Consider the following 288,358-nt stretch of genomic DNA (forward strand, 5'->3'; position numbering starts at 1 on the left):
TAGCTCTTGTCTATTCCATATTTGGTTTAAGGAACTTTATCTGTGCCCATTTCAATCTCTGGTTTTATGCAGCACCCCAACTCACCTTTCCCCTTAAGCAAGCATAAGTTGGGTTTCTAAATTTGAGACCCTGTTCTGTTTTGTAATTCAGTTCCTGTGTAGCCAAGTTTACATTCCGTGTATTAGTGATATCTTATGATATTTATTTTTCTGTGTGACTTATTTCAGTTAGAATCATCGTACCTGAATCCACTCATTATGCTGCTACGGGCCTGATGACATAGATTTCATTGCTGAGTGATACTGCATTGTACATAAGTACCACAACTTCTTTATCCATTTTTCACTTTCTGCGATATTGAACTTGTACCGTAAACCAGGTTCTTGTAAACACAGCCGTCCCAACCTTTGGGGTGGCTGTGTCTTTTTGATTTTAATTTCTCTAAGCTATAGGACCATAAGTGGAAGTGCCCTAGGCTCTGTTTCTTTGTTTTTTAGATGTTTCAGGAAACACCATACACTTCTCCCGAGTGGCTGTTGGCAATTTACATCCCGCCCATCAGCATAACAAGGCTCCCAGTTCTCCATGGCCTGTTCTGCCTTTCTGGATTTTACACTTTTTTCAGATGGCCCTTTTGACCGGGGGGAAGTGAGACTTCATTGTAGTGCAGATTTCCTTTGCAAGCTTGCTTGGTTGGCCAAAAAGGGCGTATGCGTTTTTTCCTGAATATATTTTGGCCAAGTGCATCATTGTGGACGTTCTGCCTCTTTTCCTATGCTTTAAATGCAATTCCAGTCTACCTCCTGAAATCGGTTTCCTGCAATTCTGCACCGCTTTCAAGTCCTCTTGGCAGCCTTACTTCAGTATATTTTTGGACGATAGCTGTCATTTATAACTCTGCAGGTTTGTGAATTACAGTGCCCCTGAGCTCCTTTCTTCAACTCGCTTTCTCGTGAGCTGGCCGCAACACCGCAGGATGGCTTCAGGCCCTAATCTGGTTCCGGCACGGCACGCTGAGCCTTTGGTTAATTCCTCTTCCTGGTGGGAAATGAGAGTTAAATTTGCGCGTCCAGACACCTCCAGCTAGTCTCTCATTGGTTCTCCCTATTCCTGTTCATCTTCCGCAGAAATTGCAAACTGGGCCAAACAGGAGGTTAAAGGCACTGACTCTTCAAGTCGGGAGAGTGTTAGTAAAGCGTCTGGAATGTTGCACCCGAGTACCAGGGGACGAAAACTGAGACATATTGGAACACGTCTCCCGATCACACAGTTGATCATACTCTGGGTTCCACGTGCATGTTTTAGCTGAAGGAAGAATCCCTTAAACCTGGAGAGTTGAGACCCGTGGAATGGGTACCATGCAATATGACTTCAAAGGGACTTCATTTGCTCACCGAAACTCTCCAATCCTATCACTGCTGCGTTTATGCCCCTGTACACACGGTTGATTCTCTTTCGGAGACATAGCAGTCCATAGGTTTTAAGATACTTTCTAGTCAGGTACATTCTTAGGCGTTTAATATGGGGTGTTGAGTCCATTTCGTTGAGCAAGGAGTAGCTCTTGTCTATTCCATATTTGGCTTAAGGAACTTTATCTGTGCTCATTTCAATCTCTGGTTTTATGCATTACCCCAACTCACCTTTCCCCTTAAGGAAACATAAGTTGGTTTTCTAAATTTGAGACCCTGTTCTGTTTTGGAATTCAGTTCCTGTGTAGCCAAGTTTACATTCCGTGTATTAGTGATATCTTATGATGTTTCTTTTTCTGTGTGACTTATTTCAGTTAGAATCATCATACCTGAATCCACTCATTATGCTGCTACGGGCCTGATGACATAGATTTCATTGCTGAGTGATATTGCATTGTACGTAATACCACAATTTCTTTATCCATTTTTCACTTTCTGCGATATTGAACTTGTACCGTAAACCAGGTTCTTGTAAACAGAGCCGTCCCAACCTTTGGGGTGGCTGTGTCTTTTTGATTTTAATTTCCCTAAGCTATAGGACCATAAGTGGAAGTGCCCTAGGCTCTGTTGCTTTGATTTTTAGATGTTTCAGGAAACACCATACACTTCCCCCGAGTGGCTGTTGGCAATTTACATCCCGCCCATCAGCATAACAAGGCTCCCAGTTCTCCATGGCCTGTCCTGCCTTTCTGGATTTTACACTTTTTTCAGATGGCCCTTTTGACCGGGGGGAAGTGAGACTTCATTGTAGTGCAGATTTCCTTTGCAAGCTTGCTTGGTTGGCCAAAAAGGGCGTATGCGTTTTTTCCTGAATATATTCAGGAAAAAACGCATACGCCCTTTTTGGCCAAGTGCATCATTGTGGACGTTCTGCCTCTTTTCCTATGCTTTAAATGCAATTCCAGTCTACCTCCTGAAATCGGTTTCCTGCAATTCTGCCCCGCTTTCAAGTCCTCTTGGCAGCCTTACTTCAGTATATTTTTGGACGATAGCTGTCATTTATAACTCTGCAGGTTTGTGAATTTCTGTGCCCCTGAGCTCCTTTCTTCAACTCGGTTTCTCGTGAGCTGGCCGCAACACCGCAGGATTGCTTCAGGCCCTAATCTGGTTCCGGCACGGCACGCTGTGCCTTTGGTTAATTCCTCTTCCTGGTGGGAAATGAGAGTTAAATTTGCCCGTCCAGACACCTCCATCTAGTCTGTCATTGGTTCTCCCTATTCCTGTTCATCTTCCGCAGAAATTGCAAACTGGGCCAAACAGGAGGTTAAAGGCACTGACTCTCTAAGTCGGCAGAGTGTTAGTAAAGCGTCTGGAATGTTGCACCCGAGTACCAGGGGACGAAAACTGACACATATTGGAACACGTCTCCCGATCACACGGTTGATCATACTCTGGGTTCCACATGCATGTTTTAGCTGAAGGAAGAATACCTTAAACCTGGAGAGTTGAGACCCGTGGAATGGGTACCATGCAATATGACTTCAAAGGTTCTTCATTTGCTCACCGAACCTGTCCAGTCCTATCACTGCTGCGTTTATGCCCCTGCACACACGCTTGATTCTCTTTCGGAGACATAGCAATCCATAGGTTTTAAGATACTTCCTAGTCAGGTACACTCTTAGGCATTTAATATGGTGTGTTGAGTCCATTTCGTTGAGCAAGGAGTAGCTCTTGTCTATTCCATATTTGGCTTAAGGAACTTTATCTGTGCTCATTTCAATCTCTGGTTTTATGCAGCACCCCAACTCACCTTTCCCCTTAAGCAAGCATAAGTTGGGTTTCTAAATTTGAGACCCTGTTCTGTTTTGTAATTCAGTTCCTATGTAGCCAAGTTTACGTTCCGTTATTAGTGATATCTTATGATGTTTCTTTTTCTGTGTGACTTATTTCAGTTAGAATCATCGTACCTGAATCCACTCATTATGCTGCTATGGGCCTGATGACATAGATTTCATTGCTGAGTGATACTGCATTGTACGTAAGTACCACAACTTCTTTATCCATTTTTCACTTTCTGCGATATTGAACTTGTACCGTAAACCAGGTTCTTGTAAACAGAGCCGTCCCAACCTTTGGGGTGGCTGTGTCTTTTTGATTTTAATTTCTCTAAGCTATAGGACCATAAGTGGAAGTGCCCTAGGCTCTGTTGCTTTGATTTTTAGATGTTTCAGGAAACACCATACACTTCTCCCGAGTGGCTGTTGGCAATTTACATCCCGCCCATCAGCATAACAAGTCTCCCAGTTCTCCATGGCCTGTCCTGCCTTTCTGGATTTTACACTTTTTTCAGATGGCCCTTTTGACCGGGGGGAAGTGAGACTTCATTGTAGTGCAGATTTCCTTTGCAAGCTTGCTTGGTTGGCCAAAAAGGGCGTATGCGTTTTTTCCTGAATATATTTTGGCCAAGTGCATCATTGTGGACGTTCTGCCTCTTTTCCTATGCTTTAAATGCAATTCCAGTCTACCTCCTGAAATCGGTTTCCTGCAATTCTGCACCGCTTTCAAGTCCTCTTGGCAGCCTTACTTCAGTATATTTTTGGACGATAGCTGTCATTTATAACTCTGCAGGTTTGTGAATTACAGCGCCCCTGAGCTCCTTTCTTCAACTCGCTTTCTCGTGAGCTGGCTGCAACACCGCAGGATGGCTTCAGGCCCTAATCTGGTTCTGGCACGGCACGCTGAGCCTTTGGTTAATTCCTCTTCCTGGTGGGAAATGAGAGTTAAATTTGCGCGTCCAGACACCTCCAGCTAGTCTCTCATTGGTTCTCCCTATTCCTGTTCATCTTCCGCAGAAATTGCAAACTGGGCCAAACAGGAGGTTAAAGGCACTGACTCTCCAAGTCAGGAGAAGTTTAGTAAAGCGTCTGGAATGTTGCACCCGAGTACCAGGGGATGAAAACTGACACATATTGGAACATGTCTCCCGATCACACGGTTGATCATACTCTGGGATCCACATGCATGTTTTAGCTGAAGGAAGCATACCTTAAACCTGGAGAGTTGAGACCCGTGGAATGGATACCATGCAATATGACTTCAAAGGGTCTTCATTTGCTCACCGAACTTCTCTAAACCTATCACTGCTGCTTTTATGCCCCTGTACACACGCTTGTTTCTCTTTCGGAGACATAGCAATCCATAGGTTTTAAGATACTTCCTAGTCAGGTACACTCTTAGGCGTTTAATATGGGGTGTTGAGTCCATTTCGTTGAGCAAGGAGTAGCTCTTGTCTATTCCATATTTGGCTTAAGGAACTTTATGTGTGCTCATTTCAATCTCTGGTTTTATGCAGCACCCCAACTCACCTTTCCCCTTAAGGAAGCATAAGTTGGTTTTCTAAATTCGAGACCCTGTTCTGTTTTGTAATTCAGTTCCTCTGTAGCCAAGTTTACATTCCGTGTATTAGTGATATCTTATGATGTTTCTTTTTCTGTGTGACTTATTTCAGTTAGAATCATCATACCTGAATCCACTCATTATGCTGCTACGGGCCTGATGACATAGATTTCATTGCTGAGTGATACTGCATTGTACGTAAGTACCACAACTTCTTTATCCATTTTTTACTTTCTGCGGTATTGAACTTGTACCGTAAACCAGGTTCTTGTAAACAGAGCCGTCCCAACTTTTGGGGTGGCTGTGTCTTTTTGATTTTAATTTCTCTAAGCTATAGGACCATAAGTGGAAGTGCCCTAGGCTCTGTTGCTTTGTTTTTTAGATGTTTCAGGAAACACCATACACTTCTCCGGAATGGCTGTTGGCAATTAAAATCACGCCCATCAGCATAACAAGGCTCCCAGTTCTCCATAGCCTGTCCTGCCTTTCTGGATTTTACACTTTTTTCAGATGGCCCTTTTGACCGGGGGGAAGTGAGACTTCATTGTAGTGCAGATTTCCTTTGCAAGCTTGCTTGGTGGGCCAAAAAGGGCGTATGCGTTTTTTCCTGAATATATTTTGGCCAAGTGCATCATTGTGGACGTTCTGCCTCTTTTCCTATGCTTTAAATGCAATTCCAGTCTACCTCCTGAAATCGGTTTCCTGCAATTCTGCCCCGCTTTCAAGTCCTCTTGGCAGCCTTACTTCAGTATATTTTTGGACGATAGCTGTCATTTATAACTCTGCAGGTTTGTGAATTACAGTGCCCCTGAGCTCCTTTCTTCAACTCGCTTTCTCGTGAGCTGGCCGCAACACCGCAGGATGGCTTCAGGCCCTAATCTGGTTCCGGCACGGCACGCTGAGCCTTTGGTTAATTCCTCTTCCTGGTGGGAAATGAGAGTTAAATTTGCCCGTCCAGACACCTCCAGCTAGTCTGTCATTGGTTCTCCCTATTCCTGTTCATCTTCCGCAGGAATTGCAAACTGGGCCAAACAGGAGGTTAAAGGCGCTGACTCTCCAAGTCGGGAGAGTGTTAGTATAGCGTCTGGAATGTTGCACCCGAGTACCAGGGGATGAAAACTGACACATATTGGAACACGTCTCCCGATCACACGGTTGATCATACTCTGGGTTCCACATGCATGTTTTAGCTGAAGGAAGAATACCTTAAACCTGGAGAGTTGAGACCCGTGGAATGGGTACCATGCAATATGACTTCAAAGGGTCTTCATTTGCTCACCGAACCTCTCCAGTCCTATCACTGCTGCGTTTATGCCCCTGTACACACGCTTGATTCTCTTTCGGAGACATCGCAATCCATAGGTTTTAAGATACTTCCTAGTCAGGTACATTCTTAGGCGTTTAATATGGGGTGTTGAGTCCATTTCGTTGAGCAAGGAGTAGCTCTTGTCTATACCATATTTGGCTTAAGGAACTTTATCTGTGCTCATTTCAATCTCTGGTTTTATGCAGCACCCCAACTCACCTTTCCCCTTAAGCAAGCATAAGTTGGGTTTCTAAATTTGAGACCCTGTTCTGTTTTGTAATTCAGTTCCTGTGTAGCCAAGTTTACATTCCGTGTATTAGTGATATCTTATGATGTTTCTTTTTCTGTGTGACTTATTTCAGTTAGAATCATCATACCTGAATCCACTCATTATGCTGCTACGGGCCTGATGACATAGATTTCATTGCTGAGTGATATTGCATTGTACGTAATACCACAATTTCTTTATCCATTTTTCACTTTCTGCGATATTGAACTTGTACCGTAAACCAGGTTCTTGTAAACAGAGCCGTCCCAACCTTTGGGGTGGCTGTGTCTTTTTGATTTTAATTTCCCTAAGCTATAGGACCATAAGTGGAAGTGCCCTAGGCTCTGTTGCTTTGATTTTTAGATGTTTCAGGAAACACCATACACTTCTCCCGAGTGGCTGTTGGCAATTTACATCCCGCCCATCAGCATAACAAGGCTCCCAGTTCTCCATGGCCTGTCCTGCCTTTCTGGATTTTACACTTTTTTCAGATGGCCCTTTTGACCGGGGGGAAGTGAGACTTCATTGTAGTGCAGATTTCCTTTGCAAGCTTGCTTGGTTGGCCAAAAAGTGCGTATGCGTTTTTTCCTGAATATATTTTGGCCAAGTGCATCATTGTGGACGTTCTGCCTCTTTTCCTATGCTTTAAATGCAATTCCAGTCTACCTCCTGAAATCGGTTTCCTGCAATTCTGCCCCGCTTTCAAGTCCTCTTGGCAGCCTTACTTCAGTATATTTTTGGACGATAGCTGTCATTTATAACTCTGCAGGTTTGTGAATTACAGTGCCCCTGAGCTCCTTTCTTCAACTCGCTTTCTCGTGAGCTGGCCGCAACACCGCAGGATGGCTTCAGGCCCTAATGTGGTTCCGGCACGGCACGCTGAGCCTTTGGTTAATTCCACTTCCTGGTGCGAAATGAGAGTTAAATTTGCCCGTCCAGACACCTCCAGCTAGTCTGTCATTGGTTCTCCCTATTCCTGTTCATCTTCCGCAGAAATTGCAAACTGGGCCAAACAGGAGGTTAAAGGCACTGACTCTCCAAGTCGGGAGAGTGTTAGTAAAGCGTCTGGAATGTTGCACCCGAGAACCAGGGGACGAAAACTCAGACATATTGGAACACGGCTCCCGATCACATGGTTGATCATGCTCTGCGTTCCACATGCATGTTTTAGCTGAAGGAAGAATACCTTAAACCTGGAGAGTTGAGACCCGTGGAATGGGTACCATGCAATATGACTTCAAAGGGTCTTCATTTGCTCACCGAACCTCTCCAATCCTATCACTGCTGCGTTTATGCCCCTGTACACACGCTTGATTCTCTTTCGGAGACATAGCAATCCATAGGTTTTAAGATACTTCCTAGTCAGGTATATTCTTAGGTGTTTAATATGGGGTGTTGAGTCCATTTCCTTGAGCAAGGAGTAGCTCTTGTCTATTCCATATTTGGCTTAAGGAACTTTATCTGTGCTCATTTCAATATCTGGTTTTATGCAGCACCCCAACTCACCTTTCCCCTTAAGCAAGCATAAGTTGGTTTTCTAAATTTGAGACCCTGTTCTGTTTTGCAATTCAGTTCCTGTGTAGCCAAGTTTACATTCCGTGTGTTAGTGATATCTTATGATGTTTCTTTTTCTGTGTGACTTATTTCAGTTAGAATCATCGTACCTGAATCCACTCATTATGCTGCTACGGGCCTGATGACATAGATTTCATTGCTGAGTGATACTGCATTGTACGTAAGTACAACAACTTCTTTATCCATTTTTCACTTTCTGCGATATTGAACTTGTACCGTAAACCAGGTTCTTGTAAACAGAGCCGTCCCAACCTTTGGGGTGGCTGTGTCTTTTTGATTTTAATTTCCCTAAGCTATAGGACCATAAGTGGAAGTGCCCTAGGCTCTGTTGCTTTGTTTTTTAGATGTTTCAGGAAACACCATACACTTCTCCTGAGTGGCTGTTGGCAATTTACATCCCGCCCATCAGCATAACAAGGCTCGCAGTTCTCCATGGCCTGTCCTGCCTTTCTGCATTTTACACTTTTTTCAGATGGCCCTTTTGACCGGGGGGAAGTGAGACTTCATTGTAGTGCAGATTTCCTTTGCAAGCTTGCTTGGTTGGCCAAAAAGGGCGTATGCGTTTTTTCCTGAATATATTCAGGAGAAAACGCATACGCCCTTTTTGGCCAAGTGCATCATTGTGGACGTTCTGCCTCTTTTCCTATGCTTTAAATGCAATTCCAGTCTACCTCCTGAAATCGGTTTCCTGCAATTCTGCCCCGCTTTCAAGTCCTCTTGGCAGCCTTACTTCAGTATATTTTTGGACGATAGCTGTCATTTATAACTCTGCAGGTTTGTGAATTACAGTGTCCCTGAGCTCCTTTCTTCAACTCGCTTTCTCGTGAGCTGGCCGCAACACCGCAGGATGGCTTCAGGCCCTAATCTGGTTCCGGCACGGCACGCTGAGCCTTTGGTTAATTCCTCTTCCTGGTGGGAAATGAGAGTTAAATTTGCCCGTCCAGACACCTCCAGCTAGTCTCTCTTTGGTTCTCCCTATTCCTGTTCATCTTCCGCAGAAATTGCAAACTGGGCCAAACAGGAGGTTAAAGGCACTGACTCTCCAAGTCAGGAGAGTGTTAGTAAAGCGTTTGGAATGTTGCACCCGAGTACCAGGGGACGAAAACTGACACATATTGGAACACGTCTCCCGATCACACGGTTGATCATACTCTGGGTTCCACATGCATGTTTTAGCTGAAGGAAGAATACTTTAAACCTGGAGAGTTGAGACCCGTGGAATGCGTACCATGCAATATGACTTCAAAGGGTCTTCATTTGCTCACCGAACCTCTCCAGTCCTATCACTGCTGCGTTTATGCCCCTGTACACACGCTTGATTCTCTTTCGGAGACATAGCAATCCATAGGTTTTAAGATACTTCCTAGTCAGGTACACTCTTAGGCATTTAATATGTGGTGTTGAGTCCATTTCGTTGAGCAAGGAGTAGCTCTTGTCTATTCCATATTTGGTTTAAGGAACTTTATCTGTGCCCATTTCAATCTCTGGTTTTATGCAGCACCCCAACTCACCTTTCCCCTTAAGCAAGCATAAGTTGGGTTTCTAAATTTGAGACCCTGTTCTGTTTTGTAATTCAGTTCCTGTGTAGCCAAGTTTACATTCCGTGTATTAGTGATATCTTATGATATTTATTTTTCTGTGTGACTTATTTCAGTTAGAATCATCGTACCTGAATCCACTCATTATGCTGCTACGGGCCTGATGACATAGATTTCATTGCTGAGTGATACTGCATTGTACATAAGTACCACAACTTCTTTATCCATTTTTCACTTTCTGCGATATTGAACTTGTACCGTAAACCAGGTTCTTGTAAACACAGCCGTCCCAACCTTTGGGGTGGCTGTGTCTTTTTGATTTTAATTTCTCTAAGCTATAGGACCATAAGTGGAAGTGCCCTAGGCTCTGTTTCTTTGTTTTTTAGATGTTTCAGGAAACACCATACACTTCTCCCGAGTGGCTGTTGGCAATTTACATCCCGCCCATCAGCATAACAAGGCTCCCAGTTCTCCATGGCCTGTTCTGCCTTTCTGGATTTTACACTTTTTTCAGATGGCCCTTTTGACCGGGGGGAAGTGAGACTTCATTGTAGTGCAGATTTCCTTTGCAAGCTTGCTTGGTTGGCCAAAAAGGGCGTATGCGTTTTTTCCTGAATATATTTTGGCCAAGTGCATCATTGTGGACGTTCTTCCTCTTTTCCTATGCTTTAAATGCAATTCCAGTCTACCTCCTGAAATCGGTTTCCTGCAATTCTGCACCGCTTTCAAGTCCTCTTGGCAGCCTTACTTCAGTATATTTTTGGACGATAGCTGTCATTTATAACTCTGCAGGTTTGTGAATTACAGTGCCCCTGAGCTCCTTTCTTCAACTCGCTTTCTCGTGAGCTGGCCGCAACACCGCAGGATGGCTTCAGGCCCTAATCTGGTTCCGGCACGGCACGCTGAGCCTTTGGTTAATTCCTCTTCCTGGTGGGAAATGAGAGTTAAATTTGCACGTCCAGACACCTCCAGCTAGTCTCTCATTGGTTCTCCCTATTCCTGTTCATCTTCCGCAGAAATTGCAAACTGGGCCAAACAGGAGGTTAAAGGCACTGACTCTTCAAGTCGGGAGAGTGTTAGTAAAGCGTCTGGAATGTTGCACCCGAGTACCAGGGGACGAAAACTGAGACATATTGGAACACGTCTCCCGATCACACGGTTGATCATAGTCTGGGTTCCACGTGCATGTTTTAGCTGAAGGAAGAATCCCTTAAACCTGGAGAGTTGAGACCCGTGGAATGGGTACCATGCAATATGACTTCAAAGGGACTTCATTTGCTCACCGAAACTCTCCAATCCTATCACTGCTGCGTTTATGCCCCTGTACACACGGTTGATTCTCTTTCGGAGACATAGCAGTCCATAGGTTTTAAGATACTTCCTAGTCAGGTACATTCTTCGGCGTTTAATATGGGGTGTTGAGTCCATTTCGTTGAGCAAGGAGTAGCTCTTGTCTATTCCATATTTGGCTTAAGGAACTTTATCTGTGCTCATTTCAATCTCTGGTTTTATGCATTACCCCAACTCACCTTTCCCCTTAAGGAAACATAAGTTGGTTTTCTAAATTTGAGACCCTGTTCTGTTTTGGAATTCAGTTCCTGTGTAGCCAAGTTTACATTCCGTGTATTAGTGATATCTTATGATGTTTCTTTTTCTGTGTGACTTATTTCAGTTAGAATCATCATACCTGAATCCACTCATTATGCTGCTACGGGCCTGATGACATAGATTTCATTGCTGAGTGATATTGCATTGTACGTAATACCACAATTTCTTTATCCATTTTTCACTTTCTGCGATATTGAACTTGTACTGTAAACCAGGTTCTTGTAAACAGAGCCGTCCCAACCTTTGGGGTGGCTGTGTCTTTTTGATTTTAATTTCCCTAAGCTATAGGACCATAAGTGGAAGTGCCCTAGGCTCTGTTGCTTTGTTTTTTAGATGTTTCAGGAAACACCATACACTTCTCCTGAGTGGCTGTTGGCAATTTACATCCCGCCCATCAGCATAACAAGGCTCGCAGTTCTCCATGGCCTGTCCTGCCTTTCTGCATTTTACACTTTTTTCAGATGGCCCTTTTGACCGGGGGGAAGTGAGACTTCATTGTAGTGCAGATTTCCTTTGCAAGCTTGCTTGGTTGGCCAAAAAGGGCGTATGCGTTTTTTCCTGAATATATTCAGGAGAAAACGCATACGCCCTTTTTGGCCAAGTGCATCATTGTGGACGTTCTGCCTCTTTTCCTATGCTTTAAATGCAATTCCAGTCTACCTCCTGAAATCGGTTTCCTGCAATTCTGCCCCGCTTTCAAGTCCTCTTGGCAGCCTTACTTCAGTATATTTTTGGACGATAGCTGTCATTTATAACTCTGCAGGTTTGTGAATTACAGTGTCCCTGAGCTCCTTTCTTCAACTCGCTTTCTCGTGAGCTGGCCGCAACACCGCAGGATGGCTTCAGGCCCTAATCTGGTTCCGGCACGGCACGCTGAGCCTTTGGTTAATTCCTCTTCCTGGTGGGAAATGAGAGTTAAATTTGCCCGTCCAGACACCTCCATCTAGTCTCTCTTTGGTTCTCCCTATTCCTGTTCATCTTCCGCAGAAATTGCAAACTGGGCCAAACAGGAGGTTAAAGGCACTGACTCTCCAAGTCAGGAGAGTGTTAGTAAAGCGTCTGGAATGTTGCACCCGAGTACCAGGGGACGAAAACTGACACATATTGGAACACGTCTCCCGATCACACGGTTGATCATACTCTGGGTTCCACATGCATGTTTTAGCTGAAGGAAGAATACTTTAAACCTGGAGAGTTGAGACCCGTGGAATGCGTACCATGCAATATGACTTCAAAGGGTCTTCATTTGCTCACCGAACCTCTCCAGTCCTATCACTGCTGCGTTTATGCCCCTGTACACACGCTTGATTCTCTTTCGGAGACATAGCAATCCATAGGTTTTAAGATACTTCCTAGTCAGGTACACTCTTAGGCATTTAATATGTGGTGTTGAGTCCATTTCGTTGAGCAAGGAGTAGCTCTTGTCTATTCCATATTTGGTTTAAGGAACTTTATCTGTGCCCATTTCAATCTCTGGTTTTATGCAGCACCCCAACTCACCTTTCCCCTTAAGCAAGCATAAGTTGGGTTTCTAAATTTGAGACCCTGTTCTGTTTTGTAATTCAGTTCCTGTGTAGCCAAGTTTACATTCCGTGTATTAGTGATATCTTATGATATTTATTTTTCTGTGTGACTTATTTCAGTTAGAATCATCGTACCTGAATCCACTCATTATGCTGCTACGGGCCTGATGACATAGATTTCATTGCTGAGTGATACTGCATTGTACATAAGTACCACAACTTCTTTATCCATTTTTCACTTTCTGCGATATTGAACTTGTACCGTAAACCAGGTTCTTGTAAACACAGCCGTCCCAACCTTTGGGGTGGCTGTGTCTTTTTGATTTTAATTTCTCTAAGCTATAGGACCATAAGTGGAAGTGCCCTAGGCTCTGTTTCTTTGTTTTTTAGATGTTTCAGGAAACACCATACACTTCTCCCGAGTGGCTGTTGGCAATTTACATCCCGCCCATCAGCATAACAAGGCTCCCAGTTCTCCATGGCCTGTCCTGCCTTTCTGCATTTTACACTTTTTTCAGATGGCCCTTTTGACCGGGGGGAAGTGAGACTTCATTGTAGTGCAGATTTCCTTTGCAAGCTTGCTTGGTTGGCCAAAAAGGGCGTATGCGTTTTTTCCTGAATATATTTTGGCCAAGTGCATCATTGTGGACGTTCTGCCTCTTTTCCTATGCTTTAAATGCAATTCCAGTCTACCTCCTGAAATCGGTTTCCTGCAATTCTGCACCGCTTTCAAGTCCTCTTGGCAGCCTTACTTCAGTATATTTTTGGACGATAGCTGTCATTTATAACTCTGCAGGTTTGTGAATTACAGTGCCCCTGAGCTCCTTTCTTCAACTCGCTTTCTCGTGAGCTGGCCGCAACACCGCAGGATGGCTTCAGGCCCTAATCTGGTTCCGGCACGGCACGCTGAGCCTTTGGTTAATTCCTCTTCCTGGTGGGAAATGAGAGTTAAATTTGCGCGTCCAGACACCTCCAGCTAGTCTCTCATTGGTTCTCCCTATTCCTGTTCATCTTCCGCAGAAATTGCAAACTGGGCCAAACAGGAGGTTAAAGGCACTGACTCTTCAAGTCGGGAGAGTGTTAGTAAAGCGTCTGGAATGTTGCACCCGAGTACCAGGGGACGAAAACTGAGACATATTGGAACACGTCTCCCGATCACACAGTTGATCATACTCTGGGTTCCACGTGCATGTTTTAGCTGAAGGAAGAATCCCTTAAACCTGGAGAGTTGAGACCCGTGGAATGGGTACCATGCAATATGACTTCAAAGGGACTTCATTTGCTCACCGAAACTCTCCAATCCTATCACTGCTGCGTTTATGCCCCTGTACACACGGTTGATTCTCTTTCGGAGACATAGCAGTCCATAGGTTTTAAGATACTTTCTAGTCAGGTACATTCTTAGGCGTTTAATATGGGGTGTTGAGTCCATTTCGTTGAGCAAGGAGTAGCTCTTGTCTATTCCATATTTGGCTTAAGGAACTTTATCTGTGCTCATTTCAATCTCTGGTTTTATGCATTACCCCAACTCACCTTTCCCCTTAAGGAAACATAAGTTGGTTTTCTAAATTTGAGACCCTGTTCTGTTTTGGAATTCAGTTCCTGTGTAGCCAAGTTTACATTCCGTGTATTAGTGATATCTTATGATGTTTCTTTTTCTGTGTGACTTATTTCAGTTAGAATCATCATACCTGAATCCACTCATTATGCTGCTACGGGCCTGATGACATAGATTTCATTGCTGAGTGATATTGCATTGTACGTAATACCACAATTTCTTTATCCATTTTTCACTTTCTGCGATATTGAACTTGTACCGTAAACCAGGTTCTTGTAAACAGAGCCGTCCCAACCTTTGGGGTGGCTGTGTCTTTTTGATTTTAATTTCCCTAAGCTATAGGACCATAAGTGGAAGTGCCCTAGGCTCTGTTGCTTTGATTTTTAGATGTTTCAGGAAACACCATACACTTCTCCCGAGTGGCTGTTGGCAATTTACATCCCGCCCATCAGCATAACAAGGCTCCCAGTTCTCCATGGCCTGTCCTGCCTTTCTGGATTTTACACTTTTTTCAGATGGCCCTTTTGACCGGGGGGAAGTGAGACTTCATTGTAGTGCAGATTTCCTTTGCAAGCTTGCTTGGTTGGCCAAAAAGGGCGTATGCGTTTTTTCCTGAATATATTTTGGCCAAGTGCATCATTGTGGACGTTCTGCCTCTTTTCCTATGCTTTAAATGCAATTCCAGTCTACCTCCTGAAATCGGTTTCCTGCAATTCTGCCCCGCTTTCAAGTCCTCTTGGCAGCCTTACTTCAGTATATTTTTGGACGATAGCTGTCATTTATAACTCTGCAGGTTTGTGAATTACAGTGCCCCTGAGCTCCTTTCTTCAACTCGCTTTCTCGTGAGCTGGCCGCAACACCACAGGATTGCTTCAGGCCCTAATCTGGTTCCGGCATGGCACGCTGAGCCTTTGGTTAATTCCTCTTCCTGGTGGGAAATGAGAGTTAAATTTGCCCGTTCAGACACCTCCAGCTAGTCTGTCATTAGTTCTCCCTATTCCTGTTCATCTTCCGCAGAAATTGCAAACTGGGCCAAACAGGAAGTTAAAGGCACTGACTCTCCAAGTCGGGAGAGTGTTAGTAAAGCGTCTGGAATGTTGCACCCGAGTACCAGGGGATGAAAACTGACACATATTGGAACACGTCTCCCGATCACACGGTTGATCATACTCTGGGTTCCACATGCATGTTTTAGCTGAAGGAAGAATCCCTTAAACCTGGAGAGTTGAGACCCGTGGAATGGGTACCATGCAATATGACTTAAAAGGTTCTTCATTTGCTCACCGAACCTCTCCAGTCCTATCACTGCTGCGTTTATGCCCCTGTACACACGCTTGATTCTCTTTCGGAGACATAGCAATCCATAGGTTTTAAGATACTTCCTAGTCAGGTATATTCTTAGGTGTTTAATATGGGGTGTTGAGTCCATTTCCTTGAGCAAGGAGTAGCTCTTGTCTATTCCATATTTGGCTTAAGGAACTTTATCTGTGCTCATTTCAATCTCTGGTTTTATGCACCACCCCAACTCACCTTTCCCCTTAAGCAAGCATAAGTTGGTTTTCTAAATTTGAGACCCTGTTCTGTTTTGCAATTCAGTTCCTGTGTAGCCAAGTTTACATTCCGTGTATTAGTGATATCTTATGATGTTTCTTTTTCTGTGTGACTTATTTCAGTTAGAATCATCGTACCTGAATCCACTCATTATGCTGCTACGGGCCTGATGACATAGATTTCATTGCTGAGTGATACTGCATTGTACGTAAGTACCACAACTTCTTTATCCATTTTTCACTTTCTGCGATATTGAACTTGTACCGTAAACCAGGTTCTTGTAAACAGAGCCGTCCCAACCTTTGGGGTGGCTGTGTCTTTTTGATTTTAATTTCCCTAAGCTATAGGACCATAAGTGGAAGTGCCCTAGGCTCTGTTGCTTTGTTTTTTAGATGTTTCAGGAAACACCATACACTTCTCCCGAGTGGCTGTTGGCAATTTACAACCCGCCCATCAGCATAACAAGGCTCCCAGTTCTCCATGGCCTGTCCTGCCTTTCTGGATTTTACAATTTTTCAGATGGCCCTTTTGACCAGGGGGAAGTGAGACTTCATTGTAGTGCAGATTTCCTTTGCAAGCTTGCTTGGTTGGCCAAAAAGGGCGTATGCGTTTTTTCCTGAATATATTCAGGAAAAAATGCATACGCCCTTTTTGGCCAAGTGCATCATTGTGGACGTTCTGCCTCTTTTCCTATGCTTTAAATGCAATTCCAGTCTACCTCCTGAAATCGGTTTCCTGCAATTCTGCCCCGCTTTCAAGTCCTCTTGGCAGCCTTACTTCAGTATATTTTTGGACGATAGCTGTCATTTATAACTCTGCAGGTTTGTGAATTACAGTGCCCCTGAGCTCCTTTCTTCAACTCGCTTTCTCGTGAGCTGGCCGCAACACCGCAGGATGGCTTCAGGCCCTAATCTGGTTCCGGCACGGCACGCTGAGCCTTTGGTTAATTCCTCTTCCTGGTGGGAAATGAGAGTTAAATTTGCCCGTCCAGACACCTCCAGCTAGTCTCTCTTTGGTTCTCCCTATTCCTGTTCATCTTCCGCAGAAATTGCAAACTGGGCCAAACAGGAGGTTAAAGGCACTGACTCTCCAAGTCGGGAGAGTGTTAGTAAAGCGTCTGGAATGTTGCACCCGAGTACCAGGGGACGAAAACTAACACATATTGGAACACGTCTCCCGATCACACGGTTGATCATACTCTGGGTTCCACATGCATGTTTTAGCTGAAGGAAGAATACTTTAAACCTGGAGAGTTGAGACCCGTGGAATGCGTACCATGCAATATGACTTCAAAGGGTCTTCATTTGCTCACCGAACTTCTCCAACCCTATCACTGCTGCGTTTATGCCCCTGTACACACGCTTGATTCTCTTTCGGAGACATAGCAATCCATAGGTTTTAAGATACTTCCTAGTCAGGTACACTCTTAGGCATTTAATATGTGGTGTTTAGTCCATTTCGTTGAGCAAGGAGTAGCTCTTGTCTATTCCATATTTGGCTTAAGGAACTTTATCTGTGCCCATTTCAATCTCTGGTTTTATGCAGCACCCCAACTCACCTTTCCCCTTAAGCAAGCATAAGTTGGGTTTCTAAATTTGAGACCCTGTTCTGTTTTGTAATTCAGTTCCTCTGTAGCCAAGTTTACATTCCGTGTATTAGTGATATCTTATGATATTTATTTTTCTGTGTGACTTATTACAGTTAGAATCATCGTACCTGAATCCACTCATTATGCTGCTACGGGCCTGATGACATAGATTTCATTGCTGAGTGATACTGCATTGTACGTAAGTACCACAACTTCTTTATCCATTTTTCAATTTCTGCGATATTGAACTTGTACCGTAAACCAGGTTCTTGTAAACACAGCCGTCCCAACCTTTGGGGTGGCTGTGTCTTTTTGATTTTAATTTCCGTAAGCTATAGGACCATAAGTGGAAGTGCCCTAGGCTCTGTTGCTTTGTTTTTTAGATGTTTCAGGAAACACCATACACTTCTCCCGAGTGGCTGTTGGCAATTTACATCCCGCCCATCAGCATAACAAGGCTCCCAGTTCTCCATGGCCTGTCCTGCCTTTCTGCATTTTACACTTTTTTCAGATGGCCCTTTTGACCGGGGGGAAGTGAGACTTCATTGTAGTGCAGATTTCCTTTGCAAGCTTGCTTGGTTGGCCAAAAAGGGCGTATGCGTTTTTTCCTGAATATATTCAGGAAAAAACGCATACGCCCTTTTTGGCCAAGTGCATCATTGTGGACGTTCTGCCTCTTTTCCTATGCTTTAAATGCAATTCCAGTCTACCTCCTGAAATCGGTTTCCTGCAATTCTGCCCCGCTTTCAAGTCCTCTTGGCAGCCTTACTTCAGTATATTTTTGGACGATAGCTGTCATTTATAACTCTGCAGGTTTGTGAATTACAGTGCCCCTGAGCTCCTTTCTTCAACTCGCTTTCTCGTGAGCTGGCCGCAACACCGCAGGATGGCTTCAGGCCCTAATCTGGTTCCGGCACGGCACGCTGAGCCTTTGGTTAATTCCACTTCCTGGTGCGAAATGAGAGTTAAATTTGCCCGTCCAGACACCTCCAGCTAGTCTCTCATTGGTTCTCCCTATTCCTGTTCATCTTCCGCAGAAATTGCAAACTGGGCCAAACAGGAGGTTAAAGGCACTGACTCTCCAAGTCGGGAGAGTGTTAGTAAAGCGTCTGGAATGTTGCACCCGAGAACCAGGGGACGAAAACTCAGACATATTGGAACACGGCTCCCGATCACACGGTTGATCATACTCTGGGTTCCACATGCATGTTTTAGCTGAAGGAAGAATACCTTAAACCTGGAGAGTTGAGACCCGTGGAATGGGTACCATGCAATATGACTTCAAAGGGTCTTCATTTGCTCACCGAACCTCTCCAATCCTATCACTGCTGCGTTTATGCCCCTGTACACACGCTTGATTCTCTTTCGGAGACATAGCAATCCATAGGTTTTAAGATACTTCCTAGTCAGGTATATTCTTAGGTGTTTAATATGGGGTGTTGAGTCCATTTCCTTGAGCAAGGAGTAGCTCTTGTCTATTCCATATTTGGCTTAAGGAACTTTATCTGTGCTCATTTCAATCTCTGGTTTTATGCAGCACCCCAACTCACCTTTCCCCTTAAGCAAGCATAAGTTGGTTTTCTAAATTTGAGACCCTGTTCTGTTTTGCAATTCAGTTCCTGTGTAGCCAAGTTTACATTCCGTGTATTAGTGATATCTTATGATGTTTCTTTTTCTGTGTGACTTATTTCAGTTAGAATCATCGTACCTGAATCCACTCATTATGCTGCTACGGGCCTGATGACATAGATTTCATTGCTGAGTGATACTGCATTGTACGTAAGTACCACAACTTCTTTATCCATTTTTCACTTTCTGCGATATTGAACTTGTACCGTAAACCAGGTTCTTGTAAACAGAGCCGTCCCAACCTTTGGGGTGGCTGTGTCTTTTTGATTTTAATTTCCCTAAGCTATAGGACCATAAGTGGAAGTGCCCTAGGCTCTGTTGCTTTGTTTTTTAGATGTTTCAGGAAACACCATACACTTCTCCTGAGTGGCTGTTGGCAATTTACATCCCGCCCATCAGCATAACAAGGCTCGCAGTTCTCCATGGCCTGTCCTGCCTTTCTGCATTTTACACTTTTTTCAGATGGCCCTTTTGACCGGGGGGAAGTGAGACTTCATTGTAGTGCAGATTTCCTTTGCAAGCTTGCTTGGTTGGCCAAAAAGTGCGTATGCGTTTTTTCCTGAATATATTTTGGCCAAGTGCATCATTGTGGACGTTCTGCCTCTTTTCCTATGCTTTAAATGCAATTCCAGTCTACCTCCTGAAATCGGTTTCCTGCAATTCTGCCCCGCTTTCAAGTCCTCTTGGCAGCCTTACTTCAGTATATTTTTGGACGATAGCTGTCATTTATAACTCTGCAGGTTTGTGAATTACAGTGCCCCTGAGCTCCTTTCTTCAACTCGCTTTCTCGTGAGCTGGCCGCAACACCACAGGATGGCTTCAGGCCCTAATCTGGTTCCGGCACGGCACGCTGAGCCTTTGGTTAATTCCTCTTCCTGGTGGGAAATGAGAGTTAAATTTGCCCGTCCAGACACCTCCAGCTAGTCTCTCTTTGGTTCTCCCTATTCCTGTTCATCTTCCGCAGAAATTGCAAACTGGGCCAAACAGGAGGTTAAAGGCACTGACTCTCCAAGTCGGGAGAGTGTTAGTAAAGCGTCTGGAATGTTGCACCCGAGTACCAGGGGACGAAAACTAACACATATTGGAACACGTCTCCCGATCACACGGTTGATCATACTCTGGGTTCCACATGCATGTTTTAGCTGAAGGAAGAATACTTTAAACCTGGAGAGTTGAGACCCGTGGAATGCGTACCATGCAATATTACTTCAAAGGGTTTTCATTTGCTCACCGAACTTCTCCAACCCTATCACTGCTGCGTTTATGCCCCTGTACACACGCTTGATTCTCTTTCGGAGACATAGCAATCCATAGGTTTTAAGATACTTCCTAGTCAGGTACACTCTTAGGCATTTAATATGTGGTGTTGAGTCCATTTCGTTGAGCAAGGAGTAGCTCTTGTCTATTCCATATTTGGCTTAAGGAACTTTATCTGTGCCCATTTCAATCTCTGGTTTTATGCAGCACCCCAACTCACCTTTCCCCTTAAGCAAGCATAAGTTGGGTTTCTAAATTTGAGACCCTGTTCTGTTTTGCAATTCAGTTCCTGTGTAGCCAAGTTTACATTCCGTGTATTAGTGATATCTTATGATATTTATTTTTCTGTGTGACTTATTTCAGTTAGAATCATCGTACCTGAATCCACTCATTATGCTGCTACGGGCCTGATGACATAGATTTCATTGCTGAGTGATACTGCATTGTACGTAAGTACCACAACTTCTTTATCCATTTTTCACTTTCTGCGATATTGAACTTGTACCGTAAACCAGGTTCTTGTAAACACAGCCGTCCCAAACTTTGGGGTGGCTGTGTCTTTTTGATTTTAATTTCTCTAAGCTATAGGACCATAAGTGGAAGTGCCCTAGGCTCTGTTGCTTTGTTTTTTAGATGTTTCAGGAAACACCATACACTTCTCCGAGTGGCTGTTGGCAATTTACATCCCGCCCATCAGCATAACAAGGCTCCCAGTTCTCCATGGCCTGTCCTGCCTTTCTGGAGTTTACACTTTTTTCAGATGGCCCTTTTGACCGGGGGGAAGTGAGACTTCATTGTAGTGCAGATTTCCTTTGCAAGCTTGCTTGGTTGGCCAAAAAGGGCGTATGCGTTTTTTCCTGAATATATTCAGGAAAAAACGCATATGCCCTTTTTGTCCAAGTGCATCATTGTGGACGTTCTTCCTCTTTTCCTATGCTTTAAATGCAATTCCAGTCTACCTCCTGAAATCGGTTTCCTGCAATTCTGCCCCGCTTTCAAGTCCTCTTGGCAGCCTTACTTCAGTATATTTTTGGACGATAGCTGTCATTTATAACTCTGCAGGTTTGTGAATTACAGTGCCCCTGAGCTCCTTTCTTCAACTCGCTTTCTCGTGAGCTGGCCGCAACACCGCAGGATGGCTTCAGGCCCTAATGTGGTTCCGGCACGGCACGCTGAGCCTTTGGTTAATTCCACTTCCTGGTGCGAAATGAGAGTTAAATTTGCCCGTCCAGACATCTCCAGCTAGTCTGTCATTGGTTCTCCCTATTCCTGTTCATCTTCCGCAGAAATTGCAAACTGGGCCAAACAGGAGGTTAAAGGCACTGACTCTCCAAGTCGGGAGAGTGTTAGTAAAGCGTCTGGAATGTTGCACCCGAGAACCAGGGGATGAAAACTCAGACATATTGGAACACGGCTCCCGATCACACGGTTGATCATACTCTGCATTCCACATGCATGTTTTAGCTGAAGGAAGAATACCTTAAACCTGGAGAGTTGAGACCCGTGGAATGGGTACCATGCAATATGACTTCAAAGGGTCTTCATTTGCTCACCGAACCTCTCCAATCCTATCACTGCTGCGTTTATGCCCCTGTACACACGCTTGATTCTCTTTCGGAGACATAGCAATCCATAGGTTTTAAGATACTTCCTAGTCAGGTATATTCTTAGGTGTTTAATATGGGGTGTTGAGTCCATTTCCTTGAGCAAGGAGTAGCTCTTGTCTATTCCATATTTGGCTTAAGGAACTTTATCTGTGCTCATTTCAATCTCTGGTTTTATGCAGCACCCCAACTCACCTTTCCCCTTAAGCAAGCATAAGTTGGTTTTCTAAATTTGAGACCCTGTTCTGTTTTGCAATTCAGTTCCTGTGTAGCCAAGTTTACATTCCGTGTATTAGTGATATCTTATGATGTTTCTTTTTCTGTGTGACTTATTTCAGTTAGAATCATCGTACCTGAATCCACTCATTATGCTGCTACGGGCCTGATGACATAGATTTCATTGCTGAGTGATACTGCATTGTACGTAAGTACCACAACTTCTTTATCCATTTTTCACTTTCTGCGATATTGAACTTGTACCGTAAACCAGGTTCTTGTAAACAGAGCCGTCCCAACCTTTGGGGTGGCTGTGTCTTTTTGATTTTAATTTCCCTAAGCTATAGGACCATAAGTGGAAGTGCCCTAGGCTCTGTTGCTTTGTTTTTTAGATGTTTCAGGAAACACCATACACTTCTCCCGAGTGGCTGTTGGCAATTTACATCCCGCCCATCAGCATAACAAGGCTCCCAGTTCTCCATGGCCTGTCCTGCCTTTCTGCATTTTACACTTTTTTCAGATGGCCCTTTTGACCGGGGGGAAGTGAGACTTCATTGTAGTGCAGATTTCCTTTGCAAGCTTGCTTGGTTGGCCAAAAAGGGCGTATGCGTTTTTTCCTGAATATATTCAGGAAAAAACGCATACGCCCTTTTTGGCCAAGTGCATCATTGTGGACGTTCTGCCTCTTTTCCTATGCTTTAAATGCAATTCCAGTCTACCTCCTGAAATCGGTTTCCTGCAATTCTGCCCCGCTTTCAAGTCCTCTTGGCAGCCTTACTTCAGTATATTTTTGGACGATAGCTGTCATTTATAACTCTGCAGGTTTGTGAATTACAGTGCCCCTGAGCTCCTTTCTTCAACTCGCTTTCTCGTGAGCTGGCCGCAACACCGCAGGATGGCTTCAGGCCCTAATCTGGTTCCGGCACGGCACGCTGAGCCTTTGGTTAATTCCACTTCCTGGTGCGAAATGAGAGTTAAATTTGCCCGTCCAGACACCTCCAGCTAGTCTCTCATTGGTTCTCCCTATTCCTGTTCATCTTCCGCAGAAATTGCAAACTGGGCCAAACAGGAGGTTAAAGGCACTGACTCTCCAAGTCGGGAGAGTGTTAGTAAAGCGTCTGGAATGTTGCACCCGAGAACCAGGGGACGAAAACTCAGACATATTGGAACACGGCTCCCGATCACACGGTTGATCATACTCTGGGTTCCACATGCATGTTTTAGCTGAAGGAAGAATACCTTAAACCTGGAGAGTTGAGACCCGTGGAATGGGTACCATGCAATATGACTTCAAAGGGTCTTCATTTGCTCACCGAACCTCTCCAATCCTATCACTGCTGCGTTTATGCCCCTGTACACACGCTTGATTCTCTTTCGGAGACATAGCAATCCATAGGTTTTAAGATACTTCCTAGTGAGGTATATTCTTAGGTGTTTAATATGGGGTGTTGAGTCCATTTCCTTGAGCAAGGAGTAGCTCTTGTCTATTCCATATTTGGCTTAAGGAACTTTATCTGTGCTCATTTCAATCTCTGGTTTTATGCAGCACCCCAACTCACCTTTCCCCTTAAGCAAGCATAAGTTGGTTTTCTAAATTTGAGACCCTGTTCTGTTTTGCAATTCAGTTCCTGTGTAGCCAAGTTTACATTCCGTGTATTAGTGATATCTTATGATGTTTCTTTTTCTGTGTGACTTATTTCAGTTAGAATCATCGTACCTGAATCCACTCATTATGCTGCTACGGGCCTGATGACATAGATTTCATTGCTGAGTGATACTGCATTGTACGTAAGTACCACAACTTCTTTATCCATTTTTCACTTTCTGCGATATTGAACTTGTACCGTAAACCAGGTTCTTGTAAACAGAGCCGTCCCAACCTTTGGGGTGGCTGTGTCTTTTTGATTTTAATTTCCCTAAGCTATAGGACCATAAGTGGAAGTGCCCTAGGCTCTGTTGCTTTGTTTTTTAGATGTTTCAGGAAACACCATACACTTCTCCTGAGTGGCTGTTGGCAATTTACATCCCGCCCATCAGCATAACAAGGCTCGCAGTTCTCCATGGCCTGTCCTGCCTTTCTGCATTTTACACTTTTTTCAGATGGCCCTTTTGACCGGGGGGAAGTGAGACTTCATTGTAGTGCAGATTTCCTTTGCAAGCTTGCTTGGTTGGCCAAAAAGTGCGTATGCGTTTTTTCCTGAATATATTTTGGCCAAGTGCATCATTGTGGACGTTCTGCCTCTTTTCCTATGCTTTAAATGCAATTCCAGTCTACCTCCTGAAATCGGTTTCCTGCAATTCTGCCCCGCTTTCAAGTCCTCTTGGCAGCCTTACTTCAGTATATTTTTGGACGATAGCTGTCATTTATAACTCTGCAGGTTTGTGAATTACAGTGCCCCTGAGCTCCTTTCTTCAACTCGCTTTCTCGTGAGCTGGCCGCAACACCACAGGATGGCTTCAGGCCCTAATCTGGTTCCGGCACGGCACGCTGAGCCTTTGGTTAATTCCTCTTCCTGGTGGGAAATGAGAGTTAAATTTGCCCGTCCAGACACCTCCAGCTAGTCTCTCTTTGGTTCTCCCTATTCCTGTTCATCTTCCGCAGAAATTGCAAACTGGGCCAAACAGGAGGTTAAAGGCACTGACTCTCCAAGTCGGGAGAGTGTTAGTAAAGCGTCTGGAATGTTGCACCCGAGTACCAGGGGACGAAACCTAACACATATTGGAACACGTCTCCCGATCACACGGTTGATCATACTCTGGGTTCCACATGCATGTTTTAGCTGAAGGAAGAATACTTTAAACCTGGAGAGTTGAGACCCGTGGAATGCGTACCATGCAATATTACTTCAAAGGGTTTTCATTTGCTCACCGAACTTCTCCAACCCTATCACTGCTGCGTTTATGCCCCTGTACACACGCTTGATTCTCTTTCGGAGACATAGCAATCCATAGGTTTTAAGATACTTCCTAGTCAGGTACACTCTTAGGCATTTAATATGTGGTGTTGAGTCCATTTCGTTGAGCAAGGAGTAGCTCTTGTCTATTCCATATTTGGCTTAAGGAACTTTATCTGTGCCCATTTCAATCTCTGGTTTTATGCAGCACCCCAACTCACCTTTCCCCTTAAGCAAGCATAAGTTGGGTTTCTAAATTTGAGACCCTGTTCTGTTTTGCAATTCAGTTCCTGTGTAGCCAAGTTTACATTCCGTGTATTAGTGATATCTTATGATATTTATTTTTCTGTGTGACTTATTTCAGTTAGAATCATCGTACCTGAATCCACTCATTATGCTGCTACGGGCCTGATGACATAGATTTCATTGCTGAGTGATACTGCATTGTACGTAAGTACCACAACTTCTTTATCCATTTTTCACTTTCTGCGATATTGAACTTGTACCGTAAACCAGGTTCTTGTAAACACAGCCGTCCCAAACTTTGGGGTGGCTGTGTCTTTTTGATTTTAATTTCTCTAAGCTATAGGACCATAAGTGGAAGTGCCCTAGGCTCTGTTGCTTTGTTTTTTAGATGTTTCAGGAAACACCATACACTTCTCCGAGTGGCTGTTGGCAATTTACATCCCGCCCATCAGCATAACAAGGCTCCCAGTTCTCCATGGCCTGTCCTGCCTTTCTGGAGTTTACACTTTTTTCAGATGGCCCTTTTGACCGGGGGGAAGTGAGACTTCATTGTAGTGCAGATTTCCTTTGCAAGCTTGCTTGGTTGGCCAAAAAGGGCGTATGCGTTTTTTCCTGAATATATTCAGGAAAAAACGCATATGCCCTTTTTGTCCAAGTGCATCATTGTGGACGTTCTTCCTCTTTTCCTATGCTTTAAATGCAATTCCAGTCTACCTCCTGAAATCGGTTTCCTGCAATTCTGCCCCGCTTTCAAGTCCTCTTGGCAGCCTTACTTCAGTATATTTTTGGACGATAGCTGTCATTTATAACTCTGCAGGTTTGTGAATTACAGTGCCCCTGAGCTCCTTTCTTCAACTCGCTTTCTCGTGAGCTGGCCGCAACACCGCAGGATGGCTTCAGGCCCTAATGTGGTTCCGGCACGGCACGCTGAGCCTTTGGTTAATTCCACTTCCTGGTGCGAAATGAGAGTTAAATTTGCCCGTCCAGACATCTCCAGCTAGTCTGTCATTGGTTCTCCCTATTCCTGTTCATCTTCCGCAGAAATTGCAAACTGGGCCAAACAGGAGGTTAAAGGCACTGACTCTCCAAGTCGGGAGAGTGTTAGTAAAGCGTCTGGAATGTTGCACCCGAGAACCAGGGGATGAAAACTCAGACATATTGGAACACGGCTCCCGATCACACGGTTGATCATACTCTGCGTTCCACATGCATGTTTTAGCTGAAGGAAGAATACCTTAAACCTGGAGAGTTGAGACCCGTGGAATGGGTACCATGCAATATGACTTCAAAGGGTCTTCATTTGCTCACCGAACCTCTCCAATCCTATCACTGCTGCGTTTATGCCCCTGTACACACGCTTGATTCTCTTTCGGAGACATAGCAATCCATAGGTTTTAAGATACTTCCTAGTCAGGTATATTCTTAGGTGTTTAATATGGGGTGTTGAGTCCATTTCCTTGAGCAAGGAGTAGCTCTTGTCTATTCCATATTTGGCTTAAGGAACTTTATCTGTGCTCATTTCAATCTCTGGTTTTATGCAGCACCCCAACTCACCTTTCCCCTTAAGCAAGCATAAGTTGGTTTTCTAAATTTGAGACCCTGTTCTGTTTTGCAATTCAGTTCCTGTGTAGCCAAGTTTACATTCCGTGTATTAGTGATATCTTATGATGTTTCTTTTTCTGTGTGACTTATTTCAGTTAGAATCATCGTACCTGAATCCACTCATTATGCTGCTACGGGCCTGATGACATAGATTTCATTGCTGAGTGATACTGCATTGTACATAAGTACCACAACTTCTTTATCCATTTTTCACTTTCTGCGATATTGAACTTGTACCGTAAACCAGGTTCTTGTAAACAGAGCCGTCCCAACCTTTGGGGTGGCTGTGTCTTTTTGATTTTAATTTCCCTAAGCTATAGGACCATAAGTGGAAGTGCCCTAGGCTCTGTTGCTTTGTTTTTTAGATGTTTCAGGAAACACCATACACTTCTCCTGAGTGGCTGTTGGCAATTTACATCCCGCCCATCAGCATAACAAGGCTCGCAGTTCTCCATGGCCTGTCCTGCCTTTCTGCATTTTACACTTTTTTCAGATGGCCCTTTTGACCGGGGGGAAGTGAGACTTCATTGTAGTGCAGATTTCCTTTGCAAGCTTGCTTGGTGGGCCAAAAAGGGCGTATGCGTTTTTTCCTGAATATATTCAGGAAAAAACGCATACGCCCTTTTTGGCCAAGTGCATCATTGTGGACGTTCTGCCTCTTTTCCTATGCTTTAAATGCAATTCCAGTCTACCTCCTGAAATCGGTTTCCTGCAATTCTGCCCCGCTTTCAAGTCCTCTTGGCAGCCTTACTTCAGTATATTTTTGGACGATAGCTGTCATTTATAACTCTGCAGGTTTGTGAATTACAGTGTCCCTGAGCTCCTTTCTTCAACTCGCTTTCTCGTGAGCTGGCCGCAACACCGCAGGATGGCTTCAGGCCCTAATCTGGTTCCGGCACGGCACGCTGAGCCTTTGGTTAATTCCTCTTCCTGGTGGGAAATGAGAGTTAAATTTGCCCGTCCAGACACCTCCAGCTAGTCTCTCTTTGGTTCTCCCTATTCCTGTTCATCTTCCGCAGAAATTGCAAACTGGGCCAAACAGGAGGTTAAAGGCACTGACTCTCCAAGTCAGGAGAGTGTTAGTAAAGCGTCTGGAATGTTGCACCCGAGTACCAGGGGACGAAAACTGACACATATTGGAACACGTCTCCCGATCACACGGTTGATCATACTCTGGGTTCCACATGCATGTTTTAGCTGAAGGAAGAATACTTTAAACCTGGAGAGTTGAGACCCGTGGAATGCGTACCATGCAATATGACTTCAAAGGGTCTTCATTTGCTCACCGAACCTCTCCAGTCCTATCACTGCTGCGTTTATGCCCCTGTACACATGCTTGATTCTCTTTCGGAGACATAGCAATCCATAGGTTTTAAGATACTTCCTAGTCAGGTACACTCTTAGGCATTTAATATGTGGTGTTGAGTCCATTTCGTTGAGCAAGGAGTAGTTCTTGTCTATTCCATATTTGGTTTAAGGAACTTTATCTGTGCCCATTTCAATCTCTGGTTTTATGCAGCACCCCAACTCACCTTTCCCCTTAAGCAAGCATAAGTTGGGTTTCTAAATTTGAGACCCTGTTCTGTTTTGTAATTCAGTTCCTGTGTAGCCAAGTTTACATTCCGTGTATTAGTGATATCTTATGATATTTATTTTTCTGTGTGACTTATTTCAGTTAGAATCATCGTACCTGAATCCACTCATTATGCTGCTACGGGCCTGATGACATAGATTTCATTGCTGAGTGATACTGCATTGTACATAAGTACCACAACTTCTTTATCCATTTTTCACTTTCTGCGATATTGAACTTGTACCGTAAACCAGGTTCTTGTAAACACAGCCGTCCCAACCTTTGGGGTGGCTGTGTCTTTTTGATTTTAATTTCTCTAAGCTATAGGACCATAAGTGGAAGTGCCCTAGGCTCTGTTTCTTTGTTTTTTAGATGTTTCAGGAAACACCATACACTTCTCCCGAGTGGCTGTTGGCAATTTACATCCCGCCCATCAGCATAACAAGGCTCCCAGTTCTCCATGGCCTGTTCTGCCTTTCTGGATTTTACACTTTTTTCAGATGGCCCTTTTGACCGGGGGGAAGTGAGACTTCATTGTAGTGCAGATTTCCTTTGCAAGCTTGCTTGGTTGGCCAAAAAGTGCGTATGCGTTTTTTCCTGAATATATTTTGGCCAAGTGCATCATTGTGGACGTTCTGCCTCTTTTCCTATGCTTTAAATGCAATTCCAGTCTACCTCCTGAAATCGGTTTCCTGCAATTCTGCACCACTTTCAAGTCCTCTTGGCAGCCTTACTTCAGTATATTTTTGGACGATAGCTGTCATTTATAACTCTGCAGGTTTGTGAATTACAGTGCCCCTGAGCTCCTTTCTTCAACTCGCTTTCTCGTGAGCTGGCCGCAACACCGCAGGATGGCTTCAGGCCCTAATCTGGTTCCGGCACGGCACGCTGAGCCTTTGGTTAATTCCTCTTCCTGGTGGGAAATGAGAGTTAAATTTGCGCGTCCAGACACCTCCAGCTAGTCTCTCATTGGTTCTCCCTATTCCTGTTCATCTTCCGCAGAAATTGCAAACTGGGCCAAACAGGAGGTTAAAGGCACTGACTCTTCAAGTCGGGAGAGTGTTAGTAAAGCGTCTGGAATGTTGCACCCGAGTACCAGGGGACGAAAACTGAGACATATTGGAACACGTCTCCCGATCACACGGTTGATCATACTCTGGGTTCCACGTGCATGTTTTAGCTGAAGGAAGAATCCCTTAAACCTGGAGAGTTGAGACCCGTGGAATGGGTACCATGCAATATGACTTCAAAGGGACTTCATTTGCTCACCGAAACTCTCCAATCCTATCACTGCTGCGTTTATGCCCCTGTACACACGGTTGATTCTCTTTCGGAGACATAGCAGTCCATAGGTTTTAAGATACTTCCTAGTCAGGTACATTCTTCGGCGTTTAATATGGGGTGTTGAGTCCATTTCGTTGAGCAAGGAGTAGCTCTTGTCTATTCCATATTTGGCTTAAGGAACTTTATCTGTGCTCATTTCAATCTCTGGTTTTATGCATTACCCCAACTCACCTTTCCCCTTAAGGAAACATAAGTTGGTTTTCTAAATTTGAGACCCTGTTCTGTTTTGGAATTCAGTTCCTGTGTAGCCAAGTTTACATTCCGTGTATTAGTGATATCTTATGATGTTTCTTTTTCTGTGTGACTTATTTCAGTTAGAATCATCATACCTGAATCCACTCATTATGCTGCTACGGGCCTGATGACATAGATTTCATTGCTGAGTGATATTGCATTGTACGTAATACCACAATTTCTTTATCCATTTTTCACTTTCTGCGATATTGAACTTGTACCGTAAACCAGGTTCTTGTAAACAGAGCCGTCCCAACCTTTGGGGTGGCTGTGTCTTTTTGATTTTAATTTCCCTAAGCTATAGGACCATAAGTGGAAGTGCCCTAGGCTCTGTTGCTTTGTTTTTTAGATGTTTCAGGAAACACCATACACTTCTCCCGAGTGGCTGTTGGCAATTTACATCCCGCCCATCAGCATAACAAGGCTCACAGTTCTCCATGGCCTGTCCTGCCTTTCTGGATTTTACACTTTTTTCAGATGGCCCTTTTGACCGGGGGGAAGTGAGACTTCATTGTAGTGCAGATTTCCTTTGCAAGCTTGCTTGGTTGGCCAAAAAGGGCGTATGCGTTTTTTCCTGAATATATTCAGGAAAAAACGCATACGCCCTTTTTGGCCAAGTGCATCATTGTGGACGTTCTGCCTCTTTTCCTATGCTTTAAATGCAATTCCAGTCTACCTCCTGAAATCGGTTTCCTGCAATTCTGCCCCGCTTTCAAGTCCTCTTGGCAGCCTTACTTCAGTATATTTTTGGACGATAGCTGTCATTTATAACTCTGCAGGTTTGTGAATTACAGTGCCCCTGAGCTCCTTTCTTCAACTCGCTTTCTCGTGAGCTGGCCGCAACACCGCAGGATTGCTTCAGGCCCTAATCTGGTTCCGGCACGGCACGCTGAGCCTTTGGTTAATTCCTCTTCCTGGTGGGAAATGAGAGTTAAATTTGCCCGTCCAGACACCTCCAGCTAGTCTGTCATTGGTTCTCCCTATTCCTGTTCATCTTCCGCAGAAATTGCAAACTGGGCCAAACAGGAGTTTAAAGGCACTGACTCTCCAAGTCGGGAGAGTGTTAGTAAAGCATCTGGAATGTTGCACCCGAGTACCAGGGGACGAAAACTGACACATATTGGAACACGTCTCCCGATCACACGGTTGATCATACTCTGGGTTCCACATGCATGTTTTAGCTGAAGGAAGAATACCTTAAACCTGGAGAGTTGAGACCCGTGGAATGGGTACCATGCAATATGACTTCAAAGGGTCTTCATTTGCTCACCGAACCTCTCCAGTCCTATCACTGCTGCGTTTATGCCCCTGTACACACGCTTGATTCTCTTTCGGAGACATAGCAGTCCATAGGTTTTAAGATACTTCCTAGTCAGGTACATTCTTAGGCGTTTAATATGGGGTGTTGAGTCCATTTCGTTGAGCAAGGAGTAGCTCTTGTCTATTCCATATTTGGCTTAAGGAACTTTATCTGTGCTCATTTCAATCTCTGGTTTTATGCAGCACCCCAACTCACCTTTCCCCTTAAGGAAGCATAAGTTGGGTTTCTAAATTTGAGACCCTGTTCTGTTTTGTAATTCAGTTCCTGTGTAGCCAAGTTTACATTCCGTGTATTAGTGATATCTTATGATGTTTCTTTTTCTGTGTGACTTATTTCAGTTAGAATCATCGTACCTGAATCCACTCATTATGCTGCTACGGGCCTGATGACATAGATTTCATTGCTGAGTGATACTGCATTGTACGTAAGTACCACAACTTCTTTATCCATTTTTCACTTTCTGCAATATTGAACTTGTACCGTAAACCAGGTTCTTGTAAACAGAGCCGTCCCAACCTTTGGGGTGGCTGTGTCTTTTTGATTTTAATTTCTCTAAGCTATAGGACCATAAGTGGAAGTGCCCTAGGCTCTGTTGCTTTGATTTTTAGATGTTTCAGGAAACACCATACACTTCTCCCGAGTGGCTGTTGGCAATTTACATCCCGCCCATCAGCATAACAAGGCTCACAGTTCTCCATGGCCTGTCCTGCCTTTCTGGATTTTACACTTTTTTCAGATGGCCCTTTTGACCGGGGGGAAGTGAGACTTCATTGTAGTGCAGATTTCCTTTGCAAGCTTGCTTGGTTGACCAAAAAGGGCGTATGCGTTTTTTCCTGAATATATTCAGGAAAAAACGCATACGCCCTTTTTGGCCAAGTGCATCATTGTGGACGTTCTGCCTCTTTTCCTATGCTTTAAATGCAATTCCAGTCTACCTCCTGAAATCGGTTTCCTGCAATTCTGCCCCGCTTTCAAGTCCTCTTGGCAGCCTTACTTCAGTATATTTTTGGACGATAGCTGTCATTTATAACTCTGCAGGTTTGTGAATTACAGTGCCCCTGAGCTCCTTTCTTCAACTCGCTTTCTCGTGAGCTGGCCGCAACAACGCAGGATTGCTTCAGGCCCTAATCTGGTTCCGGCACGGCACGCTGAGTCTTTGGTTAATTCCTCTTCCTGGTGGGAAATGAGAGTTAAATTTGCCCGTCCAGACACCTGCAGCTAGTCTGTCATTGGTTCTCCCTATTCCTGTTCATCTTCCGCAGAAATTGCAAACTGGGCCAAACAGGAGGTTAAAGGCACTGACTCTCCAAGTCGGGAGAGTGTTAGTAAAGCGTCTGGAATGTTGCACCCGAGTACCAGGGGACGAAAACTGACACATATTGGAACACGTCTCCCGATCACACGGTTGATCATACTCTGGGTTCCACATGCATGTTTTAGCTGAAGGAAGAATACCTTAAACCTGGAGAGTTGAGACCCGTGGAATGGGTACCATGCAATATGACTTCAAAGGTTCTTCATTTGCTCACCGAACCTCTCCAGTCCTATCACTGCTGCGTTTATGCCCCTGTACACACGCTTGATTCTCTTTCGGAGACATAGCAATCCATAGGTTTTAAGATACTTCCTAGTAAGGTACACTCTTAGGCATTTAATATGGTGTGTTGAGTCCATTTCGTTGAGCAAGGAGTAGCTCTTGTCTATTCCATATTTGGCTTAAGGAACTTTATCTGTGCTCATTTCAATCTCTGGTTTTATGCAGCACCCCAACTCACCTTTCCCCTTAAGCAAGCATAAGTTGGGTTTCTAAATTTGAGACCCTGTTCTGTTTTGGAATTCAGTTCCTGTGTAGCCAAGTTTACATTCCGTGTATTAGTGATATCTTATGATGTTTCTTTTTCTGTGTGACTTATTTCAGTTTGAATCATCATACCTGAATCCACTCATTATGCTGCTACGGGCCTGATGACATAGATTTCATTGCTGAGTGATACTGCATTGTACATAAGTACCACAACTTCTTTATCCATTTTTCACTTTCTGCGATATTGAACTTGTACCGTAAACCAGGTTCTTGTAAACAGAGCCGTCCCAACCTTTGGGGTGGCTGCGTCTTTTTTATTTTAATTTCTCTAAGCTATAGGACCATAAGTGGAAGTGCCCTAGGCTCTGTTGCTTTGTTTTTTAGATGTTTCAGGAAACACCATACACTTCTCCCGAGTGGCTGTTGGCAATTTACATCCCGCCCATCAGCATAACAAGGCTCCCAGTTCTCCATGGCCTGTCCTGCCTTTCTGGATTTTACACTTTTTTCAGATGGCCCTTTTGACCGGGGGGAAGTGAGACTTCATTGTAGTGCAGATTTCCTTTGCAAGCTTGCTTGGTTGACCAGAAAGGGCGTATGCGTTTTTTCCTGAATATATTCAGGAAAAAACGCATACGCCCTTTTTGGCCAAGTGCATCATTGTGGACGTTCTGCCTCTTTTCCTATGCTTTAAATGCAATTCCAGTCTACCTCCTGAAATCGGTTTCCTGCAATTCTGCCCCGCTTTCAAGTCCTCTTGGCAGCCTTACTTCAGTATATTTTTGGACGATAGCTGTCATTTATAACTCTGCAGGTTTGTGAATTACAGTGCCCCTGAGCTCCTTTCTTCAACTCGCTTTCTCGTGAGCTGGCCGCAACACCGCAGGATTGCTTCAGGCCCTAATCTGGTTCCGGCACGGCACGCTGAGCCTTTGGTTAATTCCTCTTCCTGGTGCGAAATGAGAGTTAAATTGGCCCGTCCAGACACCTCCATCTAGCCTGTCATTGGTTCTCCCTATTCCTGTTCATCTTCCGCAGAAATTGCAAACTGGGCCAAACAGGAGGTTAAAGGCACTGACTCTCCAAGTCGGGAGAGTGTTAGTAAAGCGTCTGGAATGTTGCACCCGAGTACCAGGGGACGAAAACTGACACATATTGGAACACGTCTCCCGATCACACGGTTGATCATATTCTGGGTTCCACATGCATGTTTTAGCTGAAAGAACAATACCTTAAACCTGGAGAGTTGAGACCCGTGGAATGGGTACCATGCAATATGACTTCAAAGGGTCTTCATTTGCTCACCGAACCTCTCCAGTCCTATCACTGCTGCGTTTATGCCCCTGTACACACGCTTGATTCTCTTTCGGAGACATAGCAATCCATAGGTTTTAAGATACTTCCTAGTAAGGTACACTCTTAGGCATTTAATATGCTGTGTTGAGTCCATTTCGTTGAGCAAGGAGTAGCTCTTGTCTATTCCATATTTGGCTTAAGGAACTTTATCTGTGCTCATTTCAATCTCTGGTTTTATGCAGCACCCCAACTCACCTTTCCCCTTAAGCAAGCATAAGTTGGGTTTCTAAATTTGAGACCCTGTTCTGTTTTGGAATTCAGTTCCTGTGTAGCCAAGTTTACATTCCGTGTATTAGTGATATCTTATGATGTTTCTTTTTCTGTGTGACTTATTTCAGTTTGAATCATCATACCTGAATCCACTCATTATGCTGCTACGGGCCTGATGACATAGATTTCATTGCTGAGTGATACTGCATTGTACGTAAGTACCACAACTTCTTTATCCATTTTTCACTTTCTGCGATATTGAACTTGTACCGTAAATCAGGTTCTTGTAAACAGAGCCGTCCCAACCTTTGCGGTGGCTGTGTCTTTTTGATTTTAATTTCTCTAAGCTATAGGACCATAAGTGGAAGTGCCCTAGGCTCTGTTGCTTTGTTTTTTAGATGTTTCAGGAAACACCATACACTTCTCCCGAGTGGCTGTTGGCAATTTACATCCTGCCCATCAGCATAACAAGGCTCCCAGTTCTCCATGGCCTGTCCTGCCTTTCTGGATTTTACACTTTTTTCAGATGGCCCTTTTGACCGGGGGGAAGTGAGACTTCATTGTAGTGCAGATTTCCTTTGCAAGCTTGCTTGGTTGGCCAAAAAGGGCGTATGCGTTTTTTCCTGAATATATTCAGGAAAAAACGCATACGCCCTTTTTGGCCAAGTGCATCATTGTGGACGTTCTGCCTCTTTTCCTATGCTTTAAATGCAATTCCAGTCTACCTCCTGAAATCGGTTTCCTGCAATTCTGCCCCGCTTTCAAGTCCTCTTGGCAGCCTTACTTCAGTATATTTTTGGACGATAGCTGTCATTTATAACTCTGCAGGTTTGTGAATTACAGTGCCCCTGAGCTCCTTTCTTCAACTCGCTTTCTGGTGAGCTGGCCGCAACACCGCATGATTGCTTCAGGCCCTAATCTGGTTCCGGCACGGCACGCTGAGCCTTTGGTTAATTCCTCTTCCTGGTGCGAAATGAGAGTTAAATTGGCCCGTCCAGACACCTCCATCTAGTCTGTCATTGGTTCTCCCTATTCCTGTTCATCTTCCGCAGAAATTGCAAACTGGGCCAAACAGGAGGTTAAAGGCACTGACTCTCCAAGTCGGGAGAGTGTTAGTAAAGCGTCTGGAATGTTGCACCCGAGTACCAGGGGACGAAAACTGACACATATTGGAACACGTCTCCCGATCACACGGTTGATCATACTCTGGGTTCCACATGCATGTTTTAGCTGAAGGAAGAATACCTTAAACCTGGAGAGTTGAGACCCGTGGAATGGGTACCATGCAATATGACTTCAAAGGGTCTTCATTTGCTCACCGAACCTCTCCAGTCCTATCACTGCTGCGTTTATGCCCCTGTACACACGCTTGATTCTCTTTCGGAGACATAGCAATCCATAGGTTTTAAGATACTTCCTAGTCAGGTACACTCTTAGGCATTTAATATGGGGTGTTGAGTCCATTACGTTGAGCAAGGAGTAGCTCTTGTCTATTCCATATTTGGCTTAAGGAACTTTATCTGTGCTCATTTCAATCTCTGGTTTTATGCAGCACCCCAACTCACCTTTCCCCTTAAGCAAGCATATGATGGGTTTCTAAATTTGAGACCCTGTTCTGTTTTGTAATTCAGTTCCTGTGTAGCCAAGTTTACATTCCGTGTATTAGTGATATCTTATTATGTTTCTTTTACTGTGTGACTTATTTCAGTTAGAATCATCATACCTGAATCCACTCATTATGCTGCTACGGGCCTGATGACATAGATTTCATTGCTGAGTGATACTGCATTGTACGTAAGTACCACAACTTCTTTATCCATTTTTCACTTTCTGCGATATTGAACTTGTACCGTAAACCAGGTTCTTGTAAACAGAGCCGTCCCAACCTTTGGGGTGGCTGTGTCTTTTTGATTTTAATTTCTCTAAGCTATAGGACTATAAGTGGAAGTGCCCTAGGCTCTGTTGCTTTGTTTTTTAGATGTTTCAGGAAACACCATACACTTCTCCCGAGTGGCTGTTGGCAATTTACATCCCGCCCATCAGCATAACAAGGCTCCCAGTTCTCCATGGCCTGTCCTGCCTTTCTGGATTTTACACATTTTTCAGATGGCCCTTTTGACCGGGGGGAAGTGAGACTTCATTGTAGTGCAGATTTCCTTTGCAAGCTTGCTTGGTGGGCCAAAAAGGGCGTATGCGTTTTTTCCTGAATATATTCAGGAAAAAACGCATACGCCCTTTTTGGCCAAGTGCATCATTGTGGACGTTCTGCCTCTTTTCCTATGCTTTAAATGCAATTCCAGTCTACCTCCTGAAATCGGTTTCCTGCAATTCTGCCCCGCTTTCAAGTCCTCTTGGCAGCCTTACTTCAGTATATTTTTGGACGATAGCTGTCATTTATAACTCTGGAGTTTTGTGAATTACAGTGCCCCTGAGCTCCTTTCTTCAACTCGCTTTCTCGTGAGCTGGCCGCAACACCGCAGGATGGCTTCAGGCCCTAATGTGGTTCCGGCACGGCACGCTGAGCCTTTGGTTAATTCCACTTCCTGGTGCGAAATGAGAGTTAAATTTGCCCGTCCAGACATCTCCAGCTAGTCTGTCATTGGTTCTCCCTATTCCTGTTCATCTTCCGCAGAAATTGCAAACTGGGCCAAACAGGAGGTTAAAGGCACTGACTCTCCAAGTCGGGAGAGTGTTAGTAAAGCGTCTGGAATGTTGCACCCGAGAACCAGGGGATGAAAACTCAGACATATTGGAACACGGCTCCCGATCACACGGTTGATCATACTCTGCGTTCCACATGCATGTTTTAGCTGAAGGAAGAATACCTTAAACCTGGAGAGTTGAGACCCGTGGAATGGGTACCATGCAATATGACTTCAAAGGGTCTTCATTTGCTCACCGAACCTCTCCAATCCTATCACTGCTGCGTTTATGCCCCTGTACACACGCTTGATTCTCTTTCGGAGACATAGCAATCCATAGGTTTTAAGATACTTCCTAGTCAGGTATATTCTTAGGTGTTTAATATGGGGTGTTGAGTCCATTTCCTTGAGCAAGGAGTAGCTCTTGTCTATTCCATATTTGGCTTAAGGAACTTTATCTGTGCTCATTTCAATCTCTGGTTTTATGCAGCACCCCAACTCACCTTTCCCCTTAAGCAAGCATAAGTTGGTTTTCTAAATTTGAGACCCTGTTCTGTTTTGCAATTCAGTTCCTGTGTAGCCAAGTTTACATTCCGTGTATTAGTGATATCTTATGATGTTTCTTTTTCTGTGTGACTTATTTCAGTTAGAATCATCGTACCTGAATCCACTCATTATGCTGCTACGGGCCTGATGACATAGATTTCATTGCTGAGTGATACTGCATTGTACGTAAGTACCACAACTTCTTTATCCATTTTTCACTTTCTGCGATATTGAACTTGTACCGTAAACCAGGTTCTTGTAAACAGAGCCGTCCCAACCTTTGGGGTGGCTGTGTCTTTTTGATTTTAATTTCCCTAAGCTATAGGACCATAAGTGGAAGTGCCCTAGGCTCTGTTGCTTTGTTTTTTAGATGTTTCAGGAAACACCATACACTTCTCCTGAGTGGCTGTTGGCAATTTACATCCCGCCCATCAGCATAACAAGGCTCGCAGTTCTCCATGGCCTGTCCTGCCTTTCTGCATTTTACACTTTTTTCAGATGGCCCTTTTGACCGGGGGGAAGTGAGACTTCATTGTAGTGCAGATTTCCTTTGCAAGCTTGCTTGGTGGGCCAAAAAGGGCGTATGCGTTTTTTCCTGAATATATTCAGGAAAAAACGCATACGCCCTTTTTGGCCAAGTGCATCATTGTGGACGTTCTGCCTCTTTTCCTATGCTTTAAATGCAATTCCAGTCTACCTCCTGAAATCGGTTTCCTGCAATTCTGCCCCGCTTTCAAGTCCTCTTGGCAGCCTTACTTCAGTATATTTTTGGACGATAGCTGTCATTTATAACTCTGCAGGTTTGTGAATTACAGTGTCCCTGAGCTCCTTTCTTCAACTCGCTTTCTCGTGAGCTGGCCGCAACACCGCAGGATGGCTTCAGGCCCTAATCTGGTTCCGGCACGGCACGCTGAGCCTTTGGTTAATTCCTCTTCCTGGTGGGAAATGAGAGTTAAATTTGCCCGTCCAGACACCTCCAGCTAGTCTCTCATTGGTTCTCCCTATTCCTGTTCATCTTCCGCAGAAATTGCAAACTGGGCCAAACAGGAGGTTAAAGGCACTGACTCTCCAAGTCAGGAGAGTGTTAGTAAAGCGTCTGGAATGTTGCACCCGAGTACCAGGGGACGAAAACTGACACATATTGGAACACGTCTCCCGATCACACGGTTGATCATACTCTGGGTTCCACATGCATGTTTTAGCTGAAGGAAGACTACTTTAAACCTGGAGAGTTGAGACCCGTGGAATGCGTACCATGCAATATGACTTCAAAGGGTCTTCATTTGCTCACCGAACCTCTCCAGTCCTATCACTGCTGCGTTTATGCCCCTGTACACATGCTTGATTCTCTTTCGGAGACATAGCAATCCATAGGTTTTAAGATACTTCCTAGTCAGGTACACTCTTAGGCATTTAATATGTGGTGTTGAGTCCATTTCGTTGAGCAAGGAGTAGTTCTTGTCTATTCCATATTTGGTTTAAGGAACTTTATCTGTGCCCATTTCAATCTCTGGTTTTATGCAGCACCCCAACTCACCTTTCCCCTTAAGCAAGCATAAGTTGGGTTTCTAAATTTGAGACCCTGTTCTGTTTTGTAATTCAGTTCCTGTGTAGCCAAGTTTACATTCCGTGTATTAGTGATATCTTATGATATTTATTTTTCTGTGTGACTTATTTCAGTTAGAATCATCGTACCTGAATCCACTCATTATGCTGCTACGGGCCTGATGACATAGATTTCATTGCTGAGTGATACTGCATTGTACATAAGTACCACAACTTCTTTATCCATTTTTCACTTTCTGCGATATTGAACTTGTACCGTAAACCAGGTTCTTGTAAACACAGCCGTCCCAACCTTTGGGGTGGCTGTGTCTTTTTGATTTTAATTTCTCTAAGCTATAGGACCATAAGTGGAAGTGCCCTAGGCTCTGTTTCTTTGTTTTTTAGATGTTTCAGGAAACACCATACACTTCTCCCGAGTGGCTGTTGGCAATTTACATCCCGCCCATCAGCATAACAAGGCTCCCAGTTCTCCATGGCCTGTTCTGCCTTTCTGGATTTTACACTTTTTTCAGATGGCCCTTTTGACCTGGGGGAAGTGAGACTTCATTGTAGTGCAGATTTCCTTTGCAAGCTTGCTTGGTTGGCCAAAAAGGGCGTATGCGTTTTTTCCTGAATATATTTTGGCCAAGTGCATCATTGTGGACGTTCTGCCTCTTTTCCTATGCTTTAAATGCAATTCCAGTCTACCTCCTGAAATCGGTTTCCTGCAATTCTGCACCGCTTTCAAGTCCTCTTGGCAGCCTTACTTCAGTATATTTTTGGACGATAGCTGTCATTTATAACTCTGCAGGTTTGTGAATTACAGTGCCCCTGAGCTCCTTTCTTCAACTCGCTTTCTCGTGAGCTGGCCGCAACACCGCAGGATGGCTTCAGGCCCTAATCTGGTTCCGGCACGGCACGCTGAGCCTTTGGTTAATTCCTCTTCCTGGTGGGAAATGAGAGTTAAATTTGCGCGTCCAGACACCTCCAGCTAGTCTCTCATTGGTTCTCCCTATTCCTGTTCATCTTCCGCAGAAATTGCAAACTGGGCCAAACAGGAGGTTAAAGGCACTGACTCTTCAAGTCGGGAGAGTGTTAGTAAAGCGTCTGGAATGTTGCACCCGAGTACCAGGGGACGAAAACTGAGACATATTGGAACACGTCTCCCGATCACACGGTTGATCATACTCTGGGTTCCACGTGCATGTTTTAGCTGAAGGAAGAATCCCTTAAACCTGGAGAGTTGAGACCCGTGGAATGGGTACCATGCAATATGACTTCAAAGGGACTTCATTTGCTCACCGAAACTCTCCAATCCTATCACTGCTGCGTTTATGCCCCTGTACACACGGTTGATTCTCTTTCGGAGACATAGCAGTCCATAGGTTTTAAGATACTTCCTAGTCAGGTACATTCTTAGGCGTTTAATATGGGGTGTTGAGTCCATTTCGTTGAGCAAGGAGTAGCTCTTGTCTATTCCATATTTGGCTTAAGGAACTTTATCTGTGCTCATTTCAATCTCTGGTTTTATGCATTACCCCAACTCACCTTTCCCCTTAAGGAAACATAAGTTGGTTTTCTAAATTTGAGACCCTGTTCTGTTTTGGAATTCAGTTCCTGTGTAGCCAAGTTTACATTCCGTGTATTAGTGATATCTTATGATGTTTCTTTTTCTGTGTGACTTATTTCAGTTAGAATCATCATACCTGAATCCACTCATTATGCTGCTACGGGCCTGATGACATAGATTTCATTGCTGAGTGATATTGCATTGTACGTAATACCACAATTTCTTTATCCATTTTTCACTTTCTGCGATATTGAACTTGTACCGTAAACCAGGTTCTTGTAAACAGAGCCGTCCCAACCTTTGGGGTGGCTGTGTCTTTTTGATTTTAATTTCCCTAAGCTATAGGACCATAAGTGGAAGTGCCCTAGGCTCTGTTGCTTTGTTTTTTAGATGTTTCAGGAAACACCATACACTTCTCCCGAGTGGCTGTTGGCAATTTACATCCCGCCCATCAGCATAACAAGGCTCCCAGTTCTCCATGGCCTGTCCTGCCTTTCTGGATTTTACACTTTTTTCAGATGGCCCTTTTGACCGGGGGGAAGTGAGACTTCATTGTAGTGCAGATTTCCTTTGCAAGCTTGCTTGGTTGGCCAAAAAGGGCGTATGCGTTTTTTCCTGAATATATTCAGGAAAAAACGCATACGCCCTTTTTGGCCAAGTGCATCATTGTGGACGTTCTGCCTCTTTTCCTATGCTTTAAATGCAATTCCAGTCTACCTCCTGAAATCGGTTTCCTGCAATTCTGCCCCGCTTTCAAGTCCTCTTGGCAGCCTTACTTCAGTATATTTTTGGACGATAGCTGTCATTTATAACTCTGCAGGTTTGTGAATTACAGTGTCCCTGAGCTCCTTTCTTCAACTCGCTTTCTCGTGAGCTGGCCGCAACACCGCAGGATGGCTTCAGGCCCTAATCTGGTTCCGGCACGGCACGCTGAGCCTTTGGTTAATTCCTCTTCCTGGTGGGAAATGAGAGTTAAATTTGCCCGTCCAGACACCTCCAGCTAGTCTCTCTTTGGTTCTCCCTATTCCTGTTCATCTTCCGCAGAAATTGCAAACTGGGCCAAACAGGAGGTTAAAGGCACTGACTCTCCAAGTCAGGAGAGTGTTAGTAAAGCGTCTGGAATGTTGCACCCGAGTACCAGGGGACGAAAACTGACACATATTGGAACACGTCTCCCGATCACACGGTTGATCATACTCTGGGTTCCACATGCATGTTTTAGCTGAAGGAAGACTACTTTAAACCTGGAGAGTTGAGACCCGTGGAATGCGTACCATGCAATATGACTTCAAAGGGTCTTCATTTGCTCACCGAACCTCTCCAGTCCTATCACTGCTGCGTTTATGCCCCTGTACACATGCTTGATTCTCTTTCGGAGACATAGCAATCCATAGGTTTTAAGATACTTCCTAGTCAGGTACACTCTTAGGCATTTAATATGTGGTGTTGAGTCCATTTCGTTGAGCAAGGAGTAGTTCTTGTCTATTCCATATTTGGTTTAAGGAACTTTATCTGTGCCCATTTCAATCTCTGGTTTTATGCAGCACCCCAACTCACCTTTCCCCTTAAGCAAGCATAAGTTGGGTTTCTAAATTTGAGACCCTGTTCTGTTTTGTAATTCAGTTCCTGTGTAGCCAAGTTTACATTCCGTGTATTAGTGATATCTTATGATATTTATTTTTCTGTGTGACTTATTTCAGTTAGAATCATCGTACCTGAATCCACTCATTATGCTGCTACGGGCCTGATGACATAGATTTCATTGCTGAGTGATACTGCATTGTACATAAGTACCACAACTTCTTTATCCATTTTTCACTTTCTGCGATATTGAACTTGTACCGTAAACCAGGTTCTTGTAAACACAGCCGTCCCAACCTTTGGGGTGGCTGTGTCTTTTTGATTTTAATTTCTCTAAGCTATAGGACCATAAGTGGAAGTGCCCTAGGCTCTGTTTCTTTGTTTTTTAGATGTTTCAGGAAACACCATACACTTCTCCCGAGTGGCTGTTGGCAATTTACATCCCGCCCATCAGCATAACAAGGCTCCCAGTTCTCCATGGCCTGTTCTGCCTTTCTGGATTTTACACTTTTTTCAGATGGCCCTTTTGACCTGGGGGAAGTGAGACTTCATTGTAGTGCAGATTTCCTTTGCAAGCTTGCTTGGTTGGCCAAAAAGGGCGTATGCGTTTTTTCCTGAATATATTTTGGCCAAGTGCATCATTGTGGACGTTCTGCCTCTTTTCCTATGCTTTAAATGCAATTCCAGTCTACCTCCTGAAATCGGTTTCCTGCAATTCTGCACCGCTTTCAAGTCCTCTTGGCAGCCTTACTTCAGTATATTTTTGGACGATAGCTGTCATTTATAACTCTGCAGGTTTGTGAATTACAGTGCCCCTGAGCTCCTTTCTTCAACTCGCTTTCTCGTGAGCTGGCCGCAACACCGCAGGATGGCTTCAGGCCCTAATCTGGTTCCGGCACGGCACGCTGAGCCTTTGGTTAATTCCTCTTCCTGGTGGGAAATGAGAGTTAAATTTGCGCGTCCAGACACCTCCAGCTAGTCTCTCATTGGTTCTCCCTATTCCTGTTCATCTTCCGCAGAAATTGCAAACTGGGCCAAACAGGAGGTTAAAGGCACTGACTCTTCAAGTCGGGAGAGTGTTAGTAAAGCGTCTGGAATGTTGCACCCGAGTACCAGGGGACGAAAACTGAGACATATTGGAACACGTCTCCCGATCACACGGTTGATCATACTCTGGGTTCCACGTGCATGTTTTAGCTGAAGGAAGAATCCCTTAAACCTGGAGAGTTGAGACCCGTGGAATGGGTACCATGCAATATGACTTCAAAGGGACTTCATTTGCTCACCGAAACTCTCCAATCCTATCACTGCTGCGTTTATGCCCCTGTACACACGGTTGATTCTCTTTCGGAGACATAGCAGTCCATAGGTTTTAAGATACTTCCTAGTCAGGTACATTCTTAGGCGTTTAATATGGGGTGTTGAGTCCATTTCGTTGAGCAAGGAGTAGCTCTTGTCTATTCCATATTTGGCTTAAGGAACTTTATCTGTGCTCATTTCAATCTCTGGTTTTATGCATTACCCCAACTCACCTTTCCCCTTAAGGAAACATAAGTTGGTTTTCTAAATTTGAGACCCTGTTCTGTTTTGGAATTCAGTTCCTGTGTAGCCAAGTTTACATTCCGTGTATTAGTGATATCTTATGATGTTTCTTTTTCTGTGTGACTTATTTCAGTTAGAATCATCATACCTGAATCCACTCATTATGCTGCTACGGGCCTGATGACATAGATTTCATTGCTGAGTGATATTGCATTGTACGTAATACCACAATTTCTTTATCCATTTTTCACTTTCTGCGATATTGAACTTGTACCGTAAACCAGGTTCTTGTAAACAGAGCCGTCCCAACCTTTGGGGTGGCTGTGTCTTTTTGATTTTAATTTCCCTAAGCTATAGGACCATAAGTGGAAGTGCCCTAGGCTCTGTTGCTTTGTTTTTTAGATGTTTCAGGAAACACCATACACTTCTCCCGAGTGGCTGTTGGCAATTTACATCCCGCCCATCAGCATAACAAGGCTCGCAGTTCTCCATGGCCTGTCCTGCCTTTCTGGATTTTACACTTTTTTCAGATGGCCCTTTTGACCGGGGGGAAGTGAGACTTCATTGTAGTGCAGATTTCCTTTGCAAGCTTGCTTGGTTGGCCAAAAAGGGCGTATGCGTTTTTTCCTGAATATATTCAGGAAAAAACGCATACGCCCTTTTTGGCCAAGTGCATCATTGTGGACGTTCTGCCTCTTTTCCTATGCTTTAAATGCAATTCCAGTCTACCTCCTGAAATCGGTTTCCTGCAATTCTGCCCCGCTTTCAAGTCCTCTTGGCAGCCTTACTTCAGTATATTTTTGGACGATAGCTGTCATTTATAACTCTGCAGGTTTGTGAATTACAGTGCCCCTGAGCTCCTTTCTTCAACTCGCTTTCTCGTGAGCTGGCCGCAACACCGCAGGATTGCTTCAGGCCCTAATCTGGTTCCGGCACGGCACGCTGAGCCTTTGGTTAATTCCTCTTCCTGGTGGGAAATGAGAGTTAAATTTGCCCGTCCAGACACCTCCAGCTAGTCTGTCATTGGTTCTCCCTATTCCTGTTCATCTTCCGCAGAAATTGCAAACTGGGCCAAACAGGAGGTTAAAGGCACTGACTCTCCAAGTCGGGAGAGTGTTAGTAAAGCATCTGGAATGTTGCACCCGAGTACCAGGGGACGAAAACTGACACATATTGGAACACGTCTCCCGATCACACGGTTGATCATACTCTGGGTTCCACATGCATGTTTTAGCTGAAGGAAGAATACCTTAAACCTGGAGAGTTGAGACCCGTGGAATGGGTACCATGCAATATGACTTCAAAGGGTCTTCATTTGCTCACCGAACCTCTCCAGTCCTATCACTGCTGCGTTTATGCCCCTGTACACACGCTTGATTCTCTTTCGGAGACATAGCAGTCCATAGGTTTTAAGATACTTCCTAGTCAGGTACATTCTTAGGCGTTTAATATGGGGTGTTGAGTCCATTTCGTTGAGCAAGGAGTAGCTCTTGTCTATTCCATATTTGGCTTAAGGAACTTTATCTGTGCTCATTTCAATCTCTGGTTTTATGCAGCACCCCAACTCACCTTTCCCCTTAAGCAAGCATAAGTTTGTTTTCTAAATTTGAGACCCCGTTCTGTTTTGTAATTCAGTTCCTCTGTAGCCAAGTTTACATTCCGTGTATTAGTGATATCTTATGATGTTTCTTTTTCTGTGTGACTTATTTAAGGTAGAATCATCATACCTGAATCCACTCATTATGCTGCTACGGGCCTGATGACATAGATTTCATTGCTGAGTGATATTGCATTGTACGTAAGTACCACAACTTCTTTATCCATTTTTCACTTTCTGCGATATTGAACTTGTACCGTAAACCAGGTTCTTGTAAACAGAGCCATCCCAACCTTTGGGGTGGCTGTGTCTTTTTGATTTTAATTTCCCTAAGCTATAGGACCATAAGTGGAAGTGCCCTAGGCTCTGTTGCTTTGTTTTTTAGATGTTTCAGGAAACACCATACACTTCTCCCGAGTGGCTGTTGGCAATTTACATCCCGCCCATCAGCATAACAAGGCTCCCAGTTCTCCATGGCCTGTCCTGCCTTTCTGGATTTTACACTTTTTTCAGATGGCCCTTTTGACCGGGGGGAAGTGAGACTTCATTGTAGTGCAGATTTCCTTTGCAAGCTTGCTTGGTTGGCCAAAAAGGGCGTATGCGTTTTTTCCTGAATATATTCAGGAAAAAACGCATACGCCCTTTTTGGCCAAGTGCATCATTGTGGACGTTCTGCCTCTTTTCCTATGCTTTAAATGCAATTCCAGTATACCTCCTGAAATCGGTTTCCTGCAATTCTGCCCCGCTTTCAAGTCCTCTTGGCAGCCTTACTTCAGTATATTTTTGGACGATAGCTGTCATTTATAACTCTGCAGGTTTGTGAATTACAGTGCCCCTGAGCTCCTTTCTTCAACTCGCTTTCTCGTGAGCTGGCCGCAACACCACAGGATTGCTTCAGGCCCTAATCTGGTTCCGGCACGGCACGCTGAGCCTTTGGTTAATTCCTCTTCCTGGTGGGAAATGAGAGTTAAATTTGCCCGTCCAGACACCTCCAGCTAGTCTGTCATTGGTTCTCCCTATTCCTGTTCATCTTCCGCAGAAATTGCAAACTGGGCCAAACAGGAGGTTAAAGGCACTGACTCTCCAAGTCGGGAGAGTGTTAGTAAAGCGTCTGGAATGTTGCACCCGAGTACCAGGGGATGAAAACTGACACATATTGGAACACGTCTCCCGATCACACGGTTGATCATACTCTGGGTTCCACATGCATGTTTTAGCTGAAGGAAGAATCCCTTAAACCTGGAGAGTTGAGACCCGTGGAATGGGTACCATGCAATATGACTTCAAAGGTTCTTCATTTGCTCACCGAACCTCTCCAGTCCTATCACTGCTGCGTTTATGCCCCTGTACACACGCTTGATTCTCTTTCGGAGACATAGCAATCCATAGGTTTTAAGATACTTCCTAGTCAGGTACACTCTTAGGCATTTAATATGGGGTGTTGAGTCCATTTCGTTGAGCAAGGAGTAGCTCTTGTCTATTCCATATTTGGCTTAAGGAACTTTATCTGTGCTCATTTCAATCTCTGGTTTTATGCAGCACCCCAACTCACCTTTCCCCTTAAGGAAGCATAAGTTGGGTTTCTAAATTTGAGACCCTGTTCTGTTTTGTAATTCAGTTCCTGTGTAGCCAAGTTTACATTCCGTGTATTAGTGATATCTTATGATGTTTCTTTTTCTGTGTGACTTATTTCAGTTAGAATCATCGTACCTGAATCCACTCATTATGCTGCTACGGGCCTGATGACATAGATTTCATTGCTGAGTGATACTGCATTGTACGTAAGTACCACAACTTCTTTATCCATTTTTCACTTTCTGCGATATTGAACTTGTACCGTAAACCAGGTTCTTGTAAACAGAGCCGTCCCAACCTTTGGGGTGGCTGTGTCTTTTTGATTTTAATTTCTCTAAGCTATAGGACCATAAGTGGAAGTGCCCTAGGCTCTGTTGCTTTGATTTTTAGATGTTTCAGGAAACACCATACACTTCTCCCGAGTGGCTGTTGGCAATTTACATCCCGCCCATCAGCATAACAAGGCTCCCAGTTCTCCATGGCCTGTCCTGCCTTTCTGGATTTTACACTTTTTTCAGATGGCCCTTTTGACCGGGGGGAAGTGAGACTTCATTGTAGTGCAGATTTCCTTTGCAAGCTTGCTTGGTTGGCCAAAAAGGGCGTATGCGTTTTTTCCTGAATATATTCAGGAAAAAACGCATACGCCCTTTTTGGCCAAGTGCATCATTGTGGACGTTCTGCCTCTTTTCCTATGCTTTAAATGCAATTCCAGTCTACCTCCTGAAATCGGTTTCCTGCAATTCTGCCCCGCTTTCAAGTCCTCTTGGCAGCCTTACTTCAGTATATTTTTGGACGATAGCTGTCATTTATAACTCTGCAGGTTTGTGAAATACAGTGCCCCTGAGCTCCTTTCTTCAACTCGCTTTCTCGTGAGCTGGCCGCAACAACGCAGGATTGCTTCAGGCCCTAATCTGGTTCCGGCACGGCATGCTGAGTCTTTGGTTAATTCCTCTTCCTGGTGGGAAATGAGAGTTAAATTTGCCCGTCCAGACACCTGCAGCTAGTCTGTCATTGGTTCTCCCTATTCCTGTTCATCTTCCGCAGAAATTGCAAACTGGGCCAAACAGGAGGTTAAAGGCACTGACTCTCCAAGTCGGGAGAGTGTTAGTAAAGCATCTGGAATGTTGCACCCGAGTACCAGGGGACGAAAACTGACACATATTGGAACACGTCTCCCGATCACACGGTTGATCATACTCTGGGTTCCACATGCATGTTTTAGCTGAAGGAAGAATACCTTAAACCTGGAGAGTTGAGACCCGTGGAATGGGTACCATGCAATATGACTTCAAAGGGTCTTCATTTGCTCACCGAACCTCTCCAGTCCTATCACTGCTGCGTTTATGCCCCTGTACACACGCTTGATTCTCTTTCGGAGACATAGCAGTCCATAGGTTTTAAGATACTTCCTAGTCAGGTACATTCTTAGGCGTTTAATATGGGGTGTTGAGTCCATTTCGTTGAGCAAGGAGTAGCTCTTGTCTATTCCATATTTGGCTTAAGGAACTTTATCTGTGCTCATTTCAATCTCTGGTTTTATGCAGCACCCCAACTCACCTTTCCCCTTAAGCAAGCATAAGTTTGTTTTCTAAATTTGAGACCCCGTTCTGTTTTGTAATTCAGTTCCTCTGTAGCCAAGTTTACATTCCGTGTATTAGTGATATCTTATGATGTTTCTTTTTCTGTGTGACTTATTTCAGTTAGAATCATCGTACCTGAATCCACTCATTATGCTGCTACGGGCCTGATGACATAGATTTCATTGCTGAGTGATACTGCATTGTACGTAAGTACCACAACTTCTTTATCCATTTTTCACTTTCTGCGATATTGAACTTGTACCGTAAACCAGGTTCTTGTAAACAGAGCCGTCCCAACCTTTGGGGTGGCTGTGTCTTTTTGATTTTAATTTCTCTAAGCTATAGGACTATAAGTGGAAGTGCCCTAGGCTCTGTTGCTTTGATTTTTAGATGTTTCAGGAAACACCATACACTTCTCCCGAGTGGCTGTTGGCAATTTACATCCCGCCCATCAGCATAACAAGGCTCCCAGTTCTCCATGGCCTGTCCTGCCTTTCTGGATTTTACACTTTTTTCAGATGGCCCTTTTGACCGGGGGGAAGTGAGACTTCATTGTAGTGCAGATTTCCTTTGCAAGCTTGCTTGGTTGACCAAAAAGGGCGTATGCGTTTTTTCCTGAATATATTCAGGAAAAAACGCATACGCCCTTTTTGGCCAAGTGCATCATTGTGGACGTTCTGCCTCTTTTCCTATGCTTTAAATGCAATTCCAGTCTACCTCCTGAAATCGGTTTCCTGCAATTCTGCCCCGCTTTCAAGTCCTCTTGGCAGCCTTACTTCAGTATATTTTTGGACGATAGCTGTCATTTATAACTCTGCAGGTTTGTGAATTACAGTGCCCCTGAGCTCCTTTCTTTAACTCGCTTTCTCGTGAGCTGGCCGCAACAACGCAGGATTGCTTCAGGCCCTAATCTGGTTCCGGCACGGCACGCTGAGTCTTTGGTTAATTCCTCTTCCTGGTGGGAAATGAGAGTTAAATTTGCCCGTCCAGACACCTGCAGCTAGTCTGTCATTGGTTCTCCCTATTCCTGTTCATCTTCCGCAGAAATTGCAAACTGGGCCAAACAGGAGGTTAAAGGCACTGACTCTCCAAGTCGGGAGAGTGTTAGTAAAGCGTCTGGAATGTTGCACCCGAGTACCAGGGGACGAAAACTGACACATATTGGAACACGTCTCCCGATCACACGGTTGATCATACTCTGGGTTCCACATGCATGTTTTAGCTGAAGGAAGAATACCTTAAACCTGGAGAGTTGAGACCCGTGGAATGGGTACCATGCAATATGACTTCAAAGGTTCTTCATTTGCTCACCGAACCTCTCCAGTCCTATCACTGCTGCGTTTATGCCCCTGTACACACGCTTGATTCTCTTTCGGAGACATAGCAATCCATAGGTTTTAAGATACTTCCTAGTAAGGTACACTCTTAGGCATTTAATATGGTGTGTTGAGTCCATTTCGTTGAGCAAGGAGTAGCTCTTGTCTATTCCATATTTGGCTTAAGGAACTTTATCTGTGCTCATTTCAATCTCTGGTTTTATGCAGCACCCCAACTCACCTTTCCCCTTAAGCAAGCATAAGTTGGGTTTCTAAATTTGAGACCCTGTTCTGTTTTGGAATTCAGTTCCTGTGTAGCCAAGTTTACATTCCGTGTATTAGTGATATCTTATGATGTTTCTTTTTCTGTGTGACTTATTTCAGTTTGAATCATCATACCTGAATCCACTCATTATGCTGCTACGGGCCTGATGACATAGATTTCATTGCTGAGTGATACTGCATTGTACATAAGTACCACAACTTCTTTATCCATTTTTCACTTTCTCCGATATTGAACTTGTACCGTAAACCAGGTTCTTGTAAACAGAGCCGTCCCAACCTTTGGGGTGGCTGCGTCTTTTTTATTTTAATTTCTCTAAGCTATAGGACCATAAGTGGAAGTGCCCTAGGCTCTGTTGCTTTGTTTTTTAGATGTTTCAGGAAACACCATACACTTCTCCCGAGTGGCTGTTGGCAATTTACATCCCGCCCATCAGCATAACAAGGCTCCCAGTTCTCCATGGCCTGTCCTGCCTTTCTGGATTTTACACTTTTTTCAGATGGCCCTTTTGACCGGGGGGAAGTGAGACTTCATTGTAGTGCAGATTTCCTTTGCAAGCTTGCTTGGTTGACCAGAAAGGGCGTATGCGTTTTTTCCTGAATATATTCAGGAAAAAACGCATACGCCCTTTTTGGCCAAGTGCATCATTGTGGACGTTCTGCCTCTTTTCCTATGCTTTAAATGCAATTCCAGTCTACCTCCTGAAATCGGTTTCCTGCAATTCTGCCCCGCTTTCAAGTCCTCTTGGCAGCCTTACTTCAGTATATTTTTGGACGATAGCTGTCATTTATAACTCTGCAGGTTTGTGAATTACAGTGCCCCTGAGCTCCTTTCTTCAACTCGCTTTCTCGTGAGCTGGCCGCAACACCGCAGGATTGCTTCAGGCCCTAATCTGGTTCCGGCACGGCACGCTGAGCCTTTGGTTAATTCCTCTTCCTGGTGCGAAATGAGAGTTAAATTGGCCCGTCCAGACACCTCCATCTAGCCTGTCATTGGTTCTCCCTATTCCTGTTCATCTTCCGCAGAAATTGCAAACTGGGCCAAACAGGAGGTTAAAGGCACTGACTCTCCAAGTCGGGAGAGTGTTAGTAAAGCGTCTGGAATGTTGCACCCGAGTACCAGGGGACGAAAACTGACACATATTGGAACACGTCTCCCGATCACACGGTTGATCATATTCTGGGTTCCACATGCATGTTTTAGCTGAAAGAACAATACCTTAAACCTGGAGAGTTGAGACCCGTGGAATGGGTACCATGCAATATGACTTCAAAGGGTCTTCATTTGCTCACCGAACCTCTCCAGTCCTATCACTGCTGCGTTTATGCCCCTGTACACACGCTTGATTCTCTTTCGGAGACATAGCAATCCATAGGTTTTAAGATACTTCCTAGTAAGGTACACTCTTAGGCATTTAATATGGTGTGTTGAGTCCATTTCGTTGAGCAAGGAGTAGCTCTTGTCTATTCCATATTTGGCTTAAGGAACTTTATCTGTGCTCATTTCAATCTCTGGTTTTATGCAGCACCCCAACTCACCTTTCCCCTTAAGCATGCATAAGTTGGGTTTCTAAATTTGAGACCCTGTTCTGTTTTGGAATTCAGTTCCTGTGTAGCCAAGTTTACATTCCGTGTATTAGTGATATCTTATGATGTTTCTTTTACTGTGTGACTTATTTCAGTTAGAATCATCATACCTGAATCCACTCATTATGCTGCTACGGGCCTGATGACATAGATTTCATTGCTGAGTGATACTGCATTGTACGTAAGTACCACAACTTCTTTATCCATTTTTCACTTTCTTCGATATTGAACTTGTACCGTAAACCAGGTTCTTGTAAACAGAGCCGTCCCAACCTTTGGGGTGGCTGTGTCTTTTTGATTTTAATTTCTCTAAGCTATAGGACTATAAGTGGAAGTGCCCTAGGCTCTGTTGCTTTGTTTTTTAGATGTTTCAGGAAACACCATACACTTCTCCCGAGTGGCTGTTGGCAATTTACATCCCGCCCATCAGCATAACAAGGCTCCCAGTTCTCCATGGCCTGTCCTGCCTTTCTGGATTTTACACATTTTTCAGATGGCCCTTTTGACCGGGGGGAAGTGAGACTTCATTGTAGTGCAGATTTCCTTTGCAAGCTTGCTTGGTGGGCCAAAAAGGGCGTATGCGTTTTTTCCTGAATATATTCAGGAAAAAACGCATACGCCCTTTTTGGCCAAGTGCATCATTGTGGACGTTCTGCCTCTTTTCCTATGCTTTAAATGCAATTCCAGTCTACCTCCTGAAATCGGTTTCCTGCAATTCTGCCCCGCTTTCAAGTCCTCTTGGCAGCCTTACTTCAGTATATTTTTGGACGATAGCTGTCATTTATAACTCTGGAGTTTTGTGAATTACAGTGCCCCTGAGCTCCTTTCTTCAACTCGCTTTCTCGTGAGCTGGCCGCAACACCGCAGGATTGCTTCAGGCCCTAATCTGGTTCCGGCACGGCACGCTGAGCCTTTGGTTAATTCCTCTTCCTGGTGCGAAATGAGAGTTAAATTGGCCCGTCCAGACACCTCCATCTAGTCTGTCATTGGTTCTCCCTATTCCTGTTCATCTTCCGCAGAAATTGCAAACTGGGCCAAACAGGAGGTTAAAGGCACTGACTCTCCAAGTCGGGAGAGTGTTAGTAAAGCGTCTGGAATGTTGCACCCGAGAACCAGGGGACGAAAACTCAGACATATTGGAACACGGCTCCCGATCACACGGTTGATCATACTCTGCGTTCCACATGCATGTTTTAGCTGAAGGAAGAATACCTTAAACCTGGAGAGTTGAGACCCGTGGAATGGGTACCATGCAATATGACTTCAAAGGGTCTTCATTTGCTCACCGAACCTCTCCAGTCCTATCACTGCTGCGTTTATGCCCCTGTACACACGCTTGATTCTCTTTCGGAGACATAGCAATCCATAGGTTTTAAGATACTTCCTAGTAAGGTACACTCTTAGGCATTAAATATGCTGTGTTGAGTCCATTTCGTTGAGCAAGGAGTAGCTCTTGTCTATTCCATATTTGGCTTAAGGAACTTTATCTGTGCTCATTTCAATCTCTGGTTTTATGCAGCACCCCAACTCACCTTTCCCCTTAAGCAAGCATAAGTTGGGTTTCTAAATTTGAGACCCTGTTCTGTTTTGGAATTCAGTTCCTGTGTAGCCAAGTTTACATTCCGTGTATTAGTGATATCTTATGATGTTTCTTTTTCTGTGTGACTTATTTCAGTTTGAATCATCATACCTGAATCCACTCATTATGCTGCTACGGGCCTGATGACATAGATTTCATTGCTGAGTGATACTGCATTGTACGTAAGTACCACAACTTCTTTATCCATTTTTCACTTTCTGCGATATTGAACTTGTACCGTAAATCAGGTTCTTGTAAACAGAGCCGTCCCAACCTTTGCGGTGGCTGTGTCTTTTTGATTTTAATTTCTCTAAGCTATAGGACCATAAGTGGAAGTGCCCTAGGCTCTGTTGCTTTGTTTTTTAGATGTTTCAGGAAACACCATACACTTCTCCCGAGTGGCTGTTGGCAATTTACATCCTGCCCATCAGCATAACAAGGCTCCCAGTTCTCCATGGCCTGTCCTGCCTTTCTGGATTTTACACTTTTTTCAGATGGCCCTTTTGACCGGGGGGAAGTGAGACTTCATTGTAGTGCAGATTTCCTTTGCAAGCTTGCTTGGTTGGCCAAAAAGGGCGTATGCGTTTTTTCCTGAATATATTCAGGAAAAAACGCATACGCCCTTTTTGGCCAAGTGCATCATTGTGGACGTTCTGCCTCTTTTCCTATGCTTTAAATGCAATTCCAGTCTACCTCCTGAAATCGGTTTCCTGCAATTCTGCCCCGCTTTCAAGTCCTCTTGGCAGCCTTACTTCAGTATATTTTTGGACGATAGCTGTCATTTATAACTCTGCAGGTTTGTGAATTACAGTGCCCCTGAGCTCCTTTCTTCAACTCGCTTTCTGGTGAGCTGGCCGCAACACCGCATGATTGCTTCAGGCCCTAATCTGGTTCCGGCACGGCACGCTGAGCCTTTGGTTAATTCCTCTTCCTGGTGCGAAATGAGAGTTAAATTGGCCCGTCCAGACACCTCCATCTAGTCTGTCATTGGTTCTCCCTATTCCTGTTCATCTTCCGCAGAAATTGCAAACTGGGCCAAACAGGAGGTTAAAGGCACTGACTCTCCAAGTCGGGAGAGTGTTAGTAAAGCGTCTGGAATGTTGCACCCGAGTACCAGGGGACGAAAACTGACACATATTGGAACACGTCTCCCGATCACACGGTTGATCATACTCTGGGTTCCACATGCATGTTTTAGCTGAAGGAAGAATACCTTAAACCTGGAGAGTTGAGACCCGTGGAATGGGTACCATGCAATATGACTTCAAAGGGTCTTCATTTGCTCACCGAACCTCTCCAGTCCTATCACTGCTGCGTTTATGCCCCTGTACACACGCTTGATTCTCTTTCGGAGACATAGCAATCCATAGGTTTTAAGATACTTCCTAGTCAGGTACACTCTTAGGCATTTAATATGGGGTGTTGAGTCCATTACGTTGAGCAAGGAGTAGCTCTTCTCTATTCCATATTTGGCTTAAGGAACTTTATCTGTGCTCATTTCAATCTCTGGTTTTATGCAGCACCCCAACTCACCTTTCCCCTTAAGCAAGCATATGATGGGTTTCTAAATTTGAGACCCTGTTCTGTTTTGTAATTCAGTTCCTGTGTAGCCAAGTTTACATTCCGTGTATTAGTGATATCTTATGATGTTTCTTTTACTGTGTGACTTATTTCAGTTAGAATCATCATACCTGAATCCACTCATTATGCTGCTACGGGCCTGATGACATAGATTTCATTGCTGAGTGATACTGCATTGTACGTAAGTACCACAACTTCTTTATCCATTTTTCACTTTCTGCGATATTGAACTTGTACCGTAAACCAGGTTCTTGTAAACAGAGCCGTCCCAACCTTTGGGGTGGCTGTGTCTTTTTGATTTTAATTTCTCTAAGCTATAGGACTATAAGTGGAAGTGCCCTAGGCTCTGTTGCTTTGTTTTTTAGATGTTTCAGGAAACACCATACACTTCTCCCGAGTGGCTGTTGGCAATTTACATCCCGCCCATCAGCATAACAAGGCTCCCAGTTCTCCATGGCCTGTCCTGCCTTTCTGGATTTTACACATTTTTCAGATGGCCCTTTTGACCGGGGGGAAGTGAGACTTCATTGTAGTGCAGATTTCCTTTGCAAGCTTGCTTGGTGGGCCAAAAAGGGCGTATGCGTTTTTTCCTGAATATATTCAGGAAAAAACGCATACGCCCTTTTTGGCCAAGTGCATCATTGTGGACGTTCTGCCTCTTTTCCTATGCTTTAAATGCAATTCCAGTCTACCTCCTGAAATCGGTTTCCTGCAATTCTGCCCCGCTTTCAAGTCCTCTTGGCAGCCTTACTTCAGTATATTTTTGGACGATAGCTGTCATTTATAACTCTGGAGTTTTGTGAATTACAGTGCCCCTGAGCTCCTTTCTTCAACTCGCTTTCTCGTGAGCTGGCCGCAACACCGCAGGATGGCTTCAGGCCCTAATCTGGTTCCGGCACGGCACGCTGAGCCTTTGGTTAATTCCTCTTCCTGGTGCGAAATGAGAGTTAAATTGGCCCGTCCAGACACCTCCATCTAGTCTGTCATTGGTTCTCCCTATTCCTGTTCATCTTCCGCAGAAATTGCAAACTGGGCCAAACAGGAGGTTAAAGGCACTGACTCTCCAAGTCGGGAGAGTGTTAGTAAAGCGTCTGGAATGTTGCACCCGAGTACCAGGGGACGAAAACTGACACATATTGGAACCCGTCTCCCGATCACACGGTTGATCATACTCTGGGTTCCACATGCATGTTTTAGCTGAAGGAAGAATACCTTAAACCTGGAGAGTTGAGACCCGTGGAATGGGTACCATGCAATATGACTTCAAAGGGTCTTCATTTGCTCACCGAACCTCTCCAGTCCTATCACTGCTGCGTTTATGCCCCTGTACACACGCTTGATTCTCTTTCGGAGACATAGCAATCCATAGGTTTTAAGATACTTCCTAGTAAGGTACACTCTTAGGCATTTAATATGGTGTGTTGAGTCCATTTCGTTGAGCAAGGAGTAGCTCTTGTCTATTCCATATTTGGCTTAAGGAACTTTATCTGTGCTCATTTCAATCTCTGGTTTTATGCAGCACCCCAACTCACCTTTCCCCTTAAGCAAGCATAAGTTGGGTTTCTAAATTTGAGACCGTGTTCTGTTTTGGAATTCAGTTCCTGTGTAGCCAAGTTTACATTCCGTGTATTAGTGATATCTTATGATGTTTCTTTTTCTGTGTGACTTATTTCAGTTTGAATCATCATACCTGAATCCACTCATTATGCTGCTACGGGCCTGATGACATAGATTTCATTGCTGAGTGATACTGCATTGTACGTAAGTACCACAACTTCTTTATCCATTTTTCACTTTCTGCGATATTGAACTTGTACCGTAAATCAGGTTCTTGTAAACAGAGCCGTCCCAACCTTTGCGGTGGCTGTGCCTTTTTGATTTTAATTTCTCTAAGCTATAGGACCATAAGTGGAAGTGCCCTAGGCTCTGTTGCTTTGTTTTTTAGATGTTTCAGGAAACACCATACACTTCTCCCGAGTGGCTGTTGGCAATTTACATCCTGCCCATCAGCATAACAAGGCTCCCAATTCTCCATGGCCTGTCCTGCCTTTGTGGATTTTACACTTTTTTCAGATGGCCCTTTTGACCGGGGGGAAGTGAGACTTCATTGTAGTGCAGATTTCCTTTGCAAGCTTGCTTGGTTGGCCAAAAAGGGCGTATGCGTTTTTTCCTGAATATATTCAGGAAAAAACGCATACGCCCTTTTTGGCCAAGTGCATCATTGTGGACGTTCTGCCTATTTTCCTATGCTTTAAATGCAATTCCAGTCTACCTCCTGAAATCGGTTTCCTGCAATTCTGCCCCGCTTTCAAGTCCTCTTGGCAGCCTTACTTCAGTATATTTTTGGACGATAGCTGTCATTTATAACTCTGCAGGTTTGTGAATTACAGTGCCCCTGAGCTCCTTTCTTCAACTCGCTTTCTGGTGAGCTGGCCGCAACACCGCATGATTGCTTCAGGCCCTAATCTGGTTCCGGCACGGCACGCTGAGCCTTTGGTTAATTCCTCTTCCTGGTGCGAAATGAGAGTTAAATTGGCCCGTCCAGACACCTCCATCTAGTCTGTCATTGGTTCTCCCTATTCCTGTTCATCTTCCGCAGAAATTGCAAACTGGGCCAAACAGGAGGTTAAAGGCACTGACTCTCCAAGTCGGGAGAGTGTTAGTAAAGCGTCTGGAATGTTGCACCCGAGTACCAGGGGACGAAAACTGACACATATTGGAACACGTCTCCCGATCACACGGTTGATCATACTCTGGGTTCCACATGCATGTTTTAGCTGAAGGAAGAATACCTTAAACCTGGAGAGTTGAGACCCGTGGAATGGGTACCATGCAATATGACTTCAAAGGGTCTTCATTTGCTCACCGAACCTCTCCAGTCCTATCACTGCTGCGTTTATGCCCCTGTACACACGCTTGATTCTCTTTCGGAGACATAGCAATCCATAGGTTTTAAGATACTTCCTAGTCAGGTACACTCTTAGGCATTTAATATGGGGTGTTGAGTCCATTACGTTGAGCAAGGAGTAGCTCTTGTCTATTCCATATTTGGCTTAAGGAACTTTATCTGTGCTCATTTCAATCTCTGGTTTCATGCAGCACCCCAACTCACCTTTCCCCTTAAGCAAGCATATGATGGGTTTCTAAATTTGAGACCCTGTTCTGTTTTGTAATTCAGTTCCTGTGTAGCCAAGTTTACATTCCGTGTATTAGTGATATCTTATGATGTTTCTTTTACTGTGTGACTTATTTCAGTTAGAATCATCATACCTGAATCCACTCATTATGCTGCTACGGGCCTGATGACATAGATTTCATTGCTGAGTGATACTGCATTGTACGTAAGTACCACAACTTCTTTATCCATTTTTCACTTTCTGCAATATTGAACTTGTACCGTAAACCAGGTTCTTGTAAACAGAGCCGTCCCAACCTTTGGGGTGGCTGTGTCTTTTTGATTTTAATTTCTCTAAGCTATAGGACTATAAGTGGAAGTGCCCTAGGCTCTGTTGCTTTGTTTTTTAGATGTTTCAGGAAACACCATACACTTCTCCCGAGTGGCTGTTGGCAATTTACATCCCGCCCATCAGCATAACAAGGCTCCCAGTTCTCCATGGCCTGTCCTGCCTTTCTGGATTTTACACATTTTTCAGATGGCCCTTTTGACCGGGGGGAAGTGAGACTTCATTGTAGTGCAGATTTCCTTTGCAAGCTTGCTTGGTGGGCCAAAAAGGGCGTATGCGTTTTTTCCTGAATATATTCAGGAAAAAACGCATACGCCCTTTTTGGCCAAGTGCATCATTGTGGACGTTCTGCCTCTTTTCCTATGCTTTAAATGCAATTCCAGTCTACCTCCTGAAATCGGTTTCCTGCAATTCTGCCCCGCTTTCAAGTCCTCTTGGCAGCCTTACTTCAGTATATTTTTGGACGATAGCTGTCATTTATAACTCTGGAGTTTTGTGAATTACAGTGCCCCTGAGCTCCTTTCTTCAACTCGCTTTCTCGTGAGCTGGCCGCAACACCGCAGGATTGCTTCAGGCCCTAATCTGGTTCCGGCACGGCACGCTGAGCCTTTGGTTAATTCCTCTTCCTGGTGCGAAATGAGAGTTAAATTGGCCCGTCCAGACACCTCCATCTAGTCTGTCATTGGTTCTCCCTATTCCTGTTCATCTTCCGCAGAAATTGCAAACTGGGCCAAACAGGAGGTTAAAGGCACTGACTCTCCAAGTCGGGAGAGTGTTAGTAAAGCGTCTGGAATGTTGCACCCGAGTACCAGGGGACGAAAACTGACACATATTGGAACCCGTCTCCCGATCACACGGTTGATCATACTCTGGGTTCCACATGCATGTTTTAGCTGAAGGAAGAATACCTTAAACCTGGAGAGTTGAGACCCGTGGAATGGGTACCATGCAATATGACTTCAAAGGGTCTTCATTTGCTCACCGAACCTCTCCAGTCCTATCACTGCTGCGTTTATGCCCCTGTACACACGCTTGATTCTCTTTCGGAGACATAGCAATCCATAGGTTTTAAGATACTTCCTAGTCAGGTACACTCTTAGGCATTTAATATGGGGTGTTGAGTCCATTACGTTGAGCAAGGAGTAGCTCTTGTCTATTCCATATTTGGCTTAAGGAACTTTATCTGTGCTCATTTCAATCTCTGGTTTCATGCAGCACCCCAACTCACCTTTCCCCTTAAGCAAGCATATGATGGGTTTCTAAATTTGAGACCCTGTTCTGTTTTGTAATTCAGTTCCTGTGTAGCCAAGTTTACATTCCGTGTATTAGTGATATCTTATGATGTTTCTTTTACTGTGTGACTTATTTCAGTTAGAATCATCATACCTGAATCCACTCATTATGCTGCTACGGGCCTGATGACATAGATTTCATTGCTGAGTGATACTGCATTGTACGTAAGTACCACAACTTCTTTATCCATTTTTCACTTTCTGCAATATTGAACTTGTACCGTAAACCAGGTTCTTGTAAACAGAGCCGTCCCAACCTTTGGGGTGGCTGTGTCTTTTTGATTTTAATTTCTCTAAGCTATAGGACTATAAGTGGAAGTGCCCTAGGCTCTGTTGCTTTGTTTTTTAGATGTTTCAGGAAACACCATACACTTCTCCCGAGTGGCTGTTGGCAATTTACATCCCGCCCATCAGCATAACAAGGCTCCCAGTTCTCCATGGCCTGTCCTGCCTTTCTGGATTTTACACATTTTTCAGATGGCCCTTTTGACCGGGGGGAAGTGAGACTTCATTGTAGTGCAGATTTCCTTTGCAAGCTTGCTTGGTGGGCCAAAAAGGGCGTATGCGTTTTTTCCTGAATATATTCAGGAAAAAACGCATACGCCCTTTTTGGCCAAGTGCATCATTGTGGACGTTCTGCCTCTTTTCCTATGCTTTAAATGCAATTCCAGTATACCTCCTGAAATCGGTTTCCTGCAATTCTGCCCCGCTTTCAAGTCCTCTTGGCAGCCTTACTTCAGTATATTTTTGGACGATAGCTGTCATTTATAACTCTGGAGTTTTGTGAATTACAGTGCCCCTGAGCTCCTTTCTTCAACTCGCTTTCTCGTGAGCTGGCCGCAACACCGCAGGATTGCTTCAGGCCCTAATCTGGTTCCGGCACGGCACGCTGAGCCTTTGGTTAATTCCTCTTCCTGGTGCGAAATGAGAGTTAAATTGGCCCGTCCAGACACCTCCATCTAGTCTGTCATTGGTTCTCCCTATTCCTGTTCATCTTCCGCAGAAATTGCAAACTGGGCCAAACAGGAGGTTAAAGGCACTGACTCTCCAAGTCGGGAGAGTGTTAGTAAAGCGTCTGGAATGTTGCACCCGAGTACCAGGGGACGAAAACTGACACATATTGGAACCCGTCTCCCGATCACACGGTTGATCATACTCTGGGTTCCACATGCATGTTTTAGCTGAAGGAAGAATACCTTAAACCTGGAGAGTTGAGACCCGTGGAATGGGTACCATGCAATATGACTTCAAAGGGTCTTCATTTGCTCACCGAACCTCTCCAGTCCTATCACTGCTGCGTTTATGCCCCTGTACACACGCTTGATTCTCTTTCGGAGACATAGCAATCCATAGGTTTCAAGATACTTCCTAGTAAGGTACACTCTTAGGCATTTAATATGGTGTGTTGAGTCCATTTCGTTGAGCAAGGAGTAGCTCTTGTCTATTCCATATTTGGCTTAAGGAACTTTATCTGTGCTCATTTCAATCTCTGGTTTTATGCAGCACCCCAACTCACCTTTCCCCTTAAGCAAGCATAAGTTGGGTTTCTAAATTTGAGACCCTGTTCTGTTTTGGAATTCAGTTCCTGTGTAGCCAAGTTTACATTCCGTGTATTAGTGATATCTTATGATGTTTCTTTTTCTCTGTGACTTATTTCAGTTTGAATCATCATACCTGAATCCACTCATTATGCTGCTACGGGCCTGATGACATAGATTTCATTGCTGAGTGATACTGCATTGTACGTAAGTACCACAACTTCTTTATCCATTTTTCACTTTCTGCGATATTGAACTTGTACCGTAAATCAGGTTCTTGTAAACAGAGCCGTCCCAACCTTTGCGGTGGCTGTGTCTTTTTGATTTTAATTTCTCTAAGCTATAGGACCATAAGTGGAAGTGCCCTAGGCTCTGTTGCTTTGTTTTTTAGATGTTTCAGGAAACACCATACACTTCTCCCGAGTGGCTGTTGGCAATTTACATCCTGCCCATCAGCATAACAAGGCTCCCAGTTCTCCATGGCCTGTCCTGCCTTTCTGGATTTTACACTTTTTTCAGATGGCCCTTTTGACCGGGGGGAAGTGAGACTTCATTGTAGTGCAGATTTCCTTTGCAAGCTTGCTTGGTTGGCCAAAAAGGGCGTATGCGTTTTTTCCTGAATATATTCAGGAAAAAACGCATACGCCCTTTTTGGCCAAGTGCATCATTGTGGACGTTCTGCCTATTTTCCTATGCTTTAAATGCAATTCCAGTCTACCTCCTGAAATCGGTTTCCTGCAATTCTGCCCCGCTTTCAAGTCCTCTTGGCAGCCTTACTTCAGTATATTTTTGGACGATAGCTGTCATTTATAACTCTGCAGGTTTGTGAATTACAGTGCCCCTGAGCTCCTTTCTTCAACTCGCTTTCTGGTGAGCTGGCCGCAACACCGCATGATTGCTTCAGGCCCTAATCTGGTTCCGGCACGGCACGCTGAGCCTTTGGTTAATTCCTCTTCCTGGTGCGAAATGAGAGTTAAATTGGCCCGTCCAGACACCTCCAGCTAGTCTCTCATTGGTTCTCCCTATTCCTGTTCATCTTCCGCAGAAATTGCAAACTGGGCCAAACAGGAGGTTAAAGGCACTGACTCTCCAAGTCGGGAGAGTGTTAGTAAAGCGTCTGGAATGTTGCACCCGAGTACCAGGGGACGAAAACTGACACATATTGGAACACGTCTCCCGATCACACGGTTGATCATACTCTGGGTTCCACATGCATGTTTTAGCTGAAGGAAGAATACCTTAAACCTGGAGAGTTGAGACCCGTGGAATGGGTACCATGCAATATGACTTCAAAGGGTCTTCATTTGCTCACCGAACCTCTCCAGTCCTATCACTGCTGCGTTTATGCCCCTGTACACACGCTTGATTCTCTTTCGGAGACATAGCAATCCATAGGTTTTAAGATACTTCCTAGTCAGGTACACTCTTAGGCATTTAATATGGGGTGTTGAGTCCATTACGTTGAGCAAGGAGTAGCTCTTGTCTATTCCATATTTGGCTTAAGGAACTTTATCTGTGCTCATTTCAATCTCTGGTTTTATGCAGCACCCCAACTCACCTTTCCCCTTAAGCAAGCATATGATGGGATTCTAAATTTGAGACCCTGTTCTGTTTTGTAATTCAGTTCCTGTGTAGCCAAGTTTACATTCCGTGTATTAGTGATATCTTATGATGTTTCTTTTTCTGTGTGACTTATTTCAGTTAGAATCATCGTACCTGAATCCACTCATTATGCTGCTACGGGCCTGATGACATAGATTTCATTGCTGAGTGATACTGCATTGTACGTAAGTACCACAACTTCTTTATCCATTTTTCACTTTCTGCGATATTGAACTTGTACTGTAAACCAGGTTCTTGTAAACAGAGCTGTCCCAACCTTTCGGGTGGCTGTGTCTTTTTGATTTTAATTTCTCTAAGCTATAGGACTATAAGTGGAAGTGCCCTAGGCTCTGTTGCTTTGTTTTTTAGATGTTTCAGGAAACACCATACACTTCTCCCGAGTGGCTGTTGGCAATTTACATCCCGCCCATCAGCATAACAAGGCTCCCAGTTCTCCATGGCCTGTCCTGCCTTTCTGGATTTTACACATTTTTCAGATGGCCCTTTTGACCGGGGGGAAGTGAGACTTCATTGTAGTGCAGATTTCCTTTGCAAGCTTGCTTGGTGGGCCAAAAAGGGCGTATGCGTTTTTTCCTGAATATATTCAGGAAAAAACGCATACGCCCTTTTTGGCCAAGTGCATCATTGTGGACGTTCTGCCTCTTTTCCTATGCTTTAAATGCAATTCCAGTCTACCTCCTGAAATCGGTTTCCTGCAATTCTGCCCCGCTTTCAAGTCCTCTTGGCAGCCTTACTTCAGTATATTTTTGGACGATAGCTGTCATTTATAACTCTGGAGTTTTGTGAATTACAGTGCCCCTGAGCTCCTTTCTTCAACTCGCTTTCTCGTGAGCTGGCCGCAACACCGCAGGATTGCTTCAGGCCCTAATCTGGTTCCGGCACGGCACGCTGAGCCTTTGGTTAATTCCTCTTCCTGGTGCGAAATGAGAGTTAAATTGGCCCGTCCAGACACCTCCATCTAGTCTGTCATTGGTTCTCCCTATTCCTGTTCATCTTCCGCAGAAATTGCAAACTGGGCCAAACAGGAGGTTAAAGGCACTGACTCTCCAAGTCGGGAGAGTGTTAGTAAAGCGTCTGGAATGTTGCACCCGAGTACCAGGGGACGAAAACTGACACATATTGGAACCCGTCTCCCGATCACACGGTTGATCATACTCTGGGTTCCACATGCATGTTTTAGCTGAAGGAAGAATACCTTAAACCTGGAGAGTTGAGACCCGTGGAATGGGTACCATGCAATATGACTTCAAAGGGTCTTCATTTGCTCACCGAACCTCTCCAGTCCTATCACTGCTGCGTTTATGCCCCTGTACACACGCTTGATTCTCTTTCGGAGACATAGCAATCCATAGGTTTTAAGATACTTCCTAGTCAGGTACACTCTTAGGCATTTAATATGGGGTGTTGAGTCCATTACGTTGAGCAAGGAGTAGCTCTTGTCTATTCCATATTTGGCTTAAGGAACTTTATCTGTGCTCATTTCAATCTCTGGTTTCATGCAGCACCCCAACTCACCTTTCCCCTTAAGCAAGCATATGATGGGTTTCTAAATTTGAGACCCTGTTCTGTTTTGTAATTCAGTTCCTGTGTAGCCAAGTTTACATTCCGTGTATTAGTGATATCTTATGATGTTTCTTTTACTGTGTGACTTATTTCAGTTAGAATCATCATACCTGAATCCACTCATTATGCTGCTACGGGCCTGATGACATAGATTTCATTGCTGAGTGATACTGCATTGTACGTAAGTACCACAACTTCTTTATCCATTTTTCACTTTCTGCAATATTGAACTTGTACCGTAAACCAGGTTCTTGTAAACAGAGCCGTCCCAACCTTTGGGGTGGCTGTGTCTTTTTGATTTTAATTTCTCTAAGCTATAGGACTATAAGTGGAAGTGCCCTAGGCTCTGTTGCTTTGTTTTTTAGATGTTTCAGGAAACACCATACACTTCTCCCGAGTGGCTGTTGGCAATTTACATCCCGCCCATCAGCATAACAAGGCTCCCAGTTCTCCATGGCCTGTCCTGCCTTTCTGGATTTTACACATTTTTCAGATGGCCCTTTTGACCGGGGGGAAGTGAGACTTCATTGTAGTGCAGATTTCCTTTGCAAGCTTGCTTGGTGGGCCAAAAAGGGCGTATGCGTTTTTTCCTGAATATATTCAGGAAAAAACGCATACGCCCTTTTTGGCCAAGTGCATCATTGTGGACGTTCTGCCTCTTTTCCTATGCTTTAAATGCAATTCCAGTATACCTCCTGAAATCGGTTTCCTGCAATTCTGCCCCGCTTTCAAGTCCTCTTGGCAGCCTTACTTCAGTATATTTTTGGACGATAGCTGTCATTTATAACTCTGGAGTTTTGTGAATTACAGTGCCCCTGAGCTCCTTTCTTCAACTCGCTTTCTCGTGAGCTGGCCGCAACACCGCAGGATTGCTTCAGGCCCTAATCTGGTTCCGGCACGGCACGCTGAGCCTTTGGTTAATTCCTCTTCCTGGTGCGAAATGAGAGTTAAATTGGCCCGTCCAGACACCTCCATCTAGTCTGTCATTGGTTCTCCCTATTCCTGTTCATCTTCCGCAGAAATTGCAAACTGGGCCAAACAGGAGGTTAAAGGCACTGACTCTCCAAGTCGGGAGAGTGTTAGTAAAGCGTCTGGAATGTTGCACCCGAGTACCAGGGGACGAAAACTGACACATATTGGAACCCGTCTCCCGATCACACGGTTGATCATACTCTGGGTTCCACATGCATGTTTTAGCTGAAGGAAGAATACCTTAAACCTGGAGAGTTGAGACCCGTGGAATGGGTACCATGCAATATGACTTCAAAGGGTCTTCATTTGCTCACCGAACCTCTCCAGTCCTATCACTGCTGCGTTTATGCCCCTGTACACACGCTTGATTCTCTTTCGGAGACATAGCAATCCATAGGTTTCAAGATACTTCCTAGTAAGGTACACTCTTAGGCATTTAATATGGTGTGTTGAGTCCATTTCGTTGAGCAAGGAGTAGCTCTTGTCTATTCCATATTTGGCTTAAGGAACTTTATCTGTGCTCATTTCAATCTCTGGTTTTATGCAGCACCCCAACTCACCTTTCCCCTTAAGCAAGCATAAGTTGGGTTTCTAAATTTGAGACCCTGTTCTGTTTTGGAATTCAGTTCCTGTGTAGCCAAGTTTACATTCCGTGTATTAGTGATATCTTATGATGTTTCTTTTTCTCTGTGACTTATTTCAGTTTGAATCATCATACCTGAATCCACTCATTATGCTGCTACGGGCCTGATGACATAGATTTCATTGCTGAGTGATACTGCATTGTACGTAAGTACCACAACTTCTTTATCCATTTTTCACTTTCTGCGATATTGAACTTGTACCGTAAATCAGGTTCTTGTAAACAGAGCCGTCCCAACCTTTGCGGTGGCTGTGTCTTTTTGATTTTAATTTCTCTAAGCTATAGGACCATAAGTGGAAGTGCCCTAGGCTCTGTTGCTTTGTTTTTTAGATGTTTCAGGAAACACCATACACTTCTCCCGAGTGGCTGTTGGCAATTTACATCCTGCCCATCAGCATAACAAGGCTCCCAGTTCTCCATGGCCTGTCCTGCCTTTCTGGATTTTACACTTTTTTCAGATGGCCCTTTTGACCGGGGGGAAGTGAGACTTCATTGTAGTGCAGATTTCCTTTGCAAGCTTGCTTGGTTGGCCAAAAAGGGCGTATGCGTTTTTTCCTGAATATATTCAGGAAAAAACGCATACGCCCTTTTTGGCCAAGTGCATCATTGTGGACGTTCTGCCTATTTTCCTATGCTTTAAATGCAATTCCAGTCTACCTCCTGAAATCGGTTTCCTGCAATTCTGCCCCGCTTTCAAGTCCTCTTGGCAGCCTTACTTCAGTATATTTTTGGACGATAGCTGTCATTTATAACTCTGCAGGTTTGTGAATTACAGTGCCCCTGAGCTCCTTTCTTCAACTCGCTTTCTGGTGAGCTGGCCGCAACACCGCATGATTGCTTCAGGCCCTAATCTGGTTCCGGCACGGCACGCTGAGCCTTTGGTTAATTCCTCTTCCTGGTGCGAAATGAGAGTTAAATTGGCCCGTCCAGACACCTCCAGCTAGTCTCTCATTGGTTCTCCCTATTCCTGTTCATCTTCCGCAGAAATTGCAAACTGGGCCAAACAGGAGGTTAAAGGCACTGACTCTCCAAGTCGGGAGAGTGTTAGTAAAGCGTCTGGAATGTTGCACCCGAGTACCAGGGGACGAAAACTGACACATATTGGAACACGTCTCCCGATCACACGGTTGATCATACTCTGGGTTCCACATGCATGTTTTAGCTGAAGGAAGAATACCTTAAACCTGGAGAGTTGAGACCCGTGGAATGGGTACCATGCAATATGACTTCAAAGGGTCTTCATTTGCTCACCGAACCTCTCCAGTCCTATCACTGCTGCGTTTATGCCCCTGTACACACGCTTGATTCTCTTTCGGAGACATAGCAATCCATAGGTTTTAAGATACTTCCTAGTCAGGTACACTCTTAGGCATTTAATATGGGGTGTTGAGTCCATTACGTTGAGCAAGGAGTAGCTCTTGTCTATTCCATATTTGGCTTAAGGAACTTTATCTGTGCTCATTTCAATCTCTGGTTTTATGCAGCACCCCAACTCACCTTTCCCCTTAAGCAAGCATATGATGGGATTCTAAATTTGAGACCCTGCTCTGTTTTGTAATTCAGTTCCTGTGTAGCCAAGTTTACATTCCGTGTATTAGTGATATCTTATGATGTTTCTTTTTCTGTGTGACTTATTTCAGTTAGAATCATCGTACCTGAATCCACTCATTATGCTGCTACGGGCCTGATGACATAGATTTCATTGCTGAGTGATACTGCATTGTACGTAAGTACCACAACTTCTTTATCCATTTTTCACTTTCTGCGATATTGAACTTGTACTGTAAACCAGGTTCTTGTAAACAGAGCTGTCCCAACCTTTCGGGTGGCTGTGTCTTTTTGATTTTAATTTCTCTAAGCTATAGGACCATAAGTGGAAGTGCCCTAGGCTCTGTTGCTTTGTTTTTTAGATGTTTCAGGAAACACCATACACTTCTCCCGAGTGGCTGTTGGCAATTTACATCCCGCCCATCAGCATAACAAGGCTCGCAGTTCTCCATGGCCTGTCCTGCCTTTCTGGATTTTACACTTTTTTCAGATGGCCCTTTTGACCAGGGGGAAGTGAGACTTCATTGTAGTGCAGATTTCCTTTGCAAGCTTGCTTGGTTGGCCAAAAAGGGCGTATGCGTTTTTTCCTGAATATATTCAGGAAAAAACGCATACGCCCTTTTTGGCCAAGTGCATCATTGTGGACGTTCTGCCTCTTTTCCTATGCTTTAAATGCAATTCCAGTCTACCTCCTGAAATCGGTTTCCTGCAATTCTGCCCCGCTTTCAAGTCCTCTTGGCAGCCTTACTTCAGTATATTTTTGGACGATAGCTGTCATTTATAACTCTGGAGTTTTGTGAATTACAGTGCCCCTGAGCTCCTTTCTTCAACTCGCTTTCTGGTGAGCTGGCCGCAACACCGCAGGATTGCTTCAGGCCCTAATATGGTTCCGGCACGGCACACTGAGCCTTTGGTTAATTCCTCTTCCTGGTGCGAAATGAGAGTTAAATTGGCCCGTCCAGACACCTCCATCTAGCCTGTCATTGGTTCTCCCTATTCCTGTTCATCTTCCGCAGAAATTGCAAACTGGGCCAAACAGGAGGTTAAAGGCACTGACTCTCCAAGTCGGGAGAGTGTTAGTAAAGCGTCTGGAATGTTGCACCCGAGTACCAGGGGACGAAAACTGACACATATTGGAACACGTCTCCCGATCACACGGTTGATCATACTCTGGGTTCCACATGCATGTTTTAGCTGAAGGAAGAATACCTTAAACCTGGAGAGTTGAGACCCGTGGAATGGGTACCATGCAATATGACTTCAAAGGGTCTTCATTTGCTCACCGAACCTCTCCAGTCCTATCACTGCTGCGTTTATGCCCCTGTACACACGCTTGATTCTCTTTCGGAGACATAGCAATCCATAGGTTTTAAGATACTTCCTAGTCAGGTACACTCTTAGGCACTTAATATGGTGTGTTGAGTCCATTTCGTTGAGCAAGGAGTAGCTCTTGTCTATTCCATATTTGGCTTAAGGAACTTTATCTGTGCTCATTTCAATCTCTGGTTTTATGCAGCACCCCAAATCACCTTTCCACTTAAGGAAGCATAAGTTGGGTTTCTAAATTTGAGACCCTGTTCTGTTTTGTAATTCAGTTCCTGTGTAGCCAAGTTTACATTCCGTGTATTAGTGATATCTTATGATGTTTCTTTTTCTGTGTGACTTATTTCAGTTAGAATCATCATACCTGAATCCACTCATTATGCTGCTACGGGCCTGATGACATAGATTTCATTGCTGAGTGATACTGCATTGTACGTAAGTACCACAACTTCTTTATCCATTTTTCACTTTCTGCGATATTGAACTTGTACCGTAAACCAGGTTCTTGTAAACAGAGCCGTCCCAACCTTTGGGGTGGCTGTGTCTTTTTGATTTTAATTTCTCTAAGCTATAGGACCATAAGTGGAAGTGCCCTAGGCTCTGTTGCTTTGTTTTTTAGATGTTTCAGGAAACACCATACACTTCTCCCGAGTGGCTGTTGGCAATTTACATCCCGCCCATCAGCATAACAAGGCTCCCAGTTCTCCATGGCCTGTCCTGCCTTTCTGGATTTTACACTTTTCTCAGATGGCCCTTTTGACCGGGGGGAAGTGAGACTTCATTGTAGTGCAGATTTCCTTTGCAAGCTTGCTTGGTTGGCCAAAAAGGGCGTATGCGTTTTTTCCTGAATATATTCAGGAAAAAACGCATACGCCCTTTTTGGCCAAGTGCATCATTGTGGACGTTCTGCCTCTTTTCCTATGCTTTAAATGCAATTCCAGTATACCTCCTGAAATCGGTTTCCTGCAATTCTGCCCCGCTTTCAAGTCCTCTTGGCAGCCTTACTTCAGTATATTTTTGGACGATAGCTGTCATTTATAACTCTGGAGTTTTGTGAATTACAGTGCCCCTGAGCTCCTTTCTTCAACTCGCTTTCTCGTGAGCTGGCCGCAACACCGCAGGATGGCTTCAGGCCCTAATCTGGTTCCGGCATGGCACGCTGAGCCTTTGGTTAATTCCTCTTCCTGGTGCGAAATGAGAGTTAAATTGGCCCGTCCAGACACCTCCATCTAGTCTGTCATTGGTTCTCCCTATTCCTGTTCATCTTCCGCAGAAATTGCAAACTGGGCCAAACAGGAGGTTAAAGGCACTGACTCTCCAAGTCGGGAGAGTGTTAGTAAAGCGTCTGGAATGTTGCACCCAAGTACCAGGGGACGAAAACTGACACATATTGGAACACGTCTCCCGATCACACGGTTGATCATACTCTGGGTTCCACATGCATGTTTTAGCTGAAGGAAGAATACCTTAAACCTGGAGAGTTGAGACCCGTGGAATGGGTACCATGCAATATGACTTCAAAGGGTCTTCATTTGCTCACCGAACCTCTCCAGTCCTATCACTGCTGCGTTTATGCCCCTGTACACACGCTTGATTCTCTTTCGGAGACATAGCAATCCATAGGTTTTAAGATACTTCCTAGTCAGGTACACTCTTAGGCATTTAATATGGTGTGTTGAGTCCATTTCGTTGAGCAAGGAGTAGCTCTTGGCTATTAGATATTTGGCTTAAGGAACTTTATCTGTGCTCATTTCAATCTCTGGTTTTATGCAGCACCCCAACTCACCTTTCCACTTAAGGAAGCATAAGTTGGGTTTCTAAATTTGAGACCCTGTTCTGTTTTGTAATTCAGTTCCTGTGTAGCCAAGTTTACATTCCGTGTATTAGTGATATCTTATGATGTTTCTTTTTCTGTGTGACTTATTTCAGTTAGAATCATCGTACCTGAATCCACTCATTATGCTGCTACGGGCCTGATGACATAGATTTCATTGCTGAGTGATACTGCATTGTACGTAAGTACCACAACTTCTTTATCCATTTTTCACTTTCTGCGATATTGAACTTGTACTGTAAACCAGGTTCTTGTAAACAGAGCTGTCCCAACCTTTCGGGTGGCTGTGTCTTTTTGATTTTAATTTCTCTAAGCTATAGGACCATAAGTGGAAGTGCCCTAGGCTCTGTTGCTTTGTTTTTTAGATGTTTCAGGAAACACCATACACTTCTCCCGAGTGGCTGTTGGCAATTTACATCCCGCCCATCAGCATAACAAGGCTCGCAGTTCTCCATGGCCTGTCCTGCCTTTCTGGATTTTACACTTTTTTCAGATGGCCCTTTTGACCAGGGGGAAGTGAGACTTCATTGTAGTGCAGATTTCCTTTGCAAGCTTGCTTGGTTGGCCAAAAAGGGCGTATGCGTTTTTTCCTGAATATATTCAGGAAAAAACGCATACGCCCTTTTTGGCCAAGTGCATCATTGTGGACGTTCTGCCTCTTTTCCTATGCTTTAAATGCAATTCCAGTCTACCTCCTGAAATCGGTTTCCTGCAATTCTGCCCCGCTTTCAAGTCCTCTTGGCAGCCTTACTTCAGTATATTTTTGGACGATAGCTGTCATTTATAACTCTGGAGTTTTGTGAATTACAGTGCCCCTGAGCTCCTTTCTTCAACTCGCTTTCTGGTGAGCTGGCCGCAACACCGCAGGATTGCTTCAGGCCCTAATATGGTTCCGGCACGGCACACTGAGCCTTTGGTTAATTCCTCTTCCTGGTGCGAAATGAGAGTTAAATTGGCCCGTCCAGACACCTCCATCTAGCCTGTCATTGGTTCTCCCTATTCCTGTTCATCTTCCGCAGAAATTGCAAACTGGGCCAAACAGGAGGTTAAAGGCACTGACTCTCCAAGTCGGGAGAGTGTTAGTAAAGCGTCTGGAATGTTGCACCCGAGTACCAGGGGACGAAAACTGACACATATTGGAACACGTCTCCCGATCACACGGTTGATCATACTCTGGGTTCCACATGCATGTTTTAGCTGAAGGAAGAATACCTTAAACCTGGAGAGTTGAGACCCGTGGAATGGGTACCATGCAATATGACTTCAAAGGGTCTTCATTTGCTCACCGAACCTCTCCAGTCCTATCACTGCTGCGTTTATGCCCCTGTACACACGCTTGATTCTCTTTCGGAGACATAGCAATCCATAGGTTTTAAGATACTTCCTAGTCAGGTACACTCTTAGGCACTTAATATGGTGTGTTGAGTCCATTTCGTTGAGCAAGGAGTAGCTCTTGTCTATTCCATATTTGGCTTAAGGAACTTTATCTGTGCTCATTTCAATCTCTGGTTTTATGCAGCACCCCAAATCACCTTTCCACTTAAGGAAGCATAAGTTGGGTTTCTAAATTTGAGACCCTGTTCTGTTTTGTAATTCAGTTCCTGTGTAGCCAAGTTTACATTCCGTGTATTAGTGATATCTTATGATGTTTCTTTTTCTGTGTGACTTATTTCAGTTAGAATCATCATACCTGAATCCACTCATTATGCTGCTACGGGCCTGATGACATAGATTTCATTGCTGAGTGATACTGCATTGTACGTAAGTACCACAACTTCTTTATCCATTTTTCACTTTCTGCGATATTGAACTTGTACCGTAAACCAGGTTCTTGTAAACAGAGCCGTCCCAACCTTTGGGGTGGCTGTGTCTTTTTGATTTTAATTTCTCTAAGCTATAGGACCATAAGTGGAAGTGCCCTAGGCTCTGTTGCTTTGTTTTTTAGATGTTTCAGGAAACACCATACACTTCTCCCGAGTGGCTGTTGGCAATTTACATCCCGCCCATCAGCATAACAAGGCTCCCAGTTCTCCATGGCCTGTCCTGCCTTTCTGGATTTTACACTTTTCTCAGATGGCCCTTTTGACCGGGGGGAAGTGAGACTTCATTGTAGTGCAGATTTCCTTTGCAAGCTTGCTTGGTTGGCCAAAAAGGGCGTATGCGTTTTTTCCTGAATATATTCAGGAAAAAACGCATACGCCCTTTTTGGCCAAGTGCATCATTGTGGACGTTCTGCCTCTTTTCCTATGCTTTAAATGCAATTCCAGTATACCTCCTGAAATCGGTTTCCTGCAATTCTGCCCCGCTTTCAAGTCCTCTTGGCAGCCTTACTTCAGTATATTTTTGGACGATAGCTGTCATTTATAACTCTGGAGTTTTGTGAATTACAGTGCCCCTGAGCTCCTTTCTTCAACTCGCTTTCTCGTGAGCTGGCCGCAACACCGCAGGATGGCTTCAGGCCCTAATCTGGTTCCGGCATGGCACGCTGAGCCTTTGGTTAATTCCTCTTCCTGGTGCGAAATGAGAGTTAAATTGGCCCGTCCAGACACCTCCATCTAGTCTGTCATTGGTTCTCCCTATTCCTGTTCATCTTCCGCAGAAATTGCAAACTGGGCCAAACAGGAGGTTAAAGGCACTGACTCTCCAAGTCGGGAGAGTGTTAGTAAAGCGTCTGGAATGTTGCACCCAAGTACCAGGGGACGAAAACTGACACATATTGGAACACGTCTCCCGATCACACGGTTGATCATACTCTGGGTTCCACATGCATGTTTTAGCTGAAGGAAGAATACCTTAAACCTGGAGAGTTGAGACCCGTGGAATGGGTACCATGCAATATGACTTCAAAGGGTCTTCATTTGCTCACCGAACCTCTCCAGTCCTATCACTGCTGCGTTTATGCCCCTGTACACACGCTTGATTCTCTTTCGGAGACATAGCAATCCATAGGTTTTAAGATACTTCCTAGTCAGGTACACTCTTAGGCATTTAATATGGTGTGTTGAGTCCATTTCGTTGAGCAAGGAGTAGCTCTTGGCTATTAGATATTTGGCTTAAGGAACTTTATCTGTGCTCATTTCAATCTCTGGTTTTATGCAGCACCCCAACTCACCTTTCCACTTAAGGAAGCATAAGTTGGGTTTCTAAATTTGAGACCCTGTTCTGTTTTGTAATTCAGTTCCTGTGTAGCCAAGTTTACATTCCGTGTATTAGTGATATCTTATGATGTTTCTTTTTCTGTGTGACTGATTTCAGTTAGAATCATCGTACCTGAATCCACTCATTATGCTGTTACGGGCCTGATGACATAGATTTCATTGCTGAGTGATACTGCATTGTACGTAAGTACCACAACTTCTTTATCCATTTTTCACTTTCTGCGATATTGAACTTGTACCGTAAACCAGGTTCTTGTAAACACAGCCGTCCCAACCTTTGGGGTGGCTGTGTCTTTTTGATTTTAATTTCTCTAAGCTATAGGACCATAAGTGGAAGTGCCCTAGGCTCTGTTGCTTTGATTTTTAGATGTTTCAGGAAACACCATACACTTCTCCCGAGTGGCTGTTGGCAATTTACATCCCGCCCATCAGCATAACAAGGCTCCCAGTTCTCCATGGCCTGTCCTGCCTTTCTGGATTTTACACTTTTTTCAGATGGCCCTTTTGACCGGGGGGAAGTGAGACTTCATTGTAGTGCAGATTTCCTTTGCAAGCTTGCTTGGTTGGCCAAAAAGGGCGTATGCGTTTTTTCCTGAATATATTCAGGAAAAAACGCATACGCCCTTTTTGGCCAAGTGCATCATTGTGGACGTTCTGCCTCTTTTCCTATGCTTTAAATGCAATTCCAGTCTACCTCCTGAAATCGGTTTCCTGCAATTCTGCCCCGCTTTCAAGTCCTCTTGGCAGCCTTACTTCAGTATATTTTTGGACGATAGCTGTCATTTATAACTCTGCAGGTTTGTGAATTACAGTGTTCCTGAGCTCCTTTCTTCAACTCGCTTTCTGGTGAGCTGGCCGCAATATCGCAGGATTGCTTCAGGCCCTAATCTGCTTCCGGCACGGCACACTGAGCCTTTGGTTAATTCCTCTTCCTGGTGCGAAATGAGAGTTAAATTGGCCCGTCCAGACACCTCCATCTAGTCTGTCATTGGTTCTCCCTATACCTGTTCATCTTCCGCAGAAATTGCAAACTGGGCCAAACAGGAGGTTAAAGGCACTGACTCTCCAAGTCGGGAGAGTGTTAGTAAAGCGTCTGGAATGTTGCACCCGAGTACCAGGGGACGAAAACTGACACATATTGGAACACGTCTCCCGATCACACGGTTGATCATACTCTGGGTTCCACATGCATGTTTTAGCTGAAGGAAGAATACCTTAAACCTGGAGAGTTGAGACCCATGGAATGGGTACCATGCAATATGACTTCAAAGGGTCTTCATTTGCTCACCGAACCTCTCCAGTCCTATCACTGCTGCGTTTATGCCCCTGTACACACGCTTGATTCTCTTTTGGAGACATAGCAATCCATAGGTTTTAAGATACTTCCTAGTCAGGTACACTCTTAGGCATTTAATATGGGGTGTTGAGTCCATTTCGTTGAGCAAGGAGTAGCTCTTGTCTATTCCATATTTGGCTTAAGGAACTTTATCTGTGCTCATTTCAATCTCTGGTTTTATGCAGCACCCCAACTCAGCTTTCCCCTTAAGGAAGCATAAGTTGGGTTTCTTAATTTGAGACCCTGTTCTGTTTTGGAATTCAGTTCCTGTGTAGCCAAGTTTACATTCCGTGTATTAGTGATATCTTATGATGTTTCTTTTTCTGTGAGACTTATTTCAGTTAGAATCATCGTACCTGAATCCACTCATTATGCTGCTACGGGCCTGATGACATAGATTTCATTGCTGAGTGATACTGCATTGTACGTAAGTACCACAACTTCTTTATCCATTTTTCACTTTCTGCGATATTGAACTTGTACCGTAAACCAGGTTCTTGTAAACAGAGCCGTCCCAACCTTTGGGGTGGATGTGTCTTTATGATTTTAATATCTCTAAGCTATAGGACCATAAGTGGAAGTGCCCTAGGCTCTGTTGCTTTGTTTTTTAGATGTTTCAGGAAACACCATACACTTCTCCCGAGTGGCTGTTGGCAATTTACATCCCGCCCATCAGCATAACAAGGCTCCCAGTTCTCCATGGCCTGTCCTGCCTTTCTGGATTTTACACTTTTTTCAGATGGCCCTTTTGACCGGGGGGAAGTGAGACTTCATTGTAGTGCAGATTTCCTTTGCAAGCTTGCTTGGTTGGCCAAAAAGGGCGTATGCGTTTTTTCCTGAATATATCCAGGAAAAAACGCATACGCCCTTTTTGGCCAAGTGCATCATTGTGGACGTTCTGCCTCTTTTCCTATGCTTTAAATGCAATTCCAGTCTACCTCCTGAAATCGGTTTCCTGCAATTCTGCCCCGCTTTCAAGTCCTCTTGGCAGCCTTACTTCAGTATATTTTTGGACGATAGCTGTCATTTATAACTCTGCAGGTTTGTGAATTACAGTGCCCCTGAGCTCCTTTCTTCAACTCGCTTTCTCGTGAGCTGGCCGCAACACCGCAGGATTGCTTCAGGCCCTAATCTGGTTCCGGCACGGCACGCTGAGCCTTTGGTTAATTCCTCTTCCTGGTGCGAAATGAGAGTTAAATTGGCCCGTCCAGACACCTCCAGCTAGTCTGTCATTGGTTCTCCCTATTCCTGTTCATCTTCCGCAGAAATTGCAAACTGGGCCAAACAGGAGGTTAAAGGCACTGACTCTCCAAGTCGGGAGAGTGTTAGTAAAGCGTCTGGAATGTTGCACCCGAGTACCAGGGGACGAAAACTGACACATATTGGAACACGTCTCCCGATCACACGGTTGATCATACTCTGGGTTCCACATGCATGTTTTAGCTGAAGGAAGAATACCTTAAACCTGGAGAGTTGAGACCCGTGGAATGGGTACCATGCAATATGACTTCAAAGGGTCTTCATTTGCTCACCGAACCTCTCCAGTCCTATCACTGCTGCGTTTATGCCCCTGTACACACGCTTGATTCTCTTTCGGAGACATAGCAATCCATAGGTTTTAAGATACTTCCTAGTCAGGTACACTCTTAGGCATTTAATATGGTGTGTTGAGTCCATTTTGTTGAGCAAGGAGTAGCTCTTGTCTATTCCATATTTGGCTTAAGGAACTTTATCTGTGCTCATTTCAATCTCTGGTTTTATGCAGCACCCCAACTCAGCTTTCCCCTTAAGCAAGCATAAGTTGGGTTTCTAAATTTGAGACCCTGTACTGTTTTGGAATTCAGTTCCTGTGTAGCCAAGTTTACATTCCGTGTATTAGTGATATCTTATGATGTTTCTTTTTCTGTGAGACTTATTTCAGTTAGAATCATCGTACCTGAATCCACTCATTATGCTGCTACGGGCCTGATGACATAGATTTCATTGCTGAGTGATACTGCATTGTACGTAAGTACCACAACTTCTTTATCCATTTTTCACTTTCTGCGATATTGAACTTGTACCGTAAACCAGGTTCTTGTAAACAGAGCCGTCCCAACCTTTGGGGTGGATGTGTCTTTATGATTTTAATTTCTCTAAGCTATAGGACCATAAGTGGAAGTGCCCTAGGCTCTGTTGCTTTGATTTTTAGATGTTTCAGGAAACACCATACACTTCTCCCGAGTGGCTGTTGGCAATTTACATCCCGCCCATCAGCATAACAAGGCTCCCAGTTCTCCATGGCCTGTCCTGCCTTTCTGGATTTTACACTTTTTTCAGATGGCCCTTTTGACCGGGGGGAAGTGAGACTTCATTGTAGTGCAGATTTCCTTTGCAAGCTTGCTTGGTGGGCCAAAAAGGGCGTATGCGTTTTTTCCTGAATATATTCAGGAAAAAACGCATACGCCCTTTTTGGCCAAGTGCATCATTGTGGACGTTCTGCCTCTTTTCCTATGCTTTAAATGCAATTCCAGTCTACCTCCTGAAATCGGTTTCCTGCAATTCTGCCCCGCTTTCAAGTCCTCTTGGCAGCCTTACTTCAGTATATTTTTGGACGATAGCTGTCATTTATAACTCTGCAGGTTTGTGAATTACAGTGCCCCTGAGCTCCTTTCTTCAACTCACTTTCTCGTGAGCTGGCCGCAACACCGCAGGATTGCTTTAGGCCCTAATCTGGTTCCGGCACAGCACGCTGAGCCTTTGGTTAATTCCTCTTCCTGGTGCGAAATGAGAGTTAAATTGGCCTGTCCAGACACCTCCAGCTAGTCTGTCATTGGTTCTCCCTATTCCTGTTCATCTTCCGCAGAAATTGCAAACTGGGCCAAACAGGAGGTTAAAGGCACTGACTCTCCAAGTCGGGAGAGTGTTAGTAAAGCGTCTGGAATGTTGCACCCGAGTACCAGGGGACGAAAACTGACACATATTGGAACACGTCTCCCGATCACACGGTTGATCATACTCTGGGTTCCACATGCATGTTTTAGCTGAAGGAAGAATACCTTAAACCTGGAGAGTTGAGACCCGTGGAATGGGTACCATGCAATATGACTTCAAAGGGTCTTCATTTGCTCACCGAACCTCTCCAGTCCTATCACTGCTGCGTTTATGCCCCTGTACACACGCTTGATTCTCTTTCGGAGACATAGCAATCCATAGGTTTTAAGATACTTCCTAGTCAGGTACACTCTTAGGCATTTAATATGGTGTGTTGAGTCCATTTTGTTGAGCAAGGAGTAGCTCTTGTCTATTCCATATTTGGCTTAAGGAACTTTATCTGTGCTCATTTCAATCTCTGGTTTTATGCAGCACCCCAACTCAGCTTTCCCCTTAAGCAAGCATAAGTTGGGTTTCTAAATTTGAGACCCTGTTCTGTTTTGGAATTCAGTTCCTGTGTAGCCAAGTTTACATTCCGTGTATTAGTGATATCTTATGATGTTTCTTTTTCTGTGAGACTTATTTCAGTTAGAATCATCGTACCTGAATCCACTCATTATGCTGCTACGGGCCTGATGACATAGATTTCATTGCTGAGTGATATTGCATTGTACGTAAGTACCACAACTTCTTTATCCATTTTTCACTTTCTGCGATATTGAACTTGTACCGTAAACCAGGTTCTTGTAAACAGAGCCGTCCCAACCTTTGGGGTGGATGTGTCTTTATGATTTAAATTTCTCTAAGCTATAGGACCATAAGTGGAAGTGCCCTAGGCTCTGTTGCTTTGATTTTTAGATGTTTCAGGAAACACCATACACTTCTCCCGAGTGGCTGTTGGCAATTTACATCCCGCCCATCAGCATAACAAGGCTCCCAGTTCTCCATGGCCTGTCCTGCCTTTCTGGATTTTACACTTTTTTCAGATGGCCCTTTTGACCGGGGGGAAGTGAGACTTCATTGTAGTGCAGATTTCCTTTGCAAGCTTGCTTGGTGGGCCAAAAAGGGCGTATGCGTTTTTTCCTGAATATATTCAGGAAAAAACGCATACGCCCTTTTTGGCCAAGTGCATCATTGTGGACGTTCTGCCTCTTTTCCTATGCTTTAAATGCAATTCCAGTCTACCTCCTGAAATCGGTTTCCTGCAATTCTGCCCCGCTTTCAAGTCCTCTTGGCAGCCTTACTTCAGTATATTTTTGGACGATAGCTGTCATTTATAACTCTGCAGGTTTGTGAATTACAGTGCCCCTGAGCTCCTTTCTTCAACTCACTTTCTCGTGAGCTGGCCGCAACACCGCAGGATTGCTTTAGGCCCTAATCTGGTTCCGGCACGGCACGCTGAGCCTTTGGTTAATTCCTCTTCCTGGTGCGAAATGAGAGTTAAATTGGCCTGTCCAGACACCTCCAGCTAGTCTGTCATTGGTTCTCCCTATTCCTGTTCATCTTCCGCAGAAATTGCAAACTGGGCCAAACAGGAGGTTAAAGGCACTGACTCTCCAAGTCGGGAGAGTGTTAGTAAAGCGTCTGGAATGTTGCACCCGAGTACCAGGGGACGAAAACTGACACATATTGGAACACGTCTCCCGATCACACGGTTGATCATACTCTGGGTTCCACATGCATGTTTTAGCTGAAGGAAGAATACCTTAAACCTGGAGAGTTGAGACCCGTGGAATGGGTACCATGCAATATGACTTCAAAGGGTCTTCATTTGCTCACCGAACCTCTCCAGTCCTATCACTGCTGCGTTTATGCCCCTGTACACACGCTTGATTCTCTTTCGGAGACATAGCAATCCATAGGTTTTAAGATACTTCCTAGTCAGGTACACTCTTAGGCATTTAATATGGTGTGTTGAGTCCATTTCGTTGAGCAAGGAGTAGCTCTTGTCTATTCCATATTTGGCTTAAGGAACTTTATCTGTGTTCATTTCAATCTCTGGTTTTATGCAGCACCCCAACTCACCTTTCCCCTTAAGGAAGCATAAGTTGGGTTTCTAAATTTGAGTCCCTGTTCTGTTTTGTAATTCAGTTCCTGTGTAGCCAAGTTTACATTCCGTGTATTAGTGATATCTTATGATGTTTCTTTTTCTGTGTGACTGATTTCAGTTAGAATCATCGTACCTGAATCCACTCATTATGCTGTTACGGGCCTGATGACATAGATTTCATTGCTGAGTGATACTGCATTGTACGTAAGTACCACAACTTCTTTATCCATTTTTCACTTTCTGCGATATTGAACTTGTACTGTAAACCAGGTTCTTGTAAACAGAGCCGTCCCAACCTTTGGGGTGGCTGTGTCTTTTTGATTTTAATTTCTCTAAGCTATAGGACCATAAGTGGAAGTGCCCTAGGCTCTGTTGCTTTGATTTTTAGATGTTTCAGGAAACACCATACACTTCTCCCGAGTGGCTGTTGGCAATTTACATCCCGCCCATCAGCATAACAAGGCTCCCAGTTCTCCATGGCCTGTCCTGCCTTTCTGGATTTTACACTTTTTTCAGATGGCCCTTTTGACCGGGGGGAAGTGAGACTTCATTGTAGTGCAGATTTCCTTTGCAAGCTTGCTTGGTGGGCCAAAAAGGGCGTATGCGTTTTTTCCTGAATATATTCAGGAAAAAACGCATACGCCCTTTTTGGCCAAGTGCATCATTGTGGACGTTCTGCCTCTTTTCCTATGCTTTAAATGCAATTCCAGTCTACCTCCTGAAATCGGTTTCCTGCAATTCTGCCCCGCTTTCAAGTCCTCTTGGCAGCCTTACTTCAGTATATTTTTGGACGATAGCTGTCATTTATAACTCTGCAGGTTTGTGAATTACAGTGCTCCTGAGCTCCTTTCTTCAACTCGCTTTCTGGTGAGCTGGCCGCAATATCGCAGGATTGCTTCAGGCCCTAATCTGGTTCCGGCACGGCACGCTGAGCCTTTGGTTAATTCCTCTTCCTGGTGCGAAATGAGAGTTAAATTGGCCCGTCCAGACACCTCCATCTAGTCTGTCATTGGTTCTCCCTATACCTGTTCATCTTCCGCAGAAATTGCAAACTGGGCCAAACAGGAGGTTAAAGGCACTGACTCTCCAAGTCGGGAGAGTGTTAGTAAAGCGTCTGGAATGTTGCACCCGAGTACCAGGGGACGAAAACTGACACATATTGGAACACGTCTCCCGATCACACGGTTGATCATACTCTGGGTTCCACATGCATGATTTAGCTGAAGGAAGAATACCTTAAACCTGGAGAGTTGAGACCCGTGGAATGGGTACCATGCAATATGACTACAAAGGGTCTTCATTTGCTCACCGAACCTCTCCATTCCTATCACTGCTGCGTTTATGCCCCTGTACACACGCTTGATTCTCTTTCGGAGACATAGCAATCCATAGGTTTTAAGATACTTCCTAGTCAGGTACACTCTTAGGCATTTAATATGGTGTGTTGAGTCCATTTCGTTGAGCAAGGAGTAGCTCTTGTCTATTCCATATTTGGCTTAAGGAACTTTATCTGTGCTCATTTCAATCTCTGGTTTTATGCAGCACCCCAACTCACCTTTCCCCTTAAGCAAGCATAAGTTGGGTTTCTAAATTTGAGACCCTGTTCTGTTTTGGAATTCAGTTCCTGTGTAGCCAAGTTTACATTCCGTGTATTAGTGATATCTTATGATGTTTCTTTTTCTGTGTGACTGATTTCAGTTAGAATCATCGTACCTGAATCCACTCATTATGCTGTTACGGGCCTGATGACATAGATTTCATTGCTGAGTGATACTGCATTGTACGTAAGTACCACAACTTCTTTATCCATTTTTCACTTTCTGCGATATTGAACTTGTACCGTAAACCAGGTTCTTGTAAACAGAGCCGTCCCAACCTTTGGGGTGGATGTGTCTTTATGATTTTAATTTCTCTAAGCTATAGGACCATAAGTGGAAGTGCCCTAGGCTCTGTTGCTTTGTTTTTTAGATGTTTCAGGAAACACCATACACTTCTCCCGAGTGGCTGTTGGCAATTTACATCCCGCCCATCAGCATAACAAGGCTCCCAGTTCTCCATGGCCTGTCCTGCCTTTCTGGATTTTAGACTTTTTTCAGATGGCCCTTTTGACCGGGGGGAAGTGAGACTTCATTGTAGTGCAGATTTCCTTTGCAAGCTTGCTTGGTGGGCCAAAAAGGGCGTATGCGTTTTTTCATGAATATATTCAGGAAAAAACGCATACGCCCTTTTTGGCCAAGTGCATCATTGTGGACGTTCTGCCTCTTTTCCTATGCTTTAAATGCAATTCCAGTCTACCTCCTGAAATCGGTTTCCTGCAATTCTGCCCCGCTTTCAAGTCCTCTTGGCAGCCTTACTTCAGTATATTTTTGGACGATAGCTGTCATTTATAACTCTGGAGTTTTGTGAATTACAGTGCCCCTGAGCTCCTTTCTTCAACTCGCTTTCTCGTGAGCTGGCTGCAACACCGCAGGATTGCTTCAGGCCCTAATCTGGTTCCGGCACGGCACGCTGAGCCTTTGGTTAATTCCTCTTCCTGGTGCGAAATGAGAGTTAAATTGGCCCGTCCAGACACCTCCAGCTAGTCTGTCATTGGTTCTCCCTATTCCTGTTCATCTTCCGCAGAAATTGCAAACTGGGCCAAACAGGAGGTTAAAGGCACTGACTCTCCAAGTCGGGAGAGTGTTAGTAAAGCGTCTGGAATGTTGCACCCGAGTACCAGGGGACGAAAACTGACACATATTGGAACACGTCTCCCGATCACACGGTAGATCATACTCTGGGTTCCACATGCATGTTTTAGCTGAAGGAAGAATACCTTAAACCTGGAGAGTTGAGACCCGTGGAATGGGTACCATGCAATATGACTTCAAAGGGTCTTCATTTGCTCACCGAACCTCTCCAGTCCTATCACTGCTGCGTTTATGCCCCTGTACACACGCTTGATTCTCTTTCGGAGACATAGCAATCCATAGGTTTTAAGATACTTCCTAGTCAGGTACACTCTTAGGCATTTAATATGGGGTGTTGAGTCCATTTCGTTGAGCAAGGAGTAGCTCTTGTCTATTCCATATTTCGCTTAAGGAACTTTATCTGTGCTCATTTCAATCTCTGGTTTTATGCAGCACCCCAACTCACCTTTCCCCTTAAGCAAGCATAAGTTGGTTTTCTAAATTTGAGACCCTGTTCTGTTTTGTAATTCAGTTCCTATGTAGCCATGTTTACATTCCGTGTATTAGTGGTATCTTATGATGTATCTTTTTCTGTGTGACTTATTTCAGTTAGAATCATCATACCTGAATCCACTCATTATGCTGCTACGGGCCTGATGACATAGATTTCATTGCTGAGGGATATTGCATTGTACGTAAGTACCACAACTTCTTTATCCATTTTTCACTTTCTGCGATATTGAACTTGTACCGTAAACGAGGTTCTTGTAAACAGAGCCGTCCCAACCTTTGGGGTGGCTGTGTCTTTTTGATTTTAATTTCCCTCAGCTATAGGACCATATGTGGAAGTGCCCTAGGCTCTGTTGCTTTGTTTTTTAGATGTTTCAGGAAACACCATACACTTCTCCCGAGTGGCTGTTGGCAATTTACATCCCGCCCATCAGCATAACAAGGCTCCCATTTCTCCATGGCCTGTCCTGCCTTTCTGGATTTTACACTTTTTTCAGATGGCCCTTTTGACCCGGGGGAAGTGAGACTTCATTGTAGTGCAGATTTCCTTTGCAAGCTTGCTTGGTTGGCCAAAAAGGGCGTATGCGTTTTTTCCTGAATATATTCAGGAAAAAACGCATACGCCCTTTTTGGCCAAGTGCATCATTGTGGACGTTCTGCCTCTTTTCCTATGCTTTAAATGCAATTCCAGTCTACCTCCTGAAATCGGTTTCCTGCAATTCTGCCCCGCTTTCAAGTCCTCTTGGCAGCCTTACTTCAGTATATTTTTGGACGATAGCTGTCATTTATAACTCTGCAGGTGTGTGAATTACAGTGCCCCTGAGCTCCTTTCTTCAACTCGCTTTCTCGTGAGCTGGCCGCAACACCACAGGATGGCTTCAGGCCTTAATCTGGTTCCGGCATGGCACGCTGAGCCTTTGGTTAATTCCTCTTCCTGGTGGGAAATGAGAGTTAAAGTTTCCCGTCCAGACACCTCCAGCTAGTCTGTCATTGGTTCTCCCTATTCCTGTTCATCTTCCGCAGAAATTGCAAACTGGGCCAAACAGGAGGTTAAAGGCACTGACTCTCCAAGTCGGGAGAGTGTTAGTAAAGCGTCTGGAATGTTGCACCCGAGTACCAGGGGACGAAAACTGACACATATTGGAACACGTCTCCCGATCACACGGTTGATCATACTCTGGGTTCCACATGCATGTTTTAGCTGAAGGAAGAATCCCTTAAAACTGGAGAGTTGAGACCCGTGGAATGGATACCATGCAATATGACTTCAAAGGGTCTTCATTTGCTCACCGAACTTCTCCAATCCTATCACTGCTGCGTCTATGCCCCTGCACACACGCTTGATTCTCTTTTAGAGACATAGCAATCCATAGGTTTTAAGATACTTCCTAGTCAGGTACACTCTTAGGCATTTAATATGGGATGTTGAGTCCATTTCGTTGAGCAAGTAGTAGCTCTTGTCTATTCCATATTTGGCTTAAGGAACTTTATCTGTGCTCATTTCAATCTCTGGTTTTATGCAGCACGCCAACTCACCTTTCCCCTTAAGCAAGCATAAGTTGGGTTTCTAAATTTGAGACCCTGTTCTGTTTTGTAATTCAGTTCCTGTGTAGCCAAGTTTACATTCCGTGTATTAGTGATATCTTATGATGTTTCTTTTTCTGTGTGACTTATTTCAGTTAGAATCATCATACCTGAATCCACTCATTATGCTGCTACGGGCCTGATGACATAGATTTCATTGCTGAGTGATACTGCATTGTACGTAAGTACCACAACTTCTTTATCCATTTTTCACTTTCTGCCATATTGAACTTGTACCGTAAATGAGTTTCTTGTAAACAGAGCCGTCCCAACTTTTTGGGTGGCTCTGTCTTTTTTATTTTAATTTCCCTAAGCTATAGGACCATAAGTGGAAGTGCCCTAGGCTCTGTTGCTTTGATTTTTAGATGTTTCAGGAAACACCATACACTTCTCCCGAGTGGCTGTTGGCAATTTACATCCCGCCCATCAGCATAACAAGGCTCCCAGTTCTCCATGGCCTGTGCTGCCTTTCTGGATTTTACACTTTTTTCAGATGGCCCTTTTGACCGGGGGGAAGTGAGACTTCATTGTAGTGCAGATTTCCTTTGCAAGCTTGCTTGGTTGGCCAAAAAGGGCGTATGCGTTTTTTCCTGAATATATTCAGGAAAAAACGCATACGCCCTTTTTGGCCAAGTGCATCATTGTGGACGTTCTGCCTCTTTTCCTATGCTTTAAATGCAATTCCAGTCTACCTCCTGAAATCGGTTTCCTGCAATTCTGCCCCACATTCAAGTCCTCTTGGCAGCCTTACTTCAGTATATTTTTGGACGATAGCTGTCATTTATAACTCTGCAGGTTTGTGAATTACAGTGCCCCTGAGCTCCTTTCTTCAACTCGCTTTCTCGTGAGCTGGCCGCAACACCACAGGATGGCTTCAGGCCCTAATCTGGTTCCGGCACGGCACGCTGAGCCTTTGGTTAATTCCTCTTCCTGGTGGGAAATGAGAGTTAAATTTGCCCGTCCAGACACCTCCAGCTAGTCTGTCATTGGTTCTCCCTATTCCTGTTCATCTTCCGCAGAAATTGCAAACTTGGCCAAACAGGAGGTTAAAGGCACTGACTCTCCAAGTCGGGAGAGTGTTAGTAAAGTGTCTGGAATGTTGCACCCGAGTACCAGGGGATGAAAACTGACACATATTGGAACACGTCTCCCGATCACACGGTTGATCATACTCTGGGTTCCACATGCATGTTTTAGCTGAAGGAAGAATACCTTAAACCTGGAGAGTTGAGACCCGTGGAATGGGTACCATGCAATGTGACTTCAAAGGGTCTTCATTTGCTCAACGAACCTCCTCAATCCTATCACTGCTGCATTTATTTCCCTGCACACACGCTTGATTCTCTTTCGGAGACATAGCAGTCCATAGGTTTTAAGATACTTCCTAGTCAGGTATATTCTTAGGTGTTAAATATGGGGTGTTGAATCCATTTTGTTGAGCAAGGAGTAGCTCTTGTCTATTCCATATTTGGCTTAAGGAACTTTATCTGTGCTCATTTCAATCTCTGGTTTTATGCAGCACCCCAACTCACCTTTCCCCTTAAGCAAGCATAAGTTGGGTTTCTAAATTTGAGACCCTGTTCTGTTTTGTAATTCAGTTCCTATGTAGCCAAGTTTACATTCAGTGTATTAGTGGTATCTTATGATGTTTCTTTTTCTGTGTGACTTATTTCAGTTAGAATCATCATACCTGAATCCACTCATTATGCTGCTACGGGCCTGATAACATAGATTTCCTTGCTGAGTGATATTGCATTGTACGTAAGTACCACAACTTCTTTATCCATTTTTCACTTTCTGCGATATTGAACTTGTACCGTAAACCAGGTTCTTGTAAACAGAGCCGTCCCAACCTTTGGGGTGGCTGTGTCTTTTTGATTTTAATTTCCCTAAGCTATAGGACCATAAGTGGAAGTGCCCTAGGCTCTGTTGCTTTGTTTTTTAGATGTTTCAGGAAACACCATACACTTCTCCCGAGTGGCTGTTGGCAATTTACATCCTGCCCATCAGCATAACAAGGCTCCCAGTTCTCCATGGCCTGTCCTGCCTTTCTGGATTTTACACTTTTTTCAGATGGCCCTTTTGACCGGGGGGAAGTGAGACTTCATTGTAGTGCAGATTTCCTTTGCAAGCTTGCTTGGTTGGCCAAAAAGGGCGTATGCGTTTTTTCCTGAATATATTCAGGAAAAAACGCATACGCCCTTTTTGGCCAAGTGCATCATTGTGGACGTTCTGCCTCTTTTCCTATGCTTTAAATGCAATTCCAGTCTACCTCCTGAAATCGGTTTCCTGCAATTCTGCCCCAAATTCAAGTCCTCTTGGCAGCCTTACTTCAGTATATTTTTGGACGATAGCTGTCATTTATAACTCTGCAGGTTTGTGAATTACAGTGCCCCTGAGCTCCTTTCTTCAACTCGCTTTCTCGTGAGCTGGCCGCAACACCGCAGGATGGCTTCAGGCCCTAATCGGGTTCCGGCACGGCACGCTGAGCCTTTGGTTAATTCCTCTTCATGGTGGGAAATGAGAGTTAAATTGGCCTGTCCAGACACCTCCAGCTAGTCTGTCATTGGTTCTCCCTATTCCTCTTCATCTTCCGCAGAAATTGCAAACTGGGCCAAACAGGAGGTTAAAGGCACTGACTCTCCAAGTCGGGAGAGTGTTAGTAAAGCGTCTGGAATGTTGCACCCGAGTACCAGGGGACGAAAACTGACACATATTGGAACACGTCTCCCGATCACACGGTTGATCATACTCTGGGTTCCACATGCATGTTTTAGCTGAAGGAAGAATACCTTAAACCTGGAGAGTTGAGACCCGTGGAATGGGTACCATGCAATATGACTTCAAAGGTCTTCATCTGCTCACCGAACCTCTCCAATCCTATCACTGCTGCGTTTATGCCCCTGTACACACGCTTGATTCTCTTTCGGAGACATAGCAATCCATAGGTTTTAAGATACTTCCTAGTCAGGTACACTCTTAGGCATTTAATATGGTGTGTTGAGTCCATTTCGTTGAGCAAGGAGTAGCTCTTGTCTATTCCATATTTGGCTTAAGGAACTTTATCTGTGCTCATTTCAATCTCTGGTTTTATGCAGCACCCCAACTCACCTTTCCCCTTAAGCAAGCATAAGTTGGGTTTCTAAATTTGAGACCCTGTTCTGTTTTGTAATTCAGTTCCTGTGTAGCCAAGTTTACATTCCGTGTATTAGTGATATCTTATGATGTTTCTTTTTCTGTGTGATTTATTTCAGTTAGAATCATCATACCTGAATCCACTCATTATGCTGCTATGGGCCTGATGACATAGATTTCCTTGCTGAGTGATATTGCATTGTACGTAAGTACCACAACTTCTTTATCCATTTTTCACTTTCTGCGATATTGAACTTGTACCGTAAACCAGGTTCTTGTAAACAGAGCCGTCCCAACCTTTGGGGTGGCTGTGTCTTTTTGATTTTAATTTCCCTAAGCTATAGGACCATAAGTGGAAGTGCCCTAGGCTCTGTTGCTTTGATTTTTAGATGTTTCAGGAAACACCATACACTTCCCCCGAGTGGCTGTTGGCAATTTACATCCCGCCCATCAGCATAACAAGGCTCCCAGTTCTCCATGGCCTGTCCTGCCTTTCTGGATTTTACACTTTTTTCAGATGGCCCTTTTGACCGGGGGGAAGTGAGACTTCATTGTAGTGCAGATTTCCTTTGCAAGCTTGCTTGGTTGGCCAAAAAGGGCGTATGCGTTTTTTCCTGAATATATTCAGGAAAAAACGCATACGCCCTTTTTGGCCAAGTGCATCATTGTGGACGTTCTGCCTCTTTTCCTATGCTTTAAATGCAATTCCAGTCTACCTCCTGAAACCGGTTTCCTGCAATTCTGCCCCAAATTCAAGTCCTCTTGGCAGCCTTACTTCAGTATATTATTGGTCGATAGCTGTCATTTATAACTCTGCAGGTTTGTGAATTACAGTGCCCCTGAGCTCCTTTTTTCAACTCACTTTCTCGTGAGCTGGCCGCAACACCGCAGGATTGCTTCAGGCCCTAATCTGGTTCCGGCACGGCACGCTGAGCCTTTGGTTAATTCCTCTTCCTGGTGCGAAATGAGAGTTAAATTGGCCCGTCCAGACACCTCCAGCTAGTCTGTCATTGGTTCTCCCTATTCCTGTTCATCTTCCACAGAAATTGCAAACTGGGCCAAACAGGAGGTTAAAGGCACTGACTCTCCAAGTCGGGAGAGTGTTAGTAAAGCGTCTGGAATGTTGCACCCGAGTACCAGGGGACGAAAACTGACACATATTGGAACACGTCTCCCGATCACACGGTTGATCATACTCTGGGTTCCACATGCATGTTTTAGCTGAAGGAAGAATACCTTAAACCTGGAGAGTTGAGACCCGTGGAATGGGTACCATGCAATATGACTTCAAAGGGTCTTCATTTGCTCACCGAACTTCTCCAATCCTATCACTGCTGCGTCTATGCCCCTGCACACACGCTTGATTCTCTTTCGGAGACATAGTAATCCATAGGTTTTAAGATACTTCCTAGTCAGGTACACTCTTAGGCATTTAATATGGGGTGTTGAGTCCATTTCGTTGAGTAAGTAGTAGCTCTTGTCTATTCCATATTTGGCTTAAGGAACTTTATCTGTGCTCATTTCAATCTCTGGTTTTATGCAGCACCCCAACTCACCTTTCCCCTTAAGCAAGCATAAGTTGGGTTTCTAAATTTGAGACCCTGTTCTGTTTTGTAATTCAGTTCCTCTGTAGCCAAGTTTACATTCCGTGTATTAGTGATATCTTATGATGTTTCTTTTTCTGTGTGACTTATTTCAGTTAGAATCATCATACCTGAATCCACTCATTATTCTGCTACGGGCCTGATGACATAGATTTCCTTGCTGAGTGATATTGCATTGTACGTAAGTACCACAACTTCTTTATCCATTTTTCACTTTCTACGATATTGAACTTGTACCGTAAACCAGGTTCTTGTAAACAGAGCCGTCCCAACTTTTGGGGTGGCTGTGTCTTTTTGATTTTAATTTCCCTAAGCTATAGGACCATAAGTGGAAGTGCCCTAGGCTCTGTTGCTTTGTTTTTTAGATGTTTCAGGAAACACCATACACTTCCCCCGAGTGGCTGTTGGCAATTTACATCCCGCCCATCAGCATAACAAGGCTCCCAGTTCTCCATGGCCTGTCCTGCCTTTCTGGATTTTACACTTTTTTCAGATGGCCCTTTTGACCGGGGGGAAGTGAGACTTCATTGTAGTGCAGATTTCCTTTGCAAGCTTGCTTGGTTGGCCAAAAAGGGCGTATGCGTTTTTTCTTGAATATATTCAGGAAAAAACGCATACGCCCTTTTTGGCCAAGTGCATCATTGTGGACGTTCTGCCTCTTTTCCTATGCTTTAAATGCAATTCCAGTCTACCTCCTGAAATCGGTTTCCTGCAATTCTGCCCCGCTTTCAAGTCCTCTTGGCAGCCTTACTTCAGTATATTTTTGGACGATAGCTGTCATTTATAACTCTGCAGGTTTGTGAATTACAGTGCCCCTGAGATCCTTTCTTCAACTCGCTTTCTCGTGAGCTGGCCGCAGCACCACAGGATGGCTTCAGGCCTTAATCTGGTTCCGGCACGGCACGCTGAGCCTTTGGTTAATTCCTCTTCCTGGTGGGAAATGAGAGTTAAATTTGCCCGTCCAGACACCTCCAGCTAGTCTGTCATTGGTTCTCCCTATTCCTGTTCATCTTCCGCAGAAATTGCAAACTGGGCCAAACAGGAGGTTAAAGGCACTGACTCTCCAAGTCGGGAGAGTGTTAGTAAAGCGTCTGGAATGTTGCACCCGAGTACCAGGGGACGAAAACTGACACATATTGGAACACGTCTCCCGATCACACGGTTGATCATACTCTGGGTTCCACATGCATGTTTTAGCTGAAGGAAGAATACCTTAAACCTGGAGAGTTGAGACCCGTGGAATGGGTACCATGCAATATGACTTCAAAGGGTCTTCATTTGCTCACCGAACTTCTCCAATCCTATCACTGCTGCGTCTATGCCCCTGCACACACGCTTGATTCTCTTTCGGAGACATAGCAATCCATAGGTTTTAAGATACTTCCTAGTCAGGTACACTCTTAGGCATTTAATATGGGGTGTTGAGTCCATTTCGTTGAGTAAGTAGTAGCTCTTGTCTATTCCATATTTGGCTTAAGGAACTTTATCTGTGCTCATTTCAATCTCTGGTTTTATGCAGCACGCCAACTCACCTTTCCCCTTAAGCAAGCATAAGTTGGGTTTCTAAATTTGAGACCCTGTTCTGTTTTGTAATTCAGTTCCTCTGTAGCCAAGTTTACATTCCGTGTATTAGTGATATCTTATGATGTTTCCTTTTCTGTGTGACTTATTTCAGTTAGAATCATCATACCTGAATCCACTCATTATGCTGCTACGGGCCTGATGACATAGATTTCATTGCTGAGTGATATTGCATTGTACGTAAGTACCACAACTTCTTTATCCATTTTTCACTTTCTGCGATATTGAACTTGTACCGTAAACCAGGTTCTTGTAAACAGAGCCGTCCCAACTTTTGGGGTGGCTGTGTGTTTTTGATTTTAATTTCCATAAGCTATAGGACCATAAGTGGAAGTGCCCTAGGCTCTGTTGCTTTGTTTTTTAGATGTTTCAGGAAACACCATACACTTCTCCCGAGTGGCTGTTGGCAATTTACATCCCGCCCATCAGCATAACAAGGCTTCCAGTTCTCCATGGCCTGTCCTGCCTTTCTGCATTTTACACTTTTTTCAGATGGCCCTTTGACCGGGGGGAAGTGAGACTTCATTGTAGTGCAGATTTCCTTTGCAAGCTTGCTTGGTTGGCCAAAAAGGGCGTATGCGTTTTTTCTTGAATATATTCAGGAAAAAACGCATACGCCCTTTTTGGCCAAGTGCATCATTGTGGACGTTCTGCCTCTTTTCCTATGCTTTAAATGCAATTCCAGTCTACCTCCTGAAATCGGTTTCCTGCAATTCTGCCCCGCTTTCAAGTCCTCTTGGCAGCCTTACTTCAGTATATTTTTGGACGATAGCTGTCATTTATAACTCTGCAGGTTTGTGAATTACAGTGCCCCTGAGCTCCTTTCTTCAACTCGCTTTCTCGTGAGCTGGCCGCAACACCACAGGATGGCTTCAGGCCTTAATCTGGTTCCGGCACGGCACGCTGAGCCTTTGGTTAATTCCTCTTCCTGGTGGGAAATGAGAGTTAAATTTGCCCGTCCAGACACCTCCAGCTAGTCTGTCATTGGTTCTCCCTATTCCTGTTCATCTTCCGCAGAAATTGCAAACTGAGCCAAAGAGGAGGTTAAAGGCACTGACTCTCCAAGTCGGGAGAGTGTTAGTAAAGCGTCTGGAATGTTGCACCCGAGTACCAGGTGACGAAAACTCAGACATATTGGAACACGGCTCCCGATCACACGGTTGATCATACTCTGGGTTCCACATGCATGTTTTAGCTGAAGGAAGAATACCTTAAACCTGGAGAGTTGAGACCCGTGGAATGGGTACCATGCAATATGACTTCAAAGGGTCTTCATTTGCTCACCGAACTTCTCCAATCCTATCACTGCTGCGTCTATGCCCCTGCACACACGCTTGATTCTCTTTCGGAGACATAGCAATCCATAGGTTTTAAGATACTTCCTAGTCAGGTACACTCTTAGGCATTTAATATGGGGTGTTGAGTCCATTTCGTTGAGTAAGTAGTAGCTCTTGTCTATTCCATATTTGGCTTAAGGAACTTTATCTGTGCTCATTTCAATCTCTGGTTTTATGCAGCACCCCAACTCACCTTTCCCCTTAAGCAAGCATAAGTTGGGTTTCTAAATTTGAGACCCTGTTCTGTTTTGTAATTCAGTTCCTCTGTAGCCAAGTTTACATTCCGTGTATTAGTGATATCTTATGATGTTTCTTTTTCTGTGTGACTTATTTCAGTTAGAATCATCATACCTGAATCCACTCATTATGCTGCTACGGGCCTGATGACATAGATTTCATTGCTGAGTGATACTGCATTGTACGTAAGTACCACAACTTCTTTATCCATTTTTCACTTTCTGCCATATTGAACTTGTACCGTAAATGAGTTTCTTGTAAACAGAGCCGTCCCAACTTTTTGGGTGGCTCTGTCTTTTTTATTTTAATTTCCCTAAGCTATAGGACCATAAGTGGAAGTGCCCTAGGCTCTGTTGCTTTGATTTTTAGATGTTTCAGGAAACACCATACACTTCTCCCGAGTGGCTGTTGGCAATTTACATCCCGCCCATCAGCATAACAAGGCTCCCAGTTCTCCATGGCCTGTGCTGCCTTTCTGGATTTTACACTTTTTTCAGATGGCCCTTTTGACCGGGCGGAAGTGAGACTTCATTGTAGTGCAGATTTCCTTTGCAAGCTTGCTTGGTTGGCCAAAAAGGGCGTATGCGTTTTTTCCTGAATATATTCAGGAAAAAACGCATACGCCCTTTTTGGCCAAGTGCATCATTGTGGACGTTCTGCCTCTTTTCCTATGCTTTAAATGCAATTCCAGTCTACCTCCTGAAATCGGTTTCCTGCAATTCTGCCCCACATTCAAGTCCTCTTGGCAGCCTTACTTCAGTATATTTTTGGACGATAGCTGTCATTTATAACTCTGCAGGTTTGTGAATTACAGTGCCCCTGAGCTCCTTTCTTCAACTCGCTTTCTCGTGAGCTGGCCGCAACACCACAGGATGGCTTCAGGCCCTAATCTGGTTCCGGCACGGCACGCTGAGCCTTTGGTTAATTCCTCTTCCTGGTGGGAAATGAGAGTTAAATTTGCCCGTCCAGACACCTCCAGCTAGTCTGTCATTGGTTCTCCCTATTCCTGTTCATCTTCCGCAGAAATTGCAAACTTGGCCAAACAGGAGGTTAAAGGCACTGACTCTCCAAGTCGGGAGAGTGTTAGTAAAGTGTCTGGAATGTTGCACCCGAGTACCAGGGGATGAAAACTGACACATATTGGAACACGTCTCCCGATCACACGGTTGATCATACTCTGGGTTCCACATGCATGTTTTAGCTGAAGGAAGAATACCTTAAACCTGGAGAGTTGAGACCCGTGGAATGGGTACCATGCAATGTGACTTCAAAGGGTCTTCATTTGCTCAACGAACCTCCTCAATCCTATCACTGCTGCATTTATTTCCCTGCACACACGCTTGATTCTCTTTCGGAGACATAGCAGTCCATAGGTTTTAAGATACTTCCTAGTCAGGTATATTCTTAGGTGTTAAATATGGGGTGTTGAATCCATTTTGTTGAGCAAGGAGTAGCTCTTGTCTATTCCATATTTGGCTTAAGGAACTTTATCTGTGCTCATTTCAATCTCTGGTTTTATGCAGCACCCCAACTCACCTTTCCCCTTAAGCAAGCATAAGTTGGGTTTCTAAATTTGAGACCCTGTTCTGTTTTGTAATTCAGTTCCTATGTAGCCAAGTTTACATTCAGTGTATTAGTGGTATCTTATGATGTTTCTTTTTCTGTGTGACTTATTTCAGTTAGAATCATCATACCTGAATCCACTCATTATGCTGCTACGGGCCTGATAACATAGATTTCCTTGCTGAGTGATATTGCATTGTACGTAAGTACCACAACTTCTTTATCCATTTTTCACTTTCTGCGATATTGAACTTGTACCGTAAACCAGGTTCTTGTAAACAGAGCCGTCCCAACCTTTGGGGTGGCTGTGTCTTTTTGATTTTAATTTCCCTAAGCTATAGGACCATAAGTGGAAGTGCCCTAGGCTCTGTTGCTTTGTTTTTTAGATGTTTCAGGAAACACCATACACTTCTCCCGAGTGGCTGTTGGCAATTTACATCCTGCCCATCAGCATAACAAGGCTCCCAGTTCTCCATGGCCTGTCCTGCCTTTCTGGATTTTACACTTTTTTCAGATGGCCCTTTTGACCGGGGGGAAGTGAGACTTCATTGTAGTGCAGATTTCCTTTGCAAGCTTGCTTGGTTGGCCAAAAAGGGCGTATGCGTTTTTTCCTGAATATATTCAGGAAAAAACGCATACGCCCTTTTTGGCCAAGTGCATCATTGTGGACGTTCTGCCTCTTTTCCTATGCTTTAAATGCAATTCCAGTCTACCTCCTGAAATCGGTTTCCTGCAATTCTGCCCCAAATTCAAGTCCTCTTGGCAGCCTTCCTTCAGTATATTTTTGGACGATAGCTGTCATTTATAACTCTGCAGGTTTGTGAATTACAGTGCCCCTGAGCTCCTTTCTTCAACTCGCTTTCTCGTGAGCTGGCCGCAACACCGCAGGATGGCTTCAGGCCCTAATCGGGTTCCGGCACGGCACGCTGAGCCTTTGGTTAATTCCTCTTCATGGTGGGAAATGAGAGTTAAATTGGCCTGTCCAGACACCTCCAGCTAGTCTGTCATTGGTTCTCCCTATTCCTCTTCATCTTCCGCAGAAATTGCAAACTGGGCCAAACAGGAGGTTAAAGGCACTGACTCTCCAAGTCGGGAGAGTGTTAGTAAAGCGTCTGGAATGTTGCACCCGAGTACCAGGGGACGAAAACTGACACATATTGGAACACGTCTCCCGATCACACGGTTGATCATACTCTGGGTTCCACATGCATGTTTTAGCTGAAGGAAGAATACCTTAAACCTGGAGAGTTGAGACCCGTGGAATGGGTACCATGCAATATGACTTCAAAGGTCTTCATCTGCTCACCGAACCTCTCCAATCCTATCACTGCTGCGTTTATGCCCCTGTACACACGCTTGATTCTCTTTCGGAGACATAGCAATCCATAGGTTTTAAGATACTTCCTAGTCAGGTACACTCTTAGGCATTTAATATGGTGTGTTGAGTCCATTTCGTTGAGCAAGGAGTAGCTCTTGTCTATTCCATATTTGGCTTAAGGAACTTTATCTGTGCTCATTTCAATCTCTGGTTTTATGCAGCACCCCAACTCACCTTTCCCCTTAAGCAAGCATAAGTTGGGTTTCTAAATTTGAGACCCTGTTCTGTTTTGTAATTCAGTTCCTGTGTAGCCAAGTTTACATTCCGTGTATTAGTGATATCTTATGATGTTTCTTTTTCTGTGTGATTTATTTCAGTTAGAATCATCATACCTGAATCCACTCATTATGCTGCTATGGGCCTGATGACATAGATTTCCTTGCTGAGTGATATTGCATTGTACGTAAGTACCACAACTTCTTTATCCATTTTTCACTTTCTGCGATATTGAACTTGTACCGTAAACCAGGTTCTTGTAAACAGAGCCGTCCCAACCTTTGGGGTGGCTGTGTCTTTTTGATTTTAATTTCCCTAAGCTATAGGACCATAAGTGGAAGTGCCCTAGGCTCTGTTGCTTTGATTTTTAGATGTTTCAGGAAACACCATACACTTCCCCCGAGTGGCTGTTGGCAATTTACATCCCGCCCATCAGCATAACAAGGCTCCCAGTTCTCCATGGCCTGTCCTGCCTTTCTGGATTTTACACTTTTTTCAGATGGCCCTTTTGACCGGGGGGAAGTGAGACTTCATTGTAGTGCAGATTTCCTTTGCAAGCTTGCTTGGTTGGCCAAAAAGGGCGTATGCGTTTTTTCCTGAATATATTCAGGAAAAAACGCATACGCCCTTTTTGGCCAAGTGCATCATTGTGGACGTTCTGCCTCTTTTCCTATGCTTTAAATGCAATTCCAGTCTACCTCCTGAAACCGGTTTCCTGCAATTCTGCCCCAAATTCAAGTCCTCTTGGCAGCCTTACTTCAGTATATTATTGGTCGATAGCTGTCATTTATAACTCTGCAGGTTTGTGAATTACAGTGCCCCTGAGCTCCTTTTTTCAACTCACTTTCTCGTGAGCTGGCCGCAACACCGCAGGATTGCTTCAGGCCCTAATCTGGTTCCGGCACGGCACGCTGAGCCTTTGGTTAATTCCTCTTCCTGGTGCGAAATGAGAGTTAAATTGGCCCGTCCAGACACCTCCAGCTAGTCTGTCATTGGTTCTCCCTATTCCTGTTCATCTTCCACAGAAATTGCAAACTGGGCCAAACAGGAGGTTAAAGGCACTGACTCTCCAAGTCGGGAGAGTGTTAGTAAAGCGTCTGGAATGTTGCACCCGAGTACCAGGGGACGAAAACTGACACATATTGGAACACGTCTCCCGATCACACGGTTGATCATACTCTGGGTTCCACATGCATGTTTTAGCTGAAGGAAGAATACCTTAAACCTGGAGAGTTGAGACCCGTGGAATGGGTACCATGCAATATGACTTCAAAGGGTCTTCATTTGCTCACCGAACTTCTCCAATCCTATCACTGCTGCGTCTATGCCCCTGCACACACGCTTGATTCTCTTTCGGAGACATAGTAATCCATAGGTTTTAAGATACTTCCTAGTCAGGTACACTCTTAGGCATTTAATATGGGGTGTTGAGTCCATTTCGTTGAGTAAGTAGTAGCTCTTGTCTATTCCATATTTGGCTTAAGGAACTTTATCTGTGCTCATTTCAATCTCTGGTTTTATGCAGCACCCCAACTCACCTTTCCCCTTAAGCAAGCATAAGTTGGGTTTCTAAATTTGAGACCCTGTTCTGTTTTGTAATTCAGTTCCTCTGTAGCCAAGTTTACATTCCGTGTATTAGTGATATCTTATGATGTTTCTTTTTCTGTGTGACTTATTTCAGTTAGAATCATCATACCTGAATCCACTCATTATTCTGCTACGGGCCTGATGACATAGATTTCCTTGCTGAGTGATATTGCATTGTACGTAAGTACCACAACTTCTTTATCCATTTTTCACTTTCTACGATATTGAACTTGTACCGTAAACCAGGTTCTTGTAAACAGAGCCGTCCCAACTTTTGGGGTGGCTGTGTCTTTTTGATTTTAATTTCCCTAAGCTATAGGACCATAAGTGGAAGTGCCCTAGGCTCTGTTGCTTTGTTTTTTAGATGTTTCAGGAAACACCATACACTTCCCCCGAGTGGCTGTTGGCAATTTACATCCCGCCCATCAGCATAACAAGGCTCCCAGTTCTCCATGGCCTGTCCTGCCTTTCTGGATTTTACACTTTTTTCAGATGGCCCTTTTGACCGGGGGGAAGTGAGACTTCATTGTAGTGCAGATTTCCTTTGCAAGCTTGCTTGGTTGGCCAAAAAGGGCGTATGCGTTTTTTCTTGAATATATTCAGGAAAAAACGCATACGCCCTTTTTGGCCAAGTGCATCATTGTGGACGTTCTGCCTCTTTTCCTATGCTTTAAATGCAATTCCAGTCTACCTCCTGAAATCGGTTTCCTGCAATTCTGCCCCGCTTTCAAGTCCTCTTGGCAGCCTTACTTCAGTATATTTTTGGACGATAGCTGTCATTTATAACTCTGCAGGTTTGTGAATTACAGTGCCCCTGAGATCCTTTCTTCAACTCGCTTTCTCGTGAGCTGGCCGCAGCACCACAGGATGGCTTCAGGCCTTAATCTGGTTCCGGCACGGCACGCTGAGCCTTTGGTTAATTCCTCTTCCTGGTGGGAAATGAGAGTTAAATTTGCCCGTCCAGACACCTCCAGCTAGTCTGTCATTGGTTCTCCCTATTCCTGTTCATCTTCCGCAGAAATTGCAAACTGGGCCAAACAGGAGGTTAAAGGCACTGACTCTCCAAGTCGGGAGAGTGTTAGTAAAGCGTCTGGAATGTTGCACCCGAGTACCAGGGGACGAAAACTGACACATATTGGAACACGTCTCCCGATCACACGGTTGATCATACTCTGGGTTCCACATGCATGTTTTAGCTGAAGGAAGAATACCTTAAACCTGGAGAGTTGAGACCCGTGGAATGGGTACCATGCAATATGACTTCAAAGGGTCTTCATTTGCTCACCGAACTTCTCCAATCCTATCACTGCTGGGTCTATGCCCCTGCACACACGCTTGATTCTCTTTCGGAGACATAGCAATCCATAGGTTTTAAGATACTTCCTAGTCAGGTACACTCTTAGGCATTTAATATGGGGTGTTGAGTCCATTTCGTTGAGTAAGTAGTAGCTCTTGTCTATTCCATATTTGGCTTAAGGAACTTTATCTGTGCTCATTTCAATCTCTGGTTTTATGCAGCACGCCAACTCACCTTTCCCCTTAAGCAAGCATAAGTTGGGTTTCTAAATTTGAGACCCTGTTCTGTTTTGTAATTCAGTTCCTCTGTAGCCAAGTTTACATTCCGTGTATTAGTGATATCTTATGATGTTTCCTTTTCTGTGTGACTTATTTCAGTTAGAATCATCATACCTGAATCCACTCATTATGCTGCTACGGGCCTGATGACATAGATTTCATTGCTGAGTGATATTGCATTGTACGTAAGTACCACAACTTCTTTATCCATTTTTCACTTTCTGCGATATTGAACTTGTACCGTAAACCAGGTTCTTGTAAACAGAGCCGTCCCAACTTTTGGGGTGGCTGTGTGTTTTTGATTTTAATTTCCATAAGCTATAGGACCATAAGTGGAAGTGCCCTAGGCTCTGTTGCTTTGTTTTTTAGATGTTTCAGGAAACACCATACACTTCTCCCGAGTGGCTGTTGGCAATTTACATCCCGCCCATCAGCATAACAAGGCTTCCAGTTCTCCATGGCCTGTCCTGCCTTTCTGCATTTTACACTTTTTTCAGATGGCCCTTTGACCGGGGGGAAGTGAGACTTCATTGTAGTGCAGATTTCCTTTGCAAGCTTGCTTGGTTGGCCAAAAAGGGCGTATGCGTTTTTTCTTGAATATATTCAGGAAAAAACGCATACGCCCTTTTTGGCCAAGTGCATCATTGTGGACGTTCTGCCTCTTTTCCTATGCTTTAAATGCAATTCCAGTCTACCTCCTGAAATCGGTTTCCTGCAATTCTGCCCCGCTTTCAAGTCCTCTTGGCAGCCTTACTTCAGTATATTTTTGGACGATAGCTGTCATTTATAACTCTGCAGGTTTGTGAATTACAGTGCCCCTGAGCTCCTTTCTTCAACTCGCTTTCTCGTGAGCTGGCCGCAACACCACAGGATGGCTTCAGGCCTTAATCTGGTTCCGGCACGGCACGCTGAGCCTTTGGTTAATTCCTCTTCCTGGTGGGAAATGAGAGTTAAATTTGCCCGTCCAGACACCTCCAGCTAGTCTGTCATTGGTTCTCCCTATTCCTGTTCATCTTCCGCAGAAATTGCAAACTGAGCCAAAGAGGAGGTTAAAGGCACTGACTCTCCAAGTCGGGAGAGTGTTAGTAAAGCGTCTGGAATGTTGCACCCGAGTACCAGGTGACGAAAACTCAGACATATTGGAACACGGCTCCCGATCACACGGTTGATCATACTCTGGGTTCCACATGCATGTTTTAGCTGAAGGAAGAATACCTTAAACCTGGAGAGTTGAGACCCGTGGAATGGGTACCATGCAATATGACTTCAAAGGGTCTTCATTTGCTCACCGAACTTCTCCAATCCTATCACTGCTGCGTCTATGCCCCTGCACACACGCTTGATTCTCTTTCGGAGACATAGCAATCCATAGGTTTTAAGATACTTCCTAGTCAGGTACACTCTTAGGCATTTAATATGGGGTGTTGAGTCCATTTCGTTGAGTAAGTAGTAGCTCTTGTCTATTCCATATTTGGCTTAAGGAACTTTATCTGTGCTCATTTCAATCTCTGGTTTTATGCAGCACCCCAACTCACCTTTCCCCTTAAGCAAGCATAAGTTGGGTTTCTAAATTTGAGACCCTGTTCTGTTTTGTAATTCAGTTCCTCTGTAGCCAAGTTTACATTCCGTGTATTAGTGATATCTTATGATGTTTCTTTTTCTGTGTGACTTATTTCAGTTAGAATCATCATACCTGAATCCACTCATTATGCTGCTACGGGCCTGATGACATAGATTTCATTGCTGAGTGATACTGCATTGTACGTAAGTACCACAACTTCTTTATCCATTTTTCACTTTCTGCCATATTGAACTTGTACCGTAAATGAGTTTCTTGTAAACAGAGCCGTCCCAACTTTTTGGGTGGCTCTGTCTTTTTTATTTTAATTTCCCTAAGCTATAGGACCATAAGTGGAAGTGCCCTAGGCTCTGTTGCTTTGATTTTTAGATGTTTCAGGAAACACCATACACTTCTCCCGAGTGGCTGTTGGCAATTTACATCCCGCCCATCAGCATAACAAGGCTCCCAGTTCTCCATGGCCTGTGCTGCCTTTCTGGATTTTACACTTTTTTCAGATGGCCCTTTTGACCGGGGGGAAGTGAGACTTCATTGTAGTGCAGATTTCCTTTGCAAGCTTGCTTGGTTGGCCAAAAAGGGCGTATGCGTTTTTTCCTGAATATATTCAGGAAAAAACGCATACGCCCTTTTTGGCCAAGTGCATCATTGTGGACGTTCTGCCTCTTTTCCTATGCTTTAAATGCAATTCCAGTCTACCTCCTGAAATCGGTTTCCTGCAATTCTGCCCCACATTCAAGTCCTCTTGGCAGCCTTACTTCAGTATATTTTTGGACGATAGCTGTCATTTATAACTCTGCAGGTTTGTGAATTACAGTGCCCCTGAGCTCCTTTCTTCAACTCGCTTTCTCGTGAGCTGGCCGCAACACCACAGGATGGCTTCAGGCCCTAATCTGGTTCCGGCACGGCACGCTGAGCCTTTGGTTAATTCCTCTTCCTGGTGGGAAATGAGAGTTAAATTTGCCCGTCCAGACACCTCCAGCTAGTCTGTCATTGGTTCTCCCTATTCCTGTTCATCTTCCGCAGAAATTGCAAACTTGGCCAAACAGGAGGTTAAAGGCACTGACTCTCCAAGTCGGGAGAGTGTTAGTAAAGTGTCTGGAATGTTGCACCCGAGTACCAGGGGATGAAAACTGACACATATTGGAACACGTCTCCCGATCACACGGTTGATCATACTCTGGGTTCCACATGCATGTTTTAGCTGAAGGAAGAATACCTTAAACCTGGAGAGTTGAGACCCGTGGAATGGGTACCATGCAATGTGACTTCAAAGGGTCTTCATTTGCTCAACGAACCTCCTCAATCCTATCACTGCTGCATTTATTTCCCTGCACACACGCTTGATTCTCTTTCGGAGACATAGCAGTCCATAGGTTTTAAGATACTTCCTAGTCAGGTATATTCTTAGGTGTTAAATATGGGGTGTTGAATCCATTTTGTTGAGCAAGGAGTAGCTCTTGTCTATTCCATATTTGGCTTAAGGAACTTTATCTGTGCTCATTTCAATCTCTGGTTTTATGCAGCACCCCAACTCACCTTTCCCCTTAAGCAAGCATAAGTTGGGTTTCTAAATTTGAGACCCTGTTCTGTTTTGTAATTCAGTTCCTATGTAGCCAAGTTTACATTCAGTGTATTAGTGGTATCTTATGATGTTTCTTTTTCTGTGTGACTTATTTCAGTTAGAATCATCATACCTGAATCCACTCATTATGCTGCTACGGGCCTGATGACATAGATTTCCTTGCTGAGTGATATTGCATTGTACGTAAGTACCACAACTTCTTTATCCATTTTTCACTTTCTGCGATATTGAACTTGTACCGTAAACCAGGTTCTTGTAAACAGAGCCGTCCCAACCTTTGGGGTGGCTGTGTCTTTTTGATTTTAATTTCCCTAAGCTATAGGACCATAAGTGGAAGTGCCCTAGGCTCTGTTGCTTTGTTTTTTAGATGTTTCAGGAAACACCATACACTTCTCCCGAGTGGCTGTTGGCAATTTACTTCCTGCCCATCAGCATAACAAGGCTCCCAGTTCTCCATGGCCTGTCCTGCCTTTCTGGATTTTACACTTTTTTCAGATGGCCCTTTTGACCGGGGGGAAGTGAGACTTCATTGTAGTGCAGATTTCCTTTGCAAGCTTGCTTGGTTGGCCAAAAAGGGCGTATGCGTTTTTTCCTGAATATATTCAGGAAAAAACGCATACGCCCTTTTTGGCCAAGTGCATCATTGTGGACGTTCTGCCTCTTTTCCTATGCTTTAAATGCAATTCCAGTCTACCTCCTGAAATCGGTTTCCTGCAATTCTGCCCCAAATTCAAGTCCTCTTGGCAGCCTTCCTTCAGTATATTTTTGGACGATAGCTGTCATTTATAACTCTGCAGGTTTGTGAATTACAGTGCCCCTGAGCTCCTTTCTTCAACTCGCTTTCTCGTGAGCTGGCCGCAACACCGCAGGATGGCTTCAGGCCCTAATCGGGTTCCGGCACGGCACGCTGAGCCTTTGGTTAATTCCTCTTCATGGTGGGAAATGAGAGTTAAATTGGCCTGTCCAGACACCTCCAGCTAGTCTGTCATTGGTTCTCCCTATTCCTGTTCATCTTCCGCAGAAATTGCAAACTGGGCCAAACAGGAGGTTAAAGGCACTGACTCTCCAAGTCGGGAGAGTGTTAGTAAAGCGTCTGGAATGTTGCACCCGAGTACCAGGGGACGAAAACTGACACATATTGGAACACGTCTCCCGATCACACGGTTGATCATACTCTGGGTTCCACATGCATGTTTTAGCTGAAGGAAGAATACCTTAAACCTGGAGAGTTGAGACCCGTGGAATGGGTACCATGCAATATGACTTCAAAGGTCTTCATCTGCTCACCGAACCTCTCCAATCCTATCACTGCTGCGTTTATGCCCCTGTACACACGCTTGATTCTCTTTCGGAGACATAGCAATCCATAGGTTTTAAGATACTTCCTAGTCAGGTACACTCTTAGGCATTTAATATGGTGTGTTGAGTCCATTTCGTTGAGCAAGGAGTAGCTCTTGTCTATTCCATATTTGGCTTAAGGAACTTTATCTGTGCTCATTTCAATCTCTGGTTTTATGCAGCACCCCAACTCACCTTTCCCCTTAAGCAAGCATAAGTTGGGTTTCTAAATTTGAGACCCTGTTCTGTTTTGTAATTCAGTTCCTGTGTAGCCAAGTTTACATTCCGTGTATTAGTGATATCTTATGATGTTTCTTTTTCTGTGTGATTTATTTCAGTTAGAATCATCATACCTGAATCCACTCATTATGCTGCTATGGGCCTGATGACATAGATTTCCTTGCTGAGTGATATTGCATTGTACGTAAGTACCACAACTTCTTTATCCATTTTTCACTTTCTGCGATATTGAACTTGTACCGTAAACCAGGTTCTTGTAAACAGAGCCGTCCCAACCTTTGGGGTGGCTGTGTCTTTTTGATTTCAATTTCCCTAAGCTATAGGACCATAAGTGGAAGTGCCCTAGGCTCTGTTGCTTTGATTTTTAGATGTTTCAGGAAACACCATACACTTCCCCCGAGTGGCTGTTGGCAATTTACATCCCGCCCATCAGCATAACAAGGCTCCCAGTTCTCCATGGCCTGTCCTGCCTTTCTGGATTTTACACTTTTTTCAGATGGCCCTTTTGACCGGGGGGAAGTGAGACTTCATTGTAGTGCAGATTTCCTTTGCAAGCTTGCTTGGTTGGCCAAAAAGGGCGTATGCGTTTTTTCTTGAATATATTCAGGAAAAAACGCATACGCCCTTTTTGGCCAAGTGCATCATTGTGGACGTTCTGCCTCTTTTCCTATGCTTTAAATGCAATTCCAGTCTACCTCCTGAAATCGGTTTCCTGCAATTCTGCCCCGCTTTCAAGTCCTCTTGGCAGCCTTACTTCAGTATATTTTTGGACGATAGCTGTCATTTATAACTCTGCAGGTTTGTGAATTACAGTGCCCCTGAGATCCTTTCTTCAACTCGCTTTCTCGTGAGCTGGCCGCAGCACCACAGGATGGCTTCAGGCCTTAATCTGGTTCCGGCACGGCACGCTGAGCCTTTGGTTAATTCCTCTTCCTGGTGGGAAATGAGAGTTAAATTTGCCCGTCCAGACACCTCCAGCTAGTCTGTCATTGGTTCTCCCTATTCCTGTTCATCTTCCGCAGAAATTGCAAACTGGGCCAAACAGGAGGTTAAAGGCACTGACTCTCCAAGTCGGGAGAGTGTTAGTAAAGCGTCTGGAATGTTGCACCCGAGTACCAGGGGACGAAAACTGACACATATTGGAACACGTCTCCCGATCACACGGTTGATCATACTCTGGGTTCCACATGCATGTTTTAGCTGAAGGAAGAATACCTTAAACCTGGAGAGTTGAGACCCGTGGAATGGGTACCATGCAATATGACTTCAAAGGGTCTTCATTTGCTCACCGAACTTCTCCAATCCTATCACTGCTGCGTCTATGCCCCTGCACACACGCTTGATTCTCTTTCGGAGACATAGCAATCCATAGGTTTTAAGATACTTCCTAGTCAGGTACACTCTTAGGCATTTAATATGGGGTGTTGAGTCCATTTCGTTGAGTAAGTAGTAGCTCTTGTCTATTCCATATTTGGCTTAAGGAACTTTATCTGTGCTCATTTCAATCTCTGGTTTTATGCAGCACGCCAACTCACCTTTCCCCTTAAGCAAGCATAAGTTGGGTTTCTAAGTTTGAGACCCTGTTCTGTTTTGTAATTCAGTTCCTCTGTAGCCAAGTTTACATTCCGTGTATTAGTGATATCTTATGATGTTTCTTTTTCTGTGTGACTTATTTCAGTTAGAATCATCATACCTGAATCCACTCATTATGCTGCTACGGGCCTGATGACATAGATTTCATTGCTGAGTGATATTGCATTGTACGTAAGTACCACAACTTCTTTATCCATTTTTCACTTTCTGCGATATTGAACTTGTACCGTAAACCAGGTTATTGTAAACAGAGCCGTCCCAACTTTTGGGGTGGCTGTGTGTTTTTGATTTTAATTTCCATAAGCTATAGGACCATAAGTGGAAGTGCCCTAGGCTCTGTTGCTTTGTTTTTTAGATGTTTCAGGAAACACCATACACTTCTCCCGAGTGGCTGTTGGCAATTTACATCCCGCCCATCAGCATAACAAGGCTTCCAGTTCTCCATGGCCTGTCCTGCCTTTCTGCATTTTACACTTTTTTCAGATGGCCCTTTGACCGGGGGGAAGTGAGACTTCATTGTAGTGCAGATTTCCTTTGCAAGCTTGCTTGGTTGGCCAAAAAGGGCGTATGCGTTTTTTCTTGAATATATTCAGGAAAAAACGCATACGCCCTTTTTGGCCAAGTGCATCATTGTGGACGTTCTGCCTCTTTTCCTATGCTTTAAATGCAATTCCAGTCTACCTCCTGAAATCGGTTTCCTGCAATTCTGCCCCGCTTTCAAGTCCTCTTGGCAGCCTTACTTCAGTATATTTTTGGACGATAGCTGTCATTTATAACTCTGCAGGTTTGTGAATTACAGTGCCCCTGAGCTCCTTTCTTCAACTCGCTTTCTCGTGAGCTGGCCGCAACACCACAGGATGGCTTCAGGCCTTAATCTGGTTCCGGCACGGCACGCTGAGCCTTTGGTTAATTCCTCTTCCTGGTGGGAAATGAGAGTTAAATTTGCCCGTCCAGACACCTCCAGCTAGTCTGTCATTGGTTCTCCCTATTCCTGTTCATCTTCCGCAGAAATTGCAAACTGGGCCAAAGAGGAGGTTAAAGGCACTGACTCTCCAAGTCGGGAGAGTGTTAGTAAAGCGTCTGGAATGTTGCACCCGAGTACCAGGGGACGAAAACTCAGACATATTGGAACACGGCTCCCGATCACACGGTTGATCATACTCTGGGTTCCACATGCATGTTTTAGCTGAAGGAAGAATACCTTAAACCTGGAGAGTTGAGACCCGTGGAATGGGTACCATGCAATATGACTTCAAAGGGTCTTCATTTGCTCACCGAACTTCTCCAATCCTATCACTGCTGCGTCTATGCCCCTGCACACACGCTTGATTCTCTTTCGGAGACATAGCAATCCATAGGTTTTAAGATACTTCCTAGTCAGGTACACTCTTAGGCATTTAATATGGGGTGTTGAGTCCATTTCGTTGAGTAAGTAGTAGCTCTTGTCTATTCCATATTTGGCTTAAGGAACTTTATCTGTGCTCATTTCAATCTCTGGTTTTATGCAGCACCCCAACTCACCTTTCCCCTTAAGCAAGCATAAGTTGGGTTTCTAAATTTGAGACCCTGTTCTGTTTTGTAATTCAGTTCCTCTGTAGCCAAGTTTACATTCCGTGTATTAGTGATATCTTATGATGTTTCTTTTTCTGTGTGACTTATTTCAGTTAGAATCATCATACCTGAATCCACTCATTATGCTGCTACGGGCCTGATGACATAGATTTCATTGCTGAGGGACGTTGCATTGTACGTAAGTACCACAACTTCTTTATCCATTTTTCAATTTCTGCGATATTGAACTTGTACCGTAAACCAGGTTCTTGTAAACAGAGCCGTCCCAACTTTTGGGGTGGCTGTGTCTTTTTGATTTTAATTTCCCTAAGCTATAGGACCATAAGTGGAAGTGCCCTAGGCTCTGTTGCTTTGTTTTTTAGATGTTTCAGGAAACACCATACACTTCTCCCGAGTGGCTGTTGGCAATTTACATCCCGCCCATCAGCATAACAAGGCTCCCAGTTCTCCATGGCCTGTCCTGCCTTTCTGGATTTTACACTTTTTTCTGATGGCCCTTTGACTGGGGGGAAGTGAGACTTCATTGTAGTGCAGATTTCCTTTGCAAGCTTGCTTGGTTGGCCAAAAAGGGCGTATGCGTTTTTTCTTGAATATATTCAGGAAAAAACGCATACGCCCTTTTTGGCCAAGTGCATCATTGTGGACGTTCTGCCTCTTTTCCTATGCTTTAAATGCAATTCCAGTCTACCTCCTGAAATCGGTTTCCTGCAATTCTGCCCCGCTTTCAAGTCCTCTTGGCAGCCTTACTTCAGTATATTTTTGGACGATAGCTGTCATTTATAACTCTGCAGGTTTGTGAATTACAGTGCCCCTGAGCTCCTTTCTTCAACTCGCTTACTCGTGAGCTGGCCGCAACACCACAGGATGGCTTCAGGCCTTAATCTGGTTCCGGCACGGCACGCTGAGCCTTTGGTTAATTCCTCTTCCTGGTGGGAAATGAGAGTTAAATTTGCCCGTCCAGACACCTCCAGCTAGTCTGTCATTGGTTCTCCCTATTCCTGTTCATCTTCCGCAGAAATTGCAAACTGGGCCAAACAGGAGGTTAAAGGCACTGACTCTCCAAGTCGGGAGAGTGTTAGTAAAGCGTCTGGAATGTTGCACCCGAGTACCAGGGGATGAAAACTGACACATATTGGAACACGTCTCCCGATCACACGGTTGATCATACTCTGGGTTCCACATGCATGTTTTAGCTGAAGGAAGAATACCTTAAACCTGGAGAGTTGAGACCCGTGGAATGGGTACCATGCAATATGACTTCAAAGGGTCTTCATTTGCTCACCGAACCTCTCCAGTCCTATCACTGCTGCGTTTATGCCCCTGTACACACGCTTGATTCTCTTTCGGAGACATAGCAATCCATAGGTTTTAAGATACTTCCTAGTCAGGTACATTCTTAGGCGTTTAATATGGGGTGTTGAGTCCATTTCCTTGAGCAAGGAGTAGCTCTTGTCTATTCCATATTTGGCTTAAGGAACTTTATCTGTGCTCATTTCAATCTCTGGTTTTATGCAGCACCCCAACTCACCTTTCCCCTTAAGCAAGCATAAGTTGGGTTTCTAAATTTGAGACCCTTTTCTGTTTTGTAATTCAGTTCCTGTGTAGCCAAGTTTACATTCCGTGTATTACTGATATCTTATGATGTTTCTTTTTCTGTGTGACTTATTTCAGTTAGAATCATCATACCTGAATCCACTCATTATGCTGCTACGGGCCTGATGACATAGATTTCATTGCTGAGTGATGTTGCATTGTACGTAAGTACCACAACTTCTTTATCCATTTTTCACTTTCTGCGATATTGAACTTGTACCGTAAACCAGGTTTTTGTAAACAGAGCCCTCCCAACCTTTGGGGTGGCTGTGTCTTTTTGATTTTAATTTCCCTAAGCTATAGGACCATAAGTGGAAGTGCCCTAGGCTCTGTTGCTTTGTTTTTTAGATGTTTCAGGAAACACCATACACTTCTCCCGAGTGGCTGTTGGCAATTTACATCCCGCGCATCAGCATAACAAGGCTCCCAGTTCTCCATGGCCTGTCCTGCCTTTCTGGAGTTTACACTTTTTTCAGATGGCCCTTTTGACCGGGGGGATGTGAGACTTCATTGTAGTGTAGATTTCCTTTGCAAGCTTGCTTGGTTGGCCAAAAAGGGCGTATGCGTTTTTTCCTGAATATATTCAGGAAAAAACGCATACGCCCTTTTTGGCCAAGTGCATCATTGTGGACGTTCTGCCTCTTTTCCTATGCTTTAAATGCAATTCCAGTATACCTCCTGAAATCGGTTTCCTGCAATTCTGCCCCGCTTTCAAGTCCTCTTGGCAGCCTTACTTCAGTATATTTTTGGACGATAGCTGTCATTTATAACTCTGCAGGTTTGTGAATTACAGTGCCCCTGAGCTCCTTTCTTCAACTCGCTTTCTCGTGAGCTGGCCGCAACACCACAGGATGGCTTCAGGCCCTAATCTGGTTCCGACACAGCACGCTGAGCGTTTGGTTAATTCCTCTTCCTGGTGGGAAATGAGAGTTAAATTTGCCCGTCCAGACACCTCCAGCTAGTCTGTCATTGGTTCTCCCTATTCCTGTTCATCTTCCGCAGAAATTGCAAACTGGGCCAAACAGGAGGTTAAAGGCACTGACTCTCCAAGTCGGGAGAGTGTTAGTAAAGCGTCTGGAATGTTGCACCCGAGTACCAGGGGACGAAAACTCAGACATATTGGAACACGTCTCCCGATCACACGGTTGATCATACTCTGGGTTCCACATGCATGTTTTAGCTGAAGGAAGAATACCTTAAACCTGGAGAGTTGAGACCCGTGGAATGGGTACCATGCAATATGACTTCAAAGGGTCTTCATTTGCTCACCGAACTTCTCCAATCCTATCAGTGCTGCGTCTATGCCCCTGCACACACGCTTGATTCTCTTTCGGAGACATAGCAATCCATAGGTTTTAAGATACTTCCTAGTCAGGTACACTCTTAGGCATTTAATATGGGGTGTTGAGTCCATTTCGTTGAGTAAGTAGTAGCTCTTGTATAGGCCATATTTGGCTTAAGGAACTTTATCTGTGCTCATTTCAATCTCTGGTTTTATGCAGCACGCCAACTCACCTTTTCCCTTAAGCAAGCATAAGTTGGGTTTCTAAATTTGAGACCCTGTTCTGTTTTGTAATTCGGTTCCTGTGTAGCCGAGTTTACATTCCGTGTATTACTCATATCTTATGATGTTTCTTTTTCTGTGTGACTTATTTCAGTTAGAATCATCATACCTGAATCCACTCATTATGCTGCTACGGGCCTGATGACATAGATTTCATTGCTGAGTGACGTTGCATTGTACGTAAGTACCACAATTTCTTTATCCATTTTTCAATTTCTGCGATATTGAACTTGTACCGTAAACCAGGTTCTTGTAAACAGAGCCGTCCCAACCTTTGGGGTGGCTGTGTCTTTTTGATTTTAATTTCCCTAAGCTATAGGACCATAAGTGGAAGTGCCCTAGGCTCTGTTGCTTTGTTTTTTAGATGTTTCAGGAAACACCATACACTTCTCCCGAGTGGCTGTTGGCAATTTACATCCCGCCCATCAGCATAACAAGGCTCCCAGTTCTCCATGGCCTGTCCTGCCTTTCTGGATTTTACACTTTTCTCAGATGGCCCTTTTGACCGGGGGGAAGTGAGACTTCATTGTAGTGCAGATTTCCTTTGCAAGCTTGCTTGGTTGGCCAAAAAGGGCGTATGCGTTTTTTCCTGAATATATTCAGGAAAAAACGCATACGCCCTTTTTGGCCAAGTGCATCATTGTGGACGTTCTGCCTCCTTTCCTATGCTTTAAATGCAATTCCAGTCTACCTCCTGAAGTCGGTTTCCTGCAATTCTGCCCCGCTTTCAAGTCCTCTTGGCAGCCTTACTTCAGTATATTTTTGGACGATAGCTGTCATTTATAACTCTGGAGTTTTGTGAATTACAGTGCCCCTGAGCTCCTTTCTTCAACTCGCTTTCTGTTGAGCTGGCCGCAACACCGCATGATTGCTTCAGGCCCTAATCTGGTTCCGGAACGGCACGCTGAGCCTTTGGTTAATTCCTCTTCCTGGTGCAAAATGAGAGTTAAATTTGCCCGTCCAGACACCTCCAGCTAGTCTCTCATTGGTTCTCCCTATTCCTGTTCATCTTCCGCAGAAATTGCAAACTGGGCCAAACAGGAGGTTAAAGGCACTGACTCTCCAAGTCGGGAGAGTGTTAGTAAAGCGTCTGGAATGTTGCACCCGAGTACCAGGGGACGAAAACTGACACATATTGGAACACGTCTCCCGATCACACGGTTGATCATACTCTGGGTTCCACATGCATGTTTTAGCTGAAGGAAGAATACCTTAAACCTGGAGAGTTGAGACCCGTGGAATGGGTACCATGCAATATGACTTCAAAGGGTCTTCATTTGCTCACCGAACCTCTCCAGTCCTATCACTGCTGCGTTTATGCCCCTGTACACACGCTTGATTCTCTTTCGGAGACATAGCAATCCATAGGTTTTAAGATACTTCCTAGTCAGGTACACTCTTAGGCATTTAATATGGGGTGTTGAGTCCATTTCGTTGAGCAAGGAGTAGCTCTTGTCTATTCCATATTTGGCTTAAGGAACTTTATCTGTGCTCATTTCAATCTCTGGTTTTATGCAGCACCCCAACTCACCTTTCCCCTTAAGCAAGCATATGTTGGGTTTCTAAATTTGAGACCCTGTTCTGTTTTGTAATTCAGTTCCTGTGTAGCCAAGTTTACATTCCGTGTATTAGTGATATCTTATGATGTTTCTTTTTCTGTGTGACTTATTTCAGTTAGAATCATCGTACCTGAATCCACTCATTATGCTGCTACGGGCCTGATGAGATAGATTTCATTGCTGAGTGATACTGCATTGTACGTAAGTACCACAACTTCTTTATCCATTTTTCACTTTCTGCGATATTGAACTTGTACCGTAAACCAGGTTCTTGTAAACAGAGCCGTCCCAACCTTTGGGGTGGCTGTGTCTTTTTGATTTTAATTTCTCTAAGCTATAGGACCATAAGTGGAAGTGCCCTAGGCTCTGTTGCTTTGTTTTTTAGATGTTTCAGGAAACACCATACACTTCTCCCGAGTGGCTGTTGGCAATTTACATCCCGCCCATCAGCATAACAAGGCTCGCAGTTCTCCAAGGCCTGTCCTGTCTTTCTGGATTTTACACTTTTTTCAGATGGCCCTTTTGACCGGGGGGAAGTGAGACTTCATTGTAGTGCAGATTTCCTTTGCAAGCTTGCTTGGTTGGCCAAAAAGGGCGTATGCGTTTTTTCCTGAATATATCCAGGAAAAAACGCATACGCCCTTTTTGGCCAAGTGCATCATTGTGGACGTTCTGCCTCTTTTCCTATGCTTTAAATGCAATTCCAGTCTACCTCCTGAAATCGGTTTCCTGCAATTCTGCCCCGCTTTCAAGTCCTCTTGGCAGCCTTACTTCAGTATATTTTTGGACGATAGCTGTCATTTATAACTCTGCAGGTTTGTGAATTACAGTGCCCCTGAGCTCCTTTCTTCAACTCGCTTTCTCGTGAGCTGGCCGCAACACCGCAGGATGGCTTCAGGCCCTAATCTGGTTCCGGCATGGCACGCTGAGCCTTTGGTTAATTCCTCTTCCTGGTGCGAAATGAGAGTTAAATTGGCCCGTCCAGACACCTCCATCTAGTCTGTCATTGGTTCTCCCTATTCCTGTTCATCTTCCGCAGAAATTGCAAACTGGGCCAAACAGGAGGTTAAAGGCACTGACTCTCCAAGTCGGGAGAGTGTTAGTAAAGCGTCTGGAATGTTGCACCCGAGTACCAGGGGACGAAAACTGACACATATTGGAACACGTCTCCCGATCACACGGTTGATCATACTCTGGGTTCCACATGCATGTTTTAGCTGAAGGAAGAATACCTTAAACCTGGAGAGTTGAGACCCGTGGAATGGGTACCATGCAATATGACTTCAAAGGGTCTTCATTTGCTCACCGAACCTCTCCAGTCCTATCACTGCTGCGTTTATGCCCCTGTACACACGCTTGATTCTCTTTCGGAGACATAGCAATCCATAGGTTTTAAGATACTTCCTAGTCAGGTACACTCTTAGGCATTTAATATGGGGTGTTGAGTCCATTTCGTTGAGCAAGGAGTAGCTCTTGGCTATTAGATATTTGGCTTAAGGAACTTTATCTGTGCTCATTTCAATCTCTGGTTTTCTGCAGCACCCCAACTCACCTTTCCCCTTAAGGAAGCATAAGTTGGGTTTCTAAATTTGAGACCCTGTTCTGTTTTGTAATTCAGTTCCTGTGTAGCCAAGTTTACATTCCGTGTATTAGTGATATCTTATGATGTTTCTTTTTCTGTGTGACTGATTTCAGTTAGAATCATCGTACCTGAATCCACTCATTATGCTGTTACGGGCCTGATGACATAGATTTCATTGCTGAGTGATACTGCATTGTACGTAAGTACCACAACTTCTTTATCCATTTTTCACTTTCTGCGATATTGAACTTGTACCGTAAACCAGGTTCTTGTAAACAGAGCCGTCCCAACCTTTGGGGTGGCTGTGTCTTTTTGATTTTAATTTCTCTAAGCTATAGGACCATAAGTGGAAGTGCCCTAGGCTCTGTTGCTTTGATTTTTAGATGTTTCAGGAAACACCATACACTTCTCCCGAGTGGCTGTTGGCAATTTACATCCCGCCCATCAGCATAACAAGGCTCCCAGTTCTCCATGGCCTGTCCTGCCTTTCTGGATTTTACACTTTTTTCAGATGGCCCTTTTGACCGGGGGGAAGTGAGACTTCATTGTAGTGCAGATTTCCTTTGCAAGCTTGCTTGGTTGGCCAAAAAGGGCGTATGCGTTTTTTCCTGAATATATTCAGAAAAAAACGCATACGCCCTTTTTGGCCAAGTGCATCATTGTGGACGTTCTGCCTCCTTTCCTATGCTTTAAATTCAATTCCAGTCTACCTCCTGAAATCGGTTTCCTGCAATTCTGCCCCGCTTTCAAGTCCTCTTGGCAGCCTTACTTCAGTATATTTTTGGACGATAGCTGTCATTTATAACTCTGCAGGTTTGTGAATTACAGTGCCCCTGAGCTCCTTTCTTCAACTCGCTTTCTCGTGAGCTGGCCGCAACACCGCAGGATTGCTTCAGGCTCTAATCTGGTTCCGGCACGGCACGCTGAGCCTTTGGTTAATTCCTCTTCCTGGTGGGAAATGAGAGTTAAATTTGCCCGTCCAGACACCTCCAGCTAGTCTCTCATTGGTTCTCCCTATTCCTGTTCATCTTCCGCAGAAATTGCAAACTGGGCCAAACAGGAGGTTAAAGGCACTGACTCTCCAAGTCGGGAGAGTGTTAGTAAAGCGTCTGGAATGTTGCACCCGAGTACCAGGGGACGAAAACTGACACATATTGGAACACGTCTCCCGATCACACGGTTGATCATACTCTGGGTTCCACATGCATGTTTTAGCTGAAGGAAGAATACCTTAAACCTGGAGAGTTGAGACCCGTGGAATGGGTACCATGCAATATGACTTCAAAGGGTCTTCATTTGCTCACCGAACCTCTCCAGTCCTATCACTGCTGCGTTTATGCCCCTGTACACACGCTTGATTCTCTTTCGGAGACATAGCAATCCATAGGTTTTAAGATACTTCCTAGTCAGGTACACTCTTAGGCATTTAATATGGTGTGTTGAGTCCATTTTGTTGAGCAAGGAGTAGCTCTTGTCTATTCCATATTTGGCTTAAGGAACTTTATCTGTGCTCATTTCAATCTCTGGTTTTATGCAGCACCCCAACTCACCTTTCCCCTTAAGCAAGCATAAGTTGGGTTTCTAAATTTGAGACCCTGTTCTGTTTTGTAATTCAGTTCCTGTGTAGCCAAGTTTACATTCCGTGTATTAGTGATATCTTATGATGTTTCTTTTTCTGTGAGACTTATTTCAGTTAGAATCATCGTACCTGAATCCACTCATTATGCTGCTACGGGCCTGATGACATAGATTTCATTGCTGAGTGATACTGCATTGTACGTAAGTACCACAACTTCTTTATCCATTTTTCATTTTCTGCGATATTGAACTTGTACCGTAAACCAGGTTCTTGTAAACAGAGCCGTCCCAACCTTTGGGGTGGATGTGTCTTTATGATTTTAATTTCTCTAAGCTATAGGACCATAAGTGGAAGTGCCCTAGGCTCTGTTGCTTTGATTTTTAGATGTTTCAGGAAACACCATACACTTCTCCCGAGTGGCTGTTGGCAATTTACATCCCGCCCATCAGCATAACAAGGCTCCCAGTTCTCCATGGCCTGTCCTGCCTTTCTGGATTTTACACTTTTTTCAGATGGCCCTTTTGACCGGGGGGAAGTGAGACTTCATTGTAGTGCAGATTTCCTTTGCAAGCTTGCTTGGTTGGCCAAAAAGGGCGTATGCGTTTTTTCCTGAATATATTCAGGAAAAAACGCATACGCCCTTTTTGGCCAAGTGCATCATTGTGGACGTTCTGCCTCTTTTCCTATGCTTTAAATGCAATTCCAGTCTACCTCCTGAAATCGGTTTCCTGCAATTCTGCCCCGCTTTCAAGTCCTCTTGGCAGCCTTACTTCAGTATATTTTTGGACGATAGCTGTCATTTATAACTCTGCAGGTTTGTGAATTACAGTGCCCCTGAGCTCCTTTCTTCAACTCACTTTCTCGTGAGCTGGCCGCAACACCGCAGGATTGCTTCAGGCCCTAATCTGGTTCCGGCACGGCACGCTGAGCCTTTGGTTAATTCCTCTTCCTGGTGCGAAATGAGAGTTAAATTGGCCTGTCCAGACACCTCCAGCTAGTCTGTCATTGGTTCTCCCTATTCCTGTTCATCTTCCGCAGAAATTGCAAACTGGGCCAAACAGGAGGTTAAAGGCACTGACTCTCCAAGTCGGGAGAGTGTTAGTAAAGCGTCTGGAATGTTGCACCCGAGTACCAGGGGACGAAAACTGACACATATTGGAACACGTCTCCCGATCACACGGTTGATCATACTCTGGGTTCCACATGCATGTTTTAGCTGAAGGAAGAATACCTTAAACCTGGAGAGTTGAGACCCGTGGAATGGGTACCATGCAATATGACTTCAAAGGGTCTTCATTTGCTCACCGAACCTCTCCAGTCCTATCACTGCTGCGTTTATGCCCCTGTACACACGCTTGATTCTCTTTCGGAGACATAGCAATCCATAGGTTTTAAGATACTTCCTAGTCAGGTACACTCTTAGGCATTTAATATGGTGTGTTGAGTCCATTTCGTTGAGCAAGGAGTAGCTCTTGTCTATTCCATATTTGGCTTAAGGAACTTTATCTGTGTTCATTTCAATCTCTGGTTTTATGCAGCACCCCAACTCACCTTTCCCCTTAAGGAAGCATAAGTTGGGTTTCTAAATTTGAGACCCTGTTCTGTTTTGTAATTCAGTTCCTGTGTAGCCAAGTTTACATTCCGTGTATTAGTGATATCTTATGATGTTTCTTTTTCTGTGTGACTGATTTCAGTTAGAATCATCGTACCTGAATCCACTCATTATGCTGTTACGGGCCTGATGACATAGATTTCATTGCTGAGTGATACTGCATTGTACGTAAGTACCACAACTTCTTTATCCATTTTTCACTTTCTGCGATATTGAACTTGTACCGTAAACCAGGTTCTTGTAAACAGAGCCGTCCCAACCTTTGGGGTGGCTGTGTCTTTTTGATTTTAATTTCTCTAAGCTATAGGACCATAAGTGGAAGTGCCCTAGGCTCTGTTGCTTTGATTTTTAGATGTTTCAGGAAACACCATACACTTCTCCCGAGTGGCTGTTGGCAATTTACATCCCGCCCATCAGCATAACAAGGCTCCCAGTTCTCCATGGCCTGTCCTGCCTTTCTGGATTTTACACTTTTTTCAGATGGCCCTTTTGACCGGGGGGAAGTGAGACTTCATTGTAGTGCAGATTTCCTTTGCAAGCTTGCTTGGTGGGCCAAAAAGGGCGTATGCGTTTTTTCCTGAATATATTCAGGAAAAAACGCATATGCCCTTTTTGGCCAAGTGCATCATTGTGGACGTTCTGCCTCTTTTCCTATGCTTTAAATGCAATTCCAGTCTACCTCCTGAAATCGGTTTCCTGCAATTCTGCCCCGCTTTCAAGTCCTCTTGGCAGCCTTACTTCAGTATATTTTTGGACGATAGCTGTCATTTATAACTCTGCAGGTTTGTGAATTACAGTGTTCCTGAGCTCCTTTCTTCAACTCGCTTTCTGGTGAGCTGGCCGCAATATCGCAGGATTGCTTCAGGCCCTAATCTGGTTCCGGCACGGCACGCTGAGCCTTTGGTTAATTCCTCTTCCTGGTGCGAAATGAGAGTTAAATTGGCCCGTCCAGACACCTCCATCTAGTCTGTCATTGGTTCTCCCTATACCTGTTCATCTTCCGCAGAAATTGCAAACTGGGCCAAACAGGAGGTTAAAGGCACTGACTCTCCAAGTCGGGAGAGTGTTAGTAAAGCGTCTGGAATGTTGCACCCGAGTACCAGGGGACGAAAACTGACACATATTGGAACACGTCTCCCGATCACACGGTTGATCATACTCTGGGTTCCACATGCATGTTTTAGCTGAAGGAAGAATACCTTAAACCTGGAGAGTTGAGACCCGTGGAATGGGTACCATGCAATATGACTTCAAAGGGTCTTCATTTGCTCACCGAACCTCTCCAGTCCTATCACTGCTGCGTTTATGCCCCTGTACACACGCTTGATTCTCTTTTGGAGACATAGCAATCCATAGGTTTTAAGATACTTCCTAGTCAGGTACACTCTTAGGCATTTAATATGGGGTGTTGAGTCCATTTCGTTGAGCAAGGAGTAGCTCTTGTCTATTCCATATTTGGCTTAAGGAACTTTATCTGTGCTCATTTCAATCTCTGGTTTTATGCAGCACCCCAACTCAGCTTTCCCCTTAAGGAAGCATAAGTTGGGTTTCTTAATTTGAGACCCTGTTCTGTTTTGGAATTCAGTTCCTGTGTAGCCAAGTTTACATTCCGTGTATTAGTGATATCTTATGATGTTTCTTTTTCTGTGAGACTTATTTCAGTTAGAATCATCGTACCTGAATCCACTCATTATGCTGCTACGGGCCTGATGACATAGATTTCATTGCTGAGTGATACTGCATTGTACGTAAGTACCACAACTTCTTTATCCATTTTTCACTTTCTGCGATATTGAACTTGTACCGTAAACCAGGTTCTTGTAAACAGAGCCGTCCCAACCTTTGGGGTGGATGTGTCTTTATGATTTTAATTTCTCTAAGCTATAGGACCATAAGTGGAAGTGCCCTAGGCTCTGTTGCTTTGTTTTTTAGATGTTTCAGGAAACACCATACACTTCTCCCGAGTGGCTGTTGGCAATTTACATCCCGCCCATCAGCATAACAAGGCTCCCAGTTCTCCATGGCCTGTCCTGCCTTTCTGGATTTTACACTTTTTTCAGATGGCCCTTTTGACCAGGGGGAAGTGAGACTTCATTGTAGTGCAGATTTCCTTTGCAAGCTTGCTTGGTTGGCCAAAAAGGGCGTATGCGTTTTTTCCTGAATATATCCAGGAAAAAACGCATACGCCCTTTTTGGCCAAGTGCATCATTGTGGACGTTCTGCCTCTTTTCCTATGCTTTAAATGCAATTCCAGTCTACCTCCTGAAATCGGTTTCCTGCAATTCTGCCCCGCTTTCAAGTCCTCTTGGCAGCCTTACTTCAGTATATTTTTGGACGATAGCTGTCATTTATAACTCTGCAGGTTTGTGAATTACAGTGCCCCTGAGCTCCTTTCTTCAACTCGCTTTCTCGTGAGCTGGCCGCAACACCGCAGGATTGCTTCAGGCCCTAATCTGGTTCCGGCACGGCACGCTGAGCCTTTGGTTAATTCCTCTTCCTGGTGGGAAATGAGAGTTAAAGTTTCCCGTCCAGACACCTCCAGCTAGTCTGTCATTGGTTCTCCCTATTCCTGTTCATCTTCCGCAGAAATTGCAAACTGGGCCAAACAGGAGGTTAAAGGCACTGACTCTCCAAGTCGGGAGAGTGTTAGTAAAGCGTCTGGAATGTTGCACCCGAGTACCAGGGGACGAAAACTGACACATATTGGAACACGTCTCCCGATCACACGGTTGATCATACTCTGGGTTCCACATGCATGTTTTAGCTGAAGGAAGAATACCTTAAACCTGGAGAGTTGAGACCCGTGGAATGGGTACCATGCAATATGACTTCAAAGGGTCTTCATTTGCTCACCGAACCTCTCCAGTCCTATCACTGCTGCGTTTATGCCCCTGTACACACGCTTGATTCTCTTTCGGAGACATAGCAATCCATAGGTTTTAAGATACTTCCTAGTCAGGTACACTCTTAGGCATTTAATATGGTGTGTTGAGTCCATTTTGTTGAGCAAGGAGTAGCTCTTGTCTATTCCATATTTGGCTTAAGGAACTTTATCTGTGCTCATTTCAATCTCTGGTTTTATGCAGCACCACAACTCAGCTTTCCCCTTAAGCAAGCATAAGTTGGGTTTCTAAATTTGAGACCCTGTACTGTTTTGGAATTCAGTTCCTGTGTAGCCAAGTTTACATTCCGTGTATTAGTGATATCTTATGATGTTTCTTTTTCTGTGAGACTTATTTCAGTTAGAATCATCGTACCTGAATCCACTCATTATGCTGCTACGGGCCTGATGACATAGATTTCATTGCTGAGTGATACTGCATTGTACGTAAGTACCACAACTTCTTTATCCATTTTTCACTTTCTGCGATATTGAACTTGTACCGTAAACCAGGTTCTTGTAAACAGAGCCGTCCCAACCTTTGGGATGGATGTGTCTTTATGATTTTAATTTCTCTAAGCTATAGGACCATAAGTGGAAGTGCCCTAGGCTCTGTTGCTTTGATTTTTAGATGTTTCAGGAAACACCATACACTTCTCCCGAGTGGCTGTTGGCAATTTACATCCCGCCCATCAGCATAACAAGGCTCCCAGTTCTCCATGGCCTGTCCTGCCTTTCTGGATTTTACACTTTTTTCAGATGGCCCTTTTGACCGGGGGGAAGTGAGACTTCATTGTAGTGCAGATTTCCTTTGCAAGCTTGCTTGGTTGGCCAAAAAGGGCGTATGCGTTTTTTCCTGAATATATTCAGGAAAAAACGCATACGCCCTTTTTGGCCAAGTGCATCATTGTGGACGTTCTGCCTCTTTTCCTATGCTTTAAATGCAATTCCAGTCTACCTCCTGAAATCGGTTTCCTGCAATTCTGCCCCGCTTTCAAGTCCTCTTGGCAGCCTTACTTCAGTATATTTTTGGACGATAGCTGTCATTTATAACTCTGCAGGTTTGTGAATTACAGTGCCCCTGAGCTCCTTTCTTCAACTCACTTTCTCGTGAGCTGGCCGCAACACCGCAGGATTGCTTCAGGCCCTAATCTGGTTCCGGCACGGCACGCTGAGCCTTTGGTTAATTCCTCTTCCTGGTGCGAAATGAGAGTTAAATTGGCCTGTCCAGACACCTCCAGCTAGTCTGTCATTGGTTCTCCCTATTCCTGTTCATCTTCCGCAGAAATTGCAAACTGGGCCAAACAGGAGGTTAAAGGCACTGACTCTCCAAGTCGGGAGAGTGTTAGTAAAGCGTCTGGAATGTTGCACCCGAGTACCAGGGGACGAAAACTGACACATATTGGAACACGTCTCCCGATCACACGGTTGATCATACTCTGGGTTCCACATGCATGTTTTAGCTGAAGGAAGAATACCTTAAACCTGGAGAGTTGAGACCCGTGGAATGGGTACCATGCAATATGACTTCAAAGGGTCTTCATTTGCTCACCGAACCTCTCCAGTCCTATCACTGCTGCGTTTATGCCCCTGTACACACGCTTGATTCTCTTTCGGAGACATAGCAATCCATAGGTTTTAAGATACTTCCTAGTCAGGTACACTCTTAGGCATTTAATATGGTGTGTTGAGTCCATTTCGTTGAGCAAGGAGTAGCTCTTGTCTATTCCATATTTGGCTTAAGGAACTTTATCTGTGTTCATTTCAATCTCTGGTTTTATGCAGCACCCCAACTCACCTTTCCCCTTAAGGAAGCATAAGTTGGGTTTCTAAATTTGAGACCCTGTTCTGTTTTGTAATTCAGTTCCTGTGTAGCCAAGTTTACATTCCGTGTATTAGTGATATCTTATGATGTTTCTTTTTCTGTGTGACTGATTTCAGTTAGAATCATCGTACCTGAATCCACTCATTATGCTGTTACGGGCCTGATGACATAGATTTCATTGCTGAGTGATACTGCATTGTACGTAAGTACCACAACTTCTTTATCCATTTTTCACTTTCTGCGATATTGAACTTGTACCGTAAACCAGGTTCTTGTAAACAGAGCCGTCCCAACTTTTGGGGTGGCTGTGTCTTTTTGATTTTAATTTCTCTAAGCTATAGGACCATAAGTGGAAGTGCCCTAGGCTCTGTTGCTTTGATTTTTAGATGTTTCAGGAAACACCATACACTTCTCCCGAGTGGCTGTTGGCAATTTACATCCCGCCCATCAGCATAACAAGGCTCCCAGTTCTCCATGGCCTGTCCTGCCTTTCTGGATTTTACACTTTTTTCAGATGGCCCTTTTGACCGGGGGGAAGTGAGACTTCATTGTAGTGCAGATTTCCTTTGCAAGCTTGCTTGGTGGGCCAAAAAGGGCGTATGCGTTTTTTCCTGAATATATTCAGGAAAAAACGCATACGCCCTTTTTGGCCAAGTGCATCATTGTGGACGTTCTGCCTCTTTTCCTATGCTTTAAATGCAATTCCAGTCTACCTCCTGAAATCGGTTTCCTGCAATTCTGCCCCGCTTTCAAGTCCTCTTGGCAGCCTTACTTCAGTATATTTTTGGACGATAGCTGTCATTTATAACTCTGCAGGTTTGTGAATTACAGTGTTCCTGAGCTCCTTTCTTCAACTCGCTTTCTGGTGAGCTGGCCGCAATATCGCAGGATTGCTTCAGGCCCTAATCTGGTTCCGGCACGGCACGCTGAGCCTTTGGTTAATTCCTCTTCCTGGTGCGAAATGAGAGTTAAATTGGCCCGTCCAGACACCTCCATCTAGTCTGTCATTGGTTCTCCCTATACCTGTTCATCTTCCGCAGAAATTGCAAACTGGGCCAAACAGGAGGTTAAAGGCACTGACTCTCCAAGTCGGGAGAGTGTTAGTAAAGCGTCTGGAATGTTGCACCCGAGTACCAGGGGACGAAAACTGACACATATTGGAACACGTCTCCCGATCACACGGTTGATCATACTCTGGGTTCCACATGCATGTTTTAGCTGAAGGAAGAATACCTTAAACCTGGAGAGTTGAGACCCGTGGAATGGGTACCATGCAATATGACTTCAAAGGGTCTTCATTTGCTCACCGAACCTCTCCAGTCCTATCACTGCTGCGTTTATGCCGCTGTACACACGCTTGATTCTCTTTTGGAGACATAGCAATCCATAGGTTTTAAGATACTTCCTAGTCAGGTACACTCTTAGGCATTTAATATGGGGTGTTGAGTCCATTTCGTTGAGCAAGGAGTAGCTCTTGTCTATTCCATATTTGGCTTAAGGAACTTTATCTGTGCTCATTTCAATCTCTGGTTTTATGCAGCACCCCAACTCACCTTTCCCCTTAAGCAAGCATAAGTTGGGTTTCTTAATTTGAGACCCTGTTCTGTTTTGGAATTCAGTTCCTGTGTAGCCAAGTTTACATTCCGTGTATTAGTGATATCTTATGATGTTTCTTTTTCTGTGTGACTGATTTCAGTTAGAATCATCGTACCTGAATCCACTCATTATGCTGTTACGGGCCTGATGACATAGATTTCATTGCTGAGTGATACTGCATTGTACGTAAGTACCACAACTTCTTTATCCATTTTTCACTTTCTGCGATATTGAACTTGTACCGTAAACCAGGTTCTTGTAAACAGAGCCGTCCCAACCTTTGGGGTGGATGTGTCTTTATGATTTTAATTTCTCTAAGCTATAGGACCATAAGTGGAAGTGCCCTAGGCTCTGTTGCTTTGTTTTTTAGATGTTTCAGGAAACACCATACACTTCTCCCGAGTGGCTGTTGGCAATTTACATCCCGCCCATCAGCATAACAAGGCTCCCAGTTCTCCATGGCCTGTCCTGCCTTTCTGGATTTTAGACTTTTTTCAGATGGCCCTTTTGACCGGGGGGAAGTGAGACTTCATTGTAGTGCAGATTTCCTTTGCAAGCTTGCTTGGTGGGCCAAAAAGGGCGTATGCGTTTTTTCCTGAATATATTCAGGAAAAAACGCATACGCCCTTTTTGGCCAAGTGCATCATTGTGGACGTTCTGCCTCTTTTCCTATGCTTTAAATGCAATTCCAGTCTACCTCCTGAAATCGGTTTCCTGCAATTCTGCCCCGCTTTCAAGTCCTCTTGGCAGCCTTACTTCAGTATATTTTTGGACGATAGCTGTCATTTATAACTCTGGAGTTTTGTGAATTACAGTGCCCCTGAGCTCCTTTCTTCAACTCGCTTTCTCGTGAGCTGGCTGCAACACCGCAGGATTGCTTCAGGCCCTAATCTGGTTCCGGCACGGCACGCTGAGCCTTTGGTTAATTCCTCTTCCTGGTGCGAAATGAGAGTTAAATTGGCCCGTCCAGACACCTCCAGCTAGTCTGTCATTGGTTCTCCCTATTCCTGTTCATCTTCCGCAGAAATTGCAAACTGGGCCAAACAGGAGGTTAAAGGCACTGACTCTCCAAGTCGGGAGAGTGTTAGTAAAGCGTCTGGAATGTTGCACCCGAGTACCAGGGGACGAAAACTGACACATATTGGAACACGTCTCCCGATCACACGGTAGATCATACTCTGGGTTCCACATGCATGTTTTAGCTGAAGGAAGAATACCTTAAACCTGGAGAGTTGAGACCCGTGGAATGGGTACCATGCAATATGACTTCAAAGGGTCTTCATTTGCTCACCGAACCTCTCCAGTCCTATCACTGCTGCGTTTATGCCCCTGTACACACGCTTGATTCTCTTTCGGAGACATAGCAATCCATAGGTTTTAAGATACTTCCTAGTCAGGTACACTCTTAGGCATTTAATATGGGATGTTGAGTCCATTTCGTTGAGCAAGTAGTAGCTCTTGTCTATTCCATATTTGGCTTAAGGAACTTTATCTGTGCTCATTTCAATCTCTGGTTTTATGCAGCACGCCAACTCACCTTTCCCCTTAAGCAAGCATAAGTTGGGTTTCTAAATTTGAGACCCTGTTCTGTTTTGTAATTCAGTTCCTGTGTAGCCAAGTTTACATTCCGTGTATTAGTGATATCTTATGATGTTTCTTTTTCTGTGTGACTTATTTCAGTTAGAATCATCATACCTGAATCCACTCATTATGCTGCTACGGGCCTGATGACATAGATTTCATTGCTGAGTGATACTGCATTGTACGTAAGTACCACAACTTCTTTATCCATTTTTCACTTTCTGCCATATTGAACTTGTACCGTAAATGAGTTTCTTGTAAACAGAGCCGTCCCAACTTTTTGGGTGGCTCTGTCTTTTTTATTTTAATTTCCCTAAGCTATAGGACCATAAGTGGAAGTGCCCTAGGCTCTGTTGCTTTGATTTTTAGATGTTTCAGGAAACACCATACACTTCTCCCGAGTGGCTGTTGGCAATTTACATCCCGCCCATCAGCATAACAAGGCTCCCAGTTCTCCATGGCCTGTGCTGCCTTTCTGGATTTTACACTTTTTTCAGATGGCCCTTTTGACCGGGGGGAAGTGAGACTTCATTGTAGTGCAGATTTCCTTTGCAAGCTTGCTTGGTTGGCCAAAAAGGGCGTATGCGTTTTTTCCTGAATATATTCAGGAAAAAACGCATACGCCCTTTTTGGCCAAGTGCATCATTGTGGACGTTCTGCCTCTTTTCCTATGCTTTAAATGCAATTCCAGTCTACCTCCTGAAATCGGTTTCCTGCAATTCTGCCCCACATTCAAGTCCTCTTGGCAGCCTTACTTCAGTATATTTTTGGACGATAGCTGTCATTTATAACTCTGCAGGTTTGTGAATTACAGTGCCCCTGAGCTCCTTTCTTCAACTCGCTTTCTCGTGAGCTGGCCGCAACACCACAGGATGGCTTCAGGCCCTAATCTGGTTCCGGCACGGCACGCTGAGCCTTTGGTTAATTCCTCTTCCTGGTGGGAAATGAGAGTTAAATTTGCCCGTCCAGACACCTCCAGCTAGTCTGTCATTGGTTCTCCCTATTCCTGTTCATCTTCCGCAGAAATTGCAAACTGGGCCAAACAGGAGGTTAAAGGCACTGACTCTCCAAGTCGGGAGAGTGTTAGTAAAGTGTCTGGAATGTTGCACCCGAGTACCAGGGGATGAAAACTGACACATATTGGAACACGTCTCCCGATCACACGGTTGATCATACTCTGGGTTCCACATGCATGTTTTAGCTGAAGGAAGAATACCTTAAACCTGGAGAGTTGAGACCCGTGGAATGGGTACCATGCAATGTGACTTCAAAGGGTCTTCATTTGCTCAACGAACCTCCTCAATCCTATCACTGCTGCATTTATTTCCCTGCACACACGCTTGATTCTCTTTCGGAGACATAGCAGTCCATAGGTTTTAAGATACTTCCTAGTCAGGTATATTCTTAGGTGTTAAATATGGGGTGTTGAATCCATTTTGTTGAGCAAGGAGTAGCTCTTGTCTATTCCATATTTGGCTTAAGGAACTTTATCTGTGCTCATTTCAATCTCTGGTTTTATGCAGCACCCCAACTCACCTTTCCCCTTAAGCAAGCATAAGTTGGGTTTCTAAATTTGAGACCCTGTTCTGTTTTGTAATTCAGTTCCTATGTAGCCAAGTTTACATTCAGTGTATTAGTGGTATCTTATGATGTTTCTTTTTCTGTGTGACTTATTTCAGTTAGAATCATCATACCTGAATCCACTCATTATGCTGCTACGGGCCTGATGACATAGATTTCCTTGCTGAGTGATATTGCATTGTACGTAAGTACCACAACTTCTTTATCCATTTTTCACTTTCTGCGATATTGAACTTGTACCGTAAACCAGGTTCTTGTAAACAGAGCCGTCCCAACCTTTGGGGTGGCTGTGTCTTTTTGATTTTAATTTCCCTAAGCTATAGGACCATAAGTGGAAGTGCCCTAGGCTCTGTTGCTTTGTTTTTTAGATGTTTCAGGAAACACCATACACTTCTCCCGAGTGGCTGTTGGCAATTTACATCCTGCCCATCAGCATAACAAGGCTCCCAGTTCTCCATGGCCTGTCCTGCCTTTCTGGATTTTACACTTTTTTCAGATGGCCCTTTTGACCGGGGGGAAGTGAGACTTCATTGTAGTGCAGATTTCCTTTGCAAGCTTGCTTGGTTGGCCAAAAAGGGCGTATGCGTTTTTTCCTGAATATATTCAGGAAAAAACGCATACGCCCTTTTTGGCCAAGTGCATCATTGTGGACGTTCTGCCTCTTTTCCTATGCTTTAAATGCAATTCCAGTCTACCTCCTGAAATCGGTTTCCTGCAATTCTGCCCCAAATTCAAGTCCTCTTGGCAGCCTTCCTTCAGTATATTTTTGGACGATAGCTGTCATTTATAACTCTGCAGGTTTGTGAATTACAGTGCCCCTGAGCTCCTTTCTTCAACTCGCTTTCTCGTGAGCTGGCCGCAACACCGCAGGATGGCTTCAGGCCCTAATCGGATTCCGGCACGGCACGCTGAGCCTTTGGTTAATTCCTCTTCATGGTGGGAAATGAGAGTTAAATTGGCCTGTCCAGACACCTCCAGCTAGTCTGTCATTGGTTCTCCCTATTCCTCTTCATCTTCCGCAGAAATTGCAAACTGGGCCAAACAGGAGGTTAAAGGCACTGACTCTCCAAGTCGGGAGAGTGTTAGTAAAGCGTCTGGAATGTTGCACCCGAGTACCAGGGGACGAAAACTGACACATATTGGAACACGTCTCCCGATCACACGGTTGATCATACTCTGGGTTCCACATGCATGTTTTAGCTGAAGGAAGAATACCTTAAACCTGGAGAGTTGAGACCCGTGGAATGGGTACCATGCAATATGACTTCAAAGGGTCTTCATTTGCTCACCGAACCTCTCCAGTCCTATCACTGCTGCGTTTATGCCCCTGTACACACGCTTGATTCTCTTTCGGAGACATAGCAATCCATAGGTTTTAAGATACTTCCTAGTCAGGTACACTCTTAGGCATTTAATATGGTGTGTTGAGTCCATTTCGTTGAGCAAGGAGTAGCTCTTGTCTATTCCATATTTGGCTTAAGGAACTTTATCTGTGCTCATTTCAATCTCTGGTTTTATGCAGCACCCCTACTCACCTTTCCCCTTAAGCAAGCATAAGTTGGGTTTCTAAATTTGAGACCCTGTTCTGTTTTGTAATTCAGTTCCTGTGTAGCCAAGTTTACATTCCGTGTATTAGTGATATCTTATGATGTTTCTTTTTCTGTGTGATTTATTTCAGTTAGAATCATCATACCTGAATCCACTCATTATGCTGCTATGGGCCTGATGACATAGATTTCCTTGCTGAGTGATATTGCATTGTACGTAAGTACCACAACTTCTTTATCCATTTTTCACTTTCTGCGATATTGAACTTGTACCGTAAACCAGGTTCTTGTAAACAGAGCCGTCCCAACCTTTGGGGTGGCTGTGTCTTTTTGATTTTAATTTCCCTAAGCTATAGGACCATAAGTGGAAGTGCCCTAGGCTCTGTTGCTTTGATTTTTAGATGTTTCAGGAAACACCATACACTTCTCCCGAGTGGCTGTTGGCAATTTACATCCCGCCCATCAGCATAACAAGGCTCCCAGTTCTCCATGGCCTGTCCTGCCTTTCTGGATTTTACACTTTTTTCAGATGGCCCTTTTGACCGGGGGGAAGTGAGACTTCATTGTAGTGCAGATTTCCTTTGCAAGCTTGCTTGGTTGGCCAAAAAGGGCATATGCGTTTTTTCCTGAATATATTCAGGAAAAAACGCATACGCCCTTTTTGGCCAAGTGCATCATTGTGGACGTTCTGCCTCTTTTCCTATGCTTTAAATGCAATTCCAGTCTACCTCCTGAAACCGGTTTCCTGCAATTCTGCCCCAAATTCAAGTCCTCTTGGCAGCCTTACTTCAGTATATTATTGGTCGATAGCTGTCATTTATAACTCTGTAGGTTTGTGAATTACAGTGCCCCTGAGCTCCTTTCTTCAACTCACTTTCTCGTGAGCTGGCCGCAACACCGCAGGATTGCTTCAGGCCCTAATCTGGTTCCGGCACGGCACGCTGAGCCTTTGGTTAATTCCTCTTCCTGGTGCGAAATGAGAGTTAAATTGGCCTGTCCAGACACCTCCAGCTAGTCTGTCATTGGTTCTCCCTATTCCTGTTCATCTTCCACAGAAATTGCAAACTGGGCCAAACAGGAGGTTAAAGGCACTGACTCTCCAAGTCGGGAGAGTGTTAGTAAAGCGTCTGGAATGTTGCACCCGAGTACCAGGGGACGAAAACTGACACATATTGGAACACGTCTCCCGATCACACGGTTGATCATACTCTGGGTTCCACATGCATGTTTTAGCTGAAGGAAGAATACCTTAAACCTGGAGAGTTGAGACCCGTGGAATGGGTACCATGCAATATGACTTCAAAGGGTCTTCATTTGCTCACCGAACTTCTCCAATCCTATCACTGCTGCGTCTATGCCCCTGCACACACGCTTGATTCTCTTTCGGAGACATAGTAATCCATAGGTTTTAAGATACTTCCTAGTCAGGTACACTCTTAGGCATTTAATATGGGGTGTTGAGTCCATTTCGTTGAGTAAGTAGTAGCTCTTGTCTATTCCATATTTGGCTTAAGGAACTTTATCTGTGCTCATTTCAATCTCTGGTTTTATGCAGCAACCCAACTCACCTTTCCCCTTAAGCAAGCATAAGTTGGGTTTCTAAATTTGAGACCCTGTTCTGTTTTGTAATTCAGTTCCTGTGTAGCCAAGTTTACATTCCGTGTATTAGTGATATCTTATGGTGTTTCTTTTTCTGTGTGACTTATTTCAGTTAGAATCATCATACCTGAATCCACTCATTATGCTGCTACGGGCCTGATGACATAGATTTCATTGCTGAGTGATACTGCATTGTACGTAAGTACCACAACTTCTTTATCCATTTTTCACTTTCTGCCATATTGAACTTGTACCGTAAATGAGTTTCTTGTAAACAGAGCCGTCCCAACTTTTTGGGTGGCTCTGTCTTTTTTATTTTAATTTCCCTAAGCTATAGGACCATAAGTGGAAGTGCCCTAGGCTCTGTTGCTTTGATTTTTAGATGTTTCAGGAAACACCATACACTTCTCCCGAGTGGCTGTTGGCAATTTACATCCCGCCCATCAGCATAACAAGGCTCCCAGTTCTCCATGGCCTGTGCTGCCTTTCTGGATTTTACACTTTTTTCAGATGGCCCTTTTGACCGGGGGGAAGTGAGACTTCATTGTAGTGCAGATTTCCTTTGCAAGCTTGCTTGGTTGGCCAAAAAGGGCGTATGCGTTTTTTCCTGAATATATTCAGGAAAAAACGCATACGCCCTTTTTGGCCAAGTGCATCATTGTGGACGTTCTGCCTCTTTTCCTATGCTTTAAATGCAATTCCAGTCTACCTCCTGAAATCGGTTTCCTGCAATTCTGCCCCACATTCAAGTCCTCTTGGCAGCCTTACTTCAGTATATTTTTGGACGATAGCTGTCATTTATAACTCTGCAGGTTTGTGAATTACAGTGCCCCTGAGCTCCTTTCTTCAACTCGCTTTCTCGTGAGCTGGCCGCAACACCACAGGATGGCTTCAGGCCCTAATCTGGTTCCGGCACGGCACGCTGAGCCTTTGGTTAATTCCTCTTCCTGGTGGGAAATGAGAGTTAAATTTGCCCGTCCAGACACCTCCAGCTAGTCTGTCATTGGTTCTCCCTATTCCTGTTCATCTTCCGCAGAAATTGCAAACTGGGCCAAACAGGAGGTTAAAGGCACTGACTCTCCAAGTCGGGAGAGTGTTAGTAAAGTGTCTGGAATGTTGCACCCGAGTACCAGGGGATGAAAACTGACACATATTGGAACACGTCTCCCGATCACACGGTTGATCATACTCTGGGTTCCACATGCATGTTTTAGCTGAAGGAAGAATACCTTAAACCTGGAGAGTTGAGACCCGTGGAATGGGTACCATGCAATGTGACTTCAAAGGGTCTTCATTTGCTCAACGAACCTCCTCAATCCTATCACTGCTGCATTTATTTCCCTGCACACACGCTTGATTCTCTTTCGGAGACATAGCAGTCCATAGGTTTTAAGATACTTCCTAGTCAGGTATATTCTTAGGTGTTAAATATGGGGTGTTGAATCCATTTTGTTGAGCAAGGATTAGCTCTTGCCTATTCCATATTTGGCTTAAGGAACTTTATCTGTGCTCATTTCAATCTCTGGTTTTATGCAGCACCCCAACTCACCTTTCCCCTTAAGCAAGCATAAGTTGGGTTTCTAAATTTGAGACCCTGTTCTGTTTTGTAATTCAGTTCCTATGTAGCCAAGTTTACATTCAGTGTATTAGTGGTATCTTATGATGTTTCTTTTTCTGTGTGACTTATTTCAGTTAGAATCATCATACCTGAATCCACTCATTATGCTGCTACGGGCCTGATGACATAGATTTCCTTGCTGAGTGATATTGCATTGTACGTAAGTACCACAACTTCTTTATCCATTTTTCACTTTCTGCGATATTGAACTTGTACCGTAAACCAGGTTCTTGTAAACAGAGCCGTCCCAACCTTTGGGGTGGCTGTGTCTTTTTGATTTTAATTTCCCTAAGCTATAGGACCATAAGTGGAAGTGCCCTAGGCTCTGTTGCTTTGTTTTTTAGATGTTTCAGGAAACACCATACACTTCTCCCGAGTGGCTGTTGGCAATTTACATCCTGCCCATCAGCATAACAAGGCTCCCAGTTCTCCATGGCCTGTCCTGCCTTTCTGGATTTTACACTTTTTTCAGATGGCCCTTTTGACCGGGGGGAAGTGAGACTTCATTGTAGTGCAGATTTCCTTTGCAAGCTTGCTTGGTTGGCCAAAAAGGGCGTATGCGTTTTTTCCTGAATATATTCAGGAAAAAACGCATACGCCCTTTTTGGCCAAGTGCATCATTGTGGACGTTCTGCCTCTTTTCCTATGCTTTAAATGCAATTCCAGTCTACCTCCTGAAATCGGTTTCCTGCAATTCTGCCCCAAATTCAAGTCCTCTTGGCAGCCTTCCTTCAGTATATTTTTGGACGATAGCTGTCATTTATAACTCTGCAGGTTTGTGAATTACAGTGCCCCTGAGCTCCTTTCTTCAACTCGCTTTCTCGTGAGCTGGCCGCAACACCGCAGGATGGCTTCAGGCCCTAATCGGGTTCCGGCACGGCACGCTGAGCCTTTGGTTAATTCCTCTTCATGGTGGGAAATGAGAGTTAAATTGGCCTGTCCAGACACCTCCAGCTAGTCTGTCATTGGTTCTCCCTATTCCTCTTCATCTTCCGCAGAAATTGCAAACTGGGCCAAACAGGAGGTTAAAGGCACTGACTCTCCAAGTCGGGAGAGTGTTAGTAAAGCGTCTGGAATGTTGCACCCGAGTACCAGGGGACGAAAACTGACACATATTGGAACACGTCTCCCGATCACACGGTTGATCATACTCTGGGTTCCACATGCATGTTTTAGCTGAAGGAAGAATACCTTAAACCTGGAGAGTTGAGACCCGTGGAATGGGTACCATGCAATATGACTTCAAAGGGTCTTCATTTGCTCACCGAACCTCTCCAGTCCTATCACTGCTGCGTTTATGCCCCTGTACACACGCTTGATTCTCTTTCGGAGACATAGCAATCCATAGGTTTTAAGATACTTCCTAGTCAGGTACACTCTTAGGCATTTAATATGGTGTGTTGAGTCCATTTCGTTGAGCAAGGAGTAGCTCTTGTCTATTCCATATTTGGCTTAAGGAACTTTATCTGTGCTCATTTCAATCTCTGGTTTTATGCAGCACCCCAACTCACCTTTCCCCTTAAGCAAGCATAAGTTGGGTTTCTAAATTTGAGACCCTGTTCTGTTTTGTAATTCAGTTCCTGTGTAGCCAAGTTTACATTCCGTGTATTAGTGATATCTTATGATGTTTCTTTTTCTGTGTGATTTATTTCAGTTAGAATCATCATACCTGAATCCACTCATTATGCTGCTATGGGCCTGATGACATAGATTTCCTTGCTGAGTGATATTGCATTGTACGTAAGTACCACAACTTCTTTATCCATTTTTCACTTTCTGCGATATTGAACTTGTACCGTAAACCAGGTTCTTGTAAACAGAGCCGTCCCAACCTTTGGGGTGGCTGTGTCTTTTTGATTTTAATTTCCCTAAGCTATAGGACCATAAGTGGAAGTGCCCTAGGCTCTGTTGCTTTGATTTTTAGATGTTTCAGGAAACACCATACACTTCTCCCGAGTGGCTGTTGGCAATTTACATCCCGCCCATCAGCATAACAAGGCTCCCAGTTCTCCATGGCCTGTCCTGCCTTTCTGGATTTTACACTTTTTTCAGATGGCCCTTTTGACCGGGGGGAAGTGAGACTTCATTGTAGTGCAGATTTCCTTTGCAAGCTTGCTTGGTTGGCCAAAAAGGGCGTATGCGTTTTTTCCTGAATATATTCAGGAAAAAACGCATACGCCCTTTTTGGCCAAGTGCATCATTGTGGACGTTCTGCCTCTTTTCCTATGCTTTAAATGCAATTCCAGTCTACCTCCTGAAACCGGTTTCCTGCAATTCTGCCCCAAATTCAAGTCCTCTTGGCAGCCTTACTTCAGTATATTATTGGTCGATAGCTGTCATTTATAACTCTGCAGGTTTGTGAATTACAGTGCCCCTGAGCTCCTTTCTTCAACTCACTTTCTCGTGAGCTGGCCGCAACACCGCAGGATTGCTTCAGGCCCTAATCTGGTTCCGGCACGGCACGCTGAGCCTTTGGTTAATTCCTCTTCCTGGTGCGAAATGAGAGTTAAATTGGCCCGTCCAGACACCTCCAGCTAGTCTGTCATTGGTTCTCCCTATACCTGTTCATCTTCCACAGAAATTGCAAACTGGGCCAAACAGGAGGTTAAAGGCACTGACTCTCCAAGTCGGGAGAGTGTTAGTAAAGCGTCTGGAATGTTGCACCCGAGTACCAGGGGACGAAAACTGACACATATTGGAACACGTCTCCCGATCACACGGTTGATCATACTCTGGGTTCCACATGCATGTTTTAGCTGAAGGAAGAATACCTTAAACCTGGAGAGTTGAGACCCGTGGAATGGGTACCATGCAATATGACTTCAAAGGGTCTTCATTTGCTCACCGAACTTCTCCAATCCTATCACTGCTGCGTCTATGCCCCTGCACACACGCTTGATTCTCTTTCGGAGTCATAGTAATCCATAGGTTTTAAGATACTTCCTAGTCAGGTACACTCTTAGGCATTTAATATGGGGTGTTGAGTCCATTTCGTTGAGTAAGTAGTAGCTCTTGTCTATTCCATATTTGGCTTAAGGAACTTTATCTGTGCTCATTTCAATCTCTGGTTTTATGCAGCAACCCAACTCACCTTTCCCCTTAAGCAAGCATAAGTTGGGTTTCTAAATTTGAGACCCTGTTCTGTTTTGTAATTCAGTTCCTGTGTAGCCAAGTTTACATTCCGTGTATTAGTGATATCTTATGATGTTTCTTTTTCTGTGTGACTTATTTCAGTTAGAATCATCATACCTGAATCCACTCATTATGCTGCTACGGGCCTGATGACATAGATTTCATTGCTGAGTGACGTTGCATTGTACGTAAGTACCACAAATTCTTTATCCATTTTTCACTTTCTGCGATATTGAACTTGTACCGTAAACCAGGTTCTTGTAAACAGAGCCGTCCCAACTTTTGGGGTGGCTGTGTCTTTTTGATTTTAATTTCCCTAAGCTATAGGACCATAAGTGGAAGTGCCCTAGGCTCTGTTGCTTTGTTTTTTAGATGTTTCAGGAAACACCATACACTTCCCCCGAGTGGCTGTTGGCAGTTTACATCCCGCCCATCAGCATAACAAGGCTCCCAGTTCTCCATGGCCTGTCCTGCCTTTCTGGATTTTACACTTTTTTCAGATGGCCCTTTTGACCGGGGGGAAGTGAGACTTCATTGTAGTGCAGATTTCCTTTGCAAGCTTGCTTGGTTGGCCAAAAAGGGCGTATGCGTTTTTTCTTGAATATATTCAGGAAAAAACGCATACGCCCTTTTTGGCCAAGTGCATCATTGTGGACGTTCTGCCTCTTTTCCTATGCTTTAAATGCAATTCCAGTCTACCTCCTGAAATCGGTTTCCTGCAATTCTGCCCCGCTTTCAAGTCCTCTTGGCAGCCTTACTTCAGTATATTTTTGGACGATAGCTGTCATTTATAACTCTGCAGGTTTGTGAATTACAGTGCCCCTGAGATCCTTTCTTCAACTCGCTTTCTCGTGAGCTGGCCGCAGCACCACAGGATGGCTTCAGGCCTTAATCTGGTTCCGGCACGGCACGCTGAGCCTTTGGTTAATTCCTCTTCCTGGTGGGAAATGAGAGTTAAATTTGCCCGTCCAGACACCTCCAGCTAGTCTGTCATTGGTTCTCCCTATTCCTGTTCATCTTCCGCAGAAATTGCAAACTGGGCCAAACAGGAGGTTAAAGGCACTGACTCTCCAAGTCGGGAGAGTGTTAGTAAAGCGTCTGGAATGTTGCACCCGAGTACCAGGGGACGAAAACTGACACATATTGGAACACGTCTCCCGATCACACGGTTGATCATACTCTGGGTTCCACATGCATGTTTTAGCTGAAGGAAGAATACCTTAAACCTGGAGAGTTGAGACCCGTGGAATGGGTACCATGCAATATGACTTCAAAGGGTCTTCATTTGCTCACCGAACTTCTCCAATCCTATCACTGCTGCGTCTATGCCCCTGCACACACGCTTGATTCTCTTTCGGAGACATAGCAATCCATAGGTTTTAAGATACTTCCTAGTCAGGTACACTCTTAGGCATTTAATATGGGGTGTTGAGTCCATTTCGTTGAGTAAGTAGTAGCTCTTGTCTATTCCATATTTGGCTTAAGGAACTTTATCTGTGCTCATTTCAATCTCTGGTTTTATGCAGCACGCCAACTCACCTTTCCCCTTAAGCAAGCATAAGTTGGGTTTCTAAGTTTGAGACCCTGTTCTGTTTTGTAATTCAGTTCCTCTGTAGCCAAGTTTACATTCCGTGTATTAGTGATATCTTATGATGTTTCTTTTTCTGTGTGACTTATTTCAGTTAGAATCATCATACCTGAATCCACTCATTATGCTGCTACGGGCCTGATGACATAGATTTCATTGCTGAGTGATATTGCATTGTACGTAAGTACCACAACTTCTTTATCCATTTTTCACTTTCTGCGATATTGAACTTGTACCGTAAACCAGGTTCTTGTAAACAGAGCCGTCCCAACTTTTGGGGTGGCTGTGTGTTTTTGATTTTAATTTCCATAAGCTATAGGACCATAAGTGGAAGTGCCCTAGGCTCTGTTGCTTTGTTTTTTAGATGTTTCAGGAAACACCATACACTTCTCCCGAGTGGCTGTTGGCAATTTACATCCCGCCCATCAGCATAACAAGGCTTCCAGTTCTCCATGGCCTGTCCTGCCTTTCTGCATTTTACACTTTTTTCAGATGGCCCTTTGACCGGGGGGAAGTGAGACTTCATTGTAGTGCAGATTTCCTTTGCAAGCTTGCTTGGTTGGCCAAAAAGGGCGTATGCGTTTTTTCTTGAATATATTCAGGAAAAAACGCATACGCCCTTTTTGGCCAAGTGCATCATTGTGGACGTTCTGCCTCTTTTCCTATGCTTTAAATGCAATTCCAGTCTACCTCCTGAAATCGGTTTCCTGCAATTCTGCCCCGCTTTCAAGTCCTCTTGGCAGCCTTACTTCAGTATATTTTTGGACGATAGCTGTCATTTATAACTCTGCAGGTTTGTGAATTACAGTGCCCCTGAGCTCCTTTCTTCAACTCGCTTTCTCGTGAGCTGGCCGCAACAAAACAGGATGGCTTCAGGCCTTAATCTGGTTCCGGCACGGCACGCTGAGCCTTTGGTTAATTCCTCTTCCTGGTGGGAAATGAGAGTTAAATTTGCCCGTCCAGACACCTCCAGCTAGTCTGTCATTGGTTCTCCCTATTCCTGTTCATCTTCCGCAGAAATTGCAAACTGAGCCAAAGAGGAGGTTAAAGGCACTGACTCTCCAAGTCGGGAGAGTGTTAGTAAAGCGTCTGGAATGTTGCACCCGAGTACCAGGTGACGAAAACTCAGACATATTGGAACACGGCTCCCGATCACACGGTTGATCATACTCTGGGTTCCACATGCATGTTTTAGCTGAAGGAAGAATACCTTAAACCTGGAGAGTTGAGACCCGTGGAATGGGTACCATGCAATATGACTTCAAAGGGTCTTCATTTGCTCACCGAACTTCTCCAATCCTATCACTGCTGTGTCTATGCCCCTGCACACACGCTTGATTCTCTTTCGGAGACATAGCAATCCATAGGTTTTAAGATACTTCCTAGTCAGGTACACTCTTAGGCATTTAATATGGGGTGTTGAGTCCATTTCGTTGAGTAAGTAGTAGCTCTTGTCTATTCCATATTTGGCTTAAGGAACTTTATCTGTGCTCATTTCAATCTCTGGTTTTATGCAGCACCCCAACTCACCTTTCCCCTTAAGCAAGCATAAGTTGGGTTTCTAAATTTGAGACCCTGTTCTGTTTTGTAATTCAGTTCCTCTGTAGCCAAGTTTACATTCCGTGTATTAGTGATATCTTATGATGTTTCTTTTTCTGTGTTACTTATTTCAGTTAGAATCATCATACCTGAATCCACTCATTATGCTGCTACGGGCCTGATGACATAGATTTCATTGCTGAGTGACGCTGCATTGTACGTAAGTACCACAACTTCTTTATCCATTTTTCAATTTCTGCGATATTGAACTTGTACCGTAAACCAGGTTCTTGTAAACAGAGCCGTCCCAACTTTTGGGGTGGCTGTGTCTTTTTGATTTTAATTTCCCTAAGCTATAGGACCATAAGTGGAAGTGCCCTAGGCTCTGTTGCTTTGTTTTTTAGATGTTTCAGGAAACACCATACACTTCTCCCGAGTGGCTGTTGGCAATTTACATCCCGCCCATCAGCATAACAAGGCTCCCAGTTCTCCATGGCCTGTCCTGCCTTTCTGGATTTTACACTTTTTTCAGATGGCCCTTTTGACCGGGGGGAAGTGAGACTTCATTGTAGTGCAGATTTCCTTTGCAAGCTTGCTTGGTTGGCCAAAAAGGGCGTATGCGTTTTTTCTTGAATATATTCAGGAAAAAACGCATACGCCCTTTTTGGCCAAGTGCATCATTGTGGACGTTCTGCCTCTTTTCCTATGCTTTAAATGCAATTCCAGTCTACCTCCTGAAATCGGTTTCCTGCAATTCTGCCCCGCTTTCAAGTCCTCTTGGCAGCCTTACTTCAGTATATTTTTGGACGATAGCTGTCATTTATAACTCTGCAGGTTTGTGAATTACAGTGCCCCTGAGCTCCTTTCTTCAACTCGCTTTCTCGTGAGCTGGCCGCAACACCACAGGATGGCTTCAGGCCTTAATCTGGTTCCGGCACGGCACGCTGAGCCTTTGGTTAATTCCTCTTCCTGGTGGGAAATGAGAGTTAAATTTGCCCGTCCAGACACCTCCAGCTAGTCTCTCATTGGTTCTCCCTATTCCTGTTCATCTTCCGCAGAAATTGCAAACTGGGCCAAACAGGAGGTTAAAGGCACTGACTCTCCAAGTCGGCAGAGTGTTAGTAAAGCGTCTGGAATGTTGCACCCGAGTACCAGGGGACGAAAACTGACACATATTGGAACACGTCTCCCGATCACACGGTTGATCATACTCTGGGTTCCACATGCATGTTTTAGCTGAAGGAAGAATACCTTAAACCTGGAGAGTTGAGACCCGTGGAATGGGTACCATGCAATATGACTTCAAAGGGTCTTCATTTGCTCACCGAACTTCTCCAATCCTATCACTGCTGCGTCTATGCCCCTGCACACACGCTTGATTCTCTTTCGGAGACATAGCAATCCATAGGTTTTAAGATACTTCCTAGTCAGGTACACTCTTAGGCATTTAATATGGGGTGTTGAGTCCATTTCGTTGAGCAAGTAGTAGCTCTTGTCTATTCCATATTTGGCTTAAGGAACTTTATCTGTGCTCATTTCAATCTCTGGTTTTATGCAGCACGCCAACTCACCTTTCCCCTTAAGCAAGCATAAGTTGGGTTTCTAAATTTGAGACCCTTTTCTGTTTTGTAATTCAGTTCCTCTGTAGCCAAGTTTACATTCCGTGTATTAGTGATATCTTATGATGTTTCTTTTTCTGTGTGACTTATTTCAGTTAGAATCATCATACCTGAATCCACTCATTATGCTGCTACGGGCCTGATGACATAGATTTCCTTGCTGAGGGATATTGCATTGTACGTAAGTACCACAACTTCTTTATCCATTTTTCACTTTCTGCGATATTGAACTTGTACCGTAAACCAGGTTCTTGTAAACAGGGCCGTCCCAACTTTTGGGGTGGCTGTGTCTTTTTGATTTTAATTTCCCTAAGCTATAGGACCATAAGTGGAAGTGCCCTAGGCTCTGTTGCTTTGTTTTTTAGATGTTTCATAAAACACCATACACTTCTCCGAGTGGCTGTTGGCAATTTACATCCCGCCCATCAGCATAACAAGGCTCCCAGTTCTCCATGGCCTGTCCTGCCTTTCTGGATTTTACACTTTTTTCAGATGGCCCTTTTGACCGGGGGGAAGTGAGACTTCATTGTAGTGCAGATTTCCTTTGCAAGCTTGCTTGGTGGGCCAAAAAGGGCGTATGCGTTTTTTCCTGAATATATTCAGGAAAAAACGCATACGCCCTTTTTGGCCAAGTGCATCATTGTGGACGTTCTGCCTCTTTTCCTATGCTTTAAATGCAATTCCAGTCTACCTCCTGAAATCGGTTTCCTGCAATTCTGCCCCGCTTTCAAGTCCTCTTGGCAGCCTTACTTCAGTATATTTTTGGACGATAGCTGTCATTTATAACTCTGCAGGTTTGTGAATTACAGTGCCCCTGAGCTCCTTTCTTCAACTCACTTTCTCGTGAGCTGGCCGCAACACCGCAGGATTGCTTTAGGCCCTAATCTGGTTCCGGCACAGCACGCTGAGCCTTTGGTTAATTCCTCTTCCTGGTGCGAAATGAGAGTTAAATTGGCCTGTCCAGACACCTCCAGCTAGTCTGTCATTGGTTCTCCCTATTCCTGTTCATCTTCCGCAGAAATTGCAAACTGGGCCAAACAGGAGGTTAAAGGCACTGACTCTCCAAGTCGGGAGAGTGTTAGTAAAGCGTCTGGAATGTTGCACCCGAGTACCAGGGGACGAAAACTGACACATATTGGAACACGTCTCCCGATCACACGGTTGATCATACTCTGGGTTCCACATGCATGTTTTAGCTGAAGGAAGAATACCTTAAACCTGGAGAGTTGAGACCCGTGGAATGGGTACCATGCAATATGACTTCAAAGGGTCTTCATTTGCTCACCGAACCTCTCCAGTCCTATCACTGCTGCGTTTATGCCCCTGTACACACGCTTGATTCTCTTTCGGAGACATAGCAATCCATAGGTTTTAAGATACTTCCTAGTCAGGTACACTCTTAGGCATTTAATATGGTGTGTTGAGTCCATTTTGTTGAGCAAGGAGTAGCTCTTGTCTATTCCATATTTGGCTTAAGGAACTTTATCTGTGCTCATTTCAATCTCTGGTTTTATGCAGCACCCCAACTCAGCTTTCCCCTTAAGCAAGCATAAGTTGGGTTTCTAAATTTGAGACCCTGTTCTGTTTTGGAATTCAGTTCCTGTGTAGCCAAGTTTACATTCCGTGTATTAGTGATATCTTATGATGTTTCTTTTTCTGTGAGACTTATTTCAGTTAGAATCATCGTACCTGAATCCACTCATTATGCTGCTACGGGCCTGATGACATAGATTTCATTGCTGAGTGATATTGCATTGTACGTAAGTACCACAACTTCTTTATCCATTTTTCACTTTCTGCGATATTGAACTTGTACCGTAAACCAGGTTCTTGTAAACAGAGCCGTCCCAACCTTTGGGGTGGATGTGTCTTTATGATTTAAATTTCTCTAAGCTATAGGACCATAAGTGGAAGTGCCCTAGGCTCTGTTGCTTTGATTTTTAGATGTTTCAGGAAACACCATACACTTCTCCCGAGTGGCTGTTGGCAATTTACATCCCGCCCATCAGCATAACAAGGCTCCCAGTTCTCCATGGCCTGTCCTGCCTTTCTGGATTTTACACTTTTTTCAGATGGCCCTTTTGACCGGGGGGAAGTGAGACTTCATTGTAGTGCAGATTTCCTTTGCAAGCTTGCTTGGTGGGCCAAAAAGTGCGTATGCGTTTTTTCCTGAATATATTCAGGAAAAAACGCATACGCCCTTTTTGGCCAAGTGCATCATTGTGGACGTTCTGCCTCTTTTCCTATGCTTTAAATGCAATTCCAGTCTACCTCCTGAAATCGGTTTCCTGCAATTCTGCCCCGCTTTCAAGTCCTCTTGGCAGCCTTACTTCAGTATATTTTTGGACGATAGCTGTCATTTATAACTCTGCAGGTTTGTGAATTACAGTGCCCCTGAGCTCCTTTCTTCAACTCACTTTCTCGTGAGCTGGCCGCAACACCGCAGGATTGCTTTAGGCCCTAATCTGGTTCCGGCACGGCACGCTGAGCCTTTGGTTAATTCCTCTTCCTGGTGCGAAATGAGAGTTAAATTGGCCTGTCCAGACACCTCCAGCTAGTCTGTCATTGGTTCTCCCTATTCCTGTTCATCTTCCGCAGAAATTGCAAACTGGGCCAAACAGGAGGTTAAAGGCACTGACTCTCCAAGTCGGGAGAGTGTTAGTAAAGCGTCTGGAATGTTGCACCCGAGTACCAGGGGACGAAAACTGACACATATTGGAACACGTCTCCCGATCACACGGTTGATCATACTCTGGGTTCCACATGCATGTTTTAGCTGAAGGAAGAATACCTTAAACCTGGAGAGTTGAGACCCGTGGAATGGGTACCATGCAATATGACTTCAAAGGGTCTTCATTTGCTCACCGAACCTCTCCAGTCCTATCACTGCTGCGTTTATGCCCCTGTACACACGCTTGATTCTCTTTCGGAGACATAGCAATCCATAGGTTTTAAGATACTTCCTAGTCAGGTACACTCTTAGGCATTTAATATGGTGTGTTGAGTCCATTTCGTTGAGCAAGGAGTAGCTCTTGTCTATTCCATATTTGGCTTAAGGAACTTTATCTGTGTTCATTTCAATCTCTGGTTTTATGCAGCACCCCAACTCACCTTTCCCCTTAAGGAAGCATAAGTTGGGTTTCTAAATTTGAGTCCCTGTTCTGTTTTGTAATTCAGTTCCTGTGTAGCCAAGTTTACATTCCGTGTATTAGTGATATCTTATGATGTTTCTTTTTCTGTGTGACTGATTTCAGTTAGAATCATCGTACCTGAATCCACTCATTATGCTGTTACGGGCCTGATGACATAGATTTCATTGCTGAGTGATACTGCATTGTACGTAAGTACCACAACTTCTTTATCCATTTTTCACTTTCTGCGATATTGAACTTGTACCGTAAACCAGGTTCTTGTAAACAGAGCCGTCCCAACCTTTGGGGTGGCTGTGTCTTTTTGATTTTAATTTCTCTAAGCTATAGGACCATAAGTGGAAGTGCCCTAGGCTCTGTTGCTTTGATTTTTAGATGTTTCAGGAAACACCATACACTTCTCCCGAGTGGCTGTTGGCAATTTACATCCCGCCCATCAGCATAACAAGGCTCCCAGTTCTCCATGGCCTGTCCTGCCTTTCTGGATTTTACACTTTTTTCAGATGGCCCTTTTGACCGGGGGGAAGTGAGACTTCATTGTAGTGCAGATTTCCTTTGCAAGCTTGCTTGGTGGGCCAAAAAGGGCGTATGCGTTTTTTCCTGAATATATTCAGGAAAAAACGCATACGCCCTTTTTGGCCAAGTGCATCATTGTGGACGTTCTGCCTCTTTTCCTATGCTTTAAATGCAATTCCAGTCTACCTCCTGAAATCGGTTTCCTGCAATTCTGCCCCGCTTTCAAGTCCTCTTGGCAGCCTTACTTCAGTATATTTTTGGACGATAGCTGTCATTTATAACTCTGGAGTTTTGTGAATTACAGTGCCCCTGAGCTCCTTTCTTCAACTCGCTTTCTCGTGAGCTGGCTGCAACACCGCAGGATTGCTTCAGGCCCTAATCTGGTTCCGGCACGGCACGCTGAGCCTTTGGTTAATTCCTCTTCCTGGTGCGAAATGAGAGTTAAATTGGCCCGTCCAGACACCTCCAGCTAGTCTGTCATTGGTTCTCCCTATTCCTGTTCATCTTCCGCAGAAATTGCAAACTGGGCCAAACAGGAGGTTAAAGGCACTGACTCTCCAAGTCGGGAGAGTGTTAGTAAAGCGTCTGGAATGTTGCACCCGAGTACCAGGGGACGAAAACTGACACATATTGGAACACGTCTCCCGATCACACGGTAGATCATACTCTGGGTTCCACATGCATGTTTTAGCTGAAGGAAGAATACCTTAAACCTGGAGAGTTGAGACCCGTGGAATGGGTACCATGCAATATGACTTCAAAGGGTCTTCATTTGCTCACCGAACCTCTCCAGTCCTATCACTGCTGCGTTTATGCCCCTGTACACACGCTTGATTCTCTTTCGGAGACATAGCAATCCATAGGTTTTAAGATACTTCCTAGTCAGGTACACTCTTAGGCATTTAATATGGGGTGTTGAGTCCATTTCGTTGAGCAAGGAGTAGCTCTTGTCTATTCCATATTTCGCTTAAGGAACTTTATCTGTGCTCATTTCAATCTCTGGTTTTATGCAGCACCCCAACTCACCTTTCCCCTTAAGCAAGCATAAGTTGGTTTTCTAAATTTGAGACCCTGTTCTGTTTTGTAATTCAGTTCCTATGTAGCCATGTTTACATTCCGTGTATTAGTGGTATCTTATGATGTATCTTTTTCTGTGTGACTTATTTCAGTTAGAATCATCATACCTGAATCCACTCATTATGCTGCTACGGGCCTGATGACATAGATTTCATTGCTGAGGGATATTGCATTGTACGTAAGTACCACAACTTCTTTATCCATTTTTCACTTTCTGCGATATTGAACTTGTACCGTAAACGAGGTTCTTGTAAACAGAGCCGTCCCAACCTTTGGGGTGGCTGTGTCTTTTTGATTTTAATTTCCCTCAGCTATAGGACCATATGTGGAAGTGCCCTAGGCTCTGTTGCTTTGTTTTTTAGATGTTTCAGGAAACACCATACACTTCTCCCGAGTGGCTGTTGGCAATTTACATCCCGCCCATCAGCATAACAAGGCTCCCATTTCTCCATGGCCTGTCCTGCCTTTCTGGATTTTACACTTTTTTCAGATGGCCCTTTTGACCCGGGGGAAGTGAGACTTCATTGTAGTGCAGATTTCCTTTGCAAGCTTGCTTGGTTGGCCAAAAAGGGCGTATGCGTTTTTTCCTGAATATATTCAGGAAAAAACGCATACGCCCTTTTTGGCCAAGTGCATCATTGTGGACGTTCTGCCTCTTTTCCTATGCTTTAAATGCAATTCCAGTCTACCTCCTGAAATCGGTTTCCTGCAATTCTGCCCCGCTTTCAAGTCCTCTTGGCAGCCTTACTTCAGTATATTTTTGGACGATAGCTGTCATTTATAACTCTGCAGGTGTGTGAATTACAGTGCCCCTGAGCTCCTTTCTTCAACTCGCTTTCTCGTGAGCTGGCCGCAACACCACAGGATGGCTTCAGGCCTTAATCTGGTTCCGGCATGGCACGCTGAGCCTTTGGTTAATTCCTCTTCCTGGTGGGAAATGAGAGTTAAAGTTTCCCGTCCAGACACCTCCAGCTAGTCTGTCATTGGTTCTCCCTATTCCTGTTCATCTTCCGCAGAAATTGCAAACTGGGCCAAACAGGAGGTTAAAGGCACTGACTCTCCAAGTCGGGAGAGTGTTAGTAAAGCGTCTGGAATGTTGCACCCGAGTACCAGGGGACGAAAACTGACACATATTGGAACACGTCTCCCGATCACACGGTTGATCATACTCTGGGTTCCACATGCATGTTTTAGCTGAAGGAAGAATCCCTTAAAACTGGAGAGTTGAGACCCGTGGAATGGATACCATGCAATATGACTTCAAAGGGTCTTCATTTGCTCACCGAACTTCTCCAATCCTATCACTGCTGCGTCTATGCCCCTGCACACACGCTTGATTCTCTTTTAGAGACATAGCAATCCATAGGTTTTAAGATACTTCCTAGTCAGGTACACTCTTAGGCATTTAATATGGGATGTTGAGTCCATTTCGTTGAGCAAGTAGTAGCTCTTGTCTATTCCATATTTGGCTTAAGGAACTTTATCTGTGCTCATTTCAATCTCTGGTTTTATGCAGCACCCCAACTCACCTTTCCCCTTAAGCAAACATAAGTTGGGTTTCTAAATTTGAGACCCTGTTCTGTTTTGTAATTCAGTTCCTATGTAGCCAAGTTTACATTCAGTGTATTAGTGGTATCTTATGATGTTTCTTTTTCTGTGTGACTTATTTCAGTTAGAATCATCATACCTGAATCCACTCATTATGCTGCTACGGGCCTGATGACATAGATTTCCTTGCTGAGTGATATTGCATTGTACGTAAGTACCACAACTTCTTTATCCATTTTTCACTTTCTGCGATATTGAACTTGTACCGTAAACCAGGTTATTGTAAACAGAGCCGTCCCAACCTTTGGGGTGGCTGTGTCTTTTTGATTTTAATTTCCCTAAGCTATAGGACCATAAGTGGAAGTGCCCTAGGCTCTGTTGCTTTGTTTTTTAGATGTTTCAGGAAACACCATACACTTCTCCCGAGTGGCTGTTGGCAATTTACATCCTGCCCATCAGCATAACAAGGCTCCCAGTTCTCCATGGCCTGTCCTGCCTTTCTGGATTTTACACTTTTTTCAGATGGCCCTTTTGACCGGGGGGAAGTGAGACTTCATTGTAGTGCAGATTTCCTTTGCAAGCTTGCTTGGTTGGCCAAAAAGGGCGTATGCGTTTTTTCCTGAATATATTCAGGAAAAAACGCATACGCCCTTTTTGGCCAAGTGCATCATTGTGGACGTTCTGCCTCTTTTCCTATGCTTTAAATGCAATTCCAGTCTACCTCCTGAAACCGGTTTCCTGCAATTCTGCCCCAAATTCAAGTCCTCTTGGCAGCCTTACTTCAGTATATTATTGGTCGATAGCTGTCATTTATAACTCTGCAGGTTTGTGAATTACAGTGCCCCTGAGCTCCTTTCTTCAACTCGCTTTCTCGTGAGCTGGCCGCAACACCGCAGGATGGCTTCAGGCCCTAATCGGGTTCCGGCACGGCACGCTGAGCCTTTGGTTAATTCCTCTTCATGGTGGGAAATGAGAGTTAAATTGGCCTGTCCAGACACCTCCAGCTAGTCTGTCATTGGTTCTCCCTATTCCTGTTCATCTTCCGCAGAAATTGCAAACTGGGCCAAACAGGAGGTTAAAGGCACTGACTCTCCAAGTCGGGAGAGTGTTAGTAAAGCGTCTGGAATGTTGCACCCGAGTACCAGGGGACGAAAACTGACACATATTGGAACACGTCTCCCGATCACACGGTTGATCATACTCTGGGTTCCACATGCATGTTTTAGCTGAAGGAAGAATACCTTAAACCTGGAGAGTTGAGACCCGTGGAATGGGTACCATGCAATATGACTTCAAAGGTCTTCATCTGCTCACCGAACCTCTCCAATCCTATCACTGCTGCGTTTATGCCCCTGTACACACGCTTGATTCTCTTTCGGAGACATAGCAATCCATAGGTTTTAAGATACTTCCTAGTCAGGTACACTCTTAGGCATTTAATATGGTGTGTTGAGTCCATTTCGTTGAGCAAGGAGTAGCTCTTGTCTATTCCATATTTGGCTTAAGGAACTTTATCTGTGCTCATTTCAATCTCTGGTTTTATGCAGCACGCCAACTCACCTTTCCCCTTAAGCAAGCATAAGTTGGTTTTCTAAATTTGAGACCCTGTTCTGTTTTGTAATTCAGTTCCTGTGTAGCCAAGTTTACATTCCGTGTATTAGTGATATCTTATGATGTTTCTTTTTCTGTGTGACTTATTTCAGTTGGAATCATCGTACCTGAATCCACTCATTATGCTGCTACGGGCCTGATGACATAGATTTCATTGCTGAGTGATACTGCATTGTACGTAAGTACCACAACTTCTTTATCCATTTTTCACTTTCTGCGATATTGAACTTGTACCGTAAACCAGGTTCTTGTAAAGAGAGCCGTCCCAACCTTTGGGGTGGCTGTGTCTTTTTGATTTTAATTTCCCTAAGCTATAGGACCATAAGTGGAAGTGCCCTAGGCTCTGTTGCTTTGATTTTTAGATGTTTCAGGAAACACCATACACTTCTCCCGAGTGGCTGTTGGCAATTTACATCCCGCCCATCAGCATAACAAGGCTCCCAGTTCTCCATGGCCTGTCCTGCCTTTCTGGATTTTACACTTTTTTCAGATGGCCCTTTTGACCGGGGGGAAGTGAGACTTCATTGTAGTGCAGATTTCCTTTGCAAGCTTGCTTGGTTGGCCAAAAAGGGCGTATGCGTTTTTTCCTGAATATATTCAGGAAAAAACGCATACGCCCTTTTTGGCCAAGTGCATCATTGTGGACGTTCTGCCTCTTTTCCTATGCTTTAAATGCAATTCCAGTCTACCTCGTGAAATCGGTTTCCTGCAATTCTGCCCCGCTTTCAAGTCCTCTTGGCAGCCTTACTTCAGTATATTATTGGTCGATAGCTGTCATTTATAACTCTGCAGGTTTGTGAATTACAGTGCCCCTGAGCTCCTTTCTTCAACTCGCTTTCTCGTGAGCTGGCCGCAACACCGCAGGATTGCTTCAGGCCCTAATCTGGTTCCGGCACGGCACGCTGAGCCTTTGGTTAATTCCTCTTCCTGGTGGGAAATGAGAGTTAAATTGGCCCGTCCAGACACCTCCAGCTAGTCTGTCATTGGTTCTCCCTATTCCTGTTCATCTTCCGCAGAAATTGCAAACTGGGCCAAACAGGAGGTTAAAGGCACTGACTCTCCAAGTCGGGAGAGTGTTAGTAAAGCGTCTGGAATGTTGCACCCGAGTACCAGGGGACGAAAACTGACACATATTGGAACACGTTTCCCGATCACACGGTTGATCATACTCTGGGTTCCACATGCATGTTTTAGCTGAAGGAAGAATACCTTAAACCTGGAGAGTTGAGACCCGTGGAATGGGTACCATGCAATATGACTTCAAAGGGTCTTCATTTGCTCACCGAACTTCTCCAATCCTATCACTGCTGCGTCTATGCCCCTGCACACACGCTTGATTCTCTTTCGGAGACATAGTAATCCATAGGTTTTAAGATACTTCCTAGTCAGGTACACTCTTAGGCATTTAATATGGGGTGTTGAGTCCATTTCGTTGAGTAAGTAGTAGCTCTTGTCTATTCCATATTTGGCTTAAGGAACTTTATCTGTGCTCATTTCAATCTCTGGTTTTATGCAGCACCCCAACTCACCTTTCCCCTTAAGCAAGCATAAGTTGGGTTTCTAAATTTGAGACCCTGTTCTGTTTTGTAATTCAGTTCCTCTGTAGCCAAGTTTACATTCCGTGTATTAGTGATATCTTATGATGTTTCTTTTTCTGTGTGACTTATTTCAGTTAGAATCATCATACCTGAATCCACTCATTATTCTGCTACGGGCCTGATGACATAGATTTCCTTGCTGAGTGATATTGCATTGTACGTAAGTACCACAACTTCTTTATCCATTTTTCACTTTCTGCGATATTGAACTTGTACCGTAAACCAGGTTCTTGTAAACAGAGCCGTCCCAACTTTTGGGGTGGCTGTGTCTTTTTGATTTTAATTTCCCTAAGCTATAGGACCATAAGTGGAAGTGCCCTAGGCTCTGTTGCTTTGTTTTTTAGATGTTTCAGGAAACACCATACACTTCCCCCGAGTGGCTGTTGGCAATTTACATCCCGCCCATCAGCATAACAAGGCTCCCAGTTCTCCATGGCCTGTCCTGCCTTTCTGGATTTTACACTTTTTTCAGATGGCCCTTTTGACCGGGGGGAAGTGAGACTTCATTGTAGTGCAGATTTCCTTTGCAAGCTTGCTTGGTTGGCCAAAAAGGGCGTATGCGTTTTTTCTTGAATATATTCAGGAAAAAACGCATACGCCCTTTTTGGCCAAGTGCATCATTGTGGACGTTCTGCCTCTTTTCCTATGCTTTAAATGCAATTCCAGTCTACCTCCTGAAATCGGTTTCCTGCAATTCTGCCCCGCTTTCAAGTCCTCTTGGCAGCCTTACTTCAGTATATTTTTGGACGATAGCTGTCATTTATAACTCTGCAGGTTTGTGAATTACAGTGCCCCTGAGATCCTTTCTTCAACTCGCTTTCTCGTGAGCTGGCCGCAGCACCACAGGATGGCTTCAGGCCTTCATCTGGTTCCGGCACGGCACGCTGAGCCTTTGGTTAATTCCTCTTCCTGGTGGGAAATGAGAGTTAAATTTGCCCGTCCAGACACCTCCAGCTAGTCTGTCATTGGTTCTCCCTATTCCTGTTCATCTTCCGCAGAAATTGCAAACTGGGCCAAACAGGAGGTTAAAGGCACTGACTCTCCAAGTCGGGAGAGTGTTAGTAAAGCATCTGGAATGTTGCACCCGAGTACCAGGGGACGAAAACTGACACATATTGGAACACGTCTCCCGATCACACGGTTGATCATACTCTGGGTTCCACATGCATGTTTTAGCTGAAGGAAGAATACCTTAAACCTGGAGAGTTGAGACCCGTGGAATGGGTACCATGCAATATGACTTCAAAGGGTCTTCATTTGCTCACCGAACTTCTCCAATCCTATCACTGCTGCGTCTATGCCCCTGCACACACGCTTGATTCTCTTTCGGAGACATAGCAATCCATAGGTTTTAAGATACTTCCTAGTCAGGTACACTCTTAGGCATTTAATATGGGGTGTTGAGTCCATTTCGTTGAGTAAGTAGTAGCTCTTGTCTATTCCATATTTGGCTTAAGGAACTTTATCTGTGCTCATTTCAATCTCTGGTTTTATGCAGCACGCCAACTCACCTTTCCCCTTAAGCAAGCATAAGTTGGGTTTCTAAGTTTGAGACCCTGTTCTGTTTTGTAATTCAGTTCCTCTGTAGCCAAGTTTACATTCCGTGTATTAGTGATATCTTATGATGTTTCCTTTTCTGTGTGACTTATTTCAGTTAGAATCATCATACCTGAATCCACTCATTATGCTGCTACGGGCCTGATGACATAGATTTCATTGCTGAGTGATATTGCATTGTACGTAAGTACCACAACTTCTTTATCCATTTTTCACTTTCTGCGATATTGAACTTGTACCGTAAACCAGGTTCTTGTAAACAGAGCCGTCCCAACTTTTGGGGTGGCTGTGTGTTTTTGATTTTAATTTCCATAAGCTATAGGACCATAAGTGGAAGTGCCCTAGGCTCTGTTGCTTTGTTTTTTAGATGTTTCAGGAAACACCATACACTTCTCCCGAGTGGCTGTTGGCAATTTACATCCCGCCCATCAGCATAACAAGGCTTCCAGTTCTCCATGGCCTGTCCTGCCTTTCTGCATTTTACACTTTTTTCAGATGGCCCTTTGACCGGGGGGAAGTGAGACTTCATTGTAGTGCAGATTTCCTTTGCAAGCTTGCTTGGTTGGCCAAAAAGGGCGTATGCGTTTTTTCTTGAATATATTCAGGAAAAAACGCATACGCCCTTTTTGGCCAAGTGCATCATTGTGGACGTTCTGCCTCTTTTCCTATGCTTTAAATGCAATTCCAGTCTACCTCCTGAAATCGGTTTCCTGCAATTCTGCCCCGCTTTCAAGTCCTCTTGGCAGCCTTACTTCAGTATATTTTTGGACGATAGCTGTCATTTATAACTCTGCAGGTTTGTGAATTACAGTGCCCCTGAGCTCCTTTCTTCAACTCGCTTTCTCGTGAGCTGGCCGCAACACCACAGGATGGCTTCAGGCCTTAATCTGGTTCCGGCACGGCACGCTGAGCCTTTGGTTAATTCCTCTTCCTGGTGGGAAATGAGAGTTAAATTTGCCCGTCCAGACACCTCCAGCTAGTCTGTCATTGGTTCTCCCTATTCCTGTTCATCTTCCGCAGAAATTGCAAACTGAGCCAAAGAGGAGGTTAAAGGCACTGACTCTCCAAGTCGGGAGAGTGTTAGTAAAGCGTCTGGAATGTTGCACCCGAGTACCAGGTGACGAAAACTCAGACATATTGGAACACGGCTCCCGATCACACGGTTGATCATACTCTGGGTTCCACATGCATGTTTTAGCTGAAGGAAGAATACCTTAAACCTGGAGAGTTGAGACCCGTGGAATGGGTACCATGCAATATGACTTCAAAGGGTCTTCATTTGCTCACCGAACTTCTCCAATCCTATCACTGCTGCGTCTATGCCCCTGCACACACGCTTGATTCTCTTTCGGAGACATAGCAATCCATAGGTTTTAAGATACTTCCTAGTCAGGTACACTCTTAGGCATTTAATATGGGGTGTTGAGTCCATTTCGTTGAGTAAGTAGTAGCTCTTGTCTATTCCATATTTGGCTTAAGGAACTTTATCTGTGCTCATTTCAATCTCTGGTTTTATGCAGCACCCCAACTCACCTTTCCCCTTAAGCAAGCATAAGTTGGGTTTCTAAATTTGAGACCCTGTTCTGTTTTGTAATTCAGTTCCTCTGTAGCCAAGTTTACATTCCGTGTATTAGTGATATCTTATGATGTTTCTTTTTCTGTGTGACTTATTTCAGTTAGAATCATCATACCTGAATCCACTCATTATGCTGCTACGGGCCTGATGACATAGATTTCATTGCTGAGTGATACTGCATTGTACGTAAGTACCACAACTTCTTTATCCATTTTTCACTTTCTGCCATATTGAACTTGTACCGTAAATGAGTTTCTTGTAAACAGAGCCGTCCCAACTTTTTGGGTGGCTCTGTCTTTTTTATTTTAATTTCCCTAAGCTATAGGACCATAAGTGGAAGTGCCCTAGGCTCTGTTGCTTTGATTTTTAGATGTTTCAGGAAACACCATACACTTCTCCCGAGTGGCTGTTGGCAATTTACATCCCGCCCATCAGCATAACAAGGCTCCCAGTTCTCCATGGCCTGTGCTGCCTTTCTGGATTTTACACTTTTTTCAGATGGCCCTTTTGACCGGGGGGAAGTGAGACTTCATTGTAGTGCAGATTTCCTTTGCAAGCTTGCTTGGTTGGCCAAAAAGGGCGTATGCGTTTTTTCCTGAATATATTCAGGAAAAAACGCATACGCCCTTTTTGGCCAAGTGCATCATTGTGGACGTTCTGCCTCTTTTCCTATGCTTTAAATGCAATTCCAGTCTACCTCCTGAAATCGGTTTCCTGCAATTCTGCCCCACATTCAAGTCCTCTTGGCAGCCTTACTTCAGTATATTTTTGGACGATAGCTGTCATTTATAACTCTGCAGGTTTGTGAATTACAGTGCCCCTGAGCTCCTTTCTTCAACTCGCTTTCTCGTGAGCTGGCCGCAACACCACAGGATGGCTTCAGGCCCTAATCTGGTTCCGGCACGGCATGCTGAGCCTTTGGTTAATTCCTCTTCCTGGTGGGAAATGAGAGTTAAATTTGCCCGTCCAGACACCTCCAGCTAGTCTGTCATTGGTTCTCCCTATTCCTGTTCATCTTCCGCAGAAATTGCAAACTTGGCCAAACAGGAGGTTAAAGGCACTGACTCTCCAAGTCGGGAGAGTGTTAGTAAAGTGTCTGGAATGTTGCACCCGAGTACCAGGGGATGAAAACTGACACATATTGGAACACGTCTCCCGATCACACGGTTGATCATACTCTGGGTTCCACATGCATGTTTTAGCTGAAGGAAGAATACCTTAAACCTGGAGAGTTGAGACCCGTGGAATGGGTACCATGCAATGTGACTTCAAAGGGTCTTCATTTGCTCAACGAACCTCCTCAATCCTATCACTGCTGCATTTATTTCCCTGCACACACGCTTGATTCTCTTTCGGAGACATAGCAGTCCATAGGTTTTAAGATACTTCCTAGTCAGGTATATTCTTAGGTGTTAAATATGGGGTGTTGAATCCATTTTGTTGAGCAAGGAGTAGCTCTTGTCTATTCCATATTTGGCTTAAGGAACTTTATCTGTGCTCATTTCAATCTCTGGTTTTATGCAGCACCCCAACTCACCTTTCCCCTTAAGCAAGCATAAGTTGGGTTTCTAAATTTGAGACCCTGTTCTGTTTTGTAATTCAGTTCCTATGTAGCCAAGTTTACATTCAGTGTATTAGTGGTATCTTATGATGTTTCTTTTTCTGTGTGACTTATTTCAGTTAGAATCATCATACCTGAATCCACTCATTATGCTGCTACGGGCCTGATGACATAGATTTCCTTGCTGAGTGATATTGCATTGTACGTAAGTACCACAACTTCTTTATCCATTTTTCACTTTCTGCGATATTGAACTTGTACCGTAAACCAGGTTCTTGTAAACAGAGCCGTCCCAACCTTTGGGGTGGCTGTGTCTTTTTGATTTTAATTTCCCTAAGCTATAGGACCATAAGTGGAAGTGCCCTAGGCTCTGTTGCTTTGTTTTTTAGATGTTTCAGGAAACACCATACACTTCTCCCGAGTGGCTGTTGGCAATTTACATCCTGCCCATCAGCATAACAAGGCTCCCAGTTCTCCATGGCCTGTCCTGCCTTTCTGGATTTTACACTTTTTTCAGATGGCCCTTTTGACCGGGGGGAAGTGAGACTTCATTGTAGTGCAGATTTCCTTTGCAAGCTTGCTTGGTTGGCCAAAAAGGGCGTATGCGTTTTTTCCTGAATATATTCAGGAAAAAACGCATACGCCCTTTTTGGCCAAGTGCATCATTGTGGACGTTCTGCCTCTTTTCCTATGCTTTAAATGCAATTCCAGTCTACCTCCTGAAATCGGTTTCCTGCAATTCTGCCCCAAATTCAAGTCCTCTTGGCAGCCTTCCTTCAGTATATTTTTGGACGATAGCTGTCATTTATAACTCTGCAGGTTTGTGAATTACAGTGCCCCTGAGCTCCTTTCTTCAACTCGCTTTCTCGTGAGCTGGCCGCAACACCGCAGGATGGCTTCAGGCCCTAATCGGGTTCCGGCACGGCACGCTGAGCCTTTGGTTAATTCCTCTTCATGGTGGGAAATGAGAGTTAAATTGGCCTGTCCAGACACCTCCAGCTAGTCTGTCATTGGTTCTCCCTATTCCTGTTCATCTTCCGCAGAAATTGCAAACTGGGCCAAACAGGAGGTTAAAGGCACTGACTCTCCAAGTCGGGAGAGTGTTAGTAAAGCGTCTGGAATGTTGCACCCGAGTACCAGGGGACGAAAACTGACACATATTGGAACACGTCTCCCGATCACACGGTTGATCATACTCTGGGTTCCACATGCATGTTTTAGCTGAAGGAAGAATACCTTAAACCTGGAGAGTTGAGACCCGTGGAATGGGTACCATGCAATATGACTTCAAAGGTCTTCATCTGCTCACCGAACCTCTCCAATCCTATCACTGCTGCGTTTATGCCCCTGTACACACGCTTGATTCTCTTTCGGAGACATAGCAATCCATAGGTTTTAAGATACTTCCTAGTCAGGTACACTCTTAGGCATTTAATATGGTGTGTTGAGTCCATTTCGTTGAGCAAGGAGTAGCTCTTGTCTATTCCATATTTGGCTTAAGGAACTTTATCTGTGCTCATTTCAATCTCTGGTTTTATGCAGCACCCCAACTCACCTTTCCCCTTAAGCAAGCATAAGTTGGGTTTCTAAATTTGAGACCCTGTTCTGTTTTGTAATTCAGTTCCTGTGTAGCCAAGTTTACATTCCGTGTATTAGTGATATCTTATGATGTTTCTTTTTCTGTGTGATTTATTTCAGTTAGAATCATCATACCTGAATCCACTCATTATGCTGCTATGGGCCTGATGACATAGATTTCCTTGCTGAGTGATATTGCATTGTACGTAAGTACCACAACTTCTTTATCCATTTTTCACTTTCTGCGATATTGAACTTGTACCGTAAACCAGGTTCTTGTAAACAGAGCCGTCCCAACCTTTGGGGTGGCTGTGTCTTTTTGATTTCAATTTCCCTAAGCTATAGGACCATAAGTGGAAGTGCCCTAGGCTCTGTTGCTTTGATTTTTAGATGTTTCAGGAAACACCATACACTTCCCCCGAGTGGCTGTTGGCAATTTACATCCCGCCCATCAGCATAACAAGGCTCCCAGTTCTCCATGGCCTGTCCTGCCTTTCTGGATTTTACACTTTTTTCAGATGGCCCTTTTGACCGGGGGGAAGTGAGACTTCATTGTAGTGCAGATTTCCTTTGCAAGCTTGCTTGGTTGGCCAAAAAGGGCGTATGCGTTTTTTCTTGAATATATTCAGGAAAAAACGCATACGCCCTTTTTGGCCAAGTGCATCATTGTGGACGTTCTGCCTCTTTTCCTATGCTTTAAATGCAATTCCAGTCTACCTCCTGAAATCGGTTTCCTGCAATTCTGCCCCGCTTTCAAGTCCTCTTGGCAGCCTTACTTCAGTATATTTTTGGACGATAGCTGTCATTTATAACTCTGCAGGTTTGTGAATTACAGTGCCCCTGAGATCCTTTCTTCAACTCGCTTTCTCGTGAGCTGGCCGCAGCACCACAGGATGGCTTCAGGCCTTAATCTGGTTCCGGCACGGCACGCTGAGCCTTTGGTTAATTCCTCTTCCTGGTGGGAAATGAGAGTTAAATTTGCCCGTCCAGACACCTCCAGCTAGTCTGTCATTGGTTCTCCCTATTCCTGTTCATCTTCCGCAGAAATTGCAAACTGGGCCAAACAGGAGGTTAAAGGCACTGACTCTCCAAGTCGGGAGAGTGTTAGTAAAGCGTCTGGAATGTTGCACCCGAGTACCAGGGGACGAAAACTGACACATATTGGAACACGTCTCCCGATCACACGGTTGATCATACTCTGGGTTCCACATGCATGTTTTAGCTGAAGGAAGAATACCTTAAACCTGGAGAGTTGAGACCCGTGGAATGGGTACCATGCAATATGACTTCAAAGGGTCTTCATTTGCTCACCGAACTTCTCCAATCCTATCACTGCTGCGTCTATGCCCCTGCACACACGCTTGATTCTCTTTCGGAGACATAGCAATCCATAGGTTTTAAGATACTTCCTAGTCAGGTACACTCTTAGGCATTTAATATGGGGTGTTGAGTCCATTTCGTTGAGTAAGTAGTAGCTCTTGTCTATTCCATATTTGGCTTAAGGAACTTTATCTGTGCTCATTTCAATCTCTGGTTTTATGCAGCACGCCAACTCACCTTTCCCCTTAAGCAAGCATAAGTTGGGTTTCTAAGTTTGAGACCCTGTTCTGTTTTGTAATTCAGTTCCTCTGTAGCCAAGTTTACATTCCGTGTATTAGTGATATCTTATGATGTTTCTTTTTCTGTGTGACTTATTTCAGTTAGAATCATCATACCTGAATCCACTCATTATGCTGCTACGGGCCTGATGACATAGATTTCATTGCTGAGTGATATTGCATTGTACGTAAGTACCACAACTTCTTTATCCATTTTTCACTTTCTGCGATATTGAACTTGTACCGTAAACCAGGTTCTTGTAAACAGAGCCGTCCCAACTTTTGGGGTGGCTGTGTGTTTTTGATTTTAATTTCCATAAGCTATAGGACCATAAGTGGAAGTGCCCTAGGCTCTGTTGCTTTGTTTTTTAGATGTTTCAGGAAACACCATACACTTCTCCCGAGTGGCTGTTGGCAATTTACATCCCGCCCATCAGCATAACAAGGCTTCCAGTTCTCCATGGCCTGTCCTGCCTTTCTGCATTTTACACTTTTTTCAGATGGCCCTTTGACCGGGGGGAAGTGAGACTTCATTGTAGTGCAGATTTCCTTTGCAAGCTTGCTTGGTTGGCCAAAAAGGGCGTATGCGTTTTTTCTTGAATATATTCAGGAAAAAACGCATACGCCCTTTTTGGCCAAGTGCATCATTGTGGACGTTCTGCCTCTTTTCCTATGCTTTAAATGCAATTCCAGTCTACCTCCTGAAATCGGTTTCCTGCAATTCTGCCCCGCTTTCAAGTCCTCTTGGCAGCCTTACTTCAGTATATTTTTGGACGATAGCTGTCATTTATAACTCTGCAGGTTTGTGAATTACAGTGCCCCTGAGCTCCTTTCTTCAACTCGCTTTCTCGTGAGCTGGCCGCAACACCACAGGATGGCTTCAGGCCTTAATCTGGTTCCGGCACGGCACGCTGAGCCTTTGGTTAATTCCTCTTCCTGGTGGGAAATGAGAGTTAAATTTGCCCGTCCAGACACCTCCAGCTAGTCTGTCATTGGTTCTCCCTATTCCTGTTCATCTTCCGCAGAAATTGCAAACTGAGCCAAAGAGGAGGTTAAAGGCACTGACTCTCCAAGTCGGGAGAGTGTTAGTAAAGCGTCTGGAATGTTGCACCCGAGTACCAGGGGACGAAAACTCAGACATATTGGAACACGGCTCCCGATCACACGGTTGATCATACTCTGGGTTCCACATGCATGTTTTAGCTGAAGGAAGAATACCTTAAACCTGGAGAGTTGAGACCCGTGGAATGGGTACCATGCAATATGACTTCAAAGGGTCTTCATTTGCTCACCGAACTTCTCCAATCCTATCACTGCTGCGTCTATGCCCCTGCACACACGCTTGATTCTCTTTCGGAGACATAGCAATCCATAGGTTTTAAGATACTTCCTAGTCAGGTACACTCTTAGGCATTTAATATGGGGTGTTGAGTCCATTTCGTTGAGTAAGTAGTAGCTCTTGTCTATTCCATATTTGGCTTAAGGAACTTTATCTGTGCTCATTTCAATCTCTGGTTTTATGCAGCACCCCAACTCACCTTTCCCCTTAAGCAAGCATAAGTTGGGTTTCTAAATTTGAGACCCTGTTCTGTTTTGTAATTCAGTTCCTCTGTAGCCAAGTTTACATTCCGTGTATTAGTGATATCTTATGATGTTTCTTTTTCTGTGTGACTTATTTCAGTTAGAATCATCATACCTGAATCCACTCATTATGCTGCTACGGGCCTGATGACATAGATTTCATTGCTGAGTGACGTTGCATTGTACGTAAGTACCACAACTTCTTTATCCATTTTTCAATTTCTGCGATATTGAACTTGTACCGTAAACCAGGTTCTTGTAAACAGAGCCGTCCCAACTTTTGGGGTGGCTGTGTCTTTTTGATTTTAATTTCCCTAAGCTATAGGACCATAAGTGGAAGTGCCCTAGGCTCTGTTGCTTTGTTTTTTAGATGTTTCAGGAAACACCATACACTTCTCCCGAGTGGCTGTTGGCAATTTACATCCCGCCCATCAGCATAACAAGGCTCCCAGTTCTCCATGGCCTGTCCTGCCTTTCTGGATTTTACACTTTTTTCAGATGGCCCTTTTGACCGGGGGGAAGTGAGACTTCATTGTAGTGCAGATTTCCTTTGCAAGCTTGCTTGGTTGGCCAAAAAGGGCGTATGCGTTTTTTCTTGAATATATTCAGGAAAAAACGCATACGCCCTTTTTGGCCAAGTGCATCATTGTGGACGTTCTGCCTCTTTTCCTATGCTTTAAATGCAATTCCAGTCTACCTCCTGAAATCGGTTTCCTGCAATTCTGCCCCGCTTTCAAGTCCTCTTGGCAGCCTTACTTCAGTATATTTTTGGACGATAGCTGTCATTTATAACTCTGCAGGTTTGTGAATTACAGTGCCCCTGAGCTCCTTTCTTCAACTCGCTTTCTCTTGAGCTGGCCGCAACACCACAGGATGGCTTCAGGCCTTAATCTGGTTCCGGCACGGCACGCTGAGCCTTTGGTTAATTCCTCTTCCTGGTGGGAAATGAGAGTTAAATTTGCCCGTCCAGACACCTCCAGCTAGTCTGTCATTGGTTCTCCCTATTCCTGTTCATCTTCCGCAGAAATTGCAAACTGGGCCAAACAGGAGGTTAAAGGCACTGACTCTCCAAGTCGGGAGAGTGTTAGTAAAGCATCTGTAATGTTGCACCCGAGTACCAGGGGACGAAAACTCAGACATATTGGAACACGGCTCCCGATCACACGGTTGATCATACTCTGGGTTCCACATGCATGTTTTAGCTGAAGGAAGAATACCTTAAACCTGGAGAGTTGAGACCCGTGGAATGGGTACCATGCAATATGACTTCAAAGGGTCTTCATTTGCTCACCGAACTTCTCCAATCCTATCACTGCTGCGTCTATGCCCCTGCACACACGCTTGATTCTCTTTCGGAGACATAGCAATCCATAGGTTTTAAGATACTTCCTAGTCAGGTACACTCTTAGGCATTTAATATGGGGTGTTGAGTCCATTTCGTTGAGTAAGTAGTAGCTCTTGTCTATTCCATATTTGGCTTAAGGAACTTTATCTGTGCTCATTTCAATCTCTGGTTTTATGCAGCACCCCAACTCACCTTTCCCCTTAAGCAAGCATAAGTTGGGTTTCTAAATTTGAGACCCTGTTCTGTTTTGTAATTCAGTTCCTCTGTAGCCAAGTTTACATTCCGTGTATTAGTGATATCTTATGATGTTTCTTTTTCTGTGTGACTTATTTCAGTTAGAATCATCATACCTGAATCCACTCATTATGCTGCTACGGGCCTGATGACATAGATTTCATTGCTGAGGGACGTTGCATTGTACGTAAGTACCACAACTTCTTTATCCATTTTTCAATTTCTGCGATATTGAACTTGTACCGTAAACCAGGTTCTTGTAAACAGAGCCGTCCCAACTTTTGGGGTGGCTGTGTCTTTTTGATTTTAATTTCCCTAAGCTATAGGACCATAAGTGGAAGTGCCCTAGGCTCTGTTGCTTTGTTTTTTAGATGTTTCAGGAAACACCATACACTTCTCCCGAGTGGCTGTTGGCAATTTACATCCCGCCCATCAGCATAACAAGGCTCCCAGTTCTCCATGGCCTGTCCTGCCTTTCTGGATTTTACACTTTTTTCTGATGGCCCTTTGACTGGGGGGAAGTGAGACTTCATTGTAGTGCAGATTTCCTTTGCAAGCTTGCTTGGTTGGCCAAAAAGGGCGTATGCGTTTTTTCTTGAATATATTCAGGAAAAAACGCATACGCCCTTTTTGGCCAAGTGCATCATTGTGGACGTTCTGCCTCTTTTCCTATGCTTTAAATGCAATTCCAGTCTACCTCCTGAAATCGGTTTCCTGCAATTCTGCCCCGCTTTCAAGTCCTCTTGGCAGCCTTACTTCAGTATATTTTTGGACGATAGCTGTCATTTATAACTCTGCAGGTTTGTGAATTACAGTGCCCCTGAGCTCCTTTCTTCAACTCGCTTACTCGTGAGCTGGCCGCAACACCACAGGATGGCTTCAGGCCTTAATCTGGTTCCGGCACGGCACGCTGAGCGTTTGGTTAATTCCTCTTCCTGGTGGGAAATGAGAGTTAAATTTGCCCGTCCAGACACCTCCAGCTAGTCTGTCATTGGTTCTCCCTATTCCTGTTCATCTTCCGCAGAAATTGCAAACTGGGCCAAACAGGAGGTTAAAGGCACTGACTCTCCAAGTCGGGAGAGTGTTAGTAAAGCGTCTGGAATGTTGCACCCGAGTACCAGGGGATGAAAACTGACACATATTGGAACACGTCTCCCGATCACACGGTTGATCATACTCTGGGTTCCACATGCATGTTTTAGCTGAAGGAAGAATACCTTAAACCTGGAGAGTTGAGACCCGTGGAATGGGTACCATGCAATATGACTTCAAAGGGTCTTCATTTGCTCACCGAACCTCTCCAGTCCTATCACTGCTGCGTTTATGCCCCTGTACACACGCTTGATTCTCTTTCGGAGACATAGCAATCCATAGGTTTTAAGATACTTCCTAGTCAGGTACATTCTTAGGCGTTTAATATGGGGTGTTGAGTCCATTTCCTTGAGCAAGGAGTAGCTCTTGTCTATTCCATATTTGGCTTAAGGAACTTTATCTGTGCTCATTTCAATCTCTGGTTTTATGCAGCACCCCAACTCACCTTTCCCCTTAAGCAAGCATAAGTTGGGTTTCTAAATTTGAGACCCTTTTCTGTTTTGTAATTCAGTTCCTGTGTAGCCAAGTTTACATTCCGTGTATTACTGATATCTTATGATGTTTCTTTTTCTGTGTGACTTATTTCAGTTAGAATCATCATACCTGAATCCACTCATTATGCTGCTACGGGCCTGATGACATAGATTTCATTGCTGAGTGATGTTGCATTGTACGTAAGTACCACAACTTCTTTATCCATTTTTCACTTTCTGCGATATTGAACTTGTACCGTAAACCAGGTTTTTGTAAACAGAGCCCTCCCAACCTTTGGGGTGGCTGTGTCTTTTTGATTTTAATTTCCCTAAGCTATAGGACCATAAGTGGAAGTGCCCTAGGCTCTGTTGCTTTGTTTTTTAGATGTTTCAGGAAACACCATACACTTCTCCCGAGTGGCTGTTGGCAATTTACATCCCGCGCATCAGCATAACAAGGCTCCCAGTTCTCCATGGCCTGTCCTGCCTTTCTGGAGTTTACACTTTTTTCAGATGGCCCTTTTGACCGGGGGGATGTGAGACTTCATTGTAGTGTCGATTTCCTTTGCAAGCTTGCTTGGTTGGCCAAAAAGGGCGTATGCGTTTTTTCCTGAATATATTCAGGAAAAAACGCATACGCCCTTTTTGGCCAAGTGCATCATTGTGGACGTTCTGCCTCTTTTCCTATGCTTTAAATGCAATTCCAGTATACCTCCTGAAATCGGTTTCCTGCAATTCTGCCCCGCTTTCAAGTCCTCTTGGCAGCCTTACTTCAGTATATTTTTGGACGATAGCTGTCATTTATAACTCTGCATGTTTGTGAATTACAGTGCCCCTGAGCTCCTTTCTTCAACTCGCTTTCTCGTGAGCTGGCCGCAACACCACAGGATGGCTTCAGGCCCTAATCTGGTTCCGACACAGCACGCTGAGCGTTTGGTTAATTCCTCTTCCTGGTGGGAAATGAGAGTTAAATTTGCCCGTCCAGACACCTCCAGCTAGTCTGTCATTGGTTCTCCCTATTCCTGTTCATCTTCCGCAGAAATTGCAAACTGGGCCAAACAGGAGGTTAAAGGCACTGACTCTCCAAGTCGGGAGAGTGTTAGTAAAGCGTCTGGAATGTTGCACCCGAGTACCAGGGGACGAAAACTCAGACATATTGGAACACGTCTCCCGATCACACGGTTGATCATACTCTCGGTTCCACATGCATGTTTTAGCTGAAGGAAGAATACCTTAAACCTGGAGAGTTGAGACCCGTGGAATGGGTACCATGCAATATGACTTCAAAGGGTCTTCATTTGCTCACCGAACTTCTCCAATCCTATCACTGCTGCGTCTATGCCCCTGCACACACGCTTGATTCTCTTTCGGAGACATAGCAATCCATAGGTTTTAAGATACTTCCTAGTCAGGTACACTCTTAGGCATTTAATATGGGGTGTTGAGTCCATTTCGTTGAGTAAGTAGTAGCTCTTGTATAGGCCATATTTGGCTTAAGGAACTTTATCTGTGCTCATTTCAATCTCTGGTTTTATGCAGCACGCCAACTCACCTTTTCCCTTAAGCAAGCATAAGTTGGGTTTCTAAATTTGAGACCCTGTTCTGTTTTGTAATTCGGTTCCTGTGTAGCCGAGTTTACATTCCGTGTATTACTCATATCTTATGATGTTTCTTTTTCTGTGTGACTTATTTCAGTTAGAATCATCATACCTGAATCCACTCATTATGCTGCTACGGGCCTGATGACATAGATTTCATTGCTGAGTGACGTTGCATTGTACGTAAGTACCACAATTTCTTTATCCATTTTTCAATTTCTGCGATATTGAACTTGTACCGTAAACCAGGTTCTTGTAAACAGAGCCGTCCCAACCTTTGGGGTGGCTGTGTCTTTTTGATTTTAATTTCCCTAAGCTATAGGACCATAAGTGGAAGTGCCCTAGGCTCTGTTGCTTTGTTTTTTAGATGTTTCAGGAAACACCATACACTTCTCCCGAGTGGCTGTTGGCAATTTACATCCCGCCCATCAGCATAACAAGGCTCCCAGTTCTCCATGGCCTGTCCTGCCTTTCTGGATTTTACACTTTTCTCAGATGGCCCTTTTGACCGGGGGGAAGTGAGACTTCATTGTAGTGCAGATTTCCTTTGCAAGCTTGCTTGGTTGGCCAAAAAGGGCGTATGCGTTTTTTCCTGAATATATTCAGGAAAAAACGCATACGCCCTTTTTGGCCAAGTGCATCATTGTGGACGTTCTGCCTCCTTTCCTATGCTTTAAATGCAATTCCAGTCTACCTCCTGAAGTCGGTTTCCTGCAATTCTGCCCCGCTTTCAAGTCCTCTTGGCAGCCTTACTTCAGTATATTTTTGGACGATAGCTGTCATTTATAACTCTGGAGTTTTGTGAATTACAGTGCCCCTGAGCTCCTTTCTTCAACTCGCTTTCTGTTGAGCTGGCCGCAACACCGCATGATTGCTTCAGGCACTAATCTGGTTCCGGAACGGCACGCTGAGCCTTTGGTTAATTCCTCTTCCTGGTGCAAAATGAGAGTTAAATTTGCCCGTCCAGACACCTCCAGCTAGTCTCTCATTGGTTCTCCCTATTCCTGTTCATCTTCCGCAGAAATTGCAAACTGGGCCAAACAGGAGGTTAAAGGCACTGACTCTCCAAGTCGGGAGAGTGTTAGTAAAGCGTCTGGAATGTTGCACCCGAGTACCAGGGGATGAAAACTGACACATATTGGAACACGTCTCCCGATCACACGGTTGATCATACTCTGGGTTCCACATGCATGTTTTAGCTGAAGGAAGAATACCTTAAACCTGGAGAGTTGAGACCCGTGGAATGGGTACCATGCAATATGACTTCAAAGGGTCTTCATTTGCTCACCGAACCTCTCCAGTCCTATCACTGCTGCGTTTATGCCCCTGTACACACGCTTGATTCTCTTTCGGAGACATAGCAATCCATAGGTTTTAAGATACTTCCTAGTCAGGTACATTCTTAGGCGTTTAATATGGGGTGTTGAGTCCATTTCCTTGAGCAAGGAGTAGCTCTTGTCTATTCCATATTTGGCTTAAGGAACTTTATCTGTGCTCATTTCAATCTCTGGTTTTATGCAGCACCCCAACTCACCTTTCCCCTTAAGCAAGCATAAGTTGGGTTTCTAAATTTGAGACCCTTTTCTGTTTTGTAATTCAGTTCCTGTGTAGCCAAGTTTACATTCCGTGTATTACTGATATCTTATGATGTTTCTTTTTCTGTGTGACTTATTTCAGTTAGAATCATCATACCTGAATCCACTCATTATGCTGCTACGGGCCTGATGACATAGATTTCATTGCTGAGTGATGTTGCATTGTACGTAAGTACCACAACTTCTTTATCCATTTTTCACTTTCTGCGATATTGAACTTGTACCGTAAACCAGGTTTTTGTAAACAGAGCCCTCCCAACCTTTGGGGTGGCTGTGTCTTTTTGATTTTAATTTCCCTAAGCTATAGGACCATAAGTGGAAGTGCCCTAGGCTCTGTTGCTTTGTTTTTTAGATGTTTCAGGAAACACCATACACTTCTCCCGAGTGGCTGTTGGCAATTTACATCCCGCGCATCAGCATAACAAGGCTCCCAGTTCTCCATGGCCTGTCCTGCCTTTCTGGAGTTTACACTTTTTTCAGATGGCCCTTTTGACCGGGGGGATGTGAGACTTCATTGTAGTGTAGATTTCCTTTGCAAGCTTGCTTGGTTGGCCAAAAAGGGCGTATGCGTTTTTTCCTGAATATATTCAGGAAAAAACGCATACGCCCTTTTTGGCCAAGTGCATCATTGTGGACGTTCTGCCTCTTTTCCTATGCTTTAAATGCAATTCCAGTCTACCTCCTGAAATCGGTTTCCTGCAATTCTGCCCCGCTTTCAAGTCCTCTTGGCAGCCTTACTTCAGTATATTTTTGGACGATAGCTGTCATTTATAACTCTGCATGTTTGTGAATTACAGTGCCCCTGAGCTCCTTTCTTCAACTCGCTTTCTCGTGAGCTGGCCGCAACACCACAGGATGGCTTCAGGCCCTAATCTGGTTCCGACACAGCACGCTGAGCGTTTGGTTAATTCCTCTTCCTGGTGGGAAATGAGAGTTAAATTTGCCCGTCCAGACACCTCCAGCTAGTCTGTCATTGGTTCTCCCTATTCCTGTTCATCTTCCGCAGAAATTGCAAACTGGGCCAAACAGGAGGTTAAAGGCACTGACTCTCCAAGTCGGGAGAGTGTTAGTAAAGCGTCTGGAATGTTGCACCCGAGTACCAGGGGACGAAAACTCAGACATATTGGAACACGTCTCCCGATCACACGGTTGATCATACTCTCGGTTCCACATGCATGTTTTAGCTGAAGGAAGAATACCTTAAACCTGGAGAGTTGAGACCCGTGGAATGGGTACCATGCAATATGACTTCAAAGGGTCTTCATTTGCTCACCGAACTTCTCCAATCCTATCACTGCTGCGTCTATGCCCCTGCACACACGCTTGATTCTCTTTCGGAGACATAGCAATCCATAGGTTTTAAGATACTTCCTAGTCAGGTACACTCTTAGGCATTTAATATGGGGTGTTGAGTCCATTTCGTTGAGTAAGTAGTAGCTCTTGTATAGGCCATATTTGGCTTAAGGAACTTTATCTGTGCTCATTTCAATCTCTGGTTTTATGCAGCACGCCAACTCACCTTTTCCCTTAAGCAAGCATAAGTTGGGTTTCTAAATTTGAGACCCTGTTCTGTTTTGTAATTCGGTTCCTGTGTAGCCGAGTTTACATTCCGTGTATTACTGATATCTTATGATGTTTCTTTTTCTGTGTGACTTATTTCAGTTAGAATCATCATACCTGAATCCACTCATTATGCTGCTACGGGCCTGATGACATAGATTTCATTGCTGAGTGACGTTGCATTGTACGTAAGTACCACAATTTCTTTATCCATTTTTCAATTTCTGCGATATTGAACTTGTACCGTAAACCAGGTTCTTGTAAACAGAGCCGTCCCAACCTTTGGGGTGGCTGTGTCTTTTTGATTTTAATTTCCCTAAGCTATAGGACCATAAGTGGAAGTGCCCTAGGCTCTGTTGCTTTGTTTTTTAGATGTTTCAGGAAACACCATACACTTCTCCCGAGTGGCTGTTGGCAATTTACATCCCGCCCATCAGCATAACAAGGCTCCCAGTTCTCCATGGCCTGTCCTGCCTTTCTGGATTTTACACTTTTCTCAGATGGCCCTTTTGACCGGGGGGAAGTGAGACTTCATTGTAGTGCAGATTTCCTTTGCAAGCTTGCTTGGTTGGCCAAAAAGGGCGTATGCGTTTTTTCCTGAATATATTCAGGAAAAAACGCATACGCCCTTTTTGGCCAAGTGCATCATTGTGGACGTTCTGCCTCCTTTCCTATGCTTTAAATGCAATTCCAGTCTACCTCCTGAAGTCGGTTTCCTGCAATTCTGCCCCGCTTTCAAGTCCTCTTGGCAGCCTTACTTCAGTATATTTTTGGACGATAGCTGTCATTTATAACTCTGGAGTTTTGTGAATTACAGTGCCCCTGAGCTCCTTTCTTCAACTCGCTTTCTCGTGAGCTGTCCGCAACACCGCAGGATGGCTTCAGGCACTAATCTGGTTCCGGAACGGCACGCTGAGCCTTTGGTTAATTCCTCTTCCTGGTGCAAAATGAGAGTTAAATTTGCCCGTCCAGACACCTCCAGCTAGTCTCTCATTGGTTCTCCCTATTCCTGTTCATCTTCCGCAGAAATTGCAAACTGGGCCAAACAGGAGGTTAAAGGCACTGACTCTCCAAGTCGGGAGAGTGTTAGTAAAGCGTCTGGAATGTTGCACCCGAGTACCAGGGGACGAAAACTGACACATATTGGAACACGTCTCCCGATCACACGGTTGATCATACTCTGGGTTCCACATGCATGTTTTAGCTGAAGGAAGAATACCTTAAACCTGGAGAGTTGAGACCCGTGGAATGGGTACCATGCAATATGACTTCAAAGGGTCTTCATTTGCTCACCGAACCTCTCCAGTCCTATCACTGCTGCGTTTATGCCCCTGTACACACGCTTGATTCTCTTTCGGAGACATAGCAATCCATAGGTTTTAAGATACTTCCTAGTCAGGTACACTCTTAGGCATTTAATATGGGGTGTTGAGTCCATTTCGTTGAGCAAGGAGTAGCTCTTGTCTATTCCATATTTGGCTTAAGGAACTTTATCTGTGCTCATTTCAATCTCTGGTTTTATGCAGCACCCCAACTCACCTTTCCCCTTAAGCAAGCATATGTTGGGTTTCTAAATTTGAGACCCTGTTCTGTTTTGTAATTCAGTTCCTGTGTAGCCAAGTTTACATTCCGTGTATTAGTGATATCTTATGATGTTTCTTTTTCTGTGTGACTTATTTCAGTTAGAATCATCGTACCTGAATCCACTCATTATGCTGCTACGGGCCTGATGAGATAGATTTCATTGCTGAGTGATACTGCATTGTACGTAAGTACCACAACTTCTTTATCCATTTTTCACTTTCTGCGATATTGAACTTGTACCGTAAACCAGGTTCTTGTAAACAGAGCCGTCCCAACCTTTGGGGTGGCTGTGTCTTTTTGATTTTAATTTCTCTAAGCTATAGGACCATAAGTGGAAGTGCCCTAGGCTCTGTTGCTTTGTTTTTTAGATGTTTCAGGAAACACCATACACTTCTCCCGAGTGGCTGTTGGCAATTTACATCCCGCCCATCAGCATAACAAGGCTCGCAGTTCTCCAAGGCCTGTCCTGTCTTTCTGGATTTTACACTTTTTTCAGATGGCCCTTTTGACCGGGGGGAAGTGAGACTTCATTGTAGTGCAGATTTCCTTTGCAAGCTTGCTTGGTTGGCCAAAAAGGGCGTATGCGTTTTTTCCTGAATATATCCAGGAAAAAACGCATACGCCCTTTTTGGCCAAGTGCATCATTGTGGACGTTCTGCCTCTTTTCCTATGCTTTAAATGCAATTCCAGTCTACCTCCTGAAATCGGTTTCCTGCAATTCTGCCCCGCTTTCAAGTCCTCTTGGCAGCCTTACTTCAGTATATTTTTGGACGATAGCTGTCATTTATAACTCTGCAGGTTTGTGAATTACAGTGCCCCTGAGCTCCTTTCTTCAACTCGCTTTCTCGTGAGCTGGCCGCAACACCGCAGGATGGCTTCAGGCCCTAATCTGGTTCCGGCATGGCACGCTGAGCCTTTGGTTAATTCCTCTTCCTGGTGCGAAATGAGAGTTAAATTGGCCCGTCCAGACACCTCCATCTAGTCTGTCATTGGTTCTCCCTATTCCTGTTCATCTTCCGCAGAAATTGCAAACTGGGCCAAACAGGAGGTTAAAGGCACTGACTCTCCAAGTCGGGAGAGTGTTAGTAAAGCGTCTGGAATGTTGCACCCGAGTACCAGGGGACGAAAACTGACACATATTGGAACACGTCTCCCGATCACACGGTTGATCATACTCTGGGTTCCACATGCATGTTTTAGCTGAAGGAAGAATACCTTAAACCTGGAGAGTTGAGACCCGTGGAATGGGTACCATGCAATATGACTTCAAAGGGTCTTCATTTGCTCACCGAACCTCTCCAGTCCTATCACTGCTGCGTTTATGCCCCTGTACACACGCTTGATTCTCTTTCGGAGACATAGCAATCCATAGGTTTTAAGATACTTCCTAGTCAGGTACACTCTTAGGCATTTAATATGGGGTGTTGAGTCCATTTCGTTGAGCAAGGAGTAGCTCTTGGCTATTAGATATTTGGCTTAAGGAACTTTATCTGTGCTCATTTCAATCTCTGGTTTTCTGCAGCACCCCAACTCACCTTTCCCCTTAAGGAAGCATAAGTTGGGTTTCTAAATTTGAGACCCTGTTCTGTTTTGTAATTCAGTTCCTGTGTAGCCAAGTTTACATTCCGTGTATTAGTGATATCTTATGATGTTTCTTTTTCTGTGTGACTGATTTCAGTTAGAATCATCGTACCTGAATCCACTCATTATGCTGTTACGGGCCTGATGACATAGATTTCATTGCTGAGTGATACTGCATTGTACGTAAGTACCACAACTTCTTTATCCATTTTTCACTTTCTGCGATATTGAACTTGTACCGTAAACCAGGTTCTTGTAAACAGAGCCGTCCCAACCTTTGGGGTGGCTGTGTCTTTTTGATTTTAATTTCTCTAAGCTATTGGACCATAAGTGGAAGTGCCCTAGGCTCTGTTGCTTTGATTTTTAGATGTTTCAGGAAACACCATACACTTCTCCCGAGTGGCTGTTGGCAATTTACATCCCGCCCATCAGCATAACAAGGCTCCCAGTTCTCCATGGCCTGTCCTGCCTTTCTGGATTTTACACTTTTTTCAGATGGCCCTTTTGACCGGGGGGAAGTGAGACTTCATTGTAGTGCAGATTTCCTTTGCAAGCTTGCTTGGTTGGCCAAAAAGGGCGTATGCGTTTTTTCCTGAATATATTCAGAAAAAAACGCATACGCCCTTTTTGGCCAAGTGCATCATTGTGGACGTTCTGCCTCCTTTCCTATGCTTTAAATTCAATTCCAGTCTACCTCCTGAAATCGGTTTCCTGCAATTCTGCCCCGCTTTCAAGTCCTCTTGGCAGCCTTACTTCAGTATATTTTTGGACGATAGCTGTCATTTATAACTCTGCAGGTTTGTGAATTACAGTGCCCCTGAGCTCCTTTCTTCAACTCGCTTTCTCGTGAGCTGGCCGCAACACCGCAGGATTGCTTCAGGCTCTAATCTGGTTCCGGCACGGCACGCTGAGCCTTTGGTTAATTCCTCTTCCTGGTGGGAAATGAGAGTTAAATTTGCCCGTCCAGACACCTCCAGCTAGTCTCTCATTGGTTCTCCCTATTCCTGTTCATCTTCCGCAGAAATTGCAAACTGGGCCAAACAGGAGGTTAAAGGCACTGACTCTCCAAGTCGGGAGAGTGTTAGTAAAGCGTCTGGAATGTTGCACCCGAGTACCAGGGGACGAAAACTGACACATATTGGAACACGTCTCCCGATCACACGGTTGATCATACTCTGGGTTCCACATGCATGTTTTAGCTGAAGGAAGAATACCTTAAACCTGGAGAGTTGAGACCCGTGGAATGGGTACCATGCAATATGACTTCAAAGGGTCTTCATTTGCTCACCGAACCTCTCCAGTCCTATCACTGCTGCGTTTATGCCCCTGTACACACGCTTGATTCTCTTTCGGAGACATAGCAATCCATAGGTTTTAAGATACTTCCTAGTCAGGTACACTCTTAGGCATTTAATATGGGGTGTTGAGTCCATTTCGTTGAGCAAGGAGTAGCTCTTGTCTATTCCATATTTGGCTTAAGGAACTTTATCTGTGCTCATTTCAATCTCTGGTTTTATGCAGCACCCCAACTCAGCTTTCCCCTTAAGGAAGCATAAGTTGGGTTTCTTAATTTGAGACCCTGTTCTGTTTTGGAATTCAGTTCCTGTGTAGCCAAGTTTACATTCCGTGTATTAGTGATATCTTATGATGTTTCTTTTTCTGTGAGACTTATTTCAGTTAGAATCATCGTACCTGAATCCACTCATTATGCTGCTACGGGCCTGATGACATAGATTTCATTGCTGAGTGATACTGCATTGTACGTAAGTACCACAACTTCTTTATCCATTTTTCACTTTCTGCGATATTGAACTTGTACCGTAAACCAGGTTCTTGTAAACAGAGCCGTCCCAACCTTTGGGGTGGATGTGTCTTTATGATTTTAATTTCTCTAAGCTATAGGACCATAAGTGGAAGTGCCCTAGGCTCTGTTGCTTTGTTTTTTAGATGTTTCAGGAAACACCATACACTTCTCCGAGTGGCTGTTGGCAATTTACATCCCGCCCATCAGCATAACAAGGCTCCCAGTTCTCCATGGCCTGTCCTGCCTTTCTGGATTTTACACTTTTTTCAGATGGCCCTTTTGACCAGGGGGAAGTGAGACTTCATTGTAGTGCAGATTTCCTTTGCAAGCTTGCTTGGTTGGCCAAAAAGGGCGTATGCGTTTTTTCCTGAATATATCCAGGAAAAAACGCATACGCCCTTTTTGGCCAAGTGCATCATTGTGGACGTTCTGCCTCTTTTCCTATGCTTTAAATGCAATTCCAGTCTACCTCCTGAAATCGGTTTCCTGCAATTCTGCCCCGCTTTCAAGTCCTCTTGGCAGCCTTACTTCAGTATATTTTTGGACGATAGCTGTCATTTATAACTCTGCAGGTTTGTGAATTACAGTGCCCCTGAGCTCCTTTCTTCAACTCGCTTTCTCGTGAGCTGGCCGCAACACCGCAGGATTGCTTCAGGCCCTAATCTGGTTCCGGCACGGCACGCTGAGCCTTTGGTTAATTCCTCTTCCTGGTGGGAAATGAGAGTTAAAGTTTCCCGTCCAGACACCTCCAGCTAGTCTGTCATTGGTTCTCCCTATTCCTGTTCATCTTCCGCAGAAATTGCAAACTGGGCCAAACAGGAGGTTAAAGGCACTGACTCTCCAAGTCGGGAGAGTGTTAGTAAAGCGTCTGGAATGTTGCACCCGAGTACCAGGGGACGAAAACTGACACATATTGGAACACGTCTCCCGATCACACGGTTGATCATACTCTGGGTTCCACATGCATGTTTTAGCTGAAGGAAGAATACCTTAAACCTGGAGAGTTGAGACCCGTGGAATGGGTACCATGCAATATGACTTCAAAGGGTCTTCATTTGCTCACCGAACCTCTCCAGTCCTATCACTGCTGCGTTTATGCCCCTGTACACACGCTTGATTCTCTTTCGGAGACATAGCAATCCATAGGTTTTAAGATACTTCCTAGTCAGGTACACTCTTAGGCATTTAATATGGTGTGTTGAGTCCATTTTGTTGAGCAAGGAGTAGCTCTTGTCTATTCCATATTTGGCTTAAGGAACTTTATCTGTGCTCATTTCAATCTCTGGTTTTATGCAGCACCCCAACTCAGCTTTCCCCTTAAGCAAGCATAAGTTGGGTTTCTAAATTTGAGACCCTGTACTGTTTTGGAATTCAGTTCCTGTGTAGCCAAGTTTACATTCCGTGTATTAGTGATATCTTATGATGTTTCTTTTTCTGTGAGACTTATTTCAGTTAGAATCATCGTACCTGAATCCACTCATTATGCTGCTACGGGCCTGATGACATAGATTTCATTGCTGAGTGATACTGCATTGTACGTAAGTACCACAACTTCTTTATCCATTTTTCACTTTCTGCGATATTGAACTTGTACCGTAAACCAGGTTCTTGTAAACAGAGCCGTCCCAACCTTTGGGATGGATGTGTCTTTATGATTTTAATTTCTCTAAGCTATAGGACCATAAGTGGAAGTGCCCTAGGCTCTGTTGCTTTGATTTTTAGATGTTTCAGGAAACACCATACACTTCTCCCGAGTGGCTGTTGGCAATTTACATCCCGCCCATCAGCATAACAAGGCTCCCAGTTCTCCATGGCCTGTCCTGCCTTTCTGGATTTTACACTTTTTTCAGATGGCCCTTTTGACCGGGGGGAAGTGAGACTTCATTGTAGTGCAGATTTCCTTTGCAAGCTTGCTTGGTTGGCCAAAAAGGGCGTATGCGTTTTTTCCTGAATATATTCAGGAAAAAACGCATACGCCCTTTTTGGCCAAGTGCATCATTGTGGACGTTCTGCCTCTTTTCCTATGCTTTAAATGCAATTCCAGTCTACCTCCTGAAATCGGTTTCCTGCAATTCTGCCCCGCTTTCAAGTCCTCTTGGCAGCCTTACTTCAGTATATTTTTGGACGATAGCTGTCATTTATAACTCTGCAGGTTTGTGAATTACAGTGCCCCTGAGCTCCTTTCTTCAACTCACTTTCTCGTGAGCTGGCCGCAACACCGCAGGATTGCTTCAGGCCCTAATCTGGTTCCGGCACGGCACGCTGAGCCTTTGGTTAATTCCTCTTCCTGGTGCGAAATGAGAGTTAAATTGGCCTGTCCAGACACCTCCAGCTAGTCTGTCATTGGTTCTCCCTATTCCTGTTCATCTTCCGCAGAAATTGCAAACTGGGCCAAACAGGAGGTTAAAGGCACTGACTCTCCAAGTCGGGAGAGTGTTAGTAAAGCGTCTGGAATGTTGCACCCGAGTACCAGGGGACGAAAACTGACACATATTGGAACACGTCTCCCGATCACACGGTTGATCATACTCTGGGTTCCACATGCATGTTTTAGCTGAAGGAAGAATCCCTTAAACCTGGAGAGTTGAGACCCGTGGAATGGGTACCATGCAATATGACTTCAAAGGGTCTTCATTTGCTCACCGAACCTCTCCAGTCCTATCACTGCTGCGTTTATGCCCCTGTACACACGCTTGATTCTCTTTCGGAGACATAGCAATCCATAGGTTTTAAGATACTTCCTAGTCAGGTACACTCTTAGGCATTTAATATGGTGTGTTGAGTCCATTTCGTTGAGCAAGGAGTAGCTCTTGTCTATTCCATATTTGGCTTAAGGAACTTTATCTGTGTTCATTTCAATCTCTGGTTTTATGCAGCACCCCAACTCACCTTTCCCCTTAAGGAAGCATAAGTTGGGTTTCTAAATTTGAGACCCTGTTCTGTTTTGTAATTCAGTTCCTGTGTAGCCAAGTTTACATTCCGTGTATTAGTGATATCTTATGATGTTTCTTTTTCTGTGTGACTGATTTCAGTTAGAATCATCGTACCTGAATCCACTCATTATGCTGTTACGGGCCTGATGACATAGATTTCATTGCTGAGTGATACTGCATTGTACGTAAGTACCACAACTTCTTTATCCATTTTTCACTTTCTGCGATATTGAACTTGTACCGTAAACCAGGTTCTTGTAAACAGAGCCGTCCCAACTTTTGGGGTGGCTGTGTCTTTTTGATTTTAATTTCTCTAAGCTATAGGACCATAAGTGGAAGTGCCCTAGGCTCTGTTGCTTTGATTTTTAGATGTTTCAGGAAACACCATACACTTCTCCCGAGTGGCTGTTGGCAATTTACATCCCGCCCATCAGCATAACAAGGCTCCCAGTTCTCCATGGCCTGTCCTGCCTTTCTGGATTTTACACTTTTTTCAGATGGCCCTTTTGACCGGGGGGAAGTGAGACTTCATTGTAGTGCAGATTTCCTTTGCAAGCTTGCTTGGTGGGCCAAAAAGGGCGTATGCGTTTTTTCCTGAATATATTCAGGAAAAAACGCATACGCCCTTTTTGGCCAAGTGCATCATTGTGGACGTTCTGCCTCTTTTCCTATGCTTTAAATGCAATTCCAGTCTACCTCCTGAAATCGGTTTCCTGCAATTCTGCCCCGCTTTCAAGTCCTCTTGGCAGCCTTACTTCAGTATATTTTTGGACGATAGCTGTCATTTATAACTCTGCAGGTTTGTGAATTACAGTGTTCCTGAGCTCCTTTCTTCAACTCGCTTTCTGGTGAGCTGGCCGCAATATCGCAGGATTGCTTCAGGCCCTAATCTGGTTCCGGCACGGCACGCTGAGCCTTTGGTTAATTCCTCTTCCTGGTGCGAAATGAGAGTTAAATTGGCCCGTCCAGACACCTCCATCTAGTCTGTCATTGGTTCTCCCTATACCTGTTCATCTTCCGCAGAAATTGCAAACTGGGCCAAACAGGAGGTTAAAGGCACTGACTCTCCAAGTCGGGAGAGTGTTAGTAAAGCGTCTGGAATGTTGCACCCGAGTACCAGGGGACGAAAACTGACACATATTGGAACACGTCTCCCGATCACACGGTTGATCATACTCTGGGTTCCACATGCATGTTTTAGCTGAAGGAAGAATACCTTAAACCTGGAGAGTTGAGACCCGTGGAATGGGTACCATGCAATATGACTTCAAAGGGTCTTCATTTGCTCACCGAACCTCTCCAGTCCTATCACTGCTGCGTTTATGCCCCTGTACACACGCTTGATTCTCTTTCGGAGACATAGCAATCCATAGGTTTTAAGATACTTCCTAGTCAGGTACACTCTTAGGCATTTAATATGGGGTGTTGAGTCCATTTCGTTGAGCAAGGAGTAGCTCTTGTCTATTCCATATTTGGCTTAAGGAACTTTATCTGTGCTCATTTCAATCTCTGGTTTTATGCAGCACCCCAACTCACCTTTCCCCTTAAGCAAGCATAAGTTGGGTTTCTTAATTTGAGACCCTGTTCTGTTTTGGAATTCAGTTCCTGTGTAGCCAAGTTTACATTCCGTGTATTAGTGATATCTTATGATGTTTCTTTTTCTGTGTGACTGATTTCAGTTAGAATCATCGTACCTGAATCCACTCATTATGCTGTTACGGGCCTGATGACATAGATTTCATTGCTGAGTGATACTGCATTGTACGTAAGTACCACAACTTCTTTATCCATTTTTCACTTTCTGCGATATTGAACTTGTACCGTAAACCAGGTTCTTGTAAACAGAGCCGTCCCAACCTTTGGGGTGGATGTGTCTTTATGATTTTAATTTCTCTAAGCTATAGGACCATAAGTGGAAGTGCCCTAGGCTCTGTTGCTTTGTTTTTTAGATGTTTCAGGAAACACCATACACTTCTCCCGAGTGGCTGTTGGCAATTTACATCCCGCCCATCAGCATAACAAGGCTCCCAGTTCTCCATGGCCTGTCCTGCCTTTCTGGATTTTAGACTTTTTTCAGATGGCCCTTTTGACCGGGGGGAAGTGAGACTTCATTGTAGTGCAGATTTCCTTTGCAAGCTTGCTTGGTGGGCCAAAAAGGGCGTATGCGTTTTTTCCTGAATATATTCAGGAAAAAACGCATACGCCCTTTTTGGCCAAGTGCATCATTGTGGACGTTCTGCCTCTTTTCCTATGCTTTAAATGCAATTCCAGTCTACCTCCTGAAATCGGTTTCCTGCAATTCTGCCCCGCTTTCAAGTCCTCTTGGCAGCCTTACTTCAGTATATTTTTGGACGATAGCTGTCATTTATAACTCTGGAGTTTTGTGAATTACAGTGCCCCTGAGCTCCTTTCTTCAACTCGCTTTCTCGTGAGCTGGCTGCAACACCGCAGGATTGCTTCAGGCCCTAATCTGGTTCCGGCACGGCACGCTGAGCCTTTGGTTAATTCCTCTTCCTGGTGCGAAATGAGAGTTAAATTGGCCCGTCCAGACACCTCCAGCTAGTCTGTCATTGGTTCTCCCTATTCCTGTTCATCTTCCGCAGAAATTGCAAACTGGGCCAAACAGGAGGTTAAAGGCACTGACTCTCCAAGTCGGGAGAGTGTTAGTAAAGCGTCTGGAATGTTGCACCCGAGTACCAGGGGACGAAAACTGACACATATTGGAACACGTCTCCCGATCACACGGTAGATCATACTCTGGGTTCCACATGCATGTTTTAGCTGAAGGAAGAATACCTTAAACCTGGAGAGTTGAGACCCGTGGAATGGGTACCATGCAATATGACTTCAAAGGGTCTTCATTTGCTCACCGAACCTCTCCAGTCCTATCACTGCTGCGTTTATGCCCCTGTACACACGCTTGATTCTCTTTCGGAGACATAGCAATCCATAGGTTTTAAGATACTTCCTAGTCAGGTACACTCTTAGGCATTTAATATGGGGTGTTGAGTCCATTTCGTTGAGCAAGGAGTAGCTCTTGTCTATTCCATATTTCGCTTAAGGAACTTTATCTGTGCTCATTTCAATCTCTGGTTTTATGCAGCACCCCAACTCACCTTTCCCCTTAAGCAAGCATAAGTTGGTTTTCTAAATTTGAGACCCTGTTCTGTTTTGTAATTCAGTTCCTATGTAGCCATGTTTACATTCCGTGTATTAGTGGTATCTTATGATGTATCTTTTTCTGTGTGACTTATTTCAGTTAGAATCATCATACCTGAATCCACTCATTATGCTGCTACGGGCCTGATGACATAGATTTCATTGCTGAGGGATATTGCATTGTACGTAAGTACCACAACTTCTTTATCCATTTTTCACTTTCTGCGATATTGAACTTGTACCGTAAACGAGGTTCTTGTAAACAGAGCCGTCCCAACCTTTGGGGTGGCTGTGTCTTTTTGATTTTAATTTCCCTCAGCTATAGGACCATATGTGGAAGTGCCCTAGGCTCTGTTGCTTTGTTTTTTAGATGTTTCAGGAAACACCATACACTTCTCCCGAGTGGCTGTTGGCAATTTACATCCCGCCCATCAGCATAACAAGGCTCCCATTTCTCCATGGCCTGTCCTGCCTTTCTGGATTTTACACTTTTTTCAGATGGCCCTTTTGACCCGGGGGAAGTGAGACTTCATTGTAGTGCAGATTTCCTTTGCAAGCTTGCTTGGTTGGCCAAAAAGGGCGTATGCGTTTTTTCCTGAATATATTCAGGAAAAAACGCATACGCCCTTTTTGGCCAAGTGCATCATTGTGGACGTTCTGCCTCTTTTCCTATGCTTTAAATGCAATTCCAGTCTACCTCCTGAAATCGGTTTCCTGCAATTCTGCCCCGCTTTCAAGTCCTCTTGGCAGCCTTACTTCAGTATATTTTTGGACGATAGCTGTCATTTATAACTCTGCAGGTTTGTGAATTACAGTGCCCCTGAGCTCCTTTCTTCAACTCGCTTTCTCGTGAGCTGGCCGCAACACCACAGGATGGCTTCAGGCCTTAATCTGGTTCCGGCATGGCACGCTGAGCCTTTGGTTAATTCCTCTTCCTGGTGGGAAATGAGAGTTAAAGTTTCCCGTCCAGACACCTCCAGCTAGTCTGTCATTGGTTCTCCCTATTCCTGTTCATCTTCCGCAGAAATTGCAAACTGGGCCAAACAGGAGGTTAAAGGCACTGACTCTCCAAGTCGGGAGAGTGTTAGTAAAGCGTCTGGAATGTTGCACCCGAGTACCAGGGGACGAAAACTGACACATATTGGAACACGTCTCCCGATCACACGGTTGATCATACTCTGGGTTCCACATGCATGTTTTAGCTGAAGGAAGAATCCCTTAAACCTGGAGAGTTGAGACCCGTGGAATGGATACCATGCAATATGACTTCAAAGGGTCTTCATTTGCTCACCGAACTTCTCCAATCCTATCACTGCTGCGTCTATGCCCCTGCACACACGCTTGATTCTCTTTTAGAGACATAGCAATCCATAGGTTTTAAGATACTTCCTAGTCAGGTACACTCTTAGGCATTTAATATGGGATGTTGAGTCCATTTCGTTGAGCAAGTAGTAGCTCTTGTCTATTCCATATTTGGCTTAAGGAACTTTATCTGTGCTCATTTCAATCTCTGGTTTTATGCAGCACCCCAACTCACCTTTCCCCTTAAGCAAGCATAAGTTGGGTTTCTAAATTTGAGACCCTGTTCTGTTTTGTAATTCAGTTCCTGTGTAGCCAAGTTTACATTCCGTGTATTAGTGATATCTTATGATGTTTCTTTTTCTGTGTGACTTATTTCAGTTAGAATCATCATACCTGAATCCACTCATTATGCTGCTACGGGCCTGATGACATAGATTTCATTGCTGAGTGATACTGCATTGTACGTAAGTACCACAACTTCTTTATCCATTTTTCACTTTCTGCCATATTGAACTTGTACCGTAAATGAGTTTCTTGTAAACAGAGCCGTCCCAACTTTTTGGGTGGCTCTGTCTTTTTTATTTTAATTTCCCTAAGCTATAGGACCATAAGTGGAAGTGCCCTAGGCTCTGTTGCTTTGATTTTTAGATGTTTCAGGAAACACCATACACTTCTCCCGAGTGGCTGTTGGCAATTTACATCCCGCCCATCAGCATAACAAGGCTCCCAGTTCTCCATGGCCTGTGCTGCCTTTCTGGATTTTACACTTTTTTCAGATGGCCCTTTTGACCGGGGGGAAGTGAGACTTCATTGTAGTGCAGATTTCCTTTGCAAGCTTGCTTGGTTGGCCAAAAAGGGCGTATGCGTTTTTTCCTGAATATATTCAGGAAAAAACGCATACGCCCTTTTTGGCCAAGTGCATCATTGTGGACGTTCTGCCTCTTTTCCTATGCTTTAAATGCAATTCCAGTCTACCTCCTGAAATCGGTTTCCTGCAATTCTGCCCCACATTCAAGTCCTCTTGGCAGCCTTACTTCAGTATATTTTTGGACGATAGCTGTCATTTATAACTCTGCAGGTTTGTGAATTACAGTGCCCCTGAGCTCCTTTCTTCAACTCGCTTTCTCGTGAGCTGGCCGCAACACCACAGGATGGCTTCAGGCCCTAATCTGGTTCCGGCACGGCACGCTGAGCCTTTGGTTAATTCCTCTTCCTGGTGGGAAATGAGAGTTAAATTTGCCCGTCCAGACACCTCCAGCTAGTCTGTCATTGGTTCTCCCTATTCCTGTTCATCTTCCGCAGAAATTGCAAACTGGGCCAAACAGGAGGTTAAAGGCACTGACTCTCCAAGTCGGGAGAGTGTTAGTAAAGTGTCTGGAATGTTGCACCCGAGTACCAGGGGATGAAAACTGACACATATTGGAACACGTCTCTCGATCACACGGTTGATCATACTCTGGGTTCCACATGCATGTTTTAGCTGAAGGAAGAATACCTTAAACCTGGAGAGTTGAGACCCGTGGAATGGGTACCATGCAATGTGACTTCAAAGGGTCTTCATTTGCTCAACGAACCTCCTCAATCCTATCACTGCTGCATTTATTTCCCTGCACACACGCTTGATTCTCTTTCGGAGACATAGCAGTCCATAGGTTTTAAGATACTTCCTAGTCAGGTATATTCTTAGGTGTTAAATATGGGGTGTTGAATCCATTTTGTTGAGCAAGGAGTAGCTCTTGTCTATTCCATATTTGGCTTAAGGAACTTTATCTGTGCTCATTTCAATCTCTGGTTTTATGCAGCACCCCAACTCACCTTTCCCCTTAAGCAAGCATAAGTTGGGTTTCTAAATTTGAGACCCTGTTCTGTTTTGTAATTCAGTTCCTATGTAGCCAAGTTTACATTCAGTGTATTAGTGGTATCTTATGATGTTTCTTTTTCTGTGTGACTTATTTCAGTTAGAATCATCATACCTGAATCCACTCATTATGCTGCTACGGGCCTGATGACATAGATTTCCTTGCTGAGTGATATTGCATTGTACGTAAGTACCACAACTTCTTTATCCATTTTTCACTTTCTGCGATATTGAACTTGTACCGTAAACCAGGTTCTTGTAAACAGAGCCGTCCCAACCTTTGGGGTGGCTGTGTCTTTTTGATTTTAATTTCCCTAAGCTATAGGACCATAAGTGGAAGTGCCCTAGGCTCTGTTGCTTTGTTTTTTAGATGTTTCAGGAAACACCATACACTTCTCCCGAGTGGCTGTTGGCAATTTACATCCTGCCCATCAGCATAACAAGGCTCCCAGTTCTCCATGGCCTGTCCTGCCTTTCTGGATTTTACACTTTTTTCAGATGGCCCTTTTGACCGGGGGGAAGTGAGACTTCATTGTAGTGCAGATTTCCTTTGCAAGCTTGCTTGGTTGGCCAAAAAGGGCGTATGCGTTTTTTCCTGAATATATTCAGGAAAAAACGCATACGCCCTTTTTGGCCAAGTGCATCATTGTGGACGTTCTGCCTCTTTTCCTATGCTTTAAATGCAATTCCAGTCTACCTCCTGAAATCGGTTTCCTGCAATTCTGCCCCAAATTCAAGTCCTCTTGGCAGCCTTCCTTCAGTATATTTTTGGACGATAGCTGTCATTTATAACTCTGCAGGTTTGTGAATTACAGTGCCCCTGAGCTCCTTTCTTCAACTCGCTTTCTCGTGAGCTGGCCGCAACACCGCAGGATGGCTTCAGGCCCTAATCGGGTTCCGGCACGGCACGCTGAGCCTTTGGTTAATTCCTCTTCATGGTGGGAAATGAGAGTTAAATTGGCCTGTCCAGACACCTCCAGCTAGTCTGTCATTGGTTCTCCCTATTCCTCTTCATCTTCCGCAGAAATTGCAAACTGGGCCAAACAGGAGGTTAAAGGCACTGACTCTCCAAGTCGGGAGAGTGTTAGTAAAGCGTCTGGAATGTTGCACCCGAGTACCAGGGGACGAAAACTGACACATATTGGAACACGTCTCCCGATCACACGGTTGATCATACTCTGGGTTCCACATGCATGTTTTAGCTGAAGGAAGAATACCTTAAACCTGGAGAGTTGAGACCCGTGGAATGGGTACCATGCAATATGACTTCAAAGGGTCTTCATTTGCTCACCGAACCTCTCCAGTCCTATCACTGCTACGTTTATGCCCCTGTACACACGCTTGATTCTCTTTCGGAGACATAGCAATCCATAGGTTTTAAGATACTTCCTAGTCAGGTACACTCTTAGGCATTTAATATGGTGTGTTGAGTCCATTTCGTTGAGCAAGGAGTAGCTCTTGTCTATTCCATATTTGGCTTAAGGAACTTTATCTGTGCTCATTTCAATCTCTGGTTTTATGCACCACCCCAACTCACCTTTCCCCTTAAGCAAGCATAAGTTGGGTTTCTAAATTTGAGACCCTGTTCTGTTTTGTAATTCAGTTCCTGTGTAGCCAAGTTTACATTCCGTGTATTAGTGATATCTTATGATGTTTCTTTTTCTGTGTGATTTATTTCAGTTAGAATCATCATACCTGAATCCACTCATTATGCTGCTATGGGCCTGATGACATAGATTTCCTTGCTGAGTGATATTGCATTGTACGTAAGTACCACAACTTCTTTATCCATTTTTCACTTTCTGCGATATTGAACTTGTACCGTAAACCAGGTTCTTGTAAACAGAGCCGTCCCAACCTTTGGGGTGGCTGTGTCTTTTTGATTTTAATTTCCCTAAGCTATAGGACCATAAGTGGAAGTGCCCTAGGCTCTGTTGCTTTGATTTTTAGATGTTTCAGGAAACACCATACACTTCTCCCGAGTGGCTGTTGGCAATTTACATCCCGCCCATCAGCATAACAAGGCTCCCAGTTCTCCATGGCCTGTCCTGCCTTTCTGGATTTTACACTTTTTTCAGATGGCCCTTTTGACCGGGGGGAAGTGAGACTTCATTGTAGTGCAGATTTCCTTTGCAAGCTTGCTTGGTTGGCCAAAAAGGGCATATGCGTTTTTTCCTGAATATATTCAGGAAAAAACGCATACGCCCTTTTTGGCCAAGTGCATCATTGTGGACGTTCTGCCTCTTTTCCTATGCTTTAAATGCAATTCCAGTCTACCTCCTGAAACCGGTTTCCTGCAATTCTGCCCCACATTCAAGTCCTCTTGGCAGCCTTACTTCAGTATATTATTGGTCGATAGCTGTCATTTATAACTCTGTAGGTTTGTGAATTACAGTGCCCCTGAGCTCCTTTCTTCAACTCACTTTCTCGTGAGCTGGCCGCAACACCGCAGGATTGCTTCAGGCCCTAATCTGGTTCCGGCACGGCACGCTGAGCCTTTGGTTAATTCCTCTTCCTGGTGCGAAATGAGAGTTAAATTGGCCCGTCCAGACACCTCCAGCTAGTCTGTCATTGGTTCTCCCTATTCCTGTTCATCTTCCACAGAAATTGCAAACTGGGCCAAACAGGAGGTTAAAGGCACTGACTCTCCAAGTCGGGAGAGTGTTAGTAAAGCGTCTGGAATGTTGCACCCGAGTACCAGGGGACGAAAACTGACACATATTGGAACACGTCTCCCGATCACACGGTTGATCATACTCTGGGTTCCACATGCATGTTTTAGCTGAAGGAAGAATACCTTAAACCTGGAGAGTTGAGACCCGTGGAATGGGTACCATGCAATATGACTTCAAAGGGTCTTCATTTGCTCACCGAACTTCTCCAATCCTATCACTGCTGCGTCTATGCCCCTGCACACACGCTTGATTCTCTTTCGGAGACATAGTAATCCATAGGTTTTAAGATACTTCCTAGTCAGGTACACTCTTAGGCATTTAATATGGGGTGTTGAGTCCATTTCGTTGAGTAAGTAGTAGCTCTTGTCTATTCCATATTTGGCTTAAGGAACTTTATCTGTGCTCATTTCAATCTCTGGTTTTATGCAGCAACCCAACTCACCTTTCCCCTTAAGCAAGCATAAGTTGGGTTTCTAAATTTGAGACCCTGTTCTGTTTTGTAATTCAGTTCCTGTGTAGCCAAGTTTACATTCCGTGTATTAGTGATATCTTATGGTGTTTCTTTTTCTGTGTGACTTATTTCAGTTAGAATCATCATACCTGAATCCACTCATTATGCTGCTACGGGCCTGATGACATAGATTTCATTGCTGAGTGATACTGCATTGTACGTAAGTACCACAACTTCTTTATCCATTTTTCACTTTCTGCCATATTGAACTTGTACCGTAAATGAGTTTCTTGTAAACAGAGCCGTCCCAACTTTTTGGGTGGCTCTGTCTTTTTTATTTTAATTTCCCTAAGCTATAGGACCATAAGTGGAAGTGCCCTAGGCTCTGTTGCTTTGATTTTTAGATGTTTCAGGAAACACCATACACTTCTCCCGAGTGGCTGTTGGCAATTTACATCCCGCCCATCAGCATAACAAGGCTCCCAGTTCTCCATGGCCTGTGCTGCCTTTCTGGATTTTACACTTTTTTCAGATGGCCCTTTTGACCGGGGGGAAGTGAGACTTCATTGTAGTGCAGATTTCCTTTGCAAGCTTGCTTGGTTGGCCAAAAAGGGCGTATGCGTTTTTTCCTGAATATATTCAGGAAAAAACGCATACGCCCTTTTTGGCCAAGTGCATCATTGTGGACGTTCTGCCTCTTTTCCTATGCTTTAAATGCAATTCCAGTCTACCTCCTGAAATCGGTTTCCTGCAATTCTGCCCCACATTCAAGTCCTCTTGGCAGCCTTACTTCAGTATATTTTTGGACGATAGCTGTCATTTATAACTCTGCAGGTTTGTGAATTACAGTGCCCCTGAGCTCCTTTCTTCAACTCGCTTTCTCGTGAGCTGGCCGCAACACCACAGGATGGCTTCAGGCCCTAATCTGGTTCCGGCACGGCACGCTGAGCCTTTGGTTAATTCCTCTTCCTGGTGGGAAATGAGAGTTAAATTTGCCCGTCCAGACACCTCCAGCTAGTCTGTCATTGGTTCTCCCTATTCCTGTTCATCTTCCGCAGAAATTGCAAACTTGGCCAAACAGGAGGTTAAAGGCACTGACTCTCCAAGTCGGGAGAGTGTTAGTAAAGTGTCTGGAATGTTGCACCCGAGTACCAGGGGATGAAAACTGACACATATTGGAACACGTCTCCCGATCACACGGTTGATCATACTCTGGGTTCCACATGCATGTTTTAGCTGAAGGAAGAATACCTTAAACCTGGAGAGTTGAGACCCGTGGAATGGGTACCATGCAATGTGACTTCAAAGGGTCTTCATTTGCTCAACGAACCTCCTCAATCCTATCACTGCTGCATTTATTTCCCTGCACACACGCTTGATTCTCTTTCGGAGACATAGCAGTCCATAGGTTTTAAGATACTTCCTAGTCAGGTATATTCTTAGGTGTTAAATATGGGGTGTTGAATCCATTTTGTTGAGCAAGGATTAGCTCTTGCCTATTCCATATTTGGCTTAAGGAACTTTATCTGTGCTCATTTCAATCTCTGGTTTTATGCAGCACCCCAACTCACCTTTCCCCTTAAGCAAGCATAAGTTGGGTTTCTAAATTTGAGACCCTGTTCTGTTTTGTAATTCAGTTCCTATGTAGCCAAGTTTACATTCAGTGTATTAGTGGTATCTTATGATGTTTCTTTTTCTGTGTGACTTATTTCAGTTAGAATCATCATACCTGAATCCACTCATTATGCTGCTACGGGCCTGATGACATAGATTTCCTTGCTGAGTGATATTGCATTGTACGTAAGTACCACAACTTCTTTATCCATTTTTCACTTTCTGCGATATTGAACTTGTACCGTAAACCAGGTTCTTGTAAACAGAGCCGTCCCAACCTTTGGGGTGGCTGTGTCTTTTTGATTTTAATTTCCCTAAGCTATAGGACCATAAGTGGAAGTGCCCTAGGCTCTGTTGCTTTGTTTTTTAGATGTTTCAGGAAACACCATACACTTCTCCCGAGTGGCTGTTGGCAATTTACATCCTGCCCATCAGCATAACAAGGCTCCCAGTTCTCCATGGCCTGTCCTGCCTTTCTGGATTTTACACTTTTTTCAGATGGCCCTTTTGACCGGGGGGAAGTGAGACTTCATTGTAGTGCAGATTTCCTTTGCAAGCTTGCTTGGTTGGCCAAAAAGGGCGTATGCGTTTTTTCCTGAATATATTCAGGAAAAAACGCATACGCCCTTTTTGGCCAAGTGCATCATTGTGGACGTTCTGCCTCTTTTCCTATGCTTTAAATGCAATTCCAGTCTACCTCCTGAAATCGGTTTCCTGCAATTCTGCCCCAAATTCAAGTCCTCTTGGCAGCCTTCCTTCAGTATATTTTTGGACGATAGCTGTCATTTATAACTCTGCAGGTTTGTGAATTACAGTGCCCCTGAGCTCCTTTCTTCAACTCGCTTTCTCGTGAGCTGGCCGCAACACCGCAGGATGGCTTCAGGCCCTAATCGGGTTCCGGCACGGCACGCTGAGCCTTTGGTTAATTCCTCTTCATGGTGGGAAATGAGAGTTAAATTGGCCTGTCCAGACACCTCCAGCTAGTCTGTCATTGGTTCTCCCTATTCCTCTTCATCTTCCGCAGAAATTGCAAACTGGGCCAAACAGGAGGTTAAAGGCACTGACTCTCCAAGTCGGGAGAGTGTTAGTAAAGCGTCTGGAATGTTGCACCCGAGTACCAGGGGACGAAAACTGACACATATTGGAACACGTCTCCCGATCACACGGTTGATCATACTCTGGGTTCCACATGCATGTTTTAGCTGAAGGAAGAATACCTTAAACCTGGAGAGTTGAGACCCGTGGAATGGGTACCATGCAATATGACTTCAAAGGGTCTTCATTTGCTCACCGAACCTCTCCAGTCCTATCACTGCTGCGTTTATGCCCCTGTACACACGCTTGATTCTCTTTCGGAGACATAGCAATCCATAGGTTTTAAGATACTTCCTAGTCAGGTACACTCTTAGGCATTTAATATGGTGTGTTGAGTCCATTTCGTTGAGCAAGGAGTAGCTCTTGTCTATTCCATATTTGGCTTAAGGAACTTTATCTGTGTTCATTTCAATCTCTGGTTTTATGCAGCACCCCAACTCACCTTTCCCCTTAAGGAAGCATAAGTTGGGTTTCTAAATTTGAGACCCTGTTCTGTTTTGTAATTCAGTTCCTGTGTAGCCAAGTTTACATTCCGTGTATTAGTGATATCTTATGATGTTTCTTTTTCTGTGTGACTGATTTCAGTTAGAATCATCGTACCTGAATCCACTCATTATGCTGTTACGGGCCTGATGACATAGATTTCATTGCTGAGTGATACTGCATTGTACGTAAGTACCACAACTTCTTTATCCATTTTTCACTTTCTGCCATATTGAACTTGTACCGTAAACCAGGTTCTTGTAAACAGAGCCGTCCCAACCTTTGGGGTGGCTGTGTCTTTTTGATTTTAATTTCTCTAAGCTATAGGACCATAAGTGGAAGTGCCCTAGGCTCTGTTGCTTTGATTTTTAGATGTTTCAGGAAACACCATACACTTCTCCCGAGTGGCTGTTGGCAATTTACATCCCGCCCATCAGCATAACAAGGCTCCCAGTTCTCCATGGCCTGTCCTGCCTTTCTGGATTTTACACTTTTTTCAGATGGCCCTTTTGACCGGGGGGAAGTGAGACTTCATTGTAGTGCAGATTTCCTTTGCAAGCTTGCTTGGTGGGCCAAAAAGGGCGTATGCGTTTTTTCCTGAATATATTCAGGAAAAAACGCATATGCCCTTTTTGGCCAAGTGCATCATTGTGGACGTTCTGCCTCTTTTCCTATGCTTTAAATGCAATTCCAGTCTACCTCCTGAAATCGGTTTCCTGCAATTCTGCCCCGCTTTCAAGTCCTCTTGGCAGCCTTACTTCAGTATATTTTTGGACGATAGCTGTCATTTATAACTCTGCAGGTTTGTGAATTACAGTGTTCCTGAGCTCCTTTCTTCAACTCGCTTTCTGGTGAGCTGGCCGCAATATCGCAGGATTGCTTCAGGCCCTAATCTGGTTCCGGCACGGCACGCTGAGCCTTTGGTTAATTCCTCTTCCTGGTGCGAAATGAGAGTTAAATTGGCCCGTCCAGACACCTCCATCTAGTCTGTCATTGGTTCTCCCTATACCTGTTCATCTTCCGCAGAAATTGCAAACTGGGCCAAACAGGAGGTTAAAGGCACTGACTCTCCAAGTCGGGAGAGTGTTAGTAAAGCGTCTGGAATGTTGCACCCGAGTACCAGGGGACGAAAACTGACACATATTGGAACACGTCTCCCGATCACACGGTTGATCATACTCTGGGTTCCACATGCATGTTTTAGCTGAAGGAAGAATACCTTAAACCTGGAGAGTTGAGACCCGTGGAATGGGTACCATGCAATATGACTTCAAAGGGTCTTCATTTGCTCACCGAACCTCTCCAGTCCTATCACTGCTGCGTTTATGCCCCTGTACACACGCTTGATTCTCTTTTGGAGACATAGCAATCCATAGGTTTTAAGATACTTCCTAGTCAGGTACACTCTTAGGCATTTAATATGGGGTGTTGAGTCCATTTCGTTGAGCAAGGAGTAGCTCTTGTCTATTCCATATTTGGCTTAAGGAACTTTATCTGTGCTCATTTCAATCTCTGGTTTTATGCAGCACCCCAACTCAGCTTTCCCCTTAAGGAAGCATAAGTTGGGTTTCTTAATTTGAGACCCTGTTCTGTTTTGTAATTCAGTTCCTGTGTAGCCAAGTTTACATTCCGTGTATTAGTGATATCTTATGATGTTTCTTTTTCTGTGAGACTTATTTCAGTTAGAATCATCGTACCTGAATCCACTGATTATGCTGCTACGGGCCTGATGACATAGATTTCATTGCTGAGTGATACTGCATTGTACGTAAGTACCACAACTTCTTTATCCATTTTTCACTTTCTGCGATATTGAACTTGTACCGTAAACCAGGTTCTTGTAAACAGAGCCGTCCCAACCTTTGGGGTGGATGTGTCTTTATGATTTTAATTTCTCTAAGCTATAGGACCATAAGTGGAAGTGCCCTAGGCTCTGTTGCTTTGTTTTTTAGATGTTTCAGGAAACACCATACACTTCTCCCGAGTGGCTGTTGGCAATTTACATCCCGCCCATCAGCATAACAAGGCTCCCAGTTCTCCATGGCCTGTCCTGCCTTTCTGGATTTTACACTTTTTTCAGATGGCCCTTTTGACCAGGGGGAAGTGAGACTTCATTGTAGTGCAGATTTCCTTTGCAAGCTTGCTTGGTTGGCCAAAAAGGGCGTATGCGTTTTTTCCTGAATATATCCAGGAAAAAACGCATACGCCCTTTTTGGCCAAGTGCATCATTGTGGACGTTCTGCCTCTTTTCCTATGCTTTAAATGCAATTCCAGTCTACCTCCTGAAATCGGTTTCCTGCAATTCTGCCCCGCTTTCAAGTCCTCTTGGCAGCCTTACTTCAGTATATTTTTGGACGATAGCTGTCATTTATAACTCTGCAGGTTTGTGAATTACAGTGCCCCTGAGCTCCTTTCTTCAACTCGCTTTCTCGTGAGCTGGCCGCAACACCGCAGGATTGCTTCAGGCCCTAATCTGGTTCCGGCACGGCACGCTGAGCCTTTGGTTAATTCCTCTTCCTGGTGGGAAATGAGAGTTAAAGTTTCCCGTCCAGACACCTCCAGCTAGTCTGTCATTGGTTCTCCCTATTCCTGTTCATCTTCCGCAGAAATTGCAAACTGGGCCAAACAGGAGGTTAAAGGCACTGACTCTCCAAGTCGGGAGAGTGTTAGTAAAGCGTCTGGAATGTTGCACCCGAGTACCAGGGGACGAAAACTGACACATATTGGAACACGTCTCCCGATCACACGGTTGATCATACTCTGGGTTCCACATGCATGTTTTAGCTGAAGGAAGAATACCTTAAACCTGGAGAGTTGAGACCCGTGGAATGGGTACCATGCAATATGACTTCAAAGGGTCTTCATTTGCTCACCGAACCTCTCCAGTCCTATCACTGCTGCGTTTATGCCCCTGTACACACGCTTGATTCTCTTTCGGAGACATAGCAATCCATAGGTTTTAAGATACTTCCTAGTCAGGTACACTCTTAGGCATTTAATATGGTGTGTTGAGTCCATTTTGTTGAGCAAGGAGTAGCTCTTGTCTATTCCATATTTGGCTTAAGGAACTTTATCTGTGCTCATTTCAATCTCTGGTTTTATGCAGCACCCCAACTCAGCTTTCCCCTTAAGCAAGCATAAGTTGGGTTTCTAAATTTGAGACCCTGTACTGTTTTGGAATTCAGTTCCTGTGTAGCCAAGTTTACATTCCGTGTATTAGTGATATCTTATGATGTTTCTTTTTCTGTGAGACTTATTTCAGTTAGAATCATCGTACCTGAATCCACTCATTATGCTGCTACGGGCCTGATGACATAGATTTCATTGCTGAGTGATACTGCATTGTACGTAAGTACCACAACTTCTTTATCCATTTTTCACTTTCTGCGATATTGAACTTGTACCGTAAACCAGGTTCTTGTAAACAGAGCCGTCCCAACCTTTGGGATGGATGTGTCTTTATGATTTTAATTTCTCTAAGCTATAGGACCATAAGTGGAAGTGCCCTAGGCTCTGTTGCTTTGATTTTTAGATGTTTCAGGAAACACCATACACTTCTCCCGAGTGGCTGTTGGCAATTTACATCCCGCCCATCAGCATAACAAGGCTCCCAGTTCTCCATGGCCTGTCCTGCCTTTCTGGATTTTACACTTTTTTCAGATGGCCCTTTTGACCGGGGGGAAGTGAGACTTCATTGTAGTGCAGATTTCCTTTGCAAGCTTGCTTGGTTGGCCAAAAAGGGCGTATGCGTTTTTTCCTGAATATATTCAGGAAAAAACGCATACGCCCTTTTTGGCCAAGTGCATCATTGTGGACGTTCTGCCTCTTTTCCTATGCTTTAAATGCAATTCCAGTCTACCTCCTGAAATCGGTTTCCTGCAATTCTGCCCCGCTTTCAAGTCCTCTTGGCAGCCTTACTTCAGTATATTTTTGGACGATAGCTGTCATTTATAACTCTGCAGGTTTGTGAATTACAGTGCCCCTGAGCTCCTTTCTTCAACTCACTTTCTCGTGAGCTGGCCGCAACACCGCAGGATTGCTTCAGGCCCTAATCTGGTTCCGGCACGGCACGCTGAGCCTTTGGTTAATTCCTCTTCCTGGTGCGAAATGAGAGTTAAATTGGCCTGTCCAGACACCTCCAGCTAGTCTGTCATTGGTTCTCCCTATTCCTGTTCATCTTCCGCAGAAATTGCAAACTGGGCCAAACAGGAGGTTAAAGGCACTGACTCTCCAAGTCGGGAGAGTGTTAGTAAAGCGTCTGGAATGTTGCACCCGAGTACCAGGGGACAAAAACTGACACATATTGGAACACGTCTCCCGATCACACGGTTGATCATACTCTGGGTTCCACATGCATGTTTTAGCTGAAGGAAGAATACCTTAAACCTGGAGAGTTGAGACCCGTGGAATGGGTACCATGCAATATGACTTCAAAGGGTCTTCATTTGCTCACCGAACCTCTCCAGTCCTATCACTGCTGCGTTTATGCCCCTGTACACACGCTTGATTCTCTTTCGGAGACATAGCAATCCATAGGTTTTAAGATACTTCCTAGTCAGGTACACTCTTAGGCATTTAATATGGTGTGTTGAGTCCATTTCGTTGAGCAAGGAGTAGCTCTTGTCTATTCCATATTTGGCTTAAGGAACTTTATCTGTGTTCATTTCAATCTCTGGTTTTATGCAGCACCCCAACTCACCTTTCCCCTTAAGGAAGCATAAGTTGGGTTTCTAAATTTGAGACCCTGTTCTGTTTTGTAATTCAGTTCCTGTGTAGCCAAGTTTACATTCCGTGTATTAGTGATATCTTATGATGTTTCTTTTTCTGTGTGACTGATTTCAGTTAGAATCATCGTACCTGAATCCACTCATTATGCTGTTACGGGCCTGATGACATAGATTTCATTGCTGAGTGATACTGCATTGTACGTAAGTACCACAACTTCTTTATCCATTTTTCACTTTCTGCGATATTGAACTTGTACCGTAAACCAGGTTCTTGTAAACAGAGCCGTCCCAACTTTTGGGGTGGCTGTGTCTTTTTGATTTTAATTTCTCTAAGCTATAGGACCATAAGTGGAAGTGCCCTAGGCTCTGTTGCTTTGATTTTTAGATGTTTCAGGAAACACCATACACTTCTCCCGAGTGGCTGTTGGCAATTTACATCCCGCCCATCAGCATAACAAGGCTCCCAGTTCTCCATGGCCTGTCCTGCCTTTCTGGATTTTACACTTTTTTCAGATGGCCCTTTTGACCGGGGGGAAGTGAGACTTCATTGTAGTGCAGATTTCCTTTGCAAGCTTGCTTGGTGGGCCAAAAAGGGCGTATGCGTTTTTTCCTGAATATATTCAGGAAAAAACGCATACGCCCTTTTTGGCCAAGTGCATCATTGTGGACGTTCTGCCTCTTTTCCTATGCTTTAAATGCAATTCCAGTCTACCTCCTGAAATCGGTTTCCTGCAATTCTGCCCCGCTTTCAAGTCCTCTTGGCAGCCTTACTTCAGTATATTTTTGGACGATAGCTGTCATTTATAACTCTGCAGGTTTGTGAATTACAGTGTTCCTGAGCTCCTTTCTTCAACTCGCTTTCTGGTGAGCTGGCCGCAATATCGCAGGATTGCTTCAGGCCCTAATCTGGTTCCGGCACGGCACGCTGAGCCTTTGGTTAATTCCTCTTCCTGGTGCGAAATGAGAGTTAAATTGGCCCGTCCAGACACCTCCATCTAGTCTGTCATTGGTTCTCCCTATACCTGTTCATCTTCCGCAGAAATTGCAAACTGGGCCAAACAGGAGGTTAAAGGCACTGACTCTCCAAGTCGGGAGAGTGTTAGTAAAGCGTCTGGAATGTTGCACCCGAGTACCAGGGGACGAAAACTGACACATATTGGAACACGTCTCCCGATCACACGGTTGATCATACTCTGGGTTCCACATGCATGTTTTAGCTGAAGGAAGAATACCTTAAACCTGGAGAGTTGAGACCCGTGGAATGGGTACCATGCAATATGACTTCAAAGGGTCTTCATTTGCTCACCGAACCTCTCCAGTCCTATCACTGCTGCGTTTATGCCCCTGTACACACGCTTGATTCTCTTTTGGAGACATAGCAATCCATAGGTTTTAAGATACTTCCTAGTCAGGTACACTCTTAGGCATTTAATATGGGGTGTTGAGTCCATTTCGTTGAGCAAGGAGTAGCTCTTGTCTATTCCATATTTGGCTTAAGGAACTTTATCTGTGCTCATTTCAATCTCTGGTTTTATGCAGCACCCCAACTCACCTTTCCCCTTAAGCAAGCATAAGTTGGGTTTCTTAATTTGAGACCCTGTTCTGTTTTGGAATTCAGTTCCTGTGTAGCCAAGTTTACATTCCGTGTATTAGTGATATCTTATGATGTTTCTTTTTCTGTGTGACTGATTTCAGTTAGAATCATCGTACCTGAATCCACTCATTATGCTGTTACGGGCCTGATGACATAGATTTCATTGCTGAGTGATACTGCATTGTACGTAAGTACCACAACTTCTTTATCCATTTTTCACTTTCTGCGATATTGAACTTGTACCGTAAACCAGGTTCTTGTAAACAGAGCCGTCCCAACCTTTGGGGTGGATGTGTCTTTATGATTTTAATTTCTCTAAGCTATAGGACCATAAGTGGAAGTGCCCTAGGCTCTGTTGCTTTGTTTTTTAGATGTTTCAGGAAACACCATACACTTCTCCCGAGTGGCTGTTGGCAATTTACATCCCGCCCATCAGCATAACAAGGCTCCCAGTTCTCCATGGCCTGTCCTGCCTTTCTGGATTTTAGACTTTTTTCAGATGGCCCTTTTGACCGGGGGGAAGTGAGACTTCATTGTAGTGCAGATTTCCTTTGCAAGCTTGCTTGGTGGGCCAAAAAGGGCGTATGCGTTTTTTCCTGAATATATTCAGGAAAAAACGCATACGCCCTTTTTGGCCAAGTGCATCATTGTGGACGTTCTGCCTCTTTTCCTATGCTTTAAATGCAATTCCAGTCTACCTCCTGAAATCGGTTTCCTGCAATTCTGCCCCGCTTTCAAGTCCTCTTGGCAGCCTTACTTCAGTATATTTTTGGACGATAGCTGTCATTTATAACTCTGGAGTTTTGTGAATTACAGTGCCCCTGAGCTCCTTTCTTCAACTCGCTTTCTCGTGAGCTGGCTGCAACACCGCAGGATTGCTTCAGGCCCTAATCTGGTTCCGGCACGGCACGCTGAGCCTTTGGTTAATTCCTCTTCCTGGTGCGAAATGAGAGTTAAATTGGCCCGTCCAGACACCTCCAGCTAGTCTGTCATTGGTTCTCCCTATTCCTGTTCATCTTCCGCAGAAATTGCAAACTGGGCCAAACAGGAGGTTAAAGGCACTGACTCTCCAAGTCGGGAGAGTGTTAGTAAAGCGTCTGGAATGTTGCACCCGAGTACCAGGGGACGAAAACTGACACATATTGGAACACGTCTCCCGATCACACGGTGGATCATACTCTGGGTTCCACATGCATGTTTTAGCTGAAGGAAGAATACCTTAAACCTGGAGAGTTGAGACCCGTGGAATGGGTACCATGCAATATGACTTCAAAGGGTCTTCATTTGCTCACCGAACCTCTCCAGTCCTATCACTGCTGCGTTTATGCCCCTGTACACACGCTTGATTCTCTTTCGGAGACATAGCAATCCATAGGTTTTAAGATACTTCCTAGTCAGGTACACTCTTAGGCATTTAATATGGGGTGTTGAGTCCATTTCGTTGAGCAAGGAGTAGCTCTTGTCTATTCCATATTTCGCTTAAGGAACTTTATCTGTGCTCATTTCAATCTCTGGTTTTATGCAGCACCCCAACTCACCTTTCCCCTTAAGCAAGCATAAGTTGGTTTTCTAAATTTGAGACCCTGTTCTGTTTTGTAATTCAGTTCCTATGTAGCCATGTTTACATTCCGTGTATTAGTGGTATCTTATGATGTATCTTTTTCTGTGTGACTTATTTCAGTTAGAATCATCATACCTGAATCCACTCATTATGCTGCTACGGGCCTGATGACATAGATTTCATTGCTGAGGGATATTGCATTGTACGTAAGTACCACAACTTCTTTATCCATTTTTCACTTTCTGCGATATTGAACTTGTACCGTAAACGAGGTTCTTGTAAACAGAGCCGTCCCAACCTTTGGGGTGGCTGTGTCTTTTTGATTTTAATTTCCCTCAGCTATAGGACCATATGTGGAAGTGCCCTAGGCTCTGTTGCTTTGTTTTTTAGATGTTTCAGGAAACACCATACACTTCTCCCGAGTGGCTGTTGGCAATTTACATCCCGCCCATCAGCATAACAAGGCTCCCATTTCTCCATGGCCTGTCCTGCCTTTCTGGATTTTACACTTTTTTCAGATGGCCCTTTTGACCCGGGGGAAGTGAGACTTCATTGTAGTGCAGATTTCCTTTGCAAGCTTGCTTGGTTGGCCAAAAAGGGCGTATGCGTTTTTTCCTGAATATATTCAGGAAAAAACGCATACGCCCTTTTTGGCCAAGTGCATCATTGTGGACGTTCTGCCTCTTTTCCTATGCTTTAAATGCAATTCCAGTCTACCTCCTGAAATCGGTTTCCTGCAATTCTGCCCCGCTTTCAAGTCCTCTTGGCAGCCTTACTTCAGTATATTTTTGGACGATAGCTGTCATTTATAACTCTGCAGGTTTGTGAATTACAGTGCCCCTGAGCTCCTTTCTTCAACTCGCTTTCTCGTGAGCTGGCCGCAACACCACAGGATGGCTTCAGGCCTTAATCTGGTTCCGGCACGGCACGCTGAGCCTTTGGTTAATTCCTCTTCCTGGTGGGAAATGAGAGTTAAAGTTTCCCGTCCAGACACCTCCAGCTAGTCTGTCATTGGTTCTCCCTATTCCTGTTCATCTTCCGCAGAAATTGCAAACTGGGCCAAACAGGAGGTTAAAGGCACTGACTCTCCAAGTCGGGAGAGTGTTAGTAAAGCGTCTGGAATGTTGCACCCGAGTACCAGGGGACGAAAACTGACACATATTGGAACACGTCTCCCGATCACACGGTTGATCATACTCTGGGTTCCACATGCATGTTTTAGCTGAAGGAAGAATCCCTTAAACCTGGAGAGTTGAGACCCGTGGAATGGATACGATGCAATATGACTTCAAAGGGTCTTCATTTGCTCACCGAACTTCTCCAATCCTATCACTGCTGCGTCTATGCCCCTGCACACACGCTTGATTCTCTTTTAGAGACATAGCAATCCATAGGTTTTAAGATACTTCCTAGTCAGGTACACTCTTATGCATTTAATATGGGATGTTGAGTCCATTTCGTTGAGCAAGTAGTAGCTCTTGTCTATTCCATATTTGGCTTAAGGAACTTTATCTGTGCTCATTTCAATCTCTGGTTTTATGCAGCACGCCAACTCACCTTTCCCCTTAAGCAAGCATAAGTTGGGTTTCTAAATTTGAGACCCTGTTCTGTTTTGTAATTCAGTTCCTGTGTAGCCAAGTTTACATTCCGTGTATTAGTGATATCTTATGATGTTTCTTTTTCTGTGTGACTGATTTCAGTTAGAATCATCATACCTGAATCCACTCATTATGCTGCTACGGGCCTGATGACATAGATTTCATTGCTGAGTGATACTGCATTGTACGTAAGTACCACAACTTCTTTATCCATTTTTCACTTTCTGCCATATTGAACTTGTACCGTAAATGAGTTTCTTGTAAACAGAGCCGTCCCAACTTTTTGGGTGGCTCTGTCTTTTTTATTTTAATTTCCCTAAGCTATAGGACCATAAGTGGAAGTGCCCTAGGCTCTGTTGCTTTGATTTTTAGATGTTTCAGGAAACACCATACACTTCTCCCGAGTGGCTGTTGGCAATTTACATCCCGCCCATCAGCATAACAAGGCTCCCAGTTCTCCATGGCCTGTGCTGCCTTTCTGGATTTTACACTTTTTTCAGATGGCCCTTTTGACCGGGGGGAAGTGAGACTTCATTGTAGTGCAGATTTCCTTTGCAAGCTTGCTTGGTTGGCCAAAAAGGGCGTATGCGTTTTTTCCTGAATATATTCAGGAAAAAACGCATACGCCCTTTTTGGCCAAGTGCATCATTGTGGACGTTCTGCCTCTTTTCCTATGCTTTAAATGCAATTCCAGTCTACCTCCTGAAATCGGTTTCCTGCAATTCTGCCCCACATTCAAGTCCTCTTGGCAGCCTTACTTCAGTATATTTTTGGACGATAGCTGTCATTTATAACTCTGCAGGTTTGTGAATTACAGTGCCCCTGAGCTCCTTTCTTCAACTCGCTTTCTCGTGAGCTGGCCGCAACACCACAGGATGGCTTCAGGCCCTAATCTGGTTCCGGCACGGCACGCTGAGCCTTTGGTTAATTCCTCTTCCTGGTGGGAAATGAGAGTTAAATTTGCCCGTCCAGACACCTCCAGCTAGTCTGTCATTGGTTCTCCCTATTCCTGTTCATCTTCCGCAGAAATTGCAAACTGGGCCAAACAGGAGGTTAAAGGCACTGACTCTCCAAGTCGGGAGAGTGTTAGTAAAGTGTCTGGAATGTTGCACCCGAGTACCAGGGGATGAAAACTGACACATATTGGAACACGTCTCCCGATCACACGGTTGATCATACTCTGGGTTCCACATGCATGTTTTAGCTGAAGGAAGAATACCTTAAACCTGGAGAGTTGAGACCCGTGGAATGGGTACCATGCAATGTGACTTCAAAGGGTCTTCATTTGCTCAACGAACCTCCTCAATCCTATCACTGCTGCATTTATTTCCCTGCACACACGCTTGATTCTCTTTCGGAGACATAGCAGTCCATAGGTTTTAAGATACTTCCTAGTCAGGTATATTCTTAGGTGTTAAATATGGGGTGTTGAATCCATTTTGTTGAGCAAGGAGTAGCTCTTGTCTATTCCATATTTGGCTTAAGGAACTTTATCTGTGCTCATTTCAATCTCTGGTTTTATGCAGCACCCCAACTCACCTTTCCCCTTAAGCAAGCATAAGTTGGGTTTCTAAATTTGAGACCCTGTTCTGTTTTGTAATTCAGTTCCTATGTAGCCAAGTTTACATTCAGTGTATTAGTGGTATCTTATGATGTTTCTTTTTCTGTGTGACTTATTTCAGTTAGAATCATCATACCTGAATCCACTCATTATGCTGCTACGGGCCTGATGACATAGATTTCCTTGCTGAGTGATATTGCATTGTACGTAAGTACCACAACTTCTTTATCCATTTTTCACTTTCTGCGATATTGAACTTGTACCGTAAACCAGGTTCTTGTAAACAGAGCCGTCCCAACCTTTGGGGTGGCTGTGTCTTTTTGATTTTAATTTCCCTAAGCTATAGGACCATAAGTGGAAGTGCCCTAGGCTCTGTTGCTTTGTTTTTTAGATGTTTCAGGAAACACCATACACTTCTCCCGAGTGGCTGTTGGCAATTTACATCCTGCCCATCAGCATAACAAGGCTCCCAGTTCTCCATGGCCTGTCCTGCCTTTCTGGATTTTACACTTTTTTCAGATGGCCCTTTTGACCGGGGGGAAGTGAGACTTCATTGTAGTGCAGATTTCCTTTGCAAGCTTGCTTGGTTGGCCAAAAAGGGCGTATGCGTTTTTTCCTGAATATATTCAGGAAAAAACGCATACGCCCTTTTTGGCCAAGTGCATCATTGTGGACGTTCTGCCTCTTTTCCTATGCTTTAAATGCAATTCCAGTCTACCTCCTGAAATCGGTTTCCTGCAATTCTGCCCCAAATTCAAGTCCTCTTGGCAGCCTTCCTTCAGTATATTTTTGGACGATAGCTGTCATTTATAACTCTGCAGGTTTGTGAATTACAGTGCCCCTGAGCTCCTTTCTTCAACTCGCTTTCTCGTGAGCTGGCCGCAACACCGCAGGATGGCTTCAGGCCCTAATCGGGTTCCGGCACGGCACGCTGAGCCTTTGGTTAATTCCTCTTCATGGTGGGAAATGAGAGTTAAATTGGCCTGTCCAGACACCTCCAGCTAGTCTGTCATTGGTTCTCCCTATTCCTCTTCATCTTCCGCAGAAATTGCAAACTGGGCCAAACAGGAGGTTAAAGGCACTGACTCTCCAAGTCGGGAGAGTGTTAGTAAAGCGTCTGGAATGTTGCACCCGAGTACCAGGGGACGAAAACTGACACATATTGGAACACGTCTCCCGATCACACGGTTGATCATACTCTGGGTTCCACATGCATGTTTTAGCTGAAGGAAGAATACCTTAAACCTGGAGAGTTGAGACCCGTGGAATGGGTACCATGCAATATGACTTCAAAGGGTCTTCATTTGCTCACCGAACCTCTCCAGTCCTATCACTGCTGCGTTTATGCCCCTGTACACACGCTTGATTCTCTTTCGGAGACATAGCAATCCATAGGTTTTAAGATACTTCCTAGTCAGGTACACTCTTAGGCATTTAATATGGTGTGTTGAGTCCATTTCGTTGAGCAAGGAGTAGCTCTTGTCTATTCCATATTTGGCTTAAGGAACTTTATCTGTGCTCATTTCAATCTCTGGTTTTATGCAGCACCCCAACTCACCTTTCCCCTTAAGCAAGCATAAGTTGGGTTTCTAAATTTGAGACCCTGTTCTGTTTTGTAATTCAGTTCCTGTGTAGCCAAGTTTACATTCCGTGTATTAGTGATATCTTATGATGTTTCTTTTTCTGTGTGATTTATTTCAGTTAGAATCATCATACCTGAATCCACTCATTATGCTGCTACGGGCCTGATGACATAGATTTCCTTGCTGAGTGATATTGCATTGTACGTAAGTACCACAACTTCTTTATCCATTTTTCACTTTCTGCGATATTGAACTTGTACCGTAAACCAGGTTCTTGTAAACAGAGCCGTCCCAACCTTTGGGGTGGCTGTGTCTTTTTGATTTTAATTTCCCTAAGCTATAGGACCATAAGTGGAAGTGCCCTAGGCTCTGTTGCTTTGATTTTTAGATGTTTCAGGAAACACCATACACTTCTCCCGAGTGGCTGTTGGCAATTTACATCCCGCCCATCAGCATAACAAGGCTCCCAGTTCTCCATGGCCTGTCCTGCCTTTCTGGATTTTACACTTTTTTCAGATGGCCCTTTTGACCGGGGGGAAGTGAGACTTCATTGTAGTGCAGATTTCCTTTGCAAGCTTGCTTGGTTGGCCAAAAAGGGCATATGCGTTTTTTCCTGAATATATTCAGGAAAAAACGCATACGCCCTTTTTGGCCAAGTGCATCATTGTGGACGTTCTGCCTCTTTTCCTATGCTTTAAATGCAATTCCAGTCTACCTCCTGAAACCGGTTTCCTGCAATTCTGCCCCAAATTCAAGTCCTCTTGGCAGCCTTACTTCAGTATATTATTGGTCGATAGCTGTCATTTATAACTCTGTAGGTTTGTGAATTACAGTGCCCCTGAGCTCCTTTCTTCAACTCACTTTCTCGTGAGCTGGCCGCAACACCGCAGGATTGCTTCAGGCCCTAATCTGGTTCCGGCACGGCACGCTGAGCCTTTGGTTAATTCCTCTTCCTGGTGCGAAATGAGAGTTAAATTGGCCCGTCCAGACACCTCCAGCTAGTCTGTCATTGGTTCTCCCTATTCCTGTTCATCTTCCACAGAAATTGCAAACTGGGCCAAACAGGAGGTTAAAGGCACTGACTCTCCAAGTCGGGAGAGTGTTAGTAAAGCGTCTGGAATGTTGCACCCGAGTACCAGGGGACGAAAACTGACACATATTGGAACACGTCTCCCGATCACACGGTTGATCATACTCTGGGTTCCACATGCATGTTTTAGCTGAAGGAAGAATACCTTAAACCTGGAGAGTTGAGACCCGTGGAATGGGTACCATGCAATATGACTTCAAAGGGTCTTCATTTGCTCACCGAACTTCTCCAATCCTATCACTGCTGCGTCTATGCCCCTGCACACACGCTTGATTCTCTTTCGGAGACATAGTAATCCATAGGTTTTAAGATACTTCCTAGTCAGGTACACTCTTAGGCATTTAATATGGGGTGTTGAGTCCATTTCGTTGAGTAAGTAGTAGCTCTTGTCTATTCCATATTTGGCTTAAGGAACTTTATCTGTGCTCATTTCAATCTCTGGTTTTATGCAGCAACCCAACTCACCTTTCCCCTTAAGCAAGCATAAGTTGGGTTTCTAAATTTGAGACCCTGTTCTGTTTTGTAATTCAGTTCCTGTGTAGCCAAGTTTACATTCCGTGTATTAGTGATATCTTATGGTGTTTCTTTTTCTGTGTGACTTATTTCAGTTAGAATCATCATACCTGAATCCACTCATTATGCTGCTACGGGCCTGATGACATAGATTTCATTGCTGAGTGATACTGCATTGTACGTAAGTACCACAACTTCTTTATCCATTTTTCACTTTCTGCCATATTGAACTTGTACCGTAAATGAGTTTCTTGTAAACAGAGCCGTCCCAACTTTTTGGGTGGCTCTGTCTTTTTTATTTTAATTTCCCTAAGCTATAGGACCATAAGTGGAAGTGCCCTAGGCTCTGTTGCTTTGATTTTTAGATGTTTCAGGAAACACCATACACTTCTCCCGAGTGGCTGTTGGCAATTTACATCCCGCCCATCAGCATAACAAGGCTCCCAGTTCTCCATGGCCTGTGCTGCCTTTCTGGATTTTACACTTTTTTCAGATGGCCCTTTTGACCGGGGGGAAGTGAGACTTCATTGTAGTGCAGATTTCCTTTGCAAGCTTGCTTGGTTGGCCAAAAAGGGCGTATGCGTTTTTTCCTGAATATATTCAGGAAAAAACGCATACGCCCTTTTTGGCCAAGTGCATCATTGTGGACGTTCTGCCTCTTTTCCTATGCTTTAAATGCAATTCCAGTCTACCTCCTGAAATCGGTTTCCTGCAATTCTGCCCCACATTCAAGTCCTCTTGGCAGCCTTCCTTCAGTATATTTTTGGACGATAGCTGTCATTTATAACTCTGCAGGTTTGTGAATTACAGTGCCCCTGAGCTCCTTTCTTCAACTCGCTTTCTCGTGAGCTGGCCGCAACACCACAGGATGGCTTCAGGCCCTAATCTGGTTCCGGCACGGCACGCTGAGCCTTTGGTTAATTCCTCTTCCTGGTGGGAAATGAGAGTTAAATTTGCCCGTCCAGACACCTCCAGCTAGTCTGTCATTGGTTCTCCCTATTCCTGTTCATCTTCCGCAGAAATTGCAAACTTGGCCAAACAGGAGGTTAAAGGCACTGACTCTCCAAGTCGGGAGAGTGTTAGTAAAGTGTCTGGAATGTTGCACCCGAGTACCAGGGGATGAAAACTGACACATATTGGAACACGTCTCCCGATCACACGGTTGATCATACTCTGGGTTCCACATGCATGTTTTAGCTGAAGGAAGAATACCTTAAACCTGGAGAGTTGAGACCCGTGGAATGGGTACCATGCAATGTGACTTCAAAGGGTCTTCATTTGCTCAACGAACCTCCTCAATCCTATCACTGCTGCATTTATTTCCCTGCACACACGCTTGATTCTCTTTCGGAGACATAGCAGTCCATAGGTTTTAAGATACTTCCTAGTCAGGTATATTCTTAGGTGTTAAATATGGGGTGTTGAATCCATTTTGTTGAGCAAGGATTAGCTCTTGCCTATTCCATATTTGGCTTAAGGAACTTTATCTGTGCTCATTTCAATCTCTGGTTTTATGCAGCACCCCAACTCACCTTTCCCCTTAAGCAAGCATAAGTTGGGTTTCTAAATTTGAGACCCTGTTCTGTTTTGTAATTCAGTTCCTATGTAGCCAAGTTTACATTCAGTGTATTAGTGGTATCTTATGATGTTTCTTTTTCTGTGTGACTTATTTCAGTTAGAATCATCATACCTGAATCCACTCATTATGCTGCTACGGGCCTGATGACATAGATTTCCTTGCTGAGTGATATTGCATTGTACGTAAGTACCACAACTTCTTTATCCATTTTTCACTTTCTGCGATATTGAACTTGTACCGTAAACCAGGTTCTTGTAAACAGAGCCGTCCCAACCTTTGGGGTGGCTGTGTCTTTTTGATTTTAATTTCCCTAAGCTATAGGACCATAAGTGGAAGTGCCCTAGGCTCTGTTGCTTTGTTTTTTAGATGTTTCAGGAAACACCATACACTTCTCCCGAGTGGCTGTTGGCAATTTACATCCCGCCCATCAGCATAACAAGGCTCCCAGTTCTCCATGGCCTGTCCTGCCTTTCTGGATTTTACACTTTTTTCAGATGGCCCTTTTGACCGGGGGGAAGTGAGACTTCATTGTAGTGCAGATTTCCTTTGCAAGCTTGCTTGGTTGGCCAAAAAGGGCGTATGCGTTTTTTCCTGAATATATTCAGGAAAAAACGCATACGCCCTTTTTGGCCAAGTGCATCATTGTGGACGTTCTGCCTCTTTTCCTATGCTTTAAATGCAATTCCAGTCTACCTCCTGAAATCGGTTTCCTGCAATTCTGCCCCAAATTCAAGTCCTCTTGGCAGCCTTCCTTCAGTATATTTTTGGACGATAGCTGTCATTTATAACTCTGCAGGTTTGTGAATTACAGTGCCCCTGAGCTCCTTTCTTCAACTCGCTTTCTCGTGAGCTGGCCGCAACACCGCAGGATGGCTTCAGGCCCTAATCGGGTTCCGGCACGGCACGCTGAGCCTTTGGTTAATTCCTCTTCATGGTGGGAAATGAGAGTTAAATTGGCCTGTCCAGACACCTCCAGCTAGTCTGTCATTGGTTCTCCCTATTCCTCTTCATCTTCCGCAGAAATTGCAAACTGGGCCAAACAGGAGGTTAAAGGCACTGACTCTCCAAGTCGGGAGAGTGTTAGTAAAGCGTCTGGAATGTTGCACCCGAGTACCAGGGGACGAAAACTGACACATATTGGAACACGTCTCCCGATCACACGGTTGATCATACTCTGGGTTCCACATGCATGTTTTAGCTGAAGGAAGAATACCTTAAACCTGGAGAGTTGAGACCCGTGGAATGGGTACCATGCAATATGACTTCAAAGGGTCTTCATTTGCTCACCGAACCTCTCCAGTCCTATCACTGCTGCGTTTATGCCCCTGTACACACGCTTGATTCTCTTTCGGAGACATAGCAATCCATAGGTTTTAAGATACTTCCTAGTCAGGTACACTCTTAGGCATTTAATATGGTGTGTTGAGTCCATTTCGTTGAGCAAGGAGTAGCTCTTGTCTATTCCATATTTGGCTTAAGGAACTTTATCTGTGCTCATTTCAATCTCTGGTTTTATGCAGCACCCCAACTCACCTTTCCCCTTAAGCAAGCATAAGTTGGGTTTCTAAATTTGAGACCCTGTTCTGTTTTGTAATTCAGTTCCTGTGTAGCCAAGTTTACATTCCGTGTATTAGTGATATCTTATGATGTTTCTTTTTCTGTGTGATTTATTTCAGTTAGAATCATCATACCTGAATCCACTCATTATGCTGCTATGGGCCTGATGACATAGATTTCCTTGCTGAGTGATATTGCATTGTACGTAAGTACCACAACTTCTTTATCCATTTTTCACTTTCTGCGATATTGAACTTGTACCGTAAACCAGGTTCTTGTAAACAGAGCCGTCCCAACCTTTGGGGTGGCTGTGTCTTTTTGATTTTAATTTCCCTAAGCTATAGGACCATAAGTGGAAGTGCCCTAGGCTCTGTTGCTTTGATTTTTAGATGTTTCAGGAAACACCATACACTTCTCCCGAGTGGCTGTTGGCAATTTACATCCCGCCCATCAGCATAACAAGGCTCCCAGTTCTCCATGGCCTGTCCTGCCTTTCTGGATTTTACACTTTTTTCAGATGGCCCTTTTGACCGGGGGGAAGTGAGACTTCATTGTAGTGCAGATTTCCTTTGCAAGCTTGCTTGGTTGGCCAAAAAGGGCGTATGCGTTTTTTCCTGAATATATTCAGGAAAAAACGCATACGCCCTTTTTGGCCAAGTGCATCATTGTGGACGTTCTGCCTCTTTTCCTATGCTTTAAATGCAATTCCAGTCTACCTCCTGAAACCGGTTTCCTGCAATTCTGCCCCAAATTCAAGTCCTCTTGGCAGCCTTACTTCAGTATATTATTGGTCGATAGCTGTCATTTATAACTCTGCAGGTTTGTGAATTACAGTGCCCCTGAGCTCCTTTCTTCAACTCACTTTCTCGTGAGCTGGCCGCAACACCGCAGGATTGCTTCAGGCCCTAATCTGGTTCCGGCACGGCACGCTGAGCCTTTGGTTAATTCCTCTTCCTGGTGCGAAATGAGAGTTAAATTGGCCCGTCCAGACACCTCCAGCTAGTCTGTCATTGGTTCTCCCTATACCTGTTCATCTTCCACAGAAATTGCAAACTGGGCCAAACAGGAGGTTAAAGGCACTGACTCTCCAAGTCGGGAGAGTGTTAGTAAAGCGTCTGGAATGTTGCACCCGAGTACCAGGGGACGAAAACTGACACATATTGGAACACGTCTCCCGATCACACGGTTGATCATACTCTGGGTTCCACATGCATGTTTTAGCTGAAGGAAGAATACCTTAAACCTGGAGAGTTGAGACCCGTGGAATGGGTACCATGCAATATGACTTCAAAGGGTCTTCATTTGCTCACCGAACTTCTCCAATCCTATCACTGCTGCGTCTATGCCCCTGCACACACGCTTGATTCTCTTTCGGAGACATAGTAATCCATAGGTTTTAAGATACTTCCTAGTCAGGTACACTCTTAGGCATTTAATATGGGGTGTTGAGTCCATTTCGTTGAGTAAGTAGTAGCTCTTGTCTATTCCATATTTGGCTTAAGGAACTTTATCTGTGCTCATTTCAATCTCTGGTTTTATGCAGCAACCCAACTCACCTTTCCCCTTAAGCAAGCATAAGTTGGGTTTCTAAATTTGAGACCCTGTTCTGTTTTGTAATTCAGTTCCTGTGTAGCCAAGTTTACATTCCGTGTATTAGTGATATCTTATGATGTTTCTTTTTCTGTGTGACTTATTTCAGTTAGAATCATCATACCTGAATCCACTCATTATGCTGCTACGGGCCTGATGACATAGATTTCATTGCTGAGTGACGTTGCATTGTACGTAAGTACCACAAATTCTTTATCCATTTTTCACTTTCTGCGATATTGAACTTGTACCGTAAACCAGGTTCTTGTAAACAGAGCCGTCCCAACTTTTGGGGTGGCTGTGTCTTTTTGATTTTAATTTCCCTAAGCTATAGGACCATAAGTGGAAGTGCCCTAGGCTCTGTTGCTTTGTTTTTTAGATGTTTCAGGAAACACCATACACTTCCCCCGAGTGGCTGTTGGCAGTTTACATCCCGCCCATCAGCATAACAAGGCTCCCAGTTCTCCATGGCCTGTCCTGCCTTTCTGGATTTTACACTTTTTTCAGATGGCCCTTTTGACCGGGGGGAAGTGAGACTTCATTGTAGTGCAGATTTCCTTTGCAAGCTTGCTTGGTTGGCCAAAAAGGGCGTATGCGTTTTTTCTTGAATATATTCAGGAAAAAACGCATACGCCCTTTTTGGCCAAGTGCATCATTGTGGACGTTCTGCCTCTTTTCCTATGCTTTAAATGCAATTCCAGTCTACCTCCTGAAATCGGTTTCCTGCAATTCTGCCCCGCTTTCAAGTCCTCTTGGCAGCCTTACTTCAGTATATTTTTGGACGATAGCTGTCATTTATAACTCTGCAGGTTTGTGAATTACAGTGCCCCTGAGATCCTTTCTTCAACTCGCTTTCTCGTGAGCTGGCCGCAGCACCACAGGATGGCTTCAGGCCTTAATCTGGTTCCGGCACGGCACGCTGAGCCTTTGGTTAATTCCTCTTCCTGGTGGGAAATGAGAGTTAAATTTGCCCGTCCAGACACCTCCAGCTAGTCTGTCATTGGTTCTCCCTATTCCTGTTCATCTTCCGCAGAAATTGCAAACTGGGCCAAACAGGAGGTTAAAGGCACTGACTCTCCAAGTCGGGAGAGTGTTAGTAAAGCGTCTGGAATGTTGCACCCGAGTACCAGGGGACGAAAACTGACACATATTGGAACACGTCTCCCGATCACACGGTTGATCATACTCTGGGTTCCACATGCATGTTTTAGCTGAAGGAAGAATACCTTAAACCTGGAGAGTTGAGACCCGTGGAATGGGTACCATGCAATATGACTTCAAAGGGTCTTCATTTGCTCACCGAACTTCTCCAATCCTATCACTGCTGCGTCTATGCCCCTGCACACACGCTTGATTCTCTTTCGGAGACATAGCAATCCATAGGTTTTAAGATACTTCCTAGTCAGGTACACTCTTAGGCATTTAATATGGGGTGTTGAGTCCATTTCGTTGAGTAAGTAGTAGCTCTTGTCTATTCCATATTTGGCTTAAGGAACTTTATCTGTGCTCATTTCAATCTCTGGTTTTATGCAGCACGCCAACTCACCTTTCCCCTTAAGCAAGCATAAGTTGGGTTTCTAAGTTTGAGACCCTGTTCTGTTTTGTAATTCAGTTCCTCTGTAGCCAAGTTTACATTCCGTGTATTAGTGATATCTTATGATGTTTCTTTTTCTGTGTGACTTATTTCAGTTAGAATCATCATACCTGAATCCACTCATTATGCTGCTACGGGCCTGATGACATAGATTTCATTGCTGAGTGATATTGCATTGTACGTAAGTACCACAACTTCTTTATCCATTTTTCACTTTCTGCGATATTGAACTTGTACCGTAAACCAGGTTCTTGTAAACAGAGCCGTCCCAACTTTTGGGGTGGCTGTGTCTTTTTGATTTTAATTTCCCTAAGCTATAGGACCATAAGTGCAAGTGCCCTAGGCTCTGTTGCTTTGTTTTTTAGATGTTTCAGGAAACACCATACACTTCCCCCGAGTGGCTGTTGGCAATTTACATCCCGCCCATCAGCATAACAAGGCTCCCAGTTCTCCATGGCCTGTCCTGCCTTTCTGGATTTTACACTTTTTTCAGATGGCCCTTTTGACCGGGGGGAAGTGAGACTTCATTGTAGTGCAGATTTCCTTTGCAAGCTTGCTTGGTTGGCCAAAAAGGGCGTATGCGTTTTTTCTTGAATATATTCAGGAAAAAACGCATACGCCCTTTTTGGCCAAGTGCATCATTGTGGACGTTCTGCCTCTTTTCCTATGCTTTAAATGCAATTCCAGTCTACCTCCTGAAATCGGTTTCCTGCAATTCTGCCCCGCTTTCAAGTCCTCTTGGCAGCCTTACTTCAGTATATTTTTGGACGATAGCTGTCATTTATAACTCTGCAGGTTTGTGAATTACAGTGCCCCTGAGATCCTTTCTTCAACTCGCTTTCTCGTGAGCTGGCCGCAGCACCACAGGATGGCTTCAGGCCTTAATCTGGTTCCGGCACGGCACGCTGAGCCTTTGGTTAATTCCTCTTCCTGGTGGGAAATGAGAGTTAAATTTGCCCGTCCAGACACCTCCAGCTAGTCTGTCATTGGTTCTCCCTATTCCTGTTCATCTTCCGCAGAAATTGCAAACTGGGCCAAACAGGAGGTTAAAGGCACTGACTCTCCAAGTCGGGAGAGTGTTAGTAAAGCGTCTGGAATGTTGCACCCGAGTACCAGGGGACGAAAACTGACACATATTGGAACACGTCTCCCGATCACACGGTTGATCATACTCTGGGTTCCACATGCATGTTTTAGCTGAAGGAAGAATACCTTAAACCTGGAGAGTTGAGACCCGTGGAATGGGTACCATGCAATATGACTTCAAAGGGTCTTCATTTGCTCACCGAACTTCTCCAATCCTATCACTGCTGCGTCTATGCCCCTGCACACACGCTTGATTCTCTTTCGGAGACATAGCAATCCATAGGTTTTAAGATACTTCCTAGTCAGGTACACTCTTAGGCATTTAATATGGGGTGTTGAGTCCATTTCGTTGAGTAAGTAGTAGCTCTTGTCTATTCCATATTTGGCTTAAGGAACTTTATCTGTGCTCATTTCAATCTCTGGTTTTATGCAGCACGCCAACTCACCTTTCCCCTTAAGCAAGCATAAGTTGGGTTTCTAAGTTTGAGACCCTGTTCTGTTTTGTAATTCAGTTCCTCTGTAGCCAAGTTTACATTCCGTGTATTAGTGATATCTTATGATGTTTCTTTTTCTGTGTGACTTATTTCAGTTAGAATCATCATACCTGAATCCACTCATTATGCTGCTACGGGCCTGATGACATAGATTTCATTGCTGAGTGATATTGCATTGTACGTAAGTACCACAACTTCTTTATCCATTTTTCACTTTCTGCGATATTGAACTTGTACCGTAAACCAGGTTCTTGTAAACAGAGCCGTCCCAACTTTTGGGGTGGCTGTGTGTTTTTGATTTTAATTTCCATAAGCTATAGGACCATAAGTGGAAGTGCCCTAGGCTCTGTTGCTTTGTTTTTTAGATGTTTCAGGAAACACCATACACTTCTCCCGAGTGGCTGTTGGCAATTTACATCCCGCCCATCAGCATAACAAGGCTTCCAGTTCTCCATGGCCTGTCCTGCCTTTCTGCATTTTACACTTTTTTCAGATGGCCCTTTGACCGGGGGGAAGTGAGACTTCATTGTAGTGCAGATTTCCTTTGCAAGCTTGCTTGGTTGGCCAAAAAGGGCGTATGCGTTTTTTCTTGAATATATTCAGGAAAAAACGCATACGCCCTTTTTGGCCAAGTGCATCATTGTGGACGTTCTGCCTCTTTTCCTATGCTTTAAATGCAATTCCAGTCTACCTCCTGAAATCGGTTTCCTGCAATTCTGCCCCGCTTTCAAGTCCTCTTGGCAGCCTTACTTCAGTATATTTTTGGACGATAGCTGTCATTTATAACTCTGCAGGTTTGTGAATTACAGTGCCCCTGAGCTCCTTTCTTCAACTCGCTTTCTCGTGAGCTGGCCGCAACAAAACAGGATGGCTTCAGGCCTTAATCTGGTTCCGGCACGGCACGCTGAGCCTTTGGTTAATTCCTCTTCCTGGTGGGAAATGAGAGTTAAATTTGCCCGTCCAGACACCTCCAGCTAGTCTGTCATTGGTTCTCCCTATTCCTGTTCATCTTCCGCAGAAATTGCAAACTGAGCCAAAGAGGAGGTTAAAGGCACTGACTCTCCAAGTCGGGAGAGTGTTAGTAAAGCGTCTGGAATGTTGCACCCGAGTACCAGGTGACGAAAACTCAGACATATTGGAACACGGCTCCCGATCACACGGTTGATCATACTCTGGGTTCCACATGCATGTTTTAGCTGAAGGAAGAATACCTTAAACCTGGAGAGTTGAGACCCGTGGAATGGGTACCATGCAATATGACTTCAAAGGGTCTTCATTTGCTCACCGAACTTCTCCAATCCTATCACTGCTGTGTCTATGCCCCTGCACACACGCTTGATTCTCTTTCGGAGACATAGCAATCCATAGGTTTTAAGATACTTCCTAGTCAGGTACACTCTTAGGCATTTAATATGGGGTGTTGAGTCCATTTCGTTGAGTAAGTAGTAGCTCTTGTCTATTCCATATTTGGCTTAAGGAACTTTATCTGTGCTCATTTCAATCTCTGGTTTTATGCAGCACCCCAACTCACCTTTCCCCTTAAGCAAGCATAAGTTGGGTTTCTAAATTTGAGACCCTGTTCTGTTTTGTAATTCAGTTCCTCTGTAGCCAAGTTTACATTCCGTGTATTAGTGATATCTTATGATGTTTCTTTTTCTGTGTTACTTATTTCAGTTAGAATCATCATACCTGAATCCACTCATTATGCTGCTACGGGCCTGATGACATAGATTTCATTGCTGAGTGACGTTGCATTGTACGTAAGTACCACAACTTCTTTATCCATTTTTCAATTTCTGCGATATTGAACTTGTACCGTAAACCAGGTTCTTGTAAACAGAGCCGTCCCAACTTTTGGGGTGGCTGTGTCTTTTTGATTTTAATTTCCCTAAGCTATAGGACCATAAGTGGAAGTGCCCTAGGCTCTGTTGCTTTGTTTTTTAGATGTTTCAGGAAACACCATACACTTCTCCCGAGTGGCTGTTGGCAATTTACATCCCGCCCATCAGCATAACAAGGCTTCCAGTTCTCCATGGCCTGTCCTGCCTTTCTGCATTTTACACTTTTTTCAGATGGCCCTTTGACCGGGGGGAAGTGAGACTTCATTGTAGTGCAGATTTCCTTTGCAAGCTTGCTTGGTTGGCCAAAAAGGGCGTATGCGTTTTTTCTTGAATATATTCAGGAAAAAACGCATACGCCCTTTTTGGCCAAGTGCATCATTGTGGACGTTCTGCCTCTTTTCCTATGCTTTAAATGCAATTCCAGTCTACCTCCTGAAATCGGTTTCCTGCAATTCTGCCCCGCTTTCAAGTCCTCTTGGCAGCCTTACTTCAGTATATTTTTGGACGATAGCTGTCATTTATAACTCTGCAGGTTTGTGAATTACAGTGCCCCTGAGCTCCTTTCTTCAACTCGCTTTCTCGTGAGCTGGCCGCAACAAAACAGGATGGCTTCAGGCCTTAATCTGGTTCCGGCACGGCACGCTGAGCCTTTGGTTAATTCCTCTTCCTGGTGGGAAATGAGAGTTAAATTTGCCCGTCCAGACACCTCCAGCTAGTCTGTCATTGGTTCTCCCTATTCCTGTTCATCTTCCGCAGAAATTGCAAACTGAGCCAAAGAGGAGGTTAAAGGCACTGACTCTCCAAGTCGGGAGAGTGTTAGTAAAGCGTCTGGAATGTTGCACCCGAGTACCAGGTGACGAAAACTCAGACATATTGGAACACGGCTCCCGATCACACGGTTGATCATACTCTGGGTTCCACATGCATGTTTTAGCTGAAGGAAGAATACCTTAAACCTGGAGAGTTGAGACCCGTGGAATGGGTACCATGCAATATGACTTCAAAGGGTCTTCATTTGCTCACCGAACTTCTCCAATCCTATCACTGCTGTGTCTATGCCCCTGCACACACGCTTGATTCTCTTTCGGAGACATAGCAATCCATAGGTTTTAAGATACTTCCTAGTCAGGTACACTCTTAGGCATTTAATATGGGGTGTTGAGTCCATTTCGTTGAGTAAGTAGTAGCTCTTGTCTATTCCATATTTGGCTTAAGGAACTTTATCTGTGCTCATTTCAATCTCTGGTTTTATGCAGCACCCCAACTCACCTTTCCCCTTAAGCAAGCATAAGTTGGGTTTCTAAATTTGAGACCCTGTTCTGTTTTGTAATTCAGTTCCTCTGTAGCCAAGTTTACATTCCGTGTATTAGTGATATCTTATGATGTTTCTTTTTCTGTGTTACTTATTTCAGTTAGAATCATCATACCTGAATCCACTCATTATGCTGCTACGGGCCTGATGACATAGATTTCATTGCTGAGTGACGTTGCATTGTACGTAAGTACCACAACTTCTTTATCCATTTTTCAATTTCTGCGATATTGAACTTGTACCGTAAACCAGGTTCTTGTAAACAGAGCCGTCCCAACTTTTGGGGTGGCTGTGTCTTTTTGATTTTAATTTCCCTAAGCTATAGGACCATAAGTGGAAGTGCCCTAGGCTCTGTTGCTTTGTTTTTTAGATGTTTCAGGAAACACCATACACTTCTCCCGAGTGGCTGTTGGCAATTTACATCCCGCCCATCAGCATAACAAGGCTCCCAGTTCTCCATGGCCTGTCCTGCCTTTCTGGATTTTACACTTTTTTCAGATGGCCCTTTTGACCGGGGGGAAGTGAGACTTCATTGTAGTGCAGATTTCCTTTGCAAGCTTGCTTGGTTGGCCAAAAAGGGCGTATGCGTTTTTTCTTGAATATATTCAGGAAAAAACGCATACGCCCTTTTTGGCCAAGTGCATCATTGTGGACGTTCTGCCTCTTTTCCTATGCTTTAAATGCAATTCCAGTCTACCTCCTGAAATCGGTTTCCTGCAATTCTGCCCCGCTTTCAAGTCTTCTTGGCAGCCTTACTTCAGTATATTTTTGGACGATAGCTGTCATTTATAACTCTGCAGGTTTGTGAATTACAGTGCCCCTGAGCTCCTTTCTTCAACTCGCTTTCTCTTGAGCTGGCCGCAACACCACAGGATGGCTTCAGGCCTTAATCTGGTTCCGGCACGGCACGCTGAGCCTTTGGTTAATTCCTCTTCCTGGTGGGAAATGAGAGTTAAATTTGCCCGTCCAGACACCTCCAGCTAGTCTGTCATTGGTTCTCCCTATTCCTGTTCATCTTCCGCAGAAATTGCAAACTGGGCCAAACAGGAGGTTAAAGGCACTGACTCTCCAAGTCGGGAGAGTGTTAGTAAAGCATCTGGAATGTTGCACCCGAGTACCAGGGGACGAAAACTCAGACATATTGGAACACGTCTCCCGATCACACGGTTGATCATACTCTGGGTTCCACATGCATGTTTTAGCTGAAGGAAGAATACCTTAAACCTGGAGAGTTGAGACCCGTGGAATGGGTACCATGCAATATGACTTCAAAGGGTCTTCATTTGCTCACCGAACTTCTCCAATCCTATCACTGCTGCGTCTATGCCCCTGCACACACGCTTGATTCTCTTTCGGAGACATAGCAATCCATAGGTTTTAAGATACTTCCTAGTCAGGTACACTCTTAGGCATTTAATATGGGGTGTTGAGTCCATTTCGTTGAGTAAGTAGTAGCTCTTGTCTATTCCATATTTGGCTTAAGGAACTTTATCTGTGCTCATTTCAATCTCTGGTTTTATGCAGCACGCCAACTCACCTTTCCCCTTAAGCAAGCATAAGTTGGGTTTCTAAGTTTGAGACCCTGTTCTGTTTTGTAATTCAGTTCCTCTGTAGCCAAGTTTACATTCCGTGTATTAGTGATATCTTATGATGTTTCTTTTTCTGTGTGACTTATTTCAGTTAGAATCATCATACCTGAATCCACTCATTATGCTGCTACGGGCCTGATGACATAGATTTCATTGCTGAGTGATATTGCATTGTACGTAAGTACCACAACTTCTTTATCCATTTTTCACTTTCTGCGATATTGAACTTGTACCGTAAACCAGGTTCTTGTAAACAGAGCCGTCCCAACTTTTGGGGTGGCTGTGTGTTTTTGATTTTAATTTCCCTAAGCTATAGGACCATAAGTGGAAGTGCCCTAGGCTCTGTTGCTTTGTTTTTTAGATGTTTCAGGAAACACCATACACTTCCCCCGAGTGGCTGTTGGCAATTTACATCCCGCCCATCAGCATAACAAGGCTCCCAGTTCTCCATGGCCTGTCCTGCCTTTCTGGATTTTACACTTTTTTCAGATGGCCCTTTTGACCGGGGGGAAGTGAGACTTCATTGTAGTGCAGATTTCCTTTGCAAGCTTGCTTGGTTGGCCAAAAAGGGCGTATGCGTTTTTTCTTGAATATATTCAGGAAAAAACGCATACGCCCTTTTTGGCCAAGTGCATCATTGTGGACGTTCTGCCTCTTTTCCTATGCTTTAAATGCAATTCCAGTCTACCTCCTGAAATCGGTTTCCTGCAATTCTGCCCCGCTTTCAAGTCCTCTTGGCAGCCTTACTTCAGTATATTTTTGGACGATAGCTGTCATTTATAACTCTGCAGGTTTGTGAATTACAGTGCCCCTGAGATCCTTTCTTCAACTCGCTTTCTCGTGAGCTGGCCGCAGCACCACAGGATGGCTTCAGGCCTTAATCTGGTTCCGGCACGGCACGCTGAGCCTTTGGTTAATTCCTCTTCCTGGTGGGAAATGAGAGTTAAATTTGCCCGTCCAGACACCTCCAGCTAGTCTGTCATTGGTTCTCCCTATTCCTGTTCATCTTCCGCAGAAATTGCAAACTGGGCCAAACAGGAGGTTAAAGGCACTGACTCTCCAAGTCGGGAGAGTGTTAGTAAAGCGTCTGGAATGTTGCACCCGAGTACCAGGGGACGAAAACTGACACATATTGGAACACGTCTCCCGATCACACGGTTGATCATACTCTGGGTTCCACATGCATGTTTTAGCTGAAGGAAGAATACCTTAAACCTGGAGAGTTGAGACCCGTGGAATGGGTACCATGCAATATGACTTCAAAGGGTCTTCATTTGCTCACCGAACTTCTCCAATCCTATCACTGCTGCGTCTATGCCCCTGCACACACGCTTGATTCTCTTTCGGAGACATAGCAATCCATAGGTTTTAAGATACTTCCTAGTCAGGTACACTCTTAGGCATTTAATATGGGGTGTTGAGTCCATTTCGTTGAGTAAGTAGTAGCTCTTGTCTATTCCATATTTGGCTTAAGGAACTTTATCTGTGCTCATTTCAATCTCTGGTTTTATGCAGCACGCCAACTCACCTTTCCCCTTAAGCAAGCATAAGTTGGGTTTCTAAGTTTGAGACCCTGTTCTGTTTTGTAATTCAGTTCCTCTGTAGCCAAGTTTACATTCCGTGTATTAGTGATATCTTATGATGTTTCTTTTTCTGTGTGACTTATTTCAGTTAGAATCATCATACCTGAATCCACTCATTATGCTGCTACGGGCCTGATGACATAGATTTCATTGCTGAGTGATATTGCATTGTACGTAAGTACCACAACTTCTTTATCCATTTTTCACTTTCTGCGATATTGAACTTGTACCGTAAACCAGGTTCTTGTAAACAGAGCCGTCCCAACTTTTGGGGTGGCTGTGTGTTTTTGATTTTAATTTCCATAAGCTATAGGACCATAAGTGGAAGTGCCCTAGGCTCTGTTGCTTTGTTTTTTAGATGTTTCAGGAAACACCATACACTTCTCCCGAGTGGCTGTTGGCAATTTACATCCCGCCCATCAGCATAACAAGGCTTCCAGTTCTCCATGGCCTGTCCTGCCTTTCTGCATTTTACACTTTTTTCAGATGGCCCTTTTGACCGGGGGGAAGTGAGACTTCATTGTAGTGCAGATTTCCTTTGCAAGCTTGCTTGGTTGGCCAAAAAGGGCGTATGCGTTTTTTCTTGAATATATTCAGGAAAAAACGCATACGCCCTTTTTGGCCAAGTGCATCATTGTGGACGTTCTGCCTCTTTTCCTATGCTTTAAATGCAATTCCAGTCTACCTCCTGAAATCGGTTTCCTGCAATTCTGCCCCGCTTTCAAGTCCTCTTGGCAGCCTTACTTCAGTATATTTTTGGACGATAGCTGTCATTTATAACTCTGCAGGTTTGTGAATTACAGTGCCCCTGAGATCCTTTCTTCAACTCGCTTTCTCGTGAGCTGGCCGCAGCACCACAGGATGGCTTCAGGCCTTAATCTGGTTCCGGCACGGCACGCTGAGCCTTTGGTTAATTCCTCTTCCTGGTGGGAAATGAGAGTTAAATTTGCCCGTCCAGACACCTCCAGCTAGTCTGTCATTGGTTCTCCCTATTCCTGTTCATCTTCCGCAGAAATTGCAAACTGGGCCAAACAGGAGGTTAAAGGCACTGACTCTCCAAGTCGGGAGAGTGTTAGTAAAGCGTCTGGAATGTTGCACCCGAGTACCAGGGGACGAAAACTGACACATATTGGAACACGTCTCCCGATCACACGGTTGATCATACTCTGGGTTCCACATGCATGTTTTAGCTGAAGGAAGAATACCTTAAACCTGGAGAGTTGAGACCCGTGGAATGGGTACCATGCAATATGACTTCAAAGGGTCTTCATTTGCTCACCGAACTTCTCCAATCCTATCACTGCTGCGTCTATGCCCCTGCACACACGCTTGATTCTCTTTCGGAGACATAGCAATCCATAGGTTTTAAGATACTTCCTAGTCAGGTACACTCTTAGGCATTTAATATGGGGTGTTGAGTCCATTTCGTTGAGTAAGTAGTAGCTCTTGTCTATTCCATATTTGGCTTAAGGAACTTTATCTGTGCTCATTTCAATCTCTGGTTTTATGCAGCACGCCAACTCACCTTTCCCCTTAAGCAAGCATAAGTTGGGTTTCTAAGTTTGAGACCCTGTTCTGTTTTGTAATTCAGTTCCTCTGTAGCCAAGTTTACATTCCGTGTATTAGTGATATCTTATGATGTTTCTTTTTCTGTGTGACTTATTTCAGTTAGAATCATCATACCTGAATCCACTCATTATGCTGCTACGGGCCTGATGACATAGATTTCATTGCTGAGTGATATTGCATTGTACGTAAGTACCACAACTTCTTTATCCATTTTTCACTTTCTGCGATATTGAACTTGTACCGTAAACCAGGTTCTTGTAAACAGAGCCGTCCCAACTTTTGGGGTGGCTGTGTGTTTTTGATTTTAATTTCCATAAGCTATAGGACCATAAGTGGAAGTGCCCTAGGCTCTGTTGCTTTGTTTTTTAGATGTTTCAGGAAACACCATACACTTCTCCCGAGTGGCTGTTGGCAATTTACATCCCGCCCATCAGCATAACAAGGCTTCCAGTTCTCCATGGCCTGTCCTGCCTTTCTGCATTTTACACTTTTTTCAGATGGCCCTTTGACCGGGGGGAAGTGAGACTTCATTGTAGTGCAGATTTCCTTTGCAAGCTTGCTTGGTTGGCCAAAAAGGGCGTATGCGTTTTTTCTTGAATATATTCAGGAAAAAACGCATACGCCCTTTTTGGCCAAGTGCATCATTGTGGACGTTCTGCCTCTTTTCCTATGCTTTAAATGCAATTCCAGTCTACCTCCTGAAATCGGTTTCCTGCAATTCTGCCCCGCTTTCAAGTCCTCTTGGCAGCCTTACTTCAGTATATTTTTGGACGATAGCTGTCATTTATAACTCTGCAGGTTTGTGAATTACAGTGCCCCTGAGCTCCTTTCTTCAACTCGCTTTCTCGTGAGCTGGCCGCAACAAAACAGGATGGCTTCAGGCCTTAATCTGGTTCCGGCACGGCACGCTGAGCCTTTGGTTAATTCCTCTTCCTGGTGGGAAATGAGAGTTAAATTTGCCCGTCCAGACACCTCCAGCTAGTCTGTCATTGGTTCTCCCTATTCCTGTTCATCTTCCGCAGAAATTGCAAACTGAGCCAAAGAGGAGGTTAAAGGCACTGACTCTCCAAGTCGGGAGAGTGTTAGTAAAGCGTCTGGAATGTTGCACCCGAGTACCAGGTGACGAAAACTCAGACATATTGGAACACGGCTCCCGATCACACGGTTGATCATACTCTGGGTTCCACATGCATGTTTTAGCTGAAGGAAGAATACCTTAAACCTGGAGAGTTGAGACCCGTGGAATGGGTACCATGCAATATGACTTCAAAGGGTCTTCATTTGCTCACCGAACTTCTCCAATCCTATCACTGCTGTGTCTATGCCCCTGCACACACGCTTGATTCTCTTTCGGAGACATAGCAATCCATAGGTTTTAAGATACTTCCTAGTCAGGTACACTCTTAGGCATTTAATATGGGGTGTTGAGTCCATTTCGTTGAGTAAGTAGTAGCTCTTGTCTATTCCATATTTGGCTTAAGGAACTTTATCTGTGCTCATTTCAATCTCTGGTTTTATGCAGCACCCCAACTCACCTTTCCCCTTAAGCAAGCATAAGTTGGGTTTCTAAATTTGAGACCCTGTTCTGTTTTGTAATTCAGTTCCTCTGTAGCCAAGTTTACATTCCGTGTATTAGTGATATCTTATGATGTTTCTTTTTCTGTGTTACTTATTTCAGTTAGAATCATCATACCTGAATCCACTCATTATGCTGCTACGGGCCTGATGACATAGATTTCATTGCTGAGTGACGTTGCATTGTACGTAAGTACCACAACTTCTTTATCCATTTTTCAATTTCTGCGATATTGAACTTGTACCGTAAACCAGGTTCTTGTAAACAGAGCCGTCCCAACTTTTGGGGTGGCTGTGTCTTTTTGATTTTAATTTCCCTAAGCTATAGGACCATAAGTGGAAGTGCCCTAGGCTCTGTTGCTTTGTTTTTTAGATGTTTCAGGAAACACCATACACTTCTCCCGAGTGGCTGTTGGCAATTTACATCCCGCCCATCAGCATAACAAGGCTCCCAGTTCTCCATGGCCTGTCCTGCCTTTCTGGATTTTACACTTTTTTCAGATGGCCCTTTTGACCGGGGGGAAGTGAGACTTCATTGTAGTGCAGATTTCCTTTGCAAGCTTGCTTGGTTGGCCAAAAAGGGCGTATGCGTTTTTTCTTGAATATATTCAGGAAAAAACGCATACGCCCTTTTTGGCCAAGTGCATCATTGTGGACGTTCTGCCTCTTTTCCTATGCTTTAAATGCAATTCCAGTCTACCTCCTGAAATCGGTTTCCTGCAATTCTGCCCCGCTTTCAAGTCTTCTTGGCAGCCTTACTTCAGTATATTTTTGGACGATAGCTGTCATTTATAACTCTGCAGGTTTGTGAATTACAGTGCCCCTGAGCTCCTTTCTTCAACTCGCTTTCTCTTGAGCTGGCCGCAACACCACAGGATGGCTTCAGGCCTTAATCTGGTTCCGGCACGGCACGCTGAGCCTTTGGTTAATTCCTCTTCCTGGTGGGAAATGAGAGTTAAATTTGCCCGTCCAGACACCTCCAGCTAGTCTGTCATTGGTTCTCCCTATTCCTGTTCATCTTCCGCAGAAATTGCAAACTGGGCCAAACAGGAGGTTAAAGGCACTGACTCTCCAAGTCGGGAGAGTGTTAGTAAAGCATCTGGAATGTTGCACCCGAGTACCAGGGGACGAAAACTCAGACATATTGGAACACGGCTCCCGATCACATGGTTGATCATACTCTGGGTTCCACATGCATGTTTTAGCTGAAGGAAGAATACCTTAAACCTGGAGAGTTGAGACCCGTGGAATGGGTACCATGCAATATGACTTCAAAGGGTCTTCATTTGCTCACCGAACTTCTCCAATCCTATCACTGCTGCGTCTATGCCCCTGCACACACGCTTGATTCTCTTTCGGAGACATAGCAATCCATAGGTTTTAAGATACTTCCTAGTCAGGTACACTCTTAGGCATTTAATATGGGGTGTTGAGTCCATTTCGTTGAGTAAGTAGTAGCTCTTGTCTATTCCATATTTGGCTTAAGGAACTTTATCTGTGCTCATTTCAATCTCTGGTTTTATGCAGCACGCCAACTCACCTTTCCCCTTAAGCAAGCATAAGTTGGGTTTCTAAGTTTGAGACCCTGTTCTGTTTTGTAATTCAGTTCCTCTGTAGCCAAGTTTACATTCCGTGTATTAGTGATATCTTATGATGTTTCTTTTTCTGTGTGACTTATTTCAGTTAGAATCATCATACCTGAATCCACTCATTATGCTGCTACGGGCCTGATGACATAGATTTCATTGCTGAGTGATATTGCATTGTACGTAAGTACCACAACTTCTTTATCCATTTTTCACTTTCTGCGATATTGAACTTGTACCGTAAACCAGGTTCTTGTAAACAGAGCCGTCCCAACTTTTGGGGTGGCTGTGTGTTTTTGATTTTAATTTCCCTAAGCTATAGGACCATAAGTGGAAGTGCCCTAGGCTCTGTTGCTTTGTTTTTTAGATGTTTCAGGAAACACCATACACTTCCCCCGAGTGGCTGTTGGCAATTTACATCCCGCCCATCAGCATAACAAGGCTCCCAGTTCTCCATGGCCTGTCCTGCCTTTCTGGATTTTACACTTTTTTCAGATGGCCCTTTTGACCGGGGGGAAGTGAGACTTCATTGTAGTGCAGATTTCCTTTGCAAGCTTGCTTGGTTGGCCAAAAAGGGCGTATGCGTTTTTTCTTGAATATATTCAGGAAAAAACGCATACGCCCTTTTTGGCCAAGTGCATCATTGTGGACGTTCTGCCTCTTTTCCTATGCTTTAAATGCAATTCCAGTCTACCTCCTGAAATCGGTTTCCTGCAATTCTGCCCCGCTTTCAAGTCCTCTTGGCAGCCTTACTTCAGTATATTTTTGGACGATAGCTGTCATTTATAACTCTGCAGGTTTGTGAATTACAGTGCCCCTGAGATCCTTTCTTCAACTCGCTTTCTCGTGAGCTGGCCGCAGCACCACAGGATGGCTTCAGGCCTTAATCTGGTTCCGGCACGGCACGCTGAGCCTTTGGTTAATTCCTCTTCCTGGTGGGAAATGAGAGTTAAATTTGCCCGTCCAGACACCTCCAGCTAGTCTGTCATTGGTTCTCCCTATTCCTGTTCATCTTCCGCAGAAATTGCAAACTGGGCCAAACAGGAGGTTAAAGGCACTGACTCTCCAAGTCGGGAGAGTGTTAGTAAAGCGTCTGGAATGTTGCACCCGAGTACCAGGGGACGAAAACTGACACATATTGGAACACGTCTCCCGATCACACGGTTGATCATACTCTGGGTTCCACATGCATGTTTTAGCTGAAGGAAGAATACCTTAAACCTGGAGAGTTGAGACCCGTGGAATGGGTACCATGCAATATGACTTCAAAGGGTCTTCATTTGCTCACCGAACTTCTCCAATCCTATCACTGCTGCGTCTATGCCCCTGCACACACGCTTGATTCTCTTTCGGAGACATAGCAATCCATAGGTTTTAAGATACTTCCTAGTCAGGTACACTCTTAGGCATTTAATATGGGGTGTTGAGTCCATTTCGTTGAGTAAGTAGTAGCTCTTGTCTATTCCATATTTGGCTTAAGGAACTTTATCTGTGCTCATTTCAATCTCTGGTTTTATGCAGCACGCCAACTCACCTTTCCCCTTAAGCAAGCATAAGTTGGGTTTCTAAGTTTGAGACCCTGTTCTGTTTTGTAATTCAGTTCCTCTGTAGCCAAGTTTACATTCCGTGTATTAGTGATATCTTATGATGTTTCTTTTTCTGTGTGACTTATTTCAGTTAGAATCATCATACCTGAATCCACTCATTATGCTGCTACGGGCCTGATGACATAGATTTCATTGCTGAGTGATATTGCATTGTACGTAAGTACCACAACTTCTTTATCCATTTTTCACTTTCTGCGATATTGAACTTGTACCGTAAACCAGGTTCTTGTAAACAGAGCCGTCCCAACTTTTGGGGTGGCTGTGTGTTTTTGATTTTAATTTCCATAAGCTATAGGACCATAAGTGGAAGTGCCCTAGGCTCTGTTGCTTTGTTTTTTAGATGTTTCAGGAAACACCATACACTTCTCCCGAGTGGCTGTTGGCAATTTACATCCCGCCCATCAGCATAACAAGGCTTCCAGTTCTCCATGGCCTGTCCTGCCTTTCTGCATTTTACACTTTTTTCAGATGGCCCTTTTGACCGGGGGGAAGTGAGACTTCATTGTAGTGCAGATTTCCTTTGCAAGCTTGCTTGGTTGGCCAAAAAGGGCGTATGCGTTTTTTCTTGAATATATTCAGGAAAAAACGCATACGCCCTTTTTGGCCAAGTGCATCATTGTGGACGTTCTGCCTCTTTTCCTATGCTTTAAATGCAATTCCAGTCTACCTCCTGAAATCGGTTTCCTGCAATTCTGCCCCGCTTTCAAGTCCTCTTGGCAGCCTTACTTCAGTATATTTTTGGACGATAGCTGTCATTTATAACTCTGCAGGTTTGTGAATTACAGTGCCCCTGAGCTCCTTTCTTCAACTCGCTTTCTCGTGAGCTGGCCGCAACAAAACAGGATGGCTTCAGGCCTTAATCTGGTTCCGGCACGGCACGCTGAGCCTTTGGTTAATTCCTCTTCCTGGTGGGAAATGAGAGTTAAATTTGCCCGTCCAGACACCTCCAGCTAGTCTGTCATTGGTTCTCCCTATTCCTGTTCATCTTCCGCAGAAATTGCAAACTGAGCCAAAGAGGAGGTTAAAGGCACTGACTCTCCAAGTCGGGAGAGTGTTAGTAAAGCGTCTGGAATGTTGCACCCGAGTACCAGGTGACGAAAACTCAGACATATTGGAACACGGCTCCCGATCACACGGTTGATCATACTCTGGGTTCCACATGCATGTTTTAGCTGAAGGAAGAATACCTTAAACCTGGAGAGTTGAGACCCGTGGAATGGGTACCATGCAATATGACTTCAAAGGGTCTTCATTTGCTCACCGAACTTCTCCAATCCTATCACTGCTGTGTCTATGCCCCTGCACACACGCTTGATTCTCTTTCGGAGACATAGCAATCCATAGGTTTTAAGATACTTCCTAGTCAGGTACACTCTTAGGCATTTAATATGGGGTGTTGAGTCCATTTCGTTGAGTAAGTAGTAGCTCTTGTCTATTCCATATTTGGCTTAAGGAACTTTATCTGTGCTCATTTCAATCTCTGGTTTTATGCAGCACCCCAACTCACCTTTCCCCTTAAGCAAGCATAAGTTGGGTTTCTAAATTTGAGACCCTGTTCTGTTTTGTAATTCAGTTCCTCTGTAGCCAAGTTTACATTCCGTGTATTAGTGATATCTTATGATGTTTCTTTTTCTGTGTTACTTATTTCAGTTAGAATCATCATACCTGAATCCACTCATTATGCTGCTACGGGCCTGATGACATAGATTTCATTGCTGAGTGACGTTGCATTGTACGTAAGTACCACAACTTCTTTATCCATTTTTCAATTTCTGCGATATTGAACTTGTACCGTAAACCAGGTTCTTGTAAACAGAGCCGTCCCAACTTTTGGGGTGGCTGTGTCTTTTTGATTTTAATTTCCCTAAGCTATAGGACCATAAGTGGAAGTGCCCTAGGCTCTGTTGCTTTGTTTTTTAGATGTTTCAGGAAACACCATACACTTCTCCCGAGTGGCTGTTGGCAATTTACATCCCGCCCATCAGCATAACAAGGCTCCCAGTTCTCCATGGCCTGTCCTGCCTTTCTGGATTTTACACTTTTTTCAGATGGCCCTTTTGACCGGGGGGAAGTGAGACTTCATTGTAGTGCAGATTTCCTTTGCAAGCTTGCTTGGTTGGCCAAAAAGGGCGTATGCGTTTTTTCTTGAATATATTCAGGAAAAAACGCATACGCCCTTTTTGGCCAAGTGCATCATTGTGGACGTTCTGCCTCTTTTCCTATGCTTTAAATGCAATTCCAGTCTACCTCCTGAAATCGGTTTCCTGCAATTCTGCCCCGCTTTCAAGTCTTCTTGGCAGCCTTACTTCAGTATATTTTTGGACGATAGCTGTCATTTATAACTCTGCAGGTTTGTGAATTACAGTGCCCCTGAGCTCCTTTCTTCAACTCGCTTTCTCTTGAGCTGGCCGCAACACCACAGGATGGCTTCAGGCCTTAATCTGGTTCCGGCACGGCACGCTGAGCCTTTGGTTAATTCCTCTTCCTGGTGGGAAATGAGAGTTAAATTTGCCCGTCCAGACACCTCCAGCTAGTCTGTCATTGGTTCTCCCTATTCCTGTTCATCTTCCGCAGAAATTGCAAACTGGGCCAAACAGGAGGTTAAAGGCACTGACTCTCCAAGTCGGGAGAGTGTTAGTAAAGCATCTGGAATGTTGCACCCGAGTACCAGGGGACGAAAACTCAGACATATTGGAACACGGCTCCCGATCACACGGTTGATCATACTCTGGGTTCCACATGCATGTTTTAGCTGAAGGAAGAATACCTTAAACCTGGAGAGTTGAGACCCGTGGAATGGGTACCATGCAATATGACTTCAAAGGGTCTTCATTTGCTCACCGAACTTCTCCAATCCTATCACTGCTGCGTCTATGCCCCTGCACACACGCTTGATTCTCTTTCGGAGACATAGCAATCCATAGGTTTTAAGATACTTCCTAGTCAGGTACACTCTTAGGCATTTAATATGGGGTGTTGAGTCCATTTCGTTGAGTAAGTAGTAGCTCTTGTCTATTCCATATTTGGCTTAAGGAACTTTATCTGTGCTCATTTCAATCTCTGGTTTTATGCAGCACCCCAACTCACCTTTCCCCTTAAGCAAGCATAAGTTGGGTTTCTAAATTTGAGACCCTGTTCTGTTTTGTAATTCAGTTCCTCTGTAGCCAAGTTTACATTCCGTGTATTAGTGATATCTTATGATGTTTCTTTTTCTGTGTGACTTATTTCAGTTAGAATCATCATACCTGAATCCACTCATTATGCTGCTACGGGCCTGATGACATAGATTTCATTGCTGAGGGACGTTGCATTGTACGTAAGTACCACAACTTCTTTATCCATTTTTCAATTTCTGCGATATTGAACTTGTACCGTAAACCAGGTTCTTGTAAACAGAGCCGTCCCAACTTTTGGGGTGGCTGTGTCTTTTTGATTTTAATTTCCCTAAGCTATAGGACCATAAGTGGAAGTGCCCTAGGCTCTGTTGCTTTGTTTTTTAGATGTTTCAGGAAACACCATACACTTCTCCCGAGTGGCTGTTGGCAATTTACATCCCGCCCATCAGCATAACAAGGCTCCCAGTTCTCCATGGCCTGTCCTGCCTTTCTGGATTTTACACTTTTTTCTGATGGCCCTTTGACCGGGGGGAAGTGAGACTTCATTGTAGTGCAGATTTCCTTTGCAAGCTTGCTTGGTTGGCCAAAAAGGGCGTATGCGTTTTTTCTTGAATATATTCAGGAAAAAACGCATACGCCCTTTTTGGCCAAGTGCATCATTGTGGACGTTCTGCCTCTTTTCCTATGCTTTAAATGCAATTCCAGTCTACCTCCTGAAATCGGTTTCCTGCAATTCTGCCCCGCTTTCAAGTCCTCTTGGCAGCCTTACTTCAGTATATTTTTGGACGATAGCTGTCATTTATAACTCTGCAGGTTTGTGAATTACAGTGCCCCTGAGCTCCTTTCTTCAACTCGCTTTCTCGTGAGCTGGCCGCAACACCACAGGATGGCTTCAGGACCTAATCTGGTTCCGGCACGGCACGCTGAGCCTTTGGTTAATTCCTCTTCCTGGTGGGAAATGAGAGTTAAATTTGCCCGTCCAGACACCTCCAGCTAGTCTCTCATTGGTTCTCCCTATTCCTGTTCATCTTCCGCAGAAATTGCAAACTGGGCCAAACAGGAGGTTAAAGGCACTGACTCTCCAAGTCGGCAGAGTGTTAGTAAAGCGTCTGGAATGTTGCACCCGAGTACCAGGGGACGAAAACTGACACATATTGGAACACGTCTCCCGATCACACGGTTGATCATACTCTGGGTTCCACATGCATGTTTTAGCTGAAGGAAGAATACCTTAAACCTGGAGAGTTGAGACCCGTGGAATGGGTACCATGCAATATGACTTCAAAGGGTCTTCATTTGCTCACCGAACTTCTCCAATCCTATCACTGCTGCGTCTATGCCCCTGCACACACGCTTGATTCTCTTTCGGAGACATAGCAATCCATAGGTTTTAAGATACTTCCTAGTCAGGTACACTCTTAGGCATTTAATATGGGGTGTTGAGTCCATTTCGTTGAGCAAGGAGTAGCTCTTGTCTATTCCATATTTGGCTTAAGGAACTTTATCTGTGCTCATTTCAATCTCTGGTTTTATGCAGCACGCCAACTCACCTTTCCCCTTAAGCAAGCATAAGTTGGGTTTCTAAATTTGAGACCCTTTTCTGTTTTGTAATTCAGTTCCTCTGTAGCCAAGTTTACATTCCGTGTATTAGTGATATCTTATGATGTTTCTTTTTCTGTGTGACTTATTTCAGTTAGAATCATCATACCTGAATCCACTCATTATGCTGCTACGGGCCTGATGACATAGATTTCCTTGCTGAGGGATATTGCATTGTACGTAAGTACCACAACTTCTTTATCCATTTTTCACTTTCTGCGATATTGAACTTGTACCGTAAACCAGGTTCTTGTAAACAGAGCCGTCCCAACCTTTGGGGTGGCTCTGTCTTTTTGATTTTAAATTCCCTAAGCTATAGGACCATAAGTGGAAGTGCCCTAGGCTCTGTTGCTTTGTTTTTTAGATGTTTCAGGAAACACCATACACTTCTCCCGAGTGGCTGTTGGCAATTTACATCCCGCCCATCAGCATAACAAGGCTCCCAGTTCTCCATGGCCTGTCCTGCCTTTCTGGATTTTACACTTTTTTCAGATGGCCCTTTTGACCGGGGGGAAGTGAGACTTCATTGTAGTGCAGATTTCCTTTGCAAGCTTGCTTGGTTGGCCAAAAAGGGCGTATGCGTTTTTTCCTGAATATATTCAGGAAAAAACGCATACGCCCTTTTTGGCCAAGTGCATCATTGTGGACGTTCTGCCTCTTTTCCTATGCTTTAAATGCAATTCCAGTCTACCTCCTGAAATCGGTTTCCTGCAATTCTGCCCCGCTTTCAAGTCCTCTTGGCAGCCTTACTTCAGTATATTTTTGGACGATAGCTGTCATTTATAACTCTGCAGGTTTGTGAATTACAGTGCCCCTGAGCTCCTTTCTTCAACTCGCTTTCTCGTGAGCTGGCCGCAACACCGCAGGATGGCTTCAGGCCCTAATCTGGTTCTGGCACGGCACGCTGAGCCTTTGGTTAATTCCTCTTCCTGGTGGGAAATGAGAGTTAAATTTGCCCGTCCAGACACCTCCAGCTAGTCTGTCATTGGTTCTCCCTATTCCTGTTCATCTTCCGCAGAAATTGCAAACTGGGCCAAACAGGAGGTTAAAGGCACTGACTCTCCAAGTCGGGAGAGTGTTAGTAAAGCGTCTGGAATGTTGCACCCGAGTACCAGGGGATGAAAACTGACACATATTGGAACACGTCTCCCGATCACACGGTTGATCATACTCTGGGTTCCACATGCATGTTTTAGCTGAAGGAAGAATACCTTAAACCTGGAGAGTTGAGACCCGTGGAATGGGTACCATGCAATATGACTTCAAAGGGTCTTCATTTGCTCACCGAACCTCTCCAGTCCTATCACTGCTGCGTTTATGCCCCTGTACACACGCTTGATTCTCTTTCGGAGACATAGCAATCCATAGGTTTTAAGATACTTCCTAGTCAGGTACATTCTTAGGCGTTTAATATGGGGTGTTGAGTCCATTTCCTTGAGCAAGGAGTAGCTCTTGTCTATTCCATATTTGGCTTAAGGAACTTTATCTGTGCTCATTTCAATCTCTGGTTTTATGCAGCACCCCAACTCACCTTTCCCCTTAAGCAAGCATAAGTTGGGTTTCTAAATTTGAGACCCTTTTCTGTTTTGTAATTCAGTTCCTGTGTAGCCAAGTTTACATTCCGTGTATTACTGATATCTTATGATGTTTCTTTTTCTGTGTGACTTATTTCAGTTAGAATCATCATACCTGAATCCACTCATTATGCTGCTACGGGCCTGATGACATAGATTTCATTGCTGAGTGATGTTGCATTGTACGTAAGTACCACAACTTCTTTATCCATTTTTCACTTTCTGCGATATTGAACTTGTACCGTAAACCAGGTTTTTGTAAACAGAGCCCTCCCAACCTTTGGGGTGGCTGTGTCTTTTTGATTTTAATTTCCCTAAGCTATAGGACCATAAGTGGAAGTGCCCTAGGCTCTGTTGCTTTGTTTTTTAGATGTTTCAGGAAACACCATACACTTCTCCCAAGTGGCTGTTGGCAATTTACATCCCGCGCATCAGCATAACAAGGCTCCCAGTTCTCCATGGCCTGTCCTGCCTTTCTGGAGTTTACACTTTTTTCAGATGGCCCTTTTGACCGGGGGGATGTGAGACTTCATTGTAGTGTAGATTTCCTTTGCAAGCTTGCTTGGTTGGCCAAAAAGGGCGTATGCGTTTTTTCCTGAATATATTCAGGAAAAAACGCATACGCCCTTTTTGGCCAAGTGCATCATTGTGGACGTTCTGCCTCTTTTCCTATGCTTTAAATGCAATTCCAGTCTACCTCCTGAAATCGGTTTCCTGCAATTCTGCCCCGCTTTCAAGTCCTCTTGGCAGCCTTACTTCAGTATATTTTTGGACGATAGCTGTCATTTATAACTCTGCATGTTTGTGAATTACAGTGCCCCTGAGCTCCTTTCTTCAACTCGCTTTCTCGTGAGCTGGCCGCAACACCACAGGATGGCTTCAGGCCCTAATCTGGTTCCGACACGGCACGCTGAGCGTTTGGTTAATTCCTCTTCCTGGTGGGAAATGAGAGTTAAATTTGCCCGTCCAGACACCTCCACCTAGTCTGTCATTGGTTCTCCCTATTCCTGTTCATCTTCCACAGAAATTGCAAACTGGGCCAAACAGGAGGTTAAAGGCACTGACTCTCCAAGTCGGGAGAGTGTTAGTAAAGCGTCTGGAATGTTGCACCCGAGTACCAGGGGACGAAAACTGACACATATTGGAACACGTCTCCCGATCACACGGTTGATCATACTCTGGGTTCCACATGCATGTTTTAGCTGAAGGAAGAATACCTTAAACCTGGAGAGTTGAGACCCGTGGAATGGGTACCATGCAATATGACTTCAAAGGGTCTTCATTTGCTCACCGAACTTCTCCAATCCTATCACTGCTGCGTCTATGCCCCTGCACACACGCTTGATTCTCTTTCGGAGACATAGCAATCCATAGGTTTTAAGATACTTCCTAGTCAGGTACACTCTTAGGCATTTAATATGGGGTGTTGAGTCCATTTCGTTGAGTAAGTAGTAGCTCTTGTCTATTCCATATTTGGCTTAAGGAACTTTATCTGTGCTCATTTCAATCTCTGGTTTTATGCAGCACGCCAACTCACCTTTCCCCTTAAGCAAGCATAAGTTGGGTTTCTAAGTTTGAGACCCTGTTCTGTTTTGTAATTCAGTTCCTCTGTAGCCAAGTTTACATTCCGTGTATTAGTGATATCTTATGATGTTTCTTTTTCTGTGTGACTTATTTCAGTTAGAATCATCATACCTGAATCCACTCATTATGCTGCTACGGGCCTGATGACATAGATTTCATTGCTGAGTGATATTGCATTGTACGTAAGTACCACAACTTCTTTATCCATTTTTCACTTTCTGCGATATTGAACTTGTACCGTAAACCAGGTTCTTGTAAACAGAGCCGTCCCAACTTTTGGGGTGGCTGTGTGTTTTTGATTTTAATTTCCATAAGCTATAGGACCATAAGTGGAAGTGCCCTAGGCTCTGTTGCTTTGTTTTTTAGATGTTTCAGGAAACACCATACACTTCTCCCGAGTGGCTGTTGGCAATTTACATCCCGCCCATCAGCATAACAAGGCTTCCAGTTCTCCATGGCCTGTCCTGCCTTTCTGCATTTTACACTTTTTTCAGATGGCCCTTTTGACCGGGGGGAAGTGAGACTTCATTGTAGTGCAGATTTCCTTTGCAAGCTTGCTTGGTTGGCCAAAAAGGGCGTATGCGTTTTTTCTTGAATATATTCAGGAAAAAACGCATACGCCCTTTTTGGCCAAGTGCATCATTGTGGACGTTCTGCCTCTTTTCCTATGCTTTAAATGCAATTCCAGTCTACCTCCTGAAATCGGTTTCCTGCAATTCTGCCCCGCTTTCAAGTCCTCTTGGCAGCCTTACTTCAGTATATTTTTGGACGATAGCTGTCATTTATAACTCTGCAGGTTTGTGAATTACAGTGCCCCTGAGCTCCTTTCTTCAACTCGCTTTCTCGTGAGCTGGCCGCAACAAAACAGGATGGCTTCAGGCCTTAATCTGGTTCCGGCACGGCACGCTGAGCCTTTGGTTAATTCCTCTTCCTGGTGGGAAATGAGAGTTAAATTTGCCCGTCCAGACACCTCCAGCTAGTCTGTCATTGGTTCTCCCTATTCCTGTTCATCTTCCGCAGAAATTGCAAACTGAGCCAAAGAGGAGGTTAAAGGCACTGACTCTCCAAGTCGGGAGAGTGTTAGTAAAGCGTCTGGAATGTTGCACCCGAGTACCAGGTGACGAAAACTCAGACATATTGGAACACGGCTCCCGATCACACGGTTGATCATACTCTGGGTTCCACATGCATGTTTTAGCTGAAGGAAGAATACCTTAAACCTGGAGAGTTGAGACCCGTGGAATGGGTACCATGCAATATGACTTCAAAGGGTCTTCATTTGCTCACCGAACTTCTCCAATCCTATCACTGCTGTGTCTATGCCCCTGCACACACGCTTGATTCTCTTTCGGAGACATAGCAATCCATAGGTTTTAAGATACTTCCTAGTCAGGTACACTCTTAGGCATTTAATATGGGGTGTTGAGTCCATTTCGTTGAGTAAGTAGTAGCTCTTGTCTATTCCATATTTGGCTTAAGGAACTTTATCTGTGCTCATTTCAATCTCTGGTTTTATGCAGCACCCCAACTCACCTTTCCCCTTAAGCAAGCATAAGTTGGGTTTCTAAATTTGAGACCCTGTTCTGTTTTGTAATTCAGTTCCTCTGTAGCCAAGTTTACATTCCGTGTATTAGTGATATCTTATGATGTTTCTTTTTCTGTGTTACTTATTTCAGTTAGAATCATCATACCTGAATCCACTCATTATGCTGCTACGGGCCTGATGACATAGATTTCATTGCTGAGTGACGTTGCATTGTACGTAAGTACCACAACTTCTTTATCCATTTTTCAATTTCTGCGATATTGAACTTGTACCGTAAACCAGGTTCTTGTAAACAGAGCCGTCCCAACTTTTGGGGTGGCTGTGTCTTTTTGATTTTAATTTCCCTAAGCTATAGGACCATAAGTGGAAGTGCCCTAGGCTCTGTTGCTTTGTTTTTTAGATGTTTCAGGAAACACCATACACTTCTCCCGAGTGGCTGTTGGCAATTTACATCCCGCCCATCAGCATAACAAGGCTCCCAGTTCTCCATGGCCTGTCCTGCCTTTCTGGATTTTACACTTTTTTCAGATGGCCCTTTTGACCGGGGGGAAGTGAGACTTCATTGTAGTGCAGATTTCCTTTGCAAGCTTGCTTGGTTGGCCAAAAAGGGCGTATGCGTTTTTTCTTGAATATATTCAGGAAAAAACGCATACGCCCTTTTTGGCCAAGTGCATCATTGTGGACGTTCTGCCTCTTTTCCTATGCTTTAAATGCAATTCCAGTCTACCTCCTGAAATCGGTTTCCTGCAATTCTGCCCCGCTTTCAAGTCTTCTTGGCAGCCTTACTTCAGTATATTTTTGGACGATAGCTGTCATTTATAACTCTGCAGGTTTGTGAATTACAGTGCCCCTGAGCTCCTTTCTTCAACTCGCTTTCTCTTGAGCTGGCCGCAACACCACAGGATGGCTTCAGGCCTTAATCTGGTTCCGGCACGGCACGCTGAGCCTTTGGTTAATTCCTCTTCCTGGTGGGAAATGAGAGTTAAATTTGCCCGTCCAGACACCTCCAGCTAGTCTGTCATTGGTTCTCCCTATTCCTGTTCATCTTCCGCAGAAATTGCAAACTGGGCCAAACAGGAGGTTAAAGGCACTGACTCTCCAAGTCGGGAGAGTGTTAGTAAAGCATCTGGAATGTTGCACCCGAGTACCAGGGGACGAAAACTCAGACATATTGGAACACGGCTCCCGATCACACGGTTGATCATACTCTGGGTTCCACATGCATGTTTTAGCTGAAGGAAGAATACCTTAAACCTGGAGAGTTGAGACCCGTGGAATGGGTACCATGCAATATGACTTCAAAGGGTCTTCATTTGCTCACCGAACTTCTCCAATCCTATCACTGCTGCGTCTATGCCCCTGCACACACGCTTGATTCTCTTTCGGAGACATAGCAATCCATAGGTTTTAAGATACTTCCTAGTCAGGTACACTCTTAGGCATTTAATATGGGGTGTTGAGTCCATTTCGTTGAGTAAGTAGTAGCTCTTGTCTATTCCATATTTGGCTTAAGGAACTTTATCTGTGCTCATTTCAATCTCTGGTTTTATGCAGCACCCCAACTCACCTTTCCCCTTAAGCAAGCATAAGTTGGGTTTCTAAATTTGAGACCCTGTTCTGTTTTGTAATTCAGTTCCTCTGTAGCCAAGTTTACATTCCGTGTATTAGTGATATCTTATGATGTTTCTTTTTCTGTGTGACTTATTTCAGTTAGAATCATCATACCTGAATCCACTCATTATGCTGCTACGGGCCTGATGACATAGATTTCATTGCTGAGGGACGTTGCATTGTACGTAAGTACCACAACTTCTTTATCCATTTTTCAATTTCTGCGATATTGAACTTGTACCGTAAACCAGGTTCTTGTAAACAGAGCCGTCCCAACTTTTGGGGTGGCTGTGTCTTTTTGATTTTAATTTCCCTAAGCTATAGGACCATAAGTGGAAGTGCCCTAGGCTCTGTTGCTTTGTTTTTTAGATGTTTCAGGAAACACCATACACTTCTCCCGAGTGGCTGTTGGCAATTTACATCCCGCCCATCAGCATAACAAGGCTCCCAGTTCTCCATGGCCTGTCCTGCCTTTCTGGATTTTACACTTTTTTCTGATGGCCCTTTGACCGGGGGGAAGTGAGACTTCATTGTAGTGCAGATTTCCTTTGCAAGCTTGCTTGGTTGGCCAAAAAGGGCGTATGCGTTTTTTCTTGAATATATTCAGGAAAAAACGCATACGCCCTTTTTGGCCAAGTGCATCATTGTGGACGTTCTGCCTCTTTTCCTATGCTTTAAATGCAATTCCAGTCTACCTCCTGAAATCGGTTTCCTGCAATTCTGCCCCGCTTTCAAGTCCTCTTGGCAGCCTTACTTCAGTATATTTTTGGACGATAGCTGTCATTTATAACTCTGCAGGTTTGTGAATTACAGTGCCCCTGAGCTCCTTTCTTCAACTCGCTTTCTCGTGAGCTGGCCGCAACACCACAGGATGGCTTCAGGCCTTAATCTGGTTCCGGCACGGCACGCTGAGCCTTTGGTTAATTCCTCTTCCTGGTGGGAAATGAGAGTTAAATTTGCCCGTCCAGACACCTCCAGCTAGTCTCTCATTGGTTCTCCCTATTCCTGTTCATCTTCCGCAGAAATTGCAAACTGGGCCAAACAGGAGGTTAAAGGCACTGACTCTCCAAGTCGGCAGAGTGTTAGTAAAGCGTCTGGAATGTTGCACCCGAGTACCAGGGGACGAAAACTGACACATATTGGAACACGTCTCCCGATCACACGGTTGATCATACTCTGGGTTCCACATGCATGTTTTAGCTGAAGGAAGAATACCTTAAACCTGGAGAGTTGAGACCCGTGGAATGGGTACCATGCAATATGACTTCAAAGGGTCTTCATTTGCTCACCGAACTTCTCCAATCCTATCACTGCTGCGTCTATGCCCCTGCACACACGCTTGATTCTCTTTCGGAGACATAGCAATCCATAGGTTTTAAGATACTTCCTAGTCAGGTACACTCTTAGGCATTTAATATGGGGTGTTGAGTCCATTTCGTTGAGCAAGTAGTAGCTCTTGTCTATTCCATATTTGGCTTAAGGAACTTTATCTGTGCTCATTTCAATCTCTGGTTTTATGCAGCACGCCAACTCACCTTTCCCCTTAAGCAAGCATAAGTTGGGTTTCTAAATTTGAGACCCTTTTCTGTTTTGTAATTCAGTTCCTCTGTAGCCAAGTTTACATTCCGTGTATTAGTGATATCTTATGATGTTTCTTTTTCTGTGTGACTTATTTCAGTTAGAATCATCATACCTGAATCCACTCATTATGCTGCTACGGGCCTGATGACATAGATTTCCTTGCTGAGGGATATTGCATTGTACGTAAGTACCACAACTTCTTTATCCATTTTTCACTTTCTGCGATATTGAACTTGTACCGTAAACCAGGTTCTTGTAAACAGAGCCGTCCCAACCTTTGGGGTGGCTCTGTCTTTTTGATTTTAAATTCCCTAAGCTATAGGACCATAAGTGGAAGTGCCCTAGGCTCTGTTGCTTTGTTTTTTAGATGTTTCAGGAAACACCATACACTTCTCCCGAGTGGCTGTTGGCAATTTACATCCCGCCCATCAGCATAACAAGGCTCCCAGTTCTCCATGGCCTGTCCTGCCTTTCTGGATTTTACACTTTTTTCAGATGGCCCTTTTGACCGGGGGGAAGTGAGACTTCATTGTAGTGCAGATTTCCTTTGCAAGCTTGCTTGGTTGGCCAAAAAGGGCGTATGCGTTTTTTCCTGAATATATTCAGGAAAAAACGCATACGCCCTTTTTGGCCAAGTGCATCATTGTGGACGTTCTGCCTCTTTTCCTATGCTTTAAATGCAATTCCAGTCTACCTCCTGAAATCGGTTTCCTGCAATTCTGCCCCGCTTTCAAGTCCTCTTGGCAGCCTTACTTCAGTATATTTTTGGACGATAGCTGTCATTTATAACTCTGCAGGTTTGTGAATTACAGTGCCCCTGAGCTCCTTTCTTCAACTCGCTTTCTCATGAGCTGGCCGCAACACCGCAGGATGGCTTCAGGCCCTAATCTGGTTCTGGCACGGCACGCTGAGCCTTTGGTTAATTCCTCTTCCTGGTGGGAAATGAGAGTTAAATTTGCCCGTCCAGACACCTCCAGCTAGTCTGTCATTGGTTCTCCCTATTCCTGTTCATCTTCCGCAGAAATTGCAAACTGGGCCAAACAGGAGGTTAAAGGCACTGACTCTCCAAGTCGGGAGAGTGTTAGTAAAGCGTCTGGAATGTTGCACCCGAGTACCAGGGGATGAAAACTGACACATATTGGAACACGTCTCCCGATCACACGGTTGATCATACTCTGGGTTCCACATGCATGTTTTAGCTGAAGGAAGAATACCTTAAACCTGGAGAGTTGAGACCCGTGGAATGGGTACCATGCAATATGACTTCAAAGGGTCTTCATTTGCTCACCGAACCTCTCCAGTCCTATCACTGCTGCGTTTATGCCCCTGTACACACGCTTGATTCTCTTTCGGAGACATAGCAATCCATAGGTTTTAAGATACTTCCTAGTCAGGTACATTCTTAGGCGTTTAATATGGGGTGTTGAGTCCATTTCCTTGAGCAAGGAGTAGCTCTTGTCTATTCCATATTTGGCTTAAGGAACTTTATCTGTGCTCATTTCAATCTCTGGTTTTATGCAGCACCCCAACTCACCTTTCCCCTTAAGCAAGCATAAGTTGGGTTTCTAAATTTGAGACCCTTTTCTGTTTTGTAATTCAGTTCCTGTGTAGCCAAGTTTACATTCCGTGTATTACTGATATCTTATGATGTTTCTTTTTCTGTGTGACTTATTTCAGTTAGAATCATCATACCTGAATCCACTCATTATGCTGCTACGGGCCTGATGACATAGATTTCATTGCTGAGTGATGTTGCATTGTACGTAAGTACCACAACTTCTTTATCCATTTTTCACTTTCTGCGATATTGAACTTGTACCGTAAACCAGGTTTTTGTAAACAGAGCCCTCCCAACCTTTGGGGTGGCTGTGTCTTTTTGATTTTAATTTCCCTAAGCTATAGGACCATAAGTGGAAGTGCCCTAGGCTCTGTTGCTTTGTTTTTTAGATGTTTCAGGAAACACCATACACTTCTCCCAAGTGGCTGTTGGCAATTTACATCCCGCGCATCAGCATAACAAGGCTCCCAGTTCTCCATGGCCTGTCCTGCCTTTCTGGAGTTTACACTTTTTTCAGATGGCCCTTTTGACCGGGGGGATGTGAGACTTCATTGTAGTGTAGATTTCCTTTGCAAGCTTGCTTGGTTGGCCAAAAAGGGCGTATGCGTTTTTTCCTGAATATATTCAGGAAAAAACGCATACGCCCTTTTTGGCCAAGTGCATCATTGTGGACGTTCTGCCTCTTTTCCTATGCTTTAAATGCAATTCCAGTCTACCTCCTGAAATCGGTTTCCTGCAATTCTGCCCCGCTTTCAAGTCCTCTTGGCAGCCTTACTTCAGTATATTTTTGGACGATAGCTGTCATTTATAACTCTGCATGTTTGTGAATTACAGTGCCCCTGAGCTCCTTTCTTCAACTCGCTTTCTCGTGAGCTGGCCGCAACACCACAGGATGGCTTCAGGCCCTAATCTGGTTCCGACACAGCACGCTGAGCGTTTGGTTAATTCCTCTTCCTGGTGGGAAATGAGAGTTAAATTTGCCCGTCCAGACACCTCCACCTAGTCTGTCATTGGTTCTCCCTATTCCTGTTCATCTTCCACAGAAATTGCAAACTGGGCCAAACAGGAGGTTAAAGGCACTGACTCTCCAAGTCGGGAGAGTGTTAGTAAAGCGTCTGGAATGTTGCACCCGAGTACCAGGGGACGAAAACTCAGACATATTGGAACACGTCTCCCGATCACACGGTTGATCATACTCTCGGTTCCACATGCATGTTTTAGCTGAAGGAAGAATACCTTAAACCTGGAGAGTTGAGACCCGTGGAATGGGTACCATGCAATATGACTTCAAAGGGTCTTCATTTGCTCACCGAACTTCTCCAATCCTATCACTGCTGCGTCTATGCCCCTGCACACACGCTTGATTCTCTTTCGGAGACATAGCAATCCATAGGTTTTAAGATACTTCCTAGTCAGGTACACTCTTAGGCATTTAATATGGGGTGTTGAGTCCATTTCGTTGAGTAAGTAGTAGCTCTTGTATAGGCCATATTTGGCTTAAGGAACTTTATCTGTGCTCATTTCAATCTCTGGTTTTATGCAGCACGCCAACTCACCTTTCCCCTTAAGCAAGCATAAGTTGGGTTTCTAAATTTGAGACCCTGTTCTGTTTTGTAATTCAGTTCCTGTGTAGCCGAGTTTACATTCCGTGTATTACTCATATCTTATGATGTTTCTTTTTCTGTGTGACTTATTTCAGTTAGAATCATCATACCTGAATCCACTCATTATGCTGCTACGGGCCTGATGACATAGATTTCATTGCTGAGTGACGTTGCATTGTACGTAAGTACCACAATTTCTTTATCCATTTTTCAATTTCTGCGATATTGAACTTGTACCGTAAACCAGGTTCTTGTAAACAGAGCCGTCCCAACCTTTGGGGTGGCTGTGTCTTTTTGATTTTAATTTCCCTAAGCTATAGGACCATAAGTGGAAGTGCCCTAGGCTCTGTTGCTTTGTTTTTTAGATGTTTCAGGAAACACCATACACTTCTCCCGAGTGGCTGTTGGCAATTTACATCCCGCCCATCAGCATAACAAGGCTCCCAGTTCTCCATGGCCTGTCCTGCCTTTCTGGAGTTTACACTTTTTTCAGATGGCCCTTTTGACCGGGGGGAAGTGAGACTTCATTGTAGTGCAGATTTCCTTTGCAAGCTTGCTTGGTTGGCCAAAAAGGGCGTATGCGTTTTTTCCTGAATATATTCAGGAAAAAACGCATACGCCCTTTTTGGCCAAGTGCATCATTGTGGACGTTCTGCCTCTTTTCCTATGCTTTAAATGCAATTCCAGTCTACCTCCTGAAATCGGTTTCCTGCAATTCTGCCCCGCTTTCAAGTCCTCTTGGCAGCCTTACTTCAGTATATTTTTGGACGATAGCTGTCATTTATAACTCTGCAGGTTTGTGAATTACAGTGCCCCTGAGCTCCTTTCTTCAACTCGCTTTCTCGTGAGCTGGCTGCAACACCGCAGGATTGCTTCAGGCCCTAATCTGGTTCCGGCACGGCACGCTGAGCCTTTGGTTAATTCCTCTTCCTGGTGCGAAATGAGAGTTAAATTTGCCCGTCCAGACCCTTCCATCTAGTCTGTCATTGGTTCTCCCTATTCCTGTTCATCTTCCGCAGAAATTGCAAACTTGGCCAAAGAGGAGGTTAAAGGCACTGACTCTCCAAGTCAGGAGAGTGTTAGTAAAGCGTCTGGAATGTTGCACCCGAGTACCAGGGGACGAAAACTGACACATATTGGAACACGTCTCCTGATCACACGGTTGATCATACTCTGGGTTCCACATGCATGTTTTAGCTGAAGGAAGAATACCTTAAACCTGGAGAGTTGAGACCCGTGGAATGGGTACCATGCAATATGACTTCAAAGGGTCTTCATTTGCTCACCGAACCTCTCCAGTCCTATCACTGCTGCGTTTATGCCCCTGTACACACGCTTGATTCTCTTTCGGAGACATAGCAATCCATAGGTTTTAAGATACTTCCTAGTCAGGTACATTCTTCGGCGTTTAATATGGGGTGTTGAGTCCATTTCGTTGAGCAAGGAGTAACTCTTGTCTATTCCATATTTGGCTTAAGGAACTTTATCTGTGCTCATTTCAATCTCTGGTTTTATGCAGCACGCCAACTCACCTTTCCCCTTAAGCAAGCATAAGTTGGTTTTCTAAATTTGAGACCCTGTTCTGTTTTGTAATTCAGTTCCTGCTAGCCAAGTTTACATTCCGTGTATTAGTGATATCTTATGATGTTTCTTTTTCTGTGTGACTTATTTCAGTTAGAATCATCATACCTGAATCCACTCATTATGCTGCTACGGGCCTGATGACTTAGATTTCCTTGCTGAGTGATATTGCATTGTACGTAAGTACCACAACTTCTTTATCCATTTTTCACTTTCTGCGATATTGAACTTGTACCGTAAACCAGGTTCTTGTAAACAGAGCCGTCCCAACTTTTGGGGTGGCTGTGTCTTTTTGATTTTAATTTCCCTAAGCTATAGGACCATAAGTGGAAGTGCCCTAGGCTCTGTTGCTTTGTTTTTTAGATGTTTCAGGAGACACCATACACTTCTCCGAGTGGCTGTTGGCAATTTACATCCCGCCCATCAGCATAACAAGGCTCCCAGTTCTCCATGGCCTGTCCTGCCTTTCTGGAGTTTACACTTTTTTCAGATGGCCCTTTTGACCAGGGGGAATTGAGACTTCATTGTAGTGCAGATTTCCTTTGCAAGCTTGCTTGGTTGGCCAAAAAGGGCGTATGCGTTTTTTCTTGAATATATTCAGGAAAAAACGCATACGCCCTTTTTGGCCAAGTGCATCATTGTGGACGTTCTGCCTCTTTTCCTATGCTTTAAATGCAATTCCAGTCTACCTCCTGAAATCGGTTTCCTGCAATTCTGCCCCACTTTCAAGTCCTCTTGGCAGCCTCACTTCAGTATATTTTTGGACGATAGCTGTCATTTATAACTCTGCAGGTTTGTGAATTACAGTGCCCCTGAGCTCCTTTCTTCAACTCGCTTTCTCGTGAGCTGGCTGCAACACCGCAGGATTGCTTCAGGCCCTAATCTGGTTCCGGCACGGCACGCTGAGCCTTTGGTTAATTCCTCTTCCTGGTGGGAAATGAGAGTTAAATTTGCCCGTCCAGACCCTTCCATTTGGTCTGTCATTGGTTCTCCCTATTCCTGTTCATCTTCCGCAGAAATTGCAAACTGGGCCAAACAGGAGGTTAAAGGCACTGACTCTCCAAGTCGGGAGAGTGTTAGTAAAGCGTCTGGAATGTTGCACCCGAGTACCAGGGGACGAAAACTGACACATATTGGAACACGTCTCCCGATCACACGGTTGATCATACTCTGGGTTCCACATGCATGTTTTAGCTGAAAGAAGAATACCTTAAACCTGGAGAGTTGAGACCCGTGGAATGGGTACCATGCAATATGACTTCAAAGGGTCTTCATTTGCTCACCGAACCTCTCCAGTCCTATCACTGCTGCGTTTATGCCCCTGCACACACGCTTGATTCTCTTTCGGAGACATAGCAATCCATAGGTTTTAAGATACTTCCTAGTCAGGTACATTCTTAGGCGTTTAATATGGGGTGTTGAGTCCATTTTGTTGAGCAAGGAGTAACTCTTGTGTATTCCATATTTGGCTTAAGGAACTTTATCTGTGCTCATTTCAATCTCTGGTTTTATGCAGCACCCCAACTCACCTTTCCCCTTAAGCAAGCATAAGTTGGGTTTCTAAATTTGAGACCCTGTTCTGTTTTGTAATTCAGTTCCTGTGTAGCCAAGTTTACATTCCGTGTATTAGTGATATCTTATGATGTTTCTTTTTCTGTGTGACTGATTTCAGTTAGAATCATCGTACCTGAATCCACTCATTATGCTGTTACGGGCCTGATGACATAGATTTCATTGCTGAGTGATACTGCATTGTACGTAAGTACCACAACTTCTTTATCCATTTTTCACTTTCTGCGATATTGAACTTGTACCGTAAACCAGGTTCTTGTAAACAGAGCCGTCCCAACTTTTGGGGTGGCTGTGTCTTTTTGATTTTAATTTCCCTAAGCTATAGGACCATAAGTGGAAGTGCCCTAGGCTCTGTTTCTTTGTTTTTTAGATGTTTCAGGAAACACCATACACTTCCCCCGAGTGGCTGTTGGCAATTTACATCCCGCCCATCAGCATGACAAGGCTCCCAGTTCTCCATGGCCTGTCCTGCCTTTCTGGATTTTACACTTTTTTCAGATGGCCCTTTTGACCGGGGGGAAGTGAGACTTCATTGTAGTGCAGATTTCCTTTGCAAGCTTGCTTGGTTGGCCAAAAAGGGCGTATGCGTTTTTTCTTGAATATATTCAGGAAAAAACGCATACGCCCTTTTTGGCCAAGTGCATCATTGTGGACGTTCTGCCTCTTTTCCTATGCTTTAAATGCAATTCCAGTCTACCTCCTGAAATCGGTTTCCTGCAATTCTGCCCCGCTTTCAAGTCCTCTTGGCAGCCTCACTTCAGTATATTTTTGGACGATAGCTGTCATTTATAACTCTGCAGGTTTGTGAATTACAGTGCCCCTGAGCTCCTTTCTTCAACTCGCTTTCTCGAGAGCTGGCTGCAACACCGCAGGATTGCTTCAGGCCCTAATCTGGTTCCGGCACGGCACGCTGAGCCTTTGGTTAATTCCTCTTCCTGGTGGGAAATGAGAGTTAAATTTGCCCGTCCAGACCCTTCCATCTAGTCTGTCATTGGTTCTCCCTATTCCTGTTCATCTTCCGCAGAAATTGCAAACTGGGCCAAACAGGAGGTTAAAGGCACTGACTCTCCAATTCGGGAGAGTGTTAGTAAAGTGTCTGGAATGTTGCACCCGAGTACCAGGGGACGAAAACTGACACATATTGGAACACGTCTCCCGATCACACGGTTGATCATACTCTGGGTTCCACATGCATGTTTTACCTGAAGGAAGAATCCCTTAAACCTGGAGAGTTGAGACCCGTGGAATGGGTAACATGCAATATGACTTCAAAGGGTCTTCATTTGCTCACCGAACGTCTCCAGTCCTATCACTGCTGCGTTTATGCCCCTGTACACACACTTGATTCTCTTTCGGAGACATAGCAATCCATAGGTTTTAAGATACTTCCTAGTCAGGTACATTCTTAGGCGTTTAATATGGGGTGTTGAGTCCATTTCCTTGAGCAAGGAGTAGCTCTTGTCTATTCCATATTTGGCTTAAGGAACTTTATCTGTGCTCATTTCAATCTCTAGTTTTATGCAGCACCCCAACTCACCTTTCCCCTTAAGCAAGCATAAGTTGGTTTTCTAAATTTGAGACCCTGTTCTGTTTTGTAATTCAGTTCCTGTGTAGCCAAGTTTACATTCCGTGTATTACTGATATCTTATGATGTTTCTTTTTCTCTGTGACTTATTTCAGTTAGAATCATCATACCTGAATCCATTCATTATGCTGCTACGGGCCTCATGACATAGATTTCATTGCTGAGTGATGTTGCATTGTACGTAAGTACCACAACTTCTTTATCCATTTTTCACTTTCTGCGATATTGAACTTGTACCGTAAACCAGGTTCTTGTAAACAGAGCCGTCCCAACCTTTGGGGTGGCTGTGTCTTTTTGATTTTAATTTCCCTAAGCTATAGGACCATAAGTGGAAGTGCCCTCGGCTCTGTTGCTTTGATTTTTAGATGTTTCAGGAAACACCATACACTTCTCCCGAGTGGCTGTTGGCAATTTACATCCCGCCCATCAGCATAACAAGGCTCCCAGTTCTCCATGGCCTGTCCTGCCTTTCTGGAGTTTACACTTTTTTCAGATGGCCCTTTTGACCGGGGGGAAGTGAGACTTCATTGTAGTGTAGATTTCCTTTGCAAGCTTGCTTGGTTGGCCAAAAAGTGCGTATGCGTTTTTTCCTGAATATATTCAGGAAAAAACGCATATGCCCTTTTTGGCCAAGTGCATCATTGTGGACGTTCTGCCTCTTTTCCTATGCTTTAAATGCAATTCCAGTCTACCTCCTGAAATCGGTTTCCTGCAATTCTGCCCCGCTTTCAAGTCCTCTTGGCAGCCTTACTTCAGTATATTTTTGGACGATAGCTGTCATTTATAACTCTGCAGGTTTGTGAATTACAGTGCCCCTGAGCTCCTTTCTTCAACTCTCTTTCTCGTGAGCTGGCCGCAACACCACAGGATGGCTTCAGGCCCTAATCTGGTTCCGGCACGGCACGCTGAGCCTTTGGTTAATTCCTCTTCCTGGTGGGAAATGAGAGTTAAATTTGCCCGTCCAGACACCTCCAGCTAGTCTGTCATTGGTTCTCCCTATTCCTGTTCATCTTCCGCAGAAATTGCAAACTGGGCCAAACAGGAGGTTAAAGGCACTGACTCTCCAAGTCGGGAGAGTGTTAGTAAAGCGTCTGGAATGTTGCACCCGAGTACCAGGGGACGAAAACTCAGACATATTGGAACACGGCTCCCGATCACACGGTTGATCATACTCTGGGTTCCACATGTATGTTTTAGCTGAAGGAAGAATACCTTAAACCTGGAGAGTTGAGACCTGTGGAATGGGTACCATGCAATATGACTTCAAAGGGTCTTCATTTGCTCACCGAACTCCTCCAATCCTATCACTGCTGCGTCTATGCCCCTGTACACACGCTTGATTCTCTTTCGGAGACATAGCAATCCATAGGTTTTAAGATACTTCCTAGTCAGGTACACTCTTAGGCATTTAATATGGGGTGTTGAGTCCATTTCGTTGAGTAAGTAGTAGATCTTGTCTATTCCATATTCGGCTTAAGGAACTTTATCTGTGCTCATTTCAATCTCTGGTTTTATGCAGCACGCCAACTCACCTTTCCCCTTAAGCAAGCATAAGTTGGGTTTCTAAATTTGAGACCCTGTTCTGTTTTGTAATTCAGTTCCTGTGTAGCCAAGTTTACATTCCGTGTATTACTGATATCTTATGATGTTTCTTTTTCTGTGTGACTTATTTCAGTTAGAATCATCATACCTGAATCCACTCATTATGCTGCTACGGGCCTGATGACTTAGATTTCCTTGCTGAGTGATATTGCATTGTACGTAAGTACCACAACTTCTTTATCCATTTTTCACTTTCTGCGATATTGAACTTGTACCGTAAACCAGGTTCTTGTAAACAGAGCCGTCCCAACTTTTGGGGTGGCTGTGTCTTTTTGATTTTAATTTCCCTAAGCTATAGGACCATAAGTGGAAGTGCCCTATGCTCTGTTGCTTTGTTTTTTAGATGTTTCAGGAAACACCATACACTTCTCCGAGTGGCTGTTGGCAATTTACATCCCGCCCATCAGCATAACAAGGCTCCCAGTTCTCCATGGCCTGTCCTGCCTTTCTGGAGTTTACACTTTTTTCAGATGGCCCTTTTGACCAGGGGGAAGTGAGACTTCATTGTAGTGCAGATTTCCTTTGCAAGCTTGCTTGGTTGGCCAAAAAGGGCGTATGCGTTTTTTCTTGAATATATTCAGGAAAAAACGCATACGCCCTTTTTGGCCAAGTGCATCATTGTGGACGTTCTGCCTCTTTTCCTATGCTTTAAATGCAATTCCAGTCTACCTCCTGAAATCGGTTTCCTGCAATTCTGCCCCGCTTTCAAGTCCTCTTGGCAGCCTCACTTCAGTATATTTTTGGACGATAGCTGTCATTTATAACTCTGCAGGTTTGTGAATTACAGTGCCCCTGAGCTCCTTTCTTCAACTCCCTTTCTCGTGAGCTGGCTGCAACACCGCAGGATTGCTTCAGGCCCTAATCTGGTTCCGGCACGGCACGCTGAGCCTTTGGTTAATTCCTCTTCCTGGTGCGAAATGAGAGTTAAATTGGCCGTCCAGACCCTTCCATTTGGTCTGTCATTGGTTCTCCCTATTCCTGTTCATCTTCCGCAGAAATTGCAAACTGGGCCAAACAGGAGGTTAAAGGCACTGACTCTCCAAGTCGGGAGAGTGTTAGTAAAGCGTCTGGAATGTTGCACCCGAGTACCAGGGGACGAAAACTGACACATATTGGAACACGTCTCCCGATCACACGGTTGATCATACTCTGGGTTCCACATGCATGTTTTAGCTGAAAGAAGAATACCTTAAACCTGGAGAGTTGAGACCCGTGGAATGGGTACCATGCAATATGACTTCAAAGGGTCTTCATTTGCTCACCGAACCTCTCCAGTCCTATCACTGCTGCGTTTATGCCCCTGCACACACGCTTGATTCTCTTTCGGAGACATAGCAATCCATAGGTTTTAAGATACTTCCTAGTCAGGTACATTCTTAGGCGTTTAATATGGGGTGTTGAGTCCATTTTGTTGAGCAAGGAGTAACTCTTGTCTATTCCATATTTGGCTTAAGGAACTTTATCTGTGCTCATTTCAATCTCTGGTTTTATGCAGCACCCCAACTCACCTTTCCCCTTAAGCAAGCATAAGTTGGGTTTCTAAATTTGAGACCCTGTTCTGTTTTGTAATTCAGTTCCTGTGTAGCCAAGTTTACATTCCGTGTATTAGTGATATCTTATGATGTTTCTTTTTCTGTGTGACTTATTTCAGTTAGAATCATCATACCTGAATCCACTCATTATGCTGCTACGGGCCTGATGACATAGATTTCCTTGCTGAGTGATATTGCATTGTACGTAAGTACCACAACTTCTTTATCCATTTTTCACTTTCTGCGATATTGAACTTGTACCGTAAACCAGGTTCTTGTAAACAGAGCCGTCCCAACTTTTGGGGTGGCTGTGTCTTTTTGATTTTAATTTCCCTAAGCTATAGGACCATAAGTGGAAGTGCCCTAGGCTCTGTTTCTTTGTTTTTTAGATGTTTCAGGAAACACCATACACTTCCCCCGAGTGGCTGTTGGCAATTTACATCCCGCCCATCAGCATGACAAGGCTCCCAGTTCTCCATGGCCTGTCCTGCCTTTCTGGATTTTACACTTTTTTCAGATGGCCCTTTTGACCGGGGGGAAGTGAGACTTCATTGTAGTGCAGATTTCCTTTGCAAGCTTGCTTGGTTGGCCAAAAAGGGCGTATGCGTTTTTTCTTGAATATATTCAGGAAAAAACGCATACGCCCTTTTTGGCCAAGTGCATCATTGTGGACGTTCTGCCTCTTTTCCTATGCTTTAAATGCAATTCCAGTCTACCTCCTGAAATCGGTTTCCTGCAATTCTGCCCCGCTTTCAAGTCCTCTTGGCAGCCTTACTTCAGTATATTTTTGGACGATAGCTGTCATTTATAACTCTGCAGGTTTGTGAATTACAGTGCCCCTGAGCTCCTTTCTTCAACTCTCTTTCTCGTGAGCTGGCCGCAACACCACAGGATGGCTTCAGGCCCTAATCTGGTTCCGGCACGGCACGCTGAGCCTTTGGTTAATTCCTCTTCCTGGTGGGAAATGAGAGTTAAATTGGCCTGTCCAGACACCTCCAGCTAGTCTGTCATTGGTTCTCCCTATTCCTGTTCATCTTCCGCAGAAATTGCAAACTGGGCCAAACAGGAGGTTAAAGGCACTGACTCTCCAAGTCGGGAGAGTGTTAGTAAAGCGTCTGGAATGTTGCACCCGAGTACCAGGGGACAAAAACTGACACATATTGGAACACGTCTCCCGATCACACGGTTGATCATACTCTGGGTTCCACATGCATGTTTTAGCTGAAGGAAGAATACCTTAAACCTGGAGAGTTGAGACCCGTGGAATGGGTACCATGCAATATGACTTCAAAGGGTCTTCATTTGCTCACCGAACCTCTCCAGTCCTATCACTGCTGCGTTTATGCCCCTGTACACACGCTTGATTCTCTTTCGGAGACATAGCAATCCATAGGTTTTAAGATACTTCCTAGTCAGGTACACTCTTAGGCATTTAATATGGTGTGTTGAGTCCATTTCGTTGAGCAAGGAGTAGCTCTTGTCTATTCCATATTTGGCTTAAGGAACTTTATCTGTGTTCATTTCAATCTCTGGTTTTATGCAGCACCCCAACTCACCTTTCCCCTTAAGGAAGCATAAGTTGGGTTTCTAAATTTGAGACCCTGTTCTGTTTTGTAATTCAGTTCCTGTGTAGCCAAGTTTACATTCCGTGTATTAGTGATATCTTATGATGTTTCTTTTTCTGTGTGACTGATTTCAGTTAGAATCATCGTACCTGAATCCACTCATTATGCTGTTACGGGCCTGATGACATAGATTTCATTGCTGAGTGATACTGCATTGTACGTAAGTACCACAACTTCTTTATCCATTTTTCACTTTCTGCGATATTGAACTTGTACCGTAAACCAGGTTCTTGTAAACAGAGCCGTCCCAACTTTTGGGGTGGCTGTGTCTTTTTGATTTTAATTTCTCTAAGCTATAGGACCATAAGTGGAAGTGCCCTAGGCTCTGTTGCTTTGATTTTTAGATGTTTCAGGAAACACCATACACTTCTCCCGAGTGGCTGTTGGCAATTTACATCCCGCCCATCAGCATAACAAGGCTCCCAGTTCTCCATGGCCTGTCCTGCCTTTCTGGATTTTACACTTTTTTCAGATGGCCCTTTTGACCGGGGGGAAGTGAGACTTCATTGTAGTGCAGATTTCCTTTGCAAGCTTGCTTGGTGGGCCAAAAAGGGCGTATGCGTTTTTTCCTGAATATATTCAGGAAAAAACGCATACGCCCTTTTTGGCCAAGTGCATCATTGTGGACGTTCTGCCTCTTTTCCTATGCTTTAAATGCAATTCCAGTCTACCTCCTGAAATCGGTTTCCTGCAATTCTGCCCCGCTTTCAAGTCCTCTTGGCAGCCTTACTTCAGTATATTTTTGGACGATAGCTGTCATTTATAACTCTGCAGGTTTGTGAATTACAGTGTTCCTGAGCTCCTTTCTTCAACTCGCTTTCTGGTGAGCTGGCCGCAATATCGCAGGATTGCTTCAGGCCCTAATCTGGTTCCGGCACGGCACGCTGAGCCTTTGGTTAATTCCTCTTCCTGGTGCGAAATGAGAGTTAAATTGGCCCGTCCAGACACCTCCATCTAGTCTGTCATTGGTTCTCCCTATACCTGTTCATCTTCCGCAGAAATTGCAAACTGGGCCAAACAGGAGGTTAAAGGCACTGACTCTCCAAGTCGGGAGAGTGTTAGTAAAGCGTCTGGAATGTTGCACCCGAGTACCAGGGGACGAAAACTGACACATATTGGAACACGTCTCCCGATCACACGGTTGATCATACTCTGGGTTCCACATGCATGTTTTAGCTGAAGGAAGAATACCTTAAACCTGGAGAGTTGAGACCCGTGGAATGGGTACCATGCAATATGACTTCAAAGGGTCTTCATTTGCTCACCGAACCTCTCCAGTCCTATCACTGCTGCGTTTATGCCCCTGTACACACGCTTGATTCTCTTTTGGAGACATAGCAATCCATAGGTTTTAAGATACTTCCTAGTCAGGTACACTCTTAGGCATTTAATATGGGGTGTTGAGTCCATTTCGTTGAGCAAGGAGTAGCTCTTGTCTATTCCATATTTGGCTTAAGGAACTTTATCTGTGCTCATTTCAATCTCTGGTTTTATGCAGCACCCCAACTCACCTTTCCCCTTAAGCAAGCATAAGTTGGGTTTCTTAATTTGAGACCCTGTTCTGTTTTGGAATTCAGTTCCTGTGTAGCCAAGTTTACATTCCGTGTATTAGTGATATCTTATGATGTTTCTTTTTCTGTGTGACTGATTTCAGTTAGAATCATCGTACCTGAATCCACTCATTATGCTGTTACGGGCCTGATGACATAGATTTCATTGCTGAGTGATACTGCATTGTACGTAAGTACCACAACTTCTTTATCCATTTTTCACTTTCTGCGATATTGAACTTGTACCGTAAACCAGGTTCTTGTAAACAGAGCCGTCCCAACCTTTGGGGTGGATGTGTCTTTATGATTTTAATTTCTCTAAGCTATAGGACCATAAGTGGAAGTGCCCTAGGCTCTGTTGCTTTGTTTTTTAGATGTTTCAGGAAACACCATACACTTCTCCCGAGTGGCTGTTGGCAATTTACATCCCGCCCATCAGCATAACAAGGCTCCCAGTTCTCCATGGCCTGTCCTGCCTTTCTGGATTTTAGACTTTTTTCAGATGGCCCTTTTGACCGGGGGGAAGTGAGACTTCATTGTAGTGCAGATTTCCTTTGCAAGCTTGCTTGGTGGGCCAAAAAGGGCGTATGCGTTTTTTCCTGAATATATTCAGGAAAAAACGCATACGCCCTTTTTGGCCAAGTGCATCATTGTGGACGTTCTGCCTCTTTTCCTATGCTTTAAATGCAATTCCAGTCTACCTCCTGAAATCGGTTTCCTGCAATTCTGCCCCGCTTTCAAGTCCTCTTGGCAGCCTTACTTCAGTATATTTTTGGACGATAGCTGTCATTTATAACTCTGGAGTTTTGTGAATTACAGTGCCCCTGAGCTCCTTTCTTCAACTCGCTTTCTCGTGAGCTGGCTGCAACACCGCAGGATTGCTTCAGGCCCTAATCTGGTTCCGGCACGGCACGCTGAGCCTTTGGTTAATTCCTCTTCCTGGTGCGAAATGAGAGTTAAATTGGCCCGTCCAGACACCTCCAGCTAGTCTGTCATTGGTTCTCCCTATTCCTGTTCATCTTCCGCAGAAATTGCAAACTGGGCCAAACAGGAGGTTAAAGGCACTGACTCTCCAAGTCGGGAGAGTGTTAGTAAAGCGTCTGGAATGTTGCACCCGAGTACCAGGGGACGAAAACTGACACATATTGGAACACGTCTCCCGATCACACGGTGGATCATACTCTGGGTTCCACATGCATGTTTTAGCTGAAGGAAGAATACCTTAAACCTGGAGAGTTGAGACCCGTGGAATGGGTACCATGCAATATGACTTCAAAGGGTCTTCATTTGCTCACCGAACCTCTCCAGTCCTATCACTGCTGCGTTTATGCCCCTGTACACACGCTTGATTCTCTTTCGGAGACATAGCAATCCATAGGTTTTAAGATACTTCCTAGTCAGGTACACTCTTAGGCATTTAATATGGGGTGTTGAGTCCATTTCGTTGAGCAAGGAGTAGCTCTTGTCTATTCCATATTTCGCTTAAGGAACTTTATCTGTGCTCATTTCAATCTCTGGTTTTATGCAGCACCCCAACTCACCTTTCCCCTTAAGCAAGCATAAGTTGGTTTTCTAAATTTGAGACCCTGTTCTGTTTTGTAATTCAGTTCCTATGTAGCCATGTTTACATTCCGTGTATTAGTGGTATCTTATGATGTATCTTTTTCTGTGTGACTTATTTCAGTTAGAATCATCATACCTGAATCCACTCATTATGCTGCTACGGGCCTGATGACATAGATTTCATTGCTGAGGGATATTGCATTGTACGTAAGTACCACAACTTCTTTATCCATTTTTCACTTTCTGCGATATTGAACTTGTACCGTAAACGAGGTTCTTGTAAACAGAGCCGTCCCAACCTTTGGGGTGGCTGTGTCTTTTTGATTTTAATTTCCCTCAGCTATAGGACCATATGTGGAAGTGCCCTAGGCTCTGTTGCTTTGTTTTTTAGATGTTTCAGGAAACACCATACACTTCTCCCGAGTGGCTGTTGGCAATTTACATCCCGCCCATCAGCATAACAAGGCTCCCATTTCTCCATGGCCTGTCCTGCCTTTCTGGATTTTACACTTTTTTCAGATGGCCCTTTTGACCCGGGGGAAGTGAGACTTCATTGTAGTGCAGATTTCCTTTGCAAGCTTGCTTGGTTGGCCAAAAAGGGCGTATGCGTTTTTTCCTGAATATATTCAGGAAAAAACGCATACGCCCTTTTTGGCCAAGTGCATCATTGTGGACGTTCTGCCTCTTTTCCTATGCTTTAAATGCAATTCCAGTCTACCTCCTGAAATCGGTTTCCTGCAATTCTGCCCCGCTTTCAAGTCCTCTTGGCAGCCTTACTTCAGTATATTTTTGGACGATAGCTGTCATTTATAACTCTGCAGGTTTGTGAATTACAGTGCCCCTGAGCTCCTTTCTTCAACTCGCTTTCTCGTGAGCTGGCCGCAACACCACAGGATGGCTTCAGGCCTTAATCTGGTTCCGGCACGGCACGCTGAGCCTTTGGTTAATTCCTCTTCCTGGTGGGAAATGAGAGTTAAAGTTTCCCGTCCAGACACCTCCAGCTAGTCTGTCATTGGTTCTCCCTATTCCTGTTCATCTTCCGCAGAAATTGCAAACTGGGCCAAACAGGAGGTTAAAGGCACTGACTCTCCAAGTCGGGAGAGTGTTAGTAAAGCGTCTGGAATGTTGCACCCGAGTACCAGGGGACGAAAACTGACACATATTGGAACACGTCTCCCGATCACACGGTTGATCATACTCTGGGTTCCACATGCATGTTTTAGCTGAAGGAAGAATCCCTTAAACCTGGAGAGTTGAGACCCGTGGAATGGATACGATGCAATATGACTTCAAAGGGTCTTCATTTGCTCACCGAACTTCTCCAATCCTATCACTGCTGCGTCTATGCCCCTGCACACACGCTTGATTCTCTTTTAGAGACATAGCAATCCATAGGTTTTAAGATACTTCCTAGTCAGGTACACTCTTATGCATTTAATATGGGATGTTGAGTCCATTTCGTTGAGCAAGTAGTAGCTCTTGTCTATTCCATATTTGGCTTAAGGAACTTTATCTGTGCTCATTTCAATCTCTGGTTTTATGCAGCACGCCAACTCACCTTTCCCCTTAAGCAAGCATAAGTTGGGTTTCTAAATTTGAGACCCTGTTCTGTTTTGTAATTCAGTTCCTGTGTAGCCAAGTTTACATTCCGTGTATTAGTGATATCTTATGATGTTTCTTTTTCTGTGTGACTGATTTCAGTTAGAATCATCATACCTGAATCCACTCATTATGCTGCTACGGGCCTGATGACATAGATTTCATTGCTGAGTGATACTGCATTGTACGTAAGTACCACAACTTCTTTATCCATTTTTCACTTTCTGCCATATTGAACTTGTACCGTAAATGAGTTTCTTGTAAACAGAGCCGTCCCAACTTTTTGGGTGGCTCTGTCTTTTTTATTTTAATTTCCCTAAGCTATAGGACCATAAGTGGAAGTGCCCTAGGCTCTGTTGCTTTGATTTTTAGATGTTTCAGGAAACACCATACACTTCTCCCGAGTGGCTGTTGGCAATTTACATCCCGCCCATCAGCATAACAAGGCTCCCAGTTCTCCATGGCCTGTGCTGCCTTTCTGGATTTTACACTTTTTTCAGATGGCCCTTTTGACCGGGGGGAAGTGAGACTTCATTGTAGTGCAGATTTCCTTTGCAAGCTTGCTTGGTTGGCCAAAAAGGGCGTATGCGTTTTTTCCTGAATATATTCAGGAAAAAACGCATACGCCCTTTTTGGCCAAGTGCATCATTGTGGACGTTCTGCCTCTTTTCCTATGCTTTAAATGCAATTCCAGTCTACCTCCTGAAATCGGTTTCCTGCAATTCTGCCCCACATTCAAGTCCTCTTGGCAGCCTTACTTCAGTATATTTTTGGACGATAGCTGTCATTTATAACTCTGCAGGTTTGTGAATTACAGTGCCCCTGAGCTCCTTTCTTCAACTCGCTTTCTCGTGAGCTGGCCGCAACACCACAGGATGGCTTCAGGCCCTAATCTGGTTCCGGCACGGCACGCTGAGCCTTTGGTTAATTCCTCTTCCTGGTGGGAAATGAGAGTTAAATTTGCCCGTCCAGACACCTCCAGCTAGTCTGTCATTGGTTCTCCCTATTCCTGTTCATCTTCCGCAGAAATTGCAAACTGGGCCAAACAGGAGGTTAAAGGCACTGACTCTCCAAGTCGGGAGAGTGTTAGTAAAGTGTCTGGAATGTTGCACCCGAGTACCAGGGGATGAAAACTGACACATATTGGAACACGTCTCCCGATCACACGGTTGATCATACTCTGGGTTCCACATGCATGTTTTAGCTGAAGGAAGAATACCTTAAACCTGGAGAGTTGAGACCCGTGGAATGGGTACCATGCAATGTGACTTCAAAGGGTCTTCATTTGCTCAACGAACCTCCTCAATCCTATCACTGCTGCATTTATTTCCCTGCACACACGCTTGATTCTCTTTCGGAGACATAGCAGTCCATAGGTTTTAAGATACTTCCTAGTCAGGTATATTCTTAGGTGTTAAATATGGGGTGTTGAATCCATTTTGTTGAGCAAGGAGTAGCTCTTGTCTATTCCATATTTGGCTTAAGGAACTTTATCTGTGCTCATTTCAATCTCTGGTTTTATGCAGCACCCCAACTCACCTTTCCCCTTAAGCAAGCATAAGTTGGGTTTCTAAATTTGAGACCCTGTTCTGTTTTGTAATTCAGTTCCTATGTAGCCAAGTTTACATTCAGTGTATTAGTGGTATCTTATGATGTTTCTTTTTCTGTGTGACTTATTTCAGTTAGAATCATCATACCTGAATCCACTCATTATGCTGCTACAGGCCTGATGACATAGATTTCCTTGCTGAGTGATATTGCATTGTACGTAAGTACCACAACTTCTTTATCCATTTTTCACTTTCTGCGATATTGAACTTGTACCGTAAACCAGGTTCTTGTAAACAGAGCCGTCCCAACCTTTGGGGTGGCTGTGTCTTTTTGATTTTAATTTCCCTAAGCTATAGGACCATAAGTGGAAGTGCCCTAGGCTCTGTTGCTTTGTTTTTTAGATGTTTCAGGAAACACCATACACTTCTCCCGAGTGGCTGTTGGCAATTTACATCCTGCCCATCAGCATAACAAGGCTCCCAGTTCTCCATGGCCTGTCCTGCCTTTCTGGATTTTACACTTTTTTCAGATGGCCCTTTTGACCGGGGGGAAGTGAGACTTCATTGTAGTGCAGATTTCCTTTGCAAGCTTGCTTGGTTGGCCAAAAAGGGCGTATGCGTTTTTTCCTGAATATATTCAGGAAAAAACGCATACGCCCTTTTTGGCCAAGTGCATCATTGTGGACGTTCTGCCTCTTTTCCTATGCTTTAAATGCAATTCCAGTCTACCTCCTGAAATCGGTTTCCTGCAATTCTGCCCCAAATTCAAGTCCTCTTGGCAGCCTTCCTTCAGTATATTTTTGGACGATAGCTGTCATTTATAACTCTGCAGGTTTGTGAATTACAGTGCCCCTGAGCTCCTTTCTTCAACTCGCTTTCTCGTGAGCTGGCCGCAACACCGCAGGATGGCTTCAGGCCCTAATCGGGTTCCGGCACGGCACGCTGAGCCTTTGGTTAATTCCTCTTCATGGTGGGAAATGAGAGTTAAATTGGCCTGTCCAGACACCTCCAGCTAGTCTGTCATTGGTTCTCCCTATTCCTCTTCATCTTCCGCAGAAATTGCAAACTGGGCCAAACAGGAGGTTAAAGGCACTGACTCTCCAAGTCGGGAGAGTGTTAGTAAAGCGTCTGGAATGTTGCACCCGAGTACCAGGGGACGAAAACTGACACATATTGGAACACGTCTCCCGATCACACGGTTGATCATACTCTGGGTTCCACATGCATGTTTTAGCTGAAGGAAGAATACCTTAAACCTGGAGAGTTGAGACCCGTGGAATGGGTACCATGCAATATGACTTCAAAGGGTCTTCATTTGCTCACCGAACCTCTCCAGTCCTATCACTGCTGCGTTTATGCCCCTGTACACACGCTTGATTCTCTTTCGGAGACATAGCAATCCATAGGTTTTAAGATACTTCCTAGTCAGGTACACTCTTAGGCATTTAATATGGTGTGTTGAGTCCATTTCGTTGAGCAAGGAGTAGCTCTTGTCTATTCCATATTTGGCTTAAGGAACTTTATCTGTGCTCATTTCAATCTCTGGTTTTATGCACCACCCCAACTCACCTTTCCCCTTAAGCAAGCATAAGTTGGGTTTCTAAATTTGAGACCCTGTTCTGTTTTGTAATTCAGTTCCTGTGTAGCCAAGTTTACATTCCGTGTATTAGTGATATCTTATGATGTTTCTTTTTCTGTGTGATTTATTTCAGTTAGAATCATCATACCTGAATCCACTCATTATGCTGCTATGGGCCTGATGACATAGATTTCCTTGCTGAGTGATATTGCATTGTACGTAAGTACCACAACTTCTTTATCCATTTTTCACTTTCTGCGATATTGAACTTGTACCGTAAACCAGGTTCTTGTAAACAGAGCCGTCCCAACCTTTGGGGTGGCTGTGTCTTTTTGATTTTAATTTCCCTAAGCTATAGGACCATAAGTGGAAGTGCCCTAGGCTCTGTTGCTTTGATTTTTAGATGTTTCAGGAAACACCATACACTTCTCCCGAGTGGCTGTTGGCAATATACATCCCGCCCATCAGCATAACAAGGCTCCCAGTTCTCCATGGCCTGTCCTGCCTTTCTGGATTTTACACTTTTTTCAGATGGCCCTTTTGACCGGGGGGAAGTGAGACTTCATTGTAGTGCAGATTTCCTTTGCAAGCTTGCTTGGTTGGCCAAAAAGGGCATATGCGTTTTTTCCTGAATATATTCAGGAAAAAACGCATACGCCCTTTTTGGCCAAGTGCATCATTGTGGACGTTCTGCCTCTTTTCCTATGCTTTAAATGCAATTCCAGTCTACCTCCTGAAACCGGTTTCCTGCAATTCTGCCCCAAATTCAAGTCCTCTTGGCAGCCTTACTTCAGTATATTATTGGTCGATAGCTGTCATTTATAACTCTGTAGGTTTGTGAATTACAGTGCCCCTGAGCTCCTTTCTTCAACTCACTTTCTCGTGAGCTGGCCGCAACACCGCAGGATTGCTTCAGGCCCTAATCTGGTTCCGGCACGGCACGCTGAGCCTTTGGTTAATTCCTCTTCCTGGTGCGAAATGAGAGTTAAATTGGCCCGTCCAGACACCTCCAGCTAGTCTGTCATTGGTTCTCCCTATTCCTGTTCATCTTCCACAGAAATTGCAAACTGGGCCAAACAGGAGGTTAAAGGCACTGACTCTCCAAGTCGGGAGAGTGTTAGTAAAGCGTCTGGAATGTTGCACCCGAGTACCAGGGGACGAAAACTGACACATATTGGAACACGTCTCCCGATCACACGGTTGATCATACTCTGGGTTCCACATGCATGTTTTAGCTGAAGGAAGAATACCTTAAACCTGGAGAGTTGAGACCCGTGGAATGGGTACCATGCAATATGACTTCAAAGGGTCTTCATTTGCTCACCGAACTTCTCCAATCCTATCACTGCTGCGTCTATGCCCCTGCACACACGCTTGATTCTCTTTCGGAGACATAGTAATCCATAGGTTTTAAGATACTTCCTAGTCAGGTACACTCTTAGGCATTTAATATGGGGTGTTGAGTCCATTTCGTTGAGTAAGTAGTAGCTCTTGTCTATTCCATATTTGGCTTAAGGAACTTTATCTGTGCTCATTTCAATCTCTGGTTTTATGCAGCAACCCAACTCACCTTTCCCCTTAAGCAAGCATAAGTTGGGTTTCTAAATTTGAGACCCTGTTCTGTTTTGTAATTCAGTTCCTGTGTAGCCAAGTTTACATTCCGTGTATTAGTGATATCTTATGGTGTTTCTTTTTCTGTGTGACTTATTTCAGTTAGAATCATCATACCTGAATCCACTCATTATGCTGCTACGGGCCTGATGACATAGATTTCATTGCTGAGTGATACTGCATTGTACGTAAGTACCACAACTTCTTTATCCATTTTTCACTTTCTGCCATATTGAACTTGTACCGTAAATGAGTTTCTTGTAAACAGAGCCGTCCCAACTTTTTGGGTGGCTCTGTCTTTTTTATTTTAATTTCCCTAAGCTATAGGACCATAAGTGGAAGTGCCCTAGGCTCTGTTGCTTTGATTTTTAGATGTTTCAGGAAACACCATACACTTCTCCCGAGTGGCTGTTGGCAATTTACATCCCGCCCATCAGCATAACAAGGCTCCCAGTTCTCCATGGCCTGTGCTGCCTTTCTGGATTTTACACTTTTTTCAGATGGCCCTTTTGACCGGGGGGAAGTGAGACTTCATTGTAGTGCAGATTTCCTTTGCAAGCTTGCTTGGTTGGCCAAAAAGGGCGTATGCGTTTTTTCCTGAATATATTCAGGAAAAAACGCATACGCCCTTTTTGGCCAAGTGCATCATTGTGGACGTTCTGCCTCTTTTCCTATGCTTTAAATGCAATTCCAGTCTACCTCCTGAAATCGGTTTCCTGCAATTCTGCCCCACATTCAAGTCCTCTTGGCAGCCTTACTTCAGTATATTTTTGGACGATAGCTGTCATTTATAACTCTGCAGGTTTGTGAATTACAGTGCCCCTGAGCTCCTTTCTTCAACTCGCTTTCTCGTGAGCTGGCCGCAACACCACAGGATGGCTTCAGGCCCTAATCTGGTTCCGGCACGGCACGCTGAGCCTTTGGTTAATTCCTCTTCCTGGTGGGAAATGAGAGTTAAATTTGCCCGTCCAGACACCTCCAGCTAGTCTGTCATTGGTTCTCCCTATTCCTGTTCATCTTCCGCAGAAATTGCAAACTTGGCCAAACAGGAGGTTAAAGGCACTGACTCTCCAAGTCGGGAGAGTGTTAGTAAAGTGTCTGGAATGTTGCACCCGAGTACCAGGGGATGAAAACTGACACATATTGGAACACGTCTCCCGATCACACGGTTGATCATACTCTGGGTTCCACATGCATGTTTTAGCTGAAGGAAGAATACCTTAAACCTGGAGAGTTGAGACCCGTGGAATGGGTACCATGCAATGTGACTTCAAAGGGTCTTCATTTGCTCAACGAACCTCCTCAATCCTATCACTGCTGCATTTATTTCCCTGCACACACGCTTGATTCTCTTTCGGAGACATAGCAGTCCATAGGTTTTAAGATACTTCCTAGTCAGGTATATTCTTAGGTGTTAAATATGGGGTGTTGAATCCATTTTGTTGAGCAAGGATTAGCTCTTGCCTATTCCATATTTGGCTTAAGGAACTTTATCTGTGCTCATTTCAATCTCTGGTTTTATGCAGCACCCCAACTCACCTTTCCCCTTAAGCAAGCATAAGTTGGGTTTCTAAATTTGAGACCCTGTTCTGTTTTGTAATTCAGTTCCTATGTAGCCAAGTTTACATTCAGTGTATTAGTGGTATCTTATGATGTTTCTTTTTCTGTGTGACTTATTTCAGTTAGAATCATCATACCTGAATCCACTCATTATGCTGCTACGGGCCTGATGACATAGATTTCCTTGCTGAGTGATATTGCATTGTACGTAAGTACCACAACTTCTTTATCCATTTTTCACTTTCTGCGATATTGAACTTGTACCGTAAACCAGGTTCTTGTAAACAGAGCCGTCCCAACCTTTGGGGTGGCTGTGTCTTTTTGATTTTAATTTCCCTAAGCTATAGGACCATAAGTGGAAGTGCCCTAGGCTCTGTTGCTTTGTTTTTTAGATGTTTCAGGAAACACCATACACTTCTCCCGAGTGGCTGTTGGCAATTTACATCCTGCCCATCAGCATAACAAGGCTCCCAGTTCTCCATGGCCTGTCCTGCCTTTCTGGATTTTACACTTTTTTCAGATGGCCCTTTTGACCGGGGGGAAGTGAGACTTCATTGTAGTGCAGATTTCCTTTGCAAGCTTGCTTGGTTGGCCAAAAAGGGCGTATGCGTTTTTTCCTGAATATATTCAGGAAAAAACGCATACGCCCTTTTTGGCCAAGTGCATCATTGTGGACGTTCTGCCTCTTTTCCTATGCTTTAAATGCAATTCCAGTCTACCTCCTGAAATCGGTTTCCTGCAATTCTGCCCCAAATTCAAGTCCTCTTGGCAGCCTTCCTTCAGTATATTTTTGGACGATAGCTGTCATTTATAACTCTGCAGGTTTGTGAATTACAGTGCCCCTGAGCTCCTTTCTTCAACTCGCTTTCTCGTGAGCTGGCCGCAACACCGCAGGATGGCTTCAGGCCCTAATCGGGTTCCGGCACGGCACGCTGAGCCTTTGGTTAATTCCTCTTCATGGTGGGAAATGAGAGTTAAATTGGCCTGTCCAGACACCTCCAGCTAGTCTGTCATTGGTTCTCCCTATTCCTCTTCATCTTCCGCAGAAATTGCAAACTGGGCCAAACAGGAGGTTAAAGGCACTGACTCTCCAAGTCGGGAGAGTGTTAGTAAAGCGTCTGGAATGTTGCACCCGAGTACCAGGGGACGAAAACTGACACATATTGGAACACGTCTCCCGATCACACGGTTGATCATACTCTGGGTTCCACATGCATGTTTTAGCTGAAGGAAGAATACCTTAAACCTGGAGAGTTGAGACCCGTGGAATGGGTACCATGCAATATGACTTCAAAGGGTCTTCATTTGCTCACCGAACCTCTCCAGTCCTATCACTGCTGCGTTTATGCCCCTGTACACACGCTTGATTCTCTTTCGGAGACATAGCAATCCATAGGTTTTAAGATACTTCCTAGTCAGGTACACTCTTAGGCATTTAATATGGTGTGTTGAGTCCATTTCGTTGAGCAAGGAGTAGCTCTTGTCTATTCCATATTTGGCTTAAGGAACTTTATCTGTGCTCATTTCAATCTCTGGTTTTATGCAGCACCCCAACTCACCTTTCCCCTTAAGCAAGCATAAGTTGGGTTTCTAAATTTGAGACCCTGTTCTGTTTTGTAATTCAGTTCCTGTGTAGCCAAGTTTACATTCCGTGTATTAGTGATATCTTATGATGTTTCTTTTTCTGTGTGATTTATTTCAGTTAGAATCATCATACCTGAATCCACTCATTATGCTGCTATGGGCCTGATGACATAGATTTCCTTGCTGAGTGATATTGCATTGTACGTAAGTACCACAACTTCTTTATCCATTTTTCACTTTCTGCGATATTGAACTTGTACCGTAAACCAGGTTCTTGTAAACAGAGCCGTCCCAACCTTTGGGGTGGCTGTGTCTTTTTGATTTTAATTTCCCTAAGCTATAGGACCATAAGTGGAAGTGCCCTAGGCTCTGTTGCTTTGATTTTTAGATGTTTCAGGAAACACCATACACTTCTCCCGAGTGGCTGTTGGCAATTTACATCCCGCCCATCAGCATAACAAGGCTCCCAGTTCTCCATGGCCTGTCCTGCCTTTCTGGATTTTACACTTTTTTCAGATGGCCCTTTTGACCGGGGGGAAGTGAGACTTCATTGTAGTGCAGATTTCCTTTGCAAGCTTGCTTGGTTGGCCAAAAAGGGCGTATGCGTTTTTTCCTGAATATATTCAGGAAAAAACGCATACGCCCTTTTTGGCCAAGTGCATCATTGTGGACGTTCTGCCTCTTTTCCTATGCTTTAAATGCAATTCCAGTCTACCTCCTGAAACCGGTTTCCTGCAATTCTGCCCCAAATTCAAGTCCTCTTGGCAGCCTTACTTCAGTATATTATTGGTCGATAGCTGTCATTTATAACTCTGCAGGTTTGTGAATTACAGTGCCCCTGAGCTCCTTTCTTCAACTCACTTTCTCGTGAGCTGGCCGCAACACCGCAGGATTGCTTCAGGCCCTAATCTGGTTCCGGCACGGCACGCTGAGCCTTTGGTTAATTCCTCTTCCTGGTGCGAAATGAGAGTTAAATTGGCCCGTCCAGACACCTCCAGCTAGTCTGTCATTGGTTCTCCCTATACCTGTTCATCTTCCACAGAAATTGCAAACTGGGCCAAACAGGAGGTTAAAGGCACTGACTCTCCAAGTCGGGAGAGTGTTAGTAAAGCGTCTGGAATGTTGCACCCGAGTACCAGGGGACGAAAACTGACACATATTGGAACACGTCTCCCGATCACACGGTTGATCATACTCTGGGTTCCACATGCATGTTTTAGCTGAAGGAAGAATACCTTAAACCTGGAGAGTTGAGACCCGTGGAATGGGTACCATGCAATATGACTTCAAAGGGTCTTCATTTGCTCACCGAACCTCTCCAGTCCTATCACTGCTGCGTTTATGCCCCTGTACACACGCTTGATTCTCTTTCGGAGACATAGCAATCCATAGGTTTTAAGATACTTCCTAGTCAGGTACACTCTTAGGCATTTAATATGGTGTGTTGAGTCCATTTCGTTGAGCAAGGAGTAGCTCTTGTCTATTCCATATTTGGCTTAAGGAACTTTATCTGTGCTCATTTCAATCTCTGGTTTTATGCAGCACCCCAACTCACCTTTCCCCTTAAGCAAGCATAAGTTGGGTTTCTAAATTTGAGACCCTGTTCTGTTTTGTAATTCAGTTCCTGTGTAGCCAAGTTTACATTCCGTGTATTAGTGATATCTTATGATGTTTCTTTTTCTGTGTGATTTATTTCAGTTAGAATCATCATACCTGAATCCACTCATTATGCTGCTATGGGCCTGATGACATAGATTTCCTTGCTGAGTGATATTGCATTGTACGTAAGTACCACAACTTCTTTATCCATTTTTCACTTTCTGCGATATTGAACTTGTACCGTAAACCAGGTTCTTGTAAACAGAGCCGTCCCAACCTTTGGGGTGGCTGTGTCTTTTTGATTTTAATTTCCCTAAGCTATAGGACCATAAGTGGAAGTGCCCTAGGCTCTGTTGCTTTGATTTTTAGATGTTTCAGGAAACACCATACACTTCTCCCGAGTGGCTGTTGGCAATTTACATCCCGCCCATCAGCATAACAAGGCTCCCAGTTCTCCATGGCCTGTCCTGCCTTTCTGGATTTTACACTTTTTTCAGATGGCCCTTTTGACCGGGGGGAAGTGAGACTTCATTGTAGTGCAGATTTCCTTTGCAAGCTTGCTTGGTTGGCCAAAAAGGGCGTATGCGTTTTTTCCTGAATATATTCAGGAAAAAACGCATACGCCCTTTTTGGCCAAGTGCATCATTGTGGACGTTCTGCCTCTTTTCCTATGCTTTAAATGCAATTCCAGTCTACCTCCTGAAACCGGTTTCCTGCAATTCTGCCCCAAATTCAAGTCCTCTTGGCAGCCTTACTTCAGTATATTATTGGTCGATAGCTGTCATTTATAACTCTGCAGGTTTGTGAATTACAGTGCCCCTGAGCTCCTTTCTTCAACTCACTTTCTCGTGAGCTGGCCGCAACACCGCAGGATTGCTTCAGGCCCTAATCTGGTTCCGGCACGGCACGCTGAGCCTTTGGTTAATTCCTCTTCCTGGTGCGAAATGAGAGTTAAATTGGCCCGTCCAGACACCTCCAGCTAGTCTGTCATTGGTTCTCCCTATACCTGTTCATCTTCCACAGAAATTGCAAACTGGGCCAAACAGGAGGTTAAAGGCACTGACTCTCCAAGTCGGGAGAGTGTTAGTAAAGCGTCTGGAATGTTGCACCCGAGTACCAGGGGACGAAAACTGACACATATTGGAACACGTCTCCCGATCACACGGTTGATCATACTCTGGGTTCCACATGCATGTTTTAGCTGAAGGAAGAATACCTTAAACCTGGAGAGTTGAGACCCGTGGAATGGGTACCATGCAATATGACTTCAAAGGGTCTTCATTTGCTCACCGAACTTCTCCAATCCTATCACTGCTGCGTCTATGCCCCTGCACACACGCTTGATTCTCTTTCGGAGACATAGTAATCCATAGGTTTTAAGATACTTCCTAGTCAGGTACACTCTTAGGCATTTAATATGGGGTGTTGAGTCCATTTCGTTGAGTAAGTAGTAGCTCTTGTCTATTCCATATTTGGCTTAAGGAACTTTATCTGTGCTCATTTCAATCTCTGGTTTTATGCAGCAACCCAACTCACCTTTCCCCTTAAGCAAGCATAAGTTGGGTTTCTAAATTTGAGACCCTGTTCTGTTTTGTAATTCAGTTCCTGTGTAGCCAAGTTTACATTCCGTGTATTAGTGATATCTTATGATGTTTCTTTTTCTGTGTGACTTATTTCAGTTAGAATCATCATACCTGAATCCACTCATTATGCTGCTACGGGCCTGATGACATAGATTTCATTGCTGAGTGACGTTGCATTGTACGTAAGTACCACAAATTCTTTATCCATTTTTCACTTTCTGCGATATTGAACTTGTACCGTAAACCAGGTTCTTGTAAACAGAGCCGTCCCAACTTTTGGGGTGGCTGTGTCTTTTTGATTTTAATTTCCCTAAGCTATAGGACCATAAGTGGAAGTGCCCTAGGCTCTGTTGCTTTGTTTTTTAGATGTTTCAGGAAACACCATACACTTCCCCCGAGTGGCTGTTGGCAGTTTACATCCCGCCCATCAGCATAACAAGGCTCCCAGTTCTCCATGGCCTGTCCTGCCTTTCTGGATTTTACACTTTTTTCAGATGGCCCTTTTGACCGGGGGGAAGTGAGACTTCATTGTAGTGCAGATTTCCTTTGCAAGCTTGCTTGGTTGGCCAAAAAGGGCGTATGCGTTTTTTCTTGAATATATTCAGGAAAAAACGCATACGCCCTTTTTGGCCAAGTGCATCATTGTGGACGTTCTGCCTCTTTTCCTATGCTTTAAATGCAATTCCAGTCTACCTCCTGAAATCGGTTTCCTGCAATTCTGCCCCGCTTTCAAGTCCTCTTGGCAGCCTTACTTCAGTATATTTTTGGACGATAGCTGTCATTTATAACTCTGCAGGTTTGTGAATTACAGTGCCCCTGAGATCCTTTCTTCAACTCGCTTTCTCGTGAGCTGGCCGCAGCACCACAGGATGGCTTCAGGCCTTAATCTGGTTCCGGCACGGCACGCTGAGCCTTTGGTTAATTCCTCTTCCTGGTGGGAAATGAGAGTTAAATTTGCCCGTCCAGACACCTCCAGCTAGTCTGTCATTGGTTCTCCCTATTCCTGTTCATCTTCCGCAGAAATTGCAAACTGGGCCAAACAGGAGGTTAAAGGCACTGACTCTCCAAGTCGGGAGAGTGTTAGTAAAGCGTCTGGAATGTTGCACCCGAGTACCAGGGGACGAAAACTGACACATATTGGAACACGTCTCCCGATCACACGGTTGATCATACTCTGGGTTCCACATGCATGTTTTAGCTGAAGGAAGAATACCTTAAACCTGGAGAGTTGAGACCCGTGGAATGGGTACCATGCAATATGACTTCAAAGGGTCTTCATTTGCTCACCGAACTTCTCCAATCCTATCACTGCTGCGTCTATGCCCCTGCACACACGCTTGATTCTCTTTCGGAGACATAGCAATCCATAGGTTTTAAGATACTTCCTAGTCAGGTACACTCTTAGGCATTTAATATGGGGTGTTGAGTCCATTTCGTTGAGTAAGTAGTAGCTCTTGTCTATTCCATATTTGGCTTAAGGAACTTTATCTGTGCTCATTTCAATCTCTGGTTTTATGCAGCACGCCAACTCACCTTTCCCCTTAAGCAAGCATAAGTTGGGTTTCTAAGTTTGAGACCCTGTTCTGTTTTGTAATTCAGTTCCTCTGTAGCCAAGTTTACATTCCGTGTATTAGTGATATCTTATGATGTTTCTTTTTCTGTGTGACTTATTTCAGTTAGAATCATCATACCTGAATCCACTCATTATGCTGCTACGGGCCTGATGACATAGATTTCATTGCTGAGTGATATTGCATTGTACGTAAGTACCACAACTTCTTTATCCATTTTTCACTTTCTGCGATATTGAACTTGTACCGTAAACCAGGTTCTTGTAAACAGAGCCGTCCCAACTTTTGGGGTGGCTGTGTCTTTTTGATTTTAATTTCCCTAAGCTATAGGACCATAAGTGGAAGTGCCCTAGGCTCTGTTGCTTTGTTTTTTAGATGTTTCAGGAAACACCATACACTTCCCCCGAGTGGCTGTTGGCAATTTACATCCCGCCCATCAGCATAAAAAGGCTCCCAGTTCTCCATGGCCTGTCCTGCCTTTCTGGATTTTACACTTTTTTCAGATGGCCCTTTTGACCGGGGGGAAGTGAGACTTCATTGTAGTGCAGATTTCCTTTGCAAGCTTGCTTGGTTGGCCAAAAAGGGCGTATGCGTTTTTTCTTGAATATATTCAGGAAAAAACGCATACGCCCTTTTTGGCCAAGTGCATCATTGTGGACGTTCTGCCTCTTTTCCTATGCTTTAAATGCAATTCCAGTCTACCTCCTGAAATCGGTTTCCTGCAATTCTGCCCCGCTTTCAAGTCCTCTTGGCAGCCTTACTTCAGTATATGTTTGGACGATAGCTGTCATTTATAACTCTGCAGGTTTGTGAATTACAGTGCCCCTGAGATCCTTTCTTCAACTCGCTTTCTCGTGAGCTGGCCGCAGCACCACAGGATGGCTTCAGGCCTTAATCTGGTTCCGGCACGGCACGCTGAGCCTTTGGTTAATTCCTCTTCCTGGTGGGAAATGAGAGTTAAATTTGCCCGTCCAGACACCTCCAGCTAGTCTGTCATTGGTTCTCCCTATTCCTGTTCATCTTCCGCAGAAATTGCAAACTGGGCCAAACAGGAGGTTAAAGGCACTGACTCTCCAAGTCGGGAGAGTGTTAGTAAAGCGTCTGGAATGTTGCACCCGAGTACCAGGGGACGAAAACTCAGACATATTGGAACACGGCTCCCGATCACACGGTTGATCATACTCTGGGTTCCACATGCATGTTTTAGCTGAAGGAAGAATACCTTAAACCTGGAGAGTTGAGACCCGTGGAATGGGTACCATGCAATATGACTTCAAAGGGTCTTCATTTGCTCACCGAACTTCTCCAATCCTATCACTGCTGCGTCTATGCCCCTGCACACACGCTTGATTCTCTTTCGGAGACATAGCAATCCATAGGTTTTAAGATACTTCCTAGTCAGGTACACTCTTAGGCATTTAATATGGGGTGTTGAGTCCATTTCGTTGAGTAAGTAGTAGCTCTTGTCTATTCCATATTTGGCTTAAGGAACTTTATCTGTGCTCATTTCAATCTCTGGTTTTATGCAGCACGCCAACTCACCTTTCCCCTTAAGCAAGCATAAGTTGGGTTTCTAAGTTTGAGACCCTGTTCTGTTTTGTAATTCAGTTCCTCTGTAGCCAAGTTTACATTCCGTGTATTAGTGATATCTTATGATGTTTCTTTTTCTGTGTGACTTATTTCAGTTAGAATCATCATACCTGAATCCACTCATTATGCTGCTACGGGCCTGATGACATAGATTTCATTGCTGAGTGACGTTGCATTGTACGTAAGTACCACAACTTCTTTATCCATTTTTCAATTTCTGCGATATTGAACTTGTACCGTAAACCAGGTTCTTGTAAACAGAGCCGTCCCAACTTTTGGGGTGGCTGTGTCTTTTTGATTTTAATTTCCCTAAGCTATAGGACCATAAGTGGAAGTGCCCTAGGCTCTGTTGCTTTGTTTTTTAGATGTTTCAGGAAACACCATACACTTCTCCCGAGTGGCTGTTGGCAATTTACATCCCGCCCATCAGCATAACAAGGCTCCCAGTTCTCCATGGCCTGTCCTGCCTTTCTGGATTTTACACTTTTTTCAGATGGCCCTTTTGACCGGGGGGAAGTGAGACTTCATTGTAGTGCAGATTTCCTTTGCAAGCTTGCTTGGTTGGCCAAAAAGGGCGTATGCGTTTTTTCTTGAATATATTCAGGAAAAAACGCATACGCCCTTTTTGGCCAAGTGCATCATTGTGGACGTTCTGCCTCTTTTCCTATGCTTTAAATGCAATTCCAGTCTACCTCCTGAAATCGGTTTCCTGCAATTCTGCCCCGCTTTCAAGTCTTCTTGGCAGCCTTACTTCAGTATATTTTTGGACGATAGCTGTCATTTATAACTCTGCAGGTTTGTGAATTACAGTGCCCCTGAGCTCCTTTCTTCAACTCGCTTTCTCTTGAGCTGGCCGCAACACCACAGGATGGCTTCAGGCCTTAATCTGGTTCCGGCACGGCACGCTGAGCCTTTGGTTAATTCCTCTTCCTGGTGGGAAATGAGAGTTAAATTTGCCCGTCCAGACACCTCCAGCTAGTCTGTCATTGGTTCTCCCTATTCCTGTTCATCTTCCGCAGAAATTGCAAACTGGGCCAAACAGGAGGTTAAAGGCACTGACTCTCCAAGTCGGGAGAGTGTTAGTAAAGCGTCTGGAATGTTGCACCCGAGTACCAGGGGACGAAAACTCAGACATATTGGAACACGGCTCCCGATCACACGGTTGATCATACTCTGGGTTCCACATGCATGTTTTAGCTGAAGGAAGAATACCTTAAACCTGGAGAGTTGAGACCCGTGGAATGGGTACCATGCAATATGACTTCAAAGGGTCTTCATTTGCTCACCGAACTTCTCCAATCCTATCACTGCTGCGTCTATGCCCCTGCACACACGCTTGATTCTCTTTCGGAGACATAGCAATCCATAGGTTTTAAGATACTTCCTAGTCAGGTACACTCTTAGGCATTTAATATGGGGTGTTGAGTCCATTTCGTTGAGTAAGTAGTAGCTCTTGTCTATTCCATATTTGGCTTAAGGAACTTTATCTGTGCTCATTTCAATCTCTGGTTTTATGCAGCACGCCAACTCACCTTTCCCCTTAAGCAAGCATAAGTTGGGTTTCTAAGTTTGAGACCCTGTTCTGTTTTGTAATTCAGTTCCTCTGTAGCCAAGTTTACATTCCGTGTATTAGTGATATCTTATGATGTTTCTTTTTCTGTGTGACTTATTTCAGTTAGAATCATCATACCTGAATCCACTCATTATGCTGCTACGGGCCTGATGACATAGATTTCATTGCTGAGTGATATTGCATTGTACGTAAGTACCACAACTTCTTTATCCATTTTTCACTTTCTGCGATATTGAACTTGTACCGTAAACCAGGTTCTTGTAAACAGAGCCGTCCCAACTTTTGGGGTGGCTGTGTGTTTTTGATTTTAATTTCCCTAAGCTATAGGACCATAAGTGGAAGTGCCCTAGGCTCTGTTGCTTTGTTTTTTAGATGTTTCAGGAAACACCATACACTTCCCCCGAGTGGCTGTTGGCAATTTACATCCCGCCCATCAGCATAACAAGGCTCCCAGTTCTCCATGGCCTGTCCTGCCTTTCTGGATTTTACACTTTTTTCAGATGGCCCTTTTGACCGGGGGGAAGTGAGACTTCATTGTAGTGCAGATTTCCTTTGCAAGCTTGCTTGGTTGGCCAAAAAGGGCGTATGCGTTTTTTCTTGAATATATTCAGGAAAAAACGCATACGCCCTTTTTGGCCAAGTGCATCATTGTGGACGTTCTGCCTCTTTTCCTATGCTTTAAATGCAATTCCAGTCTACCTCCTGAAATCGGTTTCCTGCAATTCTGCCCCGCTTTCAAGTCCTCTTGGCAGCCTTACTTCAGTATATTTTTGGACGATAGCTGTCATTTATAACTCTGCAGGTTTGTGAATTACAGTGCCCCTGAGCTCCTTTCTTCAACTCGCTTTCTCGTGAGCTGGCCGCAACAAAACAGGATGGCTTCAGGCCTTAATCTGGTTCCGGCACGGCACGCTGAGCCTTTGGTTAATTCCTCTTCCTGGTGGGAAATGAGAGTTAAATTTGCCCGTCCAGACACCTCCAGCTAGTCTGTCATTGGTTCTCCCTATTCCTGTTCATCTTCCGCAGAAATTGCAAACTGAGCCAAAGAGGAGGTTAAAGGCACTGACTCTCCAAGTCGGGAGAGTGTTAGTAAAGCGTCTGGAATGTTGCACCCGAGTACCAGGTGACGAAAACTCAGACATATTGGAACACGGCTCCCGATCACACGGTTGATCATACTCTGGGTTCCACATGCATGTTTTAGCTGAAGGAAGAATACCTTAAACCTGGAGAGTTGAGACCCGTGGAATGGGTACCATGCAATATGACTTCAAAGGGTCTTCATTTGCTCACCGAACTTCTCCAATCCTATCACTGCTGTGTCTATGCCCCTGCACACACGCTTGATTCTCTTTCGGAGACATAGCAATCCATAGGTTTTAAGATACTTCCTAGTCAGGTACACTCTTAGGCATTTAATATGGGGTGTTGAGTCCATTTCGTTGAGTAAGTAGTAGCTCTTGTCTATTCCATATTTGGCTTAAGGAACTTTATCTGTGCTCATTTCAATCTCTGGTTTTATGCAGCACCCCAACTCACCTTTCCCCTTAAGCAAGCATAAGTTGGGTTTCTAAATTTGAGACCCTGTTCTGTTTTGTAATTCAGTTCCTCTGTAGCCAAGTTTACATTCCGTGTATTAGTGATATCTTATGATGTTTCTTTTTCTGTGTTACTTATTTCAGTTAGAATCATCATACCTGAATCCACTCATTATGCTGCTACGGGCCTGATGACATAGATTTCATTGCTGAGTGACGTTGCATTGTACGTAAGTACCACAACTTCTTTATCCATTTTTCACTTTCTGCGATATTGAACTTGTACCGTAAACCAGGTTCTTGTAAACAGAGCCGTCCCAACTTTTGGGGTGGCTGTGTCTTTTTGATTTTAATTTCCCTAAGCTATAGGACCATAAGTGGAAGTGCCCTAGGCTCTGTTGCTTTGTTTTTTAGATGTTTCAGGAAACACCATACACTTCTCCCGAGTGGCTGTTGGCAATTTACATCCCGCCCATCAGCATAACAAGGCTCCCAGTTCTCCATGGCCTGTCCTGCCTTTCTGGATTTTACACTTTTTTCAGATGGCCCTTTTGACCGGGGGGAAGTGAGACTTCATTGTAGTGCAGATTTCCTTTGCAAGCTTGCTTGGTTGGCCAAAAAGGGCGTATGCGTTTTTTCTTGAATATATTCAGGAAAAAACGCATACGCCCTTTTTGGCCAAGTGCATCATTGTGGACGTTCTGCCTCTTTTCCTATGCTTTAAATGCAATTCCAGTCTACCTCCTGAAATCGGTTTCCTGCAATTCTGCCCCGCTTTCAAGTCTTCTTGGCAGCCTTACTTCAGTATATTTTTGGACGATAGCTGTCATTTATAACTCTGCAGGTTTGTGAATTACAGTGCCCCTGAGCTCCTTTCTTCAACTCGCTTTCTCTTGAGCTGGCCGCAACACCACAGGATGGCTTCAGGCCTTAATCTGGTTCCGGCACGGCACGCTGAGCCTTTGGTTAATTCCTCTTCCTGGTGGGAAATGAGAGTTAAATTTGCCCGTCCAGACACCTCCAGCTAGTCTGTCATTGGTTCTCCCTATTCCTGTTCATCTTCCGCAGAAATTGCAAACTGGGCCAAACAGGAGGTTAAAGGCACTGACTCTCCAAGTCGGGAGAGTGTTAGTAAAGCATCTGGAATGTTGCACCCGAGTACCAGGGGACGAAAACTCAGACATATTGGAACACGGCTCCCGATCACACGGTTGATCATACTCTGGGTTCCACATGCATGTTTTAGCTGAAGGAAGAATACCTTAAACCTGGAGAGTTGAGACCCGTGGAATGGGTACCATGCAATATGACTTCAAAGGGTCTTCATTTGCTCACCGAACTTCTCCAATCCTATCACTGCTGCGTCTATGCCCCTGCACACACGCTTGATTCTCTTTCGGAGACATAGCAATCCATAGGTTTTAAGATACTTCCTAGTCAGGTACACTCTTAGGCATTTAATATGGGGTGTTGAGTCCATTTCGTTGAGTAAGTAGTAGCTCTTGTCTATTCCATATTTGGCTTAAGGAACTTTATCTGTGCTCATTTCAATCTCTGGTTTTATGCAGCACCCCAACTCACCTTTCCCCTTAAGCAAGCATAAGTTGGGTTTCTAAATTTGAGACCCTGTTCTGTTTTGTAATTCAGTTCCTCTGTAGCCAAGTTTACATTCCGTGTATTAGTGATATCTTATGATGTTTCTTTTTCTGTGTGACTTATTTCAGTTAGAATCATCATACCTGAATCCACTCATTATGCTGCTACGGGCCTGATGACATAGATTTCATTGCTGAGGGACGTTGCATTGTACGTAAGTACCACAACTTCTTTATCCATTTTTCAATTTCTGCGATATTGAACTTGTACCGTAAACCAGGTTCTTGTAAACAGAGCCGTCCCAACTTTTGGGGTGGCTGTGTCTTTTTGATTTTAATTTCCCTAAGCTATAGGACCATAAGTGGAAGTGCCCTAGGCTCTGTTGCTTTGTTTTTTAGATGTTTCAGGAAACACCATACACTTCTCCCGAGTGGCTGTTGGCAATTTACATCCCGCCCATCAGCATAACAAGGCTCCCAGTTCTCCATGGCCTGTCCTGCCTTTCTGGAGTTTACACTTTTTTCAGATGGCCCTTTTGACCGGGGGGATGTGAGACTTCATTGTAGTGTAGATTTCCTTTGCAAGCTTGCTTGGTTGGCCAAAAAGGGCGTATGCGTTTTTTCCTGAATATATTCAGGAAAAAACGCATACGCCCTTTTTGGCCAAGTGCATCATTGTGGACGTTCTGCCTCTTTTCCTATGCTTTAAATGCAATTCCAGTCTACCTCCTGAAATCGGTTTCCTGCAATTCTGCCCCGCTTTCAAGTCCTCTTGGCAGCCTTACTTCAGTATATTTTTGGACGATAGCTGTCATTTATAACTCTGCATGTTTGTGAATTACAGTGCCCCTGAGCTCCTTTCTTCAACTCGCTTTCTCGTGAGCTGGCCGCAACACCACAGGATGGCTTCAGGCCCTAATCTGGTTCCGACACAGCACGCTGAGCGTTTGGTTAATTCCTCTTCCTGGTGGGAAATGAGAGTTAAATTTGCCCGTCCAGACACCTCCACCTAGTCTGTCATTGGTTCTCCCTATTCCTGTTCATCTTCCACAGAAATTGCAAACTGGGCCAAACAGGAGGTTAAAGGCACTGACTCTCCAAGTCGGGAGAGTGTTAGTAAAGCGTCTGGAATGTTGCACCCGAGTACCAGGGGACGAAAACTCAGACATATTGGAACACGTCTCCCGATCACACGGTTGATCATACTCTCGGTTCCACATGCATGTTTTAGCTGAAGGAAGAATACCTTAAACCTGGAGAGTTGAGACCCGTGGAATGGGTACCATGCAATATGACTTCAAAGGGTCTTCATTTGCTCACCGAACTTCTCCAATCCTATCACTGCTGCGTCTATGCCCCTGCACACACGCTTGATTCTCTTTCGGAGACATAGCAATCCATAGGTTTTAAGATACTTCCTAGTCAGGTACACTCTTAGGCATTTAATATGGGGTGTTGAGTCCATTTCGTTGAGTAAGTAGTAGCTCTTGTATAGGCCATATTTGGCTTAAGGAACTTTATCTGTGCTCATTTCAATCTCTGGTTTTATGCAGCACGCCAACTCACCTTTCCCCTTAAGCAAGCATAAGTTGGGTTTCTAAATTTGAGACCCTGTTCTGTTTTGTAATTCAGTTCCTGTGTAGCCGAGTTTACATTCCGTGTATTACTCATATCTTATGATGTTTCTTTTTCTGTGTGACTTATTTCAGTTAGAATCATCATACCTGAATCCACTCATTATGCTGCTACGGGCCTGATGACATAGATTTCATTGCTGAGTGACGTTGCATTGTACGTAAGTACCACAATTTCTTTATCCATTTTTCAATTTCTGCGATATTGAACTTGTACCGTAAACCAGGTTCTTGTAAACAGAGCCGTCCCAACCTTTGGGGTGGCTGTGTCTTTTTGATTTTAATTTCCCTAAGCTATAGGACCATAAGTGGAAGTGCCCTAGGCTCTGTTGCTTTGTTTTTTAGATGTTTCAGGAAACACCATACACTTCTCCCGAGTGGCTGTTGGCAATTTACATCCCGCCCATCAGCATAACAAGGCTCCCAGTTCTCCATGGCCTGTCCTGCCTTTCTGGAGTTTACACTTTTTTCAGATGGCCCTTTTGACCGGGGGGAAGTGAGACTTCATTGTAGTGCAGATTTCCTTTGCAAGCTTGCTTGGTTGGCCAAAAAGGGCGTATGCGTTTTTTCCTGAATATATTCAGGAAAAAACGCATACGCCCTTTTTGGCCAAGTGCATCATTGTGGACGTTCTGCCTCTTTTCCTATGCTTTAAATGCAATTCCAGTCTACCTCCTGAAATCGGTTTCCTGCAATTCTGCCCCGCTTTCAAGTCCTCTTGGCAGCCTTACTTCAGTATATTTTTGGACGATAGCTGTCATTTATAACTCTGCAGGTTTGTGAATTACAGTGCCCCTGAGCTCCTTTCTTCAACTCGCTTTCTCGTGAGCTGGCTGCAACACCGCAGGATTGCTTCAGGCCCTAATCTGGTTCCGGCACGGCACGCTGAGCCTTTGGTTAATTCCTCTTCCTGGTGCGAAATGAGAGTTAAATTTGCCCGTCCAGACCCTTCCATCTAGTCTGTCATTGGTTCTCCCTATTCCTGTTCATCTTCCGCAGAAATTGCAAACTTGGCCAAAGAGGAGGTTAAAGGCACTGACTCTCCAAGTCAGGAGAGTGTTAGTAAAGCGTCTGGAATGTTGCACCCGAGTACCAGGGGACGAAAACTGACACATATTGGAACACGTCTCCCGATCACACGGTTGATCATACTCTGGGTTCCACATGCATGTTTTAGCTGAAGGAAGAATACCTTAAACCTGGAGAGTTGAGACCCGTGGAATGGGTACCATGCAATATGACTTCAAAGGGTCTTCATTTGCTCACCGAACCTCTCCAGTCCTATCACTGCTGCGTTTATGCCCCTGTACACACGCTTGATTCTCTTTCGGAGACATAGCAATCCATAGGTTTTAAGATACTTCCTAGTCAGGTACATTCTTCGGCGTTTAATATGGGGTGTTGAGTCCATTTCGTTGAGCAAGGAGTAACTCTTGTCTATTCCATATTTGGCTTAAGGAACTTTATCTGTGCTCATTTCAATCTCTGGTTTTATGCAGCACGCCAACTCACCTTTCCCCTTAAGCAAGCATAAGTTGGTTTTCTAAATTTGAGACCCTGTTCTGTTTTGTAATTCAGTTCCTGTGTAGCCAAGTTTACATTCCGTGTATTAGTGATATCTTATGATGTTTCTTTTTCTGTGTGACTGATTTCAGTTAGAATCATCGTACCTGAATCCACTCATTATGCTGTTACGGGCCTGATGACATAGATTTCATTGCTGAGTGATACTGCATTGTACGTAAGTACCACAACTTCTTTATCCATTTTTCACTTTCTGCGATATTGAACTTGTACCGTAAACCAGGTTCTTGTAAACAGAGCCGTCCCAACTTTTGGGGTGGCTGTGTCTTTTTGATTTTAATTTCCCTAAGCTATAGGACCATAAGTGGAAGTGCCCTAGGCTCTGTTTCTTTGTTTTTTAGATGTTTCAGGAAACACCATACACTTCCCCCGAGTGGCTGTTGGCAATTTACATCCCGCCCATCAGCATGACAAGGCTCCCAGTTCTCCATGGCCTGTCCTGCCTTTCTGGATTTTACACTTTTTTCAGATGGCCCTTTTGACCGGGGGGAAGTGAGACTTCATTGTAGTGCAGATTTCCTTTGCAAGCTTGCTTGGTTGGCCAAAAAGGGCGTATGCGTTTTTTCTTGAATATATTCAGGAAAAAACGCATACGCCCTTTTTGGCCAAGTGCATCATTGTGGACGTTCTGCCTCTTTTCCTATGCTTTAAATGCAATTCCAGTCTACCTCCTGAAATCGGTTTCCTGCAATTCTGCCCCGCTTTCAAGTCCTCTTGGCAGCCTCACTTCAGTATATTTTTGGACGATAGCTGTCATTTATAACTCTGCAGGTTTGTGAATTACAGTGCCCCTGAGCTCCTTTCTTCAACTCGCTTTCTCGAGAGCTGGCTGCAACACCGCAGGATTGCTTCAGGCCCTAATCTGGTTCCGGCACGGCACGCTGAGCCTTTGGTTAATTCCTCTTCCTGGTGCGAAATGAGAGTTAAATTTGCCCGTCCAGACCCTTCCATCTAGTCTGTCATTGGTTCTCCCTATTCCTGTTCATCTTCCGCAGAAATTGCAAACTGGGCCAAACAGGAGGTTAAAGGCACTGACTCTCCAATTCGGGAGAGTGTTAGTAAAGTGTCTGGAATGTTGCACCCGAGTACCAGGGGACGAAAACTGACACATATTGGAACACGTCTCCCGATCACACGGTTGATCATACTCTGGGTTCCACATGCATGTTTTACCTGAAGGAAGAATCCCTTAAACCTGGAGAGTTGAGACCCGTGGAATGGGTAACATGCAATATGACTTCAAAGGGTCTTCATTTGCTCACCGAACGTCTCCAGTCCTATCACTGCTGCGTTTATGCCCCTGTACACACGCTTGATTCTCTTTCGGAGACATAGCAATCCATAGGTTTTAAGATACTTCCTAGTCAGGTACATTCTTAGGCGTTTAATATGGGGTGTTGAGTCCATTTCCTTGAGCAAGGAGTAGCTCTTGTCTATTCCATATTTGGCTTAAGGAACTTTATCTGTGCTCATTTCAATCTCTAGTTTTATGCAGCACCCCAACTCACCTTTCCCCTTAAGCAAGCATAAGTTGGTTTTCTAAATTTGAGACCCTGTTCTGTTTTGTAATTCAGTTCCTGTGTAGCCAAGTTTACATTCCGTGTATTACTGATATCTTATGATGTTTCTTTTTCTCTGTGACTTATTTCAGTTAGAATCATCATACCTGAATCCATTCATTATGCTGCTACGGGCCTCATGACATAGATTTCATTGCTGAGTGATGTTGCATTGTACGTAAGTACCACAACTTCTTTATCCATTTTTCACTTTCTGCGATATTGAACTTGTACCGTAAACCAGGTTCTTGTAAACAGAGCCGTCCCAACCTTTGGGGTGGCTGTGTCTTTTTGATTTTAATTTCCCTAAGCTATAGGACCATAAGTGGAAGTGCCCTCGGCTCTGTTGCTTTGATTTTTAGATGTTTCAGGAAACACCATACACTTCTCCCGAGTGGCTGTTGGCAATTTACATCCCGCCCATCAGCATAACAAGGCTCCCAGTTCTCCATGGCCTGTCCTGCCTTTCTGGATTTTACACTTTTTTCAGATGGCCCTTTTGACCGGGGGGAAGTGAGACTTCATTGTAGTGCAGATTTCCTTTGCAAGCTTGCTTGGTTGGCCAAAAAGGGCGTATGCGTTTTTTCTTGAATATATTCAGGAAAAAACGCATACGCCCTTTTTGGCCAAGTGCATCATTGTGGACGTTCTGCCTCTTTTCCTATGCTTTAAATGCAATTCCAGTCTACCTCCTGAAATCGGTTTCCTGCAATTCTGCCCCGCTTTCAAGTCCTCTTGGCAGCCTCACTTCAGTATATTTTTGGACGATAGCTGTCATTTATAACTCTGCAGGTTTGTGAATTACAGTGCCCCTGAGCTCCTTTCTTCAACTCGCTTTCTCGAGAGCTGGCTGCAACACCGCAGGATTGCTTCAGGCCCTAATCTGGTTCCGGCACGGCACGCTGAGCCTTTGGTTAATTCCTCTTCCTGGTGCGAAATGAGAGTTAAATTTGCCCGTCCAGACCCTTCCATCTAGTCTGTCATTGGTTCTCCCTATTCCTGTTCATCTTCCGCAGAAATTGCAAACTGGGCCAAACAGGAGGTTAAAGGCACTGACTCTCCAATTCGGGAGAGTGTTAGTAAAGTGTCTGGAATGTTGCACCCGAGTACCAGGGGACGAAAACTGACACATATTGGAACACGTCTCCCGATCACACGGTTGATCATACTCTGGGTTCCACATGCATGTTTTACCTGAAGGAAGAATCCCTTAAACCTGGAGAGTTGAGACCCGTGGAATGGGTAACATGCAATATGACTTCAAAGGGTCTTCATTTGCTCACCGAACGTCTCCAGTCCTATCACTGCTGCGTTTATGCCCCTGTACACACGCTTGATTCTCTTTCGGAGACATAGCAATCCATAGGTTTTAAGATACTTCCTAGTCAGGTACATTCTTAGGCGTTTAATATGGGGTGTTGAGTCCATTTCCTTGAGCAAGGAGTAGCTCTTGTCTATTCCATATTTGGCTTAAGGAACTTTATCTGTGCTCATTTCAATCTCTAGTTTTATGCAGCACCCCAACTCACCTTTCCCCTTAAGCAAGCATAAGTTGGTTTTCTAAATTTGAGACCCTGTTCTGTTTTGTAATTCAGTTCCTGTGTAGCCAAGTTTACATTCCGTGTATTACTGATATCTTATGATGTTTCTTTTTCTCTGTGACTTATTTCAGTTAGAATCATCATACCTGAATCCATTCATTATGCTGCTACGGGCCTCATGACATAGATTTCATTGCTGAGTGATGTTGCATTGTACGTAAGTACCACAACTTCTTTATCCATTTTTCACTTTCTGCGATATTGAACTTGTACCGTAAACCAGGTTCTTGTAAACAGAGCCGTCCCAACCTTTGGGGTGGCTGTGTCTTTTTGATTTTAATTTCCCTAAGCTATAGGACCATAAGTGGAAGTGCCCTCGGCTCTGTTGCTTTGATTTTTAGATGTTTCAGGAAACACCATACACTTCTCCCGAGTGGCTGTTGGCAATTTACATCCCGCCCATCAGCATAACAAGGCTCCCAGTTCTCCATGGCCTGTCCTGCCTTTCTGGATTTTACACTTTTTTCAGATGGCCCTTTTGACCGGGGGGAAGTGAGACTTCATTGTAGTGTAGATTTCTTTGCAAGCTTGCTTGGTTGGCCAAAAAGTGCGTATGCGTTTTTTCCTGAATATATTCAGGAAAAAACGCATATGCCCTTTTTGGCCAAGTGCATCATTGTGGACGTTCTGCCTCTTTTCCTATGCTTTAAATGCAATTCCAGTCTACCTCCTGAAATCGGTTTCCTGCAATTCTGCCCCGCTTTCAAGTCCTCTTGGCAGCCTTACTTCAGTATATTTTTGGACGATAGCGGTCATTTATAACTCTGCAGGTTTGTGAATTACAGTGCCCCTGAGCTCCTTTCTTCAACTCTCTTTCTCGTGAGCTGGCCGCAACACCACAGGATGGCTTCAGGCCCTAATCTGGTTCCGGCACGGCACGCTGAGCCTTTGGTTAATTCCTCTTCCTGGTGGGAAATGAGAGTTAAATTTGCCCGTCCAGACACCTCCAGCTAGTCTGTCATTGGTTCTCCCTATTCCTGTTCATCTTCCGCAGAAATTGCAAACTGGGCCAAACAGGAGGTTAAAGGCACTGACTCTCCAAGTCGGGAGAGTGTTAGTAAAGCGTCTGCAATGTTGCACCCGAGTACCAGGGGACGAAAACTCAGACATATTGGAACACGGCTCCCGATCACACGGTTGATCATACTCTGGGTTCCACATGCATGTTTTAGCTGAAGGAAGAATACCTTAAACCTGGAGAGTTGAGACCTGTGGAATGGGTACCATGCAATATGACTTCAAAGGGTCTTCATTTGCTCACCGAACTCCTCCAATCCTATCACTGCTGCGTCTATGCCCCTGTACACACGCTTGATTCTCTTTCGGAGACATAGCAATCCATAGGTTTTAAGATACTTCCTAGTCAGGTACACTCTTAGGCATTTAATATGGGGTGTTGAGTCCATTTCGTTGAGTAAGTAGTAGCTCTTGTCTATTCCATATTCGGCTTAAGGAACTTTATCTGTGCTCATTTCAATCTCTGGTTTTATGCAGCACGCCAACTCACCTTTCCCCTTAAGCAAGCATAAGTTGGGTTTCTAAATTTGAGACCCTGTTCTGTTTTGTAATTCAGTTCCTGTGTAGCCAAGTTTACATTCCGTGTATTACTGATATCTTATGATGTTTCTTTTTCTGTGTGACTTATTTCAGTTAGAATCATCATACCTGAATCCACTCATTATGCTGCTACGGGCCTGATGACTTAGATTTCCTTGCTGAGTGATATTGCATTGTACGTAAGTACCACAACTTCTTTATCCATTTTTCACTTTCTGCGATATTGAACTTGTACCGTAAACCAGGTTCTTGTAAACAGAGCCGTCCCAACTTTTGGGGTGGCTGTGTCTTTTTGATTTTAATTTCCCTAAGCTATAGGACCATAAGTGGAAGTGCCCTATGCTCTGTTGCTTTGTTATTTAGATGTTTCAGGAAACACCATACACTTCTCCGAGTGGCTGTTGGCAATTTACATCCCGCCCATCAGCATAACAAGGCTCCCAGTTCTCCATGGCCTGTCCTGCCTTTCTGGAGTTTACACTTTTTTCAGATGGCCCTTTTGACCAGGGGGAAGTGAGACTTCATTGTAGTGCAGATTTCCTTTGCAAGCTTGCTTGGTTGGCCAAAAAGGGCGTATGCGTTTTTTCTTGAATATATTCAGGAAAAAACGCATACGCCCTTTTTGGCCAAGTGCATCATTGTGGACGTTCTGCCTCTTTTCCTATGCTTTAAATGCAATTCCAGTCTACCTCCTGAAATCGGTTTCCTGCAATTCTGCCCCGCTTTCAAGTCCTCTTGGCAGCCTCACTTCAGTATATTTTTGGACGATAGCTGTCATTTATAACTCTGCAGGTTTGTGAATTACAGTGCCCCTGAGCTCCTTTCTTCAACTCGCTTTCTCGTGAGCTGGCTGCAACACCGCAGGATTGCTTCAGGCCCTAATCTGGTTCCGGCACGGCACGCTGAGCCTTTGGTTAATTCCTCTTCCTGGTGGGAAATGAGAGTTAAATTGGCCGTCCAGACCCTTCCATTTGGTCTGTCATTGGTTCTCCCTATTCCTGTTCATCTTCCGCAGAAATTGCAAACTGGGCCAAACAGGAGGTTAAAGGCACTGACTCTCCAAGTCGGGAGAGTGTTAGTAAAGCGTCTGGAATGTTGCACCCGAGTACCAGGGGACGAAAACTGACACATATTGGAACACGTCTCCCGATCACACGGTTGATCATACTCTGGGTTCCACATGCATGTTTTAGCTGAAAGAAGAATACCTTAAACCTGGAGAGTTGAGACCCGTGGAATGGGTACCATGCAATATGACTTCAAAGGGTCTTCATTTGCTCACCGAACCTCTCCAGTCCTATCACTGCTGCGTTTATGCCCCTGCACACACGCTTGATTCTCTTTCGGAGACATAGCAATCCATAGGTTTTAAGATACTTCCTAGTCAGGTACATTCTTAGGCGTTTAATATGGGGTGTTGAGTCCATTTTGTTGAGCAAGGAGTAACTCTTGTCTATTCCATATTTGGCTTAAGGAACTTTATCTGTGCTCATTTCAATCTCTGGTTTTATGCAGCACCCCAACTCACCTTTCCCCTTAAGCAAGCATAAGTTGGGTTTCTAAATTTGAGACCCTGTTCTGTTTTGTAATTCAGTTCCTGTGTAGCCAAGTTTACATTCCGTGTATTAGTGATATCTTATGATGTTTCTTTTTCTGTGTGACTTATTTCAGTTAGAATCATCATACCTGAATCCACTCATTATGCTGCTACGGGCCTCATGACATAGATTTCCTTGCTGAGTGATATTGCATTGTACGTAAGTACCACAACTTCTTTATCCATTTTTCACTTTCTGCGATATTGAACTTGTACCGTAAACCAGGTTCTTGTAAACAGAGCCGTCCCAACTTTTGGGGTGGCTGTGTCTTTTTGATTTTAATTTCCCTAAGCTATAGGACCATAAGTGGAAGTGCCCTAGGCTCTGTTTCTTTGTTTTTTAGATGTTTCAGGAAACACCATACACTTCCCCCGAGTGGCTGTTGGCAATTTACATCCCGCCCATCAGCATGACAAGGCTCCCAGTTCTCCATGGCCTGTCCTGCCTTTCTGGATTTTACACTTTTTTCAGATGGCCCTTTTGACCGGGGGGAAGTGAGACTTCATTGTAGTGCAGATTTCCTTTGCAAGCTTGCTTGGTTGGCCAAAAAGGGCGTATGCGTTTTTTCTTGAATATATTCAGGAAAAAACGCATACGCCCTTTTTGGCCAAGTGCATCATTGTGGACGTTCTGCCTCTTTTCCTATGCTTTAAATGCAATTCCAGTCTACCTCCTGAAATCGGTTTCCTGCAATTCTGCCCCGCTTTCAAGTCCTCTTGGCAGCCTCACTTCAGTATATTTTTGGACGATAGCTGTCATTTATAACTCTGCAGGTTTGTGAATTACAGTGCCCCTGAGCTCCTTTCTTCAACTCGCTTTCTCGAGAGCTGGCTGCAACACCGCAGGATTGCTTCAGGCCCTAATCTGGTTCCGGCACGGCACGCTGAGCCTTTGGTTAATTCCTCTTCCTGGTGGGAAATGAGAGTTAAATTTGCCCGTCCAGACCCTTCCATCTAGTCTGTCATTGGTTCTCCCTATTCCTGTTCATCTTCCGCAGAAATTGCAAACTGGGCCAAACAGGAGGTTAAAGGCACTGACTCTCCAAGTCGGGAGAGTGTTAGTAAAGTGTCTGGAATGTTGCACCCGAGTACCAGGGGACGAAAACTGACACATACTGGAACACGTCTCCCGATCACACGGTTGATCATACTCTGGGTTCCACATGCATGTTTTACCTGAAGGAAGAATCCCTTAAACCTGGAGAGTTGATACCCGTGGAATGGGTAACATGCAATATGACTTCAAAGGGTCTTCATTTGCTCACCGAACGTCTCCAGTCCTATCACTGCTGCGTTTATGCCCCTGTACACACGCTTGATTCTCTTTCGGAGACATAGCAATCCATAGGTTTTAAGATACTTCCTAGTCAGGTACATTCTTAGGCGTTTAATATGGGGTGTTGAGTCCATTTCGTTGAGCAAGGAGTAGCTCTTGTCTATTCCATATTTGGCTTAAGGAACTTTATCTGTGCTCATTTCAATCTCTGGTTTTATGCAGCACCCCAACTCACCTTTCCCCTTAAGCAAGCATAAGTTGGTTTTCTAAATTTGAGACCCTGTTCTGTTTTGTAATTCAGTTCCTGTGTAGCCAAGTTTACATTCCGTGTATTACTGATATCTTATGATGTTTCTTTTTCTGTGTGACTTATTTCAGTTAGAATCATCATACCTGAATCCATTCATTATGCTGCTACGGACCTCATGACATAGATTTCATTGCTGAGTGATGTTGCATTGTACGTAAGTACCACAACTTCTTTATCCATTTTTCACTTTCTGCGATATTGAACTTGTACCGTAAACCAGGTTCTTGTAAACAGAGCCGTCCCAACCTTTGGGGTGGCTGTGTCTTTTTGATTTTAATTTCCCTAAGCTATAGGACCATAAGTGGAAGTGCCCTCGGCTCTGTTGCTTTGATTTTTAGATGTTTCAGGAAACACCATACACTTCTCCCGAGTGGCTGTTGGCAATTTACATCCCGCCCATCAGCATAACAAGGCTCCCAGTTCTCCATGGCCTGTCCTGCCTTTCTGGAGTTTACACTTTTTTCAGATGGCCCTTTTGACCGGGGGGAAGTGAGACTTCATTGTAGTGTAGATTTCCTTTGCAAGCTTGCTTGGTTGGCCAAAAAGGGCGTATGCGTTTTTTCCTGAATATATTCAGGAAAAAACGCATACGCCCTTTTTGGCCAAGTGCATCATTGTGGACGTTCTGCCTCTTTTCCTATGCTTTAAATGCAATTCCAGTCTACCTCCTGAAATCGGTTTCCTGCAATTCTGCCCCGCTTTCAAGTCCTCTTGGCAGCCTTACTTCAGTATATTTTTGGACGATAGCTGTCATTTATAACTCTGCAGGTTTGTGAATTACAGTGCCCCTGAGCTCCTTTCTTCAACTCTCTTTCTCGTGAGCTGGCCGCAACACCACAGGATGGCTTCAGGCCCTAATCTGGTTCCGGCACGGCACGCTGAGCCTTTGGTTAATTCCTCTTCCTGGTGGGAAATGAGAGTTAAATTTGCCCGTCCAGACACCTCCAGCTAGTCTGTCATTGGTTCTCCCTATTCCTGTTCATCTTCCGCAGAAATTGCAAACTGGGCCAAACAGGAGGTTAAAGGCACTGACTCTCCAAGTCGGGAGAGTGTTAGTAAAGCGTCTGGAATGTTGCACCCGAGTACCAGGGGACGAAAACTCAGACATATTGGAACACGGCTCCCGATCACACGGTTGATCATACTCTGGGTTCCACATGCATGTTTTAGCTGAAGGAAGAATACCTTAAACCTGGAGAGTTGAGACCTGTGGAATGGGTACCATGCAATATGACTTCAAAGGGTCTTCATTTGCTCACCGAACTCCTCCAATCCTATCACTGCTGCGTCTATGCCCCTGTACACACGCTTGATTCTCTTTCGGAGACATAGCAATCCATAGGTTTTAAGATACTTCCTAGTCAGGTACACTCTTAGGCATTTAATATGGGGTGTTGAGTCCATTTCGTTGAGTAAGTAGTAGCTCTTGTCTATTCCATATTTGGCTTAAGGAACTTTATCTGTGCTCATTTCAATCTCTGGTTTTATGCAGCAACCCAACTCACCTTTCCCCTTAAGCAAGCATAAGTTGGGTTTCTAAATTTGAGACCCTGTTCTGTTTTGTAATTCAGTTCCTGTGTAGCCAAGTTTACATTCCGTGTATTAGTGATATCTTATGGTGTTTCTTTTTCTGTGTGACTTATTTCAGTTAGAATCATCATACCTGAATCCACTCATTATGCTGCTACGGGCCTGATGACATAGATTTCATTGCTGAGTGACGTTGCATTGTACGTAAGTACCACAACTTCTTTATCCATTTTTCACTTTCTGCGATATTGAACTTGTACCGTAAAACAGGTTCTTGTAAACAGAGCCGTCCCAACCTTTGGGGTGGCTGTGTCTTTTTGATTTTAATTTCCCTAAGCTATAGGACCATAAGTGGAAGTGCCCTAGGCTCTGTTGCTTTGTTTTTTAGATGTTTCAGGAAACACCATACACTTCTCCCGAGTGGCTGTTGGCAATTTACATCCCGCCCATCAGCATAACAAGGCTCCCAGTTCTCCATGGCCTGTCCTGCCTTTCTGGAGTTTACACTTTTTTCAGATGGCCCTTTTGACCGGGGGGAAGTGAGACTTCATTGTAGTGTAGATTTCCTTTGCAAGCTTGCTTGGTTGGCCAAAAAGGGCGTATGCGTTTTTTCCTGAATATATTCAGGAAAAAACGCATACGCCCTTTTTGGCCAAGTGCATCATTGTGGACGTTCTGCCTCTTTTCCTATGCTTTAAGTGCAATTCCAGTCTACCTCCTGAAATCGGTTTCCTGCAATTCTGCCCCGCTTTCAAGTCCTCTTGGCAGCCTTACTTCAGTATATTTTTGGACGATAGCTGTCATTTATAACTCTGCAGGTTTGTGAATTACAGTGCCCTTGAGCTCCTTTCTTCAACTCGCTTTCTCGTGAGCTGGCCGCAACACCGCAGGATGGCTTCAGGCCCTAATCTGGTTCCGGCACGGCACGCTGAGCCTTTGGTTAATTCCTCTTCCTGGTGGGAAATGAGAGTTAAATTTGCCCGTCCAGACACCTCCAGCTAGTCTGTCATTGGTTCTCCCTATTCCTGTTCATCTTCCGCAGAAATTGCAAACTGGGCCAAACAGGAGGTTAAAGGCACTGACTCTCCAAGTCGGGAGAGTGTTAGTAAAGCGTCTGGAATGTTGCACCCGAGTACCAGGGGACGAAAACTGACACATATTGGAACACGTCTCCCGATCACACGGTTGATCATACTCTGGGTTCCACATGCATGTTTTAGCTGAAGGAAGAATACCTAAACCTGGAGAGTTGAGACCCGTGGAATGGGTACCATGCAATATGACTTCAAAGGGTCTTCATTTGCTCACCGAACTTCTCCAATCCTATCACTGCTGCGTTTATGCCCCTGTACACACGCTTGATTCTCTTTCGGAGACATAGCAATCCATAGGTTTTAAGATACTTTCTAGTCAGGTACACTCTTAGGCATTTAATATGGGGTGTTGAGTCCATTTCGTTGAGCAAGGAGTAGCTCTTGTCTATTCCATATTTGGCTTAAGGAACTTTATCTGTGCTCATTTCAATCTCTGGTTTTATGCAGCACCCCAACTCACCTTTCCCCTTAAGCAAGCATAAGTTGGTTTTCTAAATTTGAGACCCTGTTCTGTTTTGTAATTCAGTTCCTCTGTAGCCAAGTTTACATTCCGTGTATTAGTGATATCTTATGATGTTTCTTTTTCTGTGTGACTTATTTCAGTTAGAATCATCATACCTGAATCCACTCATTATGCTGCTACGGGCCTGATGACATAGATTTCATTGCTGAGGGATATTGCATTGTACGTAAGTACCACAACTTCTTTATCCATTTTTCACTTTCTGCGATATTGAACTTGTACCATAAACCAGGTTCTTGTAAACAGAGCCGTCCCAACCTTTGGGGTGGCTCTGTCTTTTTGATTTTAAATTCCCTAAGCTATAGGACCATAAGTGGAAGTGCCCTAGGCTCTGTTGCTTTGTTTTTTAGATGTTTCAGGAAACACCATACACTTCCCCCGAGTGGCTGTTGGCAATTTACATCCCGCCCATCAGCATAACAAGGCTCCCAGTTCTCCATGGCCTGTCCTGCCTTTCTGGATTTTACACTTTTTTCAGATGGCCCTTTTGACCGGGGGGAAGTGAGACTTCATTGTAGTGCAGATTTCCTTTGCAAGCTTGCTTGGTTGGCCAAAAAGGGCGTATGCGTTTTTTCCTGAATATATTCAGGAAAAAACGCATACGCCCTTTTTGGCCAAGTGCATCACTGTGGACGTTCTGCCTCTTTTCCTATGCTTTAAATGCAATTCCAGTCTACCTCCTGAAATCGGTTTCCTGCAATTCTGCCCCGCTTTCAAGTCCTCTTGGCAGCCTTACTTCAGTATATTTTTGGACGATAGCTGTCATTTATAACTCTGCAGGTTTGTGAATTACAGTGCCCCTGAGCTCCTTTCTTCAACTCGCTTTCTCGTGAGCTGTCTGCAACACTGCAGGATTGCTTCAGGCCCTAATCTGGTTCCGGCACGGCACGCTGAGCCTTTGGTTAATTCCTCTTCCTGGTGCGAAATGAGAGTTAAATTTGCCCGTCCAGACCCTTCCATTTGGTCTGTCATTGGTTCTCCCTATTCCTGTTCATCTTCCGCAGAAATTGCAAACTGGGCCAAACAGGAGGTTAAAGGCACTGACTCTCCAAGTCGGGAGAGTGTTAGTAAAGCGTCTGGAATGTTACACCCGAGTACCAGGGGACGAAAACTGACACATATTGGAACACGTCTCCCGATCACACGGTTGATCATACTCTGGGTTCCACATGCATGTTTTAGCTGAAGGAAGAATACCTTAAACCTGGAGAGTTGAGACCCGTGGAATGGGTACCATGCAATATGACTTCAAAGGGTCTTCATTTTATCACCGAACCACTCCAATCCTATCACTGCTGCGTTTATGCCCCTGCACACACGCTTGATTCTCTTTCGGAGACATAGCAATCCATAGGTTTTAAGATACTTCCTAGTCAGGTACATTCTTAGGCGTTTAATATGGGGTGTTGAGTCCATTTCCTTGAGCAAGGAGTAGTTCTTGTCTATTCCATATTTGGCTTAAGGAACTTTATCTGTGCTCATTTCAATCTCTAGTTTTATGCAGCACCCCAACTCACCTTTCCCCTTAAGCAAGCATAAGTTGGGTTTCTAAATTTGAGACCCTGTTCTGTTTTGTAATTCAGTTCCTGTGTAGCCAAGTTTACATTCCGTGTATTACTGATATCTTATGATGTTTCTTTTTCTGTGTGACTTATTTCAGTTAGAATCATCATACCTGAATCCACTCATTATGCTGCTACGGGCCTGATGACATAGATTTCATTGCTGAGTGACGTTGCATTGTACGTAAGTACCACAACTTCTTTATCCATTTTTCACTTTCTGCGATATTGAACTTGTACCGTAAACCAGGTTCTTGTAAACAGAGCCGTCCTAACCTTTCGGGTGGCTCTGTCTTTTTGATTTTAATTTCCCTAAGCTATAGGACCATAAGTGGAAGTGCCCTAGGCTCTGTTGCTTTGTTTTTTAGATGTTTCAGGAAACACCATACACTTCTCCCGAGTGGCTGTTGGCAATTTACATCCCGCCCATCAGCATAACAAGGCTCCCAGTTCTCCATGGCCTGTCCTGCCTTTCTGGAGTTTACACTTTTTTCAGATGGCCCTTTTGACAGGGGGGAAGTGAGACTTCATTGTAGTGTAGATTTCCTTTGCAAGCTTGCTTGGTTGGCCAAAAAGGGCGTATGCGTTTTTTCCTGAATATATTCAGGAAAAAACGCATACGCCCTTTTTGGCCAAGTGCATCATTGTGGACGTTCTGCCTCTTTTCCTATGCTTTAAATGCAATTCCAGTCTACCTCCTGAAATCGGTTTCCTGCAATTCTGCCCCGCTTTCAAGTCCTCTTGGCAGCCTTACTTCAGTATATTTTTGGACGATAGCTGTCATTTATAACTCTGCAGGTTTGTGAATTACAGTGCCCTTGAGCTCCTTTCTTCAACTCGCTTTCTCGTGAGCTGGCCGCAACACCGCAGGATGGCTTCAGGCCCTAATCTGGTTCCGGCACGGCACGCTGAGCCTTTGGTTAATTCCTCTTCCTGGTGGGAAATGAGAGTTAAATTTGCCCGTCCAGACACCTCCAGCTAGTCTGTCATTGGTTCTCCCTATTCCTGTTCATCTTCCGCAGAAATTGCAAACTGGGCCAAACAGGAGGTTAAAGGCACTGACTCTCCAAGTCGGGAGAGTGTTAGTAAAGCGTCTGGAATGTTGCACCCGAGTACCAGGGGACGAAAACTGACACATATTGGAACACGTCTCCCGATCACACGGTTGATCATACTCTGGGTTCCACATGCATGTTTTAGCTGAAGGAAGAATACCTAAACCTGGAGAGTTGAGACCCGTGGAATGGGTACCATGCAATATGACTTCAAAGGGTCTTCATTTGCTCACCGAACTTCTCCAATCCTATCACTGCTGCGTTTATGCCCCTGTACACACGCTTGATTCTCTTTCGGAGACATAGCAATCCATAGGTTTTAAGATACTTCCTAGTCAGGTACACTCTTAGGCATTTAATATGGGGTGTTGAGTCCATTTCGTTGAGCAAGGAGTAGCTCTTGTCTATTCCATATTTGGCTTAAGGAACTTTATCTGTGCTCATTTCAATCTCTGGTTTTATGCAGCACCCCAACTCACCTTTCCCCTTAAGCAAGCATAAGTTGGTTTTCTAAATTTGAGACCCTGTTCTGTTTTGTAATTCAGTTCCTCTGTAGCCAAGTTTACATTCCGTGTATTAGTGATATCTTATGATGTTTCTTTTTCTGTGTGACTTATTTCAGTTAGAATCATCATACCTGAATCCACTCATTATGCTGCTACGGGCCTGATGACATAGATTTCATTGCTGAGGGATATTGCATTGTACGTAAGTACCACAACTTCTTTATCCATTTTTCACTTTCTGCGATATTGAACTTGTACCATAAACCAGGTTCTTGTAAACAGAGCCGTCCCAACCTTTGGGGTGGCTCTGTCTTTTTGATTTTAAATTCCCTAAGCTATAGGACCATAAGTGGAAGTGCCCTAGGCTCTGTTGCTTTGTTTTTTAGATGTTTCAGGAAACACCATACACTTCTCCCGAGTGGCTGTTGGCAATTTACATCCCGCCCATCAGCATAACAAGGCTCCCAGTTCTCCATGGCCTGTCCTGCCTTTCTGGATTTTACACTTTTTTCAGATGGCCCTTTTGACCGGGGGGAAGTGAGACTTCATTGTAGTGCAGATTTCCTTTGCAAGCTTGCTTGGTTGGCCAAAAAGGGCGTATGCGTTTTTTCCTGAATATATTCAGGAAAAAACGCATACGCCCTTTTTGGCCAAGTGCATCACTGTGGACGTTCTGCCTCTTTTCCTATGCTTTAAATGCAATTCCAGTCTACCTCCTGAAATCGGTTTCCTGCAATTCTGCCCCGCTTTCAAGTCCTCTTGGCAGCCTTACTTCAGTATATTTTTGGACGATAGCTGTCATTTATAACTCTGCAGGTTTGTGAATTACAGTGCCCCTGAGCTCCTTTCTTCAACTCGCTTTCTCGTGAGCTGTCTGCAACACTGCAGGATTGCTTCAGGCCCTAATCTGGTTCCGGCACGGCACGCTGAGCCTTTGGTTAATTCCTCTTCCTGGTGCGAAATGAGAGTTAAATTTGCCCGTCCAGACCCTTCCATTTGGTCTGTCATTGGTTC

This window comes from Lagenorhynchus albirostris, chromosome 6 (assembly GCF_949774975.1).
Source record: "Lagenorhynchus albirostris chromosome 6, mLagAlb1.1, whole genome shotgun sequence".
Lineage (NCBI taxonomy): Eukaryota > Metazoa > Chordata > Mammalia > Artiodactyla > Delphinidae > Lagenorhynchus > Lagenorhynchus albirostris.